Here is a 222,687-nt window from a genome sequence, read left to right as displayed (position 1 = left end):
AAGGGGGCGCAAAGTTGCGCGGCAGTTGCAGTTGCCAGAAGTCAGTTGCAGTTCATTTGCTTGGCTACGTGACGCAAGTTTTTCGAGCGGGGCTGCTTTTCCACAGGCCGTAAGGGAGGGGGCCGCCCTCGCGAATAGGCAGTGGGAAATGGGACGACTTGGCCGCCAAAAACGGGATAATGGATAATGGTTGATGGCCATGGGGCAAATCGAAATTGCATGCCCCGTGTTGGTTGGTGTTTTTCAAAATCGTTTCTAGTGGACAGAATCCGCATCTGTTGCTGCTACTGATCAATTGATGTTGCCTGTTTACTAGTCGATTTTGTAACTAAAATTAGATTATGGAAAATTACAAGTTGATTTAAAACATTTAACAAGTAGTAGGAAGCTCAATAAAATGAAATTAGAGCTTGTCAAAAATGATAGTTCCATTGTTGCGTGCAGCTGCTGCACTTGTCGCTGCTGGCATTATTGCAGCTAGTTGCTAGTTTAAGCAGCAGCAGCAGCAGCAACTGTTGCAGCAGTGTGACCTGTGACCCGTGGTCCCGCGGATCAAGAACAGTTTGACATGATTGCCACTGCCGTTACTGCTACTGTTGCTTCTGCCATTTGGGACGCGATTACGTGCGGACACTGATGTTGCTGCTGGGCTTAACTGTTGCTGTTGTTGGCGGATCCGGTGCGTCGATTTGCATCGCAATTGCAATTGCAATTTCGCAATTTGCCCAATTCGTATTCAGTATTTGGCATTCGTTCATGCCCCACCCCGCCGCCTTTTCTTCCGCTCTTAATTAAAACATTTTGCAGTTGATTTGCGCGGCTGTGTGGTAATTTGATTAGCGCTCGCCCCTTTTGGGAGTTTGGGCGTCTGTATCTGTATCTGCAGCTGCAGCTGCGTTAACGACTCATCGACGACGAGCAAATATCCACGAAATATTCGTGAATATCCCAGCATATTGGAGCTTAAAAAATGCAACTGCAATGCCAGAGAAGGCGGCATTACTGCAAAATAGCATGGAATATGCAAAGGTAGATCCGTCTGTCGTTCGGATATTAATAGCGAACAGCAATTTTCAGCTGCAAATAATAAAATCAATCGATGGACTGAGGAAGGATTAAATATTTGTTTTTCAGCTGACCTACGGCTGCTATTACAAATGAGAACACTGGTAACAGCCTTTTGACAAAAATGTAAATTTACGAATTGATTTTACATCATAACTTGACCAAAAATAGTCGTAAAGCAAAAAACGTATTATTTTATGACCGAAATTCGGAAAATACTGCTTTTGGTTAAAATTCGATATTTACGAAGGCAATTTTTGTTAAAAAGTGTCTAAAAAATGTCATAACGATGAAAGAATAACTGTTTTGAGCAGCTAATTACCAGTGCTAACGATCCCTATCACTTTTTGAAGATTTTTGGAAAATTAATTTTTGGTTCGATTTTTGCATTTTTTGTAAGGGGTAACATCATCAAAATTTGCAAAAAATGGTCCAAAAATAGGATTTATATTTCTGGATGCAGTTCGATTGGGAATATTAATACGAGCACATCGAGGTATGGCATTCCAAAGTCAGACAATTAGTTTTAAAGTTTTCGTAAAAAAAACTGATTATTTTATGGCAGAAATTCGGAAAAACGGCTTTTGGCAAAATTGGGAATTTTCTAATAACTCAGCGAATTAGGATTATAAAGACTTTTGACTGAAATTCGATTAGGGTATCCAATCCCTGATCTCTAATGGATCGCACTATTTGCTGTCGGCCAAAATTGAAATATCTACTGACGAATAATCAAAATTGCATTTAACTTAAAGAAAATCATAAATTAAAGCACAAATTCCGCTAAATAATATAATACACATTCCGCAGCAAACGCAGAGTCGCTTTTATTAATAGGAAAATGAAATAACACAATGATTCGCATTGTTTACTGCTGACATTAATGGGCAGGCGCAAAAACAGAAGACCATCCAGGAGCAGAAGCTGATCTGATTAAAGTGGCCAACTTATTGGGACGGACTGCCGTTGGCACCTCGTTTTCATTGTTATACCATTACGCATTATTATAAGTATGATTATCTTTGTTTTTGTTATTGTTATTGTTATTGTTGTTACGACAGCAGCAGCACCAGCATCAGCAGTAGCAATAAACTGACGCGTGGACAAAGCGGCGTATACTTGATGCGATTGAGTTTTAGCTTGCACATTATTCCACCGCTCGGCCATAATGCTCTTTTGGCCATAATTGTTGTTGCGGCCCCATGACCCGACTAATTGTCGAGCTCTGCTCTTTGTTCCTCGGCGGCCCCGCAGTTCTGGCCTAGTCAATCCATCCATAGCTGGGGCTTTCAGTAACAGTTTTTGGCCCATTCGTCGAAGGCCATGTTGCAGTGAAGGCTGCAACCTACGAGGCGCTAATTGAATTTGCTGCCACCGCTGGCCAATTGCAGTCCAAAAATTGAACAAAGCCGCGCAAAGCACTGAAATAGGCAGAAACCACGAAAACAAAAAAGCGCAACTGGAGGCCAAACAACGGCGGATGGTTCAAATTCTGGGACACCCTGCTCGATTTGGGGTATATAAAAATCGCATTCCATTTGCTTACTCCTTTTTGCCCAATTAAATTACAGTGCATTTTCATAATATTTTCTTAGACATATTTACAATTTTATTGTTATATTTAAGTAACTGTATCTAAATTGAATACTCTCTTTTTTGCAGGGTATCAAATAACGAGCAGCATCCACAACAACCAGCTCTCGGTGGCAGGATGTGCGAAACGGAGTGATGATGAGGAAATTTGTTTAGGCCAGTTATGCATCATTTGGGCGACAGGGCAGGGCGGTTCAGAGCATGGCAATGGTAATGGTGTATGGCCGGTGGTGGAAGGATTGTGGATTGCGGATTGAGGACGAAGGACGCAGGACGATGGGCTTAGGTAGGCAATTCGATTTGACGTCACACAATTTCCGGCCGCGTCCGGCACTGCGTTACTCATTACAAGCGAATAAGAGCCGAGTCCTTGTGGTCAGAAGCGCGTGCCGCCCACTCAGCTTTATTCGCACACACGGAAAACTTTCACAATTAGCGGCCGGATTCCGGGCTGCGATACTGCTGGATATTTCCGGACTACAGCCGCCGGCAGCAGCAGCTCCGCGGATAATGTGCGCCCAGGAAGATCTCGCAGACGGAGCAGTAATGATTCGTTGTCCGGCAGCCATTCCATAGATACGGAAACAAGCAAGCGCAGCAGCACCAACTCAAAAATAAATATATATATACGGATATGAGTATTTCAAAGTTCTGGGTAAGTAACTCGAAAGATACTTTATCTAATGACATTATTTCATACGATTTTTGAAAGTTTACTCATCGTTTTGTTCATATTAAGTGTTAAGTAGTTGAAACTGAGTTAACCTAGTTAAAGAGGGAAAATTTTAAAACTAATTTAAATACCCTACTCACCCAAAAGTGCACAAGTAGATGGCCCAAAGGTTGGTCCGAGCATTAGGTGACCTCTTCAAACGGGTGACTCCCCGTTGACCACAAGCTGGGCACACGATGTCCATCGCCTGGTTACCCAGTTTGGGTTGCGGGCTTAGGATAAAGAAATCTGACCAATTGAAAATTGCGAAATATGCAATGGATGCAATGTGCAGTTCATAGTTACATCGCACTTACTTCTCACTGGTGGCATTGCTAGTCCTTCCGATTGCACGCTCACCTCGACCTCCATTTGGTGCAATGGCATCTCCTCCACCCTGGACCTTAGATGTTGGGGTTCAGCAAAAAAGGTTCTTCGACGATCGGTGGAGTAGTTCAAACTCTCCTGAATCGCGGACGTTTGCATTGCATCATCGTAGGTAGGCGGTTCCGATGGCGACAAGGACATGGGTCGCTGTTTCTGCAGATCCTGACCGGGATCCTGGTCTTGGAATAACATGCGATGCTTCTCCTCGGCCATTGCAAACCCTTCTGTTGGTCCCGTTACCCCCTACGATGGCTTTTATTCCTCTGCAAAAATAAACAAGAGACCTCGGCCAAAAACAGTTGTTGTCGATGATAGCGAAACATTCTGGGCCAATTAACCAGCTGCTAGCAATCGTTAGACAAATCCACAGTTGGTCGAAAAGTGCTTGCAATGGAAATGGTCTAGCTGAATCACCTGCATTTCATCGTCGTTGGAGAATATTGTCAGCTTCCGTTTCATTTCCTGTTCATAACTTTTGCAATATGTGCTGCTGACCGCTTGCACTGGCAACAAAGATTTTAGAATATTCAAAAATACACTTAAATACTGTAAATAAAATTTCCGAAAATTATTTTACAATTATAAATACCTCTTTAAAACTATTTGCATATAATGTAATGAATCAGCTATTTCTCGCTCAGAGTTTTTCACAATGTATTCGTGTTTGCGTATCCCCCAGTTCATTTTGGTTTTTTTTCTGTTTTCCCCTTAAGTTTTTCAATATTTTTCAACGACAGGTTGAGGATGAAAAAATGGGAATGAAATTCTGTTTGCCACTTTGCATTTAATCAACTTTGTCGCATGCATGTAAATAGTATACAGGCGCAAATAAACTAAACAGGTACTCGTATATGGCAAATTATAATGAAAACTTTAATTTGCATATGGATAACTGACATATCTGGATTAGGTACAAAAATATCCCTTTAGTTTATCCAAAAAAAAAAGGCACGCTTCTCTTTAGATTGCTTAAACTAACATTTATCGTTGTCCATTAAATGCCTGAATTTTACTGATGTTAAATTTGCCTGTTTGTTGGTTTGCAAACCTTTTTTTTTTTGTTTGTAAGCTCTTAAATTTTATTTATGAATTCCAGGGTGTGCCAACCTTTGATTTGCTTACTCCTGTTGTTGTTCCGCCATCTGCCATTCAAATGGGAAACGGTTTTTTTTGGGATCGGGGATCGGGACTGAGAGCTGTCGCTGCATAAATTTGCAGTCCATTTCAAGTTGGCTCATCGCTTTGATGTTTGATTTATTGCACGCTGTTTGTGGGCCCAAAGGGGATAGGGGATTGAATAGGGGTCAAGGGGTTAAGGGGTTCGAGTGCCATGCCGTGGGCTTATCGGCCGACATGCCAGACAATTGTGAATAGCAACTGCAATTGAATTTGACAGTGGCGTAGTGAATGGGGGGAACCGAACCCGCGTATCAGGTGCTGACTTTGGTGCGCAAATAAATGGATGAGGCGGGCAAACAAATCTGTGAAGGGTTCGCATTCCATGGACATTGTTGGCATTTTGTCTATTTATGCGATCTGAAGGGCAGCTATCAGGGTTAAAAATGGAGCTATATAAATAAGTTGGTTAAAGGTTATAATCCGATTTTACAACATTTATTCCAGGCAGTCCATTTAGCTCATTAAGTTGCCACATTTAAATTAAGAGCACTCATTTGGGCCACTCCTTGCTCGATGATCCCCACTATTGGCCTTCGTTTCGGGGTCTTGGGATTTTGCTCAACATTCGTTCGACTGATTAAACTGTTAGCTTATTCTCACACAGACCGCCTATATATATATCTCTCTCTCACTCCAGCAGAAGCAACCTCTCTGTCGCACTGATTGCGGCTTTGGCTGGAAATGTGTGCAAATAATATTTCGTGTAATTGCAATTAGCGCCAAAAAGGTTTTCACCGTTCACAGCTGCTGAATGGAGCAGTCGTATCTTCATCTCCATCACCGCCCACTTTTCACCGCGCTTTCACCACCCGCCCATATAATCCGCCTCTTTCACTTTTTTTATCTACAAATATATGTACATATATACACGTCTATATACATATATATATATATCTCTATTTGTTGTTTGCTTCTGCGAGGAAATGCGTCCGTGCGAACCTGCTCCATGTACCTAGGCGCCAGGAAATCAATGTTTAAAAGGGGATGCTGAAACTGCTGCTGACGCCTCGTCTCACACCCTCCTGCTGGCTTGTTAATTTGCCAAAAGAGAAAAAAACCGAAAGAAGTGAAGGAAAAGATATTGAAGGTGCCAGATCCACAAAACTCTACCCTCATCCGCAAATGTCTTCACCCAAAAAAAAAAAAACACTGAGCACTAAAGCGACTAAATAAGGGGCAAGAAAAACAAAGGAAAAAGTCGAGTAAATGTTCCTTGGGTTCGTGTAAAATAGTTAAAGTTATGAGCCAAAATGGAGCCAAAGAGCAAAATCAACTCGCTCACACGCACACACACACACACACTCTCAGCCACTCGAAGTGCAACAGTGTGTGTGATTTTTTTTTTTTTTTTTTTGGTGGGTTTTGGGGCACGAGTAATTCACATTTCGAGCACGTCTCGCTTTTATGCTCTTAAATGGCGAGTGTATCTGTGCAGGACCTCCATTTCCCATCACATGTGTGTGTGCGTGTGTCTGTGTGTGTGTGTGTGTGCCGTCTGTGGCAAAACGATAATTTTGTTGATGATGCCATGATTATAAGTTTTAGCCTCATCGCAAGAGCTCTCAACTTGCCGCGGGGAACAATGGCGTTTTGAAAACAGCCGAGAAAATATTTATAAACAATTAAATGCAAACTTGAAAAACTTGACTTCCCAGTCCATATATTAACTAATTTCATTCTGGTTTCTGAAATGAAGTAACTCTATAAATTGCTATTAGATTTCTTGAGTGTCAAAGTGGTCATATGCTACGAACTATCACCAGTGTTTACAGGGTATCATCTTACATACGAAGACCTGCCGACCAAGCAACCCAGCGACCGTCACCGGGCGCAATCAGGGGTTCAAGTGGCGTGTCTGCCAGCCGCGTATCTGTGCCACATGTATCCGTATCCGTTGCTGTATCTTTTCCTAAGTAAATTACACACACACACATATGTAAGGCTGGGGGCACAAGGGCTGCGGCTGCGGTCCACATCCCGTGCGCGTGAATGACCCACATAAATAGCCGCGTGCCCCAACTCCACACACGGCTCTTTATTGGCACGTAGCAAACAAAGCAACGAAAAGTAACACAAAAATCGAAATAAGATGGAGAAATGCGAAAAAAAAGGAGGCAGGGGGCTCAACCCATTCAACAGTTCGATAGACACATTTTTCATTATGGAACTTGAATTGAATTTAAACTCGACCGCCGCCGGACTAATCGTAAGCGGTTAGATATTTGGCCCAAATCGATTGGCATGCCCCCGAAGGCCTTGTGATCTACTCAATATTTCATGGGAGGCCCTCAAAATGAAGTGACATCTGGACAGGACGAACACGAAAGCACACACACGCGCACACAGACAGTCACAGGACTCATTTGACCAAGTGGAGATATGCATCATTAGCAGGACCAAACATACGTATACGTAATTTCTTGCCCCCAAAATATTTGTCTAATAAATTGTGTATTTATTGCTTGTGCGCCTGTAAGTAGCCATAAATTTACGAACATGGCATGGCCAAGTTTCCTTCGTCCTGCTATTGATTTATTATGATTTTTTGTTGTTGTATGGGCCGCCTCTGCAATGCCGTCTTGCCGAATCTCCAAGTCTTATGTGCTACGCAAAAACCGAACTGTTGCATGTTGCTGCGGCAACTTGCGGCATGTTGCCACTGCTGCTACTGCTGCTGCTGCTGTCGACAGGCACATTAACTGTTTGCTCGGCAGATTTTTGGCAGACAATGTGAAAATGTTTACACTGCACTTGCCGCCCGTCAGTTTGGTTATTACTGCTGCTCTTACTCGGTCTGTTTAACCCCGGTTGACCTCCACCTACATTGCCTTGAATATTGCACTTTTTGCCCAGCTCAATGTAAAATGTTTGTACGATCAGGACATCAGCATCAGCGGGAAAAGTAGAAAGAGCACAGAAAAAGGTGTAGAATCTTTATTTTTAAAGAAATTGTTGCCTACTTTTATGCTGAATTTATGCATTTATTGCTTGCAATTTGAAGACTTTTTTTCGGTTTCTAATTGGATTTTTGTTTATATTACATATATATTTTATGTAAAATAGTATATTTTCCTTATTATAGATTTTTGCTAGCGTGCATTCTTGTAATTCCATTTAATACTTTACCTTTTCATATATTTAAAATAAATATTTCAATTTCCCAAATGGTCTCTTGTAACTTCTATAGTTTTTCCCATGTCGCCATACGTGGTATGCAAACTTCACATGTTTTTCCTTCAGTTTTCCCATCAACTTTTCATCCAGATGCTCCTGCATGTGAGTGTGCCCTTGTAGGTGTGTGTGTTTGTCTCTGTGTGTGTGTGTTTACTTGGAAGAGTCGAGAATCAGGAGTTCGCTGAAACGCTAATGTTGTTTTTGTTGACTCTGCTCTCGAATCCGACCCCTCGTAGCGCCCTTCGTGTTATTATTATTATTCTTTTTGCCAGCACTTATGGCCTAATGCCGCATTATTTAAAAAACAGTGCGAAGTCTGTTGGATGAATATGTTTCGATTCTGTATTTAATGCTGCCTTCGTTATATAATATTTGTAATATTTGCTTAAAACGTAATGCTTAAACATGGATGGAATGATATAACATAGTTGTGGATTCCGGGCGATAATAGGTTTAAAATAGTGTAAGGCTATAATTAAGCAAAAAAAAAGGAATAATAATGAGAGAAAACCACGAACATAATTACGAGTAAGAGTTTAAAATCTATAATGAAAACATCTTCGTTTCGGCATTAAATATTATTTCTTTTTGTTTATAAGTTTATAAAGTAGATTGTTTATAAGTAGATTATTTTAGTTTATGTGTAGATCAGTCTGTGTGCAAGCACTGCTAAACGAAAATCTCTTAATAAAAACTCTTTACTATAAATACTAGTTAAATGAAGCGAATCAAAAAAAGTTAATAGATCGTGCTGTTGAGTTGAGTTTCAATCGAGTTTCAGGCCAGGCAGAACAGTTTCCTCCAAAACGAGGGTGTGGGCGGCAGGGCGGTGGGCACAAGGCCTTCCCAAATGGCTGTGTCAAACACATCCTTGACTTTGTCCTGCGAACGAAATAATATGGTTATTAATCACTGCTTAATTAAATCAATAAAGCCACGCAAATAAAGTTCTCTGCTTCATTTTTTGCTTCACTAATTAATTCTATTGTCTGGCTGGATGTGTTGCAAATAAAATACATTTCGCTAAATTAACTAACTCTTTGTCATTAATTGGTTTGTTTATTTGAAAACTACCTCTGCTCTTACTTATTTGCTAATTATTAGTTAATCACATATCTCTATTTCTGTTCCTCTCAGGATCGGCTTATTTTCCTGATTTGAAACAGTTCTTCCCGCCGACGGCTTTGCAACTTAATCGTGGCTTTTTATATATATAATATATATATATATATATATATATATAGTATATATATATATATACTATATATATATATATACTATGCTGTCTTATTTTGCAGCAACTAGCGAGGCACTTGGCACAACAAATTGTCACCATCATCGTCGACATCATCATCATCATCGTTATCGCCATACTCATCTGGTGGGAGGTGGCAAGTGCTTTATAATTTGTTGCAATCGCTTCATCTTCGTTGTCGCCTTCTTTTGTGAATCCTTCCCCTTTCTCCACACACCACCCCCCCCCCCCTCGGTGGGCGTTGTGTTACCAGAAAGGGCGTGGCAGAAGCTGTTACCTTCGGGGAAATCCACGCAGAGTGCAATGCACGGCTGACAGGAGCGACTGCATTCAGTCGGAAGTGTTGGGGCAAACAAGGGGATTCCCCCGAACCTTCTCCTTTTCCTCTCTCACCCCCTTAACAACCGCACAATTATGATTATTGTGTGTCTGTGTGTTTGTGCCGTGTGACAAGGCGACTCAAAAGGATGAAAACCGACCAGGAGCAGGACGAACTGCGTCCCACAGGAGGACGCCTCCTTTTGCCTGCGGAATTTAGCCAGGCGGTGTTTCTTTTTTTTTTCTTTTCCTTTTGCCAGGAGGCTTCTCCCGCCGGATTATCCTTTGCAGTCATTAGGGTATACTCCTTAATGGAGTTACGTTTAAATAAAATTCTTTAGTTGTAAAATTATCAACTGTTGGCTACTATAAAAGTTTAGAAGATTTATTTGCTCTATTTTCGTTGAATCAAATTTTAAAAACATTTATGATTTCTTTCCTCTTTCGAGAGTATCTATTATTCCATACTTTACTTTTTTTTAAGTGTTTACACGACTCAACCGCATTGAAGTCGGAGTCGCGGAGCAATGACTTGTCTGCCTTTTGCCTTTAATTAATATGACGTACTCTTTGCATTCCTCATTTTATCATATTTCCTTTTTTTATGATATATTTCGTTACGATTTTCCGCGTTTTCCTTCGGCTGCTTACTATCTAACCAACTCACCTGTGTGGCTGACGAAGTCTCAATGTATTTTGCGCCAATTGTTGTTGCCAAATCCCAGGCGTCTGCATATGAAATTGCTTCCTCGCCATTTGTCTGCAGGAAAAAGGGATGCGGAAAAAGAAAATCAAGTTAGCAGCTCCCGGGCCAGATGAAATCAAATCAGAATTTCATAAATATTTGAATCAGCAGCCAGATAAATAATGATTCAGTCACCCTCGGGCAGCAGAAGCATTAATAAATCAGTGTTCATAACATCGACTCACCTGCAGTTTGTTGAGGACATTGGGACTGGTGCGAAGATCGGCCTGGGTGCCAACCAAAATCAGGGCGGCCTTGGTCTTGGCGAATTTCGGTGCCCATTTGGCCTTGATGGCCCGAAATGTTTCCGGTTTCACCACCGAAAAGCAGAGCAGGAAAACATCGCTGTCCGGATAGCAGAGCTCCCGCAGCGGATCCAAGGTGTCCTGGCCAGCGGTATCACAAATGGTCAGGTGCACCGGACTCTCGTTAACGTTGACATCGGCTGTAATAATTATACAATGGCAAGAGAATATCTTTGATAATTCGTACTAATAGTTATCAATGCAAAATGCTTTGCGTTCACCTCACACATTGTATGCAATATTATACCATTTCGATTGCATTTACAAAAGAATCAATCAATTGATTTGTGAGTGCGTGGTGCGTGGATTCACTTTGGCCTGATTTCAGATGCAATTTAATTGCAAAATATGTAAATTACTCTCACTCGGCGTCGCCCTTTCTCTTCTCGCACTTTGTGATTGCATTTTGCTGTTGGAATTTAATTTAATTTAATTTAAAATGCTTTACCCAATCCTTTTGTTGTCCCCTCCACGCAAGTGCAAATTTTTGGCATAGCACATCGCACACTCAAACACCCACTCACCCATACACACACGCACACAACCACAGTAGTGGACACACACAGTGACACGACACAGGTAGCACTTTGACTCACACAGATAGTTTAAATAAAAAAAAGAAAGCACAGACTCACAGACGTAGTGGGAAAGTTGTGGATGCCTGCAAATTTGGCAATTCATTCAGTTCTCCATTCGCATTTCTTGGCTTAAATTAAATTATAAAACTATAATAAATGGAACTAGCCGTTTTCAAGTTTCAAGTTGAGAATTTTGTTGGTAATATAAAAAGGATTATTTCCTTCTGATGTATTTCAAACTCCCTAACATATCTGTGAAGCATATGTTACACATTGACTTACTAATGTTTTTTATAGTTACTTATAAATCAATCAAACTGAGCATTTTGCATCCATCACCAGTTAATAAACATTTGTTTTTCAGCACATACATATACCGCTTTTCACCGCTCAGTAATAACATCTGTTTAATTACGTCCAACATTGCATTGATGTCATTTCTGCCACCACCACTGGAACTAAGCTGGAAAGGCGTCTGGGGAAATGAAAATGGGAAAGTGAGGGCGCCGAGCATCGACAATGCAGGTTCACAAGCTAGCAAGTGAATTAGTAAAGCGCTGTGCTGGGAAACTCCTGCCATTTTCCACCCACTTTACCGCCACCTCCCATGTGTGCAAAGAACATTCATATTTAAACGCAGGCGAAAATGATTTGAATGATGCTCAGGAGAGTGACGAAGGGTAAGCGCTGTTTATAGAGATTTTACACTGGCAAAAAACTAGAAGAAGCTTCACTATGATATATTTTACTATTAAGTTACTAAAGCATTCAGTGACCTAAAGATTTAAAAAATTAACTTGGAGTGCAGCAGTATTTAAAAATTCACTAGATTACAATGTTTTTGCTCACATTGATTGACTAATTCTCTCACAATTGCCCCGAAATTGTTTGTAGTGTGCTGAGGCTTCGTTTTAGCTTGGTTTGTTTTTTGCATGCCCCGCGAAGCAGATTTGACCTCGCAGCCAACAGCCAATAACCAGCATTCTACATTCTACGTGCAACAACCCCTGGACTGTGACCATGTCCTATCTAAAAGTTAATCATGGCAACCTTTCATTCTGTGAGCCCTGCTCCTTTCCCGCCTTCTGATCCTCCTCCACTGGCTGTTTGGCCTGAGTAAATAAAGTTGCCCAGCTTCGCTGCTCGGGGATTTTTAATCAGCCAGCCGCATGCAGCATGCAACATGCAGCACGTAGTAGGAGCAGGCTGCAGGTTGCAGGTAGTCGGTTTGTAGGTTTTCAGCAGGTGCAGCAGCGAAGGTCGCCAGACCCATGGCTCATGTAAAATAAATTTAATTTGAGCAACGTATGATATTCATGAATACATTTTGGGGGGAACGAAAAGCCTGAAGTTGATGTGACTTCATCTCTGGGCCTAAAACTCATACCACTTTCGGTTTAATGGAGCTCAGTAAAAAAAAACGTGCAACCCATTTCATTTGAGCACATTTTTGTGGCGATCCCTGGGACTTGCAACATTCAAGAGATGAATTTTCGCTAGTTCTGTACTTTGCTGCTTCGTTTCTAGAATTATGTAGTCTGCTGCATAATAATTACATTTATTTTTGAAGAATGCTATACAAATCCCTACTGGTTCTTTGCAGGCCTCGTCTCTTACCAAATCCTCTTATGTTTGGTGTGCCCATTTCGACTGTCCGAAATATAAGTAAAATTCCCAATCACTTTTCTCTCGTTTCATTGTGCAATTTCCTTGTACCATCTTCATTGTTGCTTTATTAGTTACCCGTATATTTCTTGGCCATTTCAGCTGCCAAAAAGTGTAAAAGTGGAAATCAATGGAATACGAGTACACAGGGCGCATTCAATGCCATTCCCTTTTCCTTTTCACAAAAGGGAAATTGTTTGCCAGCTCAGCTGAAAATCACTTTACGCGAACGAGAACAAAAACAGTGAACTCAACTGAAGTGAAGTGAGGTGAAGTGAGCAGAAGCGATTCCCTAAGAGAATCCTTGAGGGGGGGTGGGGGGCGTGCGTTGGCAAGGAGAGTCAGACAATGACGAAGGTCGGGACAAAAGGCGAACATCGTTAGCGGTTAAGGAAAAGCCATACCCCCATACCCCCATACCCCCAAACCCCCACACCCACAACATGTGTGGTTGTGTGTTAGTGCGCAAGTGTGTGTGCAATTGTGTAATTGCGAGAAGAAAGAAAGTCAGCTCAGCTGCCTTTTTGCCGCTTCTTTCCTGCTGAGTCAAGCTTATTGACACCTAATTGAGTCGCAGATTGAGGCATATACAAATATACATACGTATATTGCACAATCACTCAGTCAATTAGCGATCAAGTCATCCTGTGTCTATAATAAAATGCGGATTGTGTAATAAATTCAACAATTTGACGCACTTAGTGCAAGTCAATTAGCCAAGCTCCTGCCTTAATTATATTCCCAAACTTATGCCTAATGGCCGAACTATGCCAAAGTCTTGGCCCCAAGCAAAATTTGCAAGAAAAGAATAAAAAAGATGGCAGCACAAGTGGAAAACGGCGGAGAACTGGCAGGAAAAGCGGCAAAAGGGAGGGCAAAATTCCACGAAAAGTTGAGAGCAAGCTATGCCTGGCATTCACAGACTGGGGTCAATTGTTGCTAAAAGCCTGGCTGAAAATGTGCGGGACACGCGGCGTATGCGTAATTTCATTCCTAACAAACGACAGCGGGACAAAAGCAGCTGGTGTAGGCGACCCCTGGCTAAATCCAAAAAAAAAAAAAACAAAAAAAACTGGTAAGCAAATGATATCTCTGGCATTTTCTGTCTAAATAAAATGTTTCTATTCCCATCTGAACACGCAAAAAATAAAGCCGCAATCCTTTCAATTTCCCTCAACTCAAAAAATGCTATTCAATTAGCAGGACAGGCAAAACTGCAATGGTTGAGCAGACTTTTATCTTTTTCTAACACTAAAAAAGGTGGATATATTTAAAACTAAATAGCTTTCTATTTCTAAGTTGGTCCCTCGAATAATCCATTTCATAATTAAGCATAGATTCCTATGAAGACACCAGCTTCAAATATTCTTTAAAAGCGCTTAAAAAGTGATGCACAAATTTGGCCAAAAGCCCAACTAAAAAAACACCCAACTTGCCTGCAACGCGCTTTACTACACCTAGTTGAATCTGTTGAATTATTCCACGATTATCTTCAGGGCGAATTTGGCCAGGACTCATCCTCCTCCTCTTCACACAAGCACACACACTCACACACACGGACACAACACCAACATTCTGACTGACTGACTGGCAGGCAACACAATTTTTGGCTCCCGAAACCAGCGAGCGTGCTGAGAAGTGCAAATTCATGCAAAATTTTATTAAAATCAGCCCCCAGGCGCCCGGTGAGGGGTTAAACTGGCTGCCGGCAGTCTCTAGTGCCAGACACGATGATTAAGGGTTAAGGACCAAGGGGGGAAACTGGGTAACGGGGGTTGAATCAGCTAAGGGCTAAGCATAATTCAATCAATTGCACATGGAAAGAGGCAGAAAAAAAAAACAAAGTCAAGTTCTCATCGATTCTGTTTGCTTCTGTTTGAATAACCGCAAATTTCAATTTTCCGTTCATTAAAATTCGTGAATAGCACAAAACACACACACATACTCGCACACACACACTAGCCAAATGCGGAAGCAGTGAAAGTCGGCTTCGGAAAAACTGTAACCTCTCAGCCAGAAAATTCAGATCCAACATCCGCCCATCCAGTTGGCACATCCTTCACACGGAAAACGGAAAGTTCGGTAAAGATTTCACAAATTGGTTTTCAACAGAATGAAAAATTCATATACGTGCCGAGCAGCGGGCGCAAGAGCCCAATCCCAGCCGAATTCTTGAGTCTCCGTTAATCGAAATCAAGGCCGCAAAGGTTGCGCCATAAAAAAAAAAGAAAGAGGCGTGGCTATAAGTTATGGCGGTCCTTTTGAATCGAGTAACCTGTTGAAGAACGCCGTCAACGCGACTCCCCCCACACCTGCTGAAAACTCACCATTATAAATGTCTGATGCCGTGGGTATGTGCTCCGGATTGAAGCGATTCTCCAGATACGATCGTATCAGATTCGTCTTGCCCACGGCTCCGTCGCCCACCACGACGCACTTGATCGAAGGCTGTGGCTGGCCAATAGCTGTGGGTGAAGTAATAAATAATTCAGATTAATTTATTAATTAATTTGAATAATTTAATCAAAACATGACACTTCTCTATCAACGATATGCGATTAAAATCTCTTCTTTAGTTTAAATGATACATCCACTTCTGGAGTTCAAATTGTTGCATACTTTTGGGATTATTCTAAATTTGTGTATTATAATCATTGAATTGCCAAAAAGAAGTGTTCTTTTTAGAATTAATTTTGTTTATAAGAATAAAAGTTACATAGTTTTTAGTCAACTAGCAATGAGAAGTTAACGAAATTTTATTCAGCTCGTTGGCAGATTCTTAAGTTTGCAACCCACTTACCCTTTTTGTCAGCCTTTTTGGCCGTTGTTGCGGCCTCAGTTGTTGCTGCGGCTGCTGCGGTTGTCTTCTTTGATTTACGCTTACGCAATAAGAATTTGGAGCCCTTGCCACTGCTGGCGGCACTTGTGTCGCTCAGCGATTGTTGCTACAAAAACAAAAAATGTACGAAAAAGGGGAAACACATTTAAATACACATTTTAGGCTGATATAATCACTTAAATATACATGGTATTTAAGAGCAGATTGAAGAGAACTGCCTACATTTCACTCGGATGCATTTAGATTTCCATCAAAATTTGATTATTTCCCAGCCGCATTGCGCATACGCCTCGTGTGCCGTACAAATTTACCAAGAGTGGCAATTAAATAATGAAAGCCAACAGATTGAAACAGCTGTGTGTGTGTGTGTGTGTGGGTCGTATAGGTGTTAGCCATTTGGAGCTGGAGGGTTGAAGGAGGGTGTAAACTAATGCCTAGCGCGACACTTTTGCCTCGCCCGACTAATTTAATATGCACATATAAATTAGTCAAGAAGACAGCAGCTGCTCTTCTGGGAGAAGAAAGTGCCAGATAAAGAGGGGGCAGAAAAGGAGGAAAGAGAAGAGAGAATGACTGACAGACGAATAAAAATAGCTGGCAATGGTGCAACATCGGAATAGAAGACATTTTGTTGATTTCAGCCGCATTGAGGTAACATTGCGTATACGCCACCGTCTCCACTTGCATTTTCATCGCGACTTTTTGGCTTCAAATGTTATAGTCTCCTTTAATTTGAACTACCGATTACTTTCTATTTAAATTACTCTAAATATTGTTTCTATTTATTTCTTTACTTCACCTTACATGCGCTTATTTAGTTCGCTCTTTGGAAAAATACCCATTAAATATCCTTTTATTGCTACTCAATTTACTGTTCAGTTTTTTTTTTCATTGCCGGCAATTATTGCATTAACAGAGTTCTGTATGTTTGATTTATTCACTGAGCAGAGAAAGGGCAAATACAGTGTACAGCGTTTTTTAACAACAATTTAACAATTTAATTTATGAGCAACAGAACCGTTTGCAATTATTACTATTTGCTTTTTGTTGTTGATTAAATCAAATCGGTTTATGACCAATGGAATTAATAATGCAAGCTTTCTTTTTAATAAAAACAATCGACTTCAAAGTACCTTTTAGTACATATTTAATAAACATAACTCAGCGAATATATTCATTAAACAACATGTGATTTTGGCTTCAAATATAAAAGTGTTATAAACAATTATTAATTTATATTATTTATAATTTATAATTTATATAATAGCTTCATTGAACTTCCTTCCAACTAATACACCCTAAATACCTTTTAAACTTTTCCGCTTCACAATTTGCAAAATGGCACTTAATTTTTTTCACTAATTTAATCATGTATTTAACATTGTTGATAGCCAACAAGCACGACGATAATACATTATAAATAATTGAAGTGACGTTTGGTATTTTAAGATTGGCTTATATTGGTTTTGCGTTTAAAGGCTTAGCTCTGCACTTCGATTGCTTGTTAATGGGTTAATATTGGCTGCTAATAGAAGAGCACTTACTAATACAAAATGGTTGCGCATCAATCATGGCACAATTACCAATTACTAATTAACTTATCGATGGGGGGGTGGAAAATCCGGCAGAAGCGTAAGTATGTGCTGTACCTTGCTGTTTTCCCAATATTGTTCTCGTTCAAGTGGCAAAACATATTTGCCAGACGCTATCTAAATCAATATCTAAATTGCTCTGCGTTTTGTTGTTGTCAACTTGAGAAGGTCCTTCCTTCCTCCTTCCTTCGCCGCCCCGTTTTCCACGCGTCTCCACACTTTTCCATCCTTCGCTTGCCATTTTCCGCTTGTTAGGCGATAATATCGCAGCAAGCAAGCACACGAAAGTGAAACTTAAAGTTGGGCTGGAATGTGGGTGGGGTTGGAATATGTCGAGAGGTCAAACAAAAATACACACACACAATCGAGAGCAGCATTAAGGCCAAAAAGGTTCGACCTTTCAGCGAAATTGAAAAGAATTGTTCAACAATCACTAAATCTGGCCATTAACCTTTAAAGAACAAACAACTGCCATTATATTTGACTAATTTGCCTAACCATTTTCATTATGGTCACAATTTCTCGCCTGTCCTCAAACTTTTTCGGGCGCATTATACATATATATATATATAAATATATATACATATAAACATATATATGTGAATATAAAAAATAAGGCCCATAGTGGACTAAGGCCCCCTTTCAAATTAAATTAAAACGTCTGTCTCCGGCTCTATTTCACTTAACTTCCTCCTTAAGCTGACTAAAAATAATTCCTTTATTTTTTGGCCATTTTTGGTACATAAAACCAAAAGTCAAAGCCAAGTTTCTCCTCTTGACAGCAACTTTGCTCGCAGCCAAAAGAAGGAAACTTTGCCATGTGCGTCGTCTTAAACCAAATAAACCGCCCGAAAAACGTTGAGGGCCGGTCATGTCAAAACCCACTTCCTGGGGCTGCCGAAAACTTCTACATCTACTCCTGGGTCTTTTCGGTCATCGTAAATATGCAACTTTTTTATAATTTCATTCGGCGATCGCTCCTAGTTGCTGAAAATACTTATGTACTTATAATTTTATTTCCAAATGGTTCCAGCACTTTTTTTTCCGCTTAAAGTTTGTCGCCTTAACCCTTGACTTTCGATTTCTTTTTACGTTGGCCATGTCCCGTGGCGACCTCAAGTTGAGTCTAATAATTGTTGGAAAAATATTGGCTGCCTCTCACAGCGGGTTAGCAATGTAAATAATAATTTTTTCCTTAGCCGAAAAACTTTTTTAGCCCGCCTGCTATATATATATATATATATATATATACATAGGGAAATAATATATAAGGAAAATCTCCTGCAGAGACAAGAAACTTAACTTTAACGTTAGAGAGTGGCAATTGCAGCAACAATGAGGATTAAATAAATCAGAACTAGAGAGCATGCGAGAAGTTCTACTAGCCATCAACTGAAAGTTGGGTGTTTTTATTCAAAAAGTTACTTCAACACAAAGTTAAGCACGAAAAAGCAAATAATATAAATGTAAGAGTATTACCAGACAATGGAAATATGCTCGCAAAACTATAAAAGTATAGTTAGAGAAGAAAGTTAATTACATTTTCTAATTCATATTCATTACATTACATAATATCATAAATAAAGCAATATATTAAAAACCTTGTAACAATCAATAAATTTACACAAACAATAGTATGCATTAATGTTGGCCAACTTGTAACCATTCGGCCGACATTCGTGTTGTCATCCTGCCACTCTTGGCCATTAAAAGTTTTTGTTTTGGCCAGCATGTAAATCATGCTTAAAACACAAGGACAAGGCCACTTTAGTGAGTGGGTGGTGGCGGGCAGTAAACTTGAAAAATGGGTCAAAGTTTCTATGCATACGAAGTGAAAACAGCTGAAATATATTCGAAGCAAAGAAATAAAGCAGAAATACGTGGGATTTCTCCTTGATTCTAACAAGAGGCAAAAAAAAAGGAAATATTAAAAAAAAAAAACACAAACTGTTGACAACCGCCGCATGAATCGTAATTTACATGTTTTAACAAATAAAAAGAGATAGCTATGCTAGCTTAGACAGAGACAGAGGCATGCGAGACCCATAAACTCATGTTTGGCAAATTGAATCAATAGCCAGTGGAGATGCTGCTAAGCGCTCTGCAGCCCACTTTTCTAAACTTCCCCTCCAGAAAAAACTCACATGGGACTAAACTTTTTTGTTAAATATATTACGAAAATGTGTGCGTGGGACGGGGGGCGGGGGGAACCAGCTGCTGGCAGAGGAAGAAAATTCAATTGAAATTGATGGAATTATTATTTATAGAAAATATTCAAATTGAAATTCATAAATATATACACGTGTGTAAATTCAAAATTATTGTCACACTCAATTGCGTGGAAATTTCTTTCAATTTAAAGTGAAATAAAAATCACAATTGAGTTGCGGTTCGTAAAAATTTTGAAACATAAAGTGTATTTTATGTATTTCCATTTTGTCTCACTCAAAAATATTAACCCATTTCGCAAGCTTTTGACAGATGATGTTTTTGAAATAGTTTACGTTCTTGTTTCTTGCTACTTGTTCGTATTTACGTCGTAAACCAAAACCGAAATACCCAATTTCGTGCTGTTCGTGTTTTTAAAATTCTAATGGGATCGTAATGCTAGATCTTATGAAAATTACTATGCCTGCAAGTTTATTGGTAACCTCGTTCTTTTTTTTACCCCCCCTTTGTTTTGATTCAACAGCAGCAGAAACTAATAAAATTGCGGTCTATTTAATGGCATTCCACTTATTGCCTCAAAAAACGGGGTACAAAAGGGGCGGAAATTGAGAGCGATGGGCGTGGCCGCGGTTACCACTAAAAGTACAACCGCAAATACCGAAACTAAACCAGCAGTGCAACAATTTCAGCGAACCAAATTCTGCACTCCAAAATGGACACGAAATTAGTTTCTATTTCTGGCCAAAAAGTCAGAGGGTGGAAAATGGAAAGAGTGAGAAATAATAATAAAATTACACAATTATTTCCGGTTGTGGCCAATAATGAAAATAGGTATGCAAGTATTGGTAAGCTTAAGTAGTTATTAAAGTGTTAAATTGATTACAATTCCAAAAAGAATCACAAGAACAGTCCGTTTTTTAAGTCTAATAACTGCAACATAACATTTTTCTTTAACCAATACGTAATAAATACACTTATGAGTGTAATGTAAATCACTAGTGAACTCCAGTTAGCCGCATTACTCATACGCTACGTTGCCGCGAACTATTCCACCATTTTACTGCAGGTAAACCATTTCGCATTTATCTCGTTGCACTTCCCTTTTATTTTTCCCCAGCTGCCCGAGAGTATGCAGCGAAAATGAAAATGGTCCTTGGCCAAGTTAATTGGCTTTGCGGACGTTCGCAATTAATAAATGCATAAAAAACGATCTCGGACAGCGAGTAGAACACTACATCCGCCGAACGAAGTTTACTTGTTGCCAGGTGCATTGAGTGCATTGTTTCGTTTCATTGTTTGCCGGCTCTCTGTTCAGTTTCGCCGATTTTGTTTGTTTGATTTTGGCGGCTCAAAAACGGAGTCTGCACAGGTTGCACAAAGTGAAAACAAAAAAAATATGATTGAAAATTCGGGCGGAAAGGGTGACAGACAACTGCAGCTGACATTGATGTCACTTTCTTTGTTGTCATTGTCAACAAATTGGAAAAGCTTTTCTACGTTCAAAAAACCAACGTGGAAAAATCGAAAAATGCAAAAATGTTAGTCTGCTGCGACTGTGGCTGCTGCGCCACCACAGCGAATTGGTCAATTTCAATCAATGGCCAAAATGCATTCACGAGTCGCAAGTGCAACTGCAACTCTCGCACACTAATACTGTGCTATAAAAGCCGCACGCGGCAACCACATTGAATTGTCATTGACAGACAGACAGACAGACACACATCAATGGCGGCGAGTGGCAAAGGGAAATTGTCTAAAAATAGAAATGGTCAAAAAATACTATAAAGTGTGTAAAATAATGTGAAATATGGGAAATGGATATACAGAGGTGGTCAAAAGTATTTTCACTTTTCACATTTCACTCAAATGCACTTTGTGAAAATAATTTTGACCATGACTGTATATAGAAAATATGCAGAACACACATTTATGGGTTTTCAATATTTAAATTTCGCATTTGCAAACATTAACTGGTTCCATTTAAATTTGCGAAATGAATTTAAAGAGTTTCACTAGCAAAGTAATGCAAATAAATAGCAGCAAATGTTAACAAATGCATATTTATTGACACTCAAACGATTGCGTATGTATTCAACTAAAAATACAGGCTATAAACTGCATTTCAAAGTGAACATTTCAATTGATACTGTGATTTTTTTACACAGCTTTAAATTGGACAACTTTAGCTGTTGCTTTGAATTGATCTATTTTAAAATCATGAGCGAGTTGGTAAAAAAAACAGTGCAACAATAATTCAGCACTTGAAGCTGAGCTTTCTCTGCTCCGATTGCTTCAGTAATGAATGCCACACCGCATCTAATCCGGCAATATCTGTAAGCCTTAACCCTCTTTGCTGCCTTAACCCAAACGCTGCCTTCCGTGCTTTTGCTGCCACGACACATTGATTTGGCATTTGGGAGCCAGGGAGCCATGGAGCCAGGGAGCAGCAACGACATGGAGCTTAAGGCGACTTTGGGAGACCCGCTTGACAGTTAGATAAGTTGCCAACTGGCAAATGCAACATGCAACACGGCAGATTAACCTGCAATCCACAAACACACACATCCCCATCTTGCCCATTCCCAATCCCCATCCCCATTCCCAATACGCCCGGTGCTTCTACCTTTCGGATTTGGATCCGTATCTCTATCTGTCTGTCTGTCTGTTTCGTGCTGTTGTGCTCTGTGTCATAATTAAAAATTCCGCAAATTACACATGCAACGACTGCGATGACAGCCGTCTCACTCTCGCTGCCGCAAAAGTACACCTGCGGTCGTGGAGTTAGTAGCATGCATTTCAAATTAAACTAGTTCAAATGCAACAGTTCCATTTAAACTAATTTAGAGGTAATAATCCTGTTTACAAATATTTTGATTTACTATATATTTAATGAAACGCAATGTAGCATATACATGTAAGATTGTTTATTATTATTAATTTAATTATTAGTTTAATTCTAAATGCGGTAATTATATAAAGTATTCTTAGTTTGTGACCGAACGACTGCTGCTGAGAACTCGACTGCCTGCTACGCTGACTTCCACCCAACTCCACTGCTGCCTTGCGATCGTTCCTTCGATGACTGATTGTCGATAACTTCGATTTCCGACAATCATGTTGCTGCTCAACAGCGCTGCCAACCGGGTTGTTGCCAGCCTTCAGCCTTACTCCATGTTACATTCGGCCCTCCTGATCATCATCATCCGACCCGGATGACAATAGGTCTGCATTTTCGGCTATGTACTTCCACAACTTCATGTTGTCACAGCTGGTGGATGTGACATTGGGTCCTTCGACGTTTGCTGCTTTTTTAACGTCATATCTGCCATTGTCTTTGACTCCTGTGACTTCGTATGGACCTAAATACCCGCTTGCCATCTTGCGGCCAGCTACAAATTGGGTCCTTTTAATTGCAACCAGATCACCTGCTTTGTATTTGTATTCAGCTCGGCGCTTTTTGTCGTAATTGCGCTTGTAGTCCTTCTGCGCCTGCTCGATGTTGCGTTTTACCAGCTGTCTCATCTCATAGCGGTCCTCGTTGAATTGACAGACCACTTCTTCTTGGAGCAGTTCCAGTAACCGATCCTCAACTCGGGTGTACATCTTGGTGCCAAACATGACCTCAAATGGTGACAGCTTCAGTGATGAATGCACGTGACAGTTGATCGCCTTTTGTACCTCAGGCACATATTTGTACCACTTCGACGGTTCGTCTGAAGACAGCTTTGGTATTATTGCCAAAATTAAACGATTTACTCGTTCTATCTGGCCGTTGCCTCTGGCCACTCCAGTAGTTGTGCAGACGTGTTCCACGTTATGGCTGCTCATAAATTGTTCGAACGCACCACTCGTAAAGGCCGTTCCTTTGTCGCTAACAATTCGCTTAGGGAAACCAAAAATGTTTGACCAGTCGGTCAGCCTCTTGACCACTTCTTCCTGTCCGGTTGATTTGGTTGGGAATAACCAGACAAACTTTGAAAACGCATCGACTGTTGCCAGAATGTATTTATACTGTTTGGCCGATGAATCCATTGGCCCCAAATGATCGATGTGTAGTGTGTGCAACGGTGCGTCTCCTTTATCTATGCAATTTAGATATCCCTCCTGCTTTCCCAACTTTTTGCTGTGGATGATACATTTTATACAGTTAGAAATTAGCTTTTTTACCTTGTATTCCAAATGAGGAATAAAAAATTGCTGCTGTATGCTATGCATCGTCTTTTGCAACGACAAATGGCCCACTTCATGTGCGCTTTGAATCACCTCCCTCTCCATTAGTGCAGGGACAACCAGTAGTTCATTGCCATTGACCATACTATACAACAGGCCACCTTTTAGCTTGTAGGGTTGGAATAGACGATCTTTTAGAATTTCCAGGATTGCTCTAATTGAATCATCGTTCTGCTGCGACTTTTTAATACGTGCTGTCAACTCGGATGTTATCATCATGCATGCTTGGGGATGGCGGCTTAAAAAATCAACGTGTCTCATTCTTTCTCCTGCACGATGTTCGGGTTGAAAATTAAAATCCTGCATATAGAGAATCCATGGGCCAACTTCTCTTGGGACATCTGCTTTTTTTGTTGTCTGTTTAAATGCGACACAGTCCGTGACGAGCTTGAAAGGGACTCCCAATAAATAGTGTCTGAACTTTTTCAGAGCTAAGTATGCGGCTTTTACTTCAAGGTAGTAACTATGACGATTTGATTCGGCTTTTGTAGTTTTTCTGCTCCAAAAGCAGACTGGGTGAAAACTGCCTTCGAACTTCTGCAATAAAACGGCTCCTAACCCGTCCTTAGAGGCATCTGTATGAAGTTCGGTTTCTGCTTCTCGTGAGTAGATCCTCAATACTGGTTCGTTTACCAGAATCTCTTTCAGCCTATTCACCGACTGCTGCTCTACTGGTCCAATGTTGAAAATGGCATCTTTTTTTAATAGGTCCGTCAGTGGTCTCGCAATTTGGGCGTATCCAGGTATGAATTTTCTGAAGAATCCTGTGAGACCCAGAAATCCTTGAACGGCTTTTACATTCTGAGGTGTTCCAAAGGAATTCACTGCTGATGTTTTCTCTTTTCCAGGGCATATTTGTCCACCTTCGATAATATGTCCCAGGAAATGAATTCGCCTCTGCATAAAGTTGCACTTCTTCCATTTTATTTTTAGACCAAATTCTGCAGCTCTCTTAAGTACCATTTCCGTCTTTTCCATGCATTCTTCTGGGGTAGCGGCATATACAATTATGTCATCCATATATAGCTGCATTATATTGGAATTAATTAGTTCTTGAAAAATAAATTGAACGAACCGTATAAACGCTGCTGGGGAATTCTTAAAACCAAAGGGCGCTTTGTTAAACTCGAATAAGCCTTCTCGGGTAACAAATGCTGTGTACGGCTTGCTGGCTTCTTCTACGGCCACATGAAAAAATCCGTTCTGTAAGTCCATGGTTGTAAACCATTTGGCACTCTGCAGTTTTTCAAGCACCTCCTCCATTATGGGTACCGGAAAACAATCCATCAGAACCATGGTGTTCAATTTTCTATAGTCCACGCAAACGCGTAGGGTACCATCCTTTTTCTTGACAACGACTATGCGACTGGCAACATTTGATGTAGATTTACGGACGATTGACTGCTCGACCCATTCCTCTACCTGCTTCTTTACAGCTATAGCTTCTTCTTCAGATAGTCGGGTGTGTCCATGGCGAAAGGGTTTAATCACGCCATCAGGAATAATTTTGAGTTCGACTGGACATTGCTTTATCTGCTTGGGTGGTGTTTCGTATGTTCTCTCTATCATGCGTTCAACGTCTTCTCGGTATTGTGGTGCAACTGTAAAAGAAGATTCTTCACAAATATTAAACATTTGGGAATACTCAACCGCTTGTTTTTTATCTGCTTCCAGGTCAAGAAAAGTATAGCCTTCTGCACTACAGATAAGACGAAACTTGCTGATAAAATCGTGTCCCACTATTCCATCGCAACTGAATTTAGAATCGTGGACGACTAAAACGTTGTGGCTTGCTTCCACCTGGTCGGTCTTGATTAATGCTCTGAAGCATCCAATCGGCTGTGTTGAGGCATTTCCCAAACCTCGCAATACTGTTGCAGTGCGGTTTAAATCAACATCTTTCATCTTCTTGAATATAGCTTCTTTAATTATGGTCACATCTGATCCTGTGTCCACCAGACAGTTGATGATAATCCCATTTATGATTACTGGCTTTGTTCGTGCACTATCAACGTGAATGCGCATGCTGTTTACTTTTTCCGGACACTTGCTTGAGATATGGCCCTCTTGATTACAGCTGAAACATTTGGTAGGAAGTGTACAATCCTTTCGTTTGTGTTCCCTCGAACCACAGTTGAAGCAGTGATCTGCTTTTACACCTTGTGTAATTTGCTTTGGTTTTGGTTGAATATTCGGCTTGTCAACAATATTCAGACTCTCGTAGATTTCGAATTCTTGCTTTAATTCCTTAAGAGTTTTACAACGGAGCATAGCACCCTTATACTCCTTTTTAATGTCGAGGCCGTTTACGATATGAGTTATCAAAGCAACTGTTTCAACTTCACCTAAGGCTGCTATTTTCTTCATTTGTAACAAATAGTCGTGTAGAGTCTCCTCCCTCTTCTTCTTCCTGTCTTGCAACTTTTTGTGAATAACGGCGCTATTATAGCTGCCTGAAAATTCTTCAATTAGTAACTCTTTGAGTTCAGTGTATCCACTGACACATTCAGATTCTAAGAAAAGTTCTGCTGATCCAATCATCTTACTTCTGGCTTGAACATATTTTTGTTTCTCCGAAAGTTCATATGCCTCGGCATTTTTCTCAAAAATTTCAAACCATTTTTTAATAGGAATTGATTTGCCATCACAGTCACTTACAACTTTTTCAAATTTTTCTGCAGCGATAATTACTTGCCCCTCTTGTTTAGATTTTGCCAACATGCTCTGGGTTAGAGTATTCATCATTTGTTCAAATTTCTCTTCGACTTTAGCACTAGCGTCTTTATTCTGCTTCTTTGCCTCTGCTTCTCCTACAGGCGCCAACTTTTGATCTTCTTCGTTCATCTTTTCTTTTCTGCTTTCGTCCTCGCTTTCGTTCTCTAGAATTGCTTGTATTTGGTCGGTGTTAAGTTTTTTATTTGTAGGTGGTGTACGTGTGAACATTCCGCGACAAGGCACTAACACCAGCAAACAACGACAATGTTCTAACGGCGCGACGGTAGTCGATTTTGCAGACGGCGCCACCGGTTAAAAGACAAATTTTGATTTTCGTTAGAAACGAATTTCACCACCTTTGCAATTTAATTGTTTTAAATTCCACAACAGCAAAACGACTTGAGTCTGTATGAGTTCAACCGATTTTTTCAACTTTCAATGCAGTAGACGTAGCCATAACTTTACAACTTTAAAGACTAAATCCACGCACACGACAATTTCAACTTTATCAGTTCTCTCTAGCAGCTTTCCCGACTTTTACCGACTTGTGTTCAAACAAAATCTGTACAACTGATTTTTCCAACTTTAAATGCAATAGATATAGCCACAACTTTACAACTTTTAAAGACTATATCCACGCACACAACAATGTCTTTTTTCTTTAAACAACTGCACCTTCATATAACCGATTTAGGACTGGACGAGCCCCCATGTAAGATTGTTTATTATTATTAATTTAATTATTAGTTTAATTCTAAATGCGGTAATTATATAAAGTATTCTTAGTTTGTGACCGAACGACTGCTGCTGAGAACTCGACTGCCTGCTACGCTGACTTCCACCCAACTCCACTGCTGCCTTGCGATCGTTCCTTCGATGACTGATTGTCGATAACTTCGATTTCCGACAATCATGTTGCTGCTCAACAGCGCTGCCAACCGGGTTGTTGCCAGCCTTCAGCCTTACTCCATGTTACATACATTTGTTTCACTTATTCATAAAATATCTTTCTAACTTGCTTCATGTTTTAATTACCCCTACAAGTGTGGCTATCTTGTTCAAATTCCTGTTAAGATTTAAATACCCATAGGATACACTATAATCCTTGCCATAATTGTCGCCATCTCTTCGCATTGCAACTCTGCAGATGACGACCCCAATTTTGCACTGAACTGGCAAACTGAATGCCACAGCCAGCCCACTCGTGTGGCAGATGTCTCGCCACAGCACCCGAGATATATATATATATATATATGCCCGATCTTCCCAGGGGGAGAGATAGATATGTAGATGCATCTGCTTTTATGCCAGCCTATCAGGTTAATTAAACCCACTCGCGGGGACACAGCTCGGCATTAAGATTGCCCAAATGGAGCCAGCGGAATCGGATCATGGAGGCAACTCAAGTTCCGAGACACCTTCAACTTTCCCAACTGCAGAAAAAGGCAGGGCCATAAAACCAAACGTAAACTCGATGTCGGCGGTCTGGGCGCCAAACTTTTTAATCAAATAATGCAACAGGCACATGTTGGTTGGTTGGTGGTTGGTGGCATCAAGGGGAATGGCGATGGTGATCGGCGGTGGTGCTACGAACCTGGTCCAGATGCGGCATTAAGTGCTGTCCGAGTGTCCAAGTGTCCGGGTGCGTTAGTGTTTGTCTTATGCATTTGTGTGTTGTCTCATGGTCGCTGAAACCGGCCCGGTTGGTCAGAGAGCTCCTCGGCATGCGCCAGGTTGCATTTTACCTCTCCTCCGCCACTCCAGCACCACCACCACCAACCGCATTACTACCATTACCACCCAACACCCCCTGCCAGCCGACAAACACCCCCATATATACACCACCGATTTGCTGCTTTAACTTTGTCAGACAGTGCGACGACGCGGCCAAAACAACTTAACTATGTGGCAACAACTATGGTAGTAACAACCACTCTACACTGAAAGAAAAAACTTGGCAAATCCTGGGTAAAAGCTAGAAGATTTGAAGTCTGTGTTCTCTAAAAGAACATTTGTTATGTATATTGTGATAAAGTATAAGCATTTTGCTCAGTGCATCTGCAACAGTGATTTCAATTATCCAAGTTGCAACAGCCGACAACATTTGCAGCTGCTGCGGCAGACAACAAATTTAACTCGGATTTTTGTTTTCGGCCAGTTCTTTGCTTTGTTTCTTTTTCTAGCTAAAAGGTAAATTGATCTTAAGTGGCATAATTTTCAATGCAATGCTATACCAAAAACAGTGAGAAAAAAGCACCAAAGTAGCACAGATATATAGGAAAAGCAATCAGTTCAGCAAATGCAACAAACCAAACAAAACGGGTAAGTCAGCAATATTAGACACTGACCTACAGGTATTTTGTAATAGTAATAGTTAATTAGTTAATAAATGAGTTATATGGAAAAATATTACAATATATATCCTTTAATTTATTTCCATTTCATTGTGACTCATAATTGGACTGATTCATTCATGTAACTTTAGCCTTTGTTGCCTAGTGTAATCGATATTGCGCTACTTATCAATTGCCCATTGAGCTTGCAATGCCAAAACAAAATGATTCTCATTGTCCCACTCCCCTTTCGCATGTCTCATGTCTCATGTTTGTGGTTGCCCGATTTATATATGCGATATAAGTGTATGCATATATGGTCTCGTCTGTGGCCGTGTAATCGAAGACGATTTTTCGCAACTCGATCGAACAAAAGTTGCTCGATGTGGATCGTGTTGGCGCCGTTTTTAGACCGCAACCTTGTATGCCATATATAGAACGTATGTATGAACTGGAGTGCTGACCGAAAAACCTCAATAGTGTCCTTAAAAAACCACACACAATGCTCAGCTCAACGAGCAAACACACACACACAATCATGTTTGAACTTCATTTGATAGTTTGGTCCGTTTAAGATGCCCCGAAATCAGGCCATAAATCCGATTCAGCCATTGGGCAGATAGTGCAGAAAATCATTTCGGTTTGTTATCTACTAGTTCCGTCTCTTTATCATTACCTGCCTCGTTTCACCTAGCTCCATATTTTATGCTAATCCTACTGCTTATTTGCGCATTCTGGCAATCTGGGAAAGTAGCGTAATTAACACACAGATTGCATGTATCCGTATCTAACATGCACTCAGCTTTCTCCACCGAAACTCAGCCCCTTTCTCCGCCCATTTCTTCGGCCCGTTCTGGTTCCCTCTGTCTCTTCGCAGAGATTTCCTATTAAAATTTCCCAAAGTCTTAACGTTGAGTGCCTAACGCGCCAAAAAATTTAAACAAAACAAAAGCTAAGGAAAACAGAAAAACCTAGTAATTATAAAGTAAAACTAGATCTCAAATACCCTTCCAAAAAAATGGCAAATCATCTATCGCAATCAAAGCAACCACAACTATTGCAATGTAAAAAATTTTTAAACATTGCAGAGCCTGCATAATATATTCATTTATGTTTAAACTTAGCCAATTGAAAGTAATATAAATGCCATTAAAAATGTATAATTAGTATACCCATAAAAACGATATTCGCAAATGGCGAAAAGGCGGAAAAGTTGCCGCAGAAGAAGCGGAATATCAGTCCGACAATTAACCAACTTAAGTGTAATTACGAAATTTTCTTTTTCCTTCGCTTCAGTTTCTACTTTTGTGGCTTTTCCCTGCCGCGCTCGGTACATTTGGCGACTTTTGCGGTTCCAATTGGGGTGAAAAGTGGAGGGAACGGGGGGAAAAGGTGGGGAAAACTGGGAGAAAAGTGGGCTGGTTGGGCGTTTGGAGTGGTGTAAAGTGCATCCACATCAGGGTTAAAACATTTCATTAGCGTAATTTGCCTTTTAACTGGGCCCAGACACATTCGAATTCGACCAGGCCAATTTGGTCTCATTACTGCAAAGGCGATTTTTCATTTCAAGTATTTCAATCCTTTGAAAAGACTATTGTTTAATATATTTAATTTAAACAAATACATGGCAAACTAATAAAGTAGACTTTTGGTCTAACAAATTTCCCAATTTTTTCTCATTTCCTCTACGCTGTTATTTAATTCCTTAATTGAGTGATTTTTGGCCGCTCCTTTCTTAATTTCGCTCACACTTGCTATTCATGAATTAATTTCATTATTAATGTACGAAATGTGTTTTAATCCAGAAAAGGATTCCGTTCGCAGTGCAAAAATTCGCGGCAGAATGAAAGAGCAGAGCGACGTTAAAAGGCTCTTACATTTTATTTGAGCAACATTTTAATTTGCTTGGCTTTAATGGGCCAAGAGTTGCACGGTTGCAAAGTGTCGGCGGGGGCAGAGGGAGAGTCCTGAAAGGTCCTGAATTTCCTGCTGGCTGGCTGTTGAAATGAAAAGCTCAGCCAGACACAGGCTCAGACATTGACGGGCTTTGTCTTCGTGCAGGTGTTGTGCTTGGTAGTTAGACAGTAAAAAGACTTTTCCCTGTACCATCGCACCCCATCATCTTATAGCACACCCACTGACCATTTATCAGTCTGGCAGTTAAACGAGGAGCTGAGGAGCATCTTTGGCCATTATCAAAATAGACAGGCGACGTTCCGATGCGAAATGCTGAAAGCAGTTGCCATTCGAACGGCAGCAACAAACAACTTGCAACACCCACGCCAGCAGCAACAACGGTGTATTCTTAAGCCACTAAAAAACGGAGTGCAGCATAAAAAAACACATTGTTGTGGCAAGAAAAAATTGAAGAAGAACACAACAATCGATTGTTAGTTTCTGGGTTTGCATGCTGCACAATTTTTCTCATAACCCTTCCCAACAACAAAAAAAAACCAAAAAACCGACTATCCAACCCACTTTTCTGTGGGAAAATCCCGAACGAAACTCAACAAAGAGGTTTTTTTTTGGCCAAGGCTTTTTCGCACACCTGTCCAGATGGTAAATTTTTTATGCTTATGTTGACTTTAGCATGGCAACATTAAAATGATTTGTTAAATATTGTTTCAAAGTTTAAATAGGAAATGCAGACTCACCAGTGGGCTTCGACTAATCACAGATTGTTGTTTCAGCTGCGGAGGAGTTGGTGGCAGTGGGTTGCTTCCATAATCCGTGACCTGCTGCTCCGGTGCAATGCCAAAGATGAAGGGTCCTCCACCTACTCCTACTCCTGATCCTGTTCCACCTCCACAACCACCGGCAATGATGGGCGATGAACTTTCCTGGACGGCAGGACGACGCATGCAAAAGTCATCCTCGAAGCGGGAGGCATAAAGACCAGTGGCATGACCGGGATTATCTGGATAATATCTAGTGGGCGAGGAGGTGGACGTGGTGTGCGAGCTGCTGCAGTTGCTCGAACTGCTTGAGCTGACCTGGCCACCCGCGGTGCCGGGCAGCATGACCAAACCAGTTTGCCGATCAAAGCAAAAATCACTGGATTGAGCCGTTGGCGACGGTGGACTGCCATAGGGATAGCCAATGTGTGGGCTCTGAAGGTGTTGATTATATTGCTGGGACAGGGCATCGAAGTCGTTGAATCCGTGCAATCCCTTCGCGCTGTCCCGCTTCTGTTGCTGCACATAGGGTGAGATGTAGCTCCTCAGTGGCGGCAATGGTGGCAGTGGCAGTGGCAGATTCTGCACCTGCATCCCAGACTTTGCGCCCTTTTTACCCACACTCATCACAGTGAGTTGCGGTCGCCGGTCGCCCAAAAGCGGTCTCTGCGAATTGTTGTACGGATGGTTGCGCTGCATACAGGTGTCCTCGTAGTCATCCTGGTCATGATCCATCAGATCGTGACAGTCGTAGGTGGCCTGCAGATGCTCGTAATACTTGAGGCTCTTCATATTCGCATTTGGTGGCGGCAGAGGCGGTGGCTGCTGTTGCATATGCTGCTGCGGTGCAGTTAGTGGTTGCTGTTGCAGCTGCTGCAGATGCTGTTGCTCCTGATGCTGTTGCGGATTGCCCGGGGAGTCCAGGATCTCAATGCCACCCGTTGTCACGCCCCCAAACAGCTTGGCCAATTTCACAGTCATCTCTCCTGCGTGCCAGAGTTGGCAAAACTTTTTCAATTAAAATGTTGCCCAATGCCAAAGACAATGACAGTTGGCTGGGGAGAACGACGACGACGACGATGAGATGACGACACAACTTTGCCGCAATTTTCCACCAGTTTGCGTTGCTGCAGGAGAGTCAGAGAACGAGAATTTGTACATATATTAGAAAAAGATTCGCATTTATTGGCAGTAAATTTCAAATATACATAGGAAATAGCCTAGTATTTCTCAACTCTTTTGCATGTTGCAGCTGTTGTGCTTGCTTGTACCGAATGTACTGATTGCACCTCCTTTGCGCCAAGAACCAGTAACGGAAACTGTAATGGGATATGTCAGCCACAATTGCAACTTCAGTCACCAGAGCAACATCGGTTGATGCAATTGTTGCAGCCACAGCGGAAGCAAGAGGAGGAGCTTTCAGCAACTTATGTTATTATAGATACAGTAACTGTAACAGGAACCTCAAACAACAGGAACTATAACAACCAGAACCTCTGTCAGCAGGAGAAAAATCACCAATCAAAACTGCAGTCGAATTGTTACAAAGAAGTGTCGCAGCTTGCTGTTGTGTTCCAATTTCACTTGCATTGATGATCATTGGAAATTAGATAAAATTACTTTTGGAAACATTTTGAAATTTACGATTGGCTAAAAAATTATCTTGAGGCAAAAAAAAAACAATTGTTTTATACAGCTAATTATCAATACTAACGACACCCATCATTTTTTTTAAAGATTTAGGAAAATTGTATTATTTTATGACCAAAATTCGAGAAAAGCCAAATAGGCATTGTAATCATAACTTGGTTAAAAAAGATCATAAAGAATAACAGTTTTGAGCAGCTAATTACCAGTGCTAACGATCCCGATCACTTTTTGAAGAATTTAGGAAAATTAATTTTAGGGTCAATTTTCGCATTTTTGGAAAGGGGTACATCATCAAAATTTGCAAAAAAAAATGGTCAAAAAATGAATTTCCATTTGTGTATACAGTTCGATTGGAAATTTAAATATGAACACAACGAGATATAACATTCCATATTCAGCCTATTATTTTTAAAGTTGTGGCCAAAAAACTGATTATTTGATAGACCGAAATTTGGAAACGCGGCTTTTGCCAAAAACTTGATATCTACAAACGGAATTTTCGACCTAACTTCGCTGAAAATTGTCATATAGACGAAAGAATAACTGTTTTGACGAGCTAATTACCAGTGCTAACGATTAATTTTTTCACTAAAAAGACAGAGGATGGTTTTTTTGCAAAAAGTCAATATCTCCATTTGTCGATTGGGATTTATTTACGAGCTAAGCGTTCCTTAGCAATCCACATTTAAGCTTCTATTTTCAAAGTTATGATAAAATAATACGCCACACGTAACGTTTATATTAACATAAATACAATTAAACTTGATTGTGTTCAAATGTTTTTTTACACACAACTTAATAACAAGCTACATAAATGCTGAAAATTGAAACTAAAAGTGCATCTCCAATAACAACAGCTACAATTTCGACACTTCAACAACAAAAGAAAAAACAACTAAATTGCAACGTCAGTGGCATTATTTTCCACATATTGAACATCCATAAAACTGTCAATTCCACATATAAAAAAGTGCGCAGTGCCCTTTCTCTTGACCTACGCAATGCACCCGTTCCATTGAAGACATTTCCATAGAGTTAGAAAAGAAAGTTTAAAAACAAAAATGGCGAAAATATAAGAGTGAGGAGCAACCGCAGGAGTCAAAGGAGAAGAACGAACCACGGCAACTGTCAATTAAACGCATCCTCCCCCCATTGAAGTCATAATAAAATGTCATAAAAACAAATAAGAGAACAAAAACCTCTCAGCCGAAGAAGAAAATGTCTGAAGGAAAATAAAGGTAGAATGATTCGCCCACGCTTATTTTCCAGCACTTTTTCATCTCTGCTGCCTTTTTTTATCGCTACCCTTGCTGCGTTCGTTGCAACGAGAATTTTGCCACATAGCTGACTGCATCGAAATGACAATGGAGTGTGAGGTTGGGAAAAGCGGAAGACACAGAAATGCCACGAAAATGCTTTAATAAGAAAGGTGAATTTCAAAGGACGCCTTATAAGGCATAAATGTTGAACATATAGCAGTTGATCAGATATGCACAAGCAAGTCAAACAAAACTCGATGCTACACCATCGGGGATTCTCCTCTATATGTATTTAAATCTCCTTTTGAGCCCCTCATCTCATTGGGTTCTAACCCGTCGCCCTCTAAATTGTTTCCATTTGTATTTGCTTACTTCCATTTCCCGCCTCGAACTCGGTGTATACATGTCATAAAGTTCACTTTTTTCACTTTTTTTTTTTTTTTGCCTTTCCACACTGACACTGACTTGTTTGCCGGGTTCTCGGCCCTTGGTTAACATGGTCGAGTGCATCTTTTGCTTGCCAATTTCCCCAGCTCCCTATTGCCCACTGCTCGCCGTTGATTCCATATCATTTTTAATTTTGTAGCCAACCCATATACCCCACCCCGCATACCGCGGACAGCCCCTCTCCGTCCAACGAGCATGTTGTACGTGGTGCTTGTCAAACAAATGCTACAACAGCAGCAGCAACATCAACCATGACAAACAGCAAAATAAAAACAAAGAGCAAAACACCGAACACAGAACAAAACAGAGACTAAATTGAAATTGCAGCTGAAAGCAGGGATAATAAAACATATGACAAAAGGTCGACGTTTAAAATACGCTAAAAATCGGAGGTTTTTGCAAGTTCCTGGACAAACTCCTCTCCTATTTTTAAAATATCCATCAGTTTTTTTCAGTTTTCCTGTTTAATAACCAACTGTTCTATCATAAGTTTTCAAAGTTATGGGTAATGGTAAAAAGACGCAACAGTTTTCAATTTACTCTTAGTCAGAAGAAAATAAACAAAAACTAGTGTTAAACTTTGGCGAAAAGCAGAAGAACTTAAGTGAAGACTAAGTCAAAGCAGTCAAAGACTTAGGATAAAATTATATGTAATTACTCTATAGATCTGAACCAACTGTAAAGTTAATTAATTAAATTGGAAGCTACTTTTTTGCCATTCAAATGTAATGATGCTTTAGCCAGTAATAGCATTCGTACCACTGTGCACTTTGGACCACATTCAAGCGAGGTGAAGAAGATTTGCGTCGGAGAAAGTGGGAAAGGGTAGCAGAAAAGCGTGTCATGGAGGAGTTGCAACAAAAAAAATATTTAAAAAAAAAACAGACACAACAACAATGGATAAAAAAGGCTGTCCAGTCTCGTCGTTTGCCGTTGATTGTGTGGCGCAAATGTTAATGAGACAAAAAGATGTCAAGGATAAAAAGGGCAAAAGGTTGGGATGGAGCGAAAATTAAGAGGAGTATCTATAGGATGACTCAGAGGAGACAGGAGACAGACGTCGAAAAAGGGCCATTGAAAGCTGACTTTTTCACGGGCTCTCACAGTCCATTTGCGACGATCTCTTCTGGCCAAGTAAGCCAACTTGCCCTTCAGGAAATTCCATCTCATTATCTTCACACTTAGCATCTGGGCCACTAGTGCGTCGACCAATAATTGCATTAGCCAGCTGATATGGCTTATAAGTAGGAAACAACCAGTGCGAAAGGCATATCCACTTAGTATAATTATTCCTTTGCCACACTGGAAAGTTTTAAAAGTGTTCAGAAGTCTAAGCGGAAGTTTTTTACACTTTAAACTTATTAAAGAGCTCGATTAGTTTAGACTGCACTTTTTGTAATGGGCTACTGTTAGATTAATGTTGGCATAAGGATGATAGCCACTGGATAATCACTTAGGTAAATCGCTTTCAGTTTACTTCTTGTACGACTTTGTCACTTTGCACGTAATTCGATAAACTTTCCGCTTAATGCAGTTGCTGAAGAAATTGAAAAAGAGAGAGGGACCTTGTCTACCGCTCGTCTTCATCTTCTTTATCTTTATGTTTAGGCCCTGACCCTGGCAATTGGCATACTTTGAACCCCCCTCTACTTTACACCAACTCTTTTATTTTTCCTGCAGAACCAACAAAACTTTCCTTGCAAATTCTTTGACCAGTTTGAGCTGCTGCTTCGGCTGCCGCTTTTTCTTTATTGTTTTTGTTCTTTTCTGTTGCTTCCTCATGTGGCGCAGAGACGTGACAGGAAATGGCCAACAAAACAAAAGGTGGCAAGAGGGGTAAAAGGGGATAAGGGGGATGAAAGCCAAGACTGAGTCAGTCAAGTGCAGTGCAATGAATAACTTGCCGCAGCAAATTAGCCTCGTAAATTAGCAGTGCGCACAAGAATAGGCAACAAATCATTGGCAGAGAAAAAAAACTTTGTAAACATAGGTAAATGGCAAAACGTGGACAAATCGGGAAATTAATTATAAACTATTTAATGTATACATAATGTACATTCTGCTGAGATTCTGAGGTGAGTTTGTTTGTATAATTTGAATTCCTAAGCTTCTTACTAGTATATTTTCCCCCTGGTTAATTTCGTGTCTGCCTCTTCGAATTTAAATTTTCCGCTCATCATATTGCTATTAAGCCGCTTTCCATTCTCTTGGTAATCTGGTGAATAAATCTGCCAACATTATGCACTCATCATAATGCGTCTGCTGGACTTTAATTTGTATTCATTGTTAATATAGTCCCCGAGTACACAGAAACTGAATGAATGAGCGATGAATGTTTAATAAGGGCGATGCGCAAAAATCGCATTGCAATCGAGAAATTCACGCATATGATTTTCATCTAAATTATTTGCAAAAATAAATAGAATGGCTTGAAATTTTAATCTACATGTTTGGGTGGTGGCCCTACATAATAGATGGCTGGTAATTTAAGCAACTACTTATTTTGTTGTAATTGCCGGTCGAATAAACCCATTTGTGTGTATCTTAATCTCTGACTGCTGCGTGTATCTGTATCTCTGCAGGTGTAAAATTTGAACAAATAAATCTGGGAACCAAACCGGTTTCGTCACCATGAGGCATCCTTTGAAAACAATTGAGCAGTTTTGAGGAGAGCAGGTAACCGCTTCAAACAACCCATACAAATTATGAGATACATTTCGGGTGACTACGTATCCATTGGATACAAGACAATAGCCGAGCAACAGCTGTTGTTCCGGATCTTCGCTATTCTATGCTATATATTTCCATGCTTTTGTTACTGAAAATTGATTAGATTCTTCCCGCGCAGCTGCTGCTTCTACGGTTTTTGCTCGCTCTATATTATTTGATGTTTTTCTTTCCGTTTGATTTTCATAGCGTGAGAAGCGATTCCGTATTTGTTCAGGTTTTTAATATTTTTTTTTCGCAGGTGTATTGCAACAATTAAATGTCAGTGCAGCAAAAGTACAAGTATCTTACAGATACGACACAGCTTCTTAGCTGCGTAAACTCCGAATATAAACAACAACAAAAAAAGAAGTAGAGAAGAAAAGCAAAAGGGGTGTATAAAAAAAAATATTATCGCATCACGCGCATCTACAAAATGATTTCACACAGCAACAGCAACATTAACTTGCTCTTTCATTATCGACACATCGTTATAGGCAATAGTTTCTTCTTCGCCGGCGTTGTCGTCACATTTGTCGACCGACGACGCCGTTTATTTATTTTGCCCTTTAACTATTTGGGCAGACACATCCACAACAACAACAAAAGCAACAACAACAACAACAAGCTGAACAAGAACAAAAACAACAACGACCACCGCCAGCGGTCTTCTCTTTTTTTCCTCGACTTTTTGTGCCCGTCTTGCAGATGCACCTTGATTAAATTCCAGGAATTGAAAAAATCTTTTAGTCGCAGACATGGACGGACCGCTTGTTGATATTTACCCAATGATCAAAAGGGGGTAAAAGAGGGGTGCACTGAATATCCCCGCCCCCCTCTGCCAACCCCCTGCAGACTGGCTCCATTAATGATGCAGCAAATGGTCTTCTTTCTGCCTGCCTTCTTCTCTATCTCGTTTCTCGAGCCTAACCAGCTACTTCAATTCTCAAAATGTTGCACAGCGTACAGGGAGTTTTCCTTTATTGTTTTGTCAAAAAAAAAAAAATAATGTAAAAAAAATAATATAAAAAAAATAAATAAGCCTAAAAAGCAGCTACTACGAAGTAATAACCTATGCAGGCTTATTATACTATTCGTAAAGCATGGAATGCAAAATACCCTATACAAAAATAAAAGATAACTTGCTTAACTACAAATATTTAAAAGTTTGCTTTAAACTCCGGAAGTTATAATCGCTGTTTGATTAGTTATCAGTATCATTGCCTTGAGTAATTTTTATATCACACAAAATACATTACAATCTACATATAACCTACATATAATATAATCTACATATAATATAACACATCATTTTTATAAAATGTAAGCTGCAGATAAAGCGTGAATAGATTTATGTAACACAATGCTCACGTTTTCTTTAAAGATTCAAACAGAACCACTTCATAGACCAACAGTTTCGACCTTTTCATCGTACCCCAGAAATAGCTTTACCTACAAAGCGAAGACTTGACTTGGCTTCTTCGCTCGTTTCTGCTCAGTCTTCCACTTTGCGTTTGGATTTTCGATTTTCTAGCTGGCATTTCTACACAATCGAGGGGGAGGAAACCCAAAGAAGAGGAGCAGCTGGAGGAGTTGTTGCCCCGGCTCAAGTGTTTCCATCTCGAGAGTGGCTGTGGCGAGCTTTAAAGATTCCCTTTGTTGTTTGGCATTTAACTGCAGTGCTTGTCAAACTGTGCGCCCGTAGACAATGTCCAAAGAGGCAAAGTACCAAAGAACCCAAGCCGAAGACGATGCCAGAAGTTGCTGCTGCTGCTGCTGTTGCTGTGCTTGCCTTAATGATTTTACATTTTTTACATAAACAAGCCGGTCCCCAACCAGCACCAGCTGTCTTTTTCCTGTATTTTTTCTTTCAGTTTTGCTGGCTGCGGCAAATGCAACTCACGGAAAGCATTCAAAAGCAATTAAGCGCTTTCTTCACAGCCCAGAGAGCGCGACAGAGACGGCCTTAGATGGTGGAAAAGAGAAGGGCGCACACATGAGTTGAAAATGTAATATCATCAATCAAAAAAAAAAAAAGAAGGAACACAAAAATACAGAGACAGCAGAAAAATTAAGCAGGGAGAGTGAGTGCCAAAGAAAAGCCATGCCCAAGCTTAAAACTGGAAATTCTCTTTTACACCGAAAGAGTTTATGATCTGGGAAATATGTCCGATGAAAGCTGATTTGGAAGGTCAGTAGATGCACTATAGTGTCAGTAAATATATATAACATAGTTTATAATCCGTACTTCTATGATCATGTTACTTCTAATTATTTGTTTACTTTCTTTATCTTTTCTTTATCTTATATCTTGCCGATGTTACCACTTTTTCTTGCCGTGTACAGATGCAGCACGAAGCCAGCTCACGAAACGGCGGCAACACCAACAACAAATTTAGCTTGATTATGCCAACCACCGACAACAACAACAAGAAGAAACAGCAAACAGCCACAACGATTTTTTTTTATCATCGCATATATTGAAAAATGCTTCAAACTAAAAGCCAAGCGCTGTAATCATATTTAACTTTGCCTCGGTTATGTGCCTCATCTTCTGCAGCCGCAGCCTCATCTCTCCTTCACCTGATTTTGGTTGATGCTGCTGCTGCTGCTGTTGCCAAACCTCAGAGGCAACCGCAACAGGTAATTGATGCCGCTTGCGCGTTGCAAGAACTTTAATCAATTTTTCAGATATTTTTCTTTCGTTTCGTTGCCTTTTTTCTAGTTGCTCGTCTACCTTTCTACGTGATGATGTTGTATGTATGCATGTGTGTGTGTTGCAAGTGGCCATAACAACCGAAAACGGCAACCGAAATGGCCAACACAAACTGCCCCCCGTGGAAAGGGGTAAAATGGTGGGGGGGAGGGGAGGAGTGAGTGGTGGAAGCAAGGGGGGAAGATCGCAGTGAACCCAAATGACTGGGAATTTGGCCAGGTAAGCCAGGTAGGTAAGTGCAGCCCAGAGCGGCCAGTGGCCAAGTGGCAAGTGGCTATCACGGCATGGCTATATAGCCGCCGATACACACGTATTTACAGTATGTATGTATTGGTATACAGCTCTGGGTGAAGGCAGCAACAAATTTCAGCAAATTACTATTAGGTAACCAAAGAAGCAAGGTTTCCCAGATCAGATATCCCAACACGAACGTATAAATCTTCTGAAGAAGGGTTCTAAGTACAGGCAAGACGTAAAAAGACTTTAATACGCGGACTTAAATGAAGCTTTGTTCTAGCAACAGCGTTTTGAGACATACATATTATCTTGAAATGATAAGATTATAAGAGTTCATATAGTCAGCTAAGTTTAATTTAAATAGTGTTACCATTTAAATTTAAACTTTAAGTTCTTGGAATTTGGAAAGCAATACGAATCTATGAATGCCAAATCATTTTCTATACGGCGCTTTTATCGCCTTCCTATGCCAATAAAGTTTCTATTGCATATGCATTGGTTACTCTTTGATTGCCACCGAATAACGACTTTACATACATATATACTATATATCCGATACCAACGATGGGTGGTGGGTGGGTGGTAATTGGCGGAATTGAAGTACTTGGAGTACTCATATTGACCCAGCGACAAGTTGCAGTCATTTACTTAACTTTCACAATTTCGATTTACACATCTACATGACTCCTCTTTATTCTCCCCGCACAATCATATAGATATAGGTATATATCTTTGCCCTACGCCTCTGCGGTCGGCTGTCTACTCAATCACAGCGTAAAGCACTTCTGAGTCATAAAAACCAAGCCAGACAGCGATTGTGTAGTTGGCAATTTTATGCAGCGCCACTTGGAGCACTCCGGATCTCCGGATTCGAGATGCCAGCAGGGCAGGGTGGAGTGGTGCTGCAAAGTTAGGGGTTTCGGGGTTTACCATGGAGTGAAGCGATAAAAATGACACATGGAGCTCCACTCCATTCTGTTCCAAAGGCAAATGGCAAATAGCCGCGAGAGAAAGAGAGAGAGAGAGAGAGAGAGAGAGAGATAGCCCTGTGGCAAGTGACACTTCGTGGGGGCAGAGACATGGCCAAAAGGAGCCAAGCCGATCGAGTTTGTCTCGCGAAGTAAGAGTTATATCTTTAATTCACTGCGGACATCACCTCCACGAATGACAAAGACTTCAATTACTTTATATAGAATAACAAGCAAATCTTTTGTTTCTATTCATATAAGTTATTAGAAACTGCAAAATATATACGTTTTCAAGGTTTTCAAATATATATTTTAAACACCAGAAGTAAAATCCTTTTTGTTTTTGTTTTTGAAGAATGTCCAACATGTTTTCGAAAGCAATTACAACATGCAATTAAAAATCGCCTGCGCTGAAACACAAAACCGTTTCGTTTTGGCCTGCAGACAATCGGGATTGCATAACCGGGAAACATATTTCTGGTCTCGTTTTGACTTATATATTTATATATCTTTTGTTTTATACAGTGTCCGAAAAACGAGAGCGACAAGTTGACACAATCGTGGACAACCTTTTTCGTACACAAGCCAATCAACTGTGGCACAGCAGAAAGCTCAAAAAAAGCGGAAATAATTATGGAAAAACAATTTTTAATTTGCAATTGCACTCGCAGCAGCAGCAACAACAACAGAAGCACAGTAACAACCGAAAAACTTAACAAGCCAACCTTGGCGTTTATGCCCTTTAATGGGGATTTTTATACGTATTTTTATACCGCTTTTTGTGCGCCTCACCTTGAGATAACTTTACGTGGAGTTGGAGTTGGAATTGGAATTGGAGTTGTAGTTGGAGGTGGAGGTGGAGCCAATGGGCGAAACTCTGAGCTCACAATGCAGCCCTTTGATCGTGAACAGGCGCAACCTTGGAATGAAATCGGTGGGATCTCTCTCTATAAGGTAAGAGAGTAAAATGAAATAAAAAACCGCTGGCCGAATGGAAAAACCTCAATTGAATGGCTGTAGTCCAAAGCCCTTTAAACAAACAACTTCATTAATCAATAAAAAGGCACAGCAGCCAAAAGTGAATTAAAAGCGAACAAACAAGCACATTAAACGTGAAAATCTGATCTAGGGTGGCAACAGCGAACCCGTCCCCCATAATTAAGTAAGAAACAACAGCTGCCCCAAAGTGTAAAAACCTGTAAATATTTAAAAACATAAATTCCCCAAAAACAAAAAAAAAAAGAAAAGAGAATCCCATTAAAATAAAAACATTTAAGGGGTGGCAAGCGGATTTTCACCATCTTATGAATTTCATTGCTTGAACTTGGGGACACCACCAAAAAGAAAAACTAAGAAAAAACACCAGCAAATACAACAAACATAAGTAAATAAAGCTGAAAACGCCGTGGAAGATGACTCCTGGCGTCAGGCCATAAAAAAGGTAAAACAAACAAAACAGGCTAACAAACAACATCAACAACAACGCACTCATAAAAAACGGGGGTAAAGTACGGCGCGGGAAAGCGGGCAGAGTTCTCAGAAGGTAAAAAATGAAAAAAAAAAGAGGGGTAGACTTTATCGAAAGTCAATTGGGCGTAAACCCCGATAATGAATCGGTTGCGAATGAAGGCTGATGAATATGCTACGCATGGGCTATACTTAAAATTAATCTCTTGCCTTTTTCGTATTTATTTTAGTTTACTTTAGTTATTTAAGATGAAGTGTAAACAATATTTATCAATCATTGAAACAATATCTCATATCTATTTGACCTTTTGCCTAAATATATTAATATTATTAGCAAACAAATAAGCACTTGTCGTGGCGAAAATAATGAGTATGCGTGTAGTCGCTGTTTACTTCTTCTCCAAGTTCCCTTTGCTATTATGCGTGTTCCTATTTATGAACACGTGGCGAAAATAATGAATGCGTTTAGTCGCCGTTTACTTCTTCTCCATGTTCCCTTTGCTATTATGCGTGTTCCTATTTATTGTCAATGTGTGAGGATGAATAGATGAATTATCTAGGACTTTGCAAAAACGAGAGCGATAGAGCTGTTGCTGAACGTGGCCACTTGCGCTGCTTGGTTAGAAAGGGAAAACTATATAATGAAAAGGAAATGCCAAAAATTGAGAAGAGACAAAGCAGGCTGCACGAAACGGGAGTGAGGTCATTAATCGTGGAGAAGCCAAAGCAGACGCAAGTGGACTCGTTGACTGCGCACAGCTGCATAAAAATTATATTGTGAAAAGAGTTATGAGCAACGCTGATATGGACGGACGGACGGACGGCGAGGACCCTGATATTCTTAACCCGACATCAGAAGTGGGATCTGTGCCACACCCTGCATTTTCTGAGGATCAGTGGCGTGCAGTAGTGGAAATGCAAAATCGGAATTTTGCTGAACTTGTAAAAATCATGCAAGTGACGCCGGCACGTGAGCAGCAACCTAGTTATGATGTTAAGCTACCCAAATTTAACCCTGATGCTGCATGCGTAGAGGCAGCAAAGTGGTGTTCAACAACCGATATAATTCTAACTGAGCACCCCCTTAAAGGAAGTAAATTGATCATCGCACTAAGTAACTGCATGGAAGGAACTGCATCTCAGTGGCTAACACAAATCTCGTACCAGGGTATGACTTGGCAAGAGTTCCAGGAATTATTTCTGCAGCGCTTTGAAACCGAAGAGACGCCGGCCGCTACGTTTTTAAATTTACTCAACAGCCGCCCGACTGCCGATGAATGTTACGCGGTGTATGCGAGTCGGCTGGTGACGACGCTGACTACAAAGTGGCGGAATATGGAAATAGAAGAAATTGCCGTTACAACTGTTCTTGCGCATATGGCAAACATTGACAGTCGTTTGCAGCGCGTCCTCTTCACATCCAATGTGCGTACCAGAAGTAAGCTACAGGCGGAGTTAAAAGCGTTTACGTTCGACAAGAAGCGACATGCTCGAGATGACAACCTTGGACCTGACCAGAAGAACCGTAAGGCATCGCCAGTTGTATGCCACTTCTGTTCAAAGCCGGGACATCGAATTGCTGAATGCCGAAGTAAAATGCGACAAGATAGACAGGCGAAACCGCAGCGTGAAAAATCAAATGTTACGTGCTATCGGTGCGGCCAACCGGGACATTTCTCCAACCAATGCCCGAAAAACGGAAGTGCAGCCAAACAAGATGTGACTCAACAGAAGACTGTTAACCAATGTTGTGTGATTGAGCCAAAGGGAAGCTTGCATCAACGAGGTGAGATCTATCCAATTTGTTTCGATTCCGGTGCAGAGTGCTCCCTTATTAAAGACGACATTAGCAATAAGTTATCTGGTAAACGTATAAACAATACTGTAATGATAAAAGGCATTGGTGGTGGCAGTGTGTGCAGTACATTGCAAATCTTGAGTGAAGTCACTATAAACGAAAATATTATGGAAATATTATTTCATGTAGTCCCGAACGAGCAAATGAGGAATGATATTCTGATAGGGCGAGAAATACTTAAACAAGGCTTTTATGTAATTTTGACATCCGATAATTTTAAAGTTGTAAAATCAAAAACTGTTAATAATTGTTCCGTTACTGAGCGATCGTTTACTTTGTCCGATATTGACACCGAATTAGTCGACAATGAGAAAGCTCAATTAATTGAGTTACTTGAAAAGCACTCGACTTCATTTACCAACGGGATACCTCATACTCGAGTAAATACAGGCGAAATGAAAATCCGTTTGATTGATCCAACTAAAACTGTTCAGCGCCGACCTTATAGACTTAGCCCCGAAGAGAGAGAAGTAGTGCGAATGCAGGTGAGCGAATTGATAAGATGTAATATTGTTCGCCCAAGTTGCTCTCCCTTTGCTAGCCCCATGTTGCTCGTCAAAAAGAAGAACGGAACCGACCGTCTATGTGTTGATTTTAGAGAGCTAAACTCGAACACGATTTCGGATAAATACCCCTTGCCGCTTATCAGCGATCAAATTGCTAGACTTCGCGGAGCAAATTATTTCACATGCCTGGATATGGCAAGTGGTTTCCACCAAATCCCGATTCACCCTGAATCCGTGGAATATACTGCATTTGTGACCCCAGACGGCCAATTTGAATTTCTTACAATGCCTTTTGGCCTCAAAAATGCGCCATCTGTTTTCCAGCGCGCAGTCATAAATGCACTTGGTGACCTTGCTAACTCTTTTGTAATCGTTTACATGGACGACATAATGGTAGTATCGCCAACCAAGGAATTGGCTTTGGAAAGGTTAAAAACTGTTTTGAATGTTCTTACAAAGGCTGGTTTTACCTTTAACCTTTCTAAATGCAGTTTTCTCAAAACAACGGTTCAGTATTTGGGCTATGAAGTGCGAGCTGGAGAAATTCGTCCGAATGTGCGAAAGATAGCTTCATTAAGCTCCTTGCCTCCTCCTCAAACTGTCTCCGGCGTTAGACAATTCATTGGCTTGGCCTCTTACTTTCGCAAATTCGTGCCTGGATTCTCCCAACTTATGAAACCATTGTATTCACTTTCCTCTGGTAGCGGCAAGATTACATGGAGCGCTGAGCTGGAAGAGATCAGACTTAAAGTTGTGACGATCCTCACAAATGAACCTGTTCTGGTAATCTTCGACCCGCAATATCCTATTGAGTTGCACACTGATGCAAGTGCCTGTGGATATGGAGCGATACTTTTGCACCGTATAGAAAGTAAGCCCCATGTAATCGAATACTTCAGCAAAACAACTACCTCTGTTGAATCTAGATATCACTCCTACGAGCTGGAAACCTTGGCAGTGGTAAAAGCCGTTAAACATTTTCGCCATTACCTAATTGGCCGTGAGTTCGTTGTCTATACAGACTGCAATTCATTAAAAGCTTCTCGCACAAAAATAGATTTAACACCCAGAGTTCACCGCTGGTGGGCCTACTTACAATCGTTTAATTTCGAAATTCAATATAGAGAGGGTAAGCGTATGGCTCATGTGGATTTCCTATCAAGAAATCCTTTATCACCCGAACACATTTTGTCAATAAACAAGATTCCCGAAAAACGAGTAAATCTGTCTGAAATTTCAAGTACTTGGCTTCTTGCTGAGCAACGGTTAGACCTTGAGATAATAGAAATAGTTAACAAATTGGAGTCAGATGAATTGGCTGAAAATTTGGCCAAAACGTATGATTTGCGAAAAGGTGTATTATATCGCAAGGTCCAAAGACGAGGTAGAACAAGTTATTTACCAGTTGTACCCAGAGCTTTCAAGTGGTCAGTAATTAACCAGGTACACGAGTCGATAATGCATTTAGGGTGGCAAAAGACACTTGATAAAGTGTACCAGTATTATTGGTTCGCTAAAATGAACAAGTATGTTCGAAAATTTGTTTCAAACTGCATAACTTGTAGATCAGTGAAATCATCTTCCGGGAAGGTTCAGGCGGAACTTCATTCCATTCCGAAGACAAGTATACCGTGGCACACCATCCACATAGATATAACGGGTAAATTAAGCGGCAAGAGCGATTTGAAAGAGTATGTCATTGTTCAGATCGATGCCTATACAAAGTTTGTTTATCTGTATCACACCTTAAAGATAGATGCCGAAAGCTGTGTTAATGCTATGAAATCTTCTATATCCTTATTTGGAGTACCAGATCGCATCATCGCCGACCAGGGCAGATGTTTTACTAGCTCTAAGTTTTCCGAGTTTTGCGTATCGCAGAAAGTTGAACTTCACTTGATTGCTACGGGAATGAGCCGTGCAAATGGGCAAGTGGAACGGGTGATGGAAACACTGAAAAATTTGTTGTCAGTGGTAGAATCAAGTCAACGGTCGTGGCAGGACGCACTTGGCGAAGTCCAACTTGCACTGAATTGTACAATTTCTCGTGCCACTGAGGCAAGTCCGTTAGAAATGTTAATTGGTAAACAGGCTCGACCCCTTGGATTAGTTCCCCCATGTGAGACCGAATGTGAAATAGATTTAGCAACTGTTAGAGCTCATGCGACAGAAAATATGAAATCCTTAGCGTCTTACGACAAATCCCGATTTGATAGCAGTAGGGCAGCCGTTGACAAACACCACGTAGGTGACTATGTGCTATTGAGGAATGAAGAAAGACACCAAACTAAGTTAGATCCGAAATTCAGAGGACCGTTTTTGGTAACTGAAGTATTAGAGGGTGACAGGTATACACTAAAGTCGTTGACGAGTAACCGATCGTTCAAGTATTGCCATGAAGATATACGTAAAATGCCGGATGCAGAAATCCCGAATGAGTTAAACGAGAATGTAGAGCAATAGCTGAAATATAGAAACAGTTGAATGAAAAGAAAAGCCCGCCAATGAGTTCTTTTGTGAACGAGAGATATCCGTCTAGGTGAGACGATGAATTGTGAGTTATCCGTCTAGGTGAGACGATGAATTGTGAGTTATCCGTCAGGTGAGACGATGAATTGTGAGTTATCCGTCCAGGAGAGACGATGAGTTTGGATTGAATTAATAATTAAGTGTGTGTGAACTGGCGGAAGATCGATATATAGAAATCGATAAATGATAATGTTAAGATAATTTGTAAGCTGATGTATTACTGATCAATGGAACTGAATATGAAAATAGAATAAGTTATCCCAGCAACCATGAAAAAAAAGCTGTTTTGTTTCTTCACAGAATTAAGATTTAAGAAATACACCTAATAAAGTCAAACTATGGAAATTAAATGTTATTGAATAGTGATGAAAGTATGTGATCTTGATATCTTGGTATCTCGGTATCAAAAGCTTACACGAGGACGTGTAAATGTCAGAATGGCCGTGTCGTGGCGAAAATAATGAGTATGCGTGTAGTCGCTGTTTACTTCTTCTCCAAGTTCCCTTTGCTATTATGCGTGTTCCTATTTATGAACACGTGGCGAAAATAATGAATGCGTTTAGTCGCCGTTTACTTCTTCTCCATGTTCCCTTTGCTATTATGCGTGTTCCTATTTATTGTCAATGTGTGAGGATGAATAGATGAATTATCTAGGACTTTGCAAAAACGAGAGCGATAGAGCTGTTGCTGAACGTGGCCACTTGCGCTGCTTGGTTAGAAAGGGAAAACTATATAATGAAAAGGAAATGCCAAAAATTGAGAAGAGACAAAGCAGGCTGCACGAAACGGGAGTGAGGTCATTAATCGTGGAGAAGCCAAAGCAGACGCAAGTGGACTCGTTGACTGCGCACAGCTGCATAAAAATTATATTGTGAAAAGAGTTATGAGCAACGCTGATATGGACGGACGGACGGACGGCGAGGACCCTGATATTCTTAACCCGACACACTTAACAAGTCACGCAGTAATAATTCATAATAATAATTCAGAGCCCAGTGAAAAGCAACATTTGCGACACTTACTCACACGAAAACTCCCAGGGACTTTAATTAATTAATTGTCAGGCTGCTTCTTTAATTGAATGCCCATTCAAGTCCGAGCATCAAAAAAAAAAAAAAAAAAATTAATATTATTGTGGTCTGTCGTCGGCGAAAGGTTAACTTTAAAAGCATTTAATTGCCGTGGGTGAATGTGAATGGCAATTGAGGCGCCAAACAGAAGTCAAATGAAAATCTCTCTTGGCAATTTGTCGTCTGCCTTGAATTTGGGTCGCACGGAAATGAAAGCCAAGTTAGCAGACAGAAAGACAAAAAGACCAAACAACAGACAGGCACTCAAAGCAGACTTATCGTTGTAGCATTTAAATGTCAAATCAGGCAAAAAGAAAAAAAAAAAACTAAAAAAGAAAAGCCCAATGAAAACTGGGAAAATGGCGAATGGGTGGGCGGGCAGGAAAACGCCGAATGACAGGAGCAAATAAATTAAAATTAAGTGGCGACAAAATTAAAGGAAACTGTTTGCCAAAATGGCCAAAAAAAAAAAAAAAAAAAAATAAGGAAATGGGCAGGAAATGACTAAAGCTTAAGTCAATTTAGAAATTTCAGGTGCTTTTTATTACGACTTCTGAAATTGGGTAACATGTTGCATTCATTGGAAATAATTTTTAAATAATTTAATTACCTCTAAGAACTGGCTGGCATCAAATTAACTGAATCGCTTTTATGGAATTCTGATTTCCAGCAGAAACTTGACCATTTTCATAACAATTCTGTTAGATTGTTGGCCTATGCATATGCATATGTAATTGGTGTGCATATGCAACACTTATATAATGCACTTGGTTTCTTTATATCCAATTAAATTCGTTGTCCAAGCAATTAAATGCATGCAAAGTTAATTGAGAGAAGCAGCAGCAGCTGACTTCAAATGATTGCTGTTGCTTAGTTTTTGTTTTTTTCTTTTTTCTTGCACTTTTGTTTATTTTTTTGCTCTGACACGTTTCTAGTGTGCAAACAGTTGCATGCATACAGATATATGTATATATATATATATATAGATATATGCACATATATGTACATAAATACCAGCATATAAAACTAGAAGATGACTTTTTGGCATTTAATTACTACCAACCACATTGGCGTTTCAGTTGTTCAGTTTCGCTGGACATAAAATACTCGAGACACACATGAATGGTTTTCACTGTACGTGTAGGTAATTTCCAACTTTGTTGTTTGTTTCCCAAGGAAAAACTCTTGAGAAAATGCCCCAAGTGCTTTGCCTTTGAGGCAAAGGATATGCAAAGCACCGTTAAACGTATTTTAATTACAACAATGTGGGAAAGCCATTAAAACAAAGCAACGAAGCAAAGAACAAGGCAAAAAAAAAAGAACAACGCTGGCAAATGAGATTTAAAATAATCAGAAAAGTAAACGCAAGCTAAGCCAAAACGCAAACAAAGCCGGGCATAAAGTTGAAAATGAAAAATTATACCTATGTGCATAAACCGAACAACAATGAATACAAGTAAACAAATAATAATTAAGGAAAATAACTGAAATGCGAAACAAGAGAAGCCAGCCATGTTGTTCTCATGATAATTGAAACTTCATTAACGATTAACAAGAAGCGAAGTTAATCTTTAAATGGGTAAATATGAAAAGGCTTAAATGTTTTAAATTTGAGTGAAGTAAGGCTAACGGGAATACTTAATATTTTATTTATGAATCTGCACTTGCCTTACATCACATGCATATTCTTCATATCTTCTACTTATCCAACTAGTTAGTGGGCTCTAACTTGGCCAATTCACTTTGTCTCAGCCATTAACCGAATGCAAGTTGCCTGCTTTTTTCTATTTCACCTTCTCCCCATTAAAAAATCAACTTGGACACAAAGACTAAGGTCTTCTTTTATTTCTCATTAGTTGACTCAAAGTTTCCTCTGCGTTTTTCCACTGTTTTCTGGCTTGGCTTTTTCACACGCTTCGTTGGCGAGCTTATAAAAAAAAAAACATCATAAAATTGAAAGAAATAAAGAAAAGCAACCTAAAAATGCAAATAGAAGAGGTTAACACACACACACACACCAAACAAAAGCCACAAAAAACAAAACCAGAAAATAATCATAAAAAGTTGACAACTTGTTGACCCCTTTTGTTGGTTGCTTTGTTTGTGTTTGTTGCATATTGGGGATCACGTTCGTTTTGGATCATAAAATACAATTTTTAAAACGCACCACTTCGTTATCAATGTAAATTTTCATCGCTTTTTTTTGTTATTACTTTCCGCTCTCTAATTTGGTTGCAATGTCTTAAAACAAGATAGGTGTGAATTAAAATGGAATATTTTACGAAAGGGAAATCAATATTTTATGTTTCCATTTATCCGGCTAATTTGTTGATTATTTTTCGGCTTTAACAGCGTGTTTCAAGATAAGTTTGAAATCGGTTTATTCCATATATTTCCGGAATATTGAAACATTTTTGTATCATTTTCGTAAAGTATCTGTGGAAGTTTAAATCTTCGATTCCCGTTGCTGACATTGTTGGTCGTTTTGCCGTCGCAGTTGTTGCTGTAATTTTCGCATAAATTTCCAATAATTTATGCAATGGCTTGCATTGTTGTCGATGCCAGAGCTCGAGTTTAAGTTTTGAGTTTGTGACTCCATGAGCCGAGGAAACACACACACACACACAACCACACCGTTTCGGTCTCTTCGGTTGCCATTTTCCACCGCTTGTTTATCGGATTTTTTATTGTCATTTGTGTTTTTATTGAACAGTTTGTGACATTTTACGATTTTCAAAGTGAAAGGTACATATTTGGTAAATTGCTATGGCCAAAAGAAATTCGACTCTCCGGATACTCGTCATCTTTTTGCCTCGGTTTAGTTTTGCTTTAAGTTAGGCCCAAGTGTGGCATGTGTTTTTTTTTTTTTTTTTGGTCCCAGTCAACCAATTCTTAACTGGTTTACCCCCCGCAACCCCTTGCTTTTTCCAGGGATGAGTTCGAGCCGCTGGCGCCTTGTTGAAAATGGAAAAATGGGGAAAATTGCACTTTATATATGGACCATAAAAGTTAATAAGTAACCGCAGTTGGAGTAGCAAGTGCCAGTCACGAAATTGTTTCTTTTTCCCCGACTTCAACTTGGAATCGTAATGAATCGATGGCGAGTTGTGTACTCATTCGATACTCACGCGTGAGGCACGCGATTTTCGCAAGGAAATTTTAAAGAATTTCCAATGATCATTCAAAGTGGCTTCGAAATGGCTAACTTAACTTAAAAAAAGAATAATGAAAAAACTATGAACTTTCATGGCAACATTTTCGGCTAAAGATGAAAGTTAGTTTTTCGATTTGCTCCACGCTCGCCGTGACAAAACATTAAAGTCAATTAAAGTGAGACCCCCGCCCCAAAGTTCGAGGCTAATTTTGGTCACGTGTGACACACACGAAAAAAAAAAATTTAAAAAAATCACTGAAAGAATTCTTTTTTTCTCTACAGAGAAAAGAAAAAAGTCTTCCCCTATGGCAAGCGCGAAAATCAACACAATTAAATGGAAAAAGCAGAAAAGAACCAAAAAATGCAAGGGCGAATAAAAGAAAAAGAAAATAAATACAAAAAGGGGAGCCGGCAAAGAAGTTGCATCGAAAGGTAAACAAACTGAAGTAAAAATGATTTGGCGGCAGGCCAGAAATTAACACAAAAAATATCCCAAGAAAACGACGCAGAGCGACAAAATGCAATGCAATGGTATATTAAAGGGAATATGGCGACTATATCTTCAACTCGATTTGCATATCACAAAAAGGCGAGAGGAGCGCAGCGAAAATGCAAAATGAATATAAATATTTGTGCTTCACAAACGAATCGAAAATTGATTTTGGCAAAAAAGGGAAATTCATTAAAAGCTTGATGGAATGCAAACTTTACAGAAGTACTTTAAAATAAGAAGATTATATAAAAAAAAGAGTTTCAGAGTTTCAACTTAGGTTTCCTTGTTGCACTGCAAAGAAAAGAAAAAACATAGAATTATTTAAAATAATAATAATAATTAATAAATTGCTGACCTATACCAACTGTTCATCTTTAAATCCTCAAACTTAAAGACTCAAGTTTTGTTTTCTTCAAAGAATTTGCATATAAAAAGGTTAAGCAACAAATGAACCAACAAAATGAATGGAGTAAATCATAATGAAAGAAGCCAAACTCAAAGCGAAACGAAACCAGAAGAAGGAAAACAGCAAACAAATAAATCTAAAAGAATGCAGGGGCGTGGAACGAGGGGGGTGGAGTTTACCAGGGGGGTTAACCGTAGTGAGGTAAACATGATGTTGCAAGTGTTCAATAAGACAGCAGCATGGTAGGGGTGAAGGGGGGCATGGATTCGGGGGTGTGGTAGATTCTAGAGTGGATAGGTTGGATTATGGCTGCAAAAACTAACAAACCATAAAAATCCGCACATAAATTACAACGCATTGGAAAGCGGAGGGGGTGGGGGGCGGTGTCGTTTGATTCACTGTGGAATGAATATTGAGCAAAAGAAGTAAATGATGCCAACATATTATATAAACATATATTTATAATTATAACTAAGATTTGTTGTACAAATTCACTATTTGTGTTAATCTTTTTGTGTTCCTATTTTGCTGTATCAATTAAGCGAATGAAGTGCTGCATTTTTCCCGGTGTATCGATAGTCGAAGAAGCAGCAGCTGCGCCGACGATGGGCAACATACGCAAATGCAAGCAGCAGAAATTTATGAGCAGCCATTCGCAGGCATCGCCGAGGATCCGCCAACAAAACTGCCACAAGTGGCCAAAAAGATAGAAGCCAGGAGGGTAAGTATGTATATATATATATGTATATGTACATATATAGGTATATGCACGAGTGTAAGACCCCGGCCAAGTGCAATGACAAAGGCAAATAAATTACAGCATCATTTGCAGGCAGCAGCAGCAGTCGACAAAGTAGCGAAGGAAGCGCTAGGAAAAAGGACCAAGCAGCAGGAGAAGCTTAACTACCATAAATTGGCCAACGACAATAAAAAAAAAAGCGGCGGAAAGAAGGAACTAGCAGAGAGAGAAAAAAAGGGAAAGGTGTCAAAGGAAAGCTGCTAGATATTATGGATTTTCGATTATATGTACATCAGCTAGAGAGGATAGTTGGGTTGTCTTTAAGAATACACTTTCTTAAGAATAGCATTTTTCGAGTGCATTGCGTTCTTCTTGCGCCGATAATTTGTTGATTTCTTCTTCGAAATTCGAGTATCCTTTCACCATCAGCAGTTACAAATTGTGATTCATTTGGGAGATTCGAGCCTCAGTTTTATTCGGGTTTCAACTCCTTTGCTCTTGCAACAATACAAACAGATATTATATTATTTTTCTTCGCTTCTTTCTTCCTTGTAATTGAGCTCCCACGTTGTTGGAATGATTTTTGGAACTGGGTTCGGGCTCTTGTCTCGGGGACTTTATGATGTTTTATTCATCTTCTTCTTTCCCAACTACCTCAAAAGTGTAAGGTGCGGGTGCTAAATGTAAAGCTATTTATGTTTTGTGACGTTAATTTTGCAAAAAATCGTAAACAAGTAGAAATGCAAGTGTATTCGATTTTGCATTATTAGTAGGTTAATGAGTATAACTTATGTCGCGCAGTGTACTGAGTACACTCCCAAAAGTCATCTTGTCGACAAAAGTCTTTGGCTTGGAAAAAAGCATTTTCAAGTGTTTTTTGCGCATTTGCCGCTTGACTGATGCTTTGTTGTTGTTGTTGTAGAAATTGTTGTTGAAAATGCTGTTGTTGTAATTTTATTGTTGCTGCTGTTGGCTGTTGTCGTACATGTTGCTGATATCGTTGTTTTTGTTTCGGTTTGTTTAGTTATGTTTTAGTTTTCTCCACATTTTTGTGTATGTTTATTTTTCTTTCGTGTAATATTATGTATACGTATAGTACAACTATTGTTGTTTTTTAATTGGCCCATGCTTATGTGGCTTTTCGTGTTATTTTTGTAGTTTTTATTACCGTTTTTGTTGCTTTTTTGCTTTTTGTCCTGCTCAAATTGCAGGCACATTCGTCTGGCGATTATTAACTTGCAGATTGCACATTTTACAGTCAATTTGGTGCGCAAATCGAGTTTGTGTTTTTGCTCCCCTTTCGGTTTACCCCCTCCTCATTCGCCCCTTCTGCATTCATTCACTTCATTCTTCCATTGCCAACTTCTTGCTCTGTTTCCCCCCAGTACTTTATGTGCAATTTCTTTCGTTACATTAAAGTAGTGGAATGAAAATATGTTTCGCCTCAGGATAAAAACTTCACTAGATGCATTCATTTTTCATATACATTTTGTATGAAGAAGTGAAGTTTTTCACTAAATCATTACATTTGGCTATAATATACCTATTAGCGAGTAAGTAAGGCATGTTTCGCACAAGCCAGGCTCCACTGTAAAGTCCAAAACACCCGCCGACACAAACAAGCCAACAAATCTCCCATAATAATAATTGATAAACACTCGACAGGTTCATGAACCCCGTACATGCACAGGCACACAAATACAAATACAAATATAACCGAAACCGAGCCAGCAAAATAAAATAAAATAAATAAAAAAGTAAAAGAAGTAGCCATTGGGGAGATAGAGCAAGAAACTCCATCGTTTAGTCATTTTTGCTGAACATCTTATAATTATTTTTAGCTTCAGTTTTCTGCCTTCATTTGTGAGTCACGTAGCGGGGGGATTCCCCTCGCATGTCACGGTGCCAAATGGTTTTTTAATTGTTTATTAAAAAACACAAAAGAATTGGCATAGCCGAACGCCTTGACTATTAGATACCCTTAAAAATTTTAAGGGACATACGCGAAAACACGGAAAATTGGGAAAACGACTTTTGGCAAAGAAATCGATATTAAAGATGGGTTTTTGTCATAAAATCGCTAAAAATTGTCATATAGATAAATGAATAACTGTTTTGAGCAGCTAATTAGCAGTGCTAACGATCCCTATCACTTTTTGAAGAATTTGGGGAAATTAATTTTTGGGTAAATTTTCGCATTTTTGGAAAGGGGTAACATCATCAAAATTTGCAAAAAATTACGAAAACATAGAATTTTCATTCTTGAACACAGTTTGATTGGAAATTTAATTACGAGCTCAACGAGGTATAACATTCCATATTCAGGCTATTATTTTTAAAGTTGTGGTAAAAAAACGGATTATTTGATGACCGAAATTCGGAAAATCGGCTTTTGTCAAGAACTTGATATTTAAAAACGGAATTTTCGTCATAACTTCGCTGAAAATTGTCATATAGACGAAAGAATAACTGTTTTGACGAGATATTACCAGTGCTAACGATCCCTATCACTTTTTGAAGAATTTAGGAAAATTAATTTTTGGGTCAATTTTCCCATTTTTGGAAAGGGCAAAATTTGCAAAAAATGGCGAAAAAACAGAATTTGCATTTTTGAACACAGTTTGATTGGAAATTTAATTACGAGCTCAGCGAGGTATGACATTCAAGATTTGCAATATTATTTTTTAAATTGTGTCCAAAAAACGGATTATTTAATGACGGAAATGAGGCAATTCGTAAAATTCGATATTTACGAATGGAAATTTGAAGAATATTTCCAATGTTTCGATAAAAAAAACTTATTATTATCGAAAAGAACAAACAATGGAGCCAAAATGTTATCGTTTAAATAATTTTTTCAGAATATAAGTGTAGGAACTTTACGCACTTGTCAATAAGGACATATACCCTTTTAAAATAGATAAAACATAAATAAAAAGACTGGCTAATTATGGAAAGTTGATGATTTTAACGCATTTGGCGAGCAAATTGATTTCCATAGTTTAATTTTGCTCAGTTGGGGAGTTCGTGTTGTTTTTTGTAAGTTTGATGGAGAGTGGTCGTTTTTATAGCTGCATAAAAACATCAACGCAGATGTTGCACTACACAAAGAAAAATATATAATGGCTATGAATAAGTTATAAAAATGTATTGATTTAATAATTAATAAAGCAAACCTGATATGCACTGATCTCCCACAGATTGTGTTTTTTTCTTCTCCTTTTTTATTATGATGCATGGGAATTTTTTGTTTAGCCCCTTTGGCAGCCCCTCTACCCGCAGTAACTCGTCATGGGCCAAAGCAAATCGGTTTTGAAATGCAATAAAGCGTGATTTTCCAAACTGAAGCGTAACGAGCAGCAACAAAGGCACCATATGTACATATATACAGATATTTATGTATATACATGGATCCAGTTAGGCATATACATAGGTATATGTATAAATATACAAACATATATGTAGGTGCACATTGCAAAATAAACACCTGAAGCGAGACAGATAGAGCAACAGTAACAGCAAAAAAAACGAAGCCAACACAATTCGTAGGGCCAAAACGTAATCTCTTTTGCAGCCCCGAGGGTCGAACATGGGTTAAAACGAAAGTGAACCCAGCCCCCCATATCGTCATCTCAACTAAACCGAACCGAAACGAACTAACCCACAAAATCAAGGTGATTTCGCTTGGCCGAAAGCAGCAGACTGAAATGGGCGGAAAAAAAAAACAGAAAAAATGCAGATGGAAAACGTTTTAAAATTCAAGTGGAAATTGTGTGGAAGCCAAATAAAATGGCCATAAAAGCCAGTCCACAAACAGTTATTATTAACCACTTATTAAATGCACCATCAAACAGATAATCGCCCGTTATATTGATAAGATTAATGATGAGCAAAGAGACACAATCAATGTAAACAATTAATTAATCAATCTGTTGAAAAGGATTTTATTCGTCATCAATAAATATGTTTCGATTGTGACATGGATTTACTTTTTTCAGTGCGACACTTTACAATTTATACAAACGATAAACAATTGTGTCAGTAAGTATTTAAAGTAATAAGGTAAAGTAGAATTTACAAGTCTATTAAACGGGAGAAACACAATACGTATGACTAATTTATTTAGTTTATTACTTTAATGTTGCTCTGTATTGAGCAAGCTAATAATCGATCATTATTAATGTTTCGATAGCAAAGCGAATTTTTCGATATCTATTCAACTCTGGCTTGTTTTTAGTTCTTTAACACAATATACGGTGAATAGCATTCGAAGTTAGATGGGAAAAACAAGGAAACAGAACAACTTTTGCCTATTTTTGCGAAACTTTTCCGTTGGCCGAGCGCAACTTTTCCGCAATACGAATTCGATATTTCCATTTAAGGTCCAGCGATTTGCCAGCTTACGAATTTCGAATTCTCTTGGATGACAGCAAGTATATTCGGATACAAATGCGGGGATACATTTGAGTGAAAAAAGGGGGCGTGACTGGCCAGGAGAGCGGCACAAAGGGAATGCTTATCGGGCTTATCATGCGTAAATGATAAATGGAATTGAAGCGAACACTTTTCGGTGCACTGTCTTTTTTCTCGGTTTGTGGGTCTTGTTTCTCTCGCATTTTTATTTCTTTTCAGATTTTTCCATCCGCTTATCGCGTCGTTGGCATTGTCAAATCTCCAAAAAACCAGACGACAAACAATTGCAACATTGAAAAATGTTAAATTAAATAAACAACTAGGTGGAGGTGGTTTGGATGCCTGGTTGGGCAATTTCCAAATGGAAGAATTGTGTCGCCATGGGTCACCAACTTGGGCAGTAAATCTTCGCCAGCTTGTGGCTTTTACTTGGCTATTTTTCGACCTGATGCAGTATTGTTTTAAATAGTCGAGGGCATTTTTGCTTAAAGAGTCTTATCTTCGGAGTAATTTCATTTATACACATTGAACAATGTTTAATTGATTGATTTGTATTTAATAAGCCATTGTATCTCATTTGATTTCCCTGTCATGGGCATATAATTTTTGTGTATAAGCCCCCTCATTTTGACTTTTATCGATGGCAAGTCCGTTTGGTCGATAGTCAACATGTCCGTTTGACATTTAATTTAATACTTTGCTGCACGGCTCGGCTCATCCGACTAAGTGGTGACCTCCTGGAAATGTGTCGTGTTTGTCACCCTTTCCCTGAATTTCACCTTTTTTTCCCCCAGCTGTCTCTGTCAGCTGTCTTGGCTTTGCGCTCTTGAAACCAATCCCCCATTGCGCTCGATTCTCATAATTTGCATTGACCTACACTTGTCGGCAGATTGACATTTGCCATCAGCTGTTGGACATCTCGGAAGGGTGAGGCTCGCTTGGATCCAGTAGGGGATTCCCCCGATCCCCCATATCCCTTTCTCAGCCTTTGGCACGAGACAAAGCAGCATTAGAGTCGAGTAGTCCATGTGAATAATACTCATGTGCATATGTCACATTTGCACACAGAAAAATTGTGTGTCACAGATTAAGTAATTAAATAGAAACTGAAAGTTTTAGTTACTAGAACTAGAATATTCCCCGATTTCTTGCTGTGCATGGACCACTTTTCCCTCACCCGCAGTCATATCCTCATTTCATTTTGTCCCCTGCGGTATCTGTATCTCATGCAATTGCACATTTTCCCTCATTTTTTGCGATGTTTGTTGTGGCTGTGTTGTCATGTTATATAGCACAGAGTTTACTGGCTCAACTGTTTCAACTTCAATTACAGTTGGTTGTCGGAGTTTGGAGACCCAGTTTGGCGGAAAAGGGGCTCATGTCTGTCTTAAACTGCGTTGCGGTTATGTTTCGTTTCATTTTAACAAACATTCTGTTTGTTTGCTTGCGCACAAAAGGAAAATGCTTAAAAAACTAAGAATTTCGAGCATAAGGCAACTCTTTCGTGGAATCCTTTCTGAGTGACAGCCATCCTGTTCTATACTGGATCCACCGATTATTTCACTTCGTTTCCATGGAAAATAGTTTTCATTTTTATTAAAATCCCAAAGTATTCGCGATATTCAAGGAATTTCATATTTTCACGGACTATGGCATTTTATAGGTGCAAGAAAGCTTCTTTTCAAGAATTTAAACGCAAGAGTAATTAAAATTTAATTGTTACACTGATTTTCTGGCATTTTAAAACGTAAATAAACAATGCCAAATGTGTGTGTATGTATGTACCACATGTATAAGTTACCAATTAAATAAATTCATAGAGTTAATTGCTATTTCGGCATTCATTTAAATGCATTTCATTTGTGATAAGCCATAATTGCCTTACAACATTCATCACGTTTCACTATTTACACGAAATTCCAAATAAATTAGCATAATAGAATGAAAGAAAGGGAAGGCGAACAAAAAATGTGCAATTAATTAAATACCCAAACTCGCAAGCTCATATCATATACACGAAATTAGCATGATAAAATGTTGGAAAGCGTGTACCTTAAATGCAAGATATGATTTCCGATAATTGAGTGGATAAAACTAATTTAATTTATATTGCCCGTCTTCTCAAGACTTCATTCATAACTATCAGCTGAACTTCACCTCCTTTTTTGAGGCCCACTCCTTTTTGGAACAGGTAACTCTCTGGGAAAACCTGCAGCATTTTGTTGCGTTGGCCGTGCAAAACATGTTAATTTGTGGGCATGCACAACAAAATGCAACCGATGATTGCCTGAGCATTTATTTGGTGTGCGTGTGTGTGTGTGGGCTCAATCTCAATTGATTGGGTTAATTGGTAGGGTTAAGGGGGCAGCGGACAAGGCCATCTGAAGTGCCGCCAACTGAGCGATTTTAAACCGATTCCCTGGGCACTTCCTGCTTTCTAAGCCAATGCAAACATTATGTAACATATAGCGGTATTATTTGCCATATATCATTCATACATGCATCACTTTATCCGCTATTGTTGCTGACTTTGTTGTTGACTTTTCGCCACAATTCATTTTCCCCTCCGGTTTGATTGAATCATGTCGCTGGGATTTTAATGCAATTTTCCCAGTCCAAGAGCCATTTAATTGGAATTCCAATTTGATAGCTGCAAAAAAAATAAAAATACAAAAACAACCATCCACAACCACAACAACAAGCGGGAGCGGCGATAAAATTGTTTTTCATCTCATTATTGCACAAGTGGTCAAAGTAATTCATAACACACATTCGATATTGAAAAAAAGGCGGGAAAAGCTACTGGTTTGTGTTTATCCGTCAGCTTTTCACACGCCAGCGAAATAATCATTTATTATTTCGATTAATCAAAACCTAACCACAGCGCGGATTTAGGGTAAGGGTGTATATTTTAGCAATATATGTTAGCAACTATTTGCATGAATCAAGAAACCTTTGTTGTGGTAAATAATAATTGCTAAATAAATATTAAAGTCTTAAGTAGATTGGCAGAAAACAGTGTAAGGCATGTCCTTCAATTTACTCCATAGACTTATTCCGCAAATTCCTTACCCTGCAACTGAAACATATCTAAAGTGGGAAATTGCTTTTAAAACATTCCATTCAGGAATTCTTTCCTTTTTGGCCCGTTCCATTCTTTCTATTCGACAAATCTCATCCAGCATCTTTCACAATTTTTCCGCAGACCAAAGTCTAGCCCAGCAAAATGTGCGGAAAGCAGAGTCAATTTGCTGACTTACATAAAAAGTGCATATGCAACCATCCTGGGCGTGCCAACTTTGCCGATTTTCCCCCGAAACTGCCAGGAAGTGCAATTTCCATATGGGGCGCTAGATGGAAATGCACAACACTTTGCTTGAAATAACCTCGCTCAGCCTTTGCAATAAAAAAAACCAACTGCAAAATAGGTAAAAAAAAATAATAAAAAAAATAAACAACCAACAGCCCCAAAAATACTTGCAAATGCTCCAAAATCTCGGGCAGAAAAGACCGGGACAGGCAGTTATATCCCCGCATCCAGGCAATGCCTCCTGGGAATTACCTTGGTTATTGTTTCAACATTTTTATCTGCCCGCCCTCGACAACGGGGCAAAAAAAAACACACCCAAAATGAAGAGCGTACAGGTGGAAGTGATACCAGAAAAACAGTGGGTGGGGGGTCTCGGGGCTTAGGAGCACAACTAAAAAATAAAACAAAAACAAAGTGGAAGAGGGGTGCATTACATATGCCACGAGTGCGTTTGGGCATAAATCCCAATTTAATCCATCCGGCTTTTAGTTTTGTACATTTTCCATCTCTATTTTTTCCCTGGCTCTTCCCCTCTTAATATATGTAGTATCCCCTTTTTTTGGGGGGACTTTTTTGGGGGTTTTGAGTTGAATGACTAGAAATGCGTTTTCTGTTTTGTTTTTGATTCAATTGTTTCGAAATTGGGTTCAAAATGCTTAATAAAATTATTTTTTTATTAAGGTTTGCTTTTGCTTTATTTCTACAATTGCAACGCTTAACAGTTGCATAGATAAGAAAGTATATTTGGCAAATAAATGCATGCGCTGGATTTTTCAAATGTGTTTAGTTTATAACAAATTGGTTTTTGTTTTTAATTTCAGAGATATAGAGCAGCCAAACTTCGTTGCTGCCAGAGCTGTGAGAAATTTGAACGTACTGTCTTGTTTTTATTAAAGTTGTTTATGTTTTTTTTCTGACATCCTCTAGCCGGTTTGCAGCACTCCCCAAAGAATTTGCCGAAAACTGTTTGCTGGCCGAGCCAACATTTTCGTGTTTCATGTTTCGTGTTTTTCGTTTTTCGGTGTGTTGTGTATTTCTACCTTTAAGTGCTCGTTGTGGAATGGCTATGCCTACCTGCCGCTAAACTGCGATTCGGAACAATAAAAGATAAGCCAACTTAATCCCATTGGGATTGCCCCCGATCTGCGTCCGAAAAACCGGCCATGTCAGTCAGTTTTTCGCTGCAGTCTGCTGCCGCTACTACTGCTTCTTTTATATGATTGTTTTCATGGAAATAGAAACTTATCAGTATCAGTTGGCCCCTGGAACACAATCGTGGCACAAAAAGAACACACGAATGGCATTACATGGGGTAGACTTTGTTTGATAGGCGCTAGGCGCGATCGCGATTGTGGAGCAAACGATTGAATCACTCGGCGGGAATAACTCCGATACGCAATCAAGGTCAAAGGTTCAACAGCAGTAACGCAGTGAAGTTCGCACATACTATCTGATACTCACTAGTATATTCAAGTAGAACATGTTAACAAGTGCACTTACGAATGCAAACGAGAGAGACGGCAACAATAAGAGAATGACTAAGCTCTGACCTCTCTTTCGCCTGCAATCTCTCCATCTCTTTCAGCAACTTTGTAGTTTTGTAACCCATTCAACTTGTCACCCATTTTCGCTTATCAATTTCACTTTCAGTTTTTATTTCCATTTTCCAGCTTATTCCAAAGCGATAAGCCAGCTGTTGTCTCTTTCTCTCAGCAACTAGCGGTCTCTTTCTCTTTTCCTGGCTGTGCCACACAGAATATACATATGCAGTCGTCTATTTTTAATTAAAAACGACAATATGTAATTGATATTTTACATAAATTATGTTTTATAAAATTATAAAATTATTAAGCTTATAATGGTACGAATAGCGCCCTAATTTTTTGTAGTGCACCTTAGAAGCATTTCAATTAGCTTTGGGAAAATAAAAACAGCTCTAAACCGACACACTCAGCACATTGAAATTCATTTTCGACTTACGACAAAGTTGAAGTCAAAGTTTAGTTGAAGGCCAACTGCAGCTTAATGCCTCTTCTTCTTCTCTGCCTCCGCTGCCTTCTCCTCAGCTTCTTCTTCTTCTTCTTCTTGTTTAAGCCAAAGTGAAGCCCCACAAGATGCACTAAAAGGCAGACACAATAAATGCAAAAAGCCGAGATAGGTACAAATATACTATATGCATGAAAAGTAAGAAACAGAGAAAAACCGCCTGTCGAGACACATTTTAGCAATAAAAGCAAACTACGAAGAAGTTGAGGAATATAAGAGAAAAATAAACAACAATAACTACAGCAACACAAACAACAATACAAGGGGCAGCAAATCACGGCGGCAGAAGGAGAAGAAGAAGAAGCGCGAACCAGGTAATCAGCACTACCAAAATGGCACAGTGGGTCAAAGCAAAATTAAAAGAATATCATTACTTGTATAAATGGTTATTGCTAAACATTAATAAAAAGTAATAATAGTACAAAATAATATGTTTTTTTTTTTGGTTTGTTGATACCATTCCAATGAATCTTATGATAATTTAACCACTGTCTGCGCTTTTCGCACCACTGTGCCCACAGGAAGCCGCCAAGAAGAAGCACTGGAGGGAAAAAGCGAGCCAAACAAAAGGTAAAATGTACATGTAGTTGAGCAGCTGCTGCTTTTCCCTGCTTTCTGCTCTCCGATCGCGTTTACCTGGTGTCCCTTATTTCGCCTCTTGCCACTCACCTCTCACCTTTGCCCTCCACTACCCTCTTCTCTGCGTTACCTGTTCGCTCCGCGGAGGAAGTAGGGCTGGAAGGGAAGAACTGCGAGGGGTGGGGAGGGGGAGAGAGAGAGGAAAGAGGCAATAAACCTGCTGTAACGACCCGAAAAATTTGCATCAGCAGAGGAAACCGGGAAGGAATTGGGACAGAAATGCATCGAAATTCCCAGGCATTTATGAAATATTTCCATAATTTTAAAACGAATTGTGCCACTCGAACAAATTGCGGTAAACATTGCGTTTTTTACTTTTTATGGCATACAACATGTGTGAGCATTAACAACATTTGTGTGTTATGCATATACGTATGCATGTACATTTGTTACTTTTGTTCAATTTATTTTAGTTGACTTTCATTACAGCTTGTATGTTTCATTTATATTTTTATACGTTTATATTTGTTTGCTTATCTGGTGCAAATAAAGCAAGCAATTTTATTCACATACTTAATAAAATACATTACTTTTGTCCAGTGCATGAGTAGGAGAAAAATATATTATCTACATGCGGTTGGGCGGCAGGTAACGACATAGAAATATTAATCCGGAACTTTCCACTCGGCGGCTTAGGCCAAAACGGAAAAAAAGAAACCCAAAACCGAACCAAATCCAAATTTAATAAACGAAATGCAATCCAAAACAGAAAGTGTAATTGTCGGATTGTCGAATGTAAATGCAAAAACCAAAAAAAAAGTTGCTCAATATTTTCGCCCCCCATCCACGAATTGTTTTCCTTCCGACTTGTTTATGCATGTAAAAACCAGTGAAAGTTCTCGGCGAACGTGTCGCAAAATAATTAAACATGAAAACGCGTACAACAGCAAAAACTTACCTCACTTCCAGTCGAACGTAATTCCAATTAACTGCTCATTGAGGCGAAATCCAATTCCATTTGATTCTTGAAATAAAAAAGCAACAAAGCACTCAGAAACAACAGAAAAAAAATAATTAACTCAAGTCTAAGAAGGGGATTTTTCTTCACAATTTCAAAATTTTTGCGAATCTCAAAAACTTGTTTGTTTAATACGGGCGTACACCTCTGATAAATATTAATTATTATAATGTAATTTAAATGACACCTTAGTAATTTATTATTGCTTAAGTTGTTCACTTTCGTATGTGCATGAATGTTTGCATTTTTATAGGCATTACTTTTCATAAAATATCCAACAATTTGCTATATGACGGCAATTAAATAAGTTTAACGGGCTTTTTAATGGGGTTTTAATTGTTGTGGGTACTTTTTATGTTATTTGCTTCTCGAATATTAAATACTTTGCAGAATAATTTAAATCACATTTATTTGCATTTTTATATCGTTTGCTCGCCAGTATTCATTTAAATTTGTTTTGCAGTTAGTTGAAATTGAAATTGTTTAAGTGGCGAACAAACAAAAACAAACACCTGCAGCGCGCGCAACTTGCACAATCTTGACGACATTTACCGTTGTTCTGCTGCTGCTGCGCCTGCGCTGCGTCGCCGTTGACGTCGAGAAACGCTGCCACTTGCAACGTTTGAATTTCTTTATTTAGCAATTTCGCTGGTTGCGCGTGCGCGCAACTCACACGGCACAGAAAAAAAAAAAAGAATGAAAACAGAACGAAACCACCGAAAACAAACTCCGCTAAAAGAAACCGACGGATAACAACGAAATAACAAACCAAACAACACTAACGAACCGATCGCTGATCGCGAAAACAAGATACTGAAGTGTGGCCGCGTTGGGAAGTCGAAATATTCCACGTTGCTGACGCAAATGTGCTAAAAGATACCACGTCAGATGTGCGCACCCGAGACTCGCACCACACCGATCGTGGTGGGGCTCCGTGATAAAAAAGCTAGTATTTTTTCTAGTATCTAGCTAGTTTTCAGCACTTCCCGCTAATCAAAACGTTCTTACTTATTTAGTAATGCATCAATATAAACACATTTATTTCAGAATTAAGCTGTAGATAACCAAAAACGTATAAGCTGCTTATATATCTTGTAGCCAAATTTAAGAACTTTTGCTGATCGGCATTTGGCATCACTGTCTGAGTAGCAGTTGTATTTTCTCGCCGTCTGGCAACTCTGCAATCAGCTGTTTGAGAACTTGAAAGTTTATTTTTAAACAACCCAAACATATAAAATTGATTTCCCCAAGGAAATATAGATAGATAAAACCCGAAATCTATGAGCCTGATTTGCCGTCGACTTGGCTCGTCCTTGAGGCCCATCGTCCGCACACTCCACCCCCTGCTCGCCAGAAAAAGCATTGAAGCACAAAGGTCACCGCCGAAAAACAAACGATTTTACGTCGGCAAAAGAATGGATTTAAAGTATCTAAATCAAAAGGAGGCCATCGCCGTTGACCAGGAACTATTCAATGAGTACAAGTTCAGTGTGGACCAGCTAATGGAGCTGGCGGGCTTGAGCTGCGCCCATGCGGTGGCCAAATGCTTCCCGGCGGAGAAGCATCCGCGGATTCTCGTTTGCTGTGGACCGGGAAACAATGGCGGCGACGGCTTGGTGGCCGCCCGGCACCTCGCCCTCATGGGCTACACACCCACCATCTACTATCCCAAGCCGACGGCCAAGCCGCTGTTCGAGAACCTCAGCCACCAGTGCCAACAGATGGACATCTGCGACGTGAAGGAGTGTCCGTCGGTGGAGAGTGCCGCCCGTGACTATGACCTCATCCTGGACGCGCTCTTCGGATTCAGTTTCAAGCCGCCGGTGCGAGCGGACTTCGTCGCCGTCGTGGAACTGATGCAGCAGACCAAACTGCCAATTGCCAGGTGGGATTCATTTCGTTTTACTAGCCAATCCTAAGGTAATGATGCGTCCGCCTTGCAGCGTGGACATTCCCAGCGGCTGGGATGTGGAGAAGGGCAAGCTGACCGAATGCGACGTGGAGCCGGCGCTGCTCATCTCCCTGACTGCCCCGAAACTCTGTGCCCGCCAATTCCGCGGCGAACATCACTACTTGGGCGGCAGATTCGTGCCACCCGCCCTGCAGCGCAAATACGAACTTAATCTGCCCGTTTATCCGGGCAACGAGCTGTGCGTCAAGCTGTGATTTCTGCATTTATGCTGTTTTCCAATAAACGATGGAGTCCTGAGCTGCAAAGTCTGGTTTTCCATCATTTCAAATGAATTCTTGGTTGAAACAGCGACTCTTTTGATTTCCAGGATCAGCAAACACAATGTTCAATCAAAAACAGATTTATTTTCGATAAAAAAAATTAAACTTAATGCTAGCTAATGACAAATAAAGGTTTTCTAGCTTCTAACATTGTAAATAAATATTGGAATCCTAAAAGTAATAAGAATCAAAGAAAAACTCCATATTTTATATTAAAAAAAATGATTTATTCTGTTAAAAAATAACGCTTGTAACTATATGAAAAGCTTCTCTGGTAGCATTTTACAAAGTTTCAGCTTCTCCCTTGGGTTTTATTTTATATATTACATATTATATAAAGTCTACGATTGAAAAGCTAATATAGAACTAGCCCATTACTGCCCGGAGTAATCTACTTGTACAAGCGATTGTAGTTTTTGCGCCGGCGATCCTCCTCGAAGTTGTTGTTCCTGGCCCACTCCTTGAGGTTGCCCTTGGAGCGCAGCATGGCGGACTTGGAGTCCACGTCGCGCAACACGAAGGGCGAGAATCCGGCCGTGTAGTCCTGATCCAGAGCGTTCGTCTTGGTTTTGGCCACGCGCGAAGGCATCTGCCTGGGCATGGGCTGGTCCTCGAACAGGATCGGATTCCGCGAGTGCTTGCCGCCTTGGAAGCGCGGCAGGCTCTGGTTCTTGTACTTATTGGTCAGCGGACGACGCGTATTGATGTGAATCACCTGGCGACCGTTCTCGTCCAGACTGACGGCCACGCGTTTAAGCGTCTTGTTGCCACAATTGGGGCAGAACACCTTGGTCATGATGCTGGTGGTCTTGTAGCAGGCATAGCAGCGCAGTATGTACGTGCGCAACTGTTTGATGATCCGGCCATTGAGGGCGGCCAGGTGGAGATTGAGCTGCTTGAGCACGTTCTGCAGCGCATAATCGGTGGTCATGCAGGCAACGGGCGGCACTTCATCCGTTTCCACCTTGCCCTCGAGCGCTTTCTTGGCCTTCTTTATGTTTGAGTGCGTAATCCAGCCATCGTCACCCACATCCTCGTCGAGATTTTGGTTCTTTTTGGCTTCCTGTGGCTCGGATGTCTCCTCATCTACATCGGCCGGCTGGGAAACGAGCAGTTCCGAGAGCTCTTGCTCTTCCTCGGCACTGGGTGCGCATTTGAGCTGCTCGAACAGCTTGTCCAGCTCCTCCTGACTGGGCTCCTGGTCTTGTTCCTCCTCCTGTTGGATGGACTCGCTGGCAAATAGTTCCTTGCCGGCCAATTGGGCTTCGATGGCGGCTTTAACAGTGTCTGGGGATTCATTGCCTTCCTGATCATCCTCAGCATCATCCTCTTCCTGGGAGTAATCATCTTCCTCCTCGGAATCCTCCTCTTCTTCGCCCTCGGGCATGTACCAACCGACCAATCTCCTGTTATTAGCATCCTGCATCTCCTCAGGCTTATCCTTGGACGCAATCGTCTGAGCCATCACGGGCTCCTGGCGCAGGTGATCAGTGCCCACGTGTTCTGCTTCCAGTTCGTAGGTGAGCGAGATCACTTTCAGATCGATCCCCGAGAGACTCGCGTAGTCGCCCGTTTTCTTGGCGAACTCCACGCAGTGTTTAATGTTCTCCGGACGAGGCTCGCGCACCTGGAGGTCGAAGGGCAGGACGCAGAGGCGGCGAATCTGGCGCTTGTTGCGCACCTCGGCCACCACATCCGGCACGGTGAGCACCTGCTCCGCGTATTCCTGGAGGGGATCAGTGGTGGCTTTAGATGGTTCGAATGGGGAAACTGTGAGTGACTTACGTTCAGGGGCACGGCGTTTATGAAGGCTGTGGTGTCCGCCACCAGGAACTTGATCTTTTCGCTCGTTTCGGCCATTTTCAATGCTAGTTTTCACATGAAAAACAACGTACGGCAAAAAAATAACAATTTCTGCACGTGTCGGGATTAGTGTGGCCGTGCTGCGAACGTTACGATCGGGTATGCTAAAAATACCAAAATGGGTTTACGAATTTGGGATTTTATTTAAGTTAATTGCATTTTACATTTTTAAGAGTTAGGCAAATGCATTCCTTAAAATTTTATTTAGATCTTCTCAATTAAATGATCTATCAACTTAATATATGTTAAAATATACTTTTATAAGATTTTATTTTATTATTACAGTGAGATATCGGCCATAACTACTTAAACTTTCGACCGGACTGTTGGAAAAATAACAAATTTAACTAACAAAATATGACATCACTTAACATATATTTCATGTTAACAGATAAGAGAAAATTTAGTAAAATGCCTTAATTGAGAAATTTATTAGTTTGCTGGAGATTTTCAAAAAAGTTTTTTAGAAGGTCTGCCAGCTTGATCTTCTTGTTTGTTTTTTAACATCTTTTTCTTATTATCAATACACAGTTAGGCAAGCTGTGTTTATTCAAATTTATATTCTTTTATTAGTTTTTCATTTATTTTTTATTTTTAAATCTTCTATTTTAAGATATATTTTTTTAAGATATCATTTTATTATCGCAGGGAGATATCGGCCATAACTACTTACACATTCATATCTGACTGCTGGAGATTGATTTTTTTGCTTATTTTTTCGAGTATTTTCCTATTATTAATTCAAGTTCTATAGTTATTATTAATTTAGTTAAGCAAGCTAATTACATTAAAATTTATAATCTTATATTATGTGGCAATGGGATATTCTAGGCTGCTTGCGATACATGGATGTACAATCGCAACACGGTCACACTGCCTGCCCCATTTAGCTGACAGTTCCATCTCTAGTTTTCAAGCCGAATATGGCGAAGTTTTCATTATCAATTCGTTCAGATAGCAAACGGAATTAGTGAAAGGTGGTCGATTTTAACGGAACGGAGCTAATCCGCGGGATTAAGTGAAAGCCCAACCGACCGGTATAGGCGTGTTATCCGCTAATAGGCTAATCAATCCAGTGGATACGGTATGTGGGGCCAATGGCAAACCGCCGCCGTAGTGGCTCCAACTGCCGCTCTACCTCCGCAACCGTCGGTTCCGCCACCGCTGCCGGACGCCCCGCCCCCTCCGCCTCCGTCGGATGCGTCCGCCGGATCCGGAGCACTCTCATCAGTCGGGGCCTCTGCAGCCATAGTCACTGCTGCAGCCACAGTCACAACGGACCCCGGATTCAACCCCTATAGCAGCGGGCAGGCGACGGGGGCTGGCAACCCCTATCAACAGTATACGGCCGCCCAGTACGCGGCCATGACACCCGAGCAGCAGTACGCCCTGCAGCACCACTGGCAACAGTGGCAGACGTACCAGGAGGAGTACGCCAAGTGGCATGCCCAGTACGGCGAACAGGTGGGTCTAATCAATTAGTTATCGGCGATCATATTGCTATAGTAGTCTTCCAACCCTTTAGTACAAGCGTGAAATGGCAGCAGCCGCGGCCACAACTACCGCGATTCAAGGCGTGCCTGCTCCTATGGTAGCGACTCCTGCACCAGCACCCGTCCCTGTGGTCGCTGCTCCCGGGCCACAGGCCTATCCTGTCGCACATACCTATTACCAAGGCGTCAGCGCCGCGCCGGTGCAGCCAACTACAACCGTGGCCGTCGCGGGAGTGCCGCCACTGCCCGGTAAGATCATGGCCCAGCCGCAGATGTACAACCAGCCGCCGCCGCCACCACAAAAAGGCGGATACAATCAGCATCCGAATGACATCCAAAGCATGTGGCCGGGACCACCGCCAATGCAGCAGCCGCCGCCAAACAGATATGTTGGCGGTCAAATGAACCAGATGAACTACAACAATGCCGGGCCAGACAACCAGGGATTTCCCAATCTCCAGCAGCCACCGCCAAATCTGCAGAGACCAACACCGCGGCAGCAGCAGCCGCATTCAAACAATATGGACCATGGCCAGTGGGGAAATAACAATAATCGTCCTCCCTGGGATACCAGTGGTCCGCCGCCTGATAATACCGGGCAACCAAATCGCTGGAATGGCCCGCCGCCGGCAAATGATGTCAACAATCGCTGGAATGGAACGTCATTTAACAATAACACCAACACCAACAATAACACCAATCGCCGCTGGGATGGGACTTCAAATCAAGCGCCGTCTGGCGGGGATCAGCAACAGAATCGTTGGATGAGCGAACCACCGCCAAGCGTTCCGAATCCCAATCAGCAGCATCAAAACCCGAATTCCTGGATGAGCGGACCACCACCGAGTATAAGTGATCCGTCACAGGACCATCAGCAGCAAAACAATAGCAGCCAGCCACAGAATGCCCGCCCAAATCGCTGGCAAGAAATCAATTCCGACATCGACACACCGCCAATGAGGACCAACAACAAGCCAAATAGCATCCAAAATAGCCGCAATAGTTGGGGAGATGGAGGTGGAGATGGAAACCAAAGCAAGAATCCATTCATCAAGAACCCACAGTCCGATTTTGGCAAATATGGCAACAGTTACAATAACCAAGATCAAGGTAGTTCAGGAGGAAGCAACTTTGGCGGCGGAGGTGGCGGCTTTGGAGATGATAGTGGAGGCAACCAAAGCCAGGACAGTTTTGCTGGACGTGGAAGCGGACCCGGCAGTAATAATAATAACTTTAGTAACAATCGCCGCCAGAACAATCGACGGGATAACAATCGTAACCAGGGATTTTCTGATGAGAGAGGCGGTGGGGATTCTGGTCCAGGCGGCTACAATCAAAATCGTGGCAGTTACAATCAGCGCAACAGCTTCAATCAGTCGAATGCGCCCTACCAGCAGTCCAATAATCAGTCGCAGCAGAACCGCAATCAACAGCAATCATCCGATCTGGACGAGGCCAGTTTCGATCGCCTGTTTGACCAGTGGGAGCAGCAGTTCGAAGAATGGAAGCTCGCCAATGCCAACCATCCGGATCGCGACGAGTATCGCCGCTACGAGGAGGAGTTCGAGAAGCAGCGCCGTCGCATCGCCGAGAGAAGGGAGCAGATGCGCCGACGTCGCCAACTGCAGATGGGTGGTTCGGCAGGAGGCTCGACCACAGAAAAACAGAAGGAAGCAGCCGTAGGTGCATCCATAACCGCGGATCAGCAGCCAAATGAGGATCCCTTCCAAGACCGGGGACATTTTGCTGATCAGGGTCCTTGGCCGGAAAGTGGCTTTGGTGACCAGGGACCCGGATCGGGTCCGAACTTCGGACACGGCAACAGGCAGTCCGGAAATGCTGGTCATTTTGGAAAAGAGAATCGCCCCTTCGAAAGCGCAGGAGTTCCTGCATTCAAAGGCAACCAAGGACCACCACCGGGGATGCACAACCAGTACGAAACCACCAAGGAAGCCATCCAACAGACATTGGACAAGCAGCCAGAGGAATCCAACCAGGGAAGTCTAACCAAGTCGGCGACATCAAATGAAAATTCATCTGATGCAAAGAAAGCAAAAACGACAGCTCCCCCTGTGGATCCACCAATTCCATCCCTGCTGCCGCCCGAAGTCAAAGTCCCGGCTGCACCAGTAGTGCCAGATCCGACAGTGGTTCCGCCCACGCAGCCTCCTCCGGTTTCCACCAATTTTGGCAAGCGCCGGCAAAGCGCTGCTCCCACACAAATACCCGCTAAGCAAGTCAAGGAGGAGCAGCCCATATTCACCATTTCCCTGGACGACGACGATGAGGAGGAAGAGGTGGTACAGGACGCGCCCGACACGCCCATGGGCCGCATTTTCAAGAAGAACGATGGCATACCCGGTCTGGATTTGGTGGACGATGGCAGTAACAAGAATAAATCGTCCTCGGTCTTCAATGTGGTGCTCAAGGATTCAGGAGATCCAAAAGCGCCTGATGAATCTAAAAAACAGCCGGACGACCAGTCCGCCGCCAAGAAGGGCGACGAATCTCTAAGCAAGGCCCTCAAGGATCCAAATTTCATCAACAATCTCTCCCAGGCGGTGGCCAATGTGCAGGGGCGCGAGCAGCGCGATCGTCACGAGCAACGCGAGGATCATGAATCGGGCACGGATGGACGTCCATTGTCCTTCGCCGAGTGGCAGCGCAAGAAGAACAGCGGCAACGAAAACAAGTCGCAGGATTCCCGCGACTCGGTGAGCACCAATAGCGGTGAGAAACCGGACAAAAATGGCCCACCTGGTGGCTTTGGTCCCGGAAACGGACCAGGCGGACGTCCAGGTCCTGGTCCAGGTCAAAACGATGGATCACGCTTCGATGTCTTTGGACCAAATCAAGTGCCTGGAAATAACTTCATTGACTTGGATAACAATGGTCCACCTAACTTTGGACCACCGGGCAGGAACTTTGGACCCAACGGCCCAGGACCACGTGGAAACTTCGGACCCAACTTCGGGCCCAACTTTGGCCCTAGAGGGCCGTTTATTAGACCAAATGGACCGGGTCCGGGTCCGAATTTCGGACCACACTTCAGACACAATGGCCCCAACTTTGGACCAAACTTTGGCCCCAATTTCGGACCGCGTCCGGGTTCCCGCAACTTCGGACCTCGCGGACCCGATGGTCCTTTCGGTCCGCGACGTGATGACTTCGGCGGTCCGCCGTTTGGCGGTCTACGACCCCACATGGGGCCCAATGGACCCGGTCCCAACATGCGCGGTTTCAACGGTGGACCAATCAGTGATAATCCCTTCCGCCGCCAAGGCGGCCCACCGGGTCCGGGTTTTGGCGACGATGATCTGGGCGCAGGACCGCCGAGAGGACCCAGAAACTTCGGCAACCGCTTTGGAAATCCAGGCGGAGGTGGAGGAGGCGGAAACAACAATCGGAAGAACTGGAATGACGGGTATGTGTCCTCAATCTGTTTTTAATTTTTTCCGACTTGAATGAATATTTTTTCACTACGTATACAATAATATCGAAATGTTATATCTTGACTAAAATTGGGGAACGGGGAAAGAAGAAGATTCTTTCCCCACTTTATGCTCTCCTAAATTCCAATATTAACTGTCTGATTGTCTGTGGAAGATATGGGAACGTTATCTTCTCAAGAGCACTTGCTTTTAGTATTCATTTCAATGATACAGTCTGCAAATATGTTCGTTTTGGGGAAGTTAAATGTAGGGCTGCATGCTTACAAATTATCTTTGAAACGTTAATACAACCTTAAACAACATTAACCATTCAGTAATTCGTTGATTTTGTATAAAGTACAGCTGCTATTTGCACTTATAGTTACTGTTTTAAGTGTTTAATTATGAATAATCAGTCCATTATTATGCATAATCAATCCATGCGTTGGGGTAAACCCAAACATTATCTAAAACCTGTGGGCCGTCGAGTGATTGTTTGTCCGAGTGTACGTACTATCCCCTACCGATGGGTTTACGAATATCTGAAATCTGATGCAACGTTTTCGAATGCTTATTTATTCAGCTCTCTTTCACATTACGCATATCCGTGAGATGCCTTCTCAAACGGCCTGATGTTCAGATAGCCTATAGATATATATATATATATATGTATCGTTCTCATTGGAGGGAATCGTTGGGCACAATTCCGCTCGATCCCCTTACCCTCATTTTGTACCCCTTTCACTTTCTCTATCTGTATCTGTATTGATATCATCAAATTTAATTTAGTTAACTTGTGCAGGCCTTTTTCTAGTTATCTTTAATGCTGGAATTTCGATTCCAACCCCGTTTTTTTCTTCTTCTCTTCTACTTTTATGCAATACTGATATATAAATACTGAATATAAAAACATAATTAAAACAATCTTACAAACGAACGATAAAAAAATCGAATACGAAAACCAACACGCAAACGAATATCTAAACGGTGGTATTGATTGTTGGCGATGTCCCCGATACATATGCATATATATGCATATATATGCATATATCCACAAATCCACCAATCTGTGTCTGATCCATTGTCTGTGCAGCAAGAGAAGGGGGCGGTAGGAAGCACCAGCAACGGCGGCAGGAGCACAGGATCTGATCTCTGAACTCTCGAATTCGGGATCTGATTAGGCGACAGAGGACAGACTTTGTTTGGGGGGCGGCTATCGAGGGAGGGCAGATCGTGAAACCTCCTCGAAAATAAACATACTTAAATATATAACTAGCTATATATACATGCAGCGTCCAGAAGTCAGAGAAAGATCTATAATATTAAGATTAAGGATTCACGCATACGCATCTGCCATATTCGCAGAAGACAAATTAAAAAAAAATAAATAAAAAATATCGTATATGGATCTAATTTTGTTGCTCCGTGGTGTAAACTATTTTTACTTTCTTCTGCCCTGCAATATCACTTAGAAATAGACCAAGCTCTCACCTAATTATTATATATTATTTGTTCGTTTCAAATCGACGCAGTTATATAAGTAACTTCTTTGCTTTGCAACAACAATCTCTCAATTCGAGTACTATGTAAAAATTTTTTAGCGCGAAATTATTTAAGTCCAATTGTTAAATATATACTATGGAATTAAATATCAATAAAGGAAGACAAAACACAACGTTCTTGGGGGAGATCCTTTTTAATTTCGTTCTATGATCAACTGTCCGTCTGCAAATGAATCTTTCAATATCATTCATTAAATATATACATCCGATCGCTAAACATTGGCTCTGGTTAATCTTTAAACATAGTTGATATATCCAATTGATTAGTCATAGGGATTATTCCAGGATCTGTTTAAAAACTGATATCTTTACGAATTTGACTGCCAAATGTCATTGATGTTTGTTGAACAAACCAATAGATATTTCGTTGGAAATGCACTTGATAAGGTTTTGGAATCAAACACATCTAAATTCGTCCGCTTTCCTATATCCGATTCTAATTTTGTATCTTAAACAAGCAGTATTGTCCGCAATATGCTATGTTAAACAATAAAGCACTCTTTTATAAATTATCTATTGTCCGATTAATAAAACATCACAAAGCCTTTGAGATGAAATAGCCGTCATTTGTTGCTATAATACATATATTCATATTGGCAAAAAGCTATGATTTAAATGATTTACCAATTTAATTCGTTCCAATTTTTTGATTCTTTGTCCGCTTATCTATGCAATTTTGTTAGCTATTTCCGTTTCCAAAATCAAGGCGACATTTTCCGAATTAATTAAGATTTGAGTACTTAAGCATTTTGTTACGTTGTGATGCTATTTTGATTATATTTTTAAGCAATGTTGCTTGCCTATTCTAAGCTTAGAGCCAAAAGTAAATGAATCTTTCCATGCTGACCTGCAATTTTGAGGCCAGTGGGACATGTACATAGATAGTGCACCTGCCCCATTGACCACTGCCACGCCCCCTTATCTTAACTTAAACAAACAACTATTTTAGTAAATTTTATCCGAAGTAAAAGTTCAAGTGTTTTTCTTTTGGTTTTTAAACATTAAAAACCTGAAAAAATAATAATATACATACAATACCAAAAATATGAAATAAACCACACAAATTGCCGCCAAATAATAAATAAACCAACGTAAACGTAACCATTGTATACTAAAATCGCCAATGGTGTGTCCCACCTACCACCTTCCATCACTAAAAAAAAACAAAACAAACCAAAACTAAAGGCCGGAGCAGCAGAAGCAGCAACAGTTCCATGGCCGCCCGAACCACGATGATGCCATTTATCGACCGTTGAAGGTATTCGACTATTCCAATAACCCAACTGCCGCCAAGGTGATCGATTATGGCCACAAGTCGGGTGATGGCAACCCCATCGATGGGCCATCCGGTCCCAATCCCGCCGACGGAATTCCAGAATTTAAAGCAATGAAGACCTTCGAGTATGGCCACTCCTCGCTCACGGGATCGAATCGCTTGGGAATGCCCGGTGTAATGGGAGGAGATCACAACCAGGCGATGACAGGTGGCCGTGGTATGACAGCGGGACCAGGTAGACTCGGAGGAGCAGGGACCAAGCGCAAGAATAAGAAAAAAAATAAACAGCAAAAGAACGGGGAGCTAATGACGTTCAATCAAAACCTACAAATCCAATCGAATACGGTTGAAGAACGTAGCATCACAAATCCCGAACAGGGCGATGGGGTAAGTGGTCAGCGCAGTACAAGCCTCTATGTTAGTATCTAATCCTGTCTATGAATATAACCCAGCAGCAGGCCCACAATGAAGTCCGCAACCAGAGCGAATTCCAGGACCAGGCCGATGGGTTCCAGGAAAATGAAGAACGCAATGATCTCGAAGATATTTCCGAAGGTGAAGAGTAAGTTCAACATATTAATGCCTTTTTTTTAGTGCTCGCTGTATACAATGCTTCCATTTTTTTTATCAGTAACCTACAATCTATTGTTTTCGATGATGACAACGAAGAGCTGCCACCGCCGCCATCGATGAAAATATGTAATCAGGGAAATGCTCAGGAGCAGTACAATCCCATCCCTGGAAATTCGGATAAGGTGGCTGCTCCGGCGCCAGCTATGTCACTTTTTCCCTCGGCAGCCAATGCCAATGATAGACCTTCCGACCCAATGATGGCTCCCAATCTGGAGATGTCCGTGGCGACCAGTGAGAATCGCAATACGTTCTCATTGGACGAAGTGCTTTTGTATCCCGGTCGCATAAACCGTCCCAAGCGCATCTGTATTATTTTGCGCGGTCCTCCTGGCTGCGGCAAATCGCATGTAGCACGTCTCATCAAGGAGAAGGAACTGCAGATGGGCGGTGCCAATCCGCGCATTCTAAGCATCGATGATTATTTCCTCATTGAAAACGACTACGATGAGAAGTGCCCCAAAACGGGCAAGAAGGTGAGAAGAAGTGTAACTAAGTGTTAGGTTATTAGTTTTACTATATTCCATTGCTTACCATCTGCAGATACCCAAAAAGGAAATTTTGTACGAGTATGATGACACCATGGAAGAGGCATACATGCAATGCCTTGTCAAATCGTTCAAAAAGACACTTAGCGACAATCTGTACGATTTCGTAATCGTGGATTGCAACAATAATTCGCTGCGCACACTGAATGAATTTTATTGCCACGCCAAAGACTCGAATTTTGTGGTGGGTCCATGGTCAACGAATCGAAGCTTCTTGTGGGAATGTTACATATATATTCTTTCTATTCACTATAGCCCTACATAGTGGACCTGCACTGCGATCTAGAAACGTGCCTTGGTAGAAACTCCCACCAGCGCACCGAGCACGATATCCGTGTGGTGCTGGACAACTGGTGCAACACACCGATGCATTACATCAAACTGGACGTGAGCTCACTCCTCGAAAACGTCGTCGAGATGGAAGACGTTGAAGGCATGGCTACGGTAACTATGCACTAGGCGGTGCGACGCTACGGTGGCTTCTTCTGTGTCGCCGCCGAGCAGGAGTTGATGAAGCTCTTGAACTGGCCGGTGGGTCTTTGGCCAGTTCGGAGTTTTTCAGTTGAATCAAAATCTAGTCATGTTTACTGTTTAAGCCATTACTTTACATACATATACACAATGATACCTTTAATGCTAACCTGGCCGGGCCAAGTCATTTCAAAAAAAAAAAAAAAAACATAAAAAAAAAAGCGAACACGCTAAGTGAAAACGATAGGAAAGCTAACGATACTAGCCTAAGTTCTAAACTGGTATTGAATCCCTATAATTTATATATATATTTATATATATTCTGACATGCAATATGTGCTCCGCTAGTCCTAATCTAAGAAACAATTTCGAACTTACAATTAAGCTTTTAGTAAAGACAACTATGCAAGCTGGGTCAAGCGAACGTTTTGTTGATTTATGGCGGCTTCGTTTCATTTCCAGGACGATAATGCATGCGCCGACGTTGGCGCAACTGTGGGAGCATCCGCGGCACTCGAGGATGCGGCTGTCGAGGAGACAGACGACAGCAATAGCGCCGACGCCTCCAACTATGTAAGTCTTACCACTAATTGCATCGACTGATTGGATTCATTTTGAGACACATGTACATGTGTGCGGTGTTTCCGTAGAAGAAATTAAGGGGGTATTATTAAATGATTGCTTATTTGCTATATGATTGGATTCCTATATCCAATTTGATGTACAAATATCTTAAGAAATGTGTAGAGCTTTAATAACTCGACTTCTAAGATATAAGATTCATATATGTATATATATGCGTTTAAAGCCTGTGATTTAACATTGCTTTTAGTTGATAACTATTTAATATGCTTAGCTTATTAGTTTGCGCTTTTGGACTAACAAGTAGTCGCTGTTAATTAGTCTGATTATTCGCCCAGAATTAATCCAGTCAGTCAGTGGGGCATTCTGAAATAATAGGGAAACTATTGACTAACTGGGTTGTGGTCATCGTATCGGTAAACACGCCTCTAAAATATCCTGAAATTCTCCCATTGCACTCCATTGAATCCGGCCCACCTCACCCAATCGTGCGTTTCGTGTGCTCACCGTACAGTGCGGCTTCCTGAAAAGCAAATGGGAATGCGACACCACCGAGGATAATCTAGGTGAGTCCCCAAGAACTTGTTCTCAGTTGGTCGCTCCCACAAAACGAATTTCTTGTTTCAGCCCGCTTGGATGGCACCAAGCGCCTGATGCAGAACCGCAGGACCACCAGCATGGCGGACTATCTCCAGCTGGAGGATTGGAAACCACCCACAAACTCGGCCGATGGCAAGAAGCGGGTAAGTGCGTGCAAAGGCTAGCTATTGAGAAACGAAAACTTGACCAAGAAGAGGATAGCTATATGTATTGCCATCTCTTCTGGCTGAGAAAGTAAATTATCCGAGTGTAACAAATGCTTCCTAGCATTTTGTTATCGAGTTGTATTCACTAAAACGCCTTCAATCTGTTTTAGGTGCGATGGGCTGACATCGAGGAAAAGCGCTCGCAGAAGAAGATGCGAGCCATCGGTTTTGTGGTGGGTCAAACCGACTGGAACCGCATGATGGATCCGAATGCCGGCAGTCGGGCTTTGAATAAAACCAAGTTTATCGAGCGCGTCAAGCGTCGCTAGATGTCAATTGCAAACACGCCACAAATTCCGAATTACAAAAAGCTAACAAAATTAAAAAAAAAAACTCGCAGCATTTCCACTCACCAAAAGCAGAAACACAGAGCATTTCCACACACACATCGACGCCAATCGGGCGACAACCATGGGCTGAATGAGGCCGAATTACATGTCATCATCTGACATCTAAATGCAATCAGTATAATTTTGAAATAATCAGTCATTCTTACGGCTGCATTTAGAAAAACGAATTCAATTGCGTTGAACGACACGAACAGACGCGTTTGAAACCATATTATCATGTTATACATATGAATGTATTTTAATTGTAAATTGTATCAAACGCTATTAAACCGAATAAGACATCCCGTCATGTTTTTTTTTTTTTTTTTTTGTTAATTTAGTTTGACGAAATATAAATTGTTTATATGTATATTTACATAATGTTGACTTCAAGTTGGCGGGTTCATCGAACTTCTGCCGCTGTCCCTGTTTCCTGCGTGACAGCTGTCTCTGTTGCTCTGTAAACAACCATTGACAGCTGTTCTTTTGTGGGCGACGGGGGGCGTGGCCGGCGGCAATGTGGGCGTAGTGGGGCTGGGCTTTGTGGATGCTGCGTGTGCATCGCACTCACATGCCTGCCAAGGTGAATTACAGATGACGGCTTGGGGCAGAGTTGCACAACACGCGGTGCAAGTGGAAGGGGTTTGGATTTTCGGGGGGCGGTTGGGGAGGGGTTGGGGTTGGATCGGGAGGAGCAGCTCCAGTAGTCACCAATGGCTCGCACCCAGTCTCAAGAGCACGAATCCATTGACAGTCAGTGATGATTGAATTGAAATAAATAGCTGAATGATAGATTGCAGTTCTATGGCTACAAATAATATAAAATTGTGGTTGCTCGACGAAATGTGAAGTGCTTGTGTATAAATGTCGAATGTTCAAAAAAAAAATTACAGTGTAGTTCAAAAGAAAGAAAACATCTAATTATTTATAAAAACCTTTTTAAAATAGCTAAAATAAAAAGAGCTGACCATATTTGATACATGTATAACGAATGAAATATGGGTATAATATTTTTGAAAAATAACTTCGAAAAAGAATGTTCGCCTTGCATTCAAAGTTCGTTTATTTTCGAGTTCAAGGGGAGTTATCCAAAATAAAATGCTGTTCAGTTCTCTTTTGAGAGCCAAACACTTTCTGTAGCAATCTTATGAGCGCCCCGTAAGGATATTCGTTTTGGCTATTCTTTTGAGCAAATGGCCAGATCTGGCGGGTAAATAGCCGAAGGCCAAGTTCTGGCGGACGATTTTCCGAGTCCCTGGCACGAAGCCGATTTAAAAGCGCTTCAATTTCTGTTTTAGTCGAGCAACGCAACTCGAACGCAACGGTACATGAGCGTCGGTTGGCGAGCGAATCCAGTGTCCCGTTATCAACAACAACTCTCCAAACACCGAACTGCAGTTGAATTAAACCACCAAAAACTGCGTGTTTTTTTTTCAAGTTCCATAGATCTAGTACAGTACAACAGTTACTCAATTACTCAATTGCAACTTCCGAAGAATTCGCGTAGTGCGAAAATCGCTAAAAATCAGCAGCCGCACTTTGAAGTTACGTCAAAAGGAGTCGCGAAAGAGGAAGAGCGAGAGTGTGAGAGAGAGAGGTGGAAAGAGAGCCGTAAGAAAATAACAACAAGGCAGAAGCACGCGATAGGAGTAACTGTAAATGTGAGGGGATAAAATAGGAGAAAGAAATCAGCAAAAGAACTTTTCGTATTATTTGCTGTTGTTGCTTTCGGTTTGTTGTTTTTGGCGCGTCGTCGCCGTTTGCTTTTTTGTTTTTATTAGTTTTATTTATTTTTCCTTTCCAATTTTTTTTTGTCTTCGCTGTGCCTGTGCCTTTGTTGTTGATTGCTGTGCAGCCGGCTTTGGTCAAAAGGGAGGGGGTGATAAAGCGAGCAGGAAGAGGAGCCAGAGGAGGCTTATGTAAAGTGTGCTTCGAGCGTGCTATGGAAGCATGTCGTCCACTTCCAGCTCCGTGCTAACGTTGTCATCGTTTAATCTATTATTTTTCACCCAAGGTAAGCACTTGACACTTTACATAACTCCCCCATTGCGGACCGATTGCCCGTCCGATTGGGATTAATGCGTGTCCAGTTGGACAGCATGAGCTTGGGGAGCCGGACCACCGCTGACCCAATTGGAGTCCAGTGGGGATGTATCGCCGCCAGAGGGCATAATAAATTGCGGCTTATGTGGGCGAATTTCCGATGGGTTTTCAGGGATCTCGGGAAATTGTGAAAATTTAGTTTAAGCTTGCGGGATTTGGGTAAATTTGATTTATACATGTATGAAGTTTAAACATATCAAACGAAGTAAAAAAAAACATGTATAAAATATATTATTCCGAAATCAAATCCTTTTCAGTAAATTTATTCGTAAGCCGGCTATAATGTTTCACTAACTTAATTTGTATCCAGCAAATCAGGACATTTTCCAAATGGTTCAGTTCGGTTGTTTCCGCACTTGTTTAAATCGCCGTTTATGTGACATGAATCTCAGTGCAGATTGAACCACCCACAGACGCGCAGGATAATAAATCTCAGTCGGAGGGTCCCTAATCCTGGGCTCAATCTAACCAACCCAGCCGCAGACCCTTTATTAATCCCCACCCATTTAGTGGGCCACCCGAGCGGCCTGACCAGCTTGATTTGCATGCAAATTGCGTATAAATCCTTGAATTGTTACTGCAACAGTGAAAACTCACCGCGTAATGCCGCATTCCCACTCTCTCAATACGAAAAAAGAAAAAATATGCGAATGTTGGGGGCAGTTGGCTTGGCCAAACCCATTATTTGGTAATGGTCGTCGTTGCTGGAAATGTTTGCTTTTAATTAAAACAAAAGGCGATGAAACAGTGGTGCTGTTTGCCAAGACAAAACTTCCACAGCTGTTCATTTGGACAAATTGATTTTTCTGCACCTAATTGTCGAGGTTTTCTCGAGGGGGTTTGGGATGGGGGTTTCTGGCCAAAGTGTGGCTACCAATTTGGCAAACTTTTTGGCAAATTAACGAGCCAAGGAGATCGTTTGGTAGATAGCTGCCGTCAAGGACGTGCGGCCAAGTATGCTGCCTCTGCCTCCAATCAAAATTGAATTCCCACTTTTGTTGAACCAACACTGCGGTTTCAGCACTTCGACAACAACAACTGCACCACCGCGAGCGTGCGAAACACATGCAACAAGGGCTTTGCCACTATTTTTAGACACTTTGCCACCCGGGCCACAAGGTGCCATTTGCCATTTGAAAGGGGTAACAACTTTGGGGCAACATCGTTGCTGCAAATGCTCTAACCGAAAAGTTGGGCCAAAGTTTTCATCTGTTTTTCGGAATTTATGGGGACGAAATAAAGCCCTTAATATTCATGAATGCATTCAGCAGGTTTCAAAAGTGGAGAAGTTTTTTGGAAGGTACCCCAAATCCTCTGTAGGTCTGAAAGCCTTTTCAAGAATGTCCAAGAGAATGCTGTAAAAAAAAAAAACATCGTCTTCTGGCATTTATCCTTGGAAATTTGGGACTCTCAATGTGATGTTGCAAAGCAGGGAAATTTTATTAAATTATTTAATACTGGAAATTATAATACTTGAAATATTTGATATAAGAAAATATTTAGTTAGGGCTTTGAATTATTATATAAATGCGGTTTTATGTTATGTAAGCTTAGCAAAGGAGCTCGTCCGCCTTAAAGGGTATAACGAGACAATAGCTCCAAGAAAGTGTGGTTTGTTGGGGGAACCGGGTTTTCAATGTCAATGCCAAAAAAAAGGACGAGTGCCCCACACACACACACACACCCATCCACTTTACCCACACTAGCTCACTTATTTTTTTAATAGAGTGCTTGTGAATTTGATTTCCCTTGCATTGATTTTCCGCTTGGTCGGCTGATCCGAGGGGCCGGCAATAAGGGGCAGCATTATTTGATTATTTTTGTTTGCTCCCGATTTTAATTGCTACGCTGGAACACAGGGGCTCACACATGAAATCCTTCGAAATAGGCAATGGGAAAGTGCATTTTGCAATTATGCCAACCGAATGGAACTAGAAGTACGACGGGCAGAGCAACAACAACAGCAGCAACAACAACAACTTCAACAAGTGGGCGGAGGACATCATTACGGAGAAGGTCCTGTCCCCAGTCCCATGTCCTTCCCTTCGCCACTCAACAAGCCAGCCAACCATCATTTCACCCTTCATCTGCTGTCTGGTTTCTACGGCAAAGCAAATAAAGTACGAAATGAGAATTGCCATGGAATGGTCACAGTAGTCTGAAATAGTTTCCATAGGGTTTTCACTCCTAATTAAGTTTGTAAGCTGATCGGAGAAATTGCAATGGCTTAAATGATGTCTGCTTTTCTGCTGGATTTGATTTGGCGTTTTTCATGGGTATATGCAAACTTTCTTTTGGAACTTCTGCCATTTTCGCCTGCCTTTCGACCACTGTGCTGTGGTGTGGGTGAAGAAGTTGAGCCAGGCGCTGGATTAGCTCTTGTCGTGACCTCGTCGTGGCCCGTTGGCATGCAAAATGCAACTAATTATGAATTTTAATTAATTCTGGCATTTTATTTTGTTTGCCGCTGCTGTGCAGCAATTCCGCCTGCGGGCAATAATAATAATAAAGTGACTCGGGGAATTGCTGCGAAAGTCTTCAGCACTTTCCGTCGCTTTGCTCCTAGACTTTTTCCCCGGCTTTTGGTCAAGAGCATACTATATATACTAGATATGTAGCTGGAAATAAAAGTAAAATGGGAGGGAAAACAAGAGCATTGAATGACTCTTTTGTTCAGGTTTTCCCATTTTCCCCGCATTCAAGTGTCTGCCTTTCGGTTGTTTCTGTCGTTTGATTTGGCCGCATTCGTGGCATTTTGGCCATGGGAGATTGCATTTCACTTTGACCATTCAAGAATTTCATGTGCAGCAGGGAAATATTTGCATTTTTTAATGCACACCTTTTAAAGGTATTCACTGGAATGTAAAGTCTTTAGAATTGCATCTCAGTTCAGTGGTTTTAAGCATCGAATTTTACCAACCGCAGGCCGAAAATTGCAGTCCTTCGTTAGAAAATAATTGAAAAAAAACCTAGAAGCTTAGGGTCACTTTGTCTTACTTAAATCGATTTGTGCGCTCAAAAAGTTAATGGAGTTTTCAGTTTTATTGAAAATGGCCTTAAATGGCTTTAACACTAATTTCCCATTATTGATTGCCCGCTGTTATTTGCCCAGCACATTTTCCCCTTTTGTTTTCATTGTCATTGCCATTGCTTTCCAGCCATATATTGTGCCATATGTATATTTAACTATTTTGTTGTGCCAGCAGAATAATCGCATAGTCTGCTTTTGAGGGCAACAGCTGCTGCTGACACTCGTGCCCCGTGCCCCCCGATCTTAACCCCCGTGCCACAATGCTTAACCCCTGTTGTGCGCACTTATGCCTGAAAGCTTTCTGAAATTCCAATTTAATGGTCCTCTGGCTTAAACTGCATTTTGTCCACTCCTCCATTTCTATACCCCCCACCGCCCACACACTCTAACCCCTTTTTTGCCCACTATTTGTTGTCTGTGCAGGAATCGATGGACATTCTGTGTGGTCGTTCTAAGCCAAATGCATTATTAAGCGCCATAAAAATGTCAGGGTTGTCGTATAAGTGCACAGAGAATAAGATTAACGACTATTGGAAAGTCGAAAACAAAATCATGCTGAAATATATTAGCTAAATTACCCGTTTATACGAGGATTTAACTGACTAACTAAACGGGCACATGTGTTTAACTTGTTTTGAGCAATGAACTTGACTTTGTTAGTTTGACAACGATTAATTAGCGCGAAAATGATACTGGTGTCTTCGGAATATGATATCTCTTCCTTACTACATTTTTTTCTGTGTATTCCCACACAAAATGTTGTTGTTTGGTTTGGCTCGTGTGTTGAGGGATCTTGAAGTGGGTTTTTGGGCGCTTGCCGGTGACACGAAATGCAATCGGCACTCCATGTGGGAGTCATAAATATTGCAACACACAATTCCACTGAAAACTGACGTAGTCAACTTGCCACGGCTCTCAGGATGGCATTTTCCAGGACACGATTGCTGGCACTCTTCATTAACCGATGTGAAATCAATCCATTATTCACCAGCCACGTACCTTTGTTTATTGTACCACAATTAAATTATTTACAAGCAGATTGCACAGTACAAACCGAGTTATGCAAACCGAGTTAGATGTTAATAACTACTAACTAATTAAAGGAGAGAGAGCATGAACCAATACAATAGTTAATTAATATTGCCTCCATTATCTTTCTAAGATATATATTCTTTAGTTTTAAATACTTGTTACCAATAAAACAGCTCTTAAAAACGAAAAACGTTTTATTTTTATACCAAATTTAATGTGCAAATTAAAGAAATCCGCCTAAATGGCATAATATTCTGCTTTTGATGCCTGTTCGCGGGATTTTCCGACCTTTGAAGCTGCACTTTTTATCTTTAAAATTTGAATTCCGAAACCGACAAACAAACCTGTTTAGAAGGAGGATACATTTCAAAGGACTCGACTTCAGCTCGACTTGCACAGATACTCAAGTTGATGCTTGAAAAGTTTTGCCCCTCCGGCGACCCTTGAACTCTTCCATTTTTCCATTTGTGGCCATTCTGCTTCGATATCCCAGCTGGGTGCCATCGGCAAAAGTTTATTTCGCCGCTTGTTGCTTCAATCGCCGATCTGAGGAGCATATCCGAGGATATAGCCCGCGGAGGAAGGACGCAGGATATACTATAGTTGGAAGTGCAAATTATGTAAAATGGCCGCATTAGGGGAAAAAGTGTGGCAAAAAAAAGGGCAGAAAATACAGGTGAAGTTAAACGAAGTTGGTGCAAAAATGCATAATTTAAGAAAAATATTCGTATGAAACTATTTAAAATCTTATTAAAATTCATGTAATAATACAAATTATAAATCTAGTACATAAACGTCCCCCTAGTTTGGCACAAATCGAGCCGAGTGCTTAAATAATTAATTACAGAAAAGCGCAATTCCATGAAAAGCGTGCCGAAGTGGTGTTGTGGTTGCTTTTGGGGTTGGCCATCGTGGGAATAAAACTAAATGGGGGGAAAAAGGAAAAACGAAAAACCAAAAAGTGGGTGAAAGGAAAAGAAAGTCGGGAGGGGCTGGTGAAAAACCATCACGAGTCAGTCCTTCACTGCTCGCAGTGTTGTTAAACCAATTGGCAAACATTTTTATTTTATTACATTTCCACAGTTGCATTCGCTGTTGCTTTTTCCAGCTTTCTAATAGCGAAAACACAACCGACCACCCACTAATTTTCGCCCCTCATTTTCCGCACCCTTCCGCGAAAATTCCAGCCAATCAGTCGTCGGGGTAAATAGTTGGTAACTAGGGGTTCCGCATCCGGTTAATAAACAAAAGGTGTCGCCCGCCCGTCTGTCTCCGGATTTATTTGTCCGGATCTCTATGCTTGTTTTGGCCATTGTCTCTTGACTTTTGCTTTTCGATGGGCGGTGGATTGTTGAGGATTCAGACTGGGATTGGGTAACGTTTATCGCCGAGTTGTTTTTGGTTGGGCTTTTTACTGTGGTTTTCGTGGCTCCGCTTGGATGGCCTGTGTTTATGGCAAAATCAATGCAGAGCGCGTCTAAAAATAGGCAACTGGTCAAAATGCGTCACGGCCAAAAAGCCCATGGGGTGCCCTAATTAAATCGCTCGACAATTGATGGTTTGCCCATCGACAAAAGTGAATGATTGAACAGCAGACTGATTGAGTGGCCTTGCACTGGGCCAAAATGCATATAAAGGGGTTTACTAATGGTTTTCTCTAATGGCTTTCTCTAATGTAAGCATATAACGCAAATCGCCGAAACTTAAGCTATTAAGAATATTCAAAAATCATGCTAAGCTTATAGTATTCCAAGTATTACATTTCCTTTCAATAGTTTACAACGCTTTATAGTTAGTGGAATTTATTGAAAATATTTCAAAGTTATTAGCTGATGTGAGTTGGGGATATGAGTGCTGTTCTACTTTAGTACCAACATCTTCTTAATGTCCACTAACTAGTTTAATCGCGCTGTGATCCTTTCTCTGCGTGTGAATTTAGGCGTCCCCATTGGATTCGTGTTGAAATCAATTAACTGACGTCAGCAGGGGATGATGATTATGATGGTGGTGGTGGTGGTGCTGTGGGTTGACTTTCCAGGGGGTGTTGCATACTTTTCGGCAAGCAGCTTGCTCCTTACATAACCCCACATGGGCTAACTTTTGTTTTCGTGTTTCGTGGAACAACAAAAATACACCATGTACTAACCATACCCCACACCTGCCAGTAGTTTCCTGCCAGGCAGTGCAAACTTATTATGGCCATTTTTGGCTTGTGCGAAACTTTATCAACATTATGGATGACTGACTGACTGACTGACTGACTTACATCTGCCCCCAACTTGGACAAGGTTGAACTTAAAATTGCTTCGTATATGTTATGTGGGAATGTGTGTTTGGCAAATGTTTGTTTGCCTTGTGCTCGGTTTTACTTACCCGCGAGAAATGGCCAACTTTAAAAAAGCAATCTTATTACGTTCGTGTAGTGGCAAAGTTTGCAGATATATCTGTGCTACAGAAAACGAAAATATATTATGGCTATACAAGTTTAATTCACATTGAGTGAGCCACTCGTCACAATCTGAGCAAGGTAGTGTAATTTGGTTTATAATTAAATGATTTGTATATCGTTTTTTTTATACACTTTTTTTCTTTATTAATGGCACATCTCAATCCGCTGAAATGCCCTGCTTAACCCTTTCTTAAATCATGTTTCTAGGTGACTTTTGAAAGCTAGAAATAAAATATGAGCAATGACGTTGCCATTGGCGTTTTATTGTTGTTCTTTCCACGGCTTTTTTTTTTATTCTTGTTTCCTGTCGAACGTGAATGAGAAGAAGAAGAAGAAGCGGAAACAGGCAGCGTCATAAATATGTAAGTAGTGTGTGTATGACCTTCGCGTGTCGCAGCAACATTTTCAGCACTTTCTGCATGCAGAAATACAACAACGTTTAATTGAAGCATTTTTTTTGCCACCGCCTTTGGTGTTCGCTGTTTTTGTTTTTCTTTCTTTTGTTGCTGTTGTTCCTTTTGGCAAGCAAATCATGTTGCATGTTCCCACCGCTCTGACCTCTGACCCCGATATATCACCCAGTCCCCATGATTTATTAGTCCGTGGCCTACGTCCGCACGAGGGACACGAACTGCAGGAATATAACCAGGGCCTCCAGAATGAAGAAGAACATCTGTATGAGTTGGATAATATTTAAAAGATGTATATATAGGGGAAATCTTTTTGTATTTGTATACCCCCGCTAGAGTCTGCAGGTTGAGGTGATAAATGCCGCAGACATCGATCTGTATAGGATCCTGTATGATCTGCAGGGCAAATCCCTCGATTTGACTTCTTTCCAAGGGCGTTTGTCCTGGTAGATCCTTCAGTTGCTGTTGCAGGTATTTGGACTAGAAGGATATAAGTCTCACTTACTGCTAACCTGTGCACGTATGAAATAGTTAGATAACCTACCTTGGACACACATCGATGACAGGCGGCGCAGATGCTCCAGATCTTGATGAGGGTGGGGCACACGACGAACATGACCTGGACAAAGAGGAACAAGGTGGCAGGTAATACCTGCAGATATGCCACCATGAAGTACACATTGCAAACGATGATCCAGTCGCCCAGACAAAGAACATTCAGCAGGAGCAACGAGAGACCGAATAGATGTGACAACGAACGCGTCACTTTCGCCAGATGGGCATAGTCCAGTCTGAGAGTTTTGTAATCCGAGGACGCGGATATGACCCTATGATGCAGCTGTTCCAGCTGGCCATCCAAACGATCCACCAGCACCATCATTTGCAGATAGCGTGCACGAACTGCCTGAAGGCTATAGGCATACCGCAGATTCTCCAAATAAATGCCACGAATCGTATACTCGGATAAGACGAGGAATGCATTGCACGCGAATAGTATGAATTCCAGGATCAAATGCCTATATATAAAGGGTGTCGCCTTGACCGGAGGCAGTTCCTCCAGCAGATAACGAAAGCGCCGGCATTCGAAAAGGGCCGAAAAGGCAATCCAAGCATGGATAATTTTGTAGGCCATATTAACGCCCATGGTGACCTTCGCAAAGTACGCGGGCACGGACTCATTATCTGGTGTTTCTTCTGTAAAGTATTTTTCCATTTCACCGACCAGTTCGATCAATACTAGCACCAGGAAGGTACTGCTCAACAGACGGCCCAAACGACTGCCACTCCAGCCACAAACCAGTCCGCATAGCTGAAAGTAGCCAGTTAGAAAGTGTTCCAGCCACAGCGACATTGGGCTACCAACTGAGGGATCGACATTTTCACCTGGCTAACTATCGTTTAATTAATCAAAATGGAGGTGCTACGAGATCGTATCTAGCGCGTAATTGGGTTAAGTTTATCGAACGGGAGAAGTGCCAATGTTTGGTGACCCCAATTGTTCAAAAGTTTTCTCTTACCGGGACTCATAACCAATAGAGTTAAAGGTCAATTATTCCTATAAAATGTATCAATAGTTTTGATTTTAATGCTCTAAGACCTTTAGGAGTAATATGAGTAAATAAGCTCAATGCTAATTTGCGTATCATTCTGTAACTATTTGCAGTGCTCACGGTACTCAGCTCGACGATCAAGTACAACGAATACGCGACGGACAAGGGCGGCAATGTCAGCATACCGTGCATAGCCCAGGGAAACATAATGTGGGTGAAAGAGCACGGCAACAACAGCACGATAGTTCAGGTAAATCAATGGGGATTCCTCTCCAGAAACGGAGATATACTTTTGAGATAAATACCCCATTTTAGACTGGTCGTGTTCTCGTCCTGCGAAATGTGAGCACCACGGATGCGGGAATCTACGTATGCTTCGCATCGGTGCCACGCCCATCGACAACAGCAACATCAGCAACTACCTCACCGCAAAATCAGCAGGAGAAAGAGACGCGGCCACTGGAGGATGAGGATGGTGGCCAAGGGGAAAGCGTATCCCCCAAGGATGACCAGCCGAAGGAAGCCGAAATGGAGGAGGAAGTGGAGTACCTCGCCCACCAGCGAACCAAGCTCATCGTTCGCACTGTTCCGGGTCCAGTGTCGCAGCTATACTTCAAGGCCTCCACCATACTGGGCTTCCTCATCTGGCGCTTCAATAAGACCCAATCCGGTGGCTATCCGGTGCGCAGCTTTACGGCGGAGTACCGTAACGTCTCCTACAAGACCCCGCCGGCGAATGCCAGTTTCGAGCACGCCTGGAGCAGGATGGATCCCATCAACATAGCCTTTAATGTGGTGAGTATCTAGGACATCTTTCTTTATAGTCAGATATATAGACAGTCGTATGCGTAGTTGCAGTTTAATCTAACTGAAACTTGTTCTAGCGCCAAATGGAAGTCTATCGCCTGGCACCCAACACCACCTATGAGTTTCGGATATGGGCCAACAACGAACTGGGCAGCGGCGAGGTGGTCACCACTAATGTGACCACGCTGCCGGAGACCAAGGAGGAGGGTGAGTACTCCGGGCACTGCCTGCTTGATTAACCACCCATTCGAATCCTAGAGATCTTAGGCTCCATTAGGCTAGGCTAGGCTAGGTTCAAACCAGGCTAGACTATGTTGATTATGACTAATATTTTCGTACAACTTTGATATTCTACTTTAAATGTGTAAACTTTAATTCTAAACGGTAGTTGATCATTCCTAATTTCCAATTGGTGTCAACATCTATATATTAAGTACCAACGGAGGGGATTGCAATTGGAAAATAACATGGTGTATTATTTAAATATCATTAATAGAATACCAAACTTTAACGAAAACCTATTGACTGATTGCAATCCTATCTGCTGGCCTAACTTTAGTATCTTGATTGGTAGAGCCAGTATTATTTACCAACAAAAAAAAAAAAAAAAAAAATGAAACCCAGAAAAAAGTGTAAACGTATAGCTCATTGTTTAGTACATTCGATTTGTATTTTTGGTAATTTTCGTTGTCCATCTATATCTCTCTCCCCTCTCTCTCTCTCTCTCGCTCTCGCTCTCGTTGGTGTGTCTCCTTTGTGCCTCTGCCTCTGTCTCTGTCACGCCCGATATCCAGATCTTATACGCCTTATAAAACCCGACCTAGACAATTTCGATCCACGCATTTGGATAGTGGCCGTCAGCATAGTGCTCGGAACCCTTGTGATATTAGCGATCGGACTCTGCATTGTGCTCTCCAAGGAGTGCTATCAGTCGGCGCAAATGGGTACAGACTAAGTCGATCAACTCCAGCTTTAGCTTCCAAATAAATCCAGCTCCAACTGCAGAGTCTATATATATATATATATATATACATATATATCCCCAGTTGAAAAGAACTGCAAACAATTCCCGAGATAATGAGCAACAATTCACCTGTTATTTAATTTATTTGCGTCTCTTTTGCGTAACTATAAGATATTTTTTTAGTTCCCATTTGGCTTGTTTTCGGTTCCATTGGTTGTTAAATTCACACATTCATTTTACCTGCATTGTTCAGTTTTGTTATGGCTATATTTCAATGTTATTGGTGTGGTTGTTGTTGTTGTCGTTAATGCTACATAGCTGTTGTTGTTGCCGCTGCTATTGTTGTTAATAATTAATAATATCCAAACGTTGTGTTTAACCGCATTTAGTTTTTATGTTTGCCAGCCGAACGCAAAATGTTTGCTTTTGCCGTTGGGTGTTGTTTATATGTATTATATTTAAGTCCCCTTATATACTAAACGACATATACATATGTGTGTACAAATGGCTCCTGTGACCTGTAAATATAATTACAATGCGAACTGCATACATAAATGTATTTGCTATGAGAATCTCGGCGGACAAATCAAATGCTGATTCGTTTATACATTTTGTTCATAGTAAAAGGAGTAGGTCCAATTATTTGTAGAAATGAATAGGTTATATTTTCATTAGATAAGAGTAGAAGCAGCTAGTCTAAACAGTAGAAATACATTATAAATATTTTAATTCAAGTTGCTTAATTAAATTGTGAAAATCTAGTTCGCATTGCAATCGAAAATTATTTAGCGCCGCAGGATAAGTTTATCGTATGTATTTTCCCACATTTACTCAATTAAAAACTCTCTTAAATAGAGCCTAGCCCTAAGTAATGAACGCTGTATTTCCCTTTAAATTAACTAAATCCAAATCCAGTCCTAGACCAAGAGTATATGAAAAGCTTTAAGCACTTAAACTGTGATAGCCTGCACTTGTAGCCAAAAGTCAATCAATGGAAACCAAATCAAACTAAAAACCGTCTAGAGGTCTAAACCAGTTTTAAGCTTTAAATGCAAATGGAAAAGCCACAACATTTTACCGAATGAATATTGTAAAATGCCTAGACCAATGAAAATGCTTTATCAATGTTGTAACCGTGTATGTACTTTACCGAATATTATTGTGTTATTTGCATTTGCAACGATAAAACCCGTAAGAGCACGACAATTAAATGTTTTAAAAAAAAACCAAAAGGGTGGATTGTATGTAATATTTTGTTGAAATGCTGTTTAGTTTTGTTTTGAGAACACTCGAGCTTGGATTTCAATAGAAAATGCACACAAAAGAACACACAGAAACATACGAGATATATAAAACACTATACTATACGCATAAACAACGGTGTTCAAAATAAAGCAAGTAAATTTATAATATTAATTGAAGCTTGCAGCTTGTGTATAAATTCTATTAATTTTGATTATTGGCGTTTGGCAAAACTTGCATTTAATAAAAATGTTCAATTTAAATACCTATTATTTTGGACACTGCTGTGGGCACACTTATTTAGAGAGACAAAGTTGTTGCTTGCATTACGCATACGCCCTGTGCGACGCTTGGGGCTAAAGTGTCGCGTTTTTTGAGTGACACTTGCCTGGAGCGCCGCCTGTAAATATTTGTGTTAAACTGTTGCACAGCTACACTCAGAAAAATAAGATAAAACACCCCAAAACACACATTCACATACCGACACAGACAACACAAAAATCCCTAGCAAACGAGGTAATGTAGAGAACAATTATCAAAAATAATCCTAATAAATGTTTTTTCTTCTCTCTCTCTCTCTCTCTCTCTCTATTTCTTCTTCTGCTCTCTGTCTCCTTCTTCTTTTTGAATTAATATCTATATAACAATAATCTGTAAACTTCTTCCGATTTCACTTAAAAAAGAACTGCAAGATGGTTGGGACAGCATTGAGCTCATACCGAACATAATACTTAATCCCGGTTTCAGCGAGTCGGACGGCGGACCAGAGCCTGGTGGCCAAGGTCATGTGGGCGGTGCTGGCGATCAGGATGCTGGGGAGGATGACGATGACGATGTGGCCATGCCATTTCCGCGCACCATCATCTTTGGCCAGCACCATCGAACGCCCCCTCCGCCGCGTTTGCATTTGCCACCGCAGCACCACCGCCATCAAAACCAGAGCCACCACCACCAGTATCACCATCAGCAGCGGCAGCAGCAGCACCACCACCACCACCTCCGGCGGCAGGACGACGATGATGACGACGACTACGAGGAGGAGCACGAACCCACCATGGAGCGGTTCAAGCGCAAAGTCTCCGTCTTCTTCACCGGTCCCACCATCAAGCGTATTTGAGACGTATTTGAGTACAAACACTGGTCACCAAGGTTGTTGCATTGCGGCTTGATTGGAGAGTTAGGATCCACCTCCACACCATATACATAGATATAGAAATGAGAGAGAGAGCTTATCGATCGATCGAATATTTCGTTTTCATTTCGGTTTCCTGTCCAAGCTTCAACTATGCAATACCAAACAAAAAAAGAAACGCCACAAATCGCCAGAAATTTTGATTTATAGCTCATTGCATTGCTTCTATGCCCCGAATCACAACTATATAGTATATATACACGTATTATAAATATAAACCAAAACAAATATATTGCTGTGATACAAATTCAATTGAACGAACATTGTAAGGATTTACCATAAAGCACACGAAACACCAAAACCCAGCTATTAACCATCATGAATTTGCTGAAGCTCGTAGCCATAAAGCCCACATTGTATTTTGTCTAGTTAAACACGCCATCTGAGTTACAGCCACTGGATTATTCAGATCCAGATATAGACGACAGAATTTAGCGGACAAGTTAGCTTAGAGCCTCAAAAATCCTCCAAAAGAGATCTGTTACCAAGTACTAATCAAGATAAATGTCCTTATATCTAGTCCGTTTGTCTGTTAGCCCGAACTAATGCTTTTCTGTACTAGTAACTGGTTTTATAATATTTAAAATTAAATTAGTCGATTGTAACAGATCTCTGATAGTCCATATAGATACCGGACTATATCGTTCGAACTTATCCTTGTTTTGGTTCCGTTTGAAAGATTTAACAAACTGTGAAACAATTTTATAATTGAGCAAATATTTTGCACTGTAGAGCGCACCAAACGATCTATATATAGATATATAAATATATATATATATTTAAAACCGTGAAAAACGTTTGATAAACATTTTAAATAAACGGCAAAATGCCTTGTGCTTTAGTTCGGCCTCAAAGCTAAATAAATTGATTATGATATGATATAGGAATATTTATTAACGTAGTTAAAGTAGCCTGAAAACCAAATATTCAAAGAAATGAAAACAAAAACTGCTTCCACTCACAGTAAACAAAATCTAAACAATGAAATTGTTATAAAAGATAAATCAAAACTAATTTTAAACAAGCGAATATTGTGAATATACCGAAGCAAACAAAAAAAAAATATATATATAGAGAGAACGATCACAAAATGTGTGGAATGTACATAAAGATAGCGAGTGGGTATCTTAAGAAAGACTGTAGTTAATGTTTAAGACACTTTGGCCTGCGCTTTTACCAATTTTTTGGGGCCCAACTTGGCCCAAACTCCTTGGTTCCAACCATATTTTGCATTGATCTGCTAGAGCTACCAACAAGTATATAGTATTAATATTTCTAACAATTCGGAATGTGCACTTAACTAAGCGAAGATTGAAACTAAAAAATCAGAATGTGGAAACATCCTATTTAAATAGAACGAAGTTAAATAAGCAAAAGTCTCTCGCTTAAGCCCTCATCCTAAACTCTTGGCTGTATTTCTAATTGTTATCGCTTCAGGTTGAGGTTTATTGTTATAACGCCAGCCAGCAATACTCCCCGCCAAAAAAAAAAAAATACCCTAAACAAATTATTTTCTAATCTGAGCCCAAGCCATGAGTGGAAAAGATTAGACCTCAACACCACAAAAACACCGACAACAATAAAATAAATCTAAGTTTACAAAACCAAACAACAATCCCTACTTTCGATTTTGGTCCTTTTTTGGATTATAGCATCCTAGACTATTATAGTAGCTTATATGATCAAAATAGATACCCAAAATATTTAAAAATTGTAATATTATTTTTAAGCTCTTTATCGAGCGTTTATTTGCTGAATTTCGCGATGTGCTCGTTACATGTTAAGGTAATCTCAAGAAAAGAGCCAATATGGGTTCAACTTAGGGACTACAGTGTGTGTGTGGTTGGGTGGTTGTTTTTTGGTTGGTAGTTGCCTTTCCAGTGTCCAGAGTAAGCAGACTCATCCTTACTGGTAGTCCTTGCTGTCCTGGTTGGTGTTCCACACCTGGTGGACACCGTGGTAGCTGCTCTGCTTCTGGGCGGGAGCGTTGCGGCCGAAAGGAGACTTGGGGTTCACCTGCAGCATGTAGTCACCCTCGAGATCGTGAGCGGTATCGATGCCCATGTAGGCGCGCTTGCCGAATCCATCGTTCTGCTTGTACTGCTGCAGGGAGTTGGCGGGCACGGCGGGGAAGCTCCTCTCGTTTCCGGGACGCACGGACTCGGCGAAGTAGCGGGTGGCACGCATGGCGGCCTCCACCACGTTGGTGGCTCCGGGAACACCGGCGGCAGGTCCATTGGGATAGAAGTCAACATCGCCGGAACGGATGGGGGTGCCCATGCCGTAGACCGAGGTGTGGATGGCGTCAACGAATTCAGCATCACCACGAGCCAGACCGGTCAGGGTGTTCTTGCTCTTGGCTACGATCTTGGAGGGATCCAGACCGGTGACACGGCGCAGCTTGTGTCCGGTGAGACGGGTGAATTCCTGGGCAGCGGCACCGGCAACATGGGCAGCCACGTTCTGGCCAATCAGGTGAATGGTATCGAAGGGCATGTCCAACTCGTTGACCATCTGGACGATCCACTTGCCGATCTTGGCGCCGGTCTTCTCAATGTCGAGCATGGCATAACGCTCATAGGTGTTCAGCTTGGAGCCCAAATCGATCACAATGATGTCGCCGCTCTGGGTCTTGGCGTTCTTAACCTCCTCGCTGGAGTCCTCCTCGCTGCTGGTCCTCTGGTTCGTCCTCTGCTCGTTGCTCTGATCCTGGTAGTCCTGGTTGCCGTTCTTGCCCTGCTGGCGCTGCTGTTGCTGATTGTAGCGCTGCATGTAGGCCTGAACCAGCTTCCTGGTCGCCTTCTTCACGGTCTCGGTGGTCTGGGGCAGTCCGGTCACAATGATGGTCACCTCATCCTCGCCAAAGTTCTGCTTCTGCTTCAGGCGCTGGATCATCTCGTTCAGGGGAGCAACGATCTTGTCGCCATTGGGCTTGGGCACATAGACCTGGATGCCGCTGGGCACATAGTTGGGCTCAACGTTGTGGTGGATCTGCGACAGGTGGTCTACAAAGGATATATATATTCCATAGAATATTCTATGTTTTTTTTATCTGCGTGTAAGATTACTTACAGACTTGCTGCAACAGCTCGGCGCCACGCTCCAGGTTCATGTTCTCCAGACGCTCAATGGTGAAATCGTCGAGGGCGGGAATGGCCTCCAGCTGGGATCCGGAGAGCCACTGCGACGGCTTCAGGGCCTGGTTGACGGAGTTGTCCATACGGCCATTGGGCTTGGCCAAGGCGGCGACCGCCAGGCAAGCCAGAAGGCTCAGCACTCTCATGGGGTTCATGGTTCGGATTTAGGATTCGGTCCTGGGGATGCGACTTCAACACTGAGCGAGTTGAACTGGCTTTCCAAATCCAACGATGGTGGTTTATATACCACAATTTGCGCTGAGCGATTTCCCATTTTCCGACTCGCTTTTCGCTGGCTCAGATCTTAATCGGCCACTAGTGCTGAGTAAGGGTTTTCGGGTGCCTGGGAATCGGATGAGTGTATATGCTATCGGTAGCGGAATAAAGTGTATACATATATACGAAATAGACACGGGGCCTACCTATAGCTGACCCCACTGATGACTTAGCAGAACCTGCTGGCCGCCTGATTATTTTAAATTGTAATCACTTTGTAGGCTCCGATGATTGCAACATTGTAGTTATGCACCGGATTTGATCAGAAAATGCATAAAATATAGATCTAACATGGGCATTAGTTGGATATTATATACACCTTTTAATTGATTTTTTGTTTATAAGTAGATTTATAATTGGCATATATTTCCTTTTTGCCTAATTTAAAGTCCATAATTTTCCATTTTCAATTCAAGGCCGATACAGTTCATTGATACGGAAAGTATGGAATGCTTGTAGTTACCAAGGCAAGATAGTAAGTTTATATTTGTTTTTGGACTTTAGAAATTAGTTGCTGGAGGAAACGTTTTTCAAGGAGATAGTATTAAAATATACGGGATTTGGTTTATAATATATAATTTTGATCTTAATGATGCTATTTCATGTAACTCATGCTATTGATTGAAGATATATGCATATTTTGATAGAAGTAAATATTTATGTTAGTTTTCCCACTCAATTTATTTTATATATTGCATTCACCATAAAGAAAAATCCAGAAAATTCTTATAGCAAACACTTGAATAGTTTCATAAATTGCATACAATTGCCAAGTATTTTTTATAAACAAAAACTTTATCTTGACCTGAGCATGAGTTCAAGTCGTGCCCCCACTGTCAAGCCCCTCAATGGCCAGACCATCTTTTGTTTATGTTATGAAAGTGCTGGTCAAAGAAGTTTCCCATTACCTTTTACCCGATGGATACTTAATAAACAAAAAAAAGAGGAACGAAATTATAGAGCTCATCAGAAGTGTGGCAAAATCACTGACGCTGCGATTCAATGCATTTGTGCTGATCCAGAAATCGGTTGCTGAAATCAATTGCTTCCGGCGCGTGCATTATAGTGTGTATAGACTACCGATTCCCGGGGGTATAAAATGCATTGAGTCGCAGCAGTGGGCATGCAGTACAATTTGGTACGGTGTCTGAAACAGTCGAACTTGGAAGCCACAATGAATCCTCTGCGCACCCTTTGCGTTCTGGCCTGCCTTCTGGCGGTCGCCGTGGGTAATCCCCAGTCTGGTAACCGTTCCGGTCGCCGATCCAACTCCCTGGACAATGTGGAGCAGCCCAGCAACTGGGTCAACCCACGGGAAGTCGAGGAGCTGCCCAACCTGAAGGAGGTTAGCCTTAAGAAGCTGCAGGAGATGAGCCTGGAGGAGGGCGCCACGCTGTTGGACAAGCTCTGTAAGTTCAAGGATCTCTAGAAGTTCTAGCAATAATGTAGTACTTACACTCTATCATATGCCGCAGACCATCTGTCCCAGTTCAACCATGTCTTCAAGCCCGATTACACCCCGGAACCCAGCCAGATCAAGGGCTACATCGTTGGCGAGCGCGGCCAGAAGATCGAGTTCAACCTGAACACTCTGGTTGAGAAGGTTAAGCGCCAGCAGAAATTCGGCGACGATGAGGTCACCATCTTCATCCAGGGCCTGCCCGAGACCAACACCCAAGTGCAGAAGGCTACCAGGAAGCTGGTGCAGGCCTACCAGCAGCGTTACAACCTCCAGCCCTATGCGACCAACGACTACTCCAACGAGGAGCAGAGCCAGAGGAGTTCCAGCGAGGAGCAGCAAACGCAGCGCAGGAAGCAGAACGGCGAGCAGGATGACACCAAGACCGGAGACCTGATTGTGATCCAGTTGGGCAATGCCATCGAGGACTTTGAGCAGTACGCCACCCTGAACATTGAGCGTATGGGCGAGATCATTGGCAACCGTCTGGTTGAGCTGACCAACACCGTGAACGTGCCCCAGGAGATCATCCATCTGATTGGCTCTGGACCCGCTGCCCACGTTGCCGGAGTGGCTGGACGCCAGTTCATCCGCCAGACCGGACACAAGTTGCGCCGCATCACCGCCCTGGACCCCACTAAGATCTACGGCAAGCCCGAGGAGAGGCTGACCGGACTGGCCCGTGGTGATGCTGACTTCGTCGATGCCATCCACACCTCCGCCTACGGCATGGGTACCAGCCAGCGATTGGCCAACGTGGACTTCTTCCCCAACGGACCCTCGACCGGAGTGCCCGGAGCCGATAATGTCGTTGAGGCCGCCATGCGTGCCACCCGCTACTTCGCCGAGTCCGTGCGTCCTGGAAACGAGAGGAACTTCCCCTCCGTGGCCGCCAGCTCGTACCAGGAGTACAAGCAGAACAAGGGCTATGGCAAGCGCGGCTACATGGGCATCGCCACCGATTTCGATCTGCAGGGCGATTACATTCTGCAGGTGAACTCCAAGAGCCCCTTCGGCAGGAGCACTCCCGCCCAGAAACAGACCGGCTACCACCAGGTCCACCAGCCCTGGCGCCAGTCCACCTCCGACCAGGGTTCCCGCCGTCAGTAGATCATCGCACAGTGATCCATCGATGACAACCAGATCGCACACCCCTCATGCGAGAGAACCACTCCAGCCCATCCTCATCCAGCAGATCCATCTGCCAGTTGCATCCACTATGATTAGTTAGCTTTGTTTTTTAACTCACAATAAAAAACGTTTGCATTTTTAAACATTCTAAAGAGTTCAGTATAATATCCGAAGAAAACCCAGTTTAATTCACAATAAAAACAATTGCTTATGTCGAAATATTTGAGATTTTTTAAATGCTCATTATATAAATATGCAAATTATGCAATCCCACTGAGGTCACAAAAGAAGCACACGACAAACATTTGGATTACATGATATGTTTATTTGATAAAGAAAGCATATTATCCATTACGGTATATAGCGTAACCACACGCCCAACCACATATATAGATATGTCGCTATATATATGGGACGATGAACTACGGACAATATTTCTTGCTTTCTACTGAGTTGGCAGGCGCAAAAAAATTGGGTTGAGATATCACTAAGCTTAAATAAGAATAATTAACGTAGAATTTCAACTTGCTTCACTCATATTCATCGTCTCGATTTCAACAACCTCATCAGAACTAATCACAAATTGGAAAATCATATACAACACGGGGTGCAATGGGAATGGATGTCTTTTTATCGATGCGAATGGGTCTCCAGATGAGGTGGGTTAATGGATTTAGAGGCTTATTTAGGGCTGTGTTTTTGTTTTTGTTTTGTTTGTCTATCAGTCTAATCCCGGCAGGGCTGACCCGAGGGCGACCAAGTGCACATGCCGCCGACGCCGTCGTAGGTAAGTCCCTTGGGACAGGTGTACTCCCATCCAACGATTCCACCGGTCTCCTCGAATCGGGCGCAGGATATAAACTTTCTGCAGTTAAGGGGATGCGGAAAATTTCCCTGTGCCCGGCACTCAATGATGCCATGACCATGAACGATCACTTTGGGATCGTTTTTGACCGGAAGAATACTGCCACTGCGACGCCGTTGGGCCACCTGACTTTGACCCACTGGGAGTCCCTCGTCCAGAAATTGACTACTTGAGGTCGCCGAGATTACAGCAGTCTTCACCGGCGGGCGACTGTAGACCTCGATGTATTTGTGCGGACGACGACGACTCTGCTGGCGACGGGAAAGAGGAGGAGCCGAGTGTCCAGCCGACGTGGTCGATCTCAAAGTTGAACCGGAAGTGGGTGTGGTGGGGGGCGTTGATGTGGTCGATTGCGGCCGGCGAGGACGTGGGATCAATTGACGGCCTGCAGTTACATTAAAACCAGTCAAATACAAACAACAATGGAATGGTTATACACTTACGGATTCCCTGGCCAATAACTGGTAGTGGTGCATTGGCAGTGGTGCTAGCTGTGGTGCTGGTGCTCTTCAGTGGCTGTGCTGGCAATGCCAAGTCGTATTCCTCGCGTGGACGCACCTGCTCTGGTATCTGGTTGAAGCGGCTCGTGTGAATGCTCGACTTGGCCACCTGATCCTCGTCGTCGTCGTTCAAATAAAGAGTGGTGGTGGTTTCCAGGCCCGAGACTGGTGGGTTGGTGGTGCGGGCGGACGGCGGAGTGGTGGATATAAGGGTGAGGCGGCGCTTGAATAGTGGGTTCTGAGTTCTGGGCACCTCGGTGGCTAAAGGGAAAACATAATTAGAACATGAAATATAAAATTTGTAGAAAAAAATAAATTAAGCCATGAATATTTTGACAACAATATTTTGTTGGGGAATTGAGATGTTTAAGACAAGTTATTTTCATCATAACTTGGCAAAAAATTATCGTAAAGATGAAAGAATAACTGTTTTGAGCAGCTAATAACCAATACTTACGACTCCTATCACTTTTTGAAGAATTTAGGAAAATTAATTTTTGGGTCAATTTTCGCATTTTTGGAAAGGGGTAACATCATCAAAATTTGCAAAAAATGGTCAAAAAATAGAATTCACATTTTTAAACACAGTTTGATTGGAAATTTAATTGCGAGCTCAACGAGGTATGACATTCCATATACAGACAAATATTTTAAAAGTTGTGGCAAAAAAACGGATTATTTAATGACCGAAATTCGGAAAAACGGCTTTTACCAAAAACTTGATATTTATAAACGGAATTTTCGACATAACTTCGCCGAAAATTGTCATATAGATGAAAGAATAACTGTTTTGGGCAGGTAATAACCAATACTTACGACTCCTATCACTTTTTGAAGAATTTAGGAAAATTAATTTTTGGGTCAATTTTCGCATTTTTGTAAGGGGTAACATCATCAAAATTTGCAAAAAATGACCAAAAATGGAATTCGCATTTTTGAACTCAGTTCGATTGGAAATTTAATTACGAGCTCAACGAGGTATAACATTCCATATTCAGGCTATTATTTTATATGTTTTGGTAAAAAATAGTCGTTTTGGATCTCTGGCAGAGCCCGACAAGTTTTTTCGTCACTGTTATGAAGTACGTACGGTTTTTCTTTTGTTTGATAATGCATTTAAATTTATGCCAAGTTTACTTACCACTTTCATCGCCGTTGGACGCCGGTGCGAAGGTTGTCAGCCGACGCGTTTGAAATTGGCGGCGCAGAGCAAAGCTGGCGGGCTGGAACTTGTGCTGCTTTTGTGTGATGTCATTGCTGCTGCTGCTGCTGTTGATGTTGCTAGTTGCTGGCGTCAGTGTTGCTGCCTCACCGGATGCTGTTGCTGCCGCTGTGGCACCGCTCTTGGCTTTCAGCTTGCTCAGGTAGATGTTGCTGGTGGTTCTGCCGCCGGGAGCAGATGTTGCTGCTGGGAAAGCTGTTGTTGCTGCTGCAGTGGTCGTTGTTGGTGCTGCCGCTGCTGCTGCTGCTGTTGCGGAGAGTCTGCTGCGCAGTCGGCTGTATTTGGAGGTCGTCGGTGGTTCTGCTGCTGGCTGCTGCGTGGTGGTTTCAATCGCTGCCGACGTCGGCGAGTTGATAATCCGCCGGCGGACACTCAACACCGGTCGCCGCGAAACGCCGCCAGTCGCTGGTTGTCGCAGCTGCCAGTCGGTAGTCAAAAGTTATTCGTTCGCGGTACATGGAATTATATTGAAAACAAACACTGAATTTAGCACTTTGTGGATTTTGAAGATATAAAACGTTTTTTGCAGCTCGCTGTTTTGGTGTATCGTTTTTTTTTGTTTTCGTGCCTTTTCCGGCGGTGTGCAGTCAACAACAATTCAAAAGCGCGCTACATGCTATAAACAATAATAAATCATATTGAAAATATTAAAGAATTGGTTAAGCATAAGAAATCTACTAAAGCCTTAAATAAATTAGTACTGTTTGGCGCTTGTTGTGTATTGTGTTTTACTGTGGGCATTGGGCAGTGGGAATTTCGGCATTTTGAATTGGGAAAGGAAAGGAAAGGAAACCCTTCGAAAGGTGCTTTCTCTCGCCATCTCGACAAGATCAAGTTGACCGCTAAGTGGGCCAACAACCGCAAAAATGCAGTCAGGCATTTTAATTGAAGGACGTTCGAGTGCAAAATAAATAACGCGCAGGCATAACAAGTTATTTGTCTGGCTATTAGTTTGCGCTAGTTTTGCTTTGTCCACCAATCTCGTTGACATTGAAAGCAATACAGAGCACGGCGTAGAGTGGAAATTGCTGTAATTATGCCAAATTGAATTTTATAAACGTAATGGAAAGCAACCGGTAAACATCCAGAATAAGCTAAACTGATAAACTCTCTATATTAATTAAAACCCTTCAGTAATACCCTTGCAATTATTCAAAAATATATTTAAAAAGTTATTTCTAAATCCCACATAGATCACACAAAAAAATAGAGAGAGAGAGTTGCTGGCGAGAACATTTTTGGTGTCAATGTCGCAGACACCTTCGAGATAATGAATGGGCCGGAAAAATACGCATCAGCCGCGGTGCTTGCATAATGCTGATGGGCTTCTTCGATTAGCAGATCCGCAGATCGAAGCCTGCATTGCTGCCTGGTATCTTCGGACTTTGGCAATGCGATTCGACCGCATGCCAATGTGATTGCATAATCTGAATCCCAAACATTCCCACTTGTTTTTATTTTTTTTCTCTGGCAGATGCGCAGTTTGCTGGTTTTTTTTGGTATCCACAAACTGGTTGAGCTTTTGATTAAATATTGTGCAAGCGAGTTGGTCAGCTCGAAGACTGATGATGCGTGCAGGGCGTCGTCCGCTGATTTGCTGGCTTCTCAATGGGTTTATTGTGAAAGTGGCGAAACGAAAGACTTAAGACACGAACGCGGCGGGGAAAGCACTGGCCGAGAATAGGGTGCCGCTGTTCAAGGGCAAAAATAAATAAAAGAGAAGGGTTGCTAGTTGAAAAACCTTTAAAAATACTAAGTACTGCCCTTTATTGCCAAAATTTGTATATTCGAAAAAAAAAAAAAAATAGCAATGTAATGCCATATGCATCTAATCTGTTTATTAAGTTTGAGATTTTTTAAAGGGGCATTACATTTCCACACCTATATGATATCATTGGACCCGTTTCGTTAACCTCTTTGTCTGTGCAAACACTCCCTATTATTTATTTTTTGTACGTACTCTTCAACAAAATGATGATGACAAAAGCCTGTTACCCTGAGTGCAACACCTTTGATCTTCTTTTATGGTTTCTTTTTATTGTCTGCGCTTTTGTTTGCTTTGTCCGACTCCGCTTTTTATTATTTTTAAATGGGATTTTTCATTTCACGGGCACTTTTGAAAGAGGAAAAATCACCAAGCTCACTTAACACACAAGGAAAAAAAAAAAAACAGTTGAAAAAATCGTTTACGACTTTTTGTCAACCAGATTTTTTGGTGTCGCCTGTCAGTTCGTCGCGTTTGTTATGCGGCGCGTGATTTGACTTTTGGCAATTATCGTTCCGAGGAGGTTAGCAAGCGATTATGAAACATGTCTCGTCTGCAGAGTTCCCCTCTCTTTCTTTCTTTTTTTTTTAACAATTTGCAAATTGTTTTAGCTGAACTCGTTTTTATTTTCTGCCTTTTGATTTCAATTTTTTGCTCTTTTTCCCGCTGACTTCGCACATCTTGCGGACTCATCGAAAGTTGAAACCGATTATCCAGACAGGCTTGCATACAGATACAGTGCATGTGCACTTATGAATAGGCATGAGGCAATACCCGCCACATACAAAACAACTAGATACAGCTAGGCTGACATTTAAAAAAGGCAAATAAAATAAAAAATAAATAAATACAGAAAAAAAGAAGCCCAGGCTAATGACTAAGCACATAACGAGCAATTCTACAAGTGACATTTGAAAGAGCACCGAAAGGCGGATGGAGAGGGGCAAATAAATGCATTTATAATTGCCTTGGACATGCCGAAGAATCATTTTCTGTAACCTTTGCACTTCAAGCAAAACAATTTTAGAGCATGTTTTGTAAATAATCAAGTCATGAAAATATGTTCACGACCTAAGAAACAATCAGGAACTAACTGGGAATTAAAATAAAGTAATTAACCTATACCAAAGATTGTCTAACCAAATCTGCAAATATGAAACTTGAAAATGTACTGAAAACAAGAAAATAAATGTTTATAAAATAAAAGTTGCACGAATTATATACAAGAGTTTCCCAATTTGAAATCCTACATATATTATATATACATTTGCGGGTTGTTAAGGTGGGGGAAGTAGTTTGTGTTCTGTTGTGGCAAAAATAATTTGTATGGTTCGTTTCTTTTTGTTCATTATTTTATTGTTGTGCATAAATATTTTACAACTAAAGCTAGACTTAAAGTATTTTCGGACAGAGAGGGAAAGAGTGAAAAAAATTATTCGGAAAGAGATAGAAGTAAAAGAGAACTGCGCCTGGTAAAAGCCATTTAAAGTAATTTCAAATCGATTAAGTTTGTATCCACTGAGGGTCGTTGCGTTTCTAGATAACTATATATGTATATGTTTCTAGAATATCTGTTTTTGAACAAAGGAAAGACTTCTCTCGCATCTGCATGTGTGAACAAATGTGTGTGAGTGTGGATGTGAGTGTGTGGGTGTTGTTGTTTGGGTATGGCAGCTCGAAGAATACGAATTGTTTGAATAATTTACACAGCAAAAAAATATATAAAGTAGTAGAGTATTCGAATTAAAAGCAGCAGCACTGGAAAATTTGGATAGACTATTAAAGCAGCCGAAATGGTTGTTTACTGAATTTGTTTCGCCGTGGTTGTTGTTAAGCCAAAGCATCGCAGCCAATTATCTACGGTTCGGCAACAAAAAGGGTTAAGCTCGCAGAAGATTCTCTTCTCTTCTCTGGCAAATCTTGCGACTGGATAAGGGCTAAGACTAGAAATAACTAACTACGCTGATTTTCTCTGGTTTCTTGTGTTTTTGTTTTGAATTTTTGTGACCTATTCTGGCACCACTGTGGTGGTGTCATCAAATGTCGCCTCCGTCGTGGTTGGCGTTTCTGTGGTTGTTGTCGTTGTCGTCGTTTTGCGGTTGCGCAGGCGTCGGCCACGCCCTTTGCGACCCATCTTTTTGCGATGCACCACATGCGTCTCGGAACTAAAGCTAACTGCCTCGCTAACTTTGCTGCCCACATCTGTGGTGCTGGTGGTGGTGGTGCTGTTGCTGGTGGTGGTGGTTGTTTGTGTGTTCAGATTGATGCTGCCATCAATATGCCCACTAATTGCACCACTGCTAATTGTGGTTGATATTTGGGTGGGTTTAGTTTCTGAACTGCTGTCGGTGGTGACTGTTGTTTGTGTGCCTATGTGGTTGTTGTCGGAACTAATAGCGCCACTGCTAATCTCACTTGTTATTGTGCCTGTTGATTGTGTATTTTCTTGGCGAGCGTTGTCCGCGGTTGTTGTTAGTGTGTTACCACCAATAGCTTCGGAACTAACAGCGCCACTGCTAATTGTGCTTGTTGTTTGAGCATTTAGTTGGATGTCATTGTCTGCATTGGTTGTTGATTGTGTGTTTAGACCAAACTGACCCATAATAACAGCACCAATTGGCATGGCTGTTAGTGTTTCGCTATTGGCTTCTGTTTTGGAAGTTGTTGTTTGTGTGTTAAGCTCAGGCTCAGTGGCCGTTTCAATGCTAAAGATTGTGGTTTCTTCAGCCACCTGATCGTCATCTGGCCTGTTGGTTGTTGTTTGTATAACTGGATTAGTGTTTACACTAATAGCACCATTGATTGTCTGATCTTGTGTGTTAAGTGTGTCGATTTCCTGAGCACCACTGCTGATGGGCGCCTGCACTACCAGCGGCTGGCGCACAGAGAAGGCGGAATTCGAGTCGCTGGCAACTTCGGGGGCCACTGTGGTTTGGCTATTCTCGGCCAGCGACTTTTGCACCTTGCTCAGTATCACCTGATCGAGGTTGGCTATCGAAATGACCAGTGGTGAGGACTCATTGGACTCGGGTCTTAGGAGGGGTACAATGGGTCTTACGTAAGTGGGTGCCGGTGTGGTGGTCTCTCCGGTTTCGCTGGCCGAACTACTGCTACTGCTAATGGTTGTGCTCTCCTCCGTTTCGCCAATGATTGTATTGCTGCTCAGTTGCTTGCCCTTTCTGGCCGAATCAAATAGTCCCTCCAGTGAAATGGTAGAGGTCTCCAAAGCGGCAGTTAGAACTTCAGGCACCAAGGACTTGCCACTGCGATCGGTGTCACCGCCCTCGGTTTCTGGCAGAGAATTCCTAACGGGCAGCGAGACAGGACTTTGAGCCGCTGATGTGGGTTCGGTGGGCGTGTAATCTGCCACTGTGCTGTGCCCGTCGTTGATCTGAATGTCACTGCCATCCACCAAATGGACATATTTCACCACACTGATCTCGCCCAGCTGCTCCACGTGGGGCAGGGACTCCACCATCAAGGTGCTAAAGTCATGATTCGCCTTGGATTTCCTCTGAGCAGCCTTGGCCTGTTTGGAATTAATTTCGACAATGCGATTGATCTCGATTAACTTGTGCTTGGGCACCACTTCCGTTTGTATGGTGGGATAGAAGCGAACCGTTGGCTTTCTGGTCGTGGGCTCCTCTTCTTGACCCTCACCCTCGAGAAGGGTGAACACATGCAACAAGGTTGTGGCCGGCGGTGGTGCTTGAGTGGTGCTCGAGATGGTTTGATCCTGTGAATTGATGGAAGTGGCTTCATTAGCATTGGTCGCTGTTTCAATTTCGGTTACATTTTCAGTTTCTGTTTCAGTTTCTGTTTCAGTTTCAGTTTCTGGTGGCGTGTCTGTGGTGGTGGCTGTGTCTGACTGTGTGCTGGGTGGTGCTGGTGATGGTGGTGTACTGGGTGTGGTGGTCACAAAGCCCTGCTCCTGCTGCTGCTCCTCGGTGGTTTCATCTTCCACCGCCACCTCCGTACCGGTTTCCACCTCTAATCCCGTCTCGGATTCCACCTTAACCACCTTTGGCTTCAGAGCCGGATGCTTCTTACTGTGTTTGTCAAAGATCTTCTTGTTTCTCGCATTCAATGCATCGATATTCAACTCTTCGATCAGGGAGTTCTCGCTGGCCGTCTCCGCGGCCTCTGTGGATGGACCCGAGTACTTTCTCTCGTAACTCCTGTTATTGCTGGGTATGAATGGCGCCGGTTTCAGTGGTGTCAGCGGTGTGGTGCGTTCGTAATCACTGGCCACGGGTTTCAAGGTCAAATTTGGTGAGGCCACTCCCGGCGGTCGGTTAACCACACGAGGTCGCTTTGTGGTGCCAAAGCGGTTGGATGGTGTGCTATTTCCATTGGCCGAGCTTGATGGGCGATTGCGAGGATTGTAGGGCACATTTCCGGATGCGGTAGGTGGTGACCCACTTCCGGTGGTTCCAAATGTGGGACGACTGCCCGGTGGAGCTCGATTATCCTTGGGCTTGTAAGGGGAATTAAACTTCGGCTTGTTATCTTCTTGAGCACTGTTCTCTTCACCCTCTGTCTTCTCCTCCTCTTCTTCTTCATCCTCTTCTTCGTCTCCTTCTTCCTCGGAATCCTCCTCCTCGTCTTCTTCCTCACTCTCTTCTGCACCATCTTCCTGCTCAGGCTTGGACTTATCCAAAACTGGTCGGGTCTTCGGCACAAAAGGTCTTCGCAAAGTGGTTGCAAACTGATTCTGCAGTGGTTGCTCGTGGCGCTCTTCCACCTCTTCATCGTCTTCGCTATTTCCCTGAGACTTGAAGCGATCGGTTCCTGGCAATCTGGATCCTCGCGGATCACTCCTCACAAAGCCCTCTCCACGATTGCGAACACTCGAGTTGAAGGGATCAAATCTTCCGTTCTTCCTGCGCACGAATTTTGCCGTGGGTCGGGTGGTGCTAAAGGTCAGGGGGGCCTTTGTGGTGCCACCACTGGCCGAGGGTGGTGTGTAGGGTCTACGTGCGACCAGTTTTCGTTTAAAGAAGGGTCTGGCCGAGGAAACTGAGGAAGAGTCGTCATCTGTTGAAGATTCTTCTCTTTGGCTTGAGATGCTCGAGCCCTTCTCGGCCAGAAGCTTCTTCAGACGATTGTTGATCACGCCCTGTTCTCCTTCTCCCCTCGCCTGCTCTGCCTTTACTTTGTCCCTTAACTTTTGCAACTCCGACACATCCTGATCGTCCTTTTGGCCCAGGGTCTTAAACCGATTGCTAATAACTCCATCCTGTGGCTCACCTCGTGCTTGCTGCTCCTTGATCCGCTGGCGGAGATTGACAAGGTCATTATCCTGATCAGCGAATCTGGTGTGGCTGGGGACGAAAGGTTTGCGGGTGGTCTCATCGGAATTATCCACACTAGCCGCAGTACTTGAGTCCACAGGCCTCAATTTGCGAACAATCTTGCGGAAACGCTTATTGCCGGTGGTGCTTGTGGTGTTTTTGTTGTTGTTGCTGGTGGTGCTTTGACTTGCTGTTGTTGGTGTGGCTGTGGTGGTGTCTGGGTTAGTGTCAGTGGCGCTATTAGTGGTGCTATCTACATTGGTGGTACTATTGCTATTGCTATTTAAGGGTCTGCGGAATTTAAGCACACGTATGCGCTTCGGTGTTGGTCTGCTGGTGGTTGTGGTTGTTGTTGTGGTAGCGTTGGAGTCTTCTTCCTCCTCCTCCTCCTCTTCGCGGGAATCACCCTTAGTCTCGGTCTCTTCAGTCTGCTCATCGACTAGGGTTAGTTTAGTTACCTGGGCGCGCTGACGGCCCCCAAACGCCAATCGTCTGGCGGTGGTTGTGGTTTGGGGTTGTTGTGTTGTTGTTGGAGTGGTGTTGGTGGTGCTGCCTCTGGTGCGGCTCAATTGATAACGATTCTGAAAGCGTCGTGTGGAATTAACATCATTACCTAAGGCATTCAAACCAGCCCCACTCGTTTTCTCCTCCCCCGCATTCTCTAGACTAGCATCATTATCATCATCATCTCCATCATCATCTCCATCATTATCTTTATCATCTGTACTATCTGCCTTAATATTAGCTGTGACTGTGACTGGTTTGTTTTTGTTTGTGTAACTGTTTGACTTGAATCGATTAATATAATTGGCTACGGTGCTGTTACTACGTTGACTAGCTACATTCAGTGCGGTGCTACGGTTAGTAAGATTGTTAAGGTTAGTGGTGCCACCCCCCAAAGTATTGTTGTGGTTTAGTGTGTGGTTACTGTTCGATACCTCGGCGGAGCTATCGTTATCTTCTTCATCGTTTTCATCGCCGTTGTCCGAGTCAGTTTCTGTATCGGTGCTATCTGTCTCTGTCTGTTTTTGAGTGGTTGTCCTGAGTGGTTGTCTTTGCCTGTTGGCTAGCAGTTGACTAAGTCGTGAACGTGCTGTAGTGCTTGTAACTTGAGGATCTACGGATTCTTCTTGATCATCATCCCCATCTTCGTTTTCGTCGTACTCCTCGTCGGGTTCTTCCTCGTTATCTTCCTCTGGTCGGTGGTAAAGGTTTCTATTGATTGCCACCAGATTTCGTCGCGTACTGGAGCTAACTCTCAGTGGTGCAGCGGTGGTGCGACGAGCGGCAAAATTGGGTGGCCTACGTGCTGGCACCGCAGCTGCAGCCTCCTCCTCGTCTTCAGGGGTGGGTTTCAGCGCGCGATGGCGGTTTGTTTGAAGGAAGACAGCTCGTGGCGGTGCCAGCTGCTCCTCTTCCTCTCCGTCGTCATCATCATCATCGCCGTTTTCCCCACCCTCGTTGTTTGTAGTTTGCGGTGTTGTAAAGCGATTACGTGAGCGGTTCAAGGCCGCATACGGACGTCGTGTGCTTATCTCGTCGCCGTTCGTTGATCCCGGTGTGGTTGCTGTGATGGAAGTCGCATTAAATCGCCGACGTGACAGAATCGGTCGACGCGTTGTTCTTGTTGTCTCGCCCTGATCTATTTCATTGTCGGCACTAGGATTTGCAGTCGTCGTTGTTGTTGACCCGCTGGTCGCATTGAAGCGTCGGCGTATTAAAAGTTGCCGTCTTGGTGAAGTTGTAGTTGCCGCTTTTGGTGTTGAACTCTCCGTATCATTTGGATCGATCTCATTCTCGAGATTGACGGGGGCAACCGTAGTGGTTGTTGTTATAGTGCCATTAAAACGGCGACGAATTACCAACTGACGACGTGAGGTGGTGCTTGCTGGTGTAGTGGTAGTCGTTGTTGTTGATGTGGTTTCAGTTTTAGGTCCGCTTTCTTCCAGAGGGATTTCATTGTCATCGTCTATATAGGCTTCCAGTTCGGGTTCTTCAGTGCTGGTGTCTTCAGCCTCTTCGGGAGCTTTTTTGCTAACTTCGTCATCTGTTTCTTTGATTGCAACCTTATTTTCTTTAGCATCATCGTTTATCTCCTGTTCAGGAGTTACTGTGGTGGACTCCGTTTCTTCATCTTCACTTTCATTATATTCAGTGCTACTTTCCGCTGACTTCTCAGTGGTCGTTGTAGTTGTTACTCTGCGACTAATGCCCACATAAGGTTGTCTTGTACTTTTGGGTGTTGTGGTTGCTGCCTCGGTGGTTGAATCAGTTGCTTCCTCGGTGGTTGTGGTGGTGCTTCCCCTGCCTCTCAATCTATTTAAGCCGGCATAGAGGCGTCTTGTGGTTGATTCCACCTTTAACTCTTCCTCATTGTCTTTACCTTAAATAAATAAAATGATTTTCAATTAGTTGGGTTCGACTTCGACACTCATACTGCCACGAAAATTAAATGCAATCAAAAGTCATTTGTCAAACCACTTGTATTTGCATTACTAATTTTGTTTCCATATTTTTACTTCAGATAAATGAAAATACTTACGTATATCTGAAGAATCTGAGTCTATTACAGCATTAACGGGCCTTCTAGGTGTAAAAAGTCGTTTGGTAGGTAGTTTTATGGATGGTGTCACAGTTGTTGTGCTGGGCGATGGTCCTTCATTGTCTTTAGTTTCTTCATCGTCCTCTTCACTGTTTTCTGTTCTAGAGGGTACCGGCGTTGTTGAGCGAATACGGAAACGCTGGGGGACGCTGTAGCTCCTCCTGGTTGTTGTGTCTAGTGGTTCACTTTGGGTCTTTTCCTGTAACCTGGTGGACAGGGTCAAGCGGGTGCGGTTTAATCTGGTGTAGGTGCGTAAAGCCCTGGCTTCATCTTCGCCTCTTTCCTTTTCTTCTAGAAGAGAAAGGCTTACAATCTTAGAGGTCTCATTGCTCGAGTCTGTTGCTAGTGGTATTGTTTTAAATGCTTTTCCCTGTCGCTGGCCTTTTATTCTGCCTTCGGGAACTTCATCATCTTCATCCTCGTCGATTTCAGCGGTTATTTCATCATCATCAAGGGTTTCCTCTCCTGATCCGACCAAATTTGCCCCCGGGTGACCTACTTTGACCCGGGGGTTTTCAATAAAAAATGACCAAGTTCGGCATTGATTTCCTTGGCCTGCGCCATAGCCTTGCGATGTCCTTCGGTCTCTCCGTCATCGCCCAGAGAATTATGTGGCGTATCATTTTCACTAACATTGAACACATCATGAATTTGTTGCTTAATATTAACAGTCACACTTTCGATATCCGGTGGTGCGGGGGACTTGTCGATATAGGTAATTGGTGAATCCTTTACATACTGATAGTACTTTCTTCTGTGGTAAATTGGCAATGAAAGGTTATCATCGCCTTCATCTTCTGCGGCTTCACTTCCCTTGGTGATTGTCTGGACTTCTAGTTTATTTTCCGTTTGCAAACGGTTTATGGCATTGCTCAGCTGCACTTTAAGATCACTTAAGTCTTCTTCAGTGGTTGTTGTTGTGGTGGTGCTATATTTGAGACGATTTATAAACTTTTGCTTGGCCGCTGCCAATTGATCTGTTGAAGATTCATCTTCAACAGGAACTGGTGTGGTAGTTGTTGTGCTCACGGGCCTTCTATAAGCGAGAATCCTTCTGGTGGTGCCTTCTATAGAAGTGGGGGTGGATTCTTCAGTGGACTCTTCTTCTACTGGTGCTGGGGTGGTTGTTCTGTTGACAGGTCTTTTGAACGCAAGAACTCTTCTGGTGGTGGCCTCAATGGGGGCTGAAGTTGCCTCCTCAGTAGACTCAGCTTCTATTGAAGATGGGGTGCTTGTTGTGCTCACTGGTCTTCTGAAGTTGGGAACTCTTCTAGTGGTAGCTTCTGAGGTTGTTGTGGGTTCAGTAGATGTTGTAGTTGGTTCTTCAGTGGTTGTGCTAGCTTTGGAGGGACGCTTGAAAGCGAAGCTCGCCCTGCGGGTGCTAGCCTCAATATTTTGCGGTGTTTCCGTAGTTGTTGTTCTGGTAGTTGTTGTTTTGGTTGTTGTCGGTCTAGTTCTTCGGATTATAGTCCTGGCCGTAGTGCTCACACGTGGCGCCTCCTCAACTTCGTTCCCAGCTTCCTGACCTGCTTCATACTCGAATTCTTCCACCTCTTCGTGCTCGATGGTTTCCTTGGGTTTCTTAAGTAGGCGTCTTCGCGTTTTGGTAACTGTTGTCTCTGTTTGGGCTTGTTTCTTGCGGGTGCTACGTGAGGCAAAGTCCAAGGCCAGCAGCGAAGAAAGATCATTACTCTGGAATCGCACGGATCCACGATTGCGGGTCACTGTGCGAGGCGTGGTGATCGGCGCTGGTGGATGGGTCACTTCATCGATAATGTACTCATACTCCGCGGGTTTCTCCTCTATGGTTTTAGTGTGAATTCGTTTCACAACCTTTTGACCAGCGTCGAGAGTGCGAACGTAGGTGGTGCGAGTGCGGGTGATTCCATTGCCTAAGCTTTCGGTTTTTGTGGTGGTACTGTTTCGAACGGCATTTAAGGAAACCCGACCAGTGGTTGCCTTCTCCTCAGCTTGTGGTGGTTGTGCCTCCGTATCTTCTTCATTGGATGTAGTTGATTGACTAGCAGGTCTTTCAGTGCTCGTAGTGCTATGGTTGTTCCTTGCTCGCTTATTGGCGTCTGCCGCTAAAAGAGAGGAGAGATCTCCCTCCTTGCGGGGCCTAAAATTGCCTCTGACTATAACTCGACGTTTAGGCAAAGCAGCGGTGGTCTCACTCTCGTGTTCAATGTCCATTGCCTCTTCTGTAGTACTTGTTGTGCCTTCTGTGGTAGTGCTGGTACGGAAAAAACTACGCCTGGTGGAGCTACTAACTTCGGAGTCTTCTGTAGTTGCTGTTGTTGTGGCTTCTGTAGAACTTGGCTTAGTGAAAAGCGAACGACGAGTGGTGATAATATTCACTACAGCATCATCATCTACAGAGCTGCTACTGATTTCTTCAGTGGTGCTACTAGGAGCCACAGTGGTGCTACTTCTGAAGAACGAACGGCGCGTTGGACCTTCGGTGGTTGTCTCGACTTCAATCTCTGGTTCCGTGGGGCTGCTAGGTTCTTCAGTGGTGCTGCTAGCTGCTTCAGTGATCCTAGTTCTAAAGAAAGAACGACGTGTTGGACCTTCAGTAGATATCTGGGCATCACTGTCTGCTTCAGTGGAGCTGCTTGGTTCCGCTGTGGTGCTAGTTCTGTGAAAACTACGTCGTTTTGGTCCTTCTGTGGTTGTCTGAGCCTCACTCTCCGCTTCAGTGGTGCTGATTCTGGTGCGCACAATAACTCGACGTCTTGGGTTTACGGTGGAAGTGGTTTCTTCTTCTGGCACAGCTGCAGGAGTAGTTGAGCTAAGCCGGTTAAATGTACGCCGAGTGGGGTTTTCTGTTGTTGTCGAAGAATCATCTTGGAAACTGACTGGTCTGCTAGTTGTACTGATTTCTATAAATTCCGTACTGCTTGCAGGACCTTCACTGGATTCATCGTTGATATCAGAGGCAATTTCTTTTTCAGTGGCTTCTGAATTAGGTTCAGTGGTGCTGCTTACTTCTTCAGATTGTACAGTTGTGCTGCTAATTGGGGCTTCAGACGAGTTGATTTCCGTTGAAGATTCTCCATTATCAATCTCAGAAGAAAACTTTTTGTCGGTTTCAGCGTCTAGATTGGCTTCTTCAACGAGGGTATTCAAATCTGCGGTGCTGCTGGAGCTTTCTTCAGTGGTGCTGCTTACTGATTGTTCCGAAGAACTGCCGACATCTGAAGTTTCTGATAACAAAGTGGTAATCTCGAGCTGTGGTAGTGCAGCTTCAGTTACAATTTCGGGAGACTCCTGTTCGGTTGCCGTGTTGCTGTCATCAGTATTCTCGCTTCCAGCAGGCGCCTTCGTCTCTCCCCTCTTCTCATCATCAATTATTTCAGCAGCCACATTTTCATCTTCGGTGGTGCTCTCCACAATCTGTCCACCTCTGCTAATAGGTTGGTGCGGTGGAGTTGGTTTGGCTGCTTCGCCGAAATTCCTCACAAAGCTGGAACTGCGTCCGGCGGTGAGATGAGGACCGCCTTCGGAATCGCGAGTAATGGCTTTGTAGTGGATTTGAGAGTCATCTAAGCTCGCTTTGCCAGCAGAGCGTTGGATGCTCTGGTAGCTGCGGGAACCGTGCGATGGTGTCGCAGTTGCCACCTCGAGAGCCACCTCGGACTCATCCTCGGCGGAATTCAGGCGGCGACTGCGGAACTTAGTGGTGGTTTGAAGCTCGTCTTCCACAATTGATTCGGTGTTCAACTGCTTGCCGGCAAAGCGTCGGGAGTCCTTATCGTCGCCCCCTAGAGAATTGGGAACCACTGTGCGCTGCGATGCAGGACGTCGCACCGCACGCCAAGTGTACTTGGTATGCTGCTGGGTGGTACTTAGGTCGTCGGTATCGATTTTGTTGGATTTGGATTGACTTAAACTAGAGCTAACTACATCATGCCTTAAGCTATCATTGCCACCGTTACCAGCTACTTCTACTTGGGATTCTTGGTGGTGCAGTGAGGAGGTTTTGGTTCGTGTGTTGATTGCGGTTGCTGTTGGAAGACTGGCACTCACCTTGGGCCTATCCCCTGGAGATAGTCGTGTCTTCTTCACTACTTGCGCAACTGCATCGGTTTCGTTATCGTTATTATCGGTATTGTTATCATTATCGGTTTCGGGAATAGTGGTGGTTGTGGTGCTAGCTGTGGGTCGTGAGCGACGTCGGGGATAACCAAAGGGTCTGGGACTAGAAAGGTTTGGTTCGGAGGTTGTTGTTTGGGTCTGCTCTGGTTGGGGTTGCCTTCTGCCCGGGTTGGTTCTAATGCTATTTAAACTACTCAAACCGTTTGTTGTTGGACTAGCATCGTTCGCAGCTTCTGCATTGTTGTTGTTGTTGCTGTTCTTGGTGGTTCTTGTTGTTGTGGTTATGCGTCGACGGTTGGTGGTTGCATACTTGTATTGGGTCTTGGTTTTCGTTACCTCGCTGTCCTCGTCCACGTTGTTAACGTCATTCAGTTCGTTGTTGCCCGTGGTGGTTGTTGTTGTGGTTTTCGGTGTCGTTGTTGTGGTGTCCAGTTCGGGTTGTTCCGTTGTTGTTGTGCTTGTTGTTGTCGGTGTTGATGTTTCTAAGTCGGGACTGGGAGGAAGGTGGGTGGGTGAGGCTTCGCTCAACTCGGTGGCTAGCAGGGAGTCTGAGCTAATGCCATTGGCGGTTGTTGTTGGGACAGTGGATGCTACAATTGGTGTGGGTGTGGTGGTTATGGTATGCAAGTTATTAGTTATGGATGTGGTGGTGGTTGAGGTGCTTTCATTTGGCTCAGTGGTTTCGTTAGTTGAGGTGGTGGTTTCGGACTGGGCGGTGGTGCTGGGTGTTGTTGTGATGTTCTCTTCTGTTGGTATTTGGTTATTCAGTTTCACATTGTTGTTGTTATTGCTGCTGTTGTAGTGGCTGTTGTTGTTGTTGGTGGTGGTGGTGGTGGCCTTGGCAGTCTCAGTGCCGGCGGTTGTTGTTGTTGTAGTTGTAGTTTCTGGTGTTGCTGTTGTGGTGGTGGTTGTTCTGCGGCCGATGCTCGCATATTTACGTGTGTTTGTGGATTGTTTGCTCTGTACCGTGACAATATCCTTTTGCTCGTCCTCGTACTCTTCCTCTTCGTCTTCTGTTGGATCTTCGGAATCCTCGCCAGTGGCACTCTTAGTGGGTCGTGTACGCTCGAAGTATTTGTAACTGAAAAGCGTAGATTTTACGATTAATGACAATCACCTTAAAACATACTTCACCCACTCACCGATTGGTTGTCGAACTGGGTGCCGCTTCCGTGACTTCTGGGGATGCCGTGGTGCGTCCACGAGTACGGCTTAAGGTGGCATAGGATTTTACCTGTGTCTGGGTATGTTGTTCTGCCTCTTCGTTGGATTCTTCTGCTGGCGGTGCCACCGTGGTGGGCCTGGAGCGTCTGAGACTTGTGTAAGACGGAGTGATAGAGCTCAAAGGACGACGGGTTGTTGTCTCAACTTCGGCCAGGTTCTCCTCCTCTTCCTGCTGATCTGCATGCTCCTCATCATCTCCCTGACTCGCAGATCGATGGCGATTGATGGTCACATATTGTTTGCGTTCCTTTAGGAAACCATCGAACTCAGCCAATTTTTCAATGCCCTCGTTCTGTGGACCTTGGCGACTGTTGCCCCTCAGAACTGAAGAATATTTGGAGTTTGTGTTGGAGGTGAGAGTCGATGAACCCCTTGACGAACTTCTCGAAGCAGTGGCTTCTGTGCTTGTCTCTGTCGCATCGCTGATCTTGAAACGATTGCGGCTGAAGGAACTCAATGTTCCAGGTCGACTGAGCACACGATCATACAGAGATTTGCTTATAGTCGACGGAGTAGTGGCTGCTCCAGTGGCAGAATTTTCCTTCAATGTAATCGATCCATCTTTGTTACGCAAAAGATGCTTCTCCAGCTGCTCCACGCCACCCACTTTGCGAATCAAATCGATCAGTTCCTTAATCACCTGTGGATCCTCCTCAGCATCGGTGGATTTGCTTGGCGACAGCTCGTCAGTATCTTCTTCATATTCCAGGTCTTCATCAACAGTGGATGGAGTAGTCGTCGTGGTGGTCGTAGTGCTTGTTGTGGTGGTGGTGCGAGGATATACTGGACGAGCCGTGGGAGCAGCTGTTACTCGATTGGAACGCACTGTGGTGGTTGCGGGTGTTGTGGACGTCACTGGTGCCGCCGTTGTAGATCTAAGGCGGAAAAGTGTACAAAGTTTAGTAATGAAAATAACAAATATTACACATTTAAACATACTTTTTGGTCTTGCAGGGCACATTGCGAGCAAAGTCGCAGGAATCGGCAGCGGGATTAAAGTAAAGTCCCGATGGACAAGTGAACATGTGAGCCACAATTCCTAAACCAGACGGTCCACTATCCAGGCACCAGTAGTACTTCTTGCAATCTCTTGGATGCTGGAAGAATCCCTCCTCCTCGCACTTAAAGTCCGAACCTGGATCGGGAGTCGTTGGTGGTGGCGGCGTGGTAGATGCCCTGCCTCCAATGTAAAGAGAGGATCCCTCGGCTTCGGTCAGTTTGAAGGTGGTGCTTGGCGGTGGTGCCTGGGTGGAGCTCACAGCTGGTCTCCTTGTGGCACTGGGTCTCCTGGAACTGAGTGGAGCTTCGGTCTTGCCATTTATACGGTTCCTGTTGCTGGCATTATCGCGACTGCGAGATCTTGATGGCTTCTGTGGTCCACTTGGCTTGGCCACCTCGTTGATGCCCAGTCTGAAATAGATTGAGAACATTGCAATCTTTGCACGACGCCAAAGACATCCCTTTACTTACCCCAATGCCTCCACCATGGCTTCCTTGGCAGCCTCGATAAGAGGATATGGCTTTCCGTTGCATGTGCCGCGAAAATCATCGTTGTCGATGGCCCAGAACATAATGCCGCCCAGTCCCTGTGCTACCACATATTCGGCCTTCTTGCGTACGATAGCCTCATCATCGTAGCCCACCCACTGATTGCGTCTGTAGGCATAGGGACCCATAACATTGGCATTCGGCTGCACCACAGTCCACTCGGGGTCGTCCTTGAGGGTCTGGCAGATCTGGTGGGGATTAAAGGGGGTTAGTTATTCCTCAAAACCGATATTCACATATATCTTTAGCTTACCTCATAGTAAGCCAGGTATCCCTTTTCCCTAGTGGCATCACCCTGTTCTCCCGGACCCTCTGCAGGTGCTCCCAGTTCGGTGCTCTCCTCGTTGATCAAAGTATAGGATCGGCCATAGGTGGGTATGCCCAGAACAAGCTTGTCACGATCTGCACCCGCTTTCAGATAGTATTTGATGGAGTAGTCCTACACGGATATAAGAAAAGCTATTTAGTGAGATATTGAATATCTTTAAATATGTTGTAAACTCACAATATTTAACTCAGCATCGTAGTTGTACTCGGAGTCCTCCTCCAGCGAATAGAGCGGAGCATGATGGTTAACCGATGGCTCGTGGGAGGAATGGAAATCGTAGGTCAGCACATTGAACCAATCCAGATACTTGTTCAACTTGGGCACGTCGTAACCCTTGTCAATGTACTCGATGCCAGCAGGAACTGCCATGGTCAACAGGAGACGAGTGCGTCCGGTCTTCTCCGCTTCCCTTTCGAATTCGGCCCTCAGCTCTTGGACAAACTGGGCATAGTTATCACGATCCCGGGACTTGCCGCCCTCTCGATGGGCTGGATATTCCCAATCCAGGTCGATGCCATCGAAATGGTTCTGTCGCAGGAATTTTAGGATGTTCTTGATGAACTGCTGCCGACGCTCGTTACTGGCCACCAATGGAGAGAATCTGGAACTCGCCTCGTTCCATCCGCCAATGGCAATCATGGTCTTCAGCTGTTTGTTGTACGTTTTGAGTCCAGTGAACTTGGCATAGCCACCTGGATGAGAGAGAGAGAGAAAAAGAGAGGGGGTGATGGGGATGAAGGGATGCATCGTCATCAGACGGACAGGAAATTAAAGCCGAGTCAAATTAACTCGCCGGAAGGACGGGGGCGTGTCTGCGTTTGTCTGTCCACTCACCCTGCTCGATGTCCTGGTACTTGTCAAAGGGCTTCATTTGGTTATCCTTGGTGAATCCACCGAACGCGTACACCAAATGTGTACACAGGTATGGATTTATGTTCTGCGGATTGAATTTGGCAGTGCCCGGCCGATAAACACTCCAGTTTGTATAGTAGCAGACCACGCGACCCTCGCTGCTGGCTTCTGTTTTTGATAGAAACGTAATTGAGATGGGAACAAATTACTACAGGATACTGGAAGGCATTTTAGAACTACCTACCATTTATGCAATAGGCAAGAGCGCAGAGCAGGAAGAGCGTTTGCCAGGCCGCTCCACGCCGGAACTACAATGAAGGAAAAAGAACATTAGCGAATTACGACAATTATAATATATCGATTCGATCTTTAAGATTTCGACCAGCACGAGGCGGAAGCCATCGGCGGGCAGGCCAATTTGCATAACGATATCGTAGATCCGATCGCCATCAGCCATCAGCATTGACACAGTGAAATCTATGGATGGATGTCCGGATCGATGGATGAGGGACGGGGAGGGGGCTTAGAGATCGGAAGGAGACCGCATAAATCTGGGCGAAACAAAAGACCAAAGACACGAACTCGAAGATGTGGTTCCCATGAAGGTCGACCATCGCCTCTTACATAATCATGCATGTGGTATGATGTGACGAGATGATTTTCATATGCAAATCATCGAGCTAATCAGATGCAAGTGCCACGCCCCATTTTTGGTGTTATAAGAGGGGCGGCTGCTGCTGATGACTAGGAAGTTGTAGTACACATACTCTTATTGTTTGCAGAGCACCACTATGCGCTCACTGTGAGTCATAGTCATAAATATCTTAAACGAATTTTCATATTAAAATGCCAAAGTGTTACAACAGCAGCCACAATGGGCCCAAATCATTTTGGATTTTGGTCAGCAACCGAAAGAGAAACAACACCAGATTACATAAGAAATCCGTACCAAAAACTCGACTTTGATTGCGTATGCGTGTGTGTGAGACATGCCGGTTTTTGTTTTCTGTTTCTTTTTAATTTTGTTTTTTTTTTTTGGACTCACACACACACTCTGAAATCGTTCATTCATCGAAGTGAATTTTACACATAGCGAACAAAATGCTTGGAAATAAAAATTGATCAAGTCAAGACAACAGCATCATCACCACCATAGGCCATCACCATCGAAAAGCATCTGCCGAACAGGTTGGATTGCCGTGGCTCATAACTAATTAGGAAGCTGGTTTTAATACCTCTTTATATACTGTATAGTATAGTGTATACTATATACCATGTGATTATGAGATGAACAATCAAGTTTGCTAATTGCATTAACGCGCCGAAGGGGAACTTTCTTTTCGCAAAAAACAATTATCTAAAAATAAAGGGAAGTTTTGTTATACCAATTGTTAAGTACTAAAATTTGGAAATAAATTTCATTTCAGACAGCCACATCTTTGTCGACAGAAGAACATCACTTCTGAAGGCCAATTTTATTCAAAAGTCAGAAAGGTTAAATCTAACATAAACTAGTTTCACTTGTTTGGTGTTGCATAAATAATACGACACAATCTAAGACCAACTAAGATATGCAGAAAACTATAAAAATGCCAGTAAATTCTTTTTTAATGAATTATGGAAAACAATAATGGTAAATCTCTTTGACGGCAATCCTTCATAAAAGTCACAAGTTTTCAGCTAAAAATATTGAAAATACTTTGAGTAGAGAATGGAACTTCATTGGCTATTGGATATAGCCACCCTTCTAAGTTCTTAGCCCAGATTCAAACTTTCAAGATTTCCGCTGAAAGCGGCGACAATATTGCACTTTCAAAACGCTGCAAAAAAAAGAAAAATGTCGGGAGCGTTTTTTATATTCCCGCACTTTTGAGCTCTTTGGCGTTTCAAAGCTTTCCCCCTTTTAGCCGTAAATCGCAGTCGTATCCATATCCGGCATACATACTTATTTTCCGATGTGGTGGCGGTAATGTTGTCCCATTTTTATGCCAAAAGCCAATACACTCGAGACAATTCTGGCGGCGGGGTAATGGCATATTTACCTAGTGCCAAACGAACCGAAACGAAGCGAAATATTTATAAAAATGTGTGTGGACATTGATTGGGTCATTGGACCAGCATAGGTAAACAAGATATGTTTATGGAACGCTGTGGCAATTTACATTTATATATAGCCATCATTTACATGGTGGTTAGTTTGGTTTGGTTAAGTTGGCTTACGCATTGCTTAACATTGCTTTATGGCAGCGACTGCAGCAGCTGCTTACATAAAATTGCATGCCAAAATAAAAAAAAAGGCTACTCAAAAATAAATAAATGGAGAAAAAGTACGAAGCTAAACAACTTAAATGAAAATGAAATGACAACAATTTGGATTGTACAATGCGCATTCGCATTCGCATTCGCAATTCGCAATTCGCATTTCGCATTGATTGTCCAGCAAACTCTTTGCTTTGACAAATTTGTCGATTTTACGCAAAGTGAACAGCAGCAACATCAGCAACACATGTACTTAAAGGCAAATGCCAGATTTGTTTTCAGTTTAGTTACATTTACAGTTTCAGCTTTAGTATTTTGCTTTTGTATCGGTGCAGCCTTATTTTCTTTTAATTGCAACTAGTGGTTGGCAATTAAAATCAGGCTAAATGTGGCCTGGTCGACTGTGTTGCTGCTGCTGTTGCTGCTGCAACACCACCGTTGATGTTGCTGCAGGGCGCTGAAACAGCAGCTTCCACAGCGGGCCAAAATTGAGAATCGTTTTGGCCGGATTTACAGCCCCATCGGCGGTACAATTTATGGACAAGTTGCTGTTGCAGTTAGCTGATGTTGCTGCTGCTGCTGCTGTTGCTGCTGCTGCTGCGACAACAAGTTGCAACACTTGCGGAGATCCAGTGTGTGTGGCACATTTATACAGGCACTACTCACTTGTGTATATACATACATATATGTACTGCAACTGCAGCTGGATAGCCCGTTGCTTACGTAAGGCATCGCATTACGACAAAATAAAACCGAAAAAAAAAATACAAAAAAAATGCACAAATATTGCGTATACATATGCAATTTTCTCAGTTGCAGTGTGGTTTGCATAAAATCTGGATTTAACCTTGAATCTTGGCGAGCAAAAACTGCCTCATAAATCGCCGCCAGTTGCTCTCGATTTATGTGGTATTGGAACCAGGTCGATTTTGCCTTTGTGACTTTGAGAACTTTTGAGATCATGAGAAGCGGATTGTCGATCCAGATACTTAATACTCAATACTTGAGCTGTTTGCCCATTAGAAACCGCTTGTTTCGCTGCCTGACAGACATGAATCAAGTCGGTCTACAAAGAGATACTTCTGGACATGTTAAACAATCCCTAACTAAATGAGTATCCAATCAATGCTTCGTGGAATAAACTTCACAGATTTATGTATTCAATTAAAGTTATTCCCATTTATTTAGTTTAATACGTTATTCATCAAATTATCTAATGCTTAATTTTATGGCAGCTTAGTGATTAATGGAATTACACATATGCATTATTACTTTTAATTGGTACACACTCAATAAATTTGTTGTTGCTCACAATATTAACTAGCCACTAATTACCTTTTATGAAAATGAATTAAGTTTAGTTTTGACTATTTGGATAATACAGTTTTCGTATGATTTTTATAGTGTTTACAATATGACTTGGCATGTTTATGGCCTTAACACTTTTCTTGGGCAAATAAAAATATACGACGAATTCCCGAAAATGACTCAAATGTGTAAGGAAACCAATTTTTCGACAAAACAAATTTATGTGCAGTGCGCTGGGGATATTTACACTATGCTTGGGTGCTTGTTTTTTCTTCCAAACGCTCGTGAATCATGTGTGAATATTTGAGTAAATTGTGGGTCTGCTGGCCATCAATCTTGGGTCACACAAAAAATTCCGCAGATAATGCTCCGGCTATTCATAATCCCTGAGCTATGCAGCTGGCCATCCAGATCAGCATTTACACATTCACAGCCGAAAAGCATGACTTGGCCAAAATGCTGTTGTGGTTAAATAAAGTAAAGTTCAGCTCAGTTCAGTTCAGTTCAGTTGAGTTTGGCTCTTGAATGCAACTTAAAATTCAAAGGGGGTCCGCTGCAGTACCGCTCCCGCCTGGAAATTGACTGGAAATTTCCGTAGCACGTAGAATGTGCCGCACATCATGTCACGTTCCAGGTACCAAAGAGCGTCGCAATGTCAACGCCCCAAAAAGTAAAACAAAAGCAACGCGCGGACCCAGAGATCAATGTCTGCCCAAGAGACATTGCGTATACGCCCCGTTCGACGCCGGCACCGGATGATTCGGGGAATGTTTGAATTTTTGGCAGGCGGGCGGGCAGCAAGCGGGTGTGTCGTGATGAAGAGTTTTGTAAACAAAAGTTTTGACATTTCAACAGGCCACTCGACTTGTCCAGAGGAGCCAGAGTCACTTGGAAAACATCACCAGCACCCTTACCTTCAGGATTGGGTGTGCCAAAGCCACAGCCCATGGGCCAAAATCCAAAAACCACCGGCACAATGCCACAGATCTTTTGCCGATAAGCTGATGCCATTAACTCATGCATTTAGCCCGGATTTATGCCGTGCGAAAGTTGAGCATTGTTGGCCAACATCGAGATTAGCGTGCGAATCTATTTTCCCAGTCGCCAAAACGAAGTCCAAAAGTCGCGGGCATTCAGTTTTTAGTTTCCCCCCAACCATGGCTTTTTTTCAATTAGGCAACCAAACAGACCAGACCACGACCCAAACTGAATCATGGCCAGCGGCCAGAACACAATAATCGGGCCAAGAAGGTAAATAGAAGGGAGGCAATTGTCAGGTCCAATTGACAAAGAAAAAATTAAACAGAGGAAAAAAACCAAGAAAATTATTTATTAAAACCAACTTTAGGCACTACTTAATTATTTCCGTAAATTGTTTTTTATCTTAGCTCAAACCTCTGGAGTTCACTTATCGGTCAAAGGCATCCCCGAATCTTGTTTGAACTTTCCTCAATGGAATCGAAACGTTTTGGCCAAGTGAAAAGCCGCCCGACCGGGTCAAAAAAAAGAAACTTAAGATAGCCAATAAACGCACTTTGCGATGGCCAAGAGTTGCCAATTACAGAGCAGAAGTCACCCAGTCATTGACTCCGCTTAGGGAACCTGTTATTGGGTTAGCCTCCGATCCCCCGATCCGCCAATGCAACACTCGATACGTTTCCACGACTCTGACTGCTCCGTTTTTTGCTCCTTGGAGGCTTTCTTAATCACCTTTTGGCGTGACAGGAGGCCACCAAATACCAAAAATCAAAAAACGAAAACCAAAAACACCGATACCGATACCGATGAGAAAAGCGAAAGTTGATGTCGCCGGATGCTGCAGTTGAGGTGAGATTATGTCCATCTTTGTTTTGGCCGCTGGACCAATGCATTATGGGTCAGCAAACGGCGGTCCACAAAATACAAATACAAATACGAAAATATAAAAAAAAGAAAACACATCTGCCGAAGCGGTTTTCCAGCTCTCACACAATTGAGCCATAAAGCGTACATATCAAATCGATAGATTGTGAAACTGGCCCAATGATGATTGTGAAAAATGGAGACAGTGCCTGTCAAGGCCAATAAAATAGAAAACGCCACTCCAAATCAAACGATTTCGGTCCATCTTTGGATCTCAGATCTCAACACGCATCTTCTCGTGATCAATGTCAATGCTCATACATTAATTTACTACTTGGCAACATCATCATCGCCTGCATCGATGTCAAAATTTGCATTTAACATTTTTGCATTTGGCCAAACTGCAGAATTCAAGTTCACTCGGTTTTGTTCCATTGTCTGCAGTTTGCCTTGATGATGTACCATATCTTGGCCATCCCCATCCTCACCATCGCCATCACTATCATCATCATCGTAGCGATTCGGCATTGTTTTCGTCACGTCACGAGCCAACAATGGGCAGTTCATTAAATCCAATTACACGCCAAATATTTTGCGACTGCCTTTTAATGAGAATTCCAACAAATTTTGGTAACCATTCGGTTTTGGGTGTACAGAATTGTGTAAGTTTTGTAACCCGAGTTTAGCAAAGGGTATAATGGAAATTTTTAAGCATTTCAAAACAATATTTGTAACTACTTGTAAATAAAGCAGCATAATTAGGAGTTCTTTCTATTATTTTTACAAAATCCTTAGACTTTAGTACAAAATCGCTAGTGTTTGGCCAACAACATGTTCGAAGAAAGAGTATTTTGCCCACTTAAGCCGCACCCCCACCAAAATTTCCAATTTCGCCGCATTTTAGTGGACTTAAGCTCCACTCTGCTGTCGAATCAAAATATTATCCTTTTTTGCGCGCGCTGCAGCATGAAAATTCAATTTAAGGCCTGAATGGTCTAAGCATGCGGGATGGATGATGGCCAATGGAATCGATTCCATCGCGTGTCCAGCTTCCGGGACTTTGATGATTCACTTGCAGAAACTGGAACTAATCCGTTTAGAGTGGCCTGACTCATTCGCCTAATGCGAAATGCGTGCGAAATCCAATAAAATCGAGACAAATAAAACGTGAAATGTCAGAGAATTTTAATAACCATTCCACCACAATTCATTATCATTTCAATTCGACTGCATTGTCTTTGAGATACATTGGTGATTTCGATTCGTTTTCGGTTTCAGTTTCGTTTTCAAGGTGCTCCATCAAGTTGCTCAAAACAAACAAGACATTGGAAATGGCCACTAGTTGCTACCCCGTTTTTCGCCTACTAGCCGCTTATCACTTTGCATTTGTCGCCGTTTAATGGTGCAATTTTCCCCATTAACGCAAATTGCCCGGCGATAGAGATTGGCAAGCGTGGAAGGGGGATGCCACTTTTGGCCAGATGTTTGGCGAAAGTCAAAGCGGCTAAACCACGATGAGGTCCACAAAAAATTTCATTAAAAAAACGGCAACTTTTAAGCTTTTAATTAAAAGATAAGATAGCAACGTGTTGCTGATTTTATCTCTTTGCTATTTAGGTATTTAAAATGTTATAAAATCGTTTAATTTCAATTCTAAAACGGAATAGCCAACATTTTCCTACAACGTTCGTCCAAAAACTCCCCCTCAATCATTTCGTTTGGTTATAAACTTTCCCTGCCAGTGTGGCCAGCTGTCAGGCGGATACTTTAATTAATGTTTGGTCACCTTAATTGCCATGCAGATCGCACACATGAGTTGACCATGAAAAGTCGTCGGAGGATTAACGAGCGGATTTGCATGACATGAAAACCAGAAAACTGCAAGTGCAACACATGTATCTTTTCTCCGGATTTTTTTTTTCCTTTTCTTTTTAGGTTGTCTTCTTGAGTGAAATATTTTTGCTACTGTCATTTATCATATCGCCGAACAATATTTCTGCGATTTGTCAACATACGGTTATGTCAAAAAGACAGCAAAAATATCAGGTTTGTAATACAGTAGTGAAAGCTTTTGAAAAGAAAACTATAATGCCAAACAAAGAGCTACAAAAAATATGTATTATACAGACAAGAAAACAATTAATTGTATGTTAATTTAATTTGCAATTTCAAAGATCATCTGTCAAAGAAATGGAAAAGAAAAAGCTAGCGAAGGGAAATTTTCGCTTAATAACATCGTGTTTAACTAGCGAAATCGATTCAGATGAGTAAAATGTAGGTACATATGTATCTTTTGCGGTTAGATGTGCCTTTTTCTTAATTCTCAATGGCACGCGTGTGAATGTATTACATAACCATTTTAGCAAGTCAATAGCCTTTCAGCCAAGTTACAAATTGGCAGGCCAGCGACATTTTTTAGTGCGTGATTCAGGTGCGTAAGTCGCTCGCCGATTCGCCACTCCAAAGTGAAATCGAAAGTTGGACGTCTGTCAGGCCAGCTCAACTATATAATACCCCCTACCGCCTATTTCTCCCTCCACCAAAATAAATCCACATTTTTTCGTAGGGCGCCGGATGGATCCACAACAAACTTGCAGCACATTTACTTTGCAATTAGCAGCGGCCTAAGCGATAATTGGCAAGCCGAGCGAAATTAGCAGCGGCTAACGGTAGGTGTTATACACCAACTCATCTCTTTTATTATTTTTTTCTGCACCACCACTTGCCGGGTTTTTTTGTTAAGTTTTTTTTATTGCCGGTGGCCAAATTAAACAGTTGTAAAAGCGCTGCGAGCATTTCTTTTTGCCATTTGAACCAATTATGTCATCTCAACACAATGAGCAGCAAATAAAAAGAAAACCAAAACGGAAGAAGCTCAATCGAAGAGCGTTGATCTTGCGTAACTTTAATGCCCTTTTAAACACACGGCTTTAGTATACAATTTAATTATACCTTTTTTTTATGTATTAACTTTTAACCGTTGTTGCGCCTTCTGCGGTTTCGGTTTTGCTCACTTTCAATTTCGTTCAGTGGAAATTATTAAGTCAACAAATTCGAAAAAAATTGTTAAAAAAAAAAAAGAAAGATACAAGCTGACTGGCGCATCCGGCAACAGGCCGACCAAAAAACACAGAAACCCGTGAAAAAACATGAAAACCCGAGAAAACAAAACAAAAACCATAATCGTGATGCACATTCAGGTTCAAGTTGAGTTGCAGATGAAAATCCCAAGTCCGAGATACAGAGGCTGAGGTCGAAAAAAAACAAAAAAAAAACAAACTGGGCACTGGCTAATTTTGGATGATTTTCAGCGGCTCGTGAAGTGGCTCCCAATGGGTTAAAAGCGGGGTGGCCAGGGGTTAAGGCGGAGATTTGGTTGCCCATGAAGATAATGCCATTGTTACATCCGATTAGCCGGACTCAACTTAATTAGATCGAAGCATGACTTTGAAATTTGTGCACCTCTTGATTGTAAATGGAAATTAGAGGAAGTGAATTAGAGAGTTAAAGACGAAGTGAAATATGACAGTTGCGAAAGAAGCTTAAAAGAGTTTCAGATTCATTTTTAATTGAGAGAAATGGCAGCCATCGAATATTTTAAATAGAAAGATAAATGGATTGATTAGGTTATTGTGCAAAATTTTGCAAAAATATGTATGCTTAAACTATTTACTTCAATTTCCGAGCAAATCTGTCACAAAGCTCTCCATTTACTTAGACGCCATCCTTGCGGCAATTAAAGTGGCAATTGTTAACTAACCCTAAACTCCTCGTTTTGATTTATTTTCCTAGCCATTTCGTCTCGTTTCGTTTGGGCCATTTGTGTTCGTGTGGCAAATGCAGTCACATTCTTTTAAATACCAATTGGGGGTCAGTCGGACCGTTGGTCAAGAGACTCAGGAATTTGAGCAAGTGCTTTGTTTTGTTATTGCGACGGCCAGGCTATTTGCTGCCCAAGAAAACGAGTTTAAATGCCGCGAGTGGAACTCGGTTGGCTTCGACGCTCTGGCTTAATAATTAATTTATAACTCTTGCTTTTTCTCCGCATCGAAACACGTTGACCTTCAGGCCGCATAACCAATCCATGAGTCTGTCTGTAAAAACACCGACTTATATATGGCTATATGAATATGAATATAAATATGAATATACATATATAGATTTGGTATTTTTGCTATATGTGCTTAAATCTGTCAGTTGAATTCACAGTTACGTCTCGAGTGCTGCCAAAAGGCACCAGAGGCTGGGCTCCAAGGGTGGGTATCTGATTTTTTGATAGAGAGTGCGGCCATTGAGTATATACATATATTATTTAATTGCCCAAGAGGGTGATTGTAAGGCACTAATTTACTACTTAATTTTCAATGTTTCAAGTTCCTATTTATAATAGCAAGAACCCACTTAGTTCATTCTATTTAATTCCATTACTATTTTATCATTAATTCTTCATAATTTAATTGAGTAATGTGCAAATGAAAATCGGCGCTTAAAGGGCGGTTGCAAAATGCCAAAAGCTGCAACCGAATGCAGACTCAAATATCAAAGGGAGCACCCGACCCACCCCGTCGGCTGTCGACGTGTTAATGATTTGCATGTTCCCAAATCAAAGCCGAGGTAGACCCCCGTTTTAACCCCCTAACGCCCCACAATTCGCAGACATGGCTGGTTAGCGGTGTTGTCGTTGTCATGGAATTGAATCATCCCGGCAGTCTCTGGAGTATATATCTGCGCACTGCCTGTGCCCCACCCCGCAAAATCGCCTTAACCCGCTGGTGCCCTGTGTGCCGGTGGCGTATACGTAACGTAAGTTGAGGCAGCTAAAAAAATGGCACATTTTGCAATAAAACTGAAGACAGATCCCGATGCACGTGTATCTGTGCATCTGACAGATACAATTACCAAAGGCGATTGCACTGGGAATGCTGGAATTTCAGGCCAATGCGGTTTAATAGCCCAAAAAACCGGTAACTTAATGACACTCTTCTATAATGCTTTTTGAATAAAATGCCAAAACGCATCATCCCCCCGCAGGTCTCCAATTTCAATTTATATAGGTATCTACATTCACTTTTTAACTCTACGCTCTTCGGGTTTCACTTTCAGCCGGCTGCGAATTCCGATTTGCCAATCTGGAAACCTTTCCATGACTTCGAGGCGGATGTACCATCTCTGGGGTCAGATTATACGTATGTATTCATCCGAGATCAGCATCATCGGGATGTAATTTTTCAATATTAACGCGGACCTATATGCACAGCTAGTTACTTGGGTTTTTGCACAGCTCTTCATCAGTTAATGACTTTGCTTATTTTGGGACTTTTTGCTTGGAATACTTAAGAAATATGAATGCATCATGAGCTTTTTATTACTCCTAATATATTCTATTTAACAAAAATATAAATATAATTTGATTTTCACAGTGCTCTCAAGGTGATAATCATCTGAAGAAGTTAAGCAGCCACTTGGAAAGGGTATTGAATTGAAAATCATACACTTGGATAGACCGACCGACTAATTTAATGCATGCATATGGCAGATGGAGGAGGATCGGCTGACTGGAGGCTTGGGATCGCATCGGAATGGATTGGATCGACTCGTCTTGCTTTTCAGTTCACTGTCATTGTCTTTTGGGTGCGGCTGCAACGCGTTGGCGTTGCAACTTGCAATGTTGCAGTTGCAGCTTTGCTGTTGCATGAATTTGTAAATTGCAATTTTCGCTGGATTATTTTCTGGGGCTGGGCCGCCGATTTCCGCCTGATATTTTTCTTTTTATTTTGTTGATGAAAACAAAAGCCGAAGACGATTTCCTCTTCTCACGCATTTTTGCGGCCTGACGTCAAACGGATTGGCGGAGATGAGACTCATCATTTTGGCTAGTCTTGGCAGCACTTGTCGCCAAACATGTTTCGCCCCCGCGGACCCACAGAAAAAACGTGGCCGAAAATAAAATAAGCTCAAGCCGAAAATTGACAAAAATAACAAAAATCCAGCCATCAACAAAATAACACAATTCCTAAACGGGTTTTATGCGCATGCGCAGCAGAAAATTTGCATGAGCAACAGAAATATCATAGATTCGGGCCAGAAATATGCCTCATCGAAGGTCCAAGCGGATGTAGAGCCGCGTTTCAATTCGATTCGATGGACCCCCGAGCTAGTGAAATTGTAAAATAGTAAAAGTCTGGGATGTATCTCAAAATAGCAATAAGTAGACACCATCATCATCTTTTAATATGCGTGCAATGTATCTCGATTTCGCGATTCGTGTTTGAAAGTTTTAAGTTTTGAGTTTTGCACTCGATCGCTTCGATTAGCATGGGAATTGCAATCGTTGACGTCTTCAAAGGTGTTAATCCGTTGAAAGTTGTGGCATTACATAAGGCGCGAGATCGTAAAATTGATTTTTAGACCAATTTATGTAGGTAGGCGTGCATCCCTCATTCCGCTCACTTTTTTCCGAATTCCCCAGCAGAATGATAACTAATCAACTTGAACTTTCGATCAAAACTCATCAAAGATAGTTTTTAGATATGTCCAACTTAGTATTTATGAATTTTAATGTAAATAAACCATAAAATATTTGAATCGGAATTCATATGCAAATAAAATGCATAATTGAATGAGTCGTAAAAATTCTTTAAGATCTAGATAACTTATCTTGATCTAGTTGATTAGGAATTTCAAACATTTAAAAAAAAATCATAGATAATTACTAAAATTCCAGCAGTCAGTCTGTTCATGAATTTAGAACTACATAAACTAGAAAACTTTTACTTTTGTTAGAACTATTACTTAACACGTCGGAAACTCATATGCTGATGAATTCTTCGCGCCCTGCACGATGTGTCACACAAATTAATTATGCAATCATCTAAGAGAGACATTTTAATATCAAGTTAAACCAGGCAAACGAAATCGAAATCGCGGCCTCCATGAATTATTCAAATCAGTGAGAACGAAGAGTAACCAGTTTAGCGATCTTTCCTGATCTTTCGCATTTTTTTATTACTTTTTTTTTTTTTGCCCTGGGCAAGGATAACAGCTTTCGAGCGCGGATCCTGCCAAGGTTGTTTTCAACGAAATAAATCACAGCCTTTTTAAGCGGGCCAGGAAATCCAGTCGATATAGCCGAACTGGTAACTGGTCTAAATATTTACTACTTTTCGCCAGATTTGCGCTAATTGCGTACAAAATGCAGGCCACCAAAGCGGCAAAAAGAAACAAAAATGCGAAATAAAAATGATTTCTCAGTTTTGCAGTTAATGTCGAGAGTTGTTTTGTGGATTTTTTTTCTTTCTTATATATCGCTGCAACCACTTACCGGAAGCATTTTGGCGGCTTTTTGCTGGTCCAGGTGGCAATACAAGGCTCCTTGTTACTTGTTGTTACTTGTGTTGTTGCTGCTGATGATGTTGCTGTTGTTGTTGATGCTGCTCTCGTTGTTGTTGTTATAATTTGAGTTAAACGCGACGACAACGACGAGGAGGAAAAAATAACGCTAAGATTTAGTGTGAGATTTTTTTGTCGTTAGCTTTTGGAAAATATTTGCTCAGAAAACTGGGCTAAATGCGGTTGTAGTTAGCAGTGGCTGCTGTTGCTGCTGCTGCTGCTGCTGGTCTGTCTGTATTTTATGCAATATGCACAGATCTTGGCTAAATGCTCCACTGCCTCCCTGCAGCAGCAGCAACCAAATAATAAAAAAAGCAACCCAAACAGCAACTACTAGAGATGCCGAAAAAAGGCAGAAAACCAGGCCGAAAGTAAAAACTGTTACACACGTCTGCGCATTCAGTTTTTCACTTTCGGCCAGGCGCGGCGGCGGCGTCGGCGGCGCTCTTTTTGGCCCAATATAACTGAATAACTAAATCCGCACACATATGAAATCGCAGAAAAACTATCTGCCAAATTATCCACATTCACTCGAGGCACGCAAATTGAACAAGAAAAAAAAAATACCAAGCCAAACAGAAAAGCAAAAAAATGCAAGAAAAGTTCCAGCCACGAACGAAGGCAACAATTGAACAAAAAAAAGAAAAAAAAAGTAGAAACGATTGACTATATAAACAGAGTATCTTTTTTCGTATGCGCGGCCAATGGCGAGTTACCGCTAAAGCCAACAATACCGTTCGAGAGTCGCCGCTGCACTGAATCCGTTTGGTGGCCAAAAAGCGTGGCCAACAGCAACCAGAAACCAGCAACATGCGACATAACAGAGGCCAAGCAGCAGCAACAGCAGCAGCAACTAGCAACACCAAACACAACCAGTTGCTGCGCAGCCGCAAAAGCCAGTTAAAGTCTGTTAAACCAGTTAACATGGCACTTTTGGCCAAGTTAAGCACTGCCAGCCAGCGGGCGAGAAAGACGTAAAGGCACGTAAACGCTACAAACAAAACGCAGTTCTTGGGCCCTAAAATTACACACGAAAGCCAAGAAAAACTAATGGAGCTGCTTTAATTTGCTTCATGACCAGAAAAAATTATCAATTATGGACACACTTTTGCGGTTTGAGGGTTAAATGGCAGTGAAATCGGTCACTAATTGTTGGCCATAATTGAGGTAAATGGTTATTGGGTTGTGCAAGACATTCTTGTTGTAGATTTTAAAAAATGACAATATTTACAAATATAAAAGGTATATATTAATAGTATAATAAAATGATTTTAATTATCTATATTGATTAAAAGTTCAAAAGAGCTTAGCTTATGTGATTCCCCTTAAAATACACAAATCGAAATTAATTTAAATCAATTTATTCAGCCATGGCAGCAATTTGTTCAAAAATAGATATGTAAAATATAAGTATATTTTCAATTATTTCTAAAATTAATATAAAAATTATTTAATTAATTAAAATCTCAATTTAAAACGAACAATGCAAAAAATCAATTAAGTGTACTTTTTCATTCCTTTTAATGTGAAATTCGATTATTTTATAAATTTCAATAGCACCCATAGCAATAATTTCATTTGGCCCAAGTTTAAAGGTGTAAAATTTCCTAATTTCGTCTTAAACCGTGTATCATAAGTACAATTATAACCTATTAAGCTAAGTTTGTGCAATTTTCGACGGAAATTTGTGCAAAAGTCAAAGCCCATCGGCCAGCATCATCCCACAGATTTGAGCCGCTTTATAGACAAGTGGCTTTTGTGGATCATCTTGCGATTGGAGTGTTCAATCTATTGCAACAGGTGATGTTGTTGTTGCTGCTGCTGCTCGAAGATGCTTAATGGGCTTAATTTGTTGCGCACACACAAGTGGAGGGAGACGTTGGAGGAGGGTGTTTCAAAAAAACCACATTTTGGGTTTGGCCGGAACTCAAAATCAATTCAGTGCCCAATAATATTGTGGCTGACCTTTGTTTTGGATCCACTCTCCACCACTCCACTTCAGTCCACACCATTCCCTATGCCCAAAACCGCATAATACCCAGAGAAAAAGAGGGTTTACATAATAAGCATTAAATGCTGTCATCGAAATGCCAACGGCTGCCAAGCGGCGGCGCGAAATGAATTTCAAATATTTTATTAAGCGATTTGCTTATGCCCATTAGTGTTGTTGTTTTCCCCCGGACTGTTACTGTTACTGCTCTTGGCCTTCTTCCTCTTTCACCCTGTTGTCACTCCACTCCCAACATTCTTCTTTCACATACCATATCCATCTGACTGTGTCCGCTTTCTGCCCTCCAATGGTTATTTTGGTGTTTTCGGACTCTTCCAATGGGGTACACGCACTTTTATCAGGGATGTGGTAAAAAAGAACTACCCTACTAACACTACTACTAGTACTACCAAAGACATTAGAATAGTTAATCTAAATGCTACTTCTACTTCTACTACTATCTAGTACTACTACTACTAATCCTACTACTCCTACTATCTTTACTTCTAGTACTACTACTACTAATCCTACTACTCCTACTATCTTTACTTCTAATACTACTCCTACTAATCCTACTACTCCTACTATCTTTACTTCTAGTACTACTACTACTTATCCTACTACTCATACTATCTTTACTTCTAGTACTACTACTACTAATCCTACTACTCGTACTATCATTACTTCTAGTACTACTACTACTACTCCTACTACTACTACTACTACTCCTACTCCTACTACAACCCTTTAGGGTATTCCATTTGCCTGCTTTACTTCTCTCCTATTTTAAGCGCTGTCTTCTCATTTCATTAAATTTCATTTCATTGGGTTTCGTTTTTATCTCTGCTTTAGCCTTACCCGCCTTTGAGGGCAATCAATCTCGCATTTGGTAACTGCCATTTGCCCAGGCGAACATAACACACCTGCATGGATGGCGATGACGATAATGATACGATAATCATCTCAAGGATGACTCACGTTCGCTCCTGGCTGTTAAATGCATCCGCTGCAAGTGCCCCTTTCCCGCCTCTCCATATGTTTCATATACACTCATATATATCCATATACCCCCACATACACATATTCAGGGCACGCAGAGCAGCAGCTCAGACCTCGAGGTGCCCAACTTCCGCTTGGAAGGTGCAGGTTTTCGGGACTGGGATGAGAAGGTGGAAGGTGGCAACCAAGAGAAGGAACACACACGAACAACGGCTGGAGTGGGTGGTGGTAAGAAGTACAAATATATATATATAAAGACTATAAAGACTGCCATGTGGGAAAATAGTTTATAAAGCTATTTTCTGGATTAAAAGATTACAGCAAATCTTTAAACAAACAAAGCCCTAGTAATGCGGTTAATAACAATGTGTTAAAGATTTTATTGAGGGGTCTTAAGTGAGGACTTAGGATTTACTGAGCAACGATTCTCGAAAATAAACAATTATTTTTGATGACTTTAATTGACTTTAATCAGCATATGTTGTAAACATTAAATGCTACAAAAATGCATCCTATTTAGAATAATTTCTTCAACAAGCCAAGTAAATAATAATAATAAAAAAAAATAATATATTGTGTAAGTATAGCAATTACCTAGGTTTCCATTAGACCAACCAAATCATCTTGGATGCGCTGCCAGCCAAACTCCATGCGGCCTTCTTCCAACTTGAGCCGACACCTGTCCGGAATGTGCTTAAAAAGCTGGCGGAAGGGTCCGTATTGCTCCAGGCACTTAATGTCCCCCAGTAGGATGAGCTTGTTCTTGGCACGGGTAATAGCCACTGTGAGACGGCGCTGATCCTCCAGGATCTCTGCCTCCCGCGAACGTTCCATGTCGGAGAAATCACCACCTGTTTTGGAGCAGCTGTATATGATGAGGTTTTTATCCCTGCCTTGAAACTGATCCACGGTGTTGCACTCCAGGTCGGTGTCCAGTTTGGAGGCGAGCTTTTTGAATAGCTCTACTTGAGCGCGATATGGTGCTATCACGCCAATCCTGGAGGCTTCGTAGCCCGATTTTAATAAATACCTGAGGAGTTGCATCACTATGCCCGCTTCACAGTAGTTAGTGTATTTGGATACTCTCTTTTTGGATGTAAGCTTCCTAATCTCATCTTTGTCCTCGCCAAAGCTTTGCTCTATGGAGGAGCAGGTATCCACCAGTCGCTGGGACGCATTAACGAATTCCTGGCCACGCTCCAAGCAATCCCCTGTATTTATCAGAGTGACTGCCTGCTCTAAATGAGTTGTTAACGCACGCTGCACCCATCTGGGTGCTTGGTTCAACAGTTCGAGTTCAAACCTGGCGCCGGACACCTCATCCGAGGCACACGTTAGGTCTCCTCCATAGGTGAGCTCATTGGCCAGCCGGGTAATGGTCTTGTTCATGCGGTATTGCAGACTCAAAACGGCGGTGGCCTCTTCCGAGTCCAATCTTTGAAATAAAGTCTCATCCGCTCCCCTCTGTCGGGCTTCTTTGGATCTGATAATCGGCGGCAACTGCTCTGGATCTCCCACAAGGACGAATTTGCTGCAGTGAATCAATGGACGCAGCACGGTGGGCTGCAACACCTGCGTGGCCTCATCCACGATGCAATAATCGAAATGACGACGCTGAAAGAGCGGATGTCCAGTTCCCTGACAGGTCACTCCCACAATGGAAGGCCGCGCCAGAGCCTTCTCCAATTCCTCTACTGTTTTGCAGTCTTTTGTTAGCCTATCCTCGCTGATTTCCTCCAACTGCTTATGAATCCTAGAGCTAGAGCCCAATCTCATCATGGGCAATTCAAAAGGCAGCAAACGCATGAGCAGATTGTCCACCGCCGAATGCGTTTGTGCTGTAATAAGCACACTCTTTCCGAGAAGATGGAGCAGTCTGACAAGGGCAACCAATGTCTGGGTCTTGCCAGTGCCGGGCAGTCCCTTAATCAACATGTGACTGCTGGTTGTCAAAGCACGCAAAGCAGCATTTTGTTGCACTTTGTTTAGTTTCAGCAGCATGGATGCTCCTTTGGTGAGAATGATCTTGGGCAGAACTTTGTGCTGCTCTGGTGGCTTCTTGGCCACAATAATATCTCTCAGCTCCTGGAAGCGTTCTCCCTCGGAAAGCAGCATACCAAGATTGGTAAAGTTAAAAGTGGCAAAGGACTGCGAATCGTGCTTATCAATAATAAAGCCCTCCTGGCTATAACGTTGGCTAAGATCTCTCTCCAGACGAAGATCTAAACGACGAGCTTCCATGGATACAATATAGCCAGCGGCAACGGCCAAACGGGATGTGGAACTGATTACCACATATTCGCCCACGCCGAACTAAAAGGAAAAGTCGGATTAAGAATATACTGATATCTGGGTTTTGGGGCAAAACGTACCCCACTGAGGCTGAGATCTCGACTGCGATCTGCCTCTTCACCGAGCTCCAAGGTCTGGCGATAGCGTCCCTCTTCTAATACCACTTCTTGAACCTTCACCAGCTTCAAATGTCGAATGGCTCTGCCTTCTTTTTCTCTCTTCGCAGGGTCCTCCGTCCAAAAATACCTCGCATGCGAGGACTGTCGATTGTGTTGCTCTTCTAGAGCCAGCAAGCCACACCAATGCTGCACGTAGGCGTGATCTGCCTCACTTAGGTGCTCCAATAGTTGTGGCATGAGTTTCTTGAGGGGATGTGAGTCGCTTAGTTGTAAACTAGAATCCTTCTGTGCGAAACTGGAGCAAATTGTATTGTAGGCACAATTGCCGCAGGCGCTGTGATGGTAAACGGGTTCGGGTAGCGGCAGTTGCTCCACTGGATCCTCCTTGCCAGCCGGAATGGCTACTTCACGTGTTAGCCAGTAAGCCAGATCATTTCTTAGCATAAGGAGATCCCTCTGCTCGTTTCTCCCGCTGGCAACTTCTTTTAGGAGTCCCTCTTTGAGGTACAGAAGCAATCCCGACTGAGTATCCCTGCCCTGGGCAGAGTGCATCAGTTGGTAGAGCAGCAGTTGGCCCTTGTGTTCCATGGAGAAGCTGGCTCGACCAGTCTTCAGTTCCAGTGGTACGATCTCCTCTCTCTGCCGTTGATTTTTCACCTTTACGGAGACATCCACCTTACCCTTGAGTCCCAGTTGGGGAACCCAGAGGTTCTCCTCTATATCGCATATCTCGTGGATGCGACCTCTATAGACTTCGGGCAGCAAAACACTAGGCGTTTCACCCTTCACATATTGGGCCACAAAGCTAACAATGGGATCAATGAATTTCATCAGATGATCCTCCATTTCCACTTGTCTGAGATTGCTGGCATAGAGTAAATGAGCCAAAGAAGAACTGGCCAGCATTTCCTGGAGGGCAGATTGGATGTGTTTTTTATCGAAGAGCTTCTGGCGTAGAACCTTTTGCAGCAATTCGTGCACCAGAGTGCCAATGACCATCTGAAAGGGAATACATTCATAATACATACGTTAAGTTGGGTTATGCTGATATAGGGTTGTACTTACAACAGAGTTTCCACAGTCCAGACCGCGAAATCGTTCCTGCAGAACGGATTTTCGTTTACAAAACAGGGAACCGGTGACTGTGGTGCCGGAAATGAGGAAATCTGGATGGGACACGCAGTAACCATGCTCCTTATCGACCACATAGCATCCTGCAGACGGATCCCACTTGCCCAACAGGGAGACAGTATCCCCAACTTGCACTGGCATGCAATTCCACGGCGGTAGCAGTTGGCAATCAGCTGTGTCCGGATCCCCGCCAGAAATCCTCTTAACATGCACTTTGAGGCCTTTTCTATTGGGGAGCTGCTCCAGCTGCACCACTTCACAACGCTGCCACTCGGTGAGCTCCAATCGATGATTGGATATCGAATCCATAGCTGCAATCAGCTCCAAATCGAAGTCATCATTGTCACCCCAATCAATGTTCTCCAGTTCGTCTGACGAATAAGGCAGTTGCTCTTTGAATTTTTTATGCGGATTGGATGACGTCACGCCGGTGTTATCATTCTCCAAAATATTGGGGGTCAGCACGCGTTTTGTGGCCATCGAAGGGGCTATTCGTTATTATTGTTATATTTTATTATTTACTTTATTTCAGTTATGTTTTGGCGGGAACAGCGTGACTGTTTTCAGCATGTGGTAAAATACTTACGAAAACACCGGCGCTTTGTTGCTATTTAGCTAGTTCGTAGCTATTTCAGAGTTACCGCGTGTTTTAAACTAAAATCTCGTTCTATCACTAACTGTTGTTAGAACATGAAGTAATGTGCATCAAACAATTATTTAGTAAGTAAAATTGCTTAAGCCGCGTTTTGTTTACTTTTTGTTTTCTTATTATATGTATATTTGTATTTTATACTTCGGATCTAGCTACTAATTTTAGTCATCTCAATGAAGTACAGGTGGCGCAGTTGCGGGAAACTTCCGCACAGATGGCGTCAATTTCGCGACAAATATTAAATTGCTCGTGTTGATTGTGTACTCTCATTCAAACTACTTGATTAAAACACAAATTTTTTAATTGATTTTATTATTATTTGTATAAAATATATATTTAATTTATTTTTATCCTACACAAGAGATCGAAATGTTGAAGAAATACAACAGCTTAGTAAAGCAGTTGTATGTTGGCAAGCAGTTCACGTTCGCGGCAAGTTCGTTTCAGAAAATTACCATAGGTGGCGCTTCAAATGGGCGCCCACTTTGATTTCCTAAATGCAACAGATACGACGAAATATAAAAATATTCTTAGAAATATCCAGTTAATAATAAATTTCACTTGGTTTTCAGGCAGAAGGTGCAGATACTGATACGTCGAGTTATTCCTTCGCTCTCGTACTTGTGCAGCAAACATGGCTGGCATTCAGTGCCTTAAAAATTGAAACAAATTAGTTTACTTTTATGTGGTTAACGTTAGTTTGCCAACCTGTTTCTAGGGTGCTACTTAGATGCGTTATATAGCTGCTGGCCAGGCGGATGATCTCGATCTTTGAAAGCTTGCGATTCATGGGCTCCGTGGGTATTAAACTTCTTAATGCCTCGTAGGCGGAATTGACACTGATTTTGTTTAGAAAAATTGGATATATAAAATGGTTAATTGTTAATAAATACACTTTCAACCATGTACCTTGTACATATTTTGTTTATAAATATATATATACTTTTCACTCACTTAAAAGTCCGGTAGCGCTCCCTCGCATTGATCTTCTGGCGCGGCGGTCGCCTCCTGTGATTTCCCTGATTCTCCTGCCCACCTGGATTGGGCTCCTGGCCAATCTGGGAGTCCTCCGAGTCGGCGGCTGCTCCACTTCCGCTGGCACTGCCACTACTATTGCTATCCTGGGCAAATACCGCCATCAAGTAGTTGGAAAACGACGACGTGGACGATGAGACCGCCATCCGTTAGCAGCGGCGATTGGCGAGCAACTGAGCGGACTCTCCGGACGATCCCATGACTATATCCACTTCTCTATCCCCCAGCTGCACATTTGGGATCTGCTAAATGAATTAAGTCATCGCCTAGTGACGACAAATTGTGCGTGAAGATGGGAAACAATAACGAGTGCGTTTCCTTCGCTAAATGTGTGCACTTGTCAAAACAAGTGAAGAATGCCGGGCACTTGTGCGATACTAATTGTGCATCAATTGGCCGGCGAACCAAGGATAAGTAACATCATATATCCATCCCCATTTGTCCTTCTGCGATTTGTTGGGCCAATTTGTTTGTTTGCTTGTGGAAAACGGAAATGGCACTTAGACCCTGACCTTCCCCTCCCCCCAACTTTTATTTATTTATTTTTTTTTGTTTTCTGGACCGCACACATGCCACGCATGCGTTACAGTAAGTCATTCAGTCAGTCAGTCATTTATTCATTTGCTCACTCAAGCAACGCAGTTTTGTGTGGAATGTGCCGAGATGGATAATCCAGATATTTATAAACCAGATTCGAGAAAATCGAGAGGGTGTGCTTCGAAGCAACTCACTGCGAAATTGTACAAATATTTGCAAACGTATCTTAATTGCCCAAAAACATTTCTCACATTAATTTTTAATTTTAAAATACTTGTCCATCATTTGTAGTGATTTAATTAATTGAACGTAAAATATGGGGGGCTTGCCAACGATATTAGGAAATTTATTTACCTAATCAAACAAAAAGTTTAAGCAATCCGATTTTCATACAACACATTGAAAATAAATAAGCAAATATGGAATGCAAATATGAAAATACCTTTCTGAGCTCGTAATTAAATTTCCAATCGAACTATAATAAGAAATAGGAATTCTATTTTTAAGCAATTTTATACGTTTTGGCAAAGCGGTTTTTCCGAATTTCGGGCATAAAATAATTAGAATTTTGGGCACAGCACAAAAAATATTTGTTCAAATAATGAAAGAGAAAGCTCGTCGAGATCGTTATTAAATTTCCAATCAAACTTTGTTCAAAAATGCAAATTCTAATTTTTCGCCATTTTTTGCAAATTTTGATGTTACCCCTTACAAAAAATGCAGAAAATTCACCCAAAAATTAATATTCCTAAATTCTTCAAAAAGTGATAGGGATCGTTAGCATTGGTAATTATCTGCTCAAAACAGTTACTCTTACATATATATGACTATTTTTAGCGAAATTATTATGAAAATTCCGATTGTAAATATCAAATTTTTGGCAAAAGACGATTTTCCGAATTTCGGTCATAAAGTAATCGGTTTTTTTGCCATAACTATAAAAATAGCCTGAATTTGGAATGTTATACCTTGTTGATGCGTTGCACCCTGATGGCCTTCTGCGCCACCATGACTCTTGTCCGCCGCATGAACACGATGATCAAGCAGGGCGCCGCCCTGCCCTTCAACACCTCCTCCTGATTTGGGAGTTATTCGGATCGGGGAGTGGCAACCTTATCGTATAGCTTTCTAGCCTGTAGAGTGCCTCAGATCCCGAGATACGGACGGACAGACCAACATGGTTTATTTTTAGCTGTTTCAAACTTTTAAAAAAATGTGACACTACAAAGCTTTGGAAATCGATATGCTTATTATTACTTACTGACTTATTTGACTTCATCCACCTTCAGCCTTCAGTTCAATACCCATAACAAAGGATGTTATATTGTCCAAAATCTTAATTCTATTGCCAATAGATAGACTTTAAGGATATTCTGTACTCGATGATTCAGATGACAGGCGGCAGCAGTATCAATGGGGCTGGACACCAACAAAACCAAAAAGTAGAATCTGAAGTGCAAGGATTACAGATCACTGCAACCAATACCCATTTTGTCCAAGTTATAAGTTCACAACACGTAGTTAAACACGTTACTCGTAGAGTAAAAGGGTATACTAGATTCGTTGAAAATGATGTAACTTAGTCTCCGACCATATAAAGTGTACAACACGTCGATACGATTCGACCAAAACTTCTTAGCCACACCGAGTTAATTAGCGCGGCGGCTAGAAATTTAAATAAGCTGAATATTAATATTTAATTTAATATGATGAACTTACCACACCGCCAACGGCAAAGGAAAACATGGGGGCGTACCCACCTAACAGAAGGATGTTTCCCAGGATGCGAATCCGCCGGCGTCGTTTTGATCAAATCTAACTTTATTCCATCTAGTTGGCGTGGGGTTTGCCGTACACGTATACAGCTAGCAATTCGGTTATTCGAACCCCATTCGTCACTTGGTACAGTTGTAAGTCACATCAGATTATTTAAAATTCTTACAAATAAAAATAAAAAGAAAAATTACAGTTATCATACAACAAATAAATACCGTATTAAACTCCCCTCTCCTTTTCTTTTCAGAAAAAAGGAAAATGGTTTCGACCAACCCATTTTTTGAATTTGCGGCTACATACCGTAGAGAGCATCCAGACCTAAAACTACAACGCGTTATTGCATCAAGAGCTGGGGATGCATGGAACGCTTTACCGACATCAGAGAAAAATCGCTACCGCAAAATGGTACGCATTCATTTTTTAATTGAACATTCATATTACGGAGATTATTAATTTGTATCATTTCAGGCGAGCGATGAACGAAATCGGCGTCGGAGAGATGCTGATAAAAAACGCCAGGAAAGCCAGGAAGCCAGGTGCCAACGATGCCGTTATACCAAATTAGTATTTTATGCACTGCTTTTGTTTTTATTGGTTTGGATATCATTATCCTATGTCTTTTAACAAAAATTAATCAGTTTTTTGTCAGAACATTCCAAATAAAGGTTCAAATGTAGAATGCCATACCTGGTTGAGCTCGTAACAAAATTTCCAATAAAACGGTATTTAAAACTGGATATTTAAATTTTTTGCCATTTTTTGCAAATTTTGATGATGTTACCCCTTACAAAAAATGCGAAAATTGACCTAAAAATTAATTTTCCTAAATTCTTCAAAAAGTTATAGGGATTGTTAGCACTGGTAAATAGCTGCTCAAAACAGTAATTCTTTCTTCTTTATGAGCATTTTTAGCCAAGTTATGGTGGGAACCCTTCGAAAATAAATACGCATTTTATAAATAATTAAGGTAATTAAGGTTTTAAAGTAAAAGCTTCACAAATTTTTATTTATAATTATAGGGGCGGTAAATGAAGTAGTAATTGTTCAAAGGATAACGCTTTAATTCGATTTCGTACGCAGATTGTAAAGAAAGAGTAGTCGACTGAAATTCTAAAAAATTCACATCTAAGGAACATTTTGACCTGCCATATGTGAACTGTCAAAACAATACTTCTTTATTGAGACGTTACACAGTGACCTAGTAAGAAATCGTAGCTGTCACAGAAATAAAACTTGTCTACATTTTTTGATTCTTGATGGCCAGTTATCCAGCGCGTCTGAAGAAGGTCCTGATCGTGACAGCGCCACTGTGGTTCAAAGCACTCATTAAGATCCTGCGTCTATTCGTGCGAAAGAAGCTGCGCGAGCGAGTGTTCACTGTATCGGTGCCTCAATTGGCGCTGCACGTGCCGCACAAGACGCTGTCCCTTCACTTGGGTGGCACGCTGGAGGTCGATCACGACACATCGTTGCTCAGCTGCCGCCAATCGATGATGAATCGTGAGGACAAGCTGCTGGCCAATATCATGGATGTGAGCGATGGATCCGGATCCAGTTCAGAAACTGGATCAGAATTTGTGTCCAACAATCAAAAAACCAGGATAATCAGCGCCGTCCACCAGTTGGGCGATAATAATACCGCGGACAACAACAGTACCATCACGTACGCCACCACAGCTGCTGGAGCAGCTAACGGCGCCACCACCAATGGGGGCAGAGAGTTTTTGAACCCGCCCAGCAGCTCCTCATCCGACATGAGTATCGATGATAGTCTCGATGGTCAGGAGGGCGATTCCAAGTCCATTCATCAGATTGTCCAGATGATGAAGCAGGGCGGACTCCGTGGTTTGATTGAGGAGTACGCGGTCATTCGGAGTAGGCCGCCCGAGGGCACCTTCTGGCATTCGAGGTAGGTCAAATGAAATCTTTATTCTAGATCTGTGATAATTAACGTTCCTATATTCTCGCAGAATGCATGCCAATCTGACCAAGAATCGCTTCGCAGACGTCCTCTGCTACGATCAAAATCGAGTGGTTCTGACACAGGAAGACGGCGACGAGGCGTCGGATTACATAAATGCGAACTTCGTCGATGGCTACAAAGAAGATAGTGCGTATATAACAACTCAAGGTAAGGGATGACGACATACTTAATCATATGTATAAACTATATACTAATGGAGTTAACTCCGCCAGGTCCATTACCAAACACATGCAAGGACTTTTGGCGCATGATCTGGGAACAACATTGTTTACTTATAGTGATGACGATGCGCGTGGTGGAGCGCGGATGTGTGAAATGCGTCCAGTACTGGGAGCCGACTGAAGAAGGTTCCTTAGAGTTTGGCGACTACCATGTGCGAACAATTAGCGTTGAGTGCAACGAGGGCTACATGGTTACCTCGTTAGAATTGAGAAACATAAAGGTGAAGCTCTCTTTATAGTAGAACGATAGCGAATATTATTAGAATCACTTTGTCATTTCGCCAACAGACAGACGAAGTTCGCAATGTCTCACACTGGCAGTTCACCAGCTGGCCGGACTATGGCATTCCCAGCTCGGCCATGACCATGCTGAACTTCGTGCAGAAGGTGCGTGAGAAGCAGGCGCAGGTCCTCGAAGGACTGGTCGACACCTGGGCGGGTCATCCCCTTGGACCGCCCATTGTGGTGCACTGCAGTGCAGGCATTGGACGCTCAGGTGAGTCGCCAACATTGTAGACAAACCTCGCCAGATTGACTGACTACCAAAAACTCTACACAGGTACATTCATCACCCTGGCCACTTGCATATCGCGCCTGGAGGACGTGGGCACGGTGGACATACGTGGAACCGTTGAAAAGATCCGCTCGCAGCGAGCCCACTGTCTTCAGATGCCCGAACAGTACGTGTTCTGTCACCTGGCCCTCATCGAATACGCATATTCGCGCGGAATGCTAAAGCCGACCGATCTAGTTGGCTTTGATCAGCATGAACCGGACTCGGAGTAGGCTAATACTACCAACACAGTCCTTGGACCGGAAAACGGACGAGGAACCAACTTGTATACAGAATAATTTTATGCTTTACCATTGCAAATTGGAGTTGCAACTTTCTTCGACTAGATGTTGGTCTTGATTTGATAAAATATGATATATATGATACGAGAGAAACGATGGGGAGCACAAATGGATCCAGAGACACGGAGAGGGAGATGAAGTTGTGGGGAGTAGAGTAACCAATTTACGTTAATCTATTATTTTTTAAAATATTAATACATACCAAGCAAAATCTTCTATGTTAAAACATTACATAAATTAAATTTAAAGTAAGTGAAAAACAAATAGCAAAAAATTTAGAAACAAAACCAGCAACATTAGCAAAACAAACAGCAAAGAGTTTTTAACCGAAGAATAATTTCTTGGATTTCTGGTACCAGGCGATCATAATCATTAGCATGTCGGGCATAACTTAAAAAATAATCGCCTGAATATGGAATGTTATACCTCGTTGAGCTCGTAATTAAATTTCCAATCAAACTGTGTTTAAAAATGGAAATTTTATTTTTTTCCAAATTTTGATGATTACCTTACAAAAAATGCAAAAATTCACCAAAAAATTATTTTTCCTAAATTCTTCAAAAAGTGATTGGGATCGTTAGCACTGGTAAATAGCTGCTCAAAAGTGTTATTCTTTCATCTTTATGAGCATTTTCCGCTATCAAATAATTGGCAATTCTATTAGTTTTTCCCCACTTTAAGTCATTCTATATCGACCATTGCAAATATAGAATAGTTCCTTTCCCTAACATTAAAAGAAGGAATACACAGAAAATGAAATATTTATAATCATTTTATTTTATTTTATACACATTTTCGAAAGTTTTACTTAGCTAGCTAGAAAAAAATCATAGTGAGAAAAACACAATTCGCTTAGGATTATGGGGAGTTACAAACAAATCCAGGGGACACAGGGAAGTCGAACAAGAACGGTTCTATATATATAATAGGCATATCGAATCGGTTTTATATATTGAGTATGCTTCAGTGAATGTGCGTGTTTGTGTATGGGTGTTTTTGGGGCTCTTTGACCAACAACAGCAAATAAAAAAAAACATTAAGCTCGGCTACATTTCATCTAATAGAAACTTGACGTGTCTTCTGCATCCACTTAGCTTTCTTCTTCATCATCATCATCATCATTATCTTCACATTCATCTTCTTCGTTTCGTTTTCGTTTAAAATAATTAAAAATAATAGTAAATAAAACACCACAGTCATGATTTTTTTTAATAGAACACAAAATATACACAAAAAGGAGTGAAGAGGGCAATACAAATTAGGGAAATTGGGATCAGAAAAAGTGGTGGGGGAAAATTGGCAAATAGCAAAATATTTACAAAAGCCGTTGGAAATTTTAAAGATATGGATAGACGGGTCAGGGAAAATAGAGATATAGTAATAGGGCAGGAATAATTGTATCAGGCGTTTCTTCTTCTATACATACTCGTATTCATATGAATGTTGTTTCCACACTTTCGCTTCGATTTTGTTTCTTTTATTGATACATATAAATAAAATTCTTTGATTCGTGTTTTGTTTTTCCAATTTTGCTTATGATTTTAAATTTTTTTGTGTTTAGTTGTTTTAACTAATTGCGTTTTTGTTATAAAAAAATTTGCTATGAATTTAAAAAAAAGATGTTGACATTGCCGGAAAATTTCTTTGATCGAACAAAATTCTCTCCGTGTGAATGAGTGGCCGTGTTTGTGTGTGTGTGTATGGGGAGGTGTTGTGAGTGGGTGTGTGGGTCAGTGGAAAGGGGTTATTTCTGCGGCGAGACAGAGGGAGATAGAGACAGACTTTCGGGGTGGTTGGGGGTAGCGAGTTAGAGAGGATGATCTGCTGCATTTGACTCTGTACAGGTTGGTGACTTGACTAATTCGGGCGAGGGCGTGGCCGGTGCTGACCCTTGACCTTAGATCAGCGCCGTTATCAGCTTGGCCTTGAAGTTCACGAACTTCTCGCTGGTGGCCGCAACGCGCTGCAAACGGGAAGGTAACATCGATTTCGTTAGACTTGTAGCACATAAAACCATAGTTACTCCAACTCACCAGAATCAAATCCTGGACGAGATTGGCCAGACCGCGATTGGCCAGCACAACGAGGCGCGTGACTGGGCCGGGAATGCCCTCGGTGTAGCCATCGGCGTTGCGAGTGCTATCGCCATCGGCGTCCGCATCGCCGCCCAAACTGCCGCTGCTACTGCCGCTGCTGGCACTGCCGCCCACCGAGTTGGCCGCCTCATCGCCCTGCTGGGTCTGAACACTGCCCGAAAAGAGCTGTTTGTTTGTTTGTTCGTGGAAGTAAAGTGTACCAATTAGATGCCAAGAGAACGGGTGAAAGTTCAGCGCCAACGGGAGTGGTACTTACCCTCACCACATCCAGCAGGAAGTTGCCGGAGCCGCCGGCTCCCAGAGCATTGCCACTAGGCGAACCTCCTGCACCGCCGCTTGAGCCGCCGGCCAGACCCGCACCGCCGAAGCTGAGGAACCTTTTGAACAGATTACTATTGGTCAGGCCATTCCAATTCAAATCGTATGTTGTTGATCGTATGTTATCGATTAAGACGTTTCGGATGTTATTGATATTAGTATGTTGTTGAATTTCGTTTTTGAGGTCCGGCAATTCCATTTGAATTTGTTGTTGGTGGTTGTTCAGTGTGATGCAAATGTTTTTAAGTAGTTCATTTATATTTATAAGATATTGATTTGTTGTTGAATTTTGATTTATGTTTGATTTGTTTGCAATTTAACAGTTGGGTTTCCAATGAATTAAGTATTGTTCAAATGTTTCACAATTGTAGAGTTGTTGTTGAATTGTTGTTGGGGGGTGAAAAGGGAAGGAAAGTGTATGATTAGTTGAGTGCTTAAACTTTTTTGTACAAGTGTTCTGAATATTATATAATAAATTAGACATATGCAGCCATGCACTTAGGTATCCAAATAGAAGGCATACATTTTGAACAAACGAAGGAGTAGTCCTTCACTTACCTTTTGTTGCGATCGTCCAGATCGGCGGACTCCTCCGCAGAGTCTAGGGTGAGTTCATCGATCGCCGGCGACTTGGACTCGGAGAGCTGAAGATCATTGGTGCTCAGGGCCTTTTCATTCACACCGGAGGATGGCGAGACACTGGGCAGTTCGTTGTTGAAGCTAAGCTGGATGGGCTCGTTGGATTTCAGGGGAATGGGAGCCTGGGCAACCGGCGAGGAGGCGGAGGATGAGGATGGGGACAGGGACTGGGCGGCAACTGCGGCGGCGGCTGCTTCCGCCTCCTTAACCTGGCGGGCCACTCGGATCGTCTCCTCCAATTGCTTGTTGATGGCCGACAAATCGATCTGGGTATCGGTGGCTCCATTCTTTTGGGTTTTTTCGTTTTGGATTTTTGTCATTTGATTTTTGCAATATTTTTGGTAGGGCATTTGTTGCATTGTTTTTTATTGTGCGTGTTTGTTTAGAAATTTGGAATTTGGACGTTGATTATGTGCGTGTGGGGAAAGGAAGGGGGAGGGGAGGATAGTGGTTGGTTCAAGGGGTGGTAGGAAAGCCCAAGGTGAAGGGGTGGAGGGAAAGGCAAAGCGTAGGATTTGGAGACGAGTTATGTGTGTTCAACAGTATGTTTTGTGTGTGTTTCGTTTCGTTTTGTTTTCGTTTTTTCAGTGTGTTCGGATTTGGTGAGTTTACGAAAAGTCAGGTTATTTTATAGTTTGTGAGGTTAGGGTGAATGTGAGGTTAGGTGGAGACAAAGAGGTTAGGTGGTTTTGGTTGATCATTTGCACAGGCGATTTTTGTTGTCGATTGTGGTTTCGAAATCGATCGATTGATTGATTGATGGGCAGTTATCGAATACGTGCACAAATGCGTTCGATGTATTTGTGTATACATTTGCGGTTGTCAGTTATCGTTATCGGTTATCAGTTTTCGGTGGATCGTTGTTCGTAATTTTTTGATTGATTTGATTGTTTTGGTGGTGAGTTATTTGCATTGCACAAATCGAATCGGGTTTTAATGGAACATGAAAATAAAGAGAAAAAGATACAAAAATAAGCAAAAGAGAAAAACAAAAGGAGCGAGACAGCACAGATTGAAAGAGATAGAGAGAGTTAGAGAGGAGCGCTTAGTCTAGAAATCCACTTTATCAGACATCGACTATCGTTCACGCTTCCTTGGGTTTTATTTAGGCGTTAAGGTTCTAAAAAGATAACAATTGAATCTCTTTCTTTGCCAACAAAAAATAAATGAAAATCCTTGTCAACTCTTTTGTTTTTGCTTCTTTATTCTGCGGCGGGCGGATAACGAGGACGGCGAAATGAGTGCGGATATGAGTACACTGAGTATCGAATATATCTGGGGATGATAGCAAAGATAGCTAAGTATGTGAATGCACTCGTAAGTGTGTTGAGTGTTCAGACGAGTGCTGTGGTGAGAAAAACACCCAACCAAACCTAAAAGTTACCTTGGCATCAAAAGTGACCAATGGAGATTAATGGGTATTTTACACGCTTTTTTCGAGTCTGTCTTGGCACCAAAGTGTAAATGGATTTTTTTCGGGGTTTGAAAAATCTCTAGGTATATCAAAACTCACAAAAAATGTGTCTTAGAGCAGGAATGGGAGTATTAATGTGGTATATACAAAGATGCAGGCTTTTAGACACAATTTATAAAGTTTTGAGATCACTAAAAACGTGATTATTCAGGTTTAAGCAAAAAGTCGCAAAGGATACAATTATATCGGTATATTTGGAAATGTATTAAAAAATGACTTACAAAACTAATACAATATAAATGTAGAATATATAAATTTTAATTTGTAAAAAACACCTACTAACCTAAGTGGAATGAGGGTGCGCATGAGAAGGCAGGATAGGTTGGAACAGAAAATATAGCAAATAGTTTGAAAGTAGTTGCAAAGGAAAGTTGAACGAAAAGATGGAAAAGAGCGCTATAGAGGAAAAGTGAGAGGAGAACGGAGAGCGAGCGAGGGAGACATGTAGGTGGAAAACAAAAGACAGAGAGAGAAGACTGGTGAGTATGCATGTGTTCTGGAAACTAGAGTGCTAAAGGTAATTTCAAAACAATCAAGTGTTGGTTAACAATGCCAATTCAATGAGAACTTCACTTTCATTTTATCATTCTCCTTTAATATTTTTTTCAAAATTTGCAGAGGGTGGTTGGGTGGCTGTTGTAGTGCTGCGCGGAGAAATTTTGAGGAAAAGAGAAACCAATTTTAAATGCCAATTCAAAAATACTTCTTCACAGAGTTTTGGAATATCAACCGAAAGTTGCATACAGGCGTGCTAACAAAATTTCTGTACTTATGAAATTGTTTAAAACCGTCTAAAAGTGTGAAGTGAAAAATCAAATACCAAATTCTTCAATGAATTAATAGAATTTACATTTTTAAAATATTTTCCTGCATACTTTCGGACATCTTTAAAAGCAATTTCAAAACGTTTAAGATTTTTGTGGTATGCCACGATGCCTCGTCTTGGTGATATCTTTCTCTGTGTACTTTTTTGCGAGTATCTCACAGTTGTTGTAGCAAACGAAACGCACTTTAGGTGGACTCAGTGGTTGTGGTACTGGTGGAGCTGCTGTCGCTGCTCTTTTCTGCATCGATCTCGTTGTCATCATCGGGTTCGAAGGTGGGGAGTTCGATGGTCACACGGGTGCCACTATCACCACCGGATGTGGTGGAGGTGCTGCTGCTGCTCTTAGAGCTCTCATCGTCATCATCATCGAAGTCCGCATCGAAACTGGTCCTGGCCGCATTTGCAGTATTTCCCTGGATGGCGGTACGCAGGACCGTGGGTCCCAAAGTTCTCAGCAGCTTCGAGATAATGCGGTTCGCCTGCTCGTCGATTTGCTACAACAACCACGAATCGAAGTGGTGCGTATACGAATTTAGATTCGGTGGTGCAGATGCATTGAGTTTTGAGGGCGGATTGGTTGGAGTGGAGGGGAGATTAGTTAGCTTCAGTGGTTCAGTTTTGGTTACATACAATGCGGGTGTTTTCGGGGGAAGGGTTTGGTCGAGGGGTTCTACTTGCGAAGAAGCTTGGGGCCTACGGGGCATATCGAAAGTATACAATGAATTTTTATACATGTGCGGAGTGATTGTAGGGGTGAAATCTACGGAATATACGATGGTGGAGTGCGGGGCATTGCTTCGAGGGCTCAAAGCTGTTCAAAAGTGGTTCTGATTTAAAAAAATATAGAATAATTTCCATATTTATAAATATTAAGTTCGAACAGTATTTTCTACCAGTATTTTTGCAAATCCAATTCCTTAACCACTTTACGAACTACTTTTGAACCCATTTCCGGTTCATTTGTTAAACGATAAGCGAAGGTTTCTAAACGAAATCAAAAAAAATGCTTTTTCTAAATGATGTTGCTGATGCTCTCTTGTTCTTCATCTTCATCCGTATGTGTTGTTGTGCTTGTTGTTGTTGCTTTCAAATCCTTGTTTGCCTTTCGTTTTTGTATTTGTTGTTGTCTTTATCAATGCTCAATCAAAGACGGGCAATAATTTCGTAATGTTGTTGTTGTCAATTGTTGTGGCCCTTGTTGTTGTTGTGGTTGTTGGTGATGTTGTTATATTATCTCTGGTTGTAATAAAATAATTGGTAGAATTTAATAAACGATTGATATCGGCTATGATGGTTAGCAATTGTGGATCATCGATGCTGTTGTTGGTGGGAAACAGTATGTTGGTGGTTGTGGGTTCAATTGGTGGGGGTAAATCAGTGGTGCTATAACTAGTAGTAGTGGTGGTGGTGGTGGTGGTTGTTGCAGGTAAGACTGTTGTTGTTCTTGTTGCTGCTGTTATTGCTGTCGGGGGATCAGCGGTTGTTGCTGGCTCAAAGGAGCGCGGAAACAACTGGAGCAGCTCCTCCACTGGCGTGCTAGTAGTACTAGAGGTACTACTGGTGCTAGTGGTGCTACTAGTGGTGGTTGTTGTTGGATTACTGGGACTGGTGGTTGTTGTTGGGGATGAAGATGCTTGATTGTTGGTTGGACTTTCATCACCTTTCGATTCATCCGCTCCTGCTCCAGATTGTGGTGCAAACGTGGGCAAATCGATCTTCACCCGGCGGCTTTCTTCCACCTCGTTGGTGCTGCTCGATGGTGCACTACCTGCACTCCGTGTGGCCGGACTACTTGATGGCGCCACATCGTCATCCTCGTCAAAGTCCGCATCGAAATCGGCATCGAAATCGGTAGCCGGCGTTGTACCTCCACCGGCTGCACCACCCGCACCACCTCGGTTTCCGGCCAATATGGTATTCAGAAGACCAGGACCGGCCACCCGAATCACCTGGGCTATAATTCGATTTACTATGGAGTCGATTTCCTAGCAAGAGATCAGCCAAAGGTCAACAAAGAATATGCGGTTTGATTGCTATATTTTTTTTTTACTGGTAAATGAGATTCTTTGGTGGTTCTGCTGTTTATTTTTTGGTGGTGGTGGTGCTTTCCACATGAGATGCTGATGCAGTAGCTGATTTGTTGTTGATTTCTAGTCGATTGTTGACTGTTCTTGATGATCTTGGCCAATTGTTCGGATGATAGTATCTATTTTGCAGGTTGTGGGTGTGTATCTTTTTGTTCGGTTTTGTAGATTATGTTATTTATGATGTTCGTGTCTGTGTGTGCGCGTGTGTAGTTGGGTGGGTGGTGGTGGTTCAACCTCTGCTACTGGGTGGTGCTGGCATGCTGAGTACAGGAGGTGGTTTTGGGTGGTTGAGTGCTCGTTATGCTAGGCCTAAGGAAAAACATGCAACATTTGGTAGGTATACACATTTCTAGGAAAGGACGGGGACCAAGCCAATAATTTGTTTTTTTTTTTTTTGTTGGTTAAAGCCTTAGGCTAGATATTTTGTTCATTTTGTAAATTTGCTTTTGCTCATTTTTGTTCCTTCGCAAATTCGCCATCGGGCTGGAATTCGGTTAAGTCATCGGGCAGTTGATCATCATAGTCCTTGGACCCTTCCTTCGTATCATCCCCGTTATTATCTTTGCCATCATCGTCCTCTTTAGCTGGCTGTCGGGGATGGAGGCTCAGATCGAAGGCCGGGTTGAGAATGGTACCCAGAACCACGGGACCAACGCGTTGCAACACATTATTCACTAGACGATTGATCTGCACATTGATCTCCTATGTGATTCAAATTCAATACACTTTCATATAAACAGGGATATATGTTTTAACTTTATTCATTTTTCTAGGGTCCTAAACCCTGGGCTAAAAGTGTCTGAGTGGATTATTATAGATATAGCATTACGTATATGGATTTGGCTGACATTTCGGAGACAGAGGGGTCAAAGGGGGGACGGCTAATGGTTCATGTATATATATATATATATTATATAAATAATATATCCAATCATGTTCTTACCTTGGTGATGTCGGGGAAAAGTTCGCGCAGCAGTCCAATCGTTCGTTTGTTGCGATCGGCTATCAATGATTCTTGGTCTTTGGCGCCCAATGTCAAGACATCGATTTCCTAAAAAAAGACGAAAAATATTTTTATTATTAATACATAATATTAATACATCCCAATTGCTATCTGAGCCATTTGAAACGCAGTTGACTTTCAGGTTGGGAATGACTGGTTTTAGGTGCGAATTACTTTTTCTGCGGTCGAGGTAAACAATACTACCTATATAATTTCGTATATCTGTTGCATAATATCTGGCAGTGAAACGCCGGAGAAGATGAGGCAGCAGCAGCATCAGCGGCAGATGCCAAACGAAAGAAAACAAAAAGCCCCAAAGTGCCCGCAAATTGACAAAACTTTCACTTTAGACAATGAGTCGCTGGTGGTACCCCTTGAACCCCGCTCCCTTACCCACCTTTTGGGGGCCGCCCCATGTCATTTGTGTAATCAAGTTTCAAGTGTAAATTGTAATTTTCTTGGTGTTGCTCAGTGGTTACGAGGGATCTTCTATCACTACACCACCAGCGCATTAAGTGGCCCCTTGTTTAAGTTGAGTTTAGTTCAGTTGAGTGGGTGGGTGCAGGGGCTTAGTTCAGTGGGTGGTGGTGCAGCTGCTCTTTGGCCCGAAAAACAAGAGTAAAGCCAAGAGTCAGGGAGCTCAATCTCAAAAGGCCCAGGCCCAGAAAGCCAAATGACTTGGCAAAAAGTTGTTAACGTTAATGGGCAATTGCCAACTGTGCAGCAGCAACATCAGCAACAACAGCAATACGCTGTCTAAGCTAAGAAAATATTGCACAATAAATTTTCAAATTGCATTAAAATTGCATTTTGTGGGCGGTGGATGAATGGCTGAATGAGCGACCCAGGAGGCGACTACCAACTTTTCGACAATCAACAGCACGAGTCACTAAGCAGCAAAAAAGCAAAGGCGACTTCTTAGTTGCAACAATTGTCAAGGTGCCACCAGGTGCAAAGGATTCCAAGCCGCTCAAAAGCAGCACAATCTAATAATATAGCATCAACACTTTAACAATTGGAAAAGTTTCTTCCGCTACTTGACAACGACTAAAAAAATAGGAAATAAGATTGTGCTGGGCAACCATTTCAATATCGCACAATGTAGTCAAAGTTTTAATACTCTTAGTGGCATGGTCATTGCGAAAATGCATTATTTGAAATGGAAAAATGTAAGCGGTGTATTTAGAAACTCAATTAATAATTACTTTTCGATTTTTACTTTACTTTAAAAGATTACTTTTACTGTTCTCTATGAATATTTTGCATGATACAAATACTACTGTATAAATAATATTGATAGATATATGTATGTACCTTGACAACTCTTGTCCATATGTCATCGACGACAATACTTACAGTTAATAAGACAGTTGTCAATATTCTACCATTGTTTTTATCACTTGCCCATTATTCCAATTGTTAATGGCTTTTGTATGTGTTCAACTCAGTTGGACTTTCGCTGAAAACCGCATCTTGGCCACTTAATGAGATTGGGTATTTGGAATTTAGCAGGGTATTTCCATAAAATAGTCACGATTCGCAGCCAGCCAACTTACGAAATGCTACTTAAAGGTAGAAATGGGATCCCCAGAGCACAAATATATATATATATATATATGATCGTATTTATTTATTCCTCTGCAGAGTGGATGTTGCTGCTGTTACAGTGTTTAATTGACTCAAAAGTCAGTGCGGAAGTTGACTTTTACACGCGGGCGGAAGTCAGCAGCAGTAGCAGCAGCAGCAGCAACAGCGATGATGATTATAATGATGAGGAGCATAAAATAAACTTTTGCTAGTTTGGCCAACAAACTGTTGCCAACTCCCTGTCCCTGTCTCTTTGCCGCTTTCGCTCGCCCTGAAGTATTCATCATATTTTAAGCTGTCTGTCAGTGTCAGTTTAGTGCGACAATTGTTTGGATATTGCCCAGATGGCTTGGAGAAGGGGCCAAGGGGGTGGATCCACCGGAGGAGAATGGTTGGGGCCCAGAAACTACTTAAGGCAAAAGTTACGTTTTTATGGGACATCTTAATGAATTTCAAATGAGTTCAAGCCCAGAAGCTGCCTCGTGGCAAACGTCATTAAAGCGAATGCTGTGAATTTTAAGCAGTCTGCAGTATGTTGTGAATTTCGTTTTCAGTTTTACCAAGGCGGAAGACAGCGCTTATATAGAATCGAATCGAAACGAAACGATAATCGATTGACCAGCTTGCCCAAAAATATCGTCAAATGGAGAAAAAAAAAGAAACCTAATCGAAAAGAAAAAAAATTGTTAAAAACGCTTTAATATCGCCTTGACCTTAACCAACTTAAGGCGACTCTCGACTCAATAAAAATGCCACAAATTATTGCCATAGTCAAGATCTCATAGAAAGAGATGTATAAGCGCCGACTTGGAATAAAAACTAGATTTGATAATTCATAGATTGCGCATAAATTAACAATGCAAACTGGTATATTTTATTTTATATTCGTTGATAAATAGTTACTGATTAAAATGATATTTAGGGAGAAATAATGCTGGTTTGAGTGCATTTTAAACCTGGGTGTCACTGCTTATAGAGCATTTAGCTTGCGGTTATATGGCCAACAACATTCCATAAAATCAAATTGAAATTCCAATTTAATTGCTAATGCGACCTCATCGATAGTGCGTGTCATGACCGCAGTGGATTTATTTTCTATATCTAAACAGATAAATCGTGCCACGCCCATCGCTTATCCAGTGGGCTAGAGGCAAAAGGCATAGCCAAAGCCTTTTAGCCACTTGTCAGCCGGCCAATGAGGCCTTGTTCGGCGGCTAATAAAAATACGCGACACAATTAAATTAAATTGAAAAATGGGCGAAACTGGAATTTGAAAATGAATAAATCAAATGAACCACCACGACAAGACTGGATAATAGCCGGGCTTTAATTATTCTGAAGCACTGGCTAATCGCGCAGATACAACATGCATATTTTTTAGTGGCATAGAGACAACCATTTGGACTCCCTGCCGTATAAATTGTCTTTGCCTACCATCTGACTGACATGACAGACAAGGCAAGCGCGTCTCGTTTGCCACTTAGCAAAAATGCAGCTACCAACAAATTGCCAGCAGCAGCAACAACAGTGGACTGCGATTGACGTTTTACTTGTCGCACAATGCGGCGTATGCGTGATATGTGTACAGGAGCGCAAAGAGAGGAAGTTGTGCAGTGGTTCAGTGGTGCAGCAGCAGCAGCAGGGGGTGGTGGTTACATAAGCGGAAAGTCAGTCACTAGGTAGTAGACGTGCACTTGGCTAGGAATCAAAATTTTTTTTACTCGCTGAGGGTGTAAGCTTAAGGTGGCATTAAGTGCTCTTAAATATGTGTATATATATATACCTATCATAACTTAAATCGTGTTTTTCAAGAGCGTCCAAAAGAGTATATATTCCCAGCTTAATAGAACCAAATACAATGGACTATGAAACAGTGAAGATATATATTCTGCGATTGTTGTTATAACATTTCTGCCACGTGCGGAATGCCAAAGGAAGCCAGCGAGCAAGGCAAACGATACGAATCGAATTGAAGCAGACAGACAGACCGACAGACCGACCGAAAGAGGCAAGCAAATAAAAATACAAGTAAAGTGGCAACAATGAAGATATCATTGCAGTTGACATCGCAAAGAAAATTGTCCACAGCTTCGCTTATTTATATACATTTTTCTCCGATTTTTCCAGCCCTATCTCTTCTTGAGAGCTAGTTCAATCGCCATTGTCATCGTCTCGTTAAATGATTTATGGCGCAAGGTATGTCAACACGCCGAGATGAACATCAGCTCCGACTACGGTTGAACTATATTGTATATAAGTATATATGTATATATACACATCGACTACGACTATGACTACGACTTCGACTTCAATAACGTATTAGCGTTTTTTGGGTTAAATTTTGACCCAGTTTTGGCTCTCAACCACATAGCCAAATTGGGCAACAACAAATGCTTACCGTTTTGTGTAACATTTGCTTTTCGGTTGGAGGTTTTTTTTTTCATTTTTTGGCCCATTCAGCAGATGTTCAAAGATTTTATTGTAAACTGCGTGGGTGCATGCATTTAAAATATATATATATATATTATGTGGTGCATGGTATCACAGCTTAAAGTTTCCTCATACTCTGTTAAGCAATTCAGCAAGCCATTTTAATGGTATCTCGTTAAAAAAGATGAGCACCTTTAAGCATATCATTTGCATATTATTTTACGTTACATTTTAAGAACTATTAATTAAATATATCACTTCTGTTGCGTAAGTACATTGCTGTGCAATATATTTTTTAGCTCCCACTTAAGATAATTACCAATTGCTACTTCTTAACAACCGCTTTTGGTTTCACAAATAAAAACACTATAGGTTAATTTAATTATCATGTTAAGTGGCCATTTGTTTGCTAATGCTTCCTTTCGTTTTCTGTAATATTTAAATACCAGGATCAGCAATACGACTTTAACCAGGAAAAGCGATCTTACAAGTTTTGTTTATGGTTTTCACATGAACATAAATGTAATTGCACGCCAGCTTTGATTGACGAATATTGGGACGTTGATTTTATTCATATATTTTTGATAATTTTGTTGTTGCCACACACACAGCTTTGGGCTATGTGGAGATTTCTACGATTTCGGAGATTTGTGCAAATTTGTTGCACAAAGTGAAAGCCATAATATGACATAAAACAATGCTAAAAACTGGCAAGCTCTCTAGCCGAATAGTTTCGGCTAACAAATTAGCAGGGGGCTGGGTGTACGGGGTGCTAATTGCCGACACATTGATACAATGATCCCCAACGATGATCGAATGGTATGAGTGTGGGTATGGGAATACTACGAACACGAATGGGAATTGTGGGGAACTGTCTCGCCGCTCGCCAATTAAGTAATAAAATAGCAGAGCTGCAGGGGCTTGCTCAACTCAACTGGCAAAGAGTCCGGTTTTTTTTGCCAGGCCAACACCCAGCTGAGGCTCAATACATCAAAAAAAAAAAAACATAGGCAAACGGCAGCTAAGGAAACAGGTACCAAGTGTGCCAACTTCCTTGGAACTGGTACTGGTCTGCTCTCCAAGAGATCGCAGCTCTGATCCAGTCACGCAGGTTGGACGGGCCCAGAGACCCCGAGACCCGAATTGGCCAGGCCAAAAGGCGCATAGCCAAAACCAAAACCGAAACCGAAAAGTAAAAGGAAGTTTTCGCCGACTGGGCGACAAACATGTTTGAACGCTTCCTCCCCCTTCCCAAAAAAAGCAGCCCAATCCAAGTGCAAATTTGTCAAGCAAATATGGTCGAAAGGGCAACTGAGGCGGCAGCACGCGCTACTCTGCGCCAACTGAATGCTAGCGAGAGTCGCTCTAAGAGTTCCAGCACATTTGCCATTAACTTGAGCACTTGACCAATTAGGTTTATGGTCCTCAATTGTTTTATTACAGCATGTCCGTTTAATAGATCTTTTACGAATTCATAAATAAATAGTCAAACGACCTTGTTGCTTTGTTTTGAAACCACCCCTGCCTGAGAAAGAGTCTATGAAAGCTTTGAATAATATTTGTTTTACACACTCGCTTGTTTGATTTTTGGCTACTTTATCACTTTCTTGATACACTCAGCAAAGTAAATATTTATTCTGTATTAGGCTTCTCTATAGAAATTGATAGCTTTATTATGAATTTTAGCACGAGCAGAAAATTAGTTAATGAATGATTCTAATTCAGAGATTTTATTCCCGAAAATATACCAGTTTAATCTCATTTAGAATATGACCCCAAAGGTATTAAGAACTATGGTGGACTCACCTTGCCATTGGCAAGCGGGATTTGGAGGACGTCCAGCTCGGAGTTGCCGTTGGCGGGCTGCGGGAGCGGTACGGCGCTGATGAGGCAGGCGGCGCTGCCGAGGATCAGGAGCGCCAGGATGTGCTGTCTACTTGGCTGCCTCATGCTGTCTCTGTCGCGTGCGTGTGTGTGTGTGTGTGTGAGCGGGACGTGGGAGTGCGTGGGTGTGCTGGAATGAGATAACATGCTAATTAATGATAATGCAGAGACAAAGACGGCGACAAACTATGCATAAAGGTCAGCGGGCGGTGACCTTCTGTTATCACGCGCGTTTCTTACACCTTTGAAATGGGAAATATATATATAAGATAAATAAAACGGAATCAAAGCCGATAAAAAAATCGAACATCTTGTTGATTTCGAGTCTGTGGTTTTGGTTAATCTTTTTTTATCCAACCGTTTGTTTGGCTTGCTGGCTATTCTCTGGCCATCAAGGTCTTCGAAACGATGCGGATGCTAACGATAACTGTCAATAGGCGATGGCCAATGGCCAATGGCCAACTATGGCGGTGGTTTGGTCAAGTTTAAATATTGGACATTTCTTGGGCAAATCGTCGTATGAGTAATGCCAGCAGTATTAGTGTGCTGCAACGGCAAGCAATTTATAAATCACAACAAAAAATTATGTAATTTTTTTTCTCTTTTTTATATTTGGCCAGCAGCAGCAGCAACCAGTATTTGTGTGTCTGTTTTACTTTTTGTGCAATTTCTACGGGTAAAGCTTTTTAAAGCTGGGCTTTTGTTAAAAAAGAAATTGAATAAGGCCCAGTGAAAGAGAGAGAATGATAGCGATAGAGAGGGAGGGCGGCAGACAGGTGCGAAAAGCAAGGCATCAGTCGTAATTACACACAAAAATGTGAGAAACTGCATCAAAAACAAACCAAACTCGAAGCCCTAATTGAAGAAAGGCAGTGGTGGCGTGGAGAGCGGGAGGGGTATGATTTCTTTGGTCAACAGCTACGCAAAATTATGAGTCATCGCGAACTTAATGAGAGAAACTAAGTACATAGTAAGGGAAACCGTAAATTAGAATCGCTGATTGCCTTATTAGACTTTGACAGGAATGTGAGATGACATTGCGAGCTCAAAGGTTAAGGCTTTGCCAATTGGAGATCAGCTGGTGAAAAGTTGAATAACAGATGGAAATACGTCGCCAACAGGTAAATACTAAGCAATTTATAATCAGTAAAAGCTAAACAACTAATAAAATGAATCACCTCGGACTAGGGGGCTTGAGCTCTTCTTCTGAGGAAAACTCTATAAAAAGTTAAACAAATCCCATCTGATTCAAACCCATTATATTAAAATGGGAAATATAACAAGCAGCATAAAACTAATCAAGAACATGCAACATCTGCAAATTTAGTTGCAAAACTATATAACCTAAATCTGGGCAACACTCATTTAAAAATCACAATAAATGAACTCGGGGAAACTCCGAATGCCCAAGAGCTAAGTCATCTTCGGCTGAGGCATGCAAGAAATGAACTTGAAAGCGTATTTTGGGCCGTTTTGTTTTGGCCGCCTTTGCTGCTGTTTTGTTTTTGTTTTGATGTCAATCAGGCAATCACTCCAGCAATTTGGCAATACAAAGAAAGGGGGAACTTCAAAACTGGGGATTGCCACCTCGAGGCGAACATGCAACGCTGATGGTCCAGTCATCGTCATCGCCATCGTCTTCTTCTTCATTGTGTCTTGGTCCGAAGTCTGCTGGCTGTTAAAGTAGGGCGTAAGCGCCAAAAGCCAAAAAAAACCGACGAAGGCGACCACAACAGAAAAGCAAAAGAGAAAGAGCGAAAACCGGCAACAACAGAGCTCCACCAGATGTTATGTCATCTTTGGGCCTGTTGCTTTTACTTTCAAGCTCTCCTTCTCTTTCTCTCGCTCTCTCTCTTTCACAGTCTTTCTCTCCCTCTCTTTCACAGTCTTTCTCTCCCTCTCTTTCACTCGCTTGCCCTGAGCTGATCCATTTGCTTCTAACAATTGTCCGAAAAATGATCAGTGATCAACAACGTGACTTGACATCTACCATTCGGTTTATTTTTTGTGTTTTTGCATACGGAACTTGCGGCTTTTATGATTACGACTCACTGGCAATTGCACAAATATCATAAAACTCATAAAAACGAAAAATCCGCATCTGGCATTGAGTGCATGCTTCGGCATGGACATGTCGTAATTAAAAGGCAAAGCCCCCTAAAACACAACAGCGATAATCAAGGCTTGAGTGGGATTTCGGATATCTGAGGGATTTTGAAATATAATTTAAGCCAAATGACTGGGTGATTTCAAAAAAAGAAAAAAAATAATTAATAAAAAAACTTAAGTAGTGCACTTCCTGTGTCTCACAGTTTGCAATTAAAATTCGCCCTTGCGGAGTTTGGGTTCAGGGAAACGGTGCGTATGCGTGATATTTTTACAGGGACTGTGAAACTTTAGTAGTTCCTAGTAACTATCCAAGTTCCACAAACTATCTAAAGAGGGGAGCTCAGAAGAATCCAAATAAGTTTGTTTATTCTACTGTTTATAAGGACAGGTATAGGGGTAGGGGGTTGAATTAGAAAAATTCCGAATAAATTCTGGAAAACTCCAAGTCATATTATTTGAAGTCCCCATCTTCATCTTTCATCTTAGTTTCTACAGATATTTGAATAATATTCAACCGGCTTGTCAATTTACTCCCTGACGATATCTGTTCCACTTAAGTACCCGCCAGATAAAGCCCCTCGCCAATCGATTTCAGCACTGCACACGAAACCTCTCGAAACGCAACTTGAAAATTGGCAATCAAAAACGTTTTTGTGTTAACCAACTCGCATTAATTGGGCAATCCAAGCAAGGTAAATGAATGCAGCAAATGAGAAATGAGACAAAACCGAAAATAGTTCAGCACACGCGTCAGGTATTTATATGTTTTTGTGATTTTTTCGTTGTTTTTTTTTTCTGTTTGCTTCAGTTATTTCATATTATTGTTCACAAACCAAGTATTCTTTAAAAATTGTTAGGCACAGCAAAAAAAAAAATTGAAAAAAAAATATAGTACAATGTTTTTGTTTAAGTTTTACAATCCGAGTTTCTGTGTTATATCCTTGCGAAAATAGTTGGTTCTTTGCGATTTATTTTTTAGCACATCACATTGTTGTTTGGGGGGGATACATACGCGTTTTGGCCAAAATGTAAACAGCCCAAAAAAAAATATATCTCTTTTTTGTCTAAAAAAGAAACAGCAACAATTGCGTGGATCGGTGGATCAGTGGATCGTGGATCGGTGGTGCGACTGACTGCGACTGCTTCTCTTTGTGGTCTGGGCTGTTGGGCCTGCAATTGATTACTAACGTGATTTTATCACACACAAGCGACTAAAGCTCGAGACAAAGCGCGCCGTGTACGCCGGCAGCGGCGTTGGCAGCGGCGCCTCTGAAAAAACGCCCGCCGTACCGCCTCCATACCGCTTGAGCCGCCTCAAGTCCAAGTCGAGCCGCTCGAGTTCCGCTCGAAACGAAATCGAAAGTGAGCGCCAAAAGTCAAGCTTGAGTCGCTCGAAAACTTGACCAGGCTTTTTGAGTGGTTTCCACTGGCGTTTCATTATTATTTTCACTCGTTTTCATTTTTTTTTACGAGTAACTCCTGCAGTTTGTTATTTTTTTGTGTCTTTTGTATTTTTCCCATTTTTTCGACAAGACGATTACGCGGAAAGTTTCCGCCTCGTGACTGCCAGCTTCAGTTTGTCAGTTTGTCAATCTCCATCAGCTGGCTCAGTTTGTCAGTGGGCCGTGGCCAGGATTAGAGCCAGTTTTATTTTTTCCTTTTTATTTTTATTTTTATTTATTTTTTTTTTTCGTATTTTTAGTTTAGGGGCTTACACAACCTCCTGTGCAGCTGCGCATCTCGAAGATGCATTTTTATTGCCGCTTCCCTGCGATACCAAATAATCGTTGGAGCTGCATTTATCGATATTGCCTGACGCTACAATCGGACACTTCAATTTGATTCGATTTGATTGCAGTGCCCATTAGCATTCCGCATTCCGAAAGTTAGGCAGAAAACAAATAAAGCAACAGATGTCTTTGGCTTGAAATGGAAAATTTTATGAAAATTGCCAGCCAAGTCGTGGGGTTAATGGAAGTCGTGACATCGCACCACCATTCAGAATATTTCGAGTTACTATTTAGAGGTACTTAATATGTATGAGTTCTTAAAACATTGCTAGTTTCTATGATTAAGAAATAAAGCTCAGTTGGGGAAACAAAACATACCTTTAATGACTTATTTAAATGCTAATGGGAAGGAATATGTATTTTAAAATGCATAAAACGGTGAAGCTTAAGCATTGACAATTTAATGTAGTTATTTTCCCAGACACTGTGCAATAGTTCTGCTGAAAAACCCTTTAAGCAAATATAACTCCCATTTATAAACACATACTTTTGATATTATAGAATTATTATATTGTTATTATTGTTATATACAAATTTGTTCAACTCCTGTCAAAGTTTCGAGCGCTTGAAGGGTTCAAGTAAGTTCACTGAACTTGGTCTTTGGTCCACAAAATTCTCTGAAGTGTTCCACCACTTAGCGCCTTGAGGGTCTAACTGGGCCCAAAGGTTGGCCACAAAATTTCCGCCCTGTCATGCTGGCCATGCACTTTGGCCAAAAGCCACTCGATGATAAACCTTCGGAAAAAAATAAAGAAACTCAAAATCGAATACTGACCAACCGCAAGACAATGTCGCCGAACTGTGGTTAGCGACAGTTATGAGTTGTTCTTGAATGATCGATCATGGTGATAATGATCGTTGTGGCCATAATCACGATGGAGATGAAGATGTAGCGTTAATATGACCTTCGAAAGAATCAAACTAGCAGCAGCCAGTCGGCTGTGGACGACATTTTTGATAGTTTTCAGTAAGCAAGTGAATGGAATTCCAGCTCCTAGGCTACAGTGAGGCATGGCTAAGGGGTCTTAAGGAAGCTACCGATTAAAACAGCTTGGAAACATTTATATTCTAGTAATGGAATGGGTTACAAGACTTTAAAAAATTAATTGCTTATTGCGTATACTAGAAAATTGCATATCAATATTTTGCCATTCAAGTTGTTAAGCCTAATTTCCTCCGCCAGTTTTTTTTATATTAGACATAAACATCTACCAGGTATTATTATTTGTATTAATTTTTTTATTTAAGAGACCACTGTGCTGCCAGTGTGACCCGGAAGCTAGTGCTTAATGCGACTCGATTCGAATCGATTCCATTGGATTCGATTTACTTCGATTTTATTATTGGTTCGAGCATCGCTCTTTTATTTGGTTTTTATATATGATTTTCCATTTTTTTTTCTTTTTGGACTGGGCAACCGCATTACCTTCGGCGGCGGACTGTCGCCGCTCTGAAGGATAACCGGTAACCGGTAGGCGGCTTTTGTTTTGTTTTTTTGGCTGGCGTTGCCCTGGGTTAACGACCAACTGGCGCAAAAGTGTGGAAGTGCAGGCAGACATGCATGGCAGGCTACAAATTACGCATACGCCGCTTGGTACCGAGCCCAACTTGAGCTCAACTGGAGATACTGTATCTCGTCGATTGCAAAAGCAAGAGTAGCAAAAATAGCTAAAGCAAAGCAACAGCTGAAAAGCAAAAGCAAAGCAATAGCAAATGCGAAGGCAGGCCAGCCAAAATCAGTCAGTCAGACTAGTGAGACTCACTAAACTAACTCACTAAAAGTTGCATGCGTTCGAAATCAGTTTAAGGTGAATTAGATTTTGACACACATACAGCGACAGCGTTTTGCATAAACCAAAAAAATACAAAAATATACGAATATACGAAAATTATGAAATTAGTCTCAGTTGTCTGGGTCGTTCGCTTTTGCGAAAAGCAAAAGCTGCCAAATCGAAAATGACAACGAAATTAGCTTTAATGGCCGGACCTCAGACTCTATTGTCTAGTTTTTCTTGTTGTTCTCGCGACGTTGCCACGCCCATATGGGCGTTCGCAATTTGCATAAGATCTTCTATTTGAACCCGAACACCAAAAGGTTCAACTGCTCAGCACGAGACAAAGCCAGAAGTTCTTAACTACTTAAGGTTCTGTTGAATAGCAATTTAGGTCTAAATTTACACACTTTTTTCCAGGAAAAGTAACTTGAATTGCATATTTTGTATTCTAATAGATATTTGAACAATAAAAATTAAGTAAAATTACTCTGGCCATTTTGGTTCCCTTTTAATTCGCATAAAAACTCAAAGTTACCATATATGTAGAATTCTGCCATTTGTTCGACTTCTTTGGGGACCCTCAACGGCCCTGGAAAGCAACTATAGTTGGTATACAAGAGGGCCAAAGTGGCGGAGCCCATTGTCCCTGCCATTGAACGGCAATTCATGGCGCATCAATTAATTCTGGCGACGTTGACATGGCTTTAAATCGAGCGACTTGCAGACGAAGATCCATTGGAGCAGCAATCGGGGGCTACACAGATAGGGGGGCTTTTGAGGGGTATATTGTGCAGATTACTGACAGTTCACTTTGCCGTGTGCCCAATGGTGCAATTAAATGTAAAGACATCGCCGAAGTCACTGCCATTGTTCGTTCGGTGTTTGTTTCTTGTTTCTTGTTGCCTGTTGCTGTTTCAGCCAATAGACAATAACAAGGTTGGTCTACAGTTTTTGTGCTTCGTTTTCAGTACTCTTTGGATTTGATTTAATTGCCAGCGTTTTTGGCCCATTACAGGGACTTAATTCTTCGATTTTATGAGTAATCCGGCCAATAGCTGTGCCGACGAGACCCTGAACGGGATGATGATCTACGGTTCGGACTCTGACCCGGATTGAAGTCGTATCAATCGTCACGTTTCACGTTCCACGTTCCCAGTAAACGCACACACAAAAAGACGAGCTGAGCCTTGCATAAATTAGCGATTGCCAAAGTCTCTCGGCGTTTTTGTCTCAGTTTCTCAGCCTCCGACGGTGACTAATTGCAAACAATTACTAATATTAAGTACGAGTGGTTGTCCGAGTGTTCAAATAATCAGAGATACAAAGTGTCCCAAATGCAAGCAGACAACTTGATTTCTGGCGTGAAAAGGAAGCTGTCACATTGGGAGATTGGGCCACGATTCAATCGATGAGAGCGAATTTAAAATACTCTGCAAACCAACAAAAAATCTTTGTTAATTAGTGAAAGTAAGGGTATACCAGATATAAATCCAATAATAAAGAAATATGTATCATATATGTAGATTAAAAACTGAAAAATATATTTATAAAGCTTCGAGAGTACTTCAACTCAACTTTTCATATGGCTTATAAGTCCGCAAATTTACAAATAGTTTATATACATACGGGAAGATGCTGATGTTGGACTTTCGGCAGGCAACGAGCTCATAAAGTTCACAATTATTCACTCAAACACTTTGCGAATTGCGGCAGGGAAATGCAATGGTATGTGTGTGTGTGTCTATGTGCTTGGTAGGAAAGGCAAAAATATCATAATGCATTTAAGCCAAGTTAACATGTTAAAAATTCTGTGGCTGCGGCGGCTTTTGGTTTTGGCCGTCATTTTCAGTTGATTGGCAAACCGAACGTGGTGGCCCACCGAAAAAAAAGAGAAGAGATAAAATTAAAAAGTTTTGGTTAGACAGGGGCGGCGTTGGGTTAGGGGGCGTGGTCCGGCAGTAGTGCTGTGAAAAGGCCGCGACTCTGTAGTGTCATGATTTATCGGAGCTGCCTGGATAACTTTTTGCCCTCAAAAAGAAAAAAAACTAAAAGAAAAGTACGTGATATTGATCAGGTTAACTCAGGGGTTTTTTCCAAAACAACAATTTTGTATTCAGTGACACCGAAAATAAGAATATTACCCACAACTCTTTAACACCATGACTTGGCGGATATCAATTAGGCAGGCCTTCTGGCAGCTGTTGCCTAAATTTAGACTGTCTGGCTTTGATCGAAGTGATTGGCCGAAAAATAAAAATAAATGAGAAACCGCTGCACAGAGCTGTAAATAATTAAATCCATGAGTTGGCGCAAACAAAAGTGGCAATTGTTGTTAATGGGAGAGCAACGCGAATTGGGTCATTAGTCTGGAATCAAAAAATCCTGAGCGGGAAGTCAGACCAACGGCAGCCAATTACACAATATTTTCAACGAGATTTTAACAGCAAGTGATTGCATAAACTGGGGGAATTATATTTAGATGGATTGCCTGTGCAGTAAACACATCCACTTTATTTAGAAATATTCCATTACAATTTATTGGGGCCACTTTCTGCGCACATACCTTGGATGGAAAATAAGGACAACGATTTCCGGTAAAAGTTCCATATGTTCGAAGGGGTTATTCATCATTACTTGGCCAAATGTAGTAATAAAGTTAAATAAATGAGTGATTTTAATATCCGGTAATCAACGTAAGAGAATTTTTTCACTTTTTGGCGGATTTAATATAATTCAGTATTTATACATATTTGCATGTTTTGTCGTTTAGCAAATATTAGCAAAAAATTAGAGTTTTTATTTTTGAATACAGTTTGATTGGGAATTTAATAATGAGCTCAACGAGGCATTTCATGTTCAGACAATTATTTTGAAAGTTGTGGCCAAAATACTGATTATTTTATGACAGACAATCGGCTTTTTGCAAAATGCGATATTTACGAATGGGATTTTCGTCATTACTTGGCTAAAAATGCAAATAAAAATGAAAGAATTACTGTTTTTAGCAGCCAATTATCATTGCTAAAGATCCCTATCACTTTTTGACGAAGTTTGAGAAATTAATTTTTGGCTGAATTTTCGCATTTTTTTTAAGGTAACATCATCAAAATTTGCAAAAAAATAAAATTTCCATTTTTAAACACAGTTTGATTGGAAATTAAATTACGAGCTCAACGAGGTATAACATTCCATATTCAGGCGATTATTTTTTAAGTTATGCCCGACATGCTAATGATTATGATCGCCTGGTACCAGAAATCCAAGAAATTATTCTTCGGTTAAAAACTCTTTGCTGTTTGTTTTGCTAATGTTGCTGGTTTTGTTTCTAAATTTTTTGCTATTTGTTTTTCACTTACTTTAAATTTAATTTATGTAATGTTTTAACATAGAAGATTTTGCTTGGTATGTATTAATATTTTAAAAAATAATAGATTAACGTAAATTGGTTACTCTACTCCCCACAACTTCATCTCCCTCTCCGTGTCTCTGGATCCATTTGTGCTCCCCATCGTTTCTCTCGTATCATATATATCATATTTTATCAAATCAAGACCAACATCTAGTCGAAGAAAGTTGCAACTCCAATTTGCAATGGTAAAGCATAAAATTATTCTGTATACAAGTTGGTTCCTCGTCCGTTTTCCGGTCCAAGGACTGTGTTGGTAGTATTAGCCTACTCCGAGTCCGGTTCATGCTGATCAAAGCCAACTAGATCGGTCGGCTTTAGCATTCCGCGCGAATATGCGTATTCGATGAGGGCCAGGTGACAGAACACGTACTGTTCGGGCATCTGAAGACAGTGGGCTCGCTGCGAGCGGATCTTTTCAACGGTTCCACGTATGTCCACCGTGCCCACGTCCTCCAGGCGCGATGTGCAAGTGGCCAGGGTGATGAATGTACCTGTATAGAGTTTTTGGTAGTCAGTCAATCTGGCGAGGTTTGTCTACAATGTTGGCGACTCACCTGAGCGTCCAATGCCTGCACTGCAGTGCACCACAATGGGCGGTCCAAGGGGATGACCCGCCCAGGTGTCGACCAGTCCTTCGAGGACCTGCGCCTGCTTCTCACGCACCTTCTGCACGAAGTTCAGCATGGTCATGGCCGAGCTGGGAATGCCATAGTCCGGCCAGCTGGTGAACTGCCAGTGTGAGACATTGCGAACTTCGTCTGTCTGTTGGCGAAATGACAAAGTGATTCTAATAATATTCGCTATCGCTACTATAAAGAGAGCTTCACCTTTATGTTTCTCAATTCTAACGAGGTAACCATGTAGCCCTCGTTGCACTCAACGCTAATTGTTCGCACATGGTAGTCGCCAAACTCTAAGGAACCTTCTTCAGTCGGCTCCCAGTACTGGACGCATTTCACACATCCGCGCTCCACCACGCGCATCGTCATCACTATAAGTAAACAATGTTGTTCCCAGATCATGCGCCAAAAGTCCTTGCATGTGTTTGGTAATGGACCTGGCGGAGTTAACTCCATTAGTATATAGTTTATACATATGATTAAGTATGTCGTCATCGCTTACCTTGAGTTGTTATATACGCACTATCTTCTTTGTAGCCATCGACGAAGTTCGCATTTATGTAATCCGACGCCTCGTCGCCGTCTTCCTGTGTCAGAACCACTCGATTTTGATCGTAGCAGAGGACGTCTGCGAAGCGATTCTTGGTCAGATTGGCATGCATTCTGCGAGAATATAGGAACGTTAATTATCACAGATCTAGAATAAAGATTTCATTTGACCTACCTCGAATGCCAGAAGGTGCCCTCGGGCGGCCTACTCCGAATGACCGCGTACTCCTCAATCAAACCACGGAGTCCGCCCTGCTTCATCATCTGGACAATCTGATGAATGGACTTGGAATCGCCCTCCTGACCATCGAGACTATCATCGATACTCATGTCGGATGAGGAGCTGCTGGGCGGGTTCAAAAACTCTCTGCCCCCATTGGTGGTGGCGCCGTTAGCTGCTCCAGCAGCTGTGGTGGCGTACGTGATGGTACTGTTGTTGTCCGCGGTATTATTATCGCCCAACTGGTGGACGGCGCTGATTATCCTGGTTTTTTGATTGTTGGACACAAATTCTGATCCAGTTTCTGAACTGGATCCGGATCCATCGCTCACATCCATGATATTGGCCAGCAGCTTGTCCTCACGATTCATCATCGATTGGCGGCAGCTGAGCAACGATGTGTCGTGATCGACCTCCAGCGTGCCACCCAAGTGAAGGGACAGCGTCTTGTGCGGCACGTGCAGCGCCAATTGAGGCACCGATACAGTGAACACTCGCTCGCGCAGCTTCTTTCGCACGAATAGACGCAGGATCTTAATGAGTGCTTTGAACCACAGTGGCGCTGTCACGATCAGGACCTTCTTCAGACGCGCTGGATAACTGGCCATCAAGAATCAAAAAATGTAGACAAGTTTTATTTCTGTGATAGCTACGATTTCTTACTAGGTCACTGTGTAACGTCTCAATAAAGAAGTATTGTTTTGACAGTTCACATATGGCAGGTCAAAATGTTCCTTAGATGTGAATTTTTTAGAATTTCAGTCGACTACTCTTTCTTTACAATCTGCGTACGAAATCGAATTAAAGCGTTATCCTTTGAACAATTACTACTTCATTTACCGCCCCTATAATTATAAATAAAAATTTGTGAAGCTTTTACTTTAAAACCTTAATTACCTTAATTATTTATAAAATGCGTATTTATTTTCGAAGGGTTCCCACCATAACTTGGCTAAAAATGCTCATAAACAAGAAAGAATTACTGTTTTGAGCAGCTATTTACCAGTGCTAACAATCCCTATAACTTTTTGAAGAATTTAGGAAAATTAATTTTTAGGTCAATTTTCGCATTTTTTGTAAGGGGTAACATCATCAAAATTTGCAATAAATGGCAAAAATAAAGAATTTCCTTTGTGGATACAAAAATAATAAAAAGGTGCAGTTATGGTAAATACTATGGAATTGGAAAGCAAAAAGGGGTGCTCTGGATTTTCAAAGCTATTATTTAAAGATAAAATGTCTAATGGCATTGCATTTATATGTGCCTCGCTCGCATTTATTTGATTTCTGCATTAGCATTTAAGAATAACGATCGGTCGAACTAGTTTGGCTTTGGAGATGACAGATTAGCTTAATCTCAGCGTATCTTTGGCTGTTTCTTCAGTCCGCCAATTAGCAGAAATTAACTCGAAGGACTTCTGATGGCCAAGAGTGCGTATTGTTTGGGCCAGGCCAAGTCATTCCAGGGATTTGTAGCGTAGAGGTTAAACCACTTGTATAACAAGCGCTAAGAGGCTGCGCCAAATTCAAGTGGTTAGCGGTACAACAAAAAAATAATGGAAAAATGAATTGCAGCAACTAGTTTGCTTTTAATATTTATGGCGCTATTTATTATGTTAATTTCTGAGCACGGCGATTTCTCACAGGCAAACGAATCAATCGTTTATATTGTTTTTTTTTCATTCTAGCCGCTGCCCCAATTCGCAGATTAAATGAAGGCAAAAATCGCTGGGAGTCGTAAAAGTGCAAAGTGTATAACTAAACCGCATTAAAGTCTAAAAGTTGCCTGCAAAACTGCAACTCCGTCTCTTTCGGATTTTCAGCATTAGTGTTTAGTATATGTTGCCAAGCAGCGAAACGAAGTCAAACGATTTGGCAAGGTTATTATTTATTGCACAAAGACATGTGTTAATAATACACACAAACACGAATCGAGTTTCGAATACCGCAGAGTTGCCAGTTAGAGTCGAGTGCTTTTTTTCGCCTCCAACAATTGTCAATAAACCCTAATTGCCAGAGATCGTAATTCTCCGAGTACAATGTCAAGTGCCGATGGCTCATTAGCGATGGAGTGTGGTTATCGCCATTTCCGCTTCCGGCTGCGGTCCAAATAAAAAGGGTTTTCCGCTGTGAAAAATGACCACACATTGAAGAACTTGAATGCGAAAATTGAGGAAAATAAATACCCATAACGATGGCAATTAAAAGTGGAGAAGTGACAAAGAAAACAATCCTGTTCTTTTGCGGCTTAACAAATCAGTTCACAAGACACCGGCTGAGCCTCAAATATATTCAGACATTCGAAATGGGTTTCCATTTGAAGGCTAAATGCAAGATTGATCGGAATTTAAACACTTTTAACATGTTTGGCTTATGTTATATTTGAAGTGTTTATAGCACGATTTTGGCATGTTTTAAAACGGGATTTTGAGTGACTTGAAGATTTTTAAATATGTCTTTGCAACAGATGGCCATGTCATGTTATAAATAAACAATAACATTTGTACACACCTAAGAATATTTTAAGCATCTCGATAACCTATTTGTATCTCAAATCAAGGCTGCTCCATTGACAAAGATTCCAAGATATATAAAGTAAAATAGATAAATAGAAGAATATTTAATTTATTGCATTAATTTTGTATTATTTATATCTGAAATCATCACCCTTGAGCATGTAAGGTTCAACCTGCTAATGAATCTGACTCATCGCCCCGTGAATGCCACAAGTGACTTACTATATCAGATCGTAAAGTTGCCATTAGATGGCTGAATTAAAAGCCAAAATCTGAGGGCAGTCGAAGCATTAAAGGGCACAACATTTGCACAAAGTGAAACAATTATATCATTATTGTTTTGGCTTCGCTCGTTTTATTGTGCCCCATAATTACGGCTGTGGTTTCGTATTTTTTTTTTCGGGGGCCACTAAGAAACGTTTACTGAAAACGTTGATACACAGGAAAAAATTATAATTACAATACATATAAAACTACAAAAAAAGAGTACATCACTATAATAAAATGCATTTATTTGAGTTAGTAAATATACATTTTTTGCATCGAAAAGTGCTCTTGTATTATTAAAAATATTTAAAATTGATTTCTTAAATAAAATGAACATTACTTCAAACTTCAAGTGAGGCACGCTTCAACAGTTGGAGTTGCGTTTAAACGCTTATGTCATGCCGATCCAATCCGACCCGAGTAGCTATATATGTGCATATCCCCCTTATATTCCCCATCCGATCTCTGCGCACTTGAAAGGTTAAACGAGTGTGACGAGCCGCCGCCGCTGATGTTTTGCCGCTTGGACTTGGACTACCTGGCTTTAGCTTCAGCTTTGGCTTTAACTTTAACCCATGTTTGCCATTACGTTCACGGGGCAGCCCCTTCACGTAATCTCCCGTCGCCCTGTCAGTGCACTCGGATGATCATCGCCGAGATGCTGGCCCAATCTCACCCATTTAACTAATGGCCAATGCTAATTAACAGTCACGCATAACTGCGACACCTGCATTTCGGTTTTCCACCTTTTACATAAGGTCTTTATTTCAATCACCTTTCGGGGCGCTGAAAGCCGAAAAATAAGGGGGAGTAGGCACATTATAGCATTAGCTAATGACTCCGATTCGTGTCGTCTATTAAATGTGCCTAATGGCTGGGTAATTGTGGCTTCTAGTTCTGGTCAGGTGAGAAGTCTGGTCATTTGTAAACCCCGAAGTTCTGGTCGTCTTTTAAAGTGGTGTCTTGGAAAAAGCACCCCATATAATTAGGCCTCATCATAATTTTTGCAAAGGGGAAATGCGATTCATCTAGATATATTTCTTAGCATCAAAGTAATCTCTAATCTTGTTATTGAAGCTACTTGAACATAATGACAATTCCTAAAAGTTATTGCCATAACAATCCTCTTATAATAGGGCTTGGGAAATATAGTATAGAAAGATAGTAATAGCAATAATATCTCAAAGTCCATTTAATTGAGTAATAGAAACTAGTTCCAGCTGAAAAACTAAACTAGTTTAAAGATGGAGCCCCCTAGATGAAACGGCCCCCTGTTAAGATGTCGCTATATTTGCGTACGACAATTCGTGGCATAAGATATGCCACACTGATCAGCTCCACAGACGATTGACCCATTGCACAATCGTCAAAGCGAAGGCGTGTCCAGTGGGAGGATGCACCAACAACGCCCACCGCCCAACTAACCGTGAACGTTTCGATGGATCCATGCGAACCAAACGATCCGACGATGTTATATAAGCTAGTGGACAAGGCTTCCTGGACGCAGTTTTCTTTCGATCGGCCGCCAATGGAGAACCTGCAAGGGCTGCGTTTGCTCCTCGGATTAATCGGTTTAGTCCTGATCTTGGGATCGGTGGAGAGTAGGCCGGGTGGAATGGAGTTCCAGTCGCACTACTTGCAGGCCATCACCGCCTACCGGAGGCTAGAGAGGATCCTTCCCAAGGAGGAGCTGCGCGCTCTAACGGGCATTGGATTATTGAATGGAGCCCGCCAAGCGGAAGAGCAAATGGAACAGAATTTGGTGGAAGCCGTCAGGGAGCTGCTGTTCCAAATGAATCTCACGGAAAGCGGGCGTGTCATGTCCAAAATCGATGCCATCGAACAACAGTTGTCCAGGGATCAGAGGGCCCTGGAAATACTCAATCGGGTGATGGATGTGGTGTCCCAGGCCAAGGACGATCATGAGTTTCGAGTGGAGTTAAGGGAAATGGCTCAGCAGCAAAAGGAGGAGGAGCTGTACAATCAGGAACTCTCTGCCGATCTCACGGATCAGCCGAAATTGGGCGAGAGATTGGGAAAACTGAGAAGGAATATCATCAAGCAGGTGCCTCAAATGAAAAACGAACTGGATGCGAAGATTGACAAGGCTCTGCAGCATTTATTGGAACAGGCTGGAGAGGATGGAGTGCTGGCTAAGGCCAAGCAAAAGGTGATCCACAAAAGGCAAATCAAGAATGGAACGAAGCAGAGGAAACAGGAGAATCGGGAGACCCAGGAGGAGGCGGAGCAACGACAAATTCCGGAGGAAATGAGGATTATAAAGTCCATACTTTCTGAGGTAGTACTAGGAATTATTCACAATAAGTTTAGAATAATAAATAAGTTTAAGTTAAAAATGCATGTCTTTAGTATGCAATGCTTGATTTTTTTAACGCCAGGCTCATGACTTGCGCTTCCAGGAAGATTTCCTGGAAAATATGTTGGATCAGCCGCCACCGAGGCGAATTAAAATAGAACCCAATCCTTCGGAACTCGATGACCTGGATGTAAACGTAAAGGTGAGCAAAAGGACCCTTGTTGAACCCTTTGTGACTAACCCAATGACCTCTAATTGATGATGACCTAACCAAACATTGACTTGGTTCACCTAACCCTTTGTCCCACGGCCTTTTGAAGTCGCCAAACATTACAGCCAAGGCCAAAGGTAAACCAAAAATGAATGCGGAGCCGGAGAAACAGGTGGAGGCGGAGGGCACAGGCTCCTCCTCGGAATTGGCCACGGATGATAACGATGACCTGGGCGATGGGGAGGAACCCGGAGCTGGCGGAGACGGAGCAGGAGGTGGAGGAGGCGGTGGCGGTCTGGTTGGCATCATTGGCAGCCTCAGCGGTGTGAGTGGAAGGCTAAGAAACCCTTAAATATTAAGTTAATATGTATTTTTTTAGGGTGAAGGTGGTTCAGATGTGGGTGCCTTAATTGGTGCCCTAACTGGTGTGGTTTCCACTTTATTTGGAGTAAGTATTGAAGTTCTCCAATCCCTCTAGGATATTTAAATATAATTTTATTTTAGCCTGGAGGCCTAGATGTGCAAGGTCTGATTCAAACGGGAACCTCGCTGATCTCTGGACTTCTGGGCGGGAACAAGAACTTTGGCCTCGTGTTGGGACAATATGTGGGCACTGCTTTGGATGGTCTCTCTGGAGGTGGTGGAGCGGTGGGTTCCATAAACCTATTTTCATGAATTTTAAGTCATTCTAGGTTTATATATTATTTTTTCAGATTAACAATGGCCAGTTTATAGGCAACTTCTTGGGCACTGTGCTGGCCGCACTGAGCGCTGTATTTATATATTTTGCTTATATATATTTACCTTCTAGATCCCAACCTCATAACTGTGTTACTAACCCCTGAACGTCGTTGATTTAGCGAGTGAAGTAAACAACATTCTACAATCTTTAACAGGATCCCGAGGAGGAGGGCCCGCCGCAACCATTGACCTTCACCAAGAACCTGATCACCAGCTTCCTGGAGGCAAAGTTTCGGCCAATTTCAGAGGACGGCTCAGAGGAGCGACACGGAAGTGCGGAGTTGCCACGCCCGCGAAAGAAGAAAGAAGGCGGTGGATGGGCAGCTGCGGCGGCAAATAACTTTGATTCTGGAGGATTTGTGAAGCAGGTGGCCTCCCATCTGGTGAGCAATGCCCTTGGATTGATTTTGAATGCCGGGCTGGGAGCCGCTGGAGGAGCTTCGAGTGCAGCCAAGAATATTTTCGCCAGCAGCAGCATGGGGCATCACGCCAAGCCGGCAGATCACCATAGATCTTGGAACCTCTACGATAATGAGCCATTCTAGCCAGCTTAGTCATCACATAATCATAGTTACGTTAATCGTTTGTGTTAAACCCATTTTTTTTTGCTAGTTCGTAACCGAAATAAATAAAGAAGTGAGGAGCAAGACTTGTTGGTCACTTGGGCAGCTAAGAAAGCGTAAAAGAGGGGCTCTAAATCAAGTGGCGTAACAGCTTGGACAGCGGCTGATGCAAGAGATCCAATGGAATTCAGTGGGAGCCACTGCAATGAACCACTCTCCCAAGGATGCGGTGGGGCAAATCACTGGGTGGAAACGCAAAAAGCGAAAGCGCGCAATGAGCGGAAGTAAAAACTTAGTAAAGGTTGAGGGGTGAAATAGCTTGTTTGGGTTCATTTCCGCAAACTAAAGTTCAGAGAAAGGTAGAACTGGGGAATTAACTATGGAGCTCGGCTCGGGTGTTTCGTTTAAAAAATTAGTTTAAATTAGAAAGATTATATTAAATATATATTTTGTACTGTCTATATTTATTATGTCTATATAGCGAATATTTTTGGATCTTCTTGACCCTACAGGGAGTCTCCAAAAGTTTTCCCTGAACCTTTCTCCGTGGGACAACTACTTGGTAGCTTGCCCAATGGAGCGGGCATTGTGTCACTTTCTACTGATTACAGGTTTCATTAAAATGCTTTTACTTGTTTACTTCTGGTGCTTTCTCTGACTCTCTCGCTCTCTCTCTCTTCCGCCTGCTCTCTCTCTGTCTGTCTTTCTCTTGATTTTTTTAAGTGGGCTGAATATTTTTTTAGCGGCGAGTTTCAGTTTTCAGTTATGCGTGAATCTTTCACAAGACAAAGTGACATTTTGCGGGCCGTTTAGTTGTCGCTTTTTTAATTTGAAAAACCTCTGGTTGTGTTTATTGTTTTGTGTTTTTCTTGTGTGCTCAGTGTTTGTGCTGGTTTATTTGCATTTTGATATTGTTTATGAACTCAATTATATATTTTGGTGCTTCGGAGAGTTCGCATTGCAATTAAGTTTGGCAAGCCGTATTTTTATGTTATTATATTTCGCGTGAGTATGTATATAAGGCGGCTGAAAACCAAAAAAAGGGAAAAGAGCGACAATCCCAGCTCAAAATGTGTGTCAAAACGAAAGACTTAGGCAACGAACTTGCTAACTGGGCTAAGCCTCAACTGCAAATGCTGGCATAGGTCAGGTCTGTTCCAAAAACAAACAACACTGGGGGGGTTATTGATGGTGGGGGTTTGATTGAAGAGGGGGGTCGCTATTGATTAGCGCTCGTCCATTAATCGCTTTGGCTACCGAAATTTGGCAACAGCGCCGCCGCAAACAAAAAGTGAAGATTCAAATGCGTTAATTGCTTCATAAATCAATTAACAAAAGCTTAACCAATCGTATTTGTAAGCCGTAAAAAGGGAGAGTTTTATTGTTCTCCTATGACGGAAGGTTTGTGTTCAGCATGTCATATTGATTGTTGATTATATTAAGCTATATGAATTTTGGTTTCACTGGTTGACGTGCTACTTAAATAGCTATTTTAATTACAAATTTTAAATACATTTTAAATAGGTTTATTTGTATGGAAGTGATTTGAGGGGATTTTCCTTTTTGCTCCATTAGTTCATTTGAAAGTCATCCGAATTTTCGGGGTTAACTACCTGGTAACCTACTACTCATTTTCGGCCTGACCCCTGGTCGCTGCCATGATTGAGGATGAACCAGAGTCAGAGCTAAAAAGACACTCAAAAAAAAAAAAAAAAGAAAACATCAACTTGTCTGGGCCATGCAAGAGTGGCCTGGCCCAAAGAAACCGGTAAGGGTCTCAAGGTCGTTCGCGGATCGATGGCTCTGGCCAGATAAGCCTTAGCCCAAGATACAGCAGCCAGTTCAGCCATCAACGCGCTTTGGGCCAAAAGCTAAAATCTATCAGCCATCAACTCTAAGGCATAAGCAATAACAAAAGTCAGTGATGATAGCTGCGGCAAAATAAATAAATAAAATCGAAAACGAGGGAAAAAGCGAAAGTGAACGCCATGAAAGTGGAGCAATCGAGCTGGAAATCCGCCGAAGGCAAACCGGCGAGGGGCGTTTCTACATAAACAAAAATATATATATGCAGGTGTCATATCTAAGTCGGTCAATAAGTTTATTGACCAGACGACGCTCCAAATTGTGCGGTTGTTTCGGGAGAGTTATGCAAATCGATTGTGGCAACCCGATATCGAAAAGCGTAGAAACTTATTGTAAAAAACAATGCCCCATTTTATGTTTTTCGGGTCGATTATTATGCAAATCTCTAAATTTCTTATCCACCACTCGATGTGTTGTGGCTTTATGTTTAAATTAGGAGCGTTAAGGTCCGTAACGCAGATCTTGTATTATACGAATTTTCACACATTTTTTATGATAATATTTTCCCTGGGCAGTAAATTATAAGTTGATGCGGGTCTGGCCTTATGAATGGCTGTTTATGTTATTACCGGAGTGTTTTTTTCTATTATAAAATATGCTTAATACTCTTGAGTTTTATTTGCTTAGCAATTTCATAAGCCTTTGGCATTTTCGTTTAGCTTAGAAGTGATTTCCAATTTACGCCTCATTTAACAGCACTAAGTTCTGCACGGCAATTAAGCAAAGTGATCAGGTTTGAAATGCCTTTCAAAATATCTAATGCCAAAATGATATTATTATGGGGCGACCTTCGCCGGCCGCCAGTGGCGAGATTTATTAATACTATAATTACAATAATGGCTGAACAAACAAATAAACGCTACATGACACCAGAATCTGAATCTCTGGCAACGTTTTGCGCAAAATCAAACGAATCATTTTTGCCTGGCCAAGAACAAAGTTCGTTCGTCCGATTCTAATAGCAATTCTCAGGCTGAGTTTTCAGTGAATGGTCAGTTATTTAGTCTGTCGGCAACGCCTTTTCCAATTAAATTCGACCCGGCTATTGGGTACAAAACAAAAGCTGTTGATGTGAAGGATTGGCTTACAAACGGTCTTAATATAAACCAAATTAACTTTATTTTTCCATTAGAGCATTACATCTTCGTGGGATTTGCTAAGTTAATCGCAACTTTTAGAGATTGTCTATACTCAAAAAATAAAACTCATTTGAACATATCGCTTCTGTGGCAAGACGTTCTATTGCTTAGTGATTGGTTTTAAAAATATATTGCACTTCGTTTTTTATACCTTGTTTATACCTGGCATATATTTATTTTGGCATATTTTAGATCTTTATTAATAAGCTATCCCAGTCTTAAAACATTTCCTTGGTCAAATGTCAAATGTACTGGCAGTAAAACACTTGCGCAAAGCCATCAGCAGTTCATTAGAGGCCCATTGCTGCGGCGGAGTTAAATACATTAGGTGGAAATGGATGCGGAATCGAGTGCTGGCTTCTCCTCCATCTGGTTAACGAGCCGCACTCTCGGTCCAAATGAATTGGTTAATGGGTAATGGTTATGACCGTCCGGCCGCATGTAACTCCCAACTTGCGGCGTGTAAACGGTTACTCGTAAAGCAAGGGGGTGCCCAATGGAGCTGTTACCCGTTTCACTATATCTATTTTCCATTTTTATTTTATTATTTTCATTTTTTTTTTGGTTTTTCCTGCGTGCACTTAGCGGAGTCATCGTGGCCAGAACAGCGATGAGCAGGTGACATTAATGCCGTGGCCCAAAACTGAGCAAAACTAAAAAAAAAAAAAAAAATGAAAAAATAGCAGCAAGCGCATAATGCATAATGACAACCGTTGCATAATCCCCCCAGCCAGTTGGGTAATGCCAAATTATGCCCCGACATGGTGGCGAAGGGTATTATGATATATGCTATATGGCGTATGCTATATAGCCATTTCCAGAGAACAAGTTGCCACTGGTTAAAACGGATTTAATGCGTCTGCCCCACTATTTTGGCCCCTGACATTTTCGACGCGACAACTAAACTTTAGAAACAAAAAAAAATCACACAACACAAAAAACTGACAACTGTAACCAAAAGGCGAAACTGGAAATGCAATGAAGATCTGGTTGTTGTAAATAAAGTCACTAGGGTTCAGGGGGCAAGGATTTGGGGCGCTTTGGGGTCTTGGTCAGGCCAAAACGGCATGTTTTCTGCCAGATTGCTTTGAATAAAAACCATGACACATAGCGCCTGTCTTTTTGCTAACATTTTTTCTGGTTTTCTGTTGTCGGTTTTCTGTCATAAACATTATGACACGCGCTGCGACGCTGATGGACAGTTTGACAGATTGACTCACTGACAAACTGACGAAGTGGCGGGGCTGGCCAGCAATTATAGCGTTCTAATTGAGGCGCCTCAACGGCAACGAGCTGCAATTGAATTTTCATGGATAATTTGCTAATTGAGCTGCCAAATTAGTCAGAACAACTGGCCGGATCTTTTGACATGCAGATCTCTAGTGATTGTTATTTAATTGAAAACACGAAAGCTACACAAAAGTTTAGGTAAATGAAGCATTTTAAATATATTTATACTTCTTTAAAAATACATACGTATTTTTACGTGCATTGCAGGCGTTCAAAACGTATCTTTTTGGTAAAATCTTTTCAATTCAACAATTTATTTTATTTCAAGTGAGCAAGTGTCCAATACAGTAGCTGTTCACTCGCTAAACTCATAACCCTACTAAAATGGGTCAGAATGTGGCTTTTGTTTTCGGAAAACATCTTCAAGGGCATCGTGCTGCGACAAGAAAATTGAAAGTTAATTTAGCTAAGGCCACAAAGTAAGAGGCACTCGAGCATGCACTGGGCACAGGTTCTGCGATCTGTAAAAAAAAATGTGTATAAAAAGATACACAGATGTGGATGTGGATGTTGAGATAAAGGTGGAGATGGAGATGGAGATGAAGTTGCAGGTGGAGGCCTCTGAAGAGACATCTCCCGACCTTGTGACCCACAAAAACGCTGACAGCCGAGCGTGCACTTTGCATTTTGGGTTTTTGCGGTTTCGTTGCTGAAATTTTTACATTTTTTATTTGTCATTTCAACGGATGCGCGCATTAATTTTGCTTTATCTGGGCCCCTCGCTCGTCTGTCGTCACATGAAATGAGAAATAAAATTAAAACTACAAACAAAATAAATGCATGGCAAGGTGCGCCAGCACCTCTTCACGTCAATTAAGGATTATGTTTCGGTCCCGTTCCGGCAAACGACCCAGATGACCTTGGGCCAAGGCGTTGATTAAGTCGCCACATTGATAAGCAATAAGCGAACGGGTTAAGTGGCCACTGGCTGTCTGGGGTTAATTAGAAAGGTTTCCCAAGCACCCAGAAATCGCCAGTGACATTTGCAATTAAATGAGCGGCTGACGGATTGATTACAGAGGATCTGGCCAAGGATCGCAATAATCCTTTTCGAATATAAAAACTGGAAATTATGGAAAATTTTTATTAACGTATCCGAGCCGGTTTTGCGTCTATGTTCAACCTAATAAATCAAGACTTTTAAGCTTAGAAATCTCTTAATAGTTATAGATAATAGTCTAAATTGATCTTGAATATTGTTGAGTATGATATGAAAAACAGAACAACCCCTTCAAATATTACGTGACATAAGCAATTTGCTTAACAAATATCCGAAAATTGCTCAATAAATCTAGATTTGAATGGAAAACATAATAAACATGCTAAAGTCGAGTGCGGATGATCGCATTCTATTTAAATCCAGTTTAAATCTCAAAATTGACTTAATCAACTGCTTCGAATCGATTTGATACGATTCGATATAAATTGAAATCGATTTTTTAGTTAATTGTTACGAATTCAGAACTCGGCCCGCCAGACTGACTAATTATACATGCATGCAGCGGCTGGTCAGCATTTCAAATCGGATCGTATCGGATCATATCGGCTCGTATCGGCTCGTATCGGTTCGTATCGGTTTGTATCAAATCCGATACGAGTGCATCGCATTGGCGTGCAGTCCGTGCACTCGACATGCAATTCTAGTTATTAGGTTTCGTCTGAATTCGATACGCGCACTTTGACTCCAATTTATCGGTCTCCCTCTGGCGTCCGAAGGCGAGCGACTTGATTAAAGTTTCTTGAGCTTGTATTCTTTTCGTTTAGATCGTTTCGTTCGTTTTTTGTTCTCCAGTCGACGACATTTTACTTCTAGCCATAAATACGTATAATTTATGCAGATTATTAATCGTAAAAAGCGTATTAACATGCGATTTAACATAGGCATTTTAGTCCGATCTACTAGTAAATCCAGCTGGTGCTAAATTCTGAGTCAATGTGTGGTAGGATGAACACTCATAAGGCCCACTGTACCATGTAGTAGCATAGTTTTAGGTATGAAGCCCATAGTGGCAGATCATATCCCCGTTAGGAATAAGAATATTATTGTGATCTCGCTCTTACTTATAAGCTAGCATTAAGAGATAAGAATGTATACATAGCTCACTGAAAAACGCATACACACTTGAGAGAGCATAGAAAAAAGAGGAATAGGCGAGACGCGTCATTCGGTGGCGTGCGCTTGAAGAGTAAAGTTGAATAAAGGAATTGTGAGATTATTTAAAAGATATAGTGCGTATATTCATTTTTCGGCGTCCACAACATCAGAAGTGGTCATTACCCACTATGCCTGACATTATATGGAGTGAATTCTCAGTGACCCAACTAAAGAAGTGGTTGGAAGCTCTGGGACGCCAGACTTCCGGCACAAAAGCGGAATTAATAGTGCGTCTGCAGGCCATTTCCCCAGAAACGCGTGGCGATTCACCGCCAAATAACGGATCAGCAACAGAAGAGGTGGAGGAATTGGATGGAGCTGCAGCCTGGCCAAAGCAGAAGGAGCCACAGGGTGGAGACACGCGCGCGATCCCGTTCGACGAGCAGTCATTGCTGTCAGAATCTTTGGAGAACCTCGACCTGGATCAGCTATCGTTGGTGGATACAGAGAGAGCCACTCTAAAAAAGCTTCGGGACGAGATAGAGGCAAACATGGCTGTGCTGCAGAGGATCCAAGCGGATATCGACGACGCAAACAAGAGCAAGTCTGCTCAAGCTCGCCAGATCAATGACGTCATCGAGAACAACAGCAACGGAGACCGCGACAATGTTAACATATGCGCTAACAGCACCGACGCCAATGTTTACAGCATCGACGCCAAGGCTAACAGCACCAAGGTGACTATCGCCGCCGACAACATCGATATGGGACATACCAGTGTTGGAAAAGAAACCGCTGGTAGTGTTGTTCAGCACCAGAGTCGAATTGTAAACAAGCTTCTGGAATCTCCTGCAACATCCCTTGCCTTGGCTAAAGAGGTAACGATGGAGTTTGACGGCAGCTTATGTGCGCGCAACTGGGTCACGCAGTTTCAGAACATCGGAAAAATTTACAATTTGGACGACGGATGCATGCACATGCTGCTAATTGCCAAACTAAAAGGAGACGCACAGCGCTGGCTGCACGCAAGCGCCACACGCATCCTAGAATCTACCGACCAGCTGTGCGAACAGTTAATCTTGACATTCGAGGTCAAGATGTCAAAAGGGGAACTGAGGAATGCATTTCAAAAACGCGAATGGCATCCGGATGAGAAATTTGCTGTTTACTTCGAGGACAAGGTGATGCTGGCCAACGACATCAACATCGATCTAGAGGAGCTTCTGGAAAACATCATTGAGGGAATCCCAGCACCAGCGTTGCGCAACCAGGCGCGCATACAGTGTTTCTCCGAGCCGATGCAAATTCTACGGGCTTTCTCGGAAGTCCGCCTGCCGAAGCACAAAACAGGGAGCGGTTCAGCAAAGCGCCTTGCTGGAGGAGGTGCAACCAATAAGGACTTACGATGTGCCAATTGCAACTCCAAAGGGCACTTCGCCAGGGAGTGTCTCAAGCCAAAGAGGGAGCCCGGATCCTGCTATGCCTGTGGGGCATTTGGACACTTCGTCGGACAATGCGCGGAGCGCAAGAGCGCCAATATCAACAATTATGTAAGACTTGTCAAGATTTTTTTTCAGAATAGCTATAAAATCCCATTAATTACAGAATGCCTCATAGACACAGGGAGTCCAATATCATTTACAAAATTAAGCAATGTATCCAAGGAAATTAATTTAGAATCCGCTGCAGAAACCTATTTCGGGCTGAATAAAAGCCAACTGACAATACATGGAAAAATCTTATGTTACATTATAAAAGAAAAAATTAAATGTTATTTTTATTTGTACGTGGTCCCAGACGAGTCTATGAGTCATAATGTAGTTCTTGGGCGAAATTTCATGGAAGCGTGCCAGTTGAAACTGGATCCAGACGCCTTGGGAAGGATAACGGTCAACCCAGTCGATAGAAAAAAATATAGAAAAGCAAACAGTAAAACAGTCAGTTATATTGTTAGTGAAACAGTTAGTGAAACAGTTAGTGAAACAGTTAGCGAGACAGTTAACGAAGAGGTTGATGAAACAGTTAGTCAAATAGATAATGAAACAGTTAATAAGACAGTTAATAAAACAGCCAACGAAGCGAGTAGTATAGTTAGTCAAACTGTTAACGAGGCAGGTAGCAAAACGATCATCGAAACAGTTATGCCTTTAGCCAACTTCACGACGGATTCCGGACTTTATGCTGCGGTTGTGCCCAGTTATGAAGAAGCTGTTAGAGAAATTTGTAGCATTGATCACTTAGAGGATGAGCAAATGAACTTCATGTGCGGCGAAAACTATAACCAAGCCTTAAACAGTCAGTTAAAGGAGATTATTAAACGCAACTACCTGAGCATTAATAAGCCTACCGAGCCTTTAGTCAAATGCGAAATAAAACTTTGTTTAGAAACGTCAAAACCATTTAGCTGCGCCCCAAGAAGACTTGCCTACTCAGAAAAAGAAAAATTACAAAAACTATTAGATGACTATTTAAAAGAGGGAATTATTCAACCTAGTAAATCAGAGTATGCTTCACCAATTGTTTTAGTCAAAAAGAAAACAGGAGACATAAGGCTATGTATAGACTTTAGAAAACTGAACAAAGTGTTAATTAAAGACAATTATCCGATACCGCTTATCGATGACCTCTTAGATAAGCTAGTCAACAAAAAAGTTTTTTCGAAGCTTGATTTAAAAAACGGTTATTTTCATGTATTCGTTAATAAGGAATCAGTTAAATACACCTCATTTGTTACACCGTTAGGGCAATTCGAATTTCTCAGAATGCCAATGGGCCTAAAAACTGCATCGGCGGTGTTCCAAAGGTTTGTAAACGAAATTTTCGAGGATCTTATAAGGGATAACAAAGTAATTGTATACATGGACGACATCATGATTGCCAGCAAGAACTCGGAGGAGCATTTAGAAACCTTAAAGGAAGTGTTCATCAGATTAGCTCAAAATAAATTGGAATTACGAATGGATAAATGTGAGTTCTTTCAGACAAATATTAAATATTTAGGATTCATTATAAATGGTGAAGGCATTAAGGCTGATGACAAAGGAATAGAGGCCATACAGCATTTTCCAGTTCCAGACAAAATACAAGCCGTTCAAAGTTTTCTGGGCTTATGTTCATACTTCCGTAGATTTATAAAAGATTTTTCAACATTAGCGAAACCTTTATATGACCTTTTGAGAAAAAATGAAAAATTCAAATTTGGAGAAAAGGAAATGAGCTGTTTCTCAACTCTTAAGGAAAAGCTGGTGCAGGCACCGGTCTTAGCAATTTATAATTTCAAAGACGAAATAGAACTGCACTGTGATGCAAGCGCTCTTGGTTTCGGTGCGGTGTTATGTCAAAAAAAAGAGGATGGAAAATTACACCCAATATTTTATTTTTCAAAGCGAACAACAGTCGCTGAGGCAAAATATCACAGTTTCGAATTGGAAACAATGGCAATTATTCACGCACTGCGAAGATTTAGAATATATTTGTACGGAAAACGCTTTAAAATTATAACTGATTGTAATTCTCTTACTTTGACGCTTAACAAGATTGAACTTAATCCGCGAATAGCTAGATGGGCGTTAGAGCTCCAGAACTACGATTATGAGCTCATACATAGAGAAGGTAAAAGGATGCAGCATGTTGATGCTCTTAGTAGGTGCACGAATATTTTGATAGTGGAATCAAATACGTTTGAAGACAATTTAGTAATCTGCCAAGGCAAGGATCAAAAAGTTCAAGAAATCAAGAAACTACTGGAAAAAAATGAACATAAGTTGTTCGAAATGAGAAACGGAATAATTTATAGAAAGTGTAACGACGGCAGACTTTTATTTTATGTTCCCACAGACATGGAAGATCATATTCTATATAAATATCACAATGAGATCGGACACATAGGTAGAGACAAAATGTTAGATGTTATTTCTAAATCTTATTGGTTTCCCAATGCCAAAGACAAATGTTTGAGCCATATAGAAAATTGTTTAAAATGTGTTGCGTTCTCCCCTAAGACAGGCAAGGAAGGATTTCTACACTGCATTCCGAAGGGCAGCAAACCGTTTGAACTAATACATATCGATCATTACGGCCCAGTCGACTCAGGCAGATCCAAAAAACATATTTTTGTTGTCATCGATGGTTTCACGAAGTTCGTACGTTTATACGCCACAAAAACCACTAATACAAAGGAAGTCATTACAGCCCTGAAGGACTATTTTAGAGCATACAGCAAGCCTAAATGCATCATTTCAGATAGGGGAAGTTGTTTTACATCCAAGGAATTTGATGACTTTATCTTAGAGTTCGATGTTAAGCATATGAAGATTGCGACTGGTTCACCCCAAGCAAACGGACAGGTTGAAAGAGTCAATAGAAGCCTAGGTCCAATGATAGCGAAACTGGTACAGCCAGAGAAAGGCATATATTGGGATACAGTAATAGATAAAGTTGAGCACGTCTTAAATAATACACAGCACCGCAGCATCAAGCAAACTCCAAGCAGAGTTCTTTTTGGGTTAGAGCAAAGAGGAAAAATAGTAGACGAATTAAGAGAAAAACTAGAGGAATTAGAAAATACTGAAGAAGATAGGGATTTGGCAAAAATTAGAAGCGAAGTTGAGAATAATCAAAAAAAGGCTCAAGCGTATAATAAAACACATTATGACAAGACCGCAAGACAGCCGTCAGAATACAAAAAAGGAGATTATGTGATGGTAAAAAATTTCGACAGTACAGCAGGCATCTCTAGAAAATTGATTCCAAAGTGTAAAGGCCCATATGTGATATCTAAAGTATTAAGAAACGACAGATTCTTGTTAAAAGACGTAGAAGGTTTTCAGATATCTCGTAACCCATACCAAGGTGTCTGGAGCATCCAAAATATTAAGCATTGGATAGGCAACAAGAAAAATAAACGAAGACACAATTAAACAATAATAACAATATAATAACAGATTAATATAGTATGTAAATATGTATAAATAAGGTAAAAGAATTCATCATACAACTAAGCAATCAATGTAAACCATGATCAGGGGATCAGCTAGTCAGGACGGCCGAGTTGTGGTAGGATGAACACTCATAAGGCCCACTGTACCATGTAGTAGCATAGTTTTAGGTATGAAGCCCATAGTGGCAGATCATATCCCCGTTAGGAATAAGAATATTATTGTGATCTCGCTCTTACTTATAAGCTAGCATTAAGAGATAAGAATGTATACATAGCTCACTGAAAAACGCATACACACTTGAGAGAGCATAGAAAAAAGAGGAATAGGCGAGACGCGTCATTCGGTGGCGTGCGCTTGAAGAGTAAAGTTGAATAAAGGAATTGTGAGATTATTTAAAAGATATAGTGCGTATATTCATTTTTCGGCGTCCACAAATGTTAGGGTCAAGGGTAGTGGCTTTGGTTGCTCTAGGGGAGGTTAATATTGCTTTTTCCATTTAAAGAAAAACCAGAAGAAACGCCGAGTATCGAGTGTCTCGACTATTCGTGTACCCATACAATTATATTTTTAATGAAACTTTCATCATAACTACTCAAAAAATTGTAATTTCGCTTAAAGAAACATTGTTTTGTATAGCTAATAACTAATACTAAATATCCCTATCACTTTTTGACGGATTATGGAAAACTAGTTTTTGGGTTAATTTTCGAATTTTTTTGTAACATCATCAAAATTTCCAAAAAATGGCCAAAAAATAGAATTTGCATTTTTGGACACAGTTTAATTGGAAATTAAATTACGAGCTCAACGAGGTATAACATTTCATATTCAGGCTATTATTTTTAAAGTTGTGGCCAAAAAGCGGATTATTTGATGACCGAAATTACGAAATACGGCTTTTGCCAAAAACTTGATATTTACAAACGGAATTTTCGTCATAACTTCAATGAAAATTGTCATACAGACGAAAGAATAACTGTTTTGAGCAGCTAATTACCAGTTCTAACGATCCCTATCACTTTTTGAAGAATTTAGGAAAAATAATTTTTGGGTCAATTTTCGCATTTTTTGTAAGGGGTAACATCATCAAAATCTGAAAAAAAGGCAAAAAATTTTAATTTTAATTTTGAATACAGTTTGATTGGAAATTTAATTACAAGTTTAGCGAGGTATACCATTCCAGGTTTTGACAATTAAATTTCAAGTTGTGGTCAAAAAACCGATTATTCGATGAAAATTCGTCCATTCATAAAATTCAATATTTACGAATGGAATTTTCTTTATTATTTCGCTAAAAATTATCATATCGATCAATGAGTAATTGTTTTGAGCGGCTTATTACCAATAATAATGACTCCTATTTCTTTTTGACGAACGAAGGGTTTAAAAGGACTTCCATCACACCCTTGTGTAACCACTAACCACCGAAAAAAGTGCCTAAGAATGCATATTGAGCATACGCCGCGTATGACCGACTTGTGCCTCCCTTTTGTATGTGTGTGTGTGCCTTAATTGAAAGCCAAAGAGTACAAATTAAAAGCGCATTGCAGAAACACCATTAACAAAGCAACAACACCGGTGACTTAACATCTCCAGCGGCTGGTTTTGCACTTTATTGAGCGCTTTCCGTTCGAATTTGCGCTCAAACCCGCTCAAAAACGTGTTTTTTGCGCCGGCGTTCCGCTCGAATCGCTGCCAACGTCGCCGTCGACGTCTGGCATCCAACAACGAATCCAAACGTATCCATGAATCCACGAATCGGGCGGCAATAAAATTCAATTTGGCCGGATTGCGTTCGTCTGGGATTTTTCGGTGGATATTTTGAGTGGACTGCGCAGCGGCGCTAAACAAAAAGCTCTGCGCATGCGCCGTGGGCTGTGTAACCAATTTTTTGGCCACTGCTAAATCATTGAAGTAACTTTCGTCCGCAGTCATTTGCTTAAAGTTAGTGAACGTGCTAGTATCGCGTATCTGGCGGCGCGGCTTCCAGACGACAACAAAAACACTTGCCTCAAAAAGTTTATTTTATTTTTTTTTTTATCCACCCCGAGCTTTGTGTTTTATTTTGCGGTACAAAACAAGATATATACAACAAAAACCTTTCTTATATAAAATCAACGAAAATTTTCCACTGCAAATTTAACCTATATTTTGTTCGCTTGCAGAAACTAATTATGCAGTTCACCAGGAGCCGTTTGTTACTATCGATGGCCGTGCTATCGGCACTGCTATCGTTATCGCTGGGCTTTCCCGCTCCTCAGCAAACAAATTCGGAACTGGAGGCAAATTTCCAGGGTACCAGCGATCCCGACTTGAATCCTATCAACGCAGAGGTAAAAAAACAATTGATTGACTAGACAAGTAGCATCCGAAATCCCTTCGAGAAAAATCCAAAACCCCAACAAGGAAGTGTGCAAGCATTTCAAAAGAGGGAGTTCGAAAACTTGATTGTCTCCTGGCGTGAAAGTAAAATTTTCCCGCTCTCGCTCTCTGTTGTTGCACATTTTCATCGCTTGTTTTTTGTGTTTTTTGCCCGTTATGCAAGCTGCTAATTTTGTGGTGCATTGAACCGACTTCTGGGCAATTTTCTGGCCTCACCGCTCGTATGCAAATCAGGCAAAATGCAAAGAGCCAGATAAAAAATGGTTTAAAGCCAAATTCAATTCCAAATTCGTTGGCCATTCGAGACCAGACGACCTTGATGGCGACAAAACTTGTTAACGACCTACGTTAACATTTCAAAACCATTCCAAAAGCCAAAACCGAAAACTGAAAACCCAAAAAAAGCCGAAAAATCAAAGCCAACGCCTTGGCCAAAAAGAGATGGCCAGATGCGGGCAGAAAGAGAGGGGTATAAGGGAGCTTCTTCATGGCTCATCACTTCTTCTTCTCTCGCTTCCTCTTATTCGCATAAATTGTGAAACATTTCCGCGCCTCCAAAAGTTGGTTCATATATTTATTTCTTCGTCTTCATTGATGCAACCATTCGTAGTGAAAATCATTGGATTTGAGGTAATTGCTTGGGAAATTAAGAAAATGCAAATAAGAGGGGATTAAAAAAGTTAATGGCAGACTTAAAATCAATTTCTTCAATATCCAAAGACTGTAAATGTAGGTAAATAGTTTTCAGCAAAAGGATAAACATACATGTTATAAAAAATACAGGAAAATATTATAGATTCCTTTGAGCTTTGCCAAAAATTGAGCATTTTCACAGTTTTCCACTTTTCCATTCAAGTTGTAGTTAAACTTGTTGTAAGTCCCTTCGTTTAACTGCTTGTTCAGCTTTCAACAACTGACCTGATTTTGCTCTATATAAATCATAGCTCACGCTTTTTGTTTGTCACTTCAGCGGACAAAAACAAAAGGCATAAAGTAAAGGTGTAGAGCGTAATGTGTTTAGCGTTTTGTTAAACTAATAAATCGCCTAGTTGCTTAGCTTCTCGAAAACCAAAAAGACAGACAAAAATATGATCCATGTGGGCTGCTCCAAGCGATTTTCTGTCGGGCAATCTCAAAAAAACTTTCAAGAGGGAGAATGGCAGAACAATGAACCGAAATTGCCAAGTGAATTGCATAACTTTTAAGATATTACTTGTGATCAAAATCTGTAGGCTGCAGGCGAATTATTGTTAAACGTTTTCATGCTGATTAATTGTCCTTAACTTTTCGTTTTGAAACTAGATTTTTGGAGACCTTTAATATCCACAAACAAGACCGTGAATTTTATAGATATTACTTAAGCACTTTATTGCATTTAAAAAAATTTAAATCATAGTCAACGTATTTCATAACTTTTTAAGAGGCCCAGAAGACGTCAAGTCGAATAAAAAGGTCGGATAATTGCAAGTAGTAATGCAATGTACTAAGATCCCATATCGCTTGAATTCGGCTGGAAATTCAATTCCAATGGTTTGGATTATGTGTTTTGGTTGGAAATGAGTTGATTTCGGCTTCGATATTGAGCTGCACATATACATATATGACCGAATGACGAGGTGAATTTTAAGTGCCTTGGACCAGCTTGGATCGATCGAGAAGCAGTCCGAAAGTATCAGATATAGCGATAGGCATCGGCTTAGAATGACCGAAGGTCCCCAAGTCCACAAGTGATATAATTACTTATGTATGTGCAGTACATGAGTGCTTTTTTTCTTCTTCGACCAGCCCCAAAAATTGGGTCAAGTCTAACTGGCCCCCAGTGTCGAGTGGTTTTTTACCCGCTCTTTGGCAGCAATTAAACTTGAAGTCGGCACTCAAGAGGTGTAATTAGGCAAAGAATCCAATCGATTAAAGCCAGACAAGTCCGAAAATGCCAGATCGGCAATTAGGCATGATATAAAATGACTGGAAAAAATTAATATATATGCTTAGAGATCTCAAAAGAAATCAATTTGTGTGTCTTAACAGTGAATCTCAAAATCTTGTAATTATAAAAAGCTTCAAGTTAACTAGAAGCAATTTGGCTAATGTCCTTTGCCAGTGCTCCTCCGATTCTTCCCGTGTGGGTGATCCTGTATTTTCCACTTCGATTTCCATTTCCAGGAGGTGTTAGGTGTCCAGGAGCGCAACAAAAGAAAACTGCCCGATGCCACATTCGAGGCTAAGAACGCAGTGCTCGGTTTTGTGTTTGGCGTGAGTATTTCATATGCTTAAAATAATAAAAAAATATATATACAAACTATAAACAAATATATGTAGAAAATCGACAACTTCCTGGATACAAAGACGCGGGTGATCGAGCAGCTGGACCGATCGAATATCGAGAAGAACAAGCAGTGGGACATCAAGTCGCCGGTGCCCATCAAGGACTTCCAGACTCTGATCACCGCCGTGGTGTCGCCGAAGATCCGCTCGATTGGCAACATTGCTAATGACCTGACCACCGGTGTGCTGACCACGATTACCGCCTTCAGTGGCTCCTCCTCGGGCGGCGGAAATGCGAACGCCGGATTGGGCAATGTGGTGTCCAAGTTCCTCAGCTTTTCGGGACCAATCCTGCAGGGATCCTCTGGCGGAGTCAATGGAATCGCCGGCGTGACGACACCAGCTCCCGATTCTGATGAGGCGGGCTACTAGGAGGTGTAATAGCAACGATCCAAGGCCAACTAATGGAAGCTGTAATTTATCGTTGAATCCCTATTCGTTTCTTCCCACATCCATCAGAATCTTTGTTGAATTTCCAACCCCCTCGCTCGAATCGTTTTTATTTTTTTGTTTACACCCTAGTTAAGTTTCATGTTTGTAAATATTCGGCATAAACAAATATATATATTTAGAGAAATTCACGACACTACAAAAGCGAATAAAACCGAAAACAGAAAACCAATATAACACGCACCTAGTTTCGATTTGGGGCCTTGGCCTTGTCAAGTTTTTGGATTTTGGATTTTCGAATTGGATTTTGGATCCCTCTGCTCACTCACATGGCTCATCTATATACTTATCTATTTGTTTCTCTATATATTTGCCAGACCAAGAGACGCCGTCGGGCGGGGGGAAAAGATCTAAGCGATGCCGCCGAAATCATGAGCGATGCCTCCCTGGAACTTCCATCTGAACTATTGAACAAATCCCTAGTGACGGTCACCAATATCTCAAAGTCGTTGTCTCGTCTGATTTTGGTAAGTAATATATAGATAGAATATGGCTTTATAGTAACAAGAAGAAACTAGTAATGTTTGTTTAAAAGGCAATATATATATATATATATATTTATATTACAGAACTCCGCTCGTCGCTATTCCCGCTTTGTGCTCTTCTTTAAGCCAGTTTTCGGAGATGCCCTGGTGGTCAAGGGATCTGAAGATTCCACTACAACCACCACAGTTCGAACCACCACAACCACCGAAGAGACTGACAAGCTCAACGAAGTCTAAATAGAATTTAATTTTTAATTAATCTTTTGTAGTTTTATTAGTTTGTTTTTTTTTCATAACCTGTTGGGCGTTTGGTTAATATGTGTCTGGTGTAGTCAATAAAGTTAATTATTTATAAAACGGCGCGTGGACGAACCATCATGCGAACTATTTTCAGGGAACCTTTGGGTCCATTCAAGAAACCGCGCCACAGAATGCCCTTGAAGCCATCAACATCCCGTTCTAGAAGGCGTTGATATAGGCCGAAGGGGTTGCTATAGGAAAATAAATGATATACTATTGGATAATAATTCTTAAAATGAATAAGAACGCACGTGAGATTGCAGGAGCCGCCATACCAAAAAGCTCCCGACTGCTGAACTGCGCAATTTTGCTCATTTTCATTATTAACCCTATCGGAGGTAGTGAATTTTTTTCCCGTGTGGTCACGCAGTGCATCAGCAGCATCGCCGTGGTAGTCCCCCAGGACATTCAGACGATACTGTTCCGATTCACTGCCGATGCTAAAATGATCATAAAGGGCATATCTCAGCTCCTGCTTTCGATTTTGAAGCTGAACCAACAGCTCGTAGTTGTCACTACTCGTAATCTGATGCAATTTATCCAATCCAATGAAGAACTCGGTGGTTAGTGGGCCGAAACCGATCTTGTAATCCGCCCACTTGCGATTGAAGTCCTCACTGCCATCATAACGATTAACCACCATGGTCCAACCACCGTTCCTGACCTTCTGATCGCAGAAAACAAAGAAGGGTTCCACGTTCGAGCGGGGTCTAATGCGCACCACACCGTGCTGCTGTTTCAGGCAGTTTGCCGGAGTGACTGGAGCGGCCACTGCACCACCACCGTTGGCCAGGAGTTGTGGCTCAATGTCCAGGCTGTTGAGGGAGAAGGGACTGTGAATTATCACACAGGAATAAGAACGACTGCCGGCAAATACCTACAATCGAGATGCCAGTGCATTGGGCGAAGCGATTCCCACCAGCGGTGCACTTCCCGCTCTTCGCAGATCCACCAACTGCTCCTGGAGACTGCCTATCTGCTCCTTGACACTAGCTATTTCGTTGTTCAGCGATTGCATCCGAGTGGTAAGACCACTTAAAGCCGAAACTGGACAGCTGCTGGAACTCTATAAAAAGCATGTCAAGACTTAACACGATGAGCTCTCTTTGTTTTTGATCTACAAGCACAGACTTTGTACTGTAGAATATGATTTGGCAGTCGGTTTTTCCAACTCACCGCATTGCCCAAGGAGGGCGGAACCATCAGTCCTCCGCCCAGATCCGTTTGTGTGGTGGATAGACAGGCCATGGCCATGACCAAGGCATCCAGCTGCAGCACCTGTGACATTTTGGCACTTTCGATTACTGGCCACCAACTAGACGACTAACTAACTGGCTGACTGACTAACTAACTAACTAAGCCGCAAAGTGAACATCAACTACTGATCTGAGGCGCAATGCATGTGTGAATTGAAACAAAGGTCACTCGATTGATTAGCTGTACACGTTGCGTGCATTGCATTGAAAACCGGGTATGCTAAGCAGATCAGTAAGTGTTGGGCAGTGCTTCCTCATCCAGTGATAGCAAGTTCACAATACTTAGAAGTAACGGATAAATAATTTAAAAATTCATTTAAACAATCGTATTTGCAGTTCTAATTAGGACGATTTTAAAACTGCAAATATAACAGAAAATTACACGAAAACTATGATAATTATAATTAAGATTTGTACTCTTTATTGCAACAATATTTTGCTATTGATTTGTTTGATAGAAAACTATTCAATTGAAAGCATTAGGGCGTATGTGACTAAACCGTGATCTTCTCATCACTGTGATCGCGCAACGCGTCGTGACTTTTGTGGCATCTCCAATCAGCCACCGACTAGTAACTAATCCAGCGAACTAGTGAGCCAACTTGCTTAGTCAGTTGCCCAGTCGAGCAGTTGCAACTGAGTTGCATTCGCTGGCATCATTTTTAGTCTGAAATCGGAACACGTACGTCGGTGTAAATATATATAATTAAATCGCGATGGCGCTGGAGGCGCTCGTCACGGCTTTGGCTTGCCTCAGCACCACCACAAATGCCACGAGTAACTTGCCAGGAAAACACTTTTCCGTAATAATGAGAAACTCGGCGGAGCCCTTTCTGCTGGCTGAAAATGTGGGTATGGCCGTTGTTTCGAGACTCCATTTATGTTAGCATACCCTTCTTGTTTCAGGGTACTGCCAGTTGTCCTGTTAGCACTTTGGCTGGTTTAGCAGCACGGTGAGTCCTCTTAAAGGCTCTTAGACATTGTTTACATAATAGTATTACATTATTTAGTGTACAATTCATGACAGATGAGCTGCAATCTCTGAAAACAGAGCTTAATGAGCTACAGGGACTCATTGAGGAGTATAAAAATCAGGGCACCGGAATGCCCATTTCAACCAGATTGTAAGTTAATAAAGGTAGAAAATAATTTATTATACGTCCAAGATCGAAATATCAAATTCTATGATTTTTAGACTTCGCCCATTGCCAGCAAGTGTGCAGACCTTTCCGTTGGCGCTGGCCACGCCCCCCGACGATACGCCCCGGAATTGCTACGATGAGAAGCACGGTCAGGTTAGGATCCGGATTGCTCCAGATGCGGAACCCTTCTTCGTGAGTTGCGATCAGAAAGTGAGAGATGGTGGCTGGATGGTGATCGCCTTTAGGTTCGATGGCAGCGAGGATTTCAATAAGGATTGGCAGAACTATAAGACCGGATTTGGGGCTCTAAGCTCGGAGTTCTTCATCGGGTTGGATAAGCTGCATAGCTTGACCAACAGTGAGCACCACGAGTTGCTCATCATAATGAAGAAGAAAAGTGGAGAGGAGCGTTTCGCGCTGTACGATCACTTTAGTATTGGCAGTGAATCGGAAAAGTATCTTCTATATGTACTTGGTACCTACAGAGGTGATGCTGGGGATTCGCTGCGTTATCATGCGGGCAAGAAGTTCACCACTTTCGATCAGGATAACGACGATAATGGCCAGAACTGCGCCAGGACACACGCAGGAGCCTGGTGGTATGGAAGGGAGTGCTTCGAGAGGTGAGCAAAAGTACGCATATTAATAATTTATTCTAAGCCGCCACCATAAATTCCTTGCAGCAACTTGTTTGGCACATTTCAGTCGAAATACGGCCAGGAGATTGGCTATTTCAAGGGCATCCTGTGGAAATCCTTCCTGCCAGGACCCACTGGCTCGCTCAGCTACGTCCGTATGCTCATCCGGCCGCTCAAGAAACAGTAGACGAAGCTATCTCAAATTAAATCACAAAGACTCCTCAGGCATAGAATACAATAAAGGTCGATTACTTAATAATTCAAGATACTTGTCGAATAATACGCCCATTGCTGCTCTGCTGGGATGATTGCAAACGGGTTTCAATTATTGCAATTAATTTATATATTTCGCATTAAGCGATGTTCAATTAATCGGTGTACAATACGCAACGCACATACACACAGACAAAAGCACAATGGGTGTGTGGGTGATGGGGAAATAATGCTGCTCATTAATGGCATATTATCATGAGAAATTTTCGTTCTGCTCATTTGCATACAAAGCGAACAAAAGGAAGGGACGGGTGGAGTTGCTAAGCAACGGAAGTTGTTTTCTCTAAAAATAAGCACACACACTGTGAAAACGAGCCGGTTTCCATATGCATTTCCCAATGCTAATGATATCGAACGGCCCGCAATGCGTATTCGTAATAGCTGATAGAGAACGGGGCGTATGCGTAATGCGACTGTCATTGCCACCTAGCCCGCCATGTCGCCCCCTCATTCCTCTTCTTCTTCTTCTTGTGTAGCTTAAGAAATACGAGTATGGGAAAACTTTGACACCGAATGCCCGGAATAAATTTCATAAATTTCTGGCAGAGCAATTGAATGCGACGAGGAGGACTTTCGGGATAAAGACAGGGGCAAATAAGCTCCTGTGCAATTGTGTGCCAAATTCAATAAATAACAAGAAAAACTTGAGAAGCCTGTAGGCAGAACGACTATAATATACTCTAATTGTGATTTATATATATATATATATAATATTTATTTTAGTTGCAACTGCAAACATTTAGTTAGTTTACTTCACTAGAGTAGTGGGCGGGGCACGCCAGGAATTTTCATTTTCATTTTTTTTTTTTTTTACGAAGTTAATTTTGTGTTCACCATAGCATATCGTCGCGATCGAACACTCAACGAGTGCAGACGTGCCTGCGGGCCGCGAGTTATCTGTGTTGTTCACATAGAGCCCGCATTTTAGCAATTTAACACAGCAGCACCCACGTGCAGTGGTTGGTACCGACCAGCTGTACCCAGACACCGTCCCCCCCCTCCCCCCCCCACGATCCATCCCCCCTCATCATGGATTGGCAGGCCACCCCCTGCGCCCACAAGCCAGGGAAATCAACCCCCTGCAAGAAGGCCCGCAGAGTAAGGGAATCCAGCCCGAGCAGCGACTCCAGCACCTCGCATTCGGAGCCTGGCAAGCGCAAACCTGTGAGCAAACCCACGCCCAACATCAGCGCAGCCTATCGTCGAAGGTTGGCAAACAGATTTGCCATTCTCTCGAACGAAGAGGACGGCAATGACGACGACGAACAAGGCATCCAAGACGGAGAACCTGGACCTGCTGCCACCAAAACCCAGGGCAAACCCAAGACTACTCTCAGGACTTTCAAGCCACCACCAATCTTCATACCGGATGTGACCAATATCAAGGCTCTCACTAATAGCATTGCTGGAGTACTTGGCAATGATGTGGAGTTCACACTGAAAATGGCAAGCAACAACAACGTTCGCGTGATGACCCCGGACAAGGAAAGCTTCTCCGCCCTGAAGGACTTCTTGGCCAAGTCCAATAAAAGGTTTCAAACCTTCCAGCCCCGAGACGAACGTGCCTATAGAGTAGTCATCAAAGGTCTTCACTACTCAACGGACCCAGAGGAAATTCGGGATGGGCTAAACCGTCACGGACACAAGGTCAGAGACCTCTACAACCCCACCCAAAGAAGTACCAAAAAGCCACTTAACATATTTTTCGCCAATCTCGAGCCGGCCAAGAACAACAAGGAGGCCTATAAAGTTACGCGACTTTGCAGATCAGTGGTGACAATCGAGCCACCGATAAAGTTTAATGACGTGCCGCAATGCTATCGCTGTCAGGCATTTGGACATACCCAACGGTACTGCCACCTAGAACACAGGTGTGTCAAGTGCGGAGACAGCCACCCAACCGTTGAGTGTAAAAATAATAATAAGCCGGCCCATTGCTTGCACTGCGAAGGACCGCATGCAGCCTCATATAAAGGTTGTCCCGCATATAAGAAGGCCAAAAGCATGCTCGCTCCAAAGCTGGCTTCAGCCCCACGCGCCCATTACACTGTGAGCAGCAGCAAGGTTACTCCTAACGTTAGTTTTGCCAACGCTGTCAAGCAGGCAACTGATGAGACACATGCCATCCCTCATACTCAGGCCAATTTTGACAACCTGATGGAAACAATAATGGGCAGAATGGAAGCCATGTTTGAAAAAATGATGGAGAAGGCGATGAGTCAAACGAATCAGATGATGGAGAAGGTAATGAGTCAAATGAATCAGATGATGGCAACCGTCTGTAAGTCCCTATGCAATCAGCACTAGACATAACCATCTGGAACGCAAACGGCCTGATCAACAACAGGCCAGAGGTCGAGCTTTATTGCAAGACCAACCAAGCAGATATTCTCCTCATATCCGAAACCCATTTTTCAGACAGGTCCTACTTCACCTTAAGGGGGTATGACCTCGTGTCAGCCATCCACCCTAATGGTTCAGCACGCGGCGGCGCCGCCATCCTTATTCGCAGCAGCATCAAATTCGACACCCAACCACCAATTCAAGAGGATTGGGTGCAATGCGCCCGAATATCGGTAAGCACCACCCACGGAGACATTACCTTAGCTGCTGCCTACTGCCCACCCAGATTTAGAGCCACGGACGATTGCTTCTCTTCGCTTTTGGACAGCCTCGGCCCCAAATTCGTCATAGGAGGTGACTTTAACGCCAAGCACACTTGGTGGGGTTCCAGAGTATGCAATCCAAAAGGACGCGCGCTATGCAGGCAGGTTCTCTCCCGCAACCTCAATTGCCACGGAACTGGGACGCCAACATACTGGCCCACTGACCCTGCAAAAACTCCAGACATCTTGGACTTTGCGATCTCTGGCGGCCTGGACCCGGCAAGAATCCAGACCAGGGAGGTGGAAGACCTTCTCTCGGACCATAGTGCCATTGCCGTTTCGGTCTACGCCTCAGCCATGTTGAGATCCGCGGGTAAAAAGTTAATCTTCAAAACGTCCGACATCAGCAAATACCACCACTGGCTGAACAACTCGACAGTCACTAATCCACCATTGGATACCCCTGAACTTATAGATGCGGCCGTTGTGAACCTCACCTCGCAAATTCAGGAGGCAGCAACTTATGCTGCTCCAAGGTTCTCTAACCAAACGAGGGACAGAAGTAGAGACGTCCACTTTTGGAATCCTCGGGTTAATGAGCTCAAGTCAGAGAAAAGGCGTCTCCGACGGGTTTGGTTCCTCTCCAGGAACCCTAGAGACAAAACAGCTCTCAACAGAGCCACCAAGGAGCTGAAGGAAACTCTGGTCAGGCTAAGGAAGGAGGCCCTCGACAGCTTTGTTGGTAATCTCGCGCCGGGTGATCCCCACCACAACCTGTGGAATGTTACCAAGCGCATCAAGAGGCCACTGAAGAGGATCCCGCCCATCAGAAGACAAGACAACTCATGGTGCAGAACTGAGACCGAAAGAGCCAACGCATTCGCCGAGCACTTGGAGGAAGTCTTCACACCAGCCAATCGATGTTCCCCAAATGAAGCAGCCGAAACAGCCAGGCTCCTGTCAGAACCTCTCTTTGACTCCGAGTCGATACCCCAGGCCACGGAAGAGGAAATCAGCAATTTAATAGCGGCAATGGGTAACCACAAGGCTCCAGGCGATGATGCCATCAATGCCATTGCTTTAAAGCTCCTCCCCCCTATTAGCAAGTCACTAATCACGACCATAATAAATAAGTGCTTGCAATTGGGGCACTTCCCTTCATCATGGAAACGCGCCGAAGTAGTTATGATCCTGAAGCCTGGTAAACACGAAGCCAATCCCGCCTCCTACCGCCCGATCAGCCTACTACCAGTACTCTCCAAGATACTCGAAAGAGTATTTTTGACCAGAGTATTGCCGGTGATTGAGGAGGCTGGTCTGATCCCTGATCACCAGTTTGGCTTTAGGCGCCGCCACGGGACACCAGAGCAAGGCCACCGAGTAGCGCAATATATCCTGGACGCCTTTGAGAATAAGAAATACTGCCTAGCAGTAATGCTGGACATTAAGCAAGCCTTTGATCGTGTTTGGCACCCCGGTCTCCTCCTAAAGCTCAAAAACGGCCTGCCCCAGCCATATTTCAAGTTCTTAAAATCGTTCCTGGAGGGCAGAAGATTCGCCGTCAGGTGTGGAGAAACGCGCTCAGACGTCAAAGAAGCCCGTGCAGGAGTTCCCCAAGGAAGCGTTCTCGGTCCGCTCCTCTACAACGCGTATACGGCTGACCTGCCGGTGATACCGAGCCAGTACATTATGGCAGCCACTTACGCCGATGATACTGCGTTCCTAACAACAGCAGATACCCCAGCAGAGGCCTCCCAGACTATGCAGGAGCAACTAGATCTACTGAACACGTGGCACACGAGATGGAATATATCGGTAAACAGCGACAAGTCAACCGCTACCACCTTCGCAACTAGACGCGGCACTTGCCCACCAGTTAGTTTCAACGGGTTCCCAATCCCAGAGGTAGCCAATCCAAATTATCTTGGCTTTACACTGGACAGGAGACTTACATGGAGACCACACCTGCTAAAGAAGCGGAAACAGGCGGAGAACCGAGTCCGTGAATTCTACTGGCTGATGGGCAGACAATCTAAGCTACCGACTTCCACTAAGCTCCTTATCTACAAAGCGATCATAAGGCCAATCTGGACGTATGGCATTCAACTGTGGGGCACTGCATCGAAAAGTAACATCAACATTATCCAGACATTCGAAAACAAAACGCTCCGCACAGTCACAAACGCTCACCCTTTCCACGATAATGCCACTATACACGAGGTCCTCAGCTTCCCCTGGGTGAAGGATGAGATTAAGAAAAGCAGCAGGCAGTACATGCAGAGGCTTCAAGACCACCCAAACAACCTGGCACAAGACCTGATGGACACCAGTCAACGCACCAGGAGGCTGCACCGATCACACCCTTTGGACCTCTCTGGGATTAGACACGCAAATTAAATTAAATTATACACATACATTATTATATACTTCATACATACAATATCGACAGTTATTGTATAGTTTCGCAACAATTTATGTAATCAATTAATTCTCTACCGTTAAGTTTAGTCATCAAATTTAATGATTGTCCGCGAAGGACAGTTTTAAATTAATATATCCAAAAAAAAAAAAAAAAAAAAAACATTAATTCAGTTGCACGATAATATTTTTAAAAGAAATTGAAATGTTCCGGTTAAGTATTGTTGGGAAAATCCGAAGAAATGCCGTGGAACTTTTATTGGAATATGCAAAAAAGCTAGGGGCGACTATTTGAAATGTCTTCCATTTTCCAGCGAGTTTTAAGAAGCGGAAATAGACTGTTCTAGATCGTAAATATAGCCAACATATATACCCGGCTCATTGGCCGACATGATAGTAAATAAATTTGCTCACTCGAAATACCAAGAGCCCCGAACTTTTTGACAGAGTCTGAAAATATTAAACAAAGCGCATGATTCCGCAAAACTCAACTGACAATGAAATGTTGGCCGAGGGGGCCGGAGCTACTTCATCAACTTCTTCCACCTCAACTTCAACTAGCACTTGTTTGGCCTTTGTTTCGATTGTGTTTTCTTTTTTTATTCTTGTTTTCCTCCCGTTTGTGTTCTTGTGTTTTTTGAATTTTCATAAAACTTTTGCTCGTTTGCCGCTAATAAATTATTTTCGGGGCGCAAAAACTTTGGCCGTAGTCCGGCTGTCCTGTTGTCCGTGTGTCCTGGAGTCCTGGAGTCCCGGAGTCTACTGCTCAAAGCTGTCCGCAGAAGGGACATTCCTCTGGGGAAGGACTTCGATACCGATTCCACAAACTGCATATTGTCCTGGACCCAGGACATTACAATCCTCGTTCGCCGCTCGCCGTTGTTTGTTATTCCTGTGTGTGCGCTTTGTTCATAAATAATTTGCGCCACAACTCAATTTCATGGGCGTAAATCACTGTGTGGTCACTTGGCACCACCAACCAACCAAACGAACCAACCAAACACCCACCCACCAGGATTTGACCCACCAATTTTGATCCGGCCCCAGCCAGCTCATTGTTTCACATCGCTTTCTTTTCAAATAATTCCCCATCTTGTTTCGGCATTATTTCCACGTTGCTTTCCTTGCCGCCCATTTACCATACAATTCCTTATTTATGTCCTGGCCAGCAAACTTTCCCTTCTCTTCATTGATGGAAAGACAGCCTTGCGACTTTGTTGTCTTATGTGTGTGCTGGGGGATGTTAAATCAACACAAAGTTGCCGCAAACTTTTCAATTGGCTTGACAAATATAAAGAAATTTACAATATCGCTTACAGGGCGCAGAGAAAATGGGGACAAAGGACTCGGGTTACAGGACAATCAAATTCGAATGTCCAAGTCATGCGACTTTTTTGCGGCCATAATAGATGTTATTTTTCTCTTTGGCCTATTTAACTTCCCTTTATTATTAACAATATAACAAACTGATAGCCAGCGCCAGTTTCTCAATTTAAACACTATTAAATAGAATAATCTAAGATGCAATCCTACTATCTTCTGCAACACAAGACGAAAATCGTCACTTGATCGTCCTTTCAGAAAAGTTTACTTGGCTTTTCCGCCATTTCTATCCCCCCTTACCGAATCCTTAACCCTTAGAAGGTGGCTAAGTGTATGCAACACACCACCTTAATGCCCGCTACGCATTCCGCACATGAAGTTGCAATAAAAACAACATTACACTAAATTCTCATATTTCTCTGGCTTCTCGCCCGGTTTTCCTTCCAGCTTGTTTATTTCCAGCCCAAAAAAAAATGGGGTGAAAAAGCGGAAAATGGGGGCATGCTGGCTGATTTCCCCCTTCAGACCGGCAACAATAAATTGCAATTCCAAGTCACTTAAATTGCAACAAATAACAGGAGGCAGCTTGACAGCGAGAAAACGCAAACTGAACAGCAGCCCCGTGAGATGTCAACGTGTTAAGGGCTGACAAAAGGGCGAAGCGGCCCAAGAGGGGCGCTCAGGGGTTAAGGCAGTTTGTCCTCAGGGAATTCGCAGAAGGCTTTCATCTCGTTTATCATGATGTTTGGCCATTATACTGATTTCTTTTTCAAACAACTGCGATTTATGCGATTGCAGCAATACGTTTATTAGCTTCTCTGATATTTTAAGAGACCTCTAACCCAATACTTTTATGACAACTGGCATAACTATGTTACCTTTAAATTTATGCGGATTTGCATTTTATCTTTAAAAAGTTACAATCAGAAATAGATTCTTGACCGTATCAAAATGTGATAGAGTCCTGCAGCGCGATGCTCTTTTCCACACTTATTCATTATTCTTTTCAGCTTGTTGCCATTCCATTTGGTTTATGTTGTGCAATTGCTGTTGCCACTCACCAAAAAGGAAATAGCGAAATTCAGCAGTCAACAGAAAGTGTCAGCCATGATGCATGGACCAGATTTGTCGGACAACGCCTTAGAAAACTTGGCTCTTAATGCATTTGGCCAAACTGTAACTTTTTTCGAGCGGCCGCTGACGCTGATTTATTTACATTAAGAATTATGCTGGCCAACCAAACAGGCAGCCAGCTGTAATATTTAAATAGACATAACTATAAAATTTTATTTAAATGTGCATTTGCTCTTAGCGACGGGAAACAAAAACGGAATGAAATGCATTAAAAATGCATTTACAGCGAACCGCAAATGGCGGCAGGTGTGGTCAGGTGGCCGGGGTTAGTTGGGGTCACAGGGGCGAGCAGTGGGCGTGGCTTAGCCAACATGCCACGTAAAAACGAGTAAAAAAATACGACAAAAAGAAACCTCAGATATGTGCCAATAGCAAAAGCAAAAATGCTCAAAACGGATTAGCATATGAAATAAGTAAGCGCAGTCAGCGAAAAAATTTAATACATCAACCTTTAATCTTGCAAGGCAATTTTATTTAGCTTTGCTTGGTTTCGAAATTTGAGCATTTAATGTTAAAAATTATATGTATAAAGGAACCCCATCTTTCAACAATAGTAATTATTTTTCCCTTTTATGGTTAAATTAGTATATTTCCGCCGAGTGGAGCCGAGATTAGTATGTTTCCTCCATAAACACAGTTTGTTCAGGTATTTAATGAATTCGATTTAATTTGTTTTCCAGCTAAATATTGTTCATAAATAAATAAATGTTCAACTGTTGGCCGTTTTTTGTGTAGTTTCCATTTGGGCAGCGAAGCCTGAAAGTTGGCTTCAATTAGTTGACGGATCAACTGGAACTAACCCCGACTTTTCCCCTTCGTTCTCTTTATTTTCTTTTATTTTTTCTGTTCTGTTCTTTTATTTTTTTTGCTATTTTTCTCTCTTTGGCCGGAGTGGCCTCTTAATTAAAACGAAATGTTCACAGCCGCTTGGGCAATTCAGTTAGTTTCAATCTTCCCGCTCACCTGGATGTATGTATGTATGTACGTACATCCTCCCGATTTCCCCCGATCCAAGTGCCATATATAACTCATAACGATTCGGTCAGCAGGATAGCCAAAGAGAAGAACAGAAATGGCAAACAGAAAGCCAAAAAAATTGGTCAGGCCAATGGCTAAGCAGTCTGTGCCAAAACCCCCACAAAAAAAATACTCAAAAAAGAAATGCAACTTTATGCGTGCGCTGCAAACAAAAAAAAAAACGAGGATAAATTGGGGGAAACTGGGAAAAGGATGCGGGGGATTCCCATTTTTTGTGCACTCGGCGAGGGCAAAAAGCTAAACAATGACAGCTGCAGCTGACGCGATGGGTTTGGCCAAAAAGGGGGCTTCCCCGGCATTTACTTACGGTCGAACGCACTTCATCTGGAAACCATAAAATTGAAAAATGCTGCTGCGAACAAGGCAAAAGAGCGAGGCCATGGCAATGGCGATGATGATGGTTCACCAAGTGGGGTTAACGCAGGGGTTTCAGAGGGTTATGGCGTCTGTGGGGGTTGCCCCGATTCGTCACCCCACCCCCTACGCTCACCACCACACCGCTGAGGTTAGGGTTCCTACTCCGGGTTTGGTTTTAAACCGCACAAAAGTCATTTGAGCGCCGTCGTTAACATGTCACACACACAAGTCCACAAACACACAATCACACTCAGACACTTGCAAGCCGGCAAACATGCACTTGCCTTAGTGATGGCACCGTGAGTGATGAGAGTATGTTTGTGTAGCAAGGACTTTGTGAAACAAAGACGATGGATTTAAATTTTATGAAGCATAATAATAGCATTTAGTAAAGAGTCTCTTAAATGGCAAATTGTTGGAACTTTCTCCTCTTGATAACTCTTTTAACGTCTAATTATTCGCATGTGCTAATAGAGTGTCTTTTGTGCTCTCTATGTACTTTGGTATTGCCATCACTAGCGCATATATTCCACGTTTTACCGCTGGCCAACAATGCGGCCAGCATCATGGCCATCATTGCCATCTCAGCAGCAGTTGGCCTTTACTTTTGGCTTAAACTGCTCCTTCTCCTGTGACTGTTGCCCCCCAACAGCCCCCCTATTAACCCCCTTGTTAGCCCCTCTTTTTTAACCCCCTTAGAAAGGCAACCGCAAAATGCGCGGTCCACATGTCCGTTTGGTTCACTTTTCATTTGGCGATCGCCCGCCCTCTTTTCTTTGCCCCCCATTTTTTTTCTTTTTTTTTTTTTAAGTTTAACCCTTGGTTTGTGGATATGTGCTCACATATGACTTTGTTCATTTCGTTTGTTTTACAATAACAACAAGTGGGTGGTGGTTGGAGGTTGTGGGGAATGGTGCTGAAAAGTGCGCTCATAATTAAAATGTTTGGCAAAAAAAAGACAAAAAAACAAAAAAAAAAAATTTGAAAATGGGCAAGTGGAAGAATAAGCGGTGGCCAAATAGGAAATGAAAGAAAGAAAACGTTTGCCAGCTAAATGAAATGTTAACGGCAAACGGCAAATGTTAATGGCAGCCATTTCTCTCCCGTTCTATCATCATCTTTTTCTTGTCCCTTTCCACTTTCTCCTTTCCTTCCACCCTTTATAACAATTTTTCTTTATTCCTTTTTTTCTTTTAGACCGCAGCTTTTGCGGACAATGAAGAATTCCAGTTTATTATCTACCGACAGGCGAAATGGCTTTGAAATTACCAAATTCGAAAGGGTTAAAATGGTGGTTGAAACAGTGAAATTAGAAATAGTGATTAGAGGTTTCTTACACATAAGAAATTAAAGGAAATTTCTGTTCAATACGCTCCGTGAAATATGAAAACTGAATCCCGTTTTCTTCGGTGTGAAAGTGAAAAGTCACCTTAGATTTTCCCAGCATTTTCCCACTCGCACAGCTATGCACATACCAATTTTCCCAGCGAGCGCTGGAAAATACAATTGTATGTTCTATTACGCAGGGATTTCGCTGCTTGTTGTTGTTGCTTTGTGAGCATTTTTACATTTGTCGACTATGCGAGCGCGTAATTAATTTCCCGCTGCTATTATTTGCATTGCAATCACGGCAACAACAAAAAACTAGCCACGACAATGCGAGCCGTTGGCATTTTTAATTACTTGCATGAGAATTAATTATGAAAATGGCGACGAAGGGAGGAAATGCGGAAAAGGCAGAGCAAATTGCTAAGCGGTGGAAAGCATAGAGGACAACCAGAAGACTGTGAAAAGCGGGGTTATAAATGCCAATTCAAAGATCAGTTAATTTAAAGCCGCCCGTTAAACGTTTGTTGTTATGTTTTACTAAGCAAAAGCACAAAGCTAAGAAAACTGAACATAATTGCCTGAATATGGAATGCCATACATCGTTGAGCTCGTAATTAAATTTCCAATCAAACTGTGTTCAAACATGGATATTCAAATTTTTTGCCATTTTTTTTTAGCCAAGTTATGGTGGGAACTCCTCGAAAATAAATACGCATTTTATAAATAATTTAGGTAATTAAGGTTTTAAAGTAAAAGCTTCACAAATTTTTATTTATAATTATAGGGGCGGTAAATGAAGTAGTAATTGTTGAAAGGATAACGCTTTAATTCGATTTCGTATGCAGATTGTAAAGAAAGAGTAGTCGACTGAAATTCTAAAAAATTCACATCTAAGGAACATTTTGACCTGCCATATGTGAACTGTCAAAACAATACTTCTTTATTGAGACGTTACACAGTGAGCTAGTAAGAAATCGTAGCTGTCACAGAAAAAAACCTGTCTACATTTTTTGATTCTTCTTTTTGCGTAAATAAAAAAATGTCGGCCTCTGCATCGGAATCAACTTCTCCGCCTGGGGATGGTGACGGTAATCTTGTGCTTTGCATGGTATGCGGTGCCCCCTTCCAGAGTACGCAGGATTGCCTTGCCCACGCGCTGCTCAAGCATGGCAGCAAGCTCCAGAAGCATCTGCGAAAGCGATTGAACGCCATTACCACGATATTTAACAGCGCACAAAGCCAATCCGAACGCCATGAGCTGCGGGAGGCTCTTGAAAAGTCCAAGCCCGGCGGGCACCTGCGCACCGTATTGAATTTCTTTGCTGTTGATCTCGAAAAGATGAAAACCTGCTTCGAGCACGTCCGCAACTGCATAGAGAAGAAGATGAAGGGCAAGGTTAGGGTGTTCCCCTTTGGTTCACTGGTTACTGGTTTAGCATTGAAGGAGAGCGACCTCGATTTGTTTCTGGAGCCCAACGGCAACCAGCCACCATTGTTCCATCAGCATCTATACAACACGACCTCATACTTTTTACGAAGTTCCAAATGCTTTGCAGATGTGTACACCATTCGTCATGCCAGCGTGCCCATCATTAGATGTAAGCATCAGCTCACCGGACTCAACATAGACTTCAATATGTCAAATCCGAATGGCACATTTAACTCCCGATTTGTGGGCGAACTGATGCTTCGCAATGAGCGGATACGCGAGCTCAGCTTGTTTTTGAAAATCTGGGCCAAGAAGCTAAAATTGATTTGCAATGGCGGCATGACAAGCTATTGCTTAATATCCTTGATCATCGTAAACTTGCAAGTGAATCGAATAGTTCCATCCGTCAAACAGCTCCAGTCATTCTGTCCACCGGTTATTTTGTCGGGCGTTAACTTTGCCTACAGCCTGGACCTAACGCCGCCGATTACAGAACGGCTCACCACGCTGGATTTACTTAAAAACTTCTTCATATACTACAGCACTGTCAACTTTGACAAAAGTTTATTGAGTCCGTTTCTGGGCGGCTGTGTGGACAAGGAGACAACACTGGGCATACCGGGAGGGTTTCCCGAGTACGATGAGCAACAGAAGCTCGTGCATGATGCAACAGGTGCGCCGCCACATGCTTTCCAGCTGGATAGAGTTATGTGCGTACAGGATCCCTTCGAGCTGAACCGCAACGTGGCCAAATCAGTGTCCGTTGCAAATTTATTTTACTTTAGACAATGCCTAGTCCTGGCTGCTCAAGCATGCAGCGATCAGGAACTAACTTCGCAACCAGAGAAGCTATACGACTACCTATTATTTGGCCTGGCGGATAAGTTAGTAGCCGACAAAATAGTGGCAGATAAAAGATCAGATTAGTGGCCCACCACAAACGATCTCAAATGCCTGCGCTCCGTTTTGCTGGCCATCAAAACAGAGAATGGTCAGGGCATATATTATACTACTGGTTGGTCTGCTAATCAGCACTTCTTACGACACTTGGACAGGACGCACTTTCCAGCGTGGCGCCGGTCAATCTTTCTTCGCCCACCAGTTGCAGCAGACGATTGAGTTTACGAAGACGAGAATGTACGCAATAACAAGGCTTTTTAAAGCGTTTAAGAATCTACTGGGCAACTTTAGTTTCAAAGAGAAGGCCAGCACCTGGAAGTTTTGCGCCACGTCTGACCAAATCTGACAATAACACCATGCTTAATATGGTTTATTTACATACTTTTCGAATTCAATGCCAAATTGAAAACAGACCTTAATGACTTACACTTTTCACACATTCAATTATTTGAATTTACATTATCACTATAGACTAAACTAATACACTAAACTAATAAACTAAACTAATAAAGTTGACTAAACTTTTTCTTGGCAAAAGTCTCTTGGAGCAGGGAGAAATTATTTACAAGGGCAACAAAGCTTACTTAAATCATTTACAAGGGTGTGTCTGAATAATAAAGAAGTTATAATTGATGGCCAGTTATCCAGCGCGTCTGAAGAAGGTCCTGATCGTGACAGCGCCACTGTGGTTCAAAGCACTCATTAAGATCCTGCGTCTATTCGTGCGAAAGAAGCTGCGCGAGCGAGTGTTCACTGTACCGTAGAAAACATCGAGACCTAAAACAACAACGCGTTATCGTATCAAGAGCTGCGGTTTCGTGGAAGGCTTTATCAAAATCTCAGAAAAATCGCTACCGCAAAAAGGTACGCATTCATTTTTTAATTGAACATTCATATTATGGAGATTATTAATTTGAATCATTTCAGGCGGGCGATGAACGCCACAGGCGGAGAATTGCTGATAAAAAAAGCCAGGAAAAACCGATAATGGCAGTGATGCCAACGATGCCGTGCTCTACGCTACCGTTGGCCCCGAAAGAGTAGAGATTTGAAGCGCAATTCTGCCTGCTTTTCAAAATTCACAGCTTTGCATTCGTTATACCAAATTAGCATTTTATGCACTGCTTTTGTTTTTATTGGTTTGGTAATTATCATCCTCTGTCTTTTTAGTGAACAAAATAATCAGTTTTTTGTCAGAACATTCCAAATAAAGGTTCAAATATAGAATGCCATACCTCGTTGAGCTCGAGCTCGTCGTTTCCAATAAAACTGTGTTTAAAACTAGATATTTAAATTTTTTTCCATTTTTGATGTTGTTATCCCTTACAAAAAATGCAAAAATTCACCCAAAAATTAATTTTCCTAAATTCTTCAAAAAGTGATAGGGATTGTTAGCAGTGGTAATTAGCTGCTCAAAACAGTTATCCTTTTTTATATATGAGCATTTTTAGCCAAGTTATGACTAAAATTCCATTCGAAAAGTTTTGGATTTTTCGAAAATCTGGATCCAAGATCCGTAAATCTGGATTGCAAACCTGTCCAAATCTGGATTGCATTCCTCGTTGAGCTTGTTATTAAATTATATATCAAAAATGCATATTCAAATTTATGGCCATTTTTTGTGAATTTTGATGGTACCTTTGCTGGAGCTTAATATTTGTATAATTGTTGTGGCATATCTAAGATAATCAATCTTTATTTCTTTAAGGCCACCAATTTGTACGGATCTCTTAGCTCTTCAGCCAGATATTCTCACGGTAAACTGTTTTCGGGTAAATAGTAGCAAGCCAAACCGAGGCAAACAAAGCAAGTGGGAAAACAAATCGAGAGCTTTCACTTCACTCATTAGCATATCAATTAAACGCAACTCGCACAGTGAAACGCACACCGTCGACGGCCAGGACTAACTTTTCTTTGATGAAACTTTATCCAGACGCAGGCACAAACACCCGCCCAAGCACTTACACACACATATGTCGTTAAGGCCAAAGCTGTTTGTACACAGTTTGACTTTTATTATTTTAGTTAAACTTCTTTTGCGCAGCGAAGGTGGAAAGGGGCATATGAGGCCGAATGAGAGTGCTGAACCCAAATCAAAGGCAGGACATGTCAAGAGTGTGTGCGTGTGTGTATTAGAGTGGACCGTATGAGCTGCTTTAATATTGTTGACGCCGTAGTCGAGTTTCTCGACTGTGAGATACAGGTTACTTAGCTTGTGGAATAGAATAATTTTCACTTTTAAAGTCAAGACAGACAGTTGCATAGTTTTGGGCAACTTTATTAGTTTTAAGGTAACACTTCAGGTCACTGCATATGAAGTTAAATACCTCACCCCGAATGAGGGCCACCCCTCAGCACATATGTGTGTGTGTGTGTGTCCGGAGATGTCTTATGGGCTTTCAGTGGGCCCGGCTTTATTGATATCCGTCCGGACATTCGGACACCAGGACACCCGGGCGGGCACTCCCTGTCGTCAGCTGCCAGGCGAACTTAATGCCTGCTCGGTCTGTCTAAGCTGTCCAGCTTCAGTCCAACTCCTGTCCATCCTGTCAGCATCCCACGCCCATTCCCATTTCCATTCTGCAGGCATCTCCTGCTTGTTTTGTTCGTCCATTGGCCACTAATTCATCAAATTTAGCTTAAAACTGAAGATTAATGACATACGTGTGGCATATTACGAAACTTGGTGACTTGATGAAATTTATTATTATGCCCCGGGATCAGGGGGTTCGCACTTTAATCTTGTCGCAGTCGTAAACCCGAGTTTATGCCCGATTGTTGCAACTCCTTAGCTTCTGGGTCGTAAAGCTGTTGGCCAGCGGAAGGTAATTTGTTTCGGAAACAATCAGCCCCGACGCTCTGTGATTGGATTATATTGGAAGCAGCACTGCAAATGGACTTATTTCTGGTAATAGGAATGGGCCAAGGATTACGTGTGGAAAGAGGTTAAAGGGATAAATCATAGTATTACAAGGCAGTTACTTAACGCTACTCGTAACTTTTTCATTGGCCAACTAACTATTTGTATAGCTAATTTCTTAAAAATTGTATGTCTTTAGGAAAGCTGCTCAGAGGTTTTACTTGCTATTTGGATGCCTGGTAACAGACGGATATTTACCCACAATGGCAATGGAGCACACACATATTTCACTTGTCTAACGATGTAACCAATAAAATATGCATCGCCCTGGAAAAAATCAACCTGCCAACCGGACAGGCAAACATGGAGACACAGAGACAGTTGGTCAGTGGTTGGGAAAATAGCTGTGGAAAATATGTATGTGTGTTTGTGAGTGTGTTTGGGAAAATAGAAAATGGGAAAGGGGTAGACCCGAGTGACAGTTTGCGAAGTGGTCAGCAGAAAGTCCTCCGTTGCATCTTAAAGATGCTTTTCAATGCTGTCACCGAGCATGTTGAGTGCTGGTCTGTAGCATTTCCACCCATTTTCCTCTGCCCTAAGCCCCTCACTGCCCCACATTTTCCGGAAGACAGACAGGGACAGAGAGACAGGAGTGCCTGACACGCTGCACTTTTGGCCATATTTTATTTTCCCGACGTCAGAGACGCCGTAGCTATGCTTGTTCCGATATTAATGATGGAATTCCTCGGGGGAGACAACGACGCCAGACAGGATAATTCCAGCTGGAGAACATAACCAATTGATGGTGGGTCATCTGAATAAGGCAACATGCTGTGCTCCAGTGCATTATCGAAAGATAAACATTGTAGCATTGCATGTTGAACACATTTAGTTTGGTGCTTTTTTACTTTTATGATATTCAAAGAGGATTTGGTAATTGTTTTATTGGTATTATAACAAGCGGTCAAGCGCATATAAAATCCAAATATCTGGGCTTTTCAAGTTTAACAAGCTACTTATGTCTACATTTTTCAAATTTAACAAGATACTTATTAGCTCGTTTACACAGAGGGTTTATCCCTGCGAATGTGTAGATAAAGGGCTATTTACTCCTTCAATCCTCTGCTGCTCCCAATGTCGCCCCGCCCTCTTCTCCAGATTCCTCCCCTCCCAGCTTACCTAATGATGCGGCAATCTGTCCTTCGCTAGCTCATGAAATTAGGCACGAATGTCCGGTGAAGGTCGGTCTAGTGGGCGTGGAGGCCACAGGTAGGCCTCGGCCTAATGCCTGGTGATTTGTTAGACTCCCATCCTTCCGCCAACCAGCCTCCAGTTCCCCATTTCCCCCTTTTTGTACGACCTTTGTCTCCCTGGAGCTTGTTTAGACCGCTGCTGCTAAGGCATTCACCTGAAAAATTCCACAATGCCAGGGACACGACCCCAATGGCCATCTCCGGTCTTTTTGGGGGGCGGGGGCGGCGGCGACTGTGCCGGACTGTAACTGTATCCTCCTTGCAGCCCAAGTCCAAACCCAGAGCAAAAACCCAAACCCAAACCCAGACCCAGACAAATTTGCATGCCATTTGTCGTGAATTTCATTTAAGATTTATTTAAATTTCTTCCCTGCGTGCGAACTTTCGGCCGCAACATTTTCACATCTTTTAAAGGTTTTCCCGCCCCCCATTTTCCGGCACTTCGATATTTTTGTTTTGTTTTACGGCGTTGATATGATAATTTGCTTACTTGCGAGCTCAGCTAACCGTTTTTGTTGTGTTTTCTGTTGTCTGGCTAATGCTGCGGTCTGCTTTTTGGCCAACAGGGCACAGTGGATGAAGTTTGAGAGTGGCGGCCATAAATTTGGGTTTGAAAGTTAAGCAAAATATTTGGGTAGAAAAATTAGAAAAAAATATATGGCAACATAATTAATAGGCGACGAAAATGAAGTTACAAATAAGAGTATTTTCCATAGAAGTTTTTATGCGTATCATAGACAAGACAGTACTAATTAAATTATTCAATATTTTGGTAGATATTTTTTATGACTTAAGATGTAGATTTTCCATGTTGTCGCCCAAAAGTAGAAAACAGTTTTGGTCTGCGACATAGACAAATCGAAATAAATTTAATGCTAATTCCGAGTCGAGGAGCAGCTTTTCCCAGGAGGACAAAGAATACAGAAATAAAAAACAGCGAGAGCAGAGGTAGTACGAACTGCAAACAGCTTATTTTGCATTTGAGTAATGTGCGTTAAATTATTTGAGTGTGTAGGCCACATCTCCGCGGAAGTGTGTTTGTGTGCGAGTGGGTGTGAGTGTGTAATTAATGTGGCTGTCTGTCTGCCTTCGCAGGACCTTCCCATTTGCCTCTGGTTACACTTTATTTCGAATTATTTGCACATTTGCTGCCCTGGCGCGCTCTTGGCCCCGCAGAAAGACAAACAAACACCGACATTATTTTCACATCATTTAATTTAATGCATGACCAGGATGGAAAATGGTTTGCGGGGGTGGTGGAGCTGGAGGAGCATTAAAAATATGGCCCGGCTTGCTGTTTGCCTTTGTTTTACATTTTATTTCACTTGTTGTTGGCTGTCTTGCACCTTGTGACCAACCACCCCCCCAACCCCACGAAACAGCTAATAAATGCCAAAGCAACGCGACGAACAAGGCACTAAAAATTTGTACACCACAGGCTCGATGACAGGAAAATTCGGAAAAGGGGCCGGAATAGCCGCCCCGAAAGAGGGGTGGTGCCAAAAAATCGAGGGGGGCCAAAACAGTTTTGAAAACTGTAATTATTTTAAGGGATTCTTTATGCTAAACAGCAATGCCAGCCAACCTCAGTTCCCTTGAGAAGGCCAAATTGAAACGGCAGCTAAAAGAGGGTGGCCCCAAAGTACAGGGGCGTAGAGTCAAATAGGGGGGGGGGGTGGTGTGTGTGTGTGCGGTCTGTCAGGTGTAAAGTGCCAACGGCCTAGCAATGAATAATTACATTTTAATAGAGTGTCCAGGGGAAGTGTTTTAAAAACACAATGCCCACACACAAGAAAAAAAGGTAGGAATAAAAGGAAAACCCCTGGTTTGGCATAGGGCTTGTGTATATATATATTTTCAGTGAACAATTTAAGGTCGCAGTTTTAGACAAAATATTTCAATTTGTCGGCTAGCCTGCTGACCTTCTTTAACTTTCTTTTGTTTGGCCACATTTTGCATATGTGCGCTATCTCTTTCATTTCGTAGGCTGACATAATAAAATTTTAATACAATTTTCGTAGCACAGATTTGGGCGCCATAAAGCGGCAGCGCATAATGAGTGGCCCCCACGCCTTCGAGCCGCCCTTCCCGCCACCGAGGGACCCTTCTGTGTCGCGTGCCCCGCCCCCCTCTTTAGCCCACTTTCACCTGTCCTGGCTGGCAAATCATTTTACGGTTATGGGGTCGCGTCGACTGGCCGCATTTGAATAACCATAAAACACTTTGTACAGAGGCGGAGATTGCGTTTCAAGCGGGGAGGGGGCGCATGAAGGGGACCGGGACCTGAAACAGGTAGTCAGCATCAGGTGCGAATGGCCACCAAATCCAATGAATGTCAATGATGTCGATGTCGTTCGCACAAATGGCAGACGATGCGAATTTATGCCGCACATAATACAATTTTGCCACACACAAGCGCACACTGTCACACACATGCTCACACACAGAGAAACACATACGAACACACAGCCGTGCATAGGTTTAAATATATATTTATAAATATGCGTGCTTGTTTGTTTCGGCCACCAAATTGTGTATTTGCCTACGGCTTTATGCTGGCGTTATCCCCGCCAAGATAAGCTCCATTATCGGCCAAAAAGGCCTTTGTGTAATGCCCACTCTTTGTCGCCATCTCTCTCTAATGCCGGTCATCCATCTATCTCCCTCCCACTCTGCCACACACGCGTGTGTGCACATTCGTATATATCCTGGCAGATGGGATTTGCGGAGTGCAGTGCCACCATTTCGATATCCACTTGAGGGATTCCCCGGCTAAGCCCAAAAAAGCAGCAAACATTTTCACCATGGCATCATGGACATATGGAATAACTGAATTGGCTGCACAGTCAAGGTGAAAGCGATGAAAATGTTTACGTACGGAAAATCAGGACATGGTTAAATTGCTGTAAAACATTTCAGATGAAAACTGCGGAATTCGTAATCAGGATATGGGTATGACCATAGAATTCCTTAAATGAATCAATTTGTAGCAAATACTTTAAAATGCAGAAAATTGTAAACAATTTTCTAATTCAAACGATTTTTTCATTTAATTTGCTTACCAATAATTTTTTCCCCCTTTCAAGCAAACACCAATAAATGAAAACAAAAAATACGGGGCGACAAAAAGCGGAAGCCAAAAGAAAACGTATATTAAACGGTGGCCGAATACAAATCAAATAATTATGCGTTTTGCAGGCCTCAATGGGTTGCCCGTCTGATTGTCGCCACCCCCCCGGAAAAATCCATTCCTAAGCTTCCGACTCTCACCTGAGCGGCTCAAAAAGTTACAAAAGTCTTGGCCGGCCACAGAAATCAAACTCATGAATAAACAAAAACGGGAAAAGCCAAGGAGGAAGTTATTAGTTTGCCCCACCAGAGGGCCGGGGATGTGAAACCTTTCGGGCTCCTTCGGATGCTTTGGATCCTTTGGCTGGGGGCCACCGGCTCCTCGATTCGCTCAAGTGTTGCACAAACAAGGGGCGGCCGAAATTAAATGAAAGCCACTGTAAAAAGGGTTGGCTGATGGCGGTGGCGGTGGCGGTCGAGATGAAAGCGAGACAGATTCAAATGAAAATATTCTAATTTTTGTAGCTGGCCAAATTTTGGGGAATGAAATTGAAATTGTGGCATCCAGCTACGACGAATTAATTGAAAATATTCCACATTTTCCCGCTGCCCGGTGAAGTATGCAACACTTTTTCGCCACCTCCTTCCGTTTCCTTGTAGAATGTGTTTAGCGGCTTTTGATTAGAAGCGGTTATCGCGGAGATGAAGGTGGTATTTGTTGAATGTATACTGTTTGCATACAATTATTGGCATATCAGAAATATTTCAATCATTTTTTGTAAAATACTCCCAAAATTTTGAGGGGCATCTTTCCAAGGAGATATTAGATGAGTCAATTGTTATCGTAGCTTTTGCGTCTTCTAAGAAATTATTGCAATTATTTGTATACTACTTTCAATTGAATATATGTATTTATATTTCATTTAATGTATCTGTGACCTGTAATACTTAATTGCTGGGTAACTTCGGTTCGATTTGGCATTTCCCATCGCTTTGCCTTCGATTTTGGGCAACCGCAAGCCGCCGAAAGGCGGTCAGGAGGAACTGATGTAGCCGGACCAGAAGTCCAGCTATGGCTCGTCCTGGAGGCCCGATATTATGGCCAAATTCTTAGCATTTCCTCAAAATGCGCTTTGATTGCATATTTGAGTCTATGAAGGCCTCGTGGGCATTCCTCGCCGCCCAACTGGCAAACACAAAGAGCAGGGGAATTGCTGGAGCCAATTTATTGGTTAATTGCCATTTCAATCATTTTGATTGTGGAATTCAGCTAAGCTCTTCGGCCACAAGCCCAGCTTAAGATTCAAGATTTCCGATTTGGTTCAGGTGGGCACAATGGCGAGATTAAAAACTGCAAAATGCCCAAAAGCAGGACGAGTAATAGACAAATGCTGCCAACAGAGGAGAAGTGAAAAAGTGTCACATGAAAGTGCCCCAGGAAAATGGCCAAAAGGCAACGCGACTTTGTAGATACCCTTGAAGCATATTCCCATATTATGCTCCAAGTTTCCATCAAAATGAACGGTGCATGCATTTGTGCAAAGAGTAGAAATATGCCGCCGTTTCTGGTGGGTGAAATCAAATTAAAATGCTGCAAAGAGCGGAAAATTATAACAAACAGAGCGGCGAAATGAGGGGGGAAATGGGAAAATGGCTGGGGGCCACAAGGGAAATTGTTGCAGTGCAGATAGAAAGAAAACATGGAACAAACACACTCACACACACACACACATCATACGCTGACAGGCCGCTGTTGGCAGCGCATTATGAGGAATTTTGCAAAAAAAAAAAAATGCAGCAAAAAGCTGAAAAAAGAAATTCAGGCGGCAGGACAAAAAAAGCGCACAAGGAAATGAGTCTGGAGAAAGGGGAACAGGAGCCGCAGGCTCATTGACAACATCTTGCAAACGGATTAAGAGCAAAAACTCATTAAAATTATGTTGGCCATGCATTAAATGCAATTCAATGCAGGCGCCCAGACTCGTTCCCTCTCTACCAGCCGATCCTGCAGCAGGACTCCTTTATCCTTCATCCTGCCTGCGGCTGCCAGGACACTTAATGCGGCCTTTGTTCAGCGTTAAACACAGTTTTGGGCAATGGCCATGGAAAATGGTGAAATGCCCAAAAATGGGCAGGTATTTTTGGCCATCGGAGCAGCTAAATGCCCCTATGGTGAAGAACTAGAACAAGAAAGGGCTTCAAGTCTGATTTGGTGTGAATACTCATTGAAAACTCAGACTAAAAAATAAGATACAAGTCTGTAGTTAGCCTTACTTTTTGAATATATATGTAGGTTTAAGGAAAATTAAGCAATCAACTTGTTTATTAAAAGTTTATCAATTAGTTAAAACTTCAAAATGATTCAGTAGGTAATGCTCAATAGGTTATTGAGTAGCATCGTAAAGCGAAGGCGTATGTCTATTTCCATTTCCTGCTCCTAAGTGACTGGTGAAATTGGGGTGCCTGTGGATCACGGACGCAGTTTTAAAGCCAAATCAAAAGCCATAGACTCGGCAATCATCGATGGGCAGTGGACCCCATCCAACCGACCGCAAATCCCTTAACACATTTGTCAACACTTCGTCATTGTCACATAGGCAGAAATGAATGGGAGTCCTGCCGTCCTGGCATCCTGGCTTTCTGGGCAAACATTTAATACACTCCACTGGACGTGACTTTCGGTGCGTCCCCTTTTAACACGAAAAGTGGGACAGGAACACAGGACTCGGGCCCCTTGAGGAGCCAAAACAAATCAACAGCGATGAGCACAAATGGCAGCAGCCATAACAACTCTATCAAGCTTATTTCGATGGCCAAACAGAACACACTCACAAACGGACAAACAAATGGGACAGAAAGGGGAAACACCCCCAAAAACAAACCCAAGCCCCCGAAGGACAAAGGACAAAGGACAGTTTGGCATTTTGACAAACTGTGTCAATAGCATTTTTATTTGTGTCCAATTTGTTGGTTGCGACAAACACTGGGAAGCGCTCGCATGGCGATGGTAACTTTTCAAAGGTCGTGAGTCACGAAACTTATATAAATCAATTAATTATTATATATTTTTATGTAAATTTATACAAAAATATTAATTAGAAGCACTTAAAAAAATGCCACAAACCGTTTATGGAGAACAGCTATCTTCATCATTTGTATCTTCAAG

The 222,687-nt window shown here is 41.9% G+C and overlaps 19 protein-coding genes, 2 long non-coding RNA genes and 1 pseudogene across 48 annotated transcripts; 11 read left to right on the top strand and 11 right to left on the bottom strand.

The window, feature by feature from the left end:
• Positions 1–2,727: 2,727 nt before the first annotated feature.
• Positions 2,728–4,910, bottom strand: LOC6617520. Its single transcript, XM_032725015.1, is given in 4 exon segments — positions 2,728–3,106; positions 3,108–3,267; positions 3,475–3,619; positions 3,688–4,910. Coding segments are annotated over 4 exon segments (633 nt in total). The 5' UTR covers positions 3,971–4,910; the 3' UTR covers positions 2,728–3,061.
• Positions 4,911–8,425: 3,515 nt separating this feature from the next.
• Positions 8,426–65,912, bottom strand: LOC6617517. Of its 2 annotated transcripts, none has more exons than XM_002041797.2 (8): positions 65,653–65,912; positions 65,041–65,106; positions 31,509–32,656; positions 15,777–15,921; positions 15,304–15,441; positions 10,614–10,873; positions 10,351–10,443; positions 8,426–8,992 (listed from the first exon to the last, which is right to left on the bottom strand). In XM_002041797.2, exons 3-8 carry the CDS (start codon positions 32,508–32,510, stop codon positions 8,888–8,890), a joined length of 1,743 nt encoding a protein of 580 aa, XP_002041833.2. In that variant the 5' UTR covers positions 32,511–32,656; positions 65,041–65,106; positions 65,653–65,912; the 3' UTR covers positions 8,426–8,887. The 2 variants fall into 2 exon arrangements, with proteins under 2 accessions (XP_002041833.2, XP_032580904.1); XM_032725013.1 differs by having other exon boundaries at positions 65,046–65,106.
• Positions 11,634–43,377, top strand: LOC116802037. Its single transcript, XR_004362441.1, has 4 exons — positions 11,634–11,991; positions 37,468–39,782; positions 39,938–40,234; positions 40,317–43,377. It is a non-coding gene; the product is annotated as an uncharacterized LOC116802037 (long non-coding RNA).
• Positions 65,913–66,192: 280 nt separating the features above from the next.
• On the top strand, positions 66,193–67,513 carry LOC6617516 (NAD(P)H-hydrate epimerase). Its single transcript, XM_002041796.2, has 2 exons — positions 66,193–66,985; positions 67,044–67,513. The coding sequence occupies exons 1-2, from the start codon at positions 66,381–66,383 to the stop codon at positions 67,264–67,266; spliced, it is 828 nt and encodes a 275-aa protein (XP_002041832.2). The 5' UTR covers positions 66,193–66,380; the 3' UTR covers positions 67,267–67,513.
• A 24-nt stretch (positions 67,514–67,537) lies between these two features.
• LOC6617514 (RNA-binding protein NOB1) lies at positions 67,538–69,280 on the bottom strand. Its single transcript, XM_002041794.2, has 2 exons — positions 69,118–69,280; positions 67,538–69,058 (listed from the first exon to the last, which is right to left on the bottom strand). The coding sequence occupies exons 1-2, from the start codon at positions 69,190–69,192 to the stop codon at positions 67,724–67,726; spliced, it is 1,410 nt and encodes a 469-aa protein (XP_002041830.2). The 5' UTR covers positions 69,193–69,280; the 3' UTR covers positions 67,538–67,723.
• Positions 69,281–70,091: 811 nt separating this feature from the next.
• LOC6617513 (B-cell CLL/lymphoma 9-like protein) lies at positions 70,092–80,638 on the top strand. 4 transcript variants are annotated; one of them, XM_032724912.1, is made up of 11 exons: positions 70,093–70,659; positions 70,721–74,112; positions 76,867–77,344; positions 77,413–77,519; positions 77,589–78,063; positions 78,131–78,319; positions 78,391–78,579; positions 79,069–79,179; positions 79,703–79,754; positions 79,816–79,931; positions 80,105–80,638. In XM_032724912.1, exons 1-11 carry the CDS (start codon positions 70,282–70,284, stop codon positions 80,261–80,263), a joined length of 5,646 nt encoding a protein of 1,881 aa, XP_032580803.1. In that variant the 5' UTR covers positions 70,093–70,281; the 3' UTR covers positions 80,264–80,638. The 4 variants fall into 4 exon arrangements, with proteins under 4 accessions (XP_032580804.1, XP_032580805.1, XP_032580803.1 ...); XM_032724911.1 differs by having other exon boundaries at positions 77,410–77,519; XM_032724913.1 differs by lacking the exons at positions 76,867–77,344; positions 77,413–77,519; positions 77,589–78,063; ... (1 more) ...; positions 78,391–78,579; positions 80,105–80,638 and having other exon boundaries at positions 70,092–70,659; positions 79,816–79,907.
• Positions 80,639–81,606: 968 nt separating this feature from the next.
• Positions 81,607–96,715, top strand: LOC6617511. 8 transcript variants are annotated; one of them, XM_032724919.1, is made up of 7 exons: positions 81,841–81,984; positions 82,179–82,337; positions 91,012–91,148; positions 91,214–91,693; positions 91,783–91,912; positions 92,500–92,649; positions 94,595–96,715. In XM_032724919.1, the coding sequence occupies exons 2-7, from the start codon at positions 82,274–82,276 to the stop codon at positions 95,026–95,028; spliced, it is 1,395 nt and encodes a 464-aa protein (XP_032580810.1). In that variant the 5' UTR covers positions 81,841–81,984; positions 82,179–82,273; the 3' UTR covers positions 95,029–96,715. The 8 variants fall into 8 exon arrangements, with proteins under 8 accessions (XP_032580808.1, XP_032580807.1, XP_032580806.1 ...); XM_032724920.1 differs by having other exon boundaries at positions 81,843–81,934; XM_032724916.1 differs by lacking the exon at positions 82,179–82,337 and having other exon boundaries at positions 81,608–81,934; positions 94,659–96,715.
• LOC6617512 (putative gustatory receptor 9a) lies at positions 89,546–90,830 on the bottom strand. The gene is made up of 3 exons (XM_002041792.2): positions 89,893–90,830; positions 89,676–89,828; positions 89,546–89,611 (listed from the first exon to the last, which is right to left on the bottom strand). Exons 1-3 carry the CDS (start codon positions 90,697–90,699, stop codon positions 89,546–89,548), a joined length of 1,026 nt encoding a protein of 341 aa, XP_002041828.1. The 5' UTR covers positions 90,700–90,830.
• A 107-nt stretch (positions 96,716–96,822) lies between the features above and the next one.
• On the bottom strand, positions 96,823–98,452 carry LOC6617510 (vitellogenin-1). The gene is made up of 2 exons (XM_002041790.2): positions 98,176–98,452; positions 96,823–98,108 (listed from the first exon to the last, which is right to left on the bottom strand). Exons 1-2 carry the CDS (start codon positions 98,393–98,395, stop codon positions 97,009–97,011), a joined length of 1,320 nt encoding a protein of 439 aa, XP_002041826.1. The 5' UTR covers positions 98,396–98,452; the 3' UTR covers positions 96,823–97,008.
• A 1,191-nt stretch (positions 98,453–99,643) lies between these two features.
• On the top strand, positions 99,644–101,327 carry LOC6617509 (vitellogenin-2). Its single transcript, XM_032724923.1, has 2 exons — positions 99,644–99,925; positions 99,992–101,327. The coding sequence occupies exons 1-2, from the start codon at positions 99,691–99,693 to the stop codon at positions 101,083–101,085; spliced, it is 1,329 nt and encodes a 442-aa protein (XP_032580814.1). The 5' UTR covers positions 99,644–99,690; the 3' UTR covers positions 101,086–101,327.
• An 83-nt stretch (positions 101,328–101,410) lies between these two features.
• On the bottom strand, positions 101,411–135,207 carry LOC6617507 (serine-rich adhesin for platelets). Of its 5 annotated transcripts, XM_032724910.1 has the most exons (14): positions 134,135–134,326; positions 121,649–121,712; positions 121,387–121,572; positions 120,730–121,244; positions 120,478–120,663; positions 120,147–120,412; positions 119,616–120,086; positions 118,595–119,551; positions 113,854–118,533; positions 113,295–113,743; positions 108,517–113,135; positions 103,613–104,111; positions 102,415–102,732; positions 101,411–102,356 (listed from the first exon to the last, which is right to left on the bottom strand). In XM_032724910.1, exons 1-14 carry the CDS (start codon positions 134,141–134,143, stop codon positions 101,833–101,835), a joined length of 13,743 nt encoding a protein of 4,580 aa, XP_032580801.1. In that variant the 5' UTR covers positions 134,144–134,326; the 3' UTR covers positions 101,411–101,832. The 5 variants fall into 5 exon arrangements, with proteins under 5 accessions (XP_032580801.1, XP_032580800.1, XP_032580798.1 ...); XM_032724909.1 differs by lacking the exons at positions 108,517–113,135; positions 113,295–113,743 and having other exon boundaries at positions 118,419–118,533; positions 134,135–135,207; XM_032724907.1 differs by lacking the exons at positions 108,517–113,135; positions 113,295–113,743 and having other exon boundaries at positions 117,384–118,533; positions 134,135–135,204.
• Positions 135,208–137,542: 2,335 nt separating this feature from the next.
• Positions 137,543–141,294, bottom strand: LOC6617505 (DNA replication ATP-dependent helicase/nuclease DNA2). Its single transcript, XM_002041785.2, has 3 exons — positions 140,668–141,294; positions 139,564–140,601; positions 137,543–139,504 (listed from the first exon to the last, which is right to left on the bottom strand). Exons 1-3 carry the CDS (start codon positions 141,211–141,213, stop codon positions 137,786–137,788), a joined length of 3,303 nt encoding a protein of 1,100 aa, XP_002041821.1. The 5' UTR covers positions 141,214–141,294; the 3' UTR covers positions 137,543–137,785.
• Positions 141,295–141,725: 431 nt separating this feature from the next.
• LOC6617504 (transcription factor 15) lies at positions 141,726–142,582 on the bottom strand. The gene is made up of 3 exons (XM_002041784.2): positions 142,340–142,582; positions 142,094–142,224; positions 141,726–142,037 (listed from the first exon to the last, which is right to left on the bottom strand). The coding sequence occupies exons 1-3, from the start codon at positions 142,564–142,566 to the stop codon at positions 141,943–141,945; spliced, it is 453 nt and encodes a 150-aa protein (XP_002041820.1). The 5' UTR covers positions 142,567–142,582; the 3' UTR covers positions 141,726–141,942.
• Positions 142,583–144,681: 2,099 nt separating this feature from the next.
• On the top strand, positions 144,682–145,419 carry LOC116802113. Its single transcript, XR_004362481.1, has 3 exons — positions 144,682–144,867; positions 144,981–145,138; positions 145,202–145,419. It is a non-coding gene; the product is annotated as an uncharacterized LOC116802113 (long non-coding RNA).
• Positions 145,420–145,735: 316 nt separating this feature from the next.
• LOC6620644 (tyrosine-protein phosphatase non-receptor type 9) lies at positions 145,736–148,085 on the top strand. The gene is made up of 5 exons (XM_032726133.1): positions 145,736–146,642; positions 146,704–146,864; positions 146,930–147,159; positions 147,227–147,434; positions 147,498–148,085. Exons 1-5 carry the CDS (start codon positions 145,990–145,992, stop codon positions 147,722–147,724), a joined length of 1,479 nt encoding a protein of 492 aa, XP_032582024.1. The 5' UTR covers positions 145,736–145,989; the 3' UTR covers positions 147,725–148,085.
• Positions 148,086–148,976: 891 nt separating this feature from the next.
• On the bottom strand, positions 148,977–165,435 carry LOC6620642 (cell wall protein DAN4). 6 transcript variants are annotated; one of them, XM_032725211.1, is made up of 7 exons: positions 165,259–165,398; positions 162,060–162,267; positions 156,177–156,284; positions 150,766–151,133; positions 150,146–150,281; positions 149,827–150,054; positions 148,977–149,756 (listed from the first exon to the last, which is right to left on the bottom strand). In XM_032725211.1, exons 2-7 carry the CDS (start codon positions 162,201–162,203, stop codon positions 149,691–149,693), a joined length of 1,050 nt encoding a protein of 349 aa, XP_032581102.1. In that variant the 5' UTR covers positions 162,204–162,267; positions 165,259–165,398; the 3' UTR covers positions 148,977–149,690. The 6 variants fall into 6 exon arrangements, with proteins under 6 accessions (XP_032581102.1, XP_032581103.1, XP_032581106.1 ...); XM_032725212.1 differs by having other exon boundaries at positions 150,146–150,266; XM_032725215.1 differs by lacking the exons at positions 148,977–149,756; positions 149,827–150,054; positions 150,146–150,281; positions 150,766–151,133 and adding exons at positions 152,496–152,964; positions 153,331–153,640.
• Positions 165,436–171,123: 5,688 nt separating this feature from the next.
• On the bottom strand, positions 171,124–173,471 carry LOC6620640 (tyrosine-protein phosphatase non-receptor type 9). Its single transcript, XM_002044808.2, has 5 exons — positions 172,565–173,471; positions 172,343–172,503; positions 172,048–172,277; positions 171,775–171,982; positions 171,124–171,711 (listed from the first exon to the last, which is right to left on the bottom strand). Exons 1-5 carry the CDS (start codon positions 173,215–173,217, stop codon positions 171,485–171,487), a joined length of 1,479 nt encoding a protein of 492 aa, XP_002044844.1. The 5' UTR covers positions 173,218–173,471; the 3' UTR covers positions 171,124–171,484.
• Positions 173,472–176,900: 3,429 nt separating this feature from the next.
• On the top strand, positions 176,901–179,299 carry LOC6620639 (keratin, type I cytoskeletal 9). The gene is made up of 7 exons (XM_032725459.1): positions 176,901–177,691; positions 177,813–177,911; positions 178,030–178,245; positions 178,300–178,368; positions 178,425–178,568; positions 178,634–178,693; positions 178,817–179,299. Exons 1-7 carry the CDS (start codon positions 176,921–176,923, stop codon positions 179,204–179,206), a joined length of 1,749 nt encoding a protein of 582 aa, XP_032581350.1. The 5' UTR covers positions 176,901–176,920; the 3' UTR covers positions 179,207–179,299.
• A 723-nt stretch (positions 179,300–180,022) lies between these two features.
• LOC6620638 lies at positions 180,023–196,553 on the top strand. 5 transcript variants are annotated; one of them, XM_032724691.1, is made up of 4 exons: positions 180,023–180,229; positions 192,720–192,887; positions 195,100–195,189; positions 195,256–195,883. In XM_032724691.1, the coding sequence occupies exons 2-4, from the start codon at positions 192,729–192,731 to the stop codon at positions 195,631–195,633; spliced, it is 627 nt and encodes a 208-aa protein (XP_032580582.1). In that variant the 5' UTR covers positions 180,023–180,229; positions 192,720–192,728; the 3' UTR covers positions 195,634–195,883. The 5 variants fall into 5 exon arrangements, with proteins under 5 accessions (XP_032580582.1, XP_032580579.1, XP_032580578.1 ...); XM_032724688.1 differs by lacking the exons at positions 180,023–180,229; positions 195,100–195,189; positions 195,256–195,883 and adding exons at positions 185,538–187,164; positions 196,029–196,178; positions 196,281–196,553; XM_032724687.1 differs by lacking the exon at positions 180,023–180,229 and adding an exon at positions 185,538–187,164.
• Positions 196,451–197,908, bottom strand: LOC6620637 (microfibril-associated glycoprotein 4). Of its 2 annotated transcripts, none has more exons than XM_032724692.1 (4): positions 197,673–197,908; positions 197,378–197,562; positions 196,748–197,329; positions 196,451–196,687 (listed from the first exon to the last, which is right to left on the bottom strand). In XM_032724692.1, exons 1-4 carry the CDS (start codon positions 197,781–197,783, stop codon positions 196,546–196,548), a joined length of 1,020 nt encoding a protein of 339 aa, XP_032580583.1. In that variant the 5' UTR covers positions 197,784–197,908; the 3' UTR covers positions 196,451–196,545. The 2 variants fall into 2 exon arrangements, with proteins under 2 accessions (XP_032580583.1, XP_032580584.1); XM_032724693.1 differs by having other exon boundaries at positions 196,748–197,311; positions 197,673–197,902.
• Positions 197,909–198,354: 446 nt separating this feature from the next.
• On the top strand, positions 198,355–199,796 carry LOC6620645 (ryncolin-2). 2 transcript variants are annotated; one of them, XM_032724694.1, is made up of 6 exons: positions 198,355–198,600; positions 198,659–198,705; positions 198,763–198,876; positions 198,948–199,313; positions 199,380–199,517; positions 199,578–199,796. In XM_032724694.1, the coding sequence occupies exons 1-6, from the start codon at positions 198,469–198,471 to the stop codon at positions 199,717–199,719; spliced, it is 939 nt and encodes a 312-aa protein (XP_032580585.1). In that variant the 5' UTR covers positions 198,355–198,468; the 3' UTR covers positions 199,720–199,796. The 2 variants fall into 2 exon arrangements, with proteins under 2 accessions (XP_032580585.1, XP_002044839.1); XM_002044803.2 differs by having other exon boundaries at positions 198,356–198,600; positions 198,948–199,517.
• An 11,247-nt stretch (positions 199,797–211,043) lies between these two features.
• LOC6621170 lies at positions 211,044–212,685 on the top strand (annotated as a pseudogene). Its single transcript, XR_004362479.1, has one exon. The product of XR_004362479.1 is annotated as an uncharacterized LOC6621170 (transcript).
• The last annotated feature ends 10,002 nt before the right edge of the window (positions 212,686–222,687 follow it).

Source organism: Drosophila sechellia, chromosome X, assembly GCF_004382195.2.
Source record: "Drosophila sechellia strain sech25 chromosome X, ASM438219v1, whole genome shotgun sequence".
Taxonomy (NCBI): Eukaryota; Metazoa; Arthropoda; class Insecta; order Diptera; family Drosophilidae; genus Drosophila; species Drosophila sechellia.
The sequence above is the reverse complement of the archived record's forward strand: the minus strand, read 5'-3'. Positions and strand labels throughout refer to the sequence as shown.

Excerpts from the sequence above, each read along its gene's own strand:
- LOC6617509 (XM_032724923.1), top strand. The coding sequence starts at position 99,691 with ATGAATCCTCTGCGCACCCTTTGCGTTCTGGCCTGCCTTCTGGCGGTC. Across the intron at positions 99,926-99,991 it reads CACGCTGTTGGACAAGCTCT|ACCATCTGTCCCAGTTCAAC; the intron begins GTAAGTTCAAGG and ends CATATGCCGCAG.
- LOC6617510 (XM_002041790.2), bottom strand. The coding sequence starts at position 98,395 with ATGAACCCCATGAGAGTGCTGAGCCTTCTGGCTTGCCTGGCGGTCGCC. Across the intron at positions 98,109-98,175 it reads CGAGCTGTTGCAGCAAGTCT|ACCACCTGTCGCAGATCCAC; the intron begins GTAAGTAATCTT and ends TATCCTTTGTAG.
- LOC6617505 (XM_002041785.2), bottom strand. The coding sequence starts at position 141,213 with ATGGCCACAAAACGCGTGCTGACCCCCAATATTTTGGAGAATGATAAC. Across the intron at positions 140,602-140,667 it reads TGGACTGTGGAAACTCTGTT|ATGGTCATTGGCACTCTGGT; the intron begins GTAAGTACAACC and ends ATTCCCTTTCAG. Across the intron at positions 139,505-139,563 it reads GAGATCTCAGCCTCAGTGGG|TTCGGCGTGGGCGAATATGT; the intron begins GTACGTTTTGCC and ends TTTTCCTTTTAG.
- LOC6620644 (XM_032726133.1), top strand. The coding sequence starts at position 145,990 with ATGGCCAGTTATCCAGCGCGTCTGAAGAAGGTCCTGATCGTGACAGCG. Across the intron at positions 146,643-146,703 it reads GGCACCTTCTGGCATTCGAG|AATGCATGCCAATCTGACCA; the intron begins GTAGGTCAAATG and ends ATATTCTCGCAG. Across the intron at positions 147,435-147,497 it reads TGCAGGCATTGGACGCTCAG|GTACATTCATCACCCTGGCC; the intron begins GTGAGTCGCCAA and ends AACTCTACACAG.
- LOC6617513 (XM_032724911.1), top strand. The coding sequence starts at position 70,282 with ATGTGGGGCCAATGGCAAACCGCCGCCGTAGTGGCTCCAACTGCCGCT. Across the intron at positions 70,660-70,720 it reads ATGCCCAGTACGGCGAACAG|TACAAGCGTGAAATGGCAGC; the intron begins GTGGGTCTAATC and ends CCAACCCTTTAG. Across the intron at positions 79,932-80,104 it reads CGGCCGATGGCAAGAAGCGG|GTGCGATGGGCTGACATCGA; the intron begins GTAAGTGCGTGC and ends AATCTGTTTTAG.
- LOC6617511 (XM_032724915.1), top strand. The coding sequence starts at position 81,652 with ATGAGCGTCGGTTGGCGAGCGAATCCAGTGTCCCGTTATCAACAACAA. Across the intron at positions 91,694-91,782 it reads TCAACATAGCCTTTAATGTG|CGCCAAATGGAAGTCTATCG; the intron begins GTGAGTATCTAG and ends AACTTGTTCTAG. Across the intron at positions 92,650-94,594 it reads CTATCAGTCGGCGCAAATGG|AACTGCAAGATGGTTGGGAC; the intron begins GTACAGACTAAG and ends CACTTAAAAAAG.
- LOC6617504 (XM_002041784.2), bottom strand. The coding sequence starts at position 142,566 with ATGGCGGTCTCATCGTCCACGTCGTCGTTTTCCAACTACTTGATGGCG. Across the intron at positions 142,225-142,339 it reads GAGCGCTACCGGACTTTTAA|TGTCAATTCCGCCTACGAGG; the intron begins GTGAGTGAAAAG and ends AAACAAAATCAG. Across the intron at positions 142,038-142,093 it reads AAGTAGCACCCTAGAAACAG|GCACTGAATGCCAGCCATGT; the intron begins GTTGGCAAACTA and ends TCAATTTTTAAG.
- LOC6617516 (XM_002041796.2), top strand. The coding sequence starts at position 66,381 with ATGAGCCTGATTTGCCGTCGACTTGGCTCGTCCTTGAGGCCCATCGTC. Across the intron at positions 66,986-67,043 it reads ACCAAACTGCCAATTGCCAG|CGTGGACATTCCCAGCGGCT; the intron begins GTGGGATTCATT and ends TCCGCCTTGCAG.
- LOC6617514 (XM_002041794.2), bottom strand. The coding sequence starts at position 69,192 with ATGGCCGAAACGAGCGAAAAGATCAAGTTCCTGGTGGCGGACACCACA. Across the intron at positions 69,059-69,117 it reads TAAACGCCGTGCCCCTGAAC|GAATACGCGGAGCAGGTGCT; the intron begins GTAAGTCACTCA and ends GATCCCCTCCAG.
- LOC6617517 (XM_002041797.2), bottom strand. The coding sequence starts at position 32,510 with ATGACTGTGAAATTGGCCAAGCTGTTTGGGGGCGTGACAACGGGTGGC. Across the intron at positions 10,874-15,303 it reads GGCATCAGACATTTATAATG|CCGATGTCAACGTTAACGAG; the intron begins GTGAGTTTTCAG and ends TAATTATTACAG. Across the intron at positions 10,444-10,613 it reads ATGTCCTCAACAAACTGCAG|ACAAATGGCGAGGAAGCAAT; the intron begins GTGAGTCGATGT and ends TTTTTCCTGCAG.
- LOC6620640 (XM_002044808.2), bottom strand. The coding sequence starts at position 173,217 with ATGGCCAGTTATCCAGCGCGTCTGAAGAAGGTCCTGATCGTGACAGCG. Across the intron at positions 172,278-172,342 it reads TGCGTATATAACAACTCAAG|GTCCATTACCAAACACATGC; the intron begins GTAAGCGATGAC and ends TAACTCCGCCAG. Across the intron at positions 171,712-171,774 it reads TGCAGGCATTGGACGCTCAG|GTACATTCATCACCCTGGCC; the intron begins GTGAGTCGCCAA and ends AACTCTATACAG.
- LOC6620638 (XM_032724687.1), top strand. The coding sequence starts at position 185,803 with ATGCCTGACATTATATGGAGTGAATTCTCAGTGACCCAACTAAAGAAG. Across the intron at positions 192,888-195,099 it reads TGAATCCTATCAACGCAGAG|GAGGTGTTAGGTGTCCAGGA; the intron begins GTAAAAAAACAA and ends TTCCATTTCCAG. Across the intron at positions 195,190-195,255 it reads TGCTCGGTTTTGTGTTTGGC|AAAATCGACAACTTCCTGGA; the intron begins GTGAGTATTTCA and ends AAATATATGTAG.
- LOC6620639 (XM_032725459.1), top strand. The coding sequence starts at position 176,921 with ATGGAGAACCTGCAAGGGCTGCGTTTGCTCCTCGGATTAATCGGTTTA. Across the intron at positions 177,692-177,812 it reads TAAAGTCCATACTTTCTGAG|GAAGATTTCCTGGAAAATAT; the intron begins GTAGTACTAGGA and ends TTGCGCTTCCAG. Across the intron at positions 178,694-178,816 it reads TGCTGGCCGCACTGAGCGCT|GATCCCGAGGAGGAGGGCCC; the intron begins GTATTTATATAT and ends AATCTTTAACAG.
- LOC6620642 (XM_032725213.1), bottom strand. The coding sequence starts at position 162,203 with ATGAGGCAGCCAAGTAGACAGCACATCCTGGCGCTCCTGATCCTCGGC. Across the intron at positions 156,285-162,059 it reads TCCCGCTTGCCAATGGCAAG|GAAATCGATGTCTTGACATT; the intron begins GTGAGTCCACCA and ends GTCTTTTTTTAG. Across the intron at positions 155,132-156,176 it reads TTTTCCCCGACATCACCAAG|GAAATCGACTCCATAGTAAA; the intron begins GTAAGAACATGA and ends ATCTCTTGCTAG.
- LOC6620645 (XM_002044803.2), top strand. The coding sequence starts at position 198,469 with ATGGCGCTGGAGGCGCTCGTCACGGCTTTGGCTTGCCTCAGCACCACC. Across the intron at positions 198,601-198,658 it reads CCTTTCTGCTGGCTGAAAAT|GGTACTGCCAGTTGTCCTGT; the intron begins GTGGGTATGGCC and ends TTCTTGTTTCAG. Across the intron at positions 199,518-199,577 it reads GGAAGGGAGTGCTTCGAGAG|CAACTTGTTTGGCACATTTC; the intron begins GTGAGCAAAAGT and ends AATTCCTTGCAG.
- LOC6617507 (XM_032724910.1), bottom strand. Across the intron at positions 121,573-121,648 it reads TCTTGCCTATTGCATAAATG|AAGCCAGCAGCGAGGGTCGC; the intron begins GTAGGTAGTTCT and ends TATCAAAAACAG. Across the intron at positions 102,733-103,612 it reads GTCCAACGGCGATGAAAGTG|CCACCGAGGTGCCCAGAACT; the intron begins GTAAGTAAACTT and ends TTTTCCCTTTAG.
- LOC6620637 (XM_032724692.1), bottom strand. The coding sequence starts at position 197,783 with ATGTCACAGGTGCTGCAGCTGGATGCCTTGGTCATGGCCATGGCCTGT. Across the intron at positions 197,563-197,672 it reads CGCCCTCCTTGGGCAATGCG|AGTTCCAGCAGCTGTCCAGT; the intron begins GTGAGTTGGAAA and ends TGCTTTTTATAG. Across the intron at positions 197,330-197,377 it reads AATGCACTGGCATCTCGATT|TCCCTTCTCCCTCAACAGCC; the intron begins GTAGGTATTTGC and ends GATAATTCACAG.
- LOC6617512 (XM_002041792.2), bottom strand. The coding sequence starts at position 90,699 with ATGTCGCTGTGGCTGGAACACTTTCTAACTGGCTACTTTCAGCTATGC. Across the intron at positions 89,829-89,892 it reads GTCATCGATGTGTGTCCAAG|TCCAAATACCTGCAACAGCA; the intron begins GTAGGTTATCTA and ends ATATCCTTCTAG. Across the intron at positions 89,612-89,675 it reads ACCTGCAGACTCTAGCGGGG|ATGTTCTTCTTCATTCTGGA; the intron begins GTATACAAATAC and ends CAACTCATACAG.